The 258,555-nt window shown below is 43.2% G+C and overlaps 2 protein-coding genes, 1 non-coding gene and 1 pseudogene across 3 annotated transcripts; all 4 read left to right on the top strand.

Moving 5' to 3' along the window:
- Positions 1-34,312: 34,312 nt before the first annotated feature.
- Positions 34,313-149,603, top strand: MYZAP (myocardial zonula adherens protein). The gene is made up of 13 exons (XM_069596394.1): positions 34,313-34,495; positions 47,865-47,951; positions 63,354-63,509; positions 67,097-67,189; positions 71,044-71,157; positions 75,042-75,194; positions 80,481-80,606; positions 81,564-81,692; positions 85,723-85,802; positions 87,241-87,346; positions 108,120-108,203; positions 129,502-129,602; positions 148,663-149,603. Exons 1-13 carry the CDS (start codon positions 34,430-34,432, stop codon positions 148,757-148,759), a joined length of 1,392 nt encoding a protein of 463 aa, XP_069452495.1. The 5' UTR covers positions 34,313-34,429; the 3' UTR covers positions 148,760-149,603.
- Positions 49,432-49,503, top strand: TRNAW-CCA (transfer RNA tryptophan (anticodon CCA)). Its single transcript has one exon. It is a non-coding gene; the product is annotated as a tRNA-Trp (tRNA).
- Positions 149,604-150,328: 725 nt separating the features above from the next.
- Positions 150,329-150,395, top strand: LOC138444454 (U6 spliceosomal RNA; annotated as a pseudogene).
- Positions 150,396-167,927: 17,532 nt separating this feature from the next.
- On the top strand, positions 167,928-176,385 carry POLR2M (RNA polymerase II subunit M). The gene is made up of 4 exons (XM_069596396.1): positions 167,928-168,199; positions 169,885-170,532; positions 173,499-173,703; positions 174,730-176,385. The coding sequence occupies exons 1-4, from the start codon at positions 168,087-168,089 to the stop codon at positions 174,874-174,876; spliced, it is 1,113 nt and encodes a 370-aa protein (XP_069452497.1). The 5' UTR covers positions 167,928-168,086; the 3' UTR covers positions 174,877-176,385.
- The last annotated feature ends 82,170 nt before the right edge of the window (positions 176,386-258,555 follow it).

Raw genomic sequence — 258,555 nt, 5'->3', positions numbered from 1 at the left:
TTTGAAATAGCTCCACTGGAATTCCATTACCTGCACTAGCTTTGTTCATAGTGATGCTTCTTAAGGTCCACTTGACTTTGCATTCTAGGATGTCTGGCTCTAGGTGAGTGATCACACAATTGTGATTATCTGGGTCGTGAAGATCTTTTTTGTATAGTTCTTCTGTGTAGTCTCGCCACCTCTTCTTAATATCTTATGCTTCTGTTAGGTCCATACCATTTCTGTCCTTTATTGTGCCCATCTTTGCATGAAATGTTCCCTTGGTATCTCTAATTTTCTTGAAGAGATGTCTAGTCTTTCCCATTCTATTGTTTTCCTCTTTCTTTGCATTGATCACTGAGGAAGGCTTTCCTATCTCTCCTTGCTTTTCTTTAGAACTCTGCATTCAACTGGGTATATCTTTCCTTTTCTCCTTTGTCTTTCACTTCTCTTTTTTTCTCAGCTATTTGTAAGGCCTCCTCAGACAGCCATTTTGCCTTTTTGCATTTTTTTGAGCGGGGAATGGTCTTGATCCCTGCATCCTGTACAATGTCATGAACCTCCATCCATAGTTCTTCAGGCACTCTGTCCGTCAGATCTAAACCCTTGAACCTATTTGTCACTTCCACTGTCTAATAGTAAGGGATTTGATTTAGGTCATACCTGAATGGTCTAGTGGTTTCCCCTACTTTCATCAGTTTAAGCCTGAACTTGGCAATAATATCTGTCAATCTTAGTCTCCCAGTCCACCCCACCTCCCTTCCCTCCTTGGTGTCCATACGTTCGTTCTGTACATCTTGAGTCTCTATTTCTGCTTTGCAAGTAAGTTCACCTGTACCATTTTCCTAGATTCGACGTATATGCGTTAATACAGTGGTCCCCAACCAGTTTGGCGCCAGGGACTGGTTTGGCAGAAGGCTGTTTCCCCGGGGATGGGGAGGATGCTGTTCAGGGATGATTCTCACAAGGAAGGTGCTTCCTAGATCCCTCGGATGTACAGTTCACTGTAGGGTTCCCGCTCCTGTGAGAATCTAATGCTGCCGCTGATCTGATAGGAGGCGGAGCTCAGGTGATAATGCAAGCAATGGGGAGTGGCTGTAAATACAGATGAAGCTTCACTTGCTCGCCCACCACCACCTCCTGCTGAGTGGCCCAGTTCCTAACAGGCCACAGACCAACCTATGGCCTGGGGTTGGGGACCTCTGTGTTAATACACGATATTTGTTCTTCCCTTTCTGACTTACTTCAGTCTTAGGACAGTCTCTAGGTCCTTCCACATCTCTGCAAATGGCAGTTTTATGTCTTTTTGTGGCTGAATAATATTCCATTGTACATCATAAGCATTTTCCCATACTTCTGACCAATCTTTTTTTCCCATGTGTTTTTAAAATTTTATTTATTTTTAATTGAAGGAGAATTTCTTTACTGAATTTTTTTTTCCTGTTAAACTGCAACATGAATCAGCCATAGGTATACAGATGTCCTATGCAGCTTTTAAAGCATAGCTATACCCACAGTGTTGATGTGTATTTATATCCGCTTTGCTATCACTTAACATTAGAATAAGCATATTTTCTGATAGTAGATAATGTTTATCACTTTGGAAGATGCTGAACAGCAGGCATTGCATGAATCCCATCACTTACTTACCGTCCCTATATTATCAGATGTCTAAGATTCTAAATTTTGCCTTCCTACAGTGAGTATTTTATATGTTTTTTTTTCCATACTAAAATTATTTGCTTTGGTTCAGTTCAGTTCAATCTCTCAGTCATGTTTGACTTTTTGTGATCCCATGAACCGCAGCACACCAGGCCTCCCTGTCCATCACCAATTCCTGGAGTCCACCCAAACCCATGTCCATTGAGTTGGTGATGCCATCCAACCATCTTATCCTTTGTCGTCCCTTTCTCCTCCTGCCCTCAATCTTTCCCAGCGTCAGGGTCTTTTCAAATGAGTCAGCTCTTCACATCAGGTGGCCAAATATTGGAGTTTCAGCTTCAACATCAGTCCTTCCAATGAACACCCAGGACTGATCTTTAGGATGGACTGGTTGGATCTCCTTGCATTCCAAGGGACTCTCAAGAGTCTTCTCCAACACCACAGTTCAAAAGCATCAATTCTTTGGCACTCAGCCTCCTTTATAGTCCAACTCACATCCATACATGACCACTGGAAAAACCATAGCCTTGACTAGACGGACCTTTGTTGACAAAGTAATGTCTCAGCTTTTTAATTTGCTTTGGTTAGATAACCAGAAATGGAATTACTGAGATAGCAAGTGAAAAAGAGATCTTAATGTCAGGCTCCTCTGTCTATGGAATTTTCCAGGGAAGCATACTGGAGTGGGTTGCCATTTCCTACTCCAGGAGATCTTCCCTACCCAGGGTTTGAACACATGTTTCCTGCATTGGCAGGGAGATTCTTTACCACTCTGCCACCTGGGTAGCCCATTATGTCTCTATGAAAGTGCTGGTCACTCAGTCATGTCCGACTCTTTGTGACCCCACAGACTGTAGCCCGCTGGGCTCCTCTGTCCATGGAATTCTCTGTGCAAGAATACCTTAGTGGGTTGCCATTCCCTTCTCCCTAACTCAGGGATAGAACTCAGGTCTCCTGCATTACAGGCAGATTCTTTGCATCTGAGCTACCAGGGAATCCTTGTGTCTCTATAAATGTTGCCAAATTGCTCTTCAGAAGGGTTTACTAATTTGTATAGATACCAACAATATACAGATGTGACCATTCCCCTTTGTCCCCCACCCCTTGGCTAATTAATCTCTCTTCCTAAGTAGTAGAATAATCTCTTTCATCAGGTTAATCTCATTCTGTATTTTTAAAATAAGTTTATCTTATAAGATATGCTTCTGTCACTTGTCTATTCTTATCCTTTTAATTGTTACCTCTTAAGGCTAGTGTGGGCTTTCCAGGTGGTGCTAGTGATAAAGAACCCACCTGCCAATGCAGGAGGCATGAGATATGAGTTCAGTCCCTGGATCAGAAAGATCCCCTAGAGGAGGGCAGGGCAGCCCACTCTAGCATACTTGCCTGGAGAATCCCCATGGGCAGGGGAGCCTGGCGGACTACAGTCCATGGGATTGCAAAGAGTCGGACACGACTGAAGTGACTGAGCTTGCACCCCAGGCTAGTGAATTTTTTAAGTGGCAGAGGATAAAAATGAAATTGGTATAATAGATTGAAACAGTGAAAATTAAGTCCTCCATCCTTAACACCAATCTCTCTTCTCTCTCCCCAGAGACAACCACTCTTCCTAATTTATTTCTTCCAAGCCACCTTCTCAGTGTTTAATCCAGGCCCCAGAATTTATGTGTGTCCCACTGGACACATTCACAGAAAAGGAGAGCACCTCGAAAGGATTTATGAAGAGAGTGGAGGCCCTGGGAACACCCCTCCCCCAGGCTGACTCCTCCCCCACCTTCCCTATGTGAAAGAGACTTTCCTCTGGACTGCTCCCCGAAAGGGTTACATTCGGGATGTGGGACTCATGGGTCAGTGAAGTGATCCTGAAGGAAGGTTGTCCACAAGGTTGGGGCTTTTTTTCAGTGTCTATAGCATCAAATATGTGAGGGAGCTTCAACATAAGAGGCTGGGTCTGTCTGAAAAGGTCCAGGCCTTCCTAAGGGAGCCAGCACCTGAATTCCTGTGCCTGGATGCAACCAGCTCTTTATACACTCAAGCCCCAGGCAGCGACTGTGTCAGTCCCAGACTGCTGCACGGACCATCCTTTCCCATTTGTCCACCCTGGCCTCACTGTCTCTTGTTCTCTATTCTGCGGATCATTTTCTGCTTCTCACCCACTGTCCCCTGAGGATCCTTGATTCCTTATTCTCTGACCACCTTGTGTCTCTCAGGGCCTCTTTCAAGGGCACTTTTCCCTAGCTCCAGTGTCAGGCCTGATGGTATCTCACATGGTCAAAACTATAAGTGTAGGGACATTTACTGGGGGAGGGCAGAGAGGATAGGGGCCACTGGGGCAAGTTGCCTGAGAGGAGAGAGATTACAGGATCGACCCCGTCTTCCTGAGACGGCAACAAGAGATTTGGGTGAAAGGCCCAGGGTCTGCTGGAGGCAGCATTCCCAGCCAGGTGTCAGCGGTGGCTGCAGCGGCAGAGTTCTCCCACGGCTCCGGGATTCTCAGCTGGGCTCCTTAAGGGGCTGAGGCTGATGGGATGGAAGGCTTTACGGGGCTACCTGCAGTAAGCCCCAGCGTGACCACTGTGGTGGCCAGCAGGGGGCATTGGTGGCTACTTCTGGCTCTGAGGTGGTAGATTAGTGGGTGCTGGGTGTCTAGGGCCCCACCTACCAGTGGCAGAGTCCCAAAGAGGACTTTGGACAACAAGGTTTATCTTCCCAGCTTGGCCCAGGCCATCTGGGGCTCCTCAGTTACCTTTATGTTGCACTGTTGCATCATACTGATTTTAATTCCAACATTTGTTGTGAGCTGCTTTTTTGTGAGAGACCAAAGTTATTTAGTTGCACCTTTCAAAGAGTATTTACTGTACACCTACTGTGCATTGGCCAATGCTGAGATAAGTAGGGCTCAGTCCCTGGACTTGAATAATGCCTACTAAGAACTAAACAGCAGGGGGAGGGTCTAAAGCACTGAAAAAGACGTACAGATGAAGTGTGATAGAGTTTCATGATGGGAAAGATCCTTATTGACCGGGGCAATTAGGAAAAGCTTCATGGAGGAAATGGCAAATGAGAGAGCCTTAAAATGGGTGCAGATTTTGGGAGTTTTTATTATAAAATTTTAATCTTACAGATGGATGTGTCTTTGACTGGAGGAAAGAACAGAGTGAACTCATGGATGCAGGAGAGATTCTTAGAATCATCCGGTTCATTAGAGTCTAGGATAAATGAAGCGGAGGAGTGATTGGAGGTGAGGCTGGAAAAGAAATTTGGGACCATATTTTTGGAAAACTCTGAGAGGCACTCCCAGAAATAGGAAAGCAGTGGATGTTTTTAAGGAGGAGATTCTGGATATAATGCAGAGGAGTTGGGTTTTATGCCTCATTATTCTTTCTGAGAAGGAGATGAATAACTTATTTTAAAGTGGCTAGTGAGCTTCAGTTCTTATAAAAGGTATGATGCTTGATCATAAAAATGGAGAATTAGCTACTCTCAACTAGAAAATCTCTGATTATCCGTTTCATGCATCTCAGAATGCAAATCACTTAGTCTAAATCAGTGCTTCTCAAACCTGAGTGTGCATCAGAATCAGCTAGGGGGGCTTGTTAAAATAGAGACTGCGCCCTTTATTCCGAGAATTTCTGGGACCGCCAAGAATTTGCGGCTGCCGCTGCTGGTCCAGGTACCACACTGAGAACCTCTGGATAAACTTCTTACCCGACCTTTCTCAGTAGATCCACTGGGTGGCAGCAGAGAGCGCCACAGCACACTGGCCCAAGCTGGAGTCCTCAGGCAGGGGCTGCGTGGGACTGCTTCTGTGAGAGGTGAATGCAAGGCTTAGCTACTGAACAGCCACACAAAACAGCCGTGACATGCAGCTCTCCAACATGAAGGACACCTTAGAGAAGGGAATGCTTGGTGACTTGGATCTCGCTCCTTCTCCAGGGTTTCCCTACCCTAAACACTCCGCCGATCCTCAGAACTCTTCTCAAGTAGTCCCTCCCTGAGCAGAATATATGTGATGATGTTCAAGGTCACTTCCATAAAGTTTCTGTCTGAGGATAAGGTGAACTGGAGCTTGGAAAGGGAACTGTGGGGTCCAGAATGGATAGATTAGACTGTGGCCACAGGCTCCCCGATGTCCTCAAATCAGGGGGCTCGCTGCCCACTGTGTCAGCAGAGAGCGCTCCACCCAAGGAGTGCTGGAGGTAGCCAGGTGCCATCCTACCACGCCCTCCAGATGTCTAATGAACCTAGAACCTTGCTAGGTTACTCTGTGAATCACTGAGAAAGAATCCACCCTGTTCTGGTCAAAGGTGGCAAGTGGAGTGAACTGTAATCAACAAAGGACAGGAAGTCAGACGCGCCTTCTGTAATGGCTATTTTCTCTGTTAATATTTTTCTCTAGTTCTTTGTAGTCTAGTTTGCTTACAGCATTTATTTTCTTCTGTTATATGTTTGAGATCACATACCAGCTATTTTTATCCTAGTCAATTTACTTAGTATCAATAACATTCTATAATATCTTAAAGCATTATTCTAGTATTTTTAAACATTTTTGAACATCTAATGTTTTGAAGATCATAAATTTTTAAAATCACTATTTTTCTATCATGTATAGAAAATATACTTAATTCTTATAGACATTATTTTCTTTGGTATTTAGCATCATTTTCTTGAAGTAATATCCCAAAATAGGAGTTATTGTGTGTGAAAAATGCCATTTTTCTATTCAAGTGGAATTTTAATTAACTTTTTAATTTATGCAAATAATTTATGCTATTTATTTACAAATACAGATAGGTAAATGATAATATAAATATGAAGGAGCAGGAGGAAGAGGAGACGGGAAGTCACCCTTGGTTTCATTGTCTACAAATAGTTTTTTTTGTATATTTGTCTAGGCTTTTTCTCTATGCATGTTTGTTTTATAAGGTTTGGAATCATACTTCTTATATTGTCATGTAACCTGCTTTTCCAATTATCACAAAATTTTCCCTGTATAGAAATGTCTTTCCTGAATACAGTTTTAATGGCTACATAGTATTCCATGGAGTCATAATAGCAGTTACCATTTATTTTGTACTCACCGTATGCCAGGAAGTTACATACCTAAGCTTGTTTGAATTCTCACACTATGAGACAGGTGTAATGACGCACTCCATTTTAGCAAAAAGAAAGATTCAGGCACAGTGAGGTCAGATATCTTGTCTAATTATAGAGATCTCACATGTGTGTACAAATCAGTAGTCTGCTGTAGGACAGTTAAGTCACGTCATTCTGGTTGCTGTCATAGGTGATGTTGCTATTAATTCATTAAACAAACAGTCACTGAGTTCCCATCTGTGCTGGGTGTTTTGCTAGAAGCTGTGTCCACAGGGGTAAAATGTCAGCAGAAGGTAGGATTGGAGGGGAAGAGCTGAATGGCTCTTGTCATCGGGCTGGGTTTTCTCCCTCCTGTTTGTTCACGAGCTGAGGGGAGCTCAGCTCTGTGACAGCAGCCTCTGGCTGGGTATAGTTCTGTCTCTTCCATCAGTGCCAGCGTTTCCTGGTTTCTCTTCCTGCTCGCCTGCCGGGGTGGGGCCTCATGGAGTTGGCCGCCTTCCTTCCTGAACAGCCAACCAAAGCCAAGGTGGGTAGCCCGGGGGCTGGTCCCATGCCTCTGATTCTGTTGTTCCTTCTATGCAGTACGTTCAGTGATCAGGAAAATGCCTAGACGTATTCCTTGTCAGCTACTAAAGAGGAATGGCCTGTCTGCTTCAGTTTGGAAAAGCCTCCCATGGAGGCTGCAACACCCTCCTAGATCCCCACCATTTCTTGCACACTGTTTGCTGATACACATATGGTGTCTTGGGAGGGAGGCTAAGACCTTTCTAATTTTATACTTTCTTTACCCCTAAAAGAAACCCTATATCTTGTAGTTACTCCTCATATCTCCCTCCTTCCTGGCCATGACAATCACTAATGAGCTTTCTGTCTCTATGGATTTGCCATTTTGGGACATTTTATATAATTAAAAGCATAGAGTACGTAGTCTTTTGTGTCTGACTTCAGTTTAACAGGATGTAGTCAAGGTTTGTCCATGTTGTAGCATGTATCAGTACTTCATTTTTTTCCTTATGGATGATACTCTTCCATTGTGTGAATACACCACATTTCGTTTGTATACTCATCAGTTCATGGGGCATTTGAGCGGTCTCTGTTTGGCTATGATGAATAATGCTGCTATGGCCATTGTGTTTGAACATATGTTTTCAATTCTCTTGGGTGGAATTCTCTCTAGGAGTGGAATTCCTGGGTCATAAGTTATCTCTGTGTTTACCTTTTTGAGGAACTGCCCAGCTTTTGGCCCAAGTGGCTACATCATCTACAATCACACCAGGCTTGGTCCTCCAAGCATCATGCAAGTATCATGCATTTTTCATTGCAGTTACCATGACAATCTCTAAAATCCAGGCAAGTCACAAGGCAACTGGCCCCGTGGCTCCCCAGCTCACAATTCCACATGCAGAAAACGCTCAGCTCGACTGTGACCCTCTTATCTTTCTGCAGGACAGATTGACAGGTGTACCAGGTCCGAGTCTCATGGTTGCGTATGTTCTTTAGACAATTGTCCCTGGTGACTGATAGTTTCCCTCTCAGTACCTGACTTTGATTGGCATTGGTGACCTTTGAGGCCAGTGACTTCAGCGCAGAGGCTCTGTCACACTTTAACCTAGAATTCCTTTGCTTTGGACCAATAATAACACTTTCGTCATACAGTTCTTTGTAGTTGACAAAGTACTGGCTACTTTCCCTTGTTTTAGGGCCTTGTGCTCTGCTTTCAAAGGTGTTGGCCTTATTTAAAGCACAGAAGTCCATCTGGGGTGTGTTAATGGCCAGTAAGATGTTGACCTTTCATCAGGACTCACCAACTCCTCCTAATTTTCTAGTATGAAAGAGTCTCCAATGGTGAGTATGGAGTAGCTTTGGAGGCCCCTTAAGGCCTGGCCCTGGAAGACTCCCCTTCTAAGTGAGGGTCATAAGCTTGGCATTGCTCTAGGAAGGCAGTGCCGTGTTCAGTCTAATTTTTCTAGGTTTTTCCTCTTACACAAAGATCGTTGATGAGAAAGCTAAGATGGGTGGCAGGATTTCAAGGAAGTTTTCTTTTTTGTTTATGTCATTTTAATTTTCTGAAACATTGCGTATGTAATAACTGAAAAATTTTAAAGGAAGCTGAAGAGTAATGTGAGGCCCAGGATCTGAGGTTGGCAGTTCTTCCACAAGGACAATTCCTATTTATGCACAGTCCTTCCTTCTTGTCCATAAGCCAGCTCTCCATGCCTGAGAGAACATTCCTCACAACCATGGTTTCTTTAAAAGGAGAGCTTTTGCAAAAGACTCTTGTCAAATGTTTTTTTTTTATTAACTACAAATTACATACAGGATGGACTTAGGGACTATTGTACAGAGTGAAGTTAGAAAGAAAAAAGCAAATATTGCATATGAACACATCTATGTGGAATCTAGAAAAATGGTATATAGAGGATCTTATCTGCAAGGCAGAAATAGAGACTCAGACATAGAGAACAAATGTATGGACACCAGCGAGGGGGAAAGGGGAGTGGGTATGATGAGCTGGGAGGTTGAGATTGACATATATACACTATTGGTACTATGCATAAAATAGATAACTAATGAGAACCTACTGTATAACTCAGGGAGCTCTACTACTCACTGCTCTGTGGTGACCTACATGGGAAGGAAATCCAGAAAAGAGGAGATATGTGTATACATATAGCTTTGTTGTGTGGTGGAAGCTAGCACAACATTGTAAAGCAACTCTATTCTAATAAAAACTAATTAAAGAATAAATTACATACAACTCTTTTCTCCTAACATCAGCATCAATGTGCACATTAATCCCCTCTGAAAATGGTCAGTCACGATTATCCTCAGAAAGGCCATTTTCCTGTCTGTCTCTCTCACTCCTCAAAATATGTATATTCCTACGTATTCTCTGTGTGAACTGTTTATTTTGCCAACTCAGCCTGGATGAACAAGATACCAGATTCTGTGGATGAAACCCCCTTCAAACCCAACTCCTAGGACAGTTTTGTGTTTCCAAAGGCAGAGTTGTCCATCATCCTAGTTTGTGAAGGTTCTGAGGTCAGTCTAAAGGCTGCATGCTTCTTATTTAAATTCAAATTTATTTTCTAGCTTGAATGCAAATACAATGCAGTAACCCACTGCACCAATTATCGTGCAGTCCATCTGTATTTTCCTGTCCTAGCATTATCACTCAGAGTCCTAATATTCCAACAGACTGCCAGCCTGGAAATAAAGCAGTGTGAATTCCCAGAAACAGTGGACTGCCATATTACCATTGCCCTATTTCCCTATGAATAATCATCAGAGATGAATTAATGTCTTATAATATCTGAGGTCATCTCATTTAGTTCTCTGCTTTAAAAAAAAGATTATGTCTAAAATAACCCAGGATTTGACTGTCTACCATATTCTCATAATATCATGGATGTGAAAAGATGACTGTTTGATAAATAATTACTTCAATGATCTCATTTTTATGAATTTAGGAAGTTCTACTTGATCTACTTGATCATGATTTTATATATATATATATATATATATATATATATATATATATATATTTTTTTTTTTTTTTTTTCTGTGTAGCAAGCCATTTTCTCACCAGGGGCTTCCCTGGTGGTTCAGATGGTAAGGAGTCTGTCTGCAATGGAGGAGACTCGGGTTCAGTCCCTGGGTTGGGAAGATCCTTGGAAAAGGGAATGTCTACCCACTCCAGTATTCTTGCCTGGAGAATCCCATGGCCAGAGGAACCTGGCAGGCTACAGTCCATGAGGTCTCAAAGAGTCATATACGACTGAGTGACTAACTTTCACTACTTTCAGGCCATTTTCTCAGGGTGGACCTGGTAACCCAAAGCAGTAAGCTCTATGCATCAAGTACATATTATACATCAGAAACTGTACGTTGTGCTTTATAAACATCACCTTATTTTATTTTTAAAACAGCTCCATGACGTATGTATTACTGGCAGCCTTTTCCAGATGAGGAGGAAGAGGCCTATAAGACATGAAGTATCTCACCCAGATGACACCATGAGGCTTCCAGTTAAATGTGGCAGGTTGAACACAGTGAACCACTCCTCCTTCCTGAAATTCGCTAAAATATCACATTTAAGTGATACTTTTTTTATGACTTGAAAGCAGCAATAATAAAGGACAGTAAATAATAAAATCTAGAAAGTTGGAAAGAGATGGATGCGTGTCAATTTAACAGACCAGAGAATGGTATATTGTGGCAGACAGTGAAGGAAGCTTGAAGCATGAAGGATCCTCTGAAAATGTTACAAATGGGGCTAGATATAGGATTTGCTGAAAACTTACATAGATCCTCTTTCATCCTAGCAGAAGACTATAGACTAGGTCCCTGGAGCTGTTGGCTTTGGGCAGCGTATAGCTGAGGACAGGGCACTACGGCACACTGGGGATTGAGCCACAGTCTGCACTGAATGGTGAGACCTCGGTCCCTCCACTACCCTGCAGCCAGACTGATACCTTCCAGACAGCATCCTGGAGGCTTCCTTTCTGGGGAAGATGACTGGCTCGGGGCATGGCACTTAAAGATGCTGAGGGTCAGGAGCGGCAGTGAGAATGGCAGTGAACTTCTGAAGAAAAGCAAAATAAACTAGAAACTTATAGTCATGCCTTCAAAATTCTGAGAGAGAATCACTTCTCCATACCTGGGATTCTGTATATATCCAAAACACCAAGACAGTTTTAGAAATCCAAAGTCTTGAAAGCATTTTAATTCCTGTTTATCCTTGAGTGTGCTTCCAAAATTAGAAGATTATCTAAGAAAGGGGACAACATAAGATAAAGGAAGTTGGTGACCCATCCCTGGAAACGCACCAGGAGAATCCTCAGGATGAAAGGAAGAGAAGCCGCAGGGTAGCACTGTAGGGCTGGCGTGGAGAAAGAACCACCAGTCCAGGCAGGTGCAGGAGTGTGGAAAGCTCTACCAGGAAGTGGGGGTGGGGGACATCTCCAGAAAACGCCACCGTTGATACCAGACCACATGAATTGTATCGTATTGAGAGACTGCTGCTACTTTTGAAGGAAAGCTATTGAAGAGTTATAATAAGTACATAGAAAGTTAAATAGGAAAAAATGACAGTTGTTAACTCCAGGAAAAGCAAAGTTATGTAAGAAAGAAGATATTACTATATACAGTGTACTTCGTGGCCAAGAGTTGGACCCAACTGAGTCACTTTTGCTCTCACTTTGCACTTTCACTTTTTGTGGCCTAATAATCACATGATCATAGGGTGTAAGCACTGAATATTAATTTAACCAAACATGGCTCTATGCAGAGAATGGAGGAGGGGAAGTGGGCAGGGAGATTTAAGAGACCAAAATCTCAGCTTCCATTTGAAAGTTGAAAAATAAGATCTAAAATCTAAATAAAATCTAGGTATAGCTGCATAAGTATATTGTTTGAACATATAGATATAAATATCAGAATAAGTAGCTAAAAGTGATTGTGTCTAGATGGTGGGAACCACGGTGTAGGAGATGGAGCAGGAGAATGCCCATTTTCACTGTAAAGCCTATAGAACCATTGGACTTCCAAAATCATGAATATGTATAACTTTGGTTTCTTTTTAAACAAAATTAGCAGTAGGTAGTTGCAGAATCACTATTTGAACCGATTCAGTCTGAAGCCAGTCCCACTTTTCCCTCTCAAGATAAATTCTTCGTATTTATTTGCCTCTAGACTTTGATGTTCTTTAGTTTGTTTGTACAATTGATGCAATAATCTGCAAGCTCCAGGAGCGTATGGTGATAATCCTGTGGGGATTACCGTGAGTGATAAAGAGAACTTGTTCTGGGGTTGGAGGGATGTCTCACAGAGCCTGAGGCAGGGAACTTGAACAAGGGACTGGGGCACTATGGGGAACCCCCAGAGTTCTTTCTCTCTGTTGTTTCTATATGTTTCCCCATGCCTGTGTCTGCTTTATTTGATTCCTGGCTCACAAGGTAGGAAATAGCCATGAGTTTGCACCTGAGTGGAGTCCTTGGGAGGGGATGTGTGTCTCTATGCGTGCTTAGTTGCTCAGTCCTGTCCGACTCTGTGTGACCCCATAGACTGTAGCCTGCTAGGCTCTTCTGTCCATGGGATTTTCCAGGCAAGAATACCAGAGTGGGTAGCCATACCTTCCTCCAGGGAATCTTCCCAACTCAGGGATCAAACCTGGGTCTACTGCACTACAGGCAGATTCTTTACCAGTGAGCCACCTGGGGAGCTCTGGGAGGGGATGATGTAAACCCAGTTTGAGTGCCAAGTCCAGGAAAGTCAGAAGGGACCTCCCAGTGGGAAACGTGTACTTTTTGGAATTTGAAAGAAGGTCATCTAATGAATGGGCTTTAGGACACCGGACCCTGTCTTCTCCAAGCAGCCTGCTGGTGCTGGGGTGTCCCTGGGGACCCCTGGCTGCATTAGCAGTCATTCCCCACATGAATGGCTGGACTAGGGGAGCTGTAGGGGCATCTGCAGAGAAGCCATTTACTTGTGTTGGAACAAACACAGCTTAAGTAGCAGGAACGGCACTGACCTGGGGTCTGAGGATGGCTCCCCAAGTCATGCTGCTCTTCCTATTAGCTGTGTAGCCACTAGCCCTGTGGGGCTGTTGAGAGTTTGAAGTGTAGCTAGTCTGAGAACTTGAAATGTGCTCTGAGTGTAAAATACACACTGTATGTTGAAGTGTGTATTAATATCCTCAAATACAAAATATCTCAGTGCTATTATTAATGGTGACACTAATATGAATGCCAAAATGGTAATATTTTGGATATACTGGCTTCAATAAAATATATTATTAAAATGAATTTCACCTGCATCCTTTTACTTTTTGAAAATGCGACTCAGAAAAATTAAAAATACGTTTCTATTGGACATCACCAGTCTAGACCCTAGACCTAAGGCATTGCTTTTATTGAAAAGAACAAAGTCACTCAGGCTTGGCATCACTCTAGAAAGTTGGGGAGATGTGTTTATACAATCCCAATGCCTTAGCTTTCATTTAGTGTTAAACAGCACCTTGTCTTTCAGGGACCCAAGCCCCCATAAAATCCACAGCTGCTCCTCTTCTGCTCTGCCTGTAACAAGCCAGCCCTCTGATGGAGGACCCATGTACACTTAGGGGCTCGGAGAAGATGTCAGGGGACCTGCAGGTCGTTTCACTCCTCTGGAAAGCTTGGCAGAAAGAAATTCTATAGCTTCCCAGGTACTGCTGCCCTGCCTAGTGAGATCAGTGCTTTTTGGCTTGAGGTTTCTAGCAACCCAGTGAGACAAGGTTGGCGGTCTCAACTACCAGAAGCTCTAACTGGTGGTTGTAAATCTCTCTTACTAATGAAAATGTTGAAAAGTTAATTATTTGTTAAGATATAGCTGGATAGACAAAATCTTTCCAAATGTGCATTCTTAGAGAACATTATTGAAAGATGCTTCTGGTGATGGAAAGTTTGGGAAGCACCAACAGAAGTCATTGTCTCCTCCAGGGTCCTGGTCCTTGCATGTTTTGTTTCCACATTTGATCGGGAAGTGATGGAGTTTCCCTTAACTTTCCCCCAGGGATATGTTGTTGACACGTACATCCCTTGGAAGTTAATAGAATTTTGAGGTTTGGAAGACTTCAGTCATTTCTCCGTCTGGGATGATGAGCAACCTGTCATCACTGTCAGAGCCCCACGACCAACCCCCATGATCAGTCCTGCTCACACTGCACCGTGGAATGTGCCAAGCTTTAAATTATCTTGTCACTAAGAACTGAGAGTTGCAACTACAAATTCCTTAGTTTGTGCTGCAGCTCTGCATGTCACTGTCATACTCAGAGAACCAGTTCTTCATGCTCCTTAAGACAGCAGGCACCTGGACCCTCCCAGCGCAGTAACATCCCACTCTCCACGATCTTCACCCTTGGGGACGGCGGCATTGATCGGGAATTAAGTGCCCATGCTCAGGGGCAGCCTGCCTGGGCTGTGTCCACATACCTTTCTTACAGCCTGTGAGACAGTGGGTAAGTGATTTCATCTTTCTGGAACACATTTCCTTATCTGTAAGCTGGGGTTTCTGAGAGTACCTACCATTGGGAAAGATGTGATATATAATTATGTATGGGCATATATATGCATATACATGTGATGAGATGATGTGGATCAAGCTTTCTATAGTGCTTGGTTTATGGATGCTCTCAGCAACTATTAACCGACCTTAGCTTTTTTTTAAAGCAAGATCTCTGTTTATTTCACATGATCTTTCAATAATTGACAGAACTTTTAAACTGACAGAAATACAAAAGTATAGCTTGAATTTATATAACCTCAAATGTATAAAGCAAAACTTGCAATTTACCAGAGAAAGAAAACAAGTTCCCAGCCATGAGCTTGTGGTGAAGTGTTTTTTTTTTTTAAACTTTTTTTTAATATTGGGGTATAGCCAATTAGCGATATTATGATAGTTTCGGGTGGACAGCAAAGAGACTCAGCCACATATATACATGTATCCATTCTCCCCCAAACTCCTTTTCCATCTAGGCTGCCACGTTAGCTCTCCTTAGTTTTTTCCCTTTTGTTTTCTTTTTAGCTCTCTTTAGTTTTATTGGTCCTGTCTTTTCACCTGCTTTCTCCAGTGGCCACTGGGGCTGCTCAGAGAAAGCTTGAGAATCAGACTGCTCGTCTCTGCTACAGAATTACAATACCCCCTTACCCCCGCAGCTGTCCCTCCCCACAGCTTGGCCATCAGTAAGTGTGTGTGTGTATAAAAGTTTTATCCATAAATATGTGTGTCAGTGTGTATTTTTTGGTAACAGCTTTTTAAAGACATAATTCACATACCATACAATTTACTGCCTTTAAAATGTACAATTCAGTGGTATATTCAGAGTGGTACAGCCAATTTAGAACAGTTTCATGACTTCCTCAAGAAATGCCCATATCCTTTGTAGTCAATCTCCATTTTCTTCCAAGCCCCTCCAGCCCCAGGCAACCACCAAGCCTACTTTTCTCCTTCTCTCTATCTTGCCTTCTTTTAAAAAACAAGTATAATTGACACAGCATTATATCAGTTTCAGGTGTACATGATCTGCTGTTCAATATGTTACAAAATGATTACTACGGTAAGTCAAGTTAACTTCTGTAACCATATATAGTTATAGAATTTTTTTCTTGTGATGATTTATTTTCTTAGCAACTCTCAAACAAGCAATACAGTATTTATTGCCTATAGTCGCCATGCTATACATTACATCCCCATGACTTTTATAACTGGAAGTGCGTACTTTCTGACCCCCTTTCACCCATTTTGCCCATCCCCCAACCTCTTCCTCTGCCAACCATCCATCTGTTCTCTGTGTCTGTGAGCTTGGTTTTGTTCTGTTTTTTGGATTTTTCATGTGAGTAAGATAATTTGTCTTTCTGTGTCTGACTTATATCACCTAAGCTAACGCCCTCAAGGTCCGCGCACATTTTGCAAATGGCAAGGTTTTGTTCTTGTGGCCGACTCCTGTCCCACTGTGTGTCTGCGTGTTGTATGCCGTGTCTCCTTCATTCAGCTGATGCCAGGCCCTCGGGTTGTTTCTGTTCTGGCTATTGTAGATTACATCGCTATGAGCACAGTGGTGCATTTCTCTCTTCATGTCAGTGTTTTCACTTTTTTGGATGAACACCCAGAAGTGGTATTGCTGCGTCACATGGTAGTTCTCTCTTTAATTTCTTGAGGAAACCTCCATACTGTTTTCCATAGCGGATGCACCCTTTTTTCTCTTCAGATCTGCCTAGTCTAGATATTTCCCATAAACAGAACGATATAATATGTGGTCTTTTGAGAGGAGGATTTAAATCAGCATATTTTCAAAAGTCATCCATGTTTTTAGCATCTATTAGCACATTGTTTCTTTCTGTGGCCAAACAGTATTCCATTGTATGAATGTATTACATTTTGTTTATTGATTTATCAGTTGGTAGACATTTGAGTTGTTCTACTTTTTGGCTACTGTGAATAATGCTGCTGTGAATATTTGTGAACCCATCTGTGAATGGCCACAGTTTTCATTTCCCTCGCCTGCCTAGGAGTGGAACGGCTTGGTCTTACGTTAGGTCTGTGTTTAACCTACTGAGGAACTGCAACATTGTTTTCCGAAGTGGTTGCACCATTTTACATTCCCACCAACAATGGAGGAGTGTTTCGGTTTCTTCATATCCCACCAACACTTGTTATTATCTGTTTGATTATAGCCATTCTAGTGTATGTGAAGTGGTATCTTATTATGGTTTTTATTTGCATTTTCCTGATGGCTAATGATGTTGAGTAGCCAGGTAATCATTTTATCTAATATTTGCTCATTATCTCTTAGATTCTCATTGTGGTTCCAACCATTTCCCAAACTTCGCAATGTCCTAATTCCTTTATTTCCAGAGATCGCATCGCTTTTGCGATTCTTAACCATCTCCATGTGCCGATGCATTCTTCAACAAAATAGTTATTTAGCTTCTTTTACATGGCACATGCTAATGGGGGGGGGGATATACAACTGAGGGGCCACTTATAGTCTGATGGCAACATGTCACCGTGGGACTCCTCTGCTTAAAATGCTTCAGTGACATTTTAAAATTTAGGATAAAATTTATTAGCAAAAACCATGGCAACTGGGGTTCAGTGTATATATAAGTGTTAGGCCAGCCCAGTCACCTTCCTTGCTATTCTCCCTGCCTCATACCTTCTGCTCACATCTTAGGCTCCAAATGAGTAACCCTTTCGTGAAGCCTGGCCCTGTCCTCCACTGCCCCTTCTAGACGGTAAACTTCTCCAAGGCAGACGAGGACTCTAATTCATCCTTGCATTCCCCACAACACTAGGAGAGCACTTGGCAACGTGAAAGTACTGAATACAATACCATATGCTGTACTTGATGCATTTACCACTTTAATTAGTAAGTGAATAGATGGCTAAATAAGAGAATGAATGAAAATATCTGGTTCTGCTGGGTGGTGCAAGATAGTTTCGTTTTTAGTTGGCTGAAGTTGGGCTCTATTCATTCATTTTAAACTAGCCTGAATGATATCCAGGCCTGCTGAACTGAGGGTGGCTTTATTTTAGTTGAGTATTTATAACTGTTACTGATGGTCTAAGAAGTTTAAAGTCATGGCATGTTCAGATTTGCTTGTGCCCTCTAGGGTTTTAAGAAAAATGAAATACAATGGCCTAACATAACATAAAATACCCACAGTGTGAATGTCTACATGCTGAACAGAGTCATGTTTGGGGGCCTGTGTTGAAATTTCCATGGACGTCTGGAGAGTAAAAAGTGTCCATTCCTGGTGCCCCTCCCCTTTCACTCTCACCCAGGCAGGACAAATGTCTCTCTCCACCCAGGGCAGGAACAGGTTTCTTTCCGGAAAGCTTTGTTGAGGAAGGGATGGAGGGGGCGGAAGTGGGCTTCTCCTGGGGGTATCCAGCCAGGCCTGGCCCCATGGGAGACAGGATGTGGGCCAGTCAGGCCCTCCAGCACCCCCCAGCCAGGCTGTTTCCTATTTTCAGAGGTCTGTAGGTTGGCTCACATGAGGCAACAGTGATAAGCACATTGTCCTGAAATGTAAACTGAGGAGGGAGGAAGCGCCTGGCATGGGTGATACATCCATCTGCTTATTCACTGAGCATGTTGTTTGGGGGACATAACGTACACTGTGGAGATGGTGTTTTCTGAGATGTTTGGAAAGATGATGTCCAGACGAAGGGCTAAGACATTGATGACATCTGAAGCAGGATGCAGGTCTCATAGCCAGTCTGAGCTTGCCCTGGGTCTTCCCTCAATTCCTTCCTCTATGTCAGGGTCCCCAGTGGTCCACGCTCTGACCACCACATCCCCAGCCTCTGGTGTCATTTTCCACCCCCATGCCTTCTCCAGGATCCCTTCTCATGCTCACAGCTGCCCACAGCTCCTCCTCCTCTGAGCCCTTTTCTCCACTTCCCTCCTAAAACTAAATAATTAGATGTTTGCTAATAGGGCAGGCTACAGCTCATGGGGTCGCAAAGAGTCAGATATGACTGAGCGACTAACAGACAGAATAGGGCAGTGGAAAAGGCTGTGGCACGCAGCCATCTCTGCTCCTCGCCTGTATTAAGCACTTTCCATGCGCCAGGTGTTTGACTTATATTATTCACTTAATCCTTACAACTTAAAAGACAATGATAATTACTGTTTTCTCCAGTTTACAGTTGAGAAACTGAGGCTCAGGGAAGAAAACTGATAGCCCTAGTATCTGAATAATGGAGAGCTCTGTAATTTGCACTTACAGTCTGATGCAGAGACCTCACTCTTATCCAATATATTATATTTCCTTTCTGCTGCCTGCCAGGCACGCCGTGACCGGGTACGCTGTGACTATCTGGCGCAACAGAGATGCATAAGGCAGCCTTACCCTTGAGCAATAAGGTTGCAAAGAATGATGAATGGAGAAGCACTGCAAAGGCAATGATGAAGAAGAGAAGCTGGGGAGATTGGGAAAGGGGGGAAGCATGAGCAAAGGCACTGTGCGGGAGGGTGCAGGCTGCTGACCCCTGCCCCCTCACTCCCCCGGCTGCAGGGAGCAGTGGATGCTGATGGCTGAACGGAACTGCCCTTGGCTAGAAGGAGCTGCTTTGCCCAAGGTGAGGCCCCCTCCTCAGGGGAAGCCTGAATCCAGGGATTGGTCAATAGGTGAGTACAAAGATTCGGTCCCCTTGCCTCAGTTGAGCGCAACTCTGAAAGGCCATCCCAGCTGCAGAGGATCCAGCCCCAGGGCTCAGCCAAGGCCCCTCAGATCAGACCCTTACCAGTCCTGCTCCCCTCACCCCAGGACATGTGTGTGTCGACTAAAAAGATGCACAATGTGCAAGTTAACTTCTATTTGGGAAAAGTGAGGACTTCAGCCCAGGAGATAGCACATCAGATAGCTCTGAGAGACTGCTCCAAAGAGGCAGTGGGGGAAGATCAACATATGAGATTTTGGTGAAGACGGAGTTCAATGCAGTCAAGTGCTTACTTTACAAGAGGTTTTCTGCTAGTCATGTGGAGCTGATGTCACCGTGAAGGAATTGGGTGCTTTTCTAGATATGAAGAGATGCAAGGACTGGGATCATGAAATCAGTTCCTGAGGATATCTGTCTAAAGGCCTGTTCCTCCAATTTCCCTGGAGCACAGAGTGCCTCAGTCTCCACTCTGCACCTCCCTCAGGCTGTTGAGGGTTGGTAGCTGCAGCAGTGCAGGGTTCAGTCTCCGCAGAGGCGGGTGGCAGATACCCCTGTTGCTGTTGTTCAGTCTCTGGCAAGTGCTCTGGGAAAGTGCCAATTTGTAGTTGACACATGTACCCCTAAAGACCTTCTGCACACAAGCCTACCTCAGAGTGTGTATCCCAGGGAACCAGGACATGCAGAGGCACAGAGATATAAAATTACCTAGCATGTTCCAGAAAGGAAAAATAGCCCAAGGCAGCTGCAGTAGAGAATGTGGAGGATTGCCATGCAGATGGTTCCTCCTGCACTGTTTTAATATTATTTATTTGTTTGCTTGGCTGCATCGGGTCTTAGTTGTGATACTTGGACTCTGTTGCGTCATCCGGATCTTCTGTTGTGGTGAATGGGCTCTCTAGATGTGGTGTGTGGGCTCAGTAGTTGTGGTGCGTGGGCTCAGTTGCCCCACTGAATGTAGGATCTTAGCTCCCCGACCAGGGATCAAACTCACATCCCCTGCATTGCAAGGTGAACTCTTAACCACTGGACCAACAGGGAAGCCCCTCCTCCTGCACTGTGCTCTGAACATTCAGAGATGGACATGTAGCTCCCTTTCTCAGGAATCTAGCCTGCAACTCTGCCCCACAGAGGCCTGACCTATTATAAGGTTAACTGCTTACAACTAGGGAGAAATGGCAGTTTCTAAGCCAAAGGAATAACAACAAAGAAATGTTTGGCAATCATTTTATTGATGCTTTTGAAATGTCGAAGATTACAAGCGACCTTAGAACACATCCAGTCCAGAAACCCTCAGTTACCGTATAGACGTGAAGCCCCAGGGAGGTGCCATGACCGCAGGTGAATGCAGATTGAGTCAGGGCCAACCGGAACCCAGGTCTTCTGGCCTCCTGTTCAGTGGCCTCTCTACCTCTCCTCGCAGATCAAACCAGTCAATCCTAAAGGAAATCAGTCCTGAATATTCATCGGAAGGACTGATGCTGAAGCTGAAACTCCAATACTTTGGCCACCTGATGCAAAGAACTGACTCATTTGAAAAGACCTTGATGCTGGAAAAGATTGAAGGCAGGAGGAGAAGGGGACAACAGAGGATGACAAGGTTGGATGGCGTCACCGACTCAATGGACATGAGTTTGAGCAAGCTCTGGGAGTTGGTGATGTACAGGGAAGCCTGGCATGCTGCAGTCCATGGGGTCGCAAAGAGTAGGACACGACTGAGCCACTGAACTGGCTGACCTCTACTCAGGTGGGCTTATACCTAAAAACAAATAAGAACTTAAACACTAGCCCATGAGGTTTGCACTGACAGTGACTTGTCCATGCGAGGGCAAATTGCCCTTGAAGAAGATGGTCACCCAGCTTCCCCCAGGGGCTCCCCACAGTGAGCCTGCCCCTGGTGCCAGGCACATCAAGGCTCAGTGTTGTTCCAGAACCTGCTGTGCTTCCTTACTCCCTATCAGATCACATCCAGCCGCTTTTCTCCAGCCGTGGTCAAGGTGAATGTGGAAGACATAGAGCACCATCAGGGGGCACTCGCCTGTCAGGCACCTGCTCAGGATTTAGTCCTGGCTTCTCTTCACCTCACTCCCCGGCTTAGATGGGCCCCTCCCTTCTCTGGGGAAAGGGTTACTGGATGAGCTGACTTCCAGCTAGGGCACTGGTTAGGACCATTAACCTCAGCACATTAGCCTCTGATAAATGGGTGATTCCAACCCAGCACCATATAGGATAGCACAGTGCTGCTGTCCTGTCCTTTCCCGGTGACTTTGTCCTTTGACCTGCCTCTCAGAGCCTGGCAATTATTAACCTGCACAATCAGGCTCTGTGTGAATTTCTTTTTCCAGATAAGGCACCTTTCTTAAAAAGTTGCCTCTGAGCAGGGTCTCCCCAGCTAGGGGTTGTGGTTTGCTGGCTTCCTATGAGCTCCTTGTATTAGTGATTCCAGTGCGCAGGGAGGGTCCTATGGTCAGGTAAGCTGGAGAAGCGCTGCACAGTTTATTATTTTTGGAAGATGTTCCGTTTACTTGAGGACAAGAAGTCCTGCCTTCAATCTGCCTACTTTCGTTGAACCTAGATCTTCCCAATTTCACTGAACTGCAGAAACTTTTTTTAAAAACAGAATACAACTTAAACTACTTGAGGGAACTTACCCTCACCTCTTTCTGAGCTCAGTTTCCCTCATCCATCCTGCGTTTTACAACTGGGCTTTCCCGTCTGGTTCACTCTCCTGGTGTCGCTGTTCTGCGTCTCCGCGTGTCCCTTCTGCACACTGGGGTGTGGCCTTGCTCCCTGCTTCTTGTTCTGGTGTGCCTGGAAATAAGGGGGTTTCCTGAGACACGGAACTTACAGTACTAAAGCCAAAGAAAATCCCAGGCGCCCTGGGACTTGTTGGTCTTCTGTACTGAGCCCTCTTTCTTGCCTGCAGCCTTGGGCCTCTCCTGGGATTCCCTGTCCCTGGCCTCAGCCTACCCAGGGCTGGGACCACAAGACGCTTACGTGCCCAGCCTCTCCCTCTCTCTCAGCTAAACCCCATCTCCTCATCATTACCCACAGGGAGAGTAAATTCCCCTCTTAGCAGATCCTTAGTGATGCCCCTCTGAGCAGACCCTGTCTGACCCCATCTTATCCACCCTGGAGAGACTTGGAAAACCGTAGCACCCCACCTGTTCCTCCCCAGGCAGCTCTGACAGGTACAAGGTAGCTGAGTGGCTCTCAGGAGGGGTAATGGTGATTTTGCCGCAGCTGAGAGAGCGGACGGGGCAGGGGCCACCCTGACATTGTGTGCGGAAGGTCAAGAGCCAGCCTGTTCAGGAAAGAAGCTGCAGCCTCCCAGGCCCCCTCTGTTCCTCTCTGTTCTGCTGCCAGTTGCAAGGTTGAGGGGATTGCTACTGTGTTCATCTCCGGACCACAGATGCCCACTCTGATGAGTTGAGTAGTCTCTGCCATCAGGGTTTACTCATAGAGGAGGAAGGTGATGAAGACACAGGGCTGAGTGAATGCAAGCAATTGTTAAGTTGTGTTGCATTATAACCAACGGAATGATTAATTTGTCCCTTGTTTTCACTGCTGCAAATATTTTTCCATTTCTACCAGCCTTTCCCCAAGCCTTTCTATTTCCTTGCTCCAGGGCCTTTTGTGTAGGTCCAGATCAGGAGTTCTTTTGTTCATTAAAGCCCTGACTTATTGGGAGACTTGTGATGTTTGCTTTTGAAGGGGAGGGGAGGAGGTGACCTGCAGAGGGCAGGCAGAAATAGCCATATCACATGGAGGTTTGGACCAGAAATAGATGTTTTCCCAGGTCTGGTGAGCAATGGATCTCAACAGTATCCCTGTTCGAGGTGCTGGGATGTGGGATGGACTGATCTGGACATGCTGCATCCCTGGGGACCACGGCAAAAACCACTCGACCTGTAGAATAATCCTACTTTGTGTCTATTCTGTGCCAGGCACTGTTGTAGATGCTGGGATTAGAGGAGTGAACAAAGCGGATGGAAACCCTTGCCCTTGTAGACCCTGAATCTTAGGGGAGCTAGACAAAAACCAAATGCTCAAGACTTGGGCTTTTATCGTGAAGAGCCATGAAGCCATTGGAAGGGTCTGTACAGAGAGGAGTGTAGATTTAAAAGGATCACGGTAGCCTCTGTGTTATGGATGGAATGACTGTAGGGCGACAGAGGTAGAAAGACCAGTTCGGAGGCTATTTCAAGGATCCAGGGTAGAGGTAATGGTGGCTTAAATGTCGCCGATGAAAAGGCTTTAGGTTTTGGAGATGCTTTGGAGGTAAAGCCAGATAGATAAAATGTGAGCTATGAGATTAAAAGGAGAAATCATGGATGACTCCAGGGATTTTGGCCTGAGTAGCTAGAAATATAGTCTTCATTAACTGAACTGGGAAAGGCTGTGGCAGGAATAATGTTTTTTGCAGGAGGGAGGGATCTCACACACAGAGAGCAGAGCCCCCATGTCTGTAACCCCGCCCCCTCCCCCACCCCACCCAGATTTTCAGGCAAGAAGACACACACTGCCATGTTTAAAATGGATAACCAACAGGGCTCTACTGTATGGCACATGGAACTCTCAATGTTATGTGGAAGCCTTGGATGGGACGGGAGTTTGGGGGAGAATGAATACATGTATATGAATGGCTGAGTCCCTTCGCTGTTCATCTGAAACTGTCACAACATTGTTAATCAGTTATTCCCCAAGACTAAATAAAGAAAAGTTTAAAACCTTAAAAAGTTTTATTGGAGATTAAAAAAAGAGAAAGACGTGGCAACTCTTCTGCTATCGGACAGCCCTATGTTGAGGACACTGCTTGTCAAGGGGAACAGCTCCTCTTGCAGCCTGAGCCCCTGTTGCTGTAAACAGCCTTCACAGTCACGCCCAGAAGCCCCGCCTGGAGTGACTAGCAGTGTGTCAGAAAGACCATCACAGCAGGATGGGGCCAGATGGGTACCTGGAGCAGCGTCAACTGAGCTTAAAGAAATGACTGTTCATGTCCCTATGTCATGTTTTAAAGTAAACTGCGAACTTGCCTCAGCAGCTGCAGTGAGTGGAGGCCTCCTTGCATGGGTTCATCAGAGATATAAAGGCAGAAAACAAAATTGAGGAGTAGTGCTGGTCTTCTTAGGATTAAAAATAATGAATGCTGTTCTGTTTTGAAGCTGTTTTACATGATCCTCTTTTATTACACGCTAAGATAGATAAGTTCTCTATATTAATCTCTCTGGTTCTTTTTTCAGAGAAGGGTGTTCCCGGCAATCTTGAAGGAAGCATTAGCCCTGACTGTTCATTTTAAATATTTATTTTATGTGCTTATTTGGGCTGTGCCAAGTCTTAGTTGGGGCATTCAGACTCTTAGCTGCAGTGTGTGGGATCTAGGTCCTTGACCAGGGATTGGACCTGGGCCCCCTGCGTTAGGAGTGGGGAGTCCTAGCCACTGGACCTCCAGGGATTTCCCTATATTAATCTCTAATAATATAGCAAATCAAATATAGGGCAGGAATGGCTTTTCCAAAGGTCTTGTATTAGCACCGGTATGGAACACTCAACATACTAGCTTTGAAGAAGTTGTTCCAAGTCTAAAGGAGTGTTTCATCTTTTACACTCGGCATTGCCCTCAAAATGACCAGGCGATTTGTGGTTTTCTTTAGTTTAAGGGACTTCATGATACACTATAGTCCTGTATTTATATTTTACACTCTCATTCAAGCCTCCTAATGACTCTAAGAGGTGGTACTGTTACCTCCCATTTTACAGGAGAGAAGATTAAGACTTGGAGAGTGGAGATGACACTCGTCATCTAATGTGTGGCAGAGCCTTAACAGACACTCAGGTTAGTTTGGCTCCAGAGTTCTGTCTATTAAACAATGTTCCCCTGACCCCCCTGATGTGAAGTTCAGAATTCCACAACCCCAGGGTCACAGATTTCTGGAATTTGAAGGGAATTAATGCATCTACTCTATGCCCCTTCCCCACCTGCTGCCTGAATTCTCTCTAGTCATCCTTGATGAGATGTCTTCCTCCTGGTCCTTGTAGAAATGCTGGGTGATGGCATAAGAAAAAGTTTGAGAAGCTTATTAGGAGGTGAATTTCTGGGTGTCATCTCAGATCCATGAAATCAAGAGTGTCTTGGGTTAGGACCCAGAAATATATTGTTATCAAGACCCCAGGTGGCTCTAGTCGGCAGCCAGGTTTGGAGATCACACTGTAGTGATGGGGAATGGCCTGCGTGCCTCACAAATTGGTCCTGCCTGTCATTTCCACCCTGAGCCATTTCTTTCCTTTATCCCCTCTCCTTGGGTAGCTCTGCTTATTCCTTAGATTGCACTGACCTACATCTCCTTGTAGCTTTTACCTGCTGGGCCCCATTCTACATTTTGGGTTACACAGAAAAAGTTTAACCACTCTGCCACTTGACAGTGTTTCAAGAATTTAAGTCATCTACTCCTCTCCTAGAGGGTCGATTTTCCCAAGTCTGCCACCTACATCTCTCATTATATAGTGTCAAGTTCTTACATCCTCTGTGTCATGTTCTTCTGAAACCATTTGGGTACTCCTTGTTCCTTTAAACGGAGGCACCAGAACCAAAGCCCACTTCCCAGGAGCAAGCATAGTAAGAACTTTTGCTTTTCTGCTTCCAGACCCTGCCTTCCTCTAAAGGGATCTTGAAATTAGATGACATGTACTGGGTCTCCAAGGGGTGGGCCTCTGTGGAGCTGCTGAGTTCTGCAGATGGCCTTAGTACATGCTGCTGCTGAGCCTGGTCTCCTGTGCCCTGGGTTGGTGCAGCTGTTGATTTTGGACACAAGGTGAGGACCGTAGACGTATTCTTGCTGCATTTTGTCAGATTCTGCCCCTTGTTCCAGCCTCTTGAATTTTGAGATCTTGCCTCTTTCATCAGTAGATTGAATGTTTCTTCACCTGATTCTTTCAGACTGTCTGTATTATTCACCCTGCTTTCTACCAGACTCTGGTTTAAGATTATTGTTGTTCCAGGGATCTTTACTCTGAGTAGTGACATATTCGGTATCTGTGTGTATGTGTGTGTATATATATATATCCATATTTTCTATAGCTAGAGTGGACACAGCTGCTGCCCACCCGATCGTCTCAGTCATCCTTTACCAGTTCCGTGTGTCAGTTTCGCAGCTTGTGTAGCTTTGGGGCCAATATTCTGTGTCTATTAGGGACACAGACATTTCTTGCCCCTATGGAGTGCCACAAGTGTCTGTGAGTTATATTCTCCCTCTGTCCTCCACCCCATGTACCAGAAAATTACTGGCTACCATAGGAGTAAGGAAGTCCAGCTCTTTGGTCTGGCAGCAGGACTAACTGAGGTTCAGTTTACATTCCAGAGCTGTCCATGGGATCAAGATCTGGACTTGACCTAAGACGGTGCCCTTGCTGACTCCTTCCCCTTTCTGAGACCCTACTCCCTCCTGGTTGCTCCTGAAGGCACCTCCTCAATAATCCCCTCCACAGTGACCCTTGGTTCAGAGTCTGCTTCTGGGGGAAGCTGACCTAGATGGTGGTCATAGTGTAAACAGATGTATCAGCTGTTCCACGTGAGTATACATATAAACATTTCAAGACTTTTAAATTTTGTTTATTTTTTTTAAAACATTTATTTATTTGGCTGTGAAAGTGAAGTTGCTCAGTCATGTCCGACTCTTTGCGACCCCATGGGCTGTAGGCTACCAGGTTCCTCTGTCCATGGGATTTTCCAGGCAATAGTCCTGGAGTGGATTGCCATTTCCTTCTCCAGGGGATCTTCCCAACCCAGGGATCGAACCCGGGTCTCCCGCATTGTGGACAGACGCTTTGCCGTCTGAGCCACCGTTGCGTCATTCAGGATCTGTCATTGCAGCATGAGGACTCTCGTTTTGGCGCTTGGGCTCAGTAGTTGCTCCACGGCATGCGGGATCTTAGTTCCTCGGCCAGGGATTGAACCTGTGTCCCCTGCACTGCAAGGTGGCCACCAGGGAAGTTCCAGGGCTTTTTCCATTTTTTAAGAAAATCCTTTTTGTAGATTAGCTATTTTAATTTTAGTATAGAGTCAAATACAGGTATAACTCATATATTAACTGGTCCCAATAGGATCTACTGACCAGTCACCACCAAGTCAGTGTCTTTTGCAGCAAAAGTCCTGAATTGCTCAGGGAAGCATGAGAGTGGCAGAAGGAGACATTCTTTGTACCACATGCTGGGAAAGGCCCCTAATTCCTTTAACATCTCTCACTGCACGTACTCCTTCCCTTCTGTGGGTTTTTTTTTTTTTTTTTTTTGACATTGGGTGGAGCTTACTTCCTCTTAAAGACAGTCACCAGGCTGTCTTCCTGAAAAAATAAATACATGAGATTTCCGCCTCTGCACCTGCGAGTTTCCTACTACAAGCCCATGGGGCTACTTGGACAAGCCAGGAGGGTGTCTTCCTCTAGGTGTCCAGGTGTGTCCCTTGGAGTTTAGCACTTGGCAAAGTCCCAGGGCTAAGAAAGGAATCACTTATCCTTTACACATCCATTTTATTTACTGATTCCCCTCCCCTAGGTATCTACGGCACTATTGATTGACTACGCACTAGGATAATGTAGGATTCACATAAGTCTTCCAACTTTTGATTGGTCAGTAAGTTTTGTTTGATTTTCTGCTTTTTGAATCCATCCTTTCCTTTCTTTTCCATCACCTCTGGGTCTTCCATTTCAGAATCCCTTTTTCTTTTATCAATACTATTTCCTATCACTTGTTGGCCTTTTGGCTAAGATCAGGTATAATACTTACTATTCCCAGGGAGTTCCCTGGCGGTCCGGTGGTAGGAATTGGGGTTTCACTGCCAAGGACTTGGGTTTGATTCCTGATCAAGGAACTAAGATCCCAAAAGCCATGTGGTGCAGGCAAAAATTTACAAAAAGAAAATTGAAAAATAATATTATTCCGATAGACCCAAAAGCACTTGTCCTGTGATCTCTGCCTTCCAGGCATAATATTCTCTCTGCTGCCCCTTGGGTCACTGCTCTGCTTGTACACCTTCACTTGCCCCCTCATCACCTGCAGATTGAGTCTCAATTTTATTCAAGGTTTTTACAGTCTAATCCCAATCTACTTTGTCTTGGGCCATTCCTTCCTGTTCTGAGGGTCAAGCTAGACAGGCAAGCACACATTTCCCAGACCCTCTGATCTCACTGTGTCCTCTGGTCCTCAGTCCAGAATGTCCTAACATTTTCTTCCTCATTCTGTGGGGCCAACTCCCATGCTGCCTTCTCAGAGGAGCCTTCCTGCTCTCTCCAGCTCAGCGCCTTGAATTCCTTTGTCCTCTGCCCACTACAGTGCTTTGGACATGCCTCAAGTCTGGCTCCTCCCCCAATTTAAGAGGTGAGCGGTCAAGAACATGGGCTTCCCTGGTAGCTTAGTGGTAAAGAATCCGATACCAATGCAAGAGATGCAGGAGATGTGGGTTTGGTCCCTGGGTCGGGAAGATCCCCTGGAGGAGGAAATGGCAACCCACTCCAGTATTCTTGCCTGGGAAATTTCATGGATGGGGGAGCCTGGTGGGCTACAGTCCATGGGTCTCATACGGTCAGACATGGCTTAATGACTGAGCAGGATCACACCTCAAGGACATAGAGTCTGAAGCTGTCTTGCCTGGGACTGAAGCTCAGCTCCACCACTTACTAGCGTTGTTAGCAGTGCTAGTCACTTCCCCTGCCTGTGATACGATATCCTCATCTGCAAATTAGGGGACATAATAACACCTTCCTCACTGAGGTGCTGGGAAGATTCAGTGAGACAATGCATTTTAAGCTTCTGAACAGAGTCAGTGCTGCATAAGTGTTGGCTAAATTCACATCTCTCTTCACAGATTGATTGTGAGTTCCCAGAAAGCAGTGGCTGTCTTACTTCTCTCTCTGTCCCCTGCGCCTGGTACTTAGTAGGTGCTTGGTAGGTACATATTTGTTCAGTGGATTTGCTTCTTACTAGCCAATGAATTGGGCATTTGTCCATGAATTAACTGGTAAGCGCAGGATTGTTTTCTATGAGTTTTATTCCCCAGAGTGGGTGTGCAGCAGGTTCCATCCCCCGTGTCTAGACAGGTTTATAAATTCTGTGTATCTGGGCGACGTGGCTGAGGTATTGGTTTCCTCTCAGTCGGCTTTCCTTATCTCTAGACCCTGTTCTCTGCTTCTCAGACATTCAGTGAATGTGGGGTATTTCTTGGTCTACTTTATCCAAAGGAGCTTTGTAATTCAATACCCTTATCCTTGGGTTGGAAATGCATCCTTTTTGTGTTGTGAAAAGTTGGTCTCTGTTTGGCATTCAGAATAAGAATATGCCAGGACTTTGAGGTGTTGTGATACCTGAATAGAAGAGGGTAAAAAAAGGGAACCCTCAAAGACAGAAGAGTGAAGAGAGCAAAAATACCAGGAAGCCAGGCATCACCTGGGCTCACCTCCTGTGTGTTCTGTTGAGTGATGCCGTTCCTGATGGGTTCTACCAAGAAATATAGGTTGTCTTTGCCACTCAGGACTTTGCTGGATAAGTATGTCCCATCAGAGCTCCTCAGCTAAAGATGCCGACAGAGAGTGGAGAGAGCTCAGAAGAGAGCATCGCAGATAATTCAGAAAGCAGTTGTTCAGTCGCTAAGTCATGTCCGACTCTTTGTGACCCCATGGACACACCAGGCTTCCCTGTCCATCACTATCTCCCAGAGCTTGCTCAAATTGATGTCCACTGAGTCAGTGATGCCATCCAACCATCTCATTCTCTGTCACCTCCTTCTCTTCCTGCTATCAATCCTTCCCAGCATCAGGGCCTTTTTTCAATGTGTCAGCTCTTTGCATCAGGTGGCCAAAGTATTGGAGCTTCAGCCCTTCCAATGAATATTCATTCATTGAAATCAAATCTAGTGCTGATTTACTTTAGGATTGACTGGTTTGACCTCCTTGCAGTCCAAGGAACTGTCAATAGTCTTATCCAGCATCACAATTCAAAAACATCAATTTTTGGGCACTCAGCCTTCTTTATGGTTCAACTCTCACATCCATACACGACTACTGGAAAAACTATGTGCTTAATCACTCAGTCGTGTCTGACTCTTTGTGACCCCGTGAACAGTAGCCCTCCAGGCTCCTCTGTCCATGGGGATTTTCCAGGCAAGACTACTGGAGTGGTTTGCCACTACTGGAGTGGTTTGCCTGCTTTCTCCAGGGAATCTTTCCAACCCAGGGATCGAACCCAGGTCTCCCACATTGCAGGCGGATTCTTTACTGTCTGAGCCACCAGGGAAGCCCTGGAAAAACCATAGCTTTGACTATACGGACCTTTGTTGACAAAGTGACGTCTCCGCCTTTTACTACTTTGTCTAGGTCTGTCATCACTTTTCTCCCTTTAATTTCATGGCTGCAGTCACCGTCCACAGTGATTTTGGAGCCCAAGAAAAGAAAATCTGCCACTCTTTCCATTTTTCCCCCATCTATTTGCCATGAAGTGATGGGACCAGATGCCATGATCTTAGTTTTTTGAACTCTTTCACTCTCATCAAGAGACTCTTTAGTTCCTCTTCACTTTCTGCCATTAGGTTGGTACCATCTGCATTTCTGAGGTTGTTGATATTTCTCCTGGCAATCTTGATTCCAGTTTGTGATTCATCCAGCCTGGTATTTCTCATGATGTACTCTGCATATAAGTTAAATAAGCAGGGTGACAATATGCAGCCTTGACATACTCAGAAAGCAGAGGCTGAAGGAAATGAGAGAGTGACTGATTTCGAGAGTGACTGATCCAGTGACTGATTTCAAGAAAATGAAAGGTGTGTTTATGCAGACATCTGAAATTTTCTACAGACCTGTGCGTCAGCAGAGAAATTTGGGACAGGTTTTAGTCATGTGGCTCTTACTGCAGATGGGAAGGTGTGGCAGCTAGGAGCTGTGTTATAGTGTCTGTGGCTTGCAGTCCAGTGGCACTCCTCCGTCACCAGCGCTCAGGGAGGGCCCGGAGGAGGCGGGACCGGTGCTGAAAGGGAGCAGGGTGACCGTCTGCACCAGAGCCTCGTCCCGTCCTCACCCCTCACTCCCAACGCCTTCTGGCTGGGCAGAAGTCCTAGTTCCTGGACTGTGATTTCATTTTGGACTTTTCCCTTCTCTGCCATCTCCACCTTTTCATTCGTTGCTCAGTCCCTACCTGTCTTCCTATTGATATTTCCCTCCTCCTCCTGCTTTCCCACTTTGGGCTTTCCATTCCCCTCTCTTGCAGTCCCTTAGGTGTTGGCCTGGCATGGAGTGGCCGTAGCATAAGCCAGAGCCTGGCATCTGCCCACCCACAGCCCCTGCAGCCCTTAGTGACAGCCGGTGGGGAAATGTTCCTGGCTGGGACAGTCCTGGGGACAATCCTGGGGCTCTGGCTGCTTCAGCTGACAAACTGCTTGGAGACGCTCACCTCCATTAGAAGCTGGATTAGAAAGGAGCTTAGTCTTACTTTTGCTTGACTATGAGTGAGCTGAAGGATTGCTCTGTAATATTCTTTTTTTTTCTATTTCTTTATGTGGCTGCACTGCGTGACTTGTGAGATGTTATTTCCCAGGTCAGGGGTTGAACCCAGATCTCAGCTATGAAAATACCAAGCCCTAACCACCAGACCACCAGGGAACCCCCTGTAATACCATTTCTTCATTCATCCGACATTTGTTGTGCACTTGCAACCTACCAATTACTCTGTAATATCTCTTCACTCACTCAGTGTTTATTGCACACTTACTACATGCCAGTTACTCTGTAATATCATTGCTTCACCCATTCATTATTTATTGCGTATTTACTACGTGCCAATTACTGTTCTAGGCACCAGACAGGCTTGGATGTAAGCAAGATCAAGTTTCCACCAAGAGGTTACGAGTGAATCCGAAGTCTGCTGCTTTTGTAATGAACTATAAGGCAGTACAAAAAGTATTAACAATATGAAAAAGACTTGGATAGATGGAGGACATATGAATCCATAGCCCACCCTTTGTCTCAAATGTTGACTCCATCTTGAGCGATCACTTGAGTGGTTGCCATAATATAAATAAACACTGATGCCAGGTTATCTTGGGTCCATTTGAACAGCAGCCCATTTCCTTTCTCCTCAAGGCAACATAACAACAACATTCACTAGTCTCTTTCTCCTGAGGTAATCATGCAGCTACCTCTAACCCATATTGACTTTCAACAGCCATATTCTGACCACTTCTTTTGGTTTATTTTTTATTTTTTATCAAAGTGCTATACCTCTGAAGCTAACACAACGTTGACCACTTTTTATTGGAAGGCAGACCCATCTTTTAGACTCTTTTTTAGAAGGGTGGGTGGATAGAAGGGTGCAGGAAGGGTGTAGTAAAAAAAAAAGGGGGGGGCGGGCTGGCGTTAGAAGACTACAGGTCTAATCCCAGCTATTCAGCATTTAACCTAATACCCCTAGGTCTCAGTTCCCTCATTAGTAAAATGGAGCTGATAATAGTATCCATGCTTTTGGTTATGGTGAGATTTTGATGAGAAAAGGCATATGCAGCAGGGAGAATGCAGACAGAGCTGGGGTGATGATGATGATAGAGATGGTAAAGCACAGGCTGTGTGACATTGGGAAAGCCTGTATAACATCAGTTAGATTCTCTGGTCTCAGTTTCCTCATCTGCAGAAGAAGCAAATCTTACAGGAGCATTGGGAATTTTGTTCAGCAACATTTCTTATATTCCTTGAGTGTCTTCTGTGTTGGTGCCACACTGGGAATTCAGACTAGGGTGAGTCTTGACCCTCACCCTCTGGAAGCTCACCACTGGGAAGGAGACAGACACACATATTGATGACTCTAAAGAAGACATGGTCTCAAAAAGCATTGAGATTCACGAGTGTAAGTGTTCAGGGCAGGAGGGTCCTGGAGAGCTTGGTAGGAAGGGAGGGTTTGGGCTTTAAAGCAGCAGCAGCAGAGACGGAAAGTCTTCCCCTATTGAGATACATTTGTCCTCAGGATAAATGCCAAACTCTTCAACTAAGCACACCAGGTTCTTCATGATTTGGCCCAGTGCCCTTCTGCGCTTTTCTACCATTTGCCCCTTGCACTGTGGTATTTTCAGTTTCTAAAAATTCTACCAAACCTTCTCTTGCCTTTTGCCATCTTTCCACGCAGTTTGTTTTGGCCTGTAATTCCCTCCTCTCTTTGCTAGGGGGCAGCAGAGAGCACAAGCAAGGCACTAGGCTTAGACTGTGGAGTCCATCACAGCTTTGCCACTTTCCAGGCAGTGGGACATCTGCTCTGTTACTTAATCTCTCGGTGAGTCAGTGTCTTCATCTGCAAAATGGGAATAGTGCCTATTCAAAGGGTAGTTGTGAGGATTAAATGAGTTAATAGTACATGCAAAGTACTTCCCAGTCAGGGTCGCAGTAACTGTTAAACAAACATGAGCAGGTGTAATGAACACTCTATGCCTGGCTTGCTTCTGCGTGTATTTCAGGTCTTAGGTTAGTCATCACATCCTCTGGGAAGACTTTTCCTCCACAGGCTAATTCCTAAGGCCACATTGCGAGCTCCTGTGTGTATCATCTTTTCTACCAAAGCACCGACACCTGTCATTTCTCAGTATCCCCACCAGATTGCAAACTCCACAGGATAGGGGATTAGGGGATTGGTGGATTGGTAGATTGTGTTGAGCGCTGGGAGGCCCTCATGGTAGGCACTCAGTCCTGTCCTAGGACTGACCCTGGGAGGACGCAGAACCGTGGTGGAAGGTTGGTGACCAACTTCTGCTGGGTCTGCGCTCTCCGGAGAAAATGCAGCCTGACGGGTCGGGCGAGTGCGCGGGCCCCGCCCTGGCCCCGCCCCTTGGCCCGGCCTCTGCCCCGCCCCCGCCCTGCCCCGCCGGCGCTTGTGGCCTGCGCGGTTCCCGCCCTCCCCGCCTCCCGCCGGCTTATTACACCCGGGAGCAGCGTCGCGCCGAACCCGCCACCAACGCCGCTGCTGCGGGATGCTGCGCTCCACGTCCACGGTCACCCTGCTCTCGGGCAGCAGCTCCGGGGCGCCCAGCAGGAGGGTGAGTAGCTAAGATTGGGAGCTGCTGCTGTCCCACTTCCCCGTCCAGCCAGCCCCACTTGGGGTTCTGGGGATGGAGACGCGCGAAACCGGTCCCTCGGCCCCGACACTCCACCTGGACTCAGTTTTAGGTTCTGTCCCAGTTCCGTGAGCAAGCCCCTTCTTTTCTATGCCCCAGAGGCACCCCATGGGCTCGAAAGGGGACTTGGGGGACTTTCTGGAATTCCCAGAGATTTCCTCTCCCTTCCTGCCTCCTCTAGCAAGCCAAGTGTATTGATGGCACCGTTTTAAAAAAAGCACGGGGAACTTTCTGCATTATCCCTATCTGGAGACTCAAAGGTGATGAATGTCTTTAAACAAACTTTCCACCTTCCAAAGATGAAAAGAAAGGGCCACTTGTCACCATTTGTGATAGAATAACACTGATTTGGAGTGGTCTTAACTAAGGTAGGCTTCATTTTACAAAGTAGGGATTAGTAGTTGGCCACCTAGTAGGCGGGTTGTGGGACCTGGGTTTATACAAGGTGCTTTCTTCTTTCTGATTTAAATGTTAGCACAGTGGGCACCATTTCCACCTAGGTTGCCCTTTGGAAGTGCTATTTCTTTGCCATCTTTGTTGGATCTTTTCTCATCGCTCCAGGTGCTCCGTGAAAGAATCGCTAGCCACATCTTTCCCGTTTTGTATCTTTGCCAAGACTGGTACCCCAGGCCACTGCCAGGGCCTTGGTTTGTGCCTCTTTTGTTGTTGTTGTTCAGTCGCTCAGTCATATCCGACTCTTTTCGACCCTATGGACTGCAACACACCAGGCTTCCCTGTCCTTCATTATCTCCCAGAGCTTGCCCTAACTCAGGTCCATTGAGTCGGTGATGCCATCCAACCATCTCATCCTCTTTTGTTCCCTTCTCCTGCTTCCTATCTTTCCCAGCATCAAGGACTTTTCCAGTGAGTCAGTTCTTTGCATCAGGTGGCCAAAGCATTGGAGCTTCAGCTTCAGCATCAGTCCTTCCAGTGAATGTTCAGGGCTGATTTCCTTTAGGATGGACGGGTTGGCTCTCCTTGTGCCTTGTAGTTTCATCTGTTCACTATGATATTCAGTACTCATCATCTCAGTGTGTCTTTTCTGTGCTTGAAACTTCTCTAATCTATTTCCCTGTGTCTGTCTGCCTGCTTCGTTGTGTCTGACTCTTTGCAGCTCCATGGACTATAGCCCATCAGGTTCCTTTGCTCATGGAATTTTCCAGGCAAGAATACTGGAATCGGTTGCCATTTCCTACTCCAGGGGATCTTCCTGACCCAGGGATTGAACTCACATGTCTTGTGTCTCCTGCACTGGCTGGCAGATTCTTTACCATAAGCGCCACCTAGCTCAAACAGTAAAGAATCCACCCTGCAATGCAGGAGACTGCTTGCATGCCGGAGATATGGGTTCGATTCTTGGGTTGGGAAGATCCCCTGGAAAAGGAAATGACTCCTCACTCCAGTATTCTTGCCCGGGAAATCCCCTGGCCAGAGGAGCCTGGCTGGTTACAGTCTGTGGTGTTGGACACGACTAAGCAACTGAACCACACCAACTTATTTCCCCTGTGTTTGGCTAAACAGGTGGCTAAGTCCAAGCCAGGGCCCCTTTGATACTCCTGTCTGTTTTTAAGTCTTATAGATGCGCTCGTTTCATTTTACATACCTCACCCGAATGACTAGCAGTCGTCTTCAGTGCTGTTTTTCTTTGTCTCCAGAAGGACTCTGTGTTACTCCTGGGTCTGGGCCAAGTGATAGGTTTAGATGTGTGTGAACACCAGACATTTAGGGTTGATGGAAGCCAATCGTCGGCTTTATAAAGCAAGATTCCCGTTAGGTCCAAGTGGGTTTCCAACCACAGTCCTAGCCTTACACCAGGATGGGTATTTGTCTTTTTTTCTGTGGAAATCCTTCTCAGTTGGCACATAATTATGATTGAGAAAGATTGAAGTCACTGCAAAGCCAGCCCTGAGCTTGGACAGGATCCTGTGTGGGACCAGATTGTGTGAAATTCTCTAGGTCCCCTTCCAGAGTGGATACTCGTTGAGTGGCTAGAGCGATATGGGTGGATGCAAATGTGATTTGTATAGTAGATAACCTTTCTGAAGATTTTTTTCTCAAATATTTACTTTCAAGTATTTCTTTAGCTATACGTACTGTGGTGTCTGATGGAATGAACACACTCTTGAGAAGGCTATGCCCTTTGAGTAAGACATCTGAAATATTTTGGTCTGAAGTGGTCAGTGCCCTGAGTCAGACCGTGTAAGGCTACTACTTTGAGCACATGGGTACTTGCTTTGCAAAGAAGATAACTAAAGATTTCCTTGTAATTTCCAACTCTGTTCAGAATTTGCAAATGGCACTGGTACTGTGTGTGTTTGTGGAAACTGTGATCTCTGATTGATTAATTGATTTTTAAACAATGTTTATAGACCTTCTGTGTGATGAAGGGTTAGATATTGGGGTCCACTCTACCTGTGGGTATTGACATTTGTCCCAGACTACCATCATACAGAGTGATGGTTGTAACAGTAGGGTAGAGTGTTGACAGGTTGCATGGAAGCTAAAAGGAAAGGTTCTTCTTGAGGCTTCTGAGGAAGGCCTCCCTCTGCAGCAGACATTTGTGTTTAGTCTTGCAGGATGGAGCGAGACTTTGTAAGGTGAGTGACATCATTGAGATACTGAAAAAAAGGAAGTATCATTTTTTCTAAATGGAACTCTTGGCATATACTGTTTAACAGTGATGTATTGGACCTGCTTTAGGGCATAACACTTATTTTTTTTTTTTTGATAAACAAGGATAGGATGTCTTAAAAATAAAGTTGTAGACCAAACAAGTGAAAAGTGTACCCTAAATTGAAAGTTTTGCAGTGAACGCTATATTGTTTTGTCTTTCCTCTGATATGCCACAAGCGATGGCCTTGTGCAGTAAAACGTTAGCCATTAAAATAACGTTTCTGTTTCATCCCAAGAGCTTACCAAATTAGGGACTGCTGGGGAACCGGGATGTGTCCGGCCAGGCCTTCGGGCCAACCAGAAATGGTGGTGACAGCTGACACTGAGCAGGGAGCTCTCGGAGTCAGCTGCCCAGGGCGGCGCAGCCAGACCAGACTGTCACTCGCTATCCTTTGTTTAATAGCTGCCACCTACAATTTGTACCTCCTCCTTATCTGAAATCTCTCAAGGGAAAAAAAAAAAAAACAAACACCAAACAGATGGGAGAGTAATGTCTGTCAGCTGATAAACCTCTGAGAGGCATTTATGGATGCCAACCAACAGGGGTTGTAAAGTTAAAAAAAAATCTGCCTTCATACCTGTTGTGCACTAAAAATAGCTTTATCTATGGCAACAGCAGGAAGATAAATTGGCTGGAGAATAACCATAGATAGATTGATGACCTTGGAGAATGGGATAAAATGTTTTAAAAAATATTGACATTGCTTTGTGATTTTGAAAGGAATTTTGTAAATGCAGTTAATCATGCTGAGTGAAGCTTTGCAGTGGAAGGGCAGTTGTGTGGCCAGAGTGTGTGCTTTGAGGGGAAGGCATTTTTGCTTGGTGCAGCCAAATGTTACTGGTTTAGCTGTTTGGTGAGGGTGGTGTGAGATGATAGACTTGTCAAGGGTTCCCCCAGCATCACACAGTGTTGATAATAGGAGACTGTTGACTGGTGTTATTGGTGTCATGGCCCCTCCATGGCACATTAAAAAATGAAACCAAATCCAGGAAGGCCAGAGGGCAAGGACTGTCTCCTGGCCTGCTTTTGCCAGTAATTTTTGTATTTGGCAGAGTCTTCCTCTGTTAAAAACTGGAATGGGCTGGCCAGTCATCACTTCCTCACTCAGGCAGTACTCTCCTGGGTCCCATTTCGGTCTGATTGACTCAAAGAATTCTCCTTAGCTGGCCAGTGAATGGATCAGACAGGTGTTTACCTCACTTCCTTTTCCTTTCACAGAAACATCTGTGAGCATAACTTCCATATTGTCCTACTGGGCTCTGAGGAAGGGCCGCAGAGCATTGTGGGAACTCAGCGTCTGGTGGAAGGAAGCTGGCTGCAGCCTTCCCCAGGGAGGGGGTTGGCAGGGGGCCTGCAGTACCCAGAAGACTGGCTGGCTGCTCCCCTGGGCCCTCCTGAGCCCAGTTGAGGAGTTTTAGAACCTGGTGTCCCCAGGATTCAGCCAAAGGCCCTCTGCCACTCAGAACTAATAGTTATATGTTCAGAAAAAAAAAAAGTGTCGTGACTTCTCTGCTTTGGTTCACCCATCTCGCTGTGTCAGATGTAGGATGAAGGGACCTGAGTTCTGAGGAGTCTTAAGGAAATCTGAGATCCGGAGGCTGGTGTTACCACTGAGCTTCTGGTCACTTATGAAACCTTTTCATATCAGCCTCAAAAATTGTAGAGCTGAACACAGGGAGTTGTGGGTCCTGGGCCAACTGACTAGAGACTATGTTGAAATGTTTTGATTTAAAGTACTTTCAGCAATTATGTGCCTTACTCCTTGTTTCTGCAGTCGTGTCTCTCAGCCAAAAACGGTCCCATCTCACCCGGCACATAGGATAGTAACACAGAGGTGTTTGCCTCTTTTCCCTCCTTAGATAAGTGATATTTCCTGAATATCAGTCACACTGTTGACTGTTCTTTGTCTTTTAAGGCCAGTGTGTCTCTCTAAAATGCAGAATCCAGCTACCTAACTCTTCTGCTTTAAGAGCCCCTTTGGTATTGCCAGGAACAAGTACAACCCCCTAATTTAGCACCCAGGGCCTTCTGATCGGGCCTTTGCCCTCCCCGCCCCCTCCTCACGAATACTCTTTGCAGATGTACCAAATTACTTGCTGTTCCCCAAGATTTTGATGCTGTTCCTCACCTCTACCATTTTTCATGCCTCTTTTCTGATGAAGGGTCAACTCCTCTGGGAAGCCTGCCTGAACCTCCTCTTCTGTATTCCCCTAGAGGCTTGTGACCCTCATCATTGCTCCTACCTATGATTAACTACTAGAGGAGAAGGTTTAAGGACCCTCCCTTCCCAGGCCTGGTGTAATAGGTGCTTAGAAAGAAGAGTGTCCCCAGGGTCCTCAAACAGCCATACTTGACGCTGAGTTGGCAAATGGGAAAACAGGAAGAGAAGCTTGGGATGAAGCCAGCCCATGACCTCTGGCCCACCTGGGCAGGAAGCAGGTGCCCTGTGGATGGGAGTGTCAGCCTGGGTGAGTATCTTGACAGCTCTGGGAAGGCCTCCAAATAGTCCAGGTGCTATTGTACTGTCGAAGTTTCATTCCTTTGGTTAGGTCAGTGGTTCAACTCTGGTTATGCATGGAATACCGAGAAGCTTAAAATCCTCCACCTAGGCCCCACCCCAGGCCGTCTAGATGAGAACCTTGGAAAGGAGAGAACAGCATCAGCATTGTTTAGGAAGCTTCCTTGAGTGATTCTATGTGGCCAAGGATCAGAACTCCTTCTGGGGTTGCTCTCTCAGATAGCTTTCTTGGACATGCAGGCAATCCTGGGTCCATGTTCTGGAAGGTCCCTTTGGCTTTTTCGAAAGGCACGGTGGAGGTGGGGGCAGGACGGGAGAGTCCTAACATGCCAGGACTCTGGTGTCTTTGTGTGCATTCATTGACCTGCGATTTCTGTCTGGGTCTTGGCATTTGGGGCACATGGTGAGCCTGGTACAGAAGAGCCAGCTAGAACAAGAGGGAAAAGTCACTGTCCTCCTACTTAGGAATTTTGTCCAGAATCAGCTGTGGCAGGAAAGTGGGCGCCAGGACACTTTACACCACCTGTAAGAAGTATCTAAGTATGGAGATCAGGGTGGGCAAGTGATGACCCCATAGTCAGACCCAGCCCTTGGCCTGTTTTGTATACTCTGAGCCAAGAATGGTTTTACAGGGCCTGCATACCCTCAATATTTGCTATCTGGCCCTTTACAGAAAAAGTGTACCTCACCCTGATGTAGATGGTCAGGCCTGCAAGCTCAGGGTCAAAGCAATGCTTAAGAGTCCCCCTCCAGACGGGGCGGGCCCTGTTCCACCTGCCTGTCCCAGAGACTTTAATGCTTGTGCTGAGCAGAGACTGACCTCCCAGCTGCAGCCATAGCGGCCACACCATCTGCTGTTAGGTGGAGCTGAGCAGGGACCCACGGTCGCAGAGTGGACCGCGCCCGAGGGAAATGTACATGCACTTGGCTCATTTCCGTAGGAAAGTCCATGTTTGTAAACTGATGAGCAAACCCAGCACCTCCCTGGGTCATCTTCTCCACCCCTTTTTATTTGAGATGGGCAGCCTGGATACTGAAGCTGAGAGCATGAGGGTACGTGGATGGCAGAGTCCCCACTAGACAGGGACCAGCCCTCTGCCTCCACAGAGTGGGTCAGAAACAAGTCCCCAGAGGCCTGCTTAGCTCCCAGGCGCCCTGATTGCAGACAAGGGCTCCGTTGTGGATCTTCTTGTGGAGGAGGCTTGAATGCTCGCTGCCCTTCCGCTGCTGTCCTCCTGCGGGGATTGGCTTGAAGAAAGTGGAAGGCTCTCTGGGGAGTGTCAAGCGCATTCTCCTTACTGTGTTTTAGTTCAACCTAGAAAGAAGCCCATACTGACATTTACTGAGCAAGGGCCTATTACATGTTGATCCTAGGCTGAGTGCTGTAAGGGCTACACGAGCAGTTAGGTACAAAGCCTGCTTGGGAACCCTATTTTTCCCCTTCCAGTCCATGCTGTAGGGTGTGGAACATAATAGGAGGGACTCAATAATTGCTGTTGAATCACTGAACTCAGATTTGAGCAATAGTCCTTTCCTCTAGAAATATAAATGGCTCCCCAACGTCTTCCATTAGAGGCCTTGCTTCGCTATCAGGCATTTGTAGGATGTTAAGAGTTTGGCCCCTACTTGTGTGGCCATTTTCTTCTCCCAATATTGCTCAGGCTGCGGGCCCATTTACCATTCTCAGAATATGCCCTGTTTGTGTCTTTGGCCCGTCTGGAATGAATGCCCCGTGGCTCAGAGGGTAAAGCGTCTGCCTGCAATGCAGGAGACCTGGGTTCGATCCCTGGGTCGGGAAGATTCCCTGGAGAAGGAAATGGCAACCCACTCCAGTATTGTTGCCTGGAGAATCCCTTGGACAGAGGAGCCTGATGGGCTACAGTCCATGGGATCGCAAATAGTCAGACATGATTCAGCGACTTCACTTCTTCGCTTCATTTTGACGATGGATTCTCCCAACATCATTGACCTGGGAAGTCCTTTCTGTCCTTCCATACGTGGTTCACGTGTCATCTCTAGAACCCTTCTGATATACTCCACCTCCATTAGATGACTGTTTTCCTCCTTAAATTCCCAGGGTAAAAAAGATGATTTACTGAATGCTTCTTATGTGCCAGAAACTATTCTAATCCCTTTTCGTGTAGTAGTTTATTAAAGCCTAGCCACAGGGACTGGTCCAGTGGTTAAGACTCCATGTTTCTACTGCAGAGGGCATGAGTTAGATCTTTGGTTGGGGAACTAAGATCCTTCATGCTACTCAGTGTGGCCAAAAAAAAAAAAAAGAGTTCTTGCAAAAATCCCAAGAGAGTCGTTTTTGCTCTATTGTTAACTGAGTTTTACAACTGAAGTAACTGAAACAATAAAGATGGAGTAGCTTTCCAAAGGTTTCACAGGTAGTAGGTGTCAGAATCAGAATTGGAACCCAGACGTGCAGTTCCACATGCCTTAACCACACTTCCCTGTCTGCCTGGTATTGTATTGGTTGTGATGTTGCCTTGAGTGGATATGTTTCTGGATTATGAGCCTTTTGGGGCAGGGCTCTTTTTTTTTCCATATGGGTACCCTCATAGCCCTTAAGTGTTTTACAAGTAGTGCGTGCTCAGTACTTGAAGTACACTGAGTCCATCTTCTTGCTTTTGATCCACTGGAAGGGACTTTTGATTTTAAGGATGGCAGGTCCAGGACTAGTGTTCAGGGTAGATAAGATTCAGCTCCCCATGATGTTCAGAACACAAGGTGGAGCCAGCTGCTATGGGAACCCCTGGGACCAACTACCTTACCTGCCTCTCAGATACTGTCCAACCTGGGCTACTCAGGGTATTATGTACCTGAGTGTCAGGAAACCATGACAGTGAGCATCATCAAATGCTCAGAGAGATAAGCCTTGATCTGCCTTGATCTAACCCAGTGGGAGATTTTCCCACGGGGAGATTCCTGAAAGTGAGTGACTAATGGAGGTAAACTCTGCAGGGTCATCCTGTCAGGTACATTCAGGGGTTACTTAGTACTTCTGTTAAGAAATTCAGAGCACCTTTTAGACCTGTGGGCTGTTCTCTTTGCTGCTCCTGAAACAGTCCTGTGGTCTAGGAAGGACTGAGGACCTCCCCCTCCTCCGCCCCATCTGATATGTGCTGTGCTGTGCAAAGTTGCTTCAGTCATGTCCAATACTTTGCAACACTATGGACTATAGCCCGACAGGCTACTCTGTCCATGGGATTTTCCACACGAGTACTGGAGTGGGTTGCCATTTCCTCCTCCAGGGGATCTTCCCGACTCAGGGATGGAACCCATGTCTCCTGTGTTGGCAGAACTTTCTCTGTCTCTGATATAGTCCCTCTCAATCTTTATCATTACTGTAACTGACTGTTAGTTGCTCCTGTCTGACTCTTTGTGACCCCATGAGATGTAGCCTGCCACGCTCCTCTGTCCATGGGCTATCCCAGGAAAGAATACTGGAGTGGGCTGCCCTCTCTGACTGCTAAGATATTTTAAAAATATTTATCTGTATTTATTTATTTGACTGCACTCATTAGGTCTTTGTTGCAGCATGTGGGATCTTAGATCCTGTAAGCCTGTGGGACCTAGTTCTGTGACCGGGGATTGAACCTGGGCCCCTTGCATTGGGAGCGTGGGGTCTTAGCTACTGGACCACCAGGGAAGTCCGTACTATGTTTTTTATTTTAAAAACGTACGCATACTTGGAACAGGTGCAGACATTGCAGAAATCCCACTTTGCAAAAGACCACCACCACCACCACCAGCAGGTAGTCATGTTTCCTTAAAGACATTTTTTCCCCCACAAATAAATACAAATTATCAGAGTGTATTTTAAAAACAGAACAGGTTACTTTTTCCAAGCACTTGTCTTTTTTCACATGACAGTACATTTGAGCATCTTACTAAGAAGGGTCTGATCCTGTTTCAAGCTGGATTTAAATTGCATCTGTGCCGTCAGTCCATTGTGGATCAGCGCTGATTCCAGAATGTAAGCACCACGTGTAGTCCATGCCCTCAGGTTTCCACAAAGGCCCTCCTAATGACAAGAGTAAACACGCTGCACAGGGGTAGATGGAGCCGCAAGCGCCTGGCGCACCTGCCAGTAGCTTTGAAGTCAGATGTTTATTTTACATTCTTGTTTTATTTGAATTTATTATCTATCAGCAGGTAAAACTGATAGTTTAGAGAAATGCATTTCTTTAGCCTGTGAATTTGTGTTCCATAGTGTAAATATGGCCTGAGGAGAGATGCAGAAAGTGTGTTGAGGAAAATCAGCATTTTGGGTGGACAGATAAAGAACTGTCTCCATCAGGGGGAGGGGGCTTCTCAGTTTTGAGTGATTGGAGTCGTGGGGTCTGTTCTGGACCTTGTCTTTTCTTCCAGTTTTCAGTTTATTCAAAAAATGATTGCCATTAGGGATTACTCCTCTAGGGCAATCAGCCTATAAAGCTATCAGTTGCTATACTAATTCCCTCTAGATCGATTGGCCAAATTATTTTTTTCATGGAAAGCAGAGCCAGAAAGCCAAGTCAGCCTATATCATTTTGGAGCTTGTAGGCTGATGACATTGTTTAGATAAAAATATCTAACAGTGATAGAAGCTTACTATGTGCCAGAATCTTCCTTTACCTGTATTTTACCCTTGAGATTCAGAGAGATCAAGTAGCTTGCTCATAGTCAGCACAGCCTAGTAGGTGTTGGAAACTGTGAATATGTGTGTACACCTGTGCGGGTGTGTGTCTCTGTGTGGACGTGTGTGTGTGGTACAGGGTATGGTACAAGAGGAAAGTACTTCCTTTTCTCTGCAAAACTCTGCTGTGGATCGGATCTAGCCTACCAGAGATGATTATTGAGCATCACAGACTTGGATTACTTGCCTGGTGTGAGTTACATTTTGATGTTCATGCAAATGCCCGCGGGTTTCAACCAGCCCATGTGGCCTGAAGTCAAAAGGTTACCTCTTTCTGGAGACCCTCGGATTCCGTCAGTGCTATTTGTCAGCTGAGAGAGCTGTGTGCTGGAATGGCTTGGTTTCTCTATGACCAGCATGACTGGCAATGAGCTTTGAAGGTTTCGTGCAAAGTTGGCCATGTAAGAGGGAGTGATATTGCTGCGGGTCAGGTCATGTCTCTCCCTGGGGTCACTGGAGCCGGAGCTTGCCCAGAGAAGAGTGAGATGGAGAAGCATCTCGAAACCAAATCTTGTGGCTGAAAGGGCTGGATTGTTTAGTGCAGAAGAAAGGACATTCAGGGTGATGAAGAGCAAAGGGAATTCTGCTACAGTTCCTGAGGGTACCCTGGGTCTGTTAGGTAGGAGGTCTGAGGAAGCACTGTTTAAGTCCGTTATCAGGAAGTTAGAGTTGTCAGGTAGCAAAATGGGGTACCTCAGGCAGTGGTGAGAGTGGAGGTTCTAATGTGTGTTCCAAATGGGCTCTCACCTTTATGGGGGAAATGTTACCCTCAGGCTGGGTGTCCACCTGCCAGGTATATTGTTGGATGAGGAGGTCCCTTCATAGGCTGGCAGATTGGATGTCAAAGGTCTTTTACAATCGTATCCAACTGTGGGCTTCTTGGATCCAGGGTGCTTTTCTCAGAGGCTGCCCTGTGGACCAGTGCATAACTGTGACTGGAGAACAGGTTGGGGGGTATGTATTAGTTTACTGGAGTTGCTGTTAAAAAAAAAAGTACCACGAGTCAGGTGACTTAAACAACAGCAATATATTGTCTCCTGATTCTGGAGATTGGAAGTCCAAAGTCAAGGTGTCGACAGGATTGGTTCCTTCTGAGAGCAGTGAGGGCAGAATCTGTTTCAGGCCCATCTCCTTTGTTTGCTTGCATGGTGCACTCCCTGTATGCATGTGCGTCTTCCAATTTTCCCTTTATATAAGGACACCAGTCATTTGGGATTAGGACCTACCCTAATGACTTCATTTTACAAACTGGAAAATTCTTAGAGATGAGAGTACCCACCACCATACCTTTCTCCTGAGAAACTTGTATGCAGATCAAGAAGCAACACTTAGAACTGTACATGGTTTCAAATTGGGAAGGGAGTAAGTCAAGGCTGTATATTGTCACTGTGCTTATTTGACTTACATCATGTGAAAGTACATGTATCAAAGTACATCATGTAAAAAGCCGGGCGGCATAAATCACAAGCTGGAATCAAGATTGCAGGGTGAAATATCAACAACCTTAGTTAGATACACAGATGATACCACCCTAGTGGCAAAAAGTGAAGAGGAACTAGAGAGTCTTTTGATGAATGTGAAAGAGGAGAGTGAAAGAGCTGGCTTAAAACTCAGCATTCAAAATACTAAAATCATGGCATCTGGTCCCATCACTTTACAGCAATTAGAAGGGGGAAAAGTGGAAACGGTGACAGGTTTTCTTTTCTTGGGCTTCAAAATCACTGTAGACGGTGACTGCAGCCAGAAAATTAAGATGATTGCTTCTGGGAAGACAAGCTATGAAAAACCTAGACGGCGTATTAAAAAGTAGAGACATTATTTTGCCAACAAAGGTCCAAAGGTCCATATAGTCAAAGCTCCATTTTTTCATTACTGTGTACAGATGTGAGAGTTGGGTCATAAAGAAGGCTAAGCACTGAAGAATTGATGCTTTTAAACTGTGGTGTTGGAGAAGACTCTTGAGAGTCCCTTGGACTGCAAGGAGATCCGACCAGTCCATTCTAAAGGAAATCAATCCTGAGTATTCATTGGAAGGACTGATGCTGAAGCTGAAGCTCCAATACTTTGGCCACCTGATGCAAAGAGCTAACTTACTGGAAAAGACCCTGTTGCTGGGAAAGATTCAAGGCAAAAGGAGAAGAAGGTGGCAGAGGATGAGATAGTTTGATGGTATCACCGACTCAATGGACATGAATTAGAGCAAATTCCAAGAGATGATGGAGGATAGTGGGGCTTGGTATGCTGTAGTCCGTGGGGTTGCAAAGAGTCAGACATGACTTAGTGGCTGAACGACAAGCACCACTATAAAGACCCTATTTTCAAATAAAGTCACATTCTGAGGTACTAGGAGTTAGGATTCCTATGTATACATTGTAGGGGGACAGAATTCCACCCATAACAGGGACAGGCTGTGCTCTCATGAGTGTGTCGGGCTGTGGGCTGGGTGCTCTGGGTGCTGCTTTGACTCTGTTTTTTCCCTTTGGTGTTGTTTTTTAATGGCAGGGTAAAAAGCAACACACTTTCCACTTCTCTCCAGAATATATCACAGTAGGATCAGGCTGCGATAATAGGGTGGAATAAGCATCATGTGGCATTAAGTACATTGTCACTATTGTGAGACCATCACCACCATCCGTCTTTCATCTTTTCAAACTGAAGCTCCATATTATTAAAGAATAACTGGTCCTTGGCGACCAGCATTCTTCTCTGTCTCTGAATTTGACCACCCTGGGGACCCTGTGTAAGTGGAACCATACAGGTTTGTCTTTTCATGACTGCCTTATTTCACTTAGCATCATGTCCTCAAGGTTGCTCCATGTCATAGCATGTGTCAGAAGTTTTGTTCCTTTATACAGCCATGTAAATATTCTGTTCTATGTATATACACATTTTATTTACCTACTCATCCATTGATGGACATTTGGGATGTTTCCACCTTTCACCTATTGTGAATAATGCTGCTGTGGACAGGGATATATAGACTTAAAAATTTTTTTGTGTGATTAAACATGTACATGTCTGTTATAGGAAAATTCAACATAGAGTCAAGTAGAAAGCACCTTCCCACCCCTCCACCACTGTGTATAGCTTGGTCTCTACCCTTCTAGCTGTACTTTGAAATCAAATCATCCTGTACTGTAATGGAACATGAGCCATTTAAAAGAATGTTTGAATTCTATGAAGCTATTCAGTAGTTTGCTAAAGAAGGAAAGCATAAAACATAAACAGGGAGGTGGTGAGTGCCTGTGATGGGCCCGGCGGAAGCTGGTCTTTCCCCAGCATCCCCTGTGTGATTTGTGCCATCATTCCCATTGCTAAGGAGGCGACAGAGGCTCCGAGAAACCCCAGGTGATCTGGCTCTTTCTGCCCCAAATGCAGGTTTATAACTGGTCTCTCCTCTTTTCTCTCCCAGGCAAATGTCTGCAGACTACGGCTGACTGTGCCTCCCGAGAACCCAGTGCCTGAGCCGAGTGAAAAGAAGGTTGAAAGAAGAGAGCAGGTAAGCCATCTCTGAGGCGAAGTCTTGACCGGTTTGTTGCTGTTTTATGCTGTGCGGCATGTGGGATCTCAGTTGCTTGACCAGAGTTTGAACCCTTGCCCCCTGCAGTGAAGCACAGAGTCTTACCCACTGGACTGCCAGGGAAGTCCCTCCCCTCTTTGTACCCTTTTATTTGAACCCCTTCCCCTGCTGTCCTCCATCCAGGCTGTTCACAGAGTCTGCGTGTCAGCAGCTGTGTGATGAAAGGCCCCCCACCCACCATCTTCCCAGAAGCCAGGCTGCTCGGCCTGGCCGGCTGGGTGGCCTTGGGACCCTGCTGTTGCTTCTAGGTGAATGCCGACTGTGTGTTGCCTTGCAACTCTAGGGGCGCTGGCTTTGGTGACAGGTGTGGTGGCAGGGGACGGGTTTTTCCTGAAAGAGCCCGACCAGTTGAGTCAAAGGGCCCATTGTGAGCTGCGATGGGGCCTGAGCCTTTCTCTGTGGCCGGAGCCAGAGGCCCAGCTCTTGGGATGGGGCTGCTGCCTGGAGAGGAGTGGCCCCAAAGCAGCTCTGGCAAGGGCACCCGGCTGCAGGGAGGAGGAGCCGAGCAGGCCTTTTTGTGCCAGCTGCTGAGCTAAGTGCTGGGCTGCAGAGATAAGTCTGACCTTGGCCTTGCCTTGAGGAGCTGACAGATTTTCAGGTGAGACAGACATATAAATAAACCAAGCTGCCGTGATAGTTCGAGTGTTAGGATCCTGAAGTGTAAGCAGGGCTCTGGGAACATGGAAAATTGGGCTGTATCAAAGGACCCAAAAGCCTGTTTGAAAGGGCTCTCATTGCTGAAAATGGAAACATTTCAAAATCAAAAGAATTAATGACAATGATGAATTATGACACATTAAATAATTTAAAAAACCCCTCATGGGTTTATAGTAATAGATTATAAAAGGGAAAGCTCTTTTTTTAAAAAAAAAATATAACATCAGCTGATAAATTTAGATAATTTCTTGTTTTGTAACCCCCATGCCAGGTCATCAATGAATGTAAAAACTAGTTGGTGAAAGATTACCTGGAGCAGTATATTGATGTGGGCTTAGAGTATGACCTCACTGATGACTTACAGGCTCTAGAGGCACAGTGCCACAGTATGGCAGCCAGTGGTTCTCCCAGGAGATCCAATTCGGCTTTGCCAGGACTGGGCAGCCTGGTATTCTGTGACTTCTGGTATGATGCAGTTAAGAAATAAATAATGTTACCTATAATATTCATGCCAAACTTGTGTAACTGAATCTAGTAATAAAGAGACAGAAAAATCCAAAATGTGAGATTGTCTATAAAAAAATTAACCAGACTCCCTTAATAGATTTAATGTTATTTAAAAAAAAAGAATCTATTGGAGATAAAAGAGATGAGAGAGACTTAACATTATTATAATAAATTAAGTGTTGATTAAATCCTGGGTCCAGTATATATATACATATATGTATCTTTTGATACATCTTCCCTGGTGGCTCAGAGGTTAAAGCGTCTGCTTCCAATGCGGGAGACCCAGGTTCGATCCCTGGGTTGGGAAGATTCCCTGGAGAAGGAAATGGTAACCCACTCCATTATTCTTGCCTGGAGAATCGTTTGATACAATATCAAGTTGTACAGTTTTGAACATAAACCCATATATTACATATTATTAAAAAATGGTACTTTTCTTATTCATGATAATGGTACATTGGTAATATATCTTAACTGTTCTTTTGGCTTCTCTATATAGTTGAACATTTTCCAAAGAAAAAGTTTAGAGGTAAAAGCTCATAGGCAGAGAGAGTGGAAGTGGTCAGGCTTTGGCTGGTGAACCCTGGCTGATGACCAGGGGCCTGTGTTGCTGGAGATGTGGGTCCCCTCTGCCCTCATTGATCCCCTCTCTGTCCATCCTTTCAGAGCTGATAGATTGGTCAGAGGAGTGGCCCTAGGCTGTGTCCAGAGGCTCATGGGCAGCTTAGCACATGGGGAGTCAGAATGACCACTTGCTGGAGAAGGGGCTGGGGCAAGTGACAGGACAAGGGCCCTGAATGCATGGTAGAGGCAGTGGGGAATTGGGTCTGTTGGTGTTAGCTCTGAGCTGCACGCCTGGGAAGATGTTTGTGAGGGGATTCTGCGTGCTAACACTGGGGTGGTAGGTGCTGTGAGGCACCGGAGGGCATGCCACTGCTCAAGAAGACTCAAGTATTACCTAAGAAAGTGCAATCTGTTCTGTGTCACAGGCGTGTTGGTCTTCACATTGTGTCCCGATTTGTCTGTTGACCTTGAACAGTGCTTTTCAAACTTTTAAAAACAGTTAGACCCTCTTTATAACAAAAAAAATCACAATGTCATCCTGAAGCCTCACGTAATCCAGATGAAAGTGGTGCTGATGGGGGCCAGAGTCCTCCCAATTTCCCTGCACCCCAGGACCCTCCTGCCCAAGAACTCCTGGAGCACAGGGCAGAAACTCCAGAGAGAGACTGTGCCCAGATGCTAGACTCGGCAGACGAGGTGTGCAGCCTGCGTGCCAATCTCTGATGCATTGGTGACTCACTGCAGAAAAACGGGTAGAGAGGAGGAGGGTGGGGCTGGCTCTTACCCCAGAACCAAAGTCCTTGGGTGGCGGCAGCACTTGAAGGTCCTGGTGGTAACTGTGAGGCTGTTCTGGGTGATTCTGTCAACACATCCTGGCCAGGTGCCTGGTCTTGAGTCACTGGGAGCCAGAGGTGAGCACCAGTGAGGAGGCCCTGGGGCTGCTAGCCCCCCTGATGTCCTTCGGTGTGGCTGCCCCTCTCTGTGACATCGTACATAGTCCACAAAACTGCAGGATACCAAGAACACTGGCGAGGTGACTTCTTCCTTTGGTTCTTTTGTCTGTGGTGTGACAGCTGGGGGACTGAAGCTCACTCAGATAAAGAGGCTGTAAATGGCCTGATGGGATGCTGATGAAGCGAAACTTCTCAGAGGGTTTCCGGGGCCCTGTTAGAGCTGCAGCCCACTGAAGGCAGAGCTGGATCCTGTTCTTTTTCACAGTCAGGGGAGATGCACAGCGTGGTTTTTTTTTTTTTTTTTTTTTGACTATGCTGGGTCGTCACTGTGTGGGCTTTTCTCTGTTTGTGGCAAGCAGGGGCTACTCTCCAGTTGCAGTGTGCAGGCTCCTCAGCACAGTGCTTCTCTTGTTGAGGGGCATGGGTTCCAGAGCCTTTGGGCTTCAGTAGTTGCAGCACGTGGGCTCTAGAGCACAGGCTCAGTAGTTGTGGCCCATGGGCTTAGCTGTCTTGCGGCATGTGGAATCTTCCCGGATCAGGTATCGAATCCGCATCTCCTGCATTGACAGGTGGATTCTTTACTGCTGAACCACCAGGTAAGCCCTGCATAATGTCTTTTGAGGACCTGAGGAAGCTATGGGGCAGCTGGCTGCACATAAGCACCACTGCTAGGTGGGCCATTCTGTCTACTGGCCCCACATCATTAGGGAGAGGAATTACTCACAGGGCAGTGGTGGAAGGGTGCGGCAGGTGGTTCAGGTTGCCCAGCCTCATGATGGTGTGTTTAGAGGCTTCTGGAGGCAATGACAACAGAGGTGGTGTCTTTCTCTGGAGTCATGGGTTCCTCAGGAGGGTGTGGAGGGCTTCCTGCTCCCAAGGCAGATGCTGGGGTGCCTGTTCCTCTTAGTCTTTCTCGAATGGAACATCCCATCTGCCCCAAACCTGCTTTCCCCAGTCCACCAGATGACTCCCAGACACTTTGTTCCTCTGCTACTAGTTTCCTCATCTTTCAAGTAGGCACATGAAAACCTGGTTGCAAAGAGTAACTGAGTTGGAGTATGCAAAGGTTCCCCAACCACGTCTGGCCTGTAATACTGATTAGAGAAAAGTGAAAAGTGAAAGTCGCTCAGTCATGTCCAACTCTTTGTGACCCCATGGATTGTAGCCCACCAGGCACCTCTGTCCATGGGATTCTCCAGGCAGGAGTACTGGAGTGGGGTGCAATTCCTTTCTCCAGGGAATCTTCCCGACCCAGGGATCAAACCCATGTCTCCCTCATAGCAGGTGGATTCTTTACTGTCTGAGCCACAAGGGAAGCCCACTGACTAGAGAGGCGAGGATTAAATGTCAAATGCTTCCCCTTGACTGTCAAACCCAGTGGCCCTGGTTCTTCACCTTTCTCCCCGGGCACTGGGAGAAGTCATTCTCCCTTCTGAAATTGCCCATCCTGCGTCTCCTCCCTCTTGGGCTGTGCCTGCTGCATGTTTTCGGATAGTATGTCCTCCTCTGAGCATCCCTCTGCCTGTACACCTGGGCCTGGCTTCCTCTCTGCATAGACCTTGCCTCAGAGAACTCCTCTTGGGTGATGATACCACCTCATATGCCAACCTTGCTCTCCCCCGCCCTGTCCTACCGTGGGCATGCTGGTGTTCAGTGTTCTTTACATGGGGTTCCTTTTATGTACAGACATTTTATTGCTGTTTTCCCATTATTTTTGTATTTAAAAATATGAAATCCAGTCTATGGCCATACCACCCGAATGTGCCCGTTCTTGTCTAAAAGTGTGAAATCTGAATCACTGGTGTGCACAGATATGGGTGGCTCAGTGGTAAAGAATCTGCCCGAGTGTAGGGGACATGGATTCGATCCCTGAGTCAGGAAGATCCCCGGTAGTAGGAAATGGCAACTCCAGTATTCTTGCCTGGGAAATCCCACGGACAGAAGAGCCTGGTGGGCTACAGTCTATAGGGTCCAAAGAATCGGATGTGATTGAGCACCCATATACATCCCATTTTATAGTTGAGGAAACTGAAGCACAAAGAGATTAAGTAACTTGCCTGAAGTGATACAGCCCTAATCTGTGGGGTCTCAAGGAGTCAGGCACAACTAAACATGCACACAGATAACCAGGAAGTGCTCGGCTTGATTGGAACATAGGTAACGCACTTAGACAATGTTCTGACCCTGTGAGAACAAAGCGCCCCATGCATCTCAATGCCCATTTCCTGATGTCCAGTGAGAACGAGTGTCTTCTCTATTATTTGTTCCTCATATGTGTCCCCTCCAGAGCCATGTACTTCGAGGGGACTGATGGCGTCATCTTGGAAATGAGGCAGAGATGTTAAGGGTGCCACGAGGAGAGTGTGTCGGTTCGAGGGGAGGGAATCGAGAGGCAGTTCTCTGCACCCAACTCCCTATACCTCTGGGAGTCTGACACTCCCTTCCCTTCTCTCCGCCTTCTCTTTCGAGTCCAACCTTCCCTTTTCCAGAATAATTCATTTTCACTAGAACCTTCTTCCTCAAATAACCTACCTGATTAAGTCCTGGTTTTGGCCCTCTGACATAAAATGGCAAATGATGACAAAGGGTAGAAGATGATGAGTTGATGCCTCTCCTCTTATTTCAATATTTATGTGTTTACCTGGCTGCACCAGGTAAATAGTTGCAGGATCCTCGGTCTTCACTCTTTGTTTGCAACATGTGGGCTCTTAGTTACAGCATGTGGGATCAAACCCAGGCCCCCTGCATTGGGAGCGCAGAGTCTTAGCCACTGGACCACCAGGGAAGTCCTTTCTTCTTTGAAATAAGATAGCTATATTTGATTATTGTAAGGAAATAAATGTCGAAATGTCAGCAGTGTGCATTGGTTCGCTTGTTGGTTCCACTGTGGCACTGCTGGTTGGACTGCAGGACTCAGACCCTGTAGCCACTTCCTCTTGCATGACCACTTGGCCCATCTAAAATCCACTTAGTACTAACTCTTCCTTTTTTCCTGGTTGCTCTGCCCTCACCAGACAGGTTTACTTATCATCTCGCAACCCCATGACGTCTGCTTCCTCTAGAATCCTTGCTAAGTCTATAGCCTGTGCCTGGAGCCTCTCCCCAGCCGTCTCTCAGTTTATCCAAGTCTTCTCATCCTCAAAGGCCCCACCGAAGGCCTGCTTCCCTGAGACCCTCCTGCCTGCCTGTGCTTGGGTGATTATTCCCTCTCTTGAGCATCAGGACACCCAGGCAGCCCTCTCCCTTAGCACCTAGCCATCTGCTGCTAAGTACTTCACATATGTACACATACATATTCTTGCCAAGTCTGATACAACATGTACGTGTGTGTGTGTGTGTGTGTGTGTGTGTGTGTGTGTTAGTTGCTCAGTCGTGTCCAACTCTTTGTGATTCCCATGGACTATAGCCCTCCAGGCTCCTCTATACATGGGATTTCCCAGGCGAGAATACTGGAGTGGGTAGCCATTCCTTTCTCCAGGGGATCTTCCCAACCCAGGAGCGAACCCAGGTCTCCTGCATTGCAGGCAGATCCTTTCCCATCTGAGCCACCAGAGAAGCCCTGTGTACATATATACACACACATAAAACGTGCAGTCTTTTAATTTTGTCTCCCAGACCCTAGATCTCTGCCTTGCATGTAGTTGGTGCTTAGTGAGTGACTGGATTGTGGTGATTCAGTTTTATATTAGTTTCCTTGGCCTGCCATAAAATGTACCGCAAACCAAGGGGGCTTAACCAACGGAAACTAGTGTCACAGTTTTGGAGACCAGAAGTCCAGGATCAAGGTGTCAGCAGGGCCCTGCTGTCTCTGAGAGCTCCAGGGAGGCAGCCATCCTTGGCTTTTTCAGCTTCCGGAGGCTCTTGGCAATCCTTGGCTCTGGCAGCATCACTCCAGCTTTACCTGGTGTTCTCCTGTGTGTATATGTCTCTGGATCCAAACTGTCCTCTTTTTACAAGGACACTAGTCATATTGGATTAGCTATTACTCTAATGACCTCTTATTAACTTGTCCCTGTCCCCAAATAGGGTCCAGTTCTGAGGTTCTGGGGAGAAAGACTCCAGCATGCTCTCAATTTGCAGAACACAGTTCAACCCCTGATAAGTTTCTTTGTGAACTAGTATCACCTTAAATTATATTAACAACTCCAGTGAATGAGCGATGAACTTTTAGTTACATATTAAAAGTCATTAATTATAGGGAAGAGGAAATGCTGATTGGGTTGTAGATACACATTTCATGTTGAGGAATTGACATGTTTATTAAATTGTTGAACATTAAAGTTGGTAGTAAATAATTTTGAAATTAAACCCCTGTCATTTTCAAAGAACTTTGTGAATGTGTATACATTTATATTCCTATCCAAATCTGTATGGATTATACTTTTATAGAGACATAGACATACACACACACAAATAAGAAACCAAATCAACACCCCCTTTATCACGTTGTATCAGGGTCTCACTATATAGTTGAATTTTAGAGAATACTGTCTGAGCTCTGCCGATTCTGAGTCTGTGCAGTGGTGAAGTTTTTCCCAATTGACTAAGTAGCTTGAAGTAGATAATATTTTGAACAGCTAACATCCCACTGTCATAGATATCCTTGGAGTGACGTATGTTTCTAAAGAAGCAGTTTTTATGTAAACCTTGGAGAACCCTGACTGAGAGAGAGTAGATATACGTGTATGTAGGAAAAGTCGGGGGGCTTTCATAGTCCAGTAAAATGGTTAAAAGGAAACCTTCGCCGTTTGGTTTTATAGTCTTCTAAGTCTTTAAAGCCTTAAAAGCCCCAGATGAATAGGCCTGCTGAGTTCTTGTCCTTGGTGTGACTGTTTACACAATATCCGGGGCTGTTGCCAGGTGAGGGAGTGCACTGCCGTGATTCAGATGCGGCTGGGGCCTCCCTGGTGATACTGTGTAGGACTCTCTGTGCCTCTCAGAGATAGCAGCCCCTGGAAGGGCAGAGAGTCCTGGGTTCTGGTCCTGGCTGCCTGACCACTCAAGGTCATGGGCGGGCCACTCAAGTCATCTCCAGGGGCCTCAATTTCCTCTTCTGGCAAGTGGAAATGTTAGCCTGGAGCAGCATTTTTCTAAATTTCTTTAGTTCTGGGACTCTCTATTCAAATAAATATGAATGACAGTGCCATCTGTAGACAGTGAGGTGCAGTGACTGGTTTGATAGAAGGTCGGGGCTCAATGGCTGCCCCAGCAGTGTGCCCGCCCCCACCTCATCAGACACTGAGGAGAGACGGGAGACCGTGTACAAAACTGCTGCCACACTTCTTCCATTTTCCTAACTTCCCCAGACTTTGTGTTTCTTTCCTCATGCGGAGAAACCAAGGCCAGTTCAAGCGTGAGCATGTCACTGTCAGAGTGAATCTGATGACTGAGATGGAACAGCAAAAAGACGCCAGAGGAGAGAGGTGGACAGACAGGCAGAAGCATCCAGACAGACATGGAGAATCTAGTAGGAAATCAGATACTCAGAAATCTAAAGCCACCGCCACAAACTATAGAATCTGTCAGTATCTGTTAGCATGCCCGGCAGTGCACCAGATGACTCATTATGTTGTTCCGTGTCTTCCTTGAAACAAGCTTCTGAAATCGATGGTATTATCCCCATTTTACATTCAGGACCTTGAAGTAAGTCCTGTGCACAGGGCCACACAGCTAGTAACGCTTTGCAGTTCTTACTCAGGTCTGTGCCCTGGCAAGTCGTCATGGTGACGTCAGCTTGCATGCTTCCTCCTATCAGGAAGGTCTGGTATCAGTCAAGGTAACTTACCTAAGGTGTGTACTGTACCACTGGGTTCCAGAAGAGAACTGACCCCCCACCTCCCCTCAGATACTCTTCTCTTTTTCCTGGAGTTTTTAGGCCTAAGCAGCTATTGTCTGTGTAGAATGGAGTATTATCTTTAAGAAGTTACTCTTATAAGGATACTATAGGACTACATTTTCTTGTGAGATTTTTTTTTTGGCTGCGCCAGGTCTTAGTTGCGGCACGTGAACCCTTCCTTGTGGCATGAGGGCTCTAGTTCTCCGTGTGCATGCGTGCTAAGTTGCTTCAGTTGTGTCCGACTCTGTGCGACCCTGTGGACTGTAGCACACCAAGGTCCTCTGTCTATGGGATTCTCCAGGCAAGAATACTGGAGTGGGTTGCCATGCACTTCTCCAGGGGATCTTCCTAACCCAGGAATCAAACCTGGCCCCTGCATTGGAAACCTTAGCCACTTGGACCCCCGGGAAAGTTCCTCTTGTGTGATTTCTGCTTGACTAGAAATTTTCTTTTCCTTCTCATCTTTAAGCATTCAAAGTGATCTGTCTTTTTCCAACCATAAGTTTACGTAGGAAGTGGTCTCTATTCATTCTTGTGAGACAGTTAAAAACAACAAATATCTTAGTTACTCAAAGGTCTCCATTTATCTGAGGGGACAAGCCTGCCCATCCCCTCTGTATTCCAGAGGGAATAGTCCTAGTGCTCTCTCAGACTGTGGAAGAGCCCCAGAGGCTCAGTTATAGTGTCCATTTTTGTCATAATTGGACAAAACAATGTCAAGCATGAATAATGACCAGGAACCATAATTTGCTATGATGGACACACAGGTCAGACCACATTCCTGAAAGTGATCGCTTCTGCCTGCAGGATGGATCCAGCGCCCAGACACTCAGCATTGAAAGAGTCCCCAGGTCACCTCCTGCCTTCTGGCTGGGAAAAGTGTTAGTGGCGCAGTTGTGTCTAACTCTGCAACCCCATGGACTATAGCTCGCCAGGCTCCTCTGTCCCTGGGATTCTCCAGGCAAGAATATTGGAGTGGGTTACCATTCCCTTCTCCAAGGGGTTTCCCCAAACTCAGGGAGTAAAGCCAGGTCTCCTGCATTGCAGGCAGATTCTTGACCGTTTGAGCCACCAGGGAAGCCCCCTGGCTGGGAGAAGTCCAAAACCAAAAGTTTTGAAAAGGACTTCCCTGGTGGCTCAGACGGTAAAGCATCTGTCTACAATGCGGGAGACCCGGGTTCAGTCCCTGGGTTGGGAAGATCCCCTGGAGAAGGAAATGGCAATCCACTCCAGTTCTATTGCCTGGAAAATCCCATGGACAGAGGAGCTTGGTAGGTTACAGTTCATGGGGTCGCAAAGAGTCAGACACGACTGAGCGACTTCACTTTCACTTTCTAGTTTTCAAGTCACTCAATTCATGTTTCAGGCCTTTGAAGCCATACTGGTAGCCAGACGTGTGACCAGCTGCCTATCCTGGCCTCTGGGGCCAGGGGCTGGTGTGGCAGTCTACCAGCATTAGTTTGGATTTGTGGTAGGCTGTGTTTCTGATATTATTTATTCTCTGAGACCCCTTCTATTTTTTAATTAATTAATTTTAATTGAAGGATAATTGCTTTACAGAATTTTGTTGTTTTCTGTCGAACCTCAACATGAATCAGCCATAGGTATACATATATCCCCTCCCTTTTGAATTTCCCTGCCATCTCCCTCCCCATCCCACTCCTCTAGGTTGATAACAGAGCCCGTTTGAATTTCCTTAGCCATATAGCAAATTCCCGTTGGCTGTCTATTTTACATATGATCATGTAATTTTCTACGTTACTCTTTCCATACATTTCACTCTCCTCCCCTCTCCCCAAGTCCGCAAGTCCGTTCTTTATGTCTGAGACCCCTTCTTGACCATGGGATGCTTTTCTTTTGTAGAATCAGTGTCTTGGATGGCCACATACTCCAAATATTCTGACACAGGCACAATTCCAACTATTTTCTCTTTCTTTTTGCCTTCAAACTGTACTTATTGAGCATCTATTTATGGTGAGCACTGAGGATCTAGCAGTGACTACAACAGATAGAGCCACTGTCCCTGTAGATAACCTCTGTAGAGGTGATCTCATTGCAAGATCTTATATTCTGAGTTAAGGTTTAGAAAATATGGTCATCTATCACTGAATTTATACCCCTGCTTTCCAATAGCAATAAAACCTCTATAGCAGGAGTTTAGGCTGAGTTACTTTTCTATCGTTTTTCTTTTCTAAGGCGCTTGCTGCCAAGTGTCTTTAGGGAAAACAGCCATAGCATAAGCCTGTAAGTTGTAAGTCACGCAAACATTCCAGGGAATAGTTTCATTGAGAGAGTCTCTGTTAGTTTACTGATAATGCCTGTCATGAATTCTGCTCCTTTGCACAGAGGGACTTGGGATGCTCTTTCAGCTGATTATGTCCTTTTCCCTTCTTTGGCAAAAACTTTTTTTGTTCTGTGCCTTTATTAGGGCTTTTGTTTTCAAGGCAATTTCATCTGCTGTTGTTTTATGTCTAGGAAGCTTTTAGTAGGCCCAGTGTACATTTTTTTTTAAATTTGACTTTTTTAATACTGAGCAGCATTATAAAGAAGTTGAAAAAGCTTTTAATTATGGAGACTGAATTGTGTACTGAATATTGGAACCTTCACCCAGCTGACAACCCTCAAACCATGGTCTGTCTCGCCCTATCTCCACCCCCATCCACTTCCTCCACTCTGTGTCCCAGATGTCGTAAATAGTTTTAGTATATTTCTCTAAAAGATAATCTCTTAATATAATCACAATGCTGTTATCATGCCTAAAAATTAATATTTATCTTATGGGGAGATTATTTTAAAGGACACGGGAGTAGAAAAATTTAGCTGCAAACACAGTGCCAAACATGTCAACTCTTTTTTTTATCTGGGTTTTCCAGTTTTTGACCAAAAGCATGCTCACGTTTTGTCAAAGTAATGGAAGTCTCAGCTACTATGCAACTTTTTCTGGATATAGATGTTATGCTTGGGGCAAATATCACCCCCTACCCCCACCCTGTGGCTTCATCTTAGAGGACAAAGGGTGTTCTCTTCAGGGGACCAACTTTACATATTCTGAGTAATTCCCCAGAACCTCTTCCAACTTTTAAAGCTTCTTATTCATTCAGCAAGTATTTATTGAGAACTCATTAAGTGTCCGTCACTGTTAGTTGCTGGGGATTATGGTGAAAAAGAAGACAGATAAGACCCTAGACTTCTTAGAACTTTGATTTGGTAGGGAAACAGGCCTTACATATATCGTGATGCTAACAGTCACTCCATCATGGTTGTGGTAAGTGTTGTAGAGACCTGACTGTCTGAAGAGTTGGTGAAGATGACCTTGAGAGAAGAACATTTCAGCCCAGCAGTGGCTCTGCAGTGAGAGGGAATAGCCTGTGTAAATGCCTGAGGCACAAAGGAGGTTGGCTGATAAAGGAAGAGAAAAGAGGCCCGGAGGCTGGAATGAAGTGGGGGACTGGAGGGACATGGATCCTGGGAGGCTGGAGAAGAGTCTCCTATCCTGGGCTCACCTCCTCCCAGAGGCCCTGAATCTGAGAGCCTCCCTCTTGGCTATCATAACCCTGAGGTCTGGGGCCACACAAAGCTATGAGCTCCGCTTCCTCTCCTCTAAGCTATCCTGAGGGTTTTGGTGGCTCAGATGGTAGGAATCTGCCTGCAATGCAGGAGAGCCAGCTTTGATCCCTGGATCGGGAAGATCCCTGGAGGAGGAAATGGCTACCCAATCCAGTATTCTTGTCTGGAGAATCCCATTGGCAGAGGAGCCCAATGGGCTACAGACCATGACGTCACAAAGAGTCGGACATGACTGAGTGATTAACACGCAAGCTATCCTGAAGGTTGTGGTTAAAGAAAGAGCCTAGATTTGGAAACACAAACAGGCACTTGAATACTCCCACCTTGGAAGAAATAGTAATATATACACAGTAGGGTTAATATGGGGATTAAAGAAAAGGTTGTATAGTAAAATGGCTAGCCAAAAAATATTTTCTTTCTTTGTAAACACCCCTTCCCCCTCCCCATCACAGCCCAGCAGCTCCTCAGGAGTCCTCTCCTTGTGGGGTGGCCCATGCATATGGGTCTGCTCCTGTGTTGGGCCCTTCCCTGTGGGTCTCTCATTTAGATCCTGACTTTGTAATAATTTTTTAGTTGTCATTTTTTGAAAAAGTATTATTGAAGATGTGGAGTCCAACTTTCTAGATGTTTTACTTACTCAAACACTCACTTGCAAAGCAAAAAATAGAAATAATATGAAATGTACTATTTTTTACTTAACAGATCTTTGATATCTTTCCACGTGTGTAACTTTCAGATCCATGACCTCTTGGGATGTGTTCCACAGACCATGTTGTCCCTGGCTTGTCTGCATATACCTCCATCTGTGGTGGTCCCCATCTCCTCTCATGGGCAGGGAGACAAGTCCTCTTGATCTGGTCACCTGAGCGTTTTCCTGTAGGACAGTCCACCTGTGAAAACCTTTGCTTTTCAGAAACAAGTTTTCCCAAAGCCTGAGGCCAGCATCAGCTTGTTTTTCAGGAACTGGGTGGAGCTGGTGACTGAAAGAGCTTGCTTTTGTTTCCTGGTATGTGGGAGTTTCATTAGAGCTTTTCCTCTTCCTGATTATGTGTGTAGTAAAGCTGGGATATCTAATCCGAGCTTCTCACTCCACTGAGTGCCATTTAACCCCCCACTCACCTAAACTTAGGTATCAACATTAAGAGTTGCCTCAGTGCCTGTGGGGCCCAGGTATGAGGAGTTCTAGTGAAAGCATTTTCCATAAGCAATGCAAGTGTCCCACCCCTCATATTTTATCTCTTAACAAGTTTGTACAGAAGAGTGGGAAGCAATGGATGTTTTGTTATTTTTTAAGATTTATGTAAAATTTTTTGGCTGTGCTGAGTCTTCATTGTTGCATGTGGGCTTTTTCTAGTTGCAGCGAGCGGGGGCTCCTCTTCATTGCGATGTGTGGGCTTCTCACTGAGATGGCTTCTCTTGTTGTGGAACACAGGTTCTAGCCGTGCGGGCTTCGGGAGTTGCAGCACACGGGCTCGGCAGTTGTGAGGCTTAGTTACTCCATGGCCTTTAGGATCTTCTGGGACCAGGGATCAAACCTGTGTCGCTTGCATTGGCAGACGGATTCTTAATCACTGAACCACCAGGAAAGCCCTTCTTATTAATTATTTTTCAAAAGGTCACATTGTAAGCAAATGATACATTAAGTTATAAAGAAAAAAAATCAAATTTCATTCTGACCTTCAGTATCCCTGCTCCTCCCTACCATCCCCTCCTTAGAGGTCATTACCAGTACCAGTGAAGTTGCTCAATCGTGTCCAACTCTTTGCGACCCCATGGATTGTAGCCTACCAGGCTCCTCCATCCATGGAGTTTTCCAGGCAAGAGTACTGGAGTGGGTTGCCATTTCCTTCTCCAGGGAATCTTCCTGACCCAGGGATCGAACCCATGTCTCCCACATTGCAGGCAGACGCTTTAATGTCTGAACCACCAGGGAAGCCCCAGCTTAGAGGTCATTAATGATTAATAATTTGGTAACTTTTACAAGCTTTGATTGAATGGGCCATAAAGGACTTACTATTCTGCCACAAATGAATGATTTTAACATGCACATTATAATTTTATATGTCAGTGATGTTTTGCAAGTACATAGAAAGCATTTATGCACAGGTGGTTTAAAAATTAGTTCAAGAGCAAAGTTACCATTATGAAACTCAGCCTTCTGTCCTGTGTCATTGTCAGCCCCAAGGAAGATTAGACATAGGCTGGTTTTTCTGTCATCTCAGTCCCTCGTCTTAGGTTGTTCCTGTCCCCTCTCTCCTATGTTGTGATGGCCTGCTCTGTCCCTCTACATCCAACAAAGCCTATGGGGAGGTGTCCTTAGTATCAGACAGAACTGGGCTTGAACCTAGGTATGTGGCCATGAACAAGAGACGAGACTTGACCTCTCTGAACTTAAGCTCTCTCGCTATTAAGTGGAAAGGACAGTCATTGTGTTGTGGCGTGGCTGTGAAGATTAAATGTGTGAGGGACATGTCTAGCTTATAGAAGGTGCTCAATAAATCTTAGTTTCTCTTGGCCACGTCTCCCCGCTTCCCAAGTGTATTTGCACTTCAGCAATGATGGGAGTTTTAACTGAGAGAGCCAAGGAGCAGAGGATTCTTTTGGAGTGATGTCATGCTGCCTCTGCCTGACTTTTCAGAAGTATTTCATGAATAGTCACAACAGGGGACCCCACCTTCCTTCCTCAGAACTGGCTCCAGGGTCAGCTGTAACGTCAGGGGACAATCTGGCTGCCAGATGGCTGTCGGCGTTCTTCCCCCCACATATCTCAGCCTCCTGCATTTCAGGCCACACAGTTAGTGATGACGATGAAGTCATACAGAGGAACCAGCATAAAAACAGCTTTACCAAGAATGTGAGATTTCAGACACTCACTCTTGCTATCAGGGATGGCACAAGTCCATTAGGCACCTTTGTCAGAAGGCGCCTGTGTCAAAAAGGCACCTTCTCTGGGAAGATGGGTTCCTGCAGAGACGCTGCTTGATAAAGGGACAGAGCTTTGGTGGAAATTAGGGCAAGGTGCTGGTCTTCCAGGGGAAAGATAGGCACAGGCCAACTATGACTTGGTGAGTAGAGACCAGGTTGGATTTCTACTGGCAGTGCCACCCCTCCCCCATTGCCAGGCATCTCAGTGCTGGGCACAACCTGCATAACCATGTTCAGTGGGCCCGTGATGACAGCTGCCTCTACAAAGCCTAAAGAGTCACCATTCTCTTCTCTTTTCCTCCCCTCTTTCAGCATCGTGACCTGAGCAATGGAGAATCGACCAGGAAACTCCCCCAGGGTGTTGTCTATGGTGTGGTGCGAAGATCAGATCAAAACCAGCAGAAAGAAATGGTGGTGTATGGGTGGACCACCAATCAGCTGAAAGAAGAGATGAACTACATCAAAGACGTGAGTAGTTTAAGGATTTTTTTTTTTTTTCTGTTTTACAGTCTTCTTGTAGCATGTAAGAGGGTGGAGCTGGAAGCTCTGATATGAACGTAATAAGTCATTTTGAAATAATTCTAAATGTCATTTTGGATGGAAAAACCGCTACAGATCTTCATGGTGATGTGAAAAGTGTTATCGCTCAGTTGTGTCCGACTCTTTGCAACCCCATGGATTGTAGCCTTCCAGTCTCTTCTGTTCATGAGATTTCCCAGGCAAGAATACTAGAGTGGGTTGCCATTTCCTTCCCCAGGGGAACTTCCCGACCAGGGATCGGACCCAGGTCTCCCACACTGCAGAGAGATTCTTTACCGTCTGAGCCACCAGGGGAGCACACATGTAATTTTGCAGTGAGGTATAGGATGAAGTTCTATATGTTATTAAGTAAGGATACTCAGTAGACCAAATAGCTTTTTTCTTCCATGTATGATAAGGAGGCTCTTAGGTAGTTTTGCGTATTTTATTGGACACTCCTAATATAAGAGTTTGGACAGCTGTATGAATTTGGATACTTTTGGCTACAGGTGGCAGAAAAGCCAACTCTAAAAGGAAATTTTTCTCATGTGGGGATAAGTCTAGGGATAGGTGCACTCCAGGCAGGGCTCTCCAAGCACCAGTTCTACTTCTGAGATTCCCTTGGTTCTTTCCTCCTTCAGCCTTAGGCTCACAGCATCTGAAAATATGATGGTGTCCAGAGAAGGAAAAGGAGACAATCATCTTTGGTTCCCCTTTAGAGACCCGTCATCAGACTTGCCCTGGTGTCTCATTGGCAAGGACCCAGGTCACATGCCCATTCCCAAATCCATCACTGGCAAGGGGAATGGGCCTTGGGAATTGGTTTGATGGTTCAGGCCGATCAGTTGGGTTGAAACAGATGCTGAGAAGTCAACCACAATAGACATTGTCTAACCCAGGCCAATTAATACCATTTCTTTGTAATTAATATTACATTTCTTTTAAAGTGTACGTTCTTTGGAGAACTTTTGAAAAATATAAAGATGTATGAAGAAGAAAACAAAATCACCCACAATTCTACGATTCAACCAGAACAGTTGTTAACATTTTGGAGTATTTCCTTGTAACCTTTTCTTTTTATCTATCATCTATCTATCTTTCCTTCCTTCCCACCCTCCTTCCCTCCTTCCTTCCTTCTGTCCATCCATCATCTCCATTCTTTCTTGGTCTACTCAGTGTCTCCCTAGATTGAACAGTGCCTTTGTTGTCAAACCAGAGTGATTAGGTAGAGAGGATATGAGCTGTTCCAGACACTGGCCTGTGGACTAAAGAGTGCTCGTGAGAAGCAGGGGCAGCATGGGCAATGGAGTCCCCATGGGTCTTGGTTCAAGGTCCAGCTGTTTGACCCAGCCAAACTTCTGCCCTATCTGAGCTTCAGTTTTCTCATTTATAGATCATGAGGGCTGAGGAGGGATCGTTAAGGTCAAAACTAGCTCTGTTTTATTTGGCTGTGTTTGCCAGTAGGACACAAACACGTGAGGTCAGCTTTTGTTTTGAGTTTTTGAGAAGAGCATCTCTTATCAAATATCAAAAAATAATAAATGTACCTTTCTTAATTGTCTTGAAAGATTTGGATAGTTGTACAATTTTAAGGAATAAAAAAGATAATAAATTCTTAACAGAGGAAATGAAGAAGAGCCAGATGAGCCATACTCATACGCAAGCGGGTAGAGCCTGTCGGACAACTGTCAGCCTCAGAGCCCCAGTCATCCAAACCCTGAAGATCATTTTTAACCGTTCAGAGTAGCCCGTTCCTATGTTTCTGTGTAGGGACAGCTCGTACCTTTTTGGTTGCCCCTATTTTTCTCATGCAAATGCTTATGCCTTTCTCACTGAGATGCCCCAAATAACATGGCACCACTTCAGAGGTAAACCTGCTAAGCAGATTGGTGAGTTGCAGATTGTCCAAGACAAAATCGTAGGTTCAGGCTGTCAGATGTCCAAATCACATGAGAATTTCTGACCTGAATTGCCAACCTCCACTGTGATCTACAATTTAAAATTAATTTTTTGGTCCCACTTTCTGTGGCTGGCTTCAGATCCATCCCGGACTACTCATTCCTGAATGTGTTTATGGGTTTGTGCGCCTTCCCTCACTTGTGGGTGGACTCTGGCAGTATTTGCCAATGGGAGTCACATCCAACTCCACCCGCTCCCCAACAGTGAGTAGGCTGAGAACCAACTCAGGGTCACAGATGAAAGCCGTTCTGTCTGCCCAGAATGAAAAGGTTGTTGCTTTTGGCCTCATTTCCCCCAAAATGTTTGTATTCAGTGGTGAGAAAGTAGACTCTATCATTACAGTTCATTTGGGAAGGGCAAGGTGTTGTGACTTGCCTTCTCCTGCCCTGAAATCTCCACCAGTATCCAGTCATTCCTAATAAACGTACAGTTTAAAGCAATGTGCTAGTTGTATAAATACAGTTTCAAAATTAAGTCCCCACATGCTGTGGCCTACTTAACCCCTCATTCTAACCAAACTGCTGCTTTTGAGCCTTTCCTGTGATAGAAGTTCCAGAGCCTTCTGGAGAGGGCTCCTTTGAGGCTGCTTTTTTGTAGGAGAATCCCTGAGTTCTTCATTCAACCAAAGGAGCACCAGAAGAAGAGTGAAGATAGAGACTATTTGTTAGGTTTTTTCGTTTTTATTGAGAATGTATTTAAGGCCCCATTACTTCTCTGGAAGTGGTATTATAGAGAAATTTAAACAGAGTTTGTATAAACAGGCATTTGGGGGAATCACCATGACTTTCCTTATATTTACTGCCTTCTGTAGTGTTGGTGATTATTGAGGAACTGACTTTCACATTTATGGGCTCTCTAAGCTCATACTTTCCTTCCTTACCTTCCAAACATTTATTTGCTCTCTGGCAGTCAGGACAGCGATAGGGAAAATTAGAGGTGCCCTTTTTCTGTTTTTCGTTTTGGTCTGCCTAGTCATGTGTTCTGGCTTTCCTGGTGGCTCAGTAGTAAAGAATCCACCTGCTGATGCAGGAGACATGGATTTGATGCCTGGGTTGGGAAGATTCTCTGGAGAAGGGAATGGCCACCCACTCTAGTATTCTTACATGGCGAATCCCATGGACAGAGGAGCCTGGCAGGCTACAGTCTATGGGGTTGCAAAAGGGTTGGACATGACATAGCAACAGAACAACAACAACAATAGTCATGTATTTACAAAGCTTACCAGTTAAACAGTTCCTACTTATAAAAATATGTGATAGGAAAAGGGGAAAAATCCTGCCTGAATATGATTTTTAGGGTGGTAGGTAAATTTCAATAAACCACTTTTTCTTCAGAGCATGTTATTTGATAATTAATATTTATTAATAATTATATATAATCCACAATGTGTATTTATTATTATCACTATTATTTGGATAATTCCCTTGTGATACTCTTTCTTAATATCCCAAATTGTCCTGTTCCTAAGATTATTTTTTTGTGAGGCCCTTCTCTTAGTAGGGTTTCTTAAATGTTTTGGAAATCTCACATGAAAATATTGTAGCTTGATCTCTAACCAGTATTTTTGTGGGCTGCAGGTGAGAGCCACTTTGGAAAAAGTAAGAAAGAGAATGTACGGAGACTATGATGAAATGAGACAGAAGATTCGACAGCTCACCCAGGAACTGTCAGTAAGTAGCATCATGTGAAGGGATGCTAGGGCTTAGAACTCCCTCCCAGTTGCTAGTGCCTGAAGATACTTGAGTTTATCATGTTCCTTGTGAGTGGAATCACAGGAACATGATTGCACTGGGTCTTTGGTGCAGATCGTGGGCTCTCCGGTTGTGGCGTATGCTTAGTTGCTCCATGGCACATGGAATCTTAGTTTCCTGACCAGGGATTGAACCCACCTCCCCTGCACTGGAAGGCAGATTCCTACTCCCTGGGCCACCAGGGAAGTCCCTGGAATCATAAACTGAGGGAATATTATCACAGAATGAAGTTTATTATTTGAAGGAAAATTTTTGTGGCAAGAATAATTTTCACTTTCAAAGCATTCCCTCCAAAGTCAAGAACAAGATGAGGAAGCCAGCTCTATTATTATTGAATGACATTGTACTGGAGAGACTAGCCATGGAATTTAGCAAGAGAAATAGATTTAGTGGTATAAAAACTGGACGGGTAGATGAAAAACTACCACAGTTTACAAACTGTATGACTACATACCCAGAAAACTCCAGCGAACCAATGAAAAAACTGCTGTAAACAGAAGAATTCTATAAAGTAGCAAGGTAAAATATTAATGGACATAGACAAATAGATTGCAATATGCAAAAAACCAGTTAGAGAAAATAAAAGCAACAAAAAACTACCAGATATCTGAAAATAAATTTTAATGAGTAGAAAGACATATACATCATATACTTGGAAAGGAAGATTCAACATCATAAGACATTAATACCATTCGTGTTGATAAATAAATTTAATGTTACCCAGTAAAAGTATTAAAGGATTTTTATTTTATGTTGTTCTTTTACAACTGAACTAGGTGGTTCCATGGTGTACAGAAAATAAATATGAAGAGTTAAAATTCTGGGGGGATAAAAAGGCAATGAAGGAGACTAGGCCTCTTAATATTGAGAAATACTGAGAAAGAAATTGAGAAAGCCTCAGAGATGAAAACAGAATAGTATTGGCACATAAATAAATAGACATTAATGAAAAAGAGCCCAGAAATGTAACCCAATCTATGATAAATGTGGCACGTTAAATGAAGGGAGGAAAATAGAGCAGTCAGTATATGCTATTGGGACAGACTTATATCTGGACAAATTCTGGGTAGATTTTGTTAAACTTAGTGCCAGAAGGAAATATATGTGAATTGTTTTACACTCTTGGACAGGGGAAGGTATTATCTTATGAGGAGATGCAATTCCAAATTCACTAAAGGAAGAGTTAATGACACTGATAATTTTGACTACATTAAAATGAAGACTAGTGCTGGCAAAAATACCAAAGTCAAATGACAACCTGGGAAAAATTATTTGCCTTCGTACTATAGGTAGTAGGCTTGGAGAATGAAATGGCAGCCCACTCCAGTGTTCTTGCCTAAGGAATCTCATGGACTGAGGAGCCTTGCGAGCTGCAGTCCATGGGGTCACAAGAAGTCAGACATGACTGAGCGACTAGTAAGCTAATATTCTGGATACTTAAAAAAGTGCCCATGAATCAAAAAGAAAAAGGCCACACCTCATAAAAATAGGCAAAATATTTGTGACAGATAATTTATAGTAAGGGACAGATAAAGAGATCTTAAATTCCTCATTCTCAATAAGAGAAACTCAGATTAAAACGGTCTGTGATATAATTTTTATCTAGCAGACTGGCAAAACTGCAAAAGTGGAACAAGATGCTGTATTAGCTGTGCTATAGAGGATCAGGCAGATTGCTGCTTGGAATGTAGTTTGTATTACTTTTAGGGAAAGCAATTTGGAATATCTACCCAAATTACAAATGCCTACATCCTTTGACTCAGCAATTCTTTTCCTAAGAATTTATTCTATAGAAAAACTCTCACATATGTGAAATGATGTATGCATAAACTTAGTTGTTAAACATTGTTTATAATAGTAAAAAGATTGGAAACCTTACAAGTCCATTAAGAAAGAGAAAATTTAAAAAATATATATTACATCTCTACAATCACAGAGTTGTTAAAAAATAAAAATGAATAAGTTCTTCAAAAAGATACAGAAAAATTTCAAAGGTACAGAGTAAGTGGTGAAAAAGCAAGACACAGGAAAATGTCATGTGTAGTATACTACCATTTATGTAAACTAAGGAGAAAATAAATATATCTAGATTGTTTTGTGTGTGTACAAAAAATTACTGGGAGGATCATCAAGAAAGTAATTAACAGTGGTTCCTACTTGAGGTGCAGAGTGGACATGGTGGTAACTGAGCAGATGGGACAGGCGTGAAAAAATATTTTGTTTAGTGTCTAATATTTAGAAATATTTAGTGCCTTTTCTACTTTTAAAATGTTTGAACTCTAGGAATATATTGCCTACTCAAAATTAAAGAAAAAATAAGCTTCCTCTGGTTTAACCGAGCTAATGCTTTATGGGAAAAACATTTAAAAGAATATTTGTGGTTAATAACCTTGAAGGAAAAGTCTATTCTGTATGACATACTTCCCATAAAAGTTAACATCTGCAGTAAAGGAGCACAGTTGCAGCAGTCATGTATTAGAGTCTCGTTTATGTCTGGGCTGTGAAATTATCTGCTTAAGTAAGACCTACTGCCTTGATTATATGGGGTGGGAGCATACAGGCATATCCAGCTTGTCATTCTCATTGACGTGTAGGAAGAGATTTGTGAAACTGTCACCTGCCAATGGAAATTCCCTCTGCCATCCGCTGACACTGACTGTGATTAAAGCCAGAGGACTGGACTTGCATGCATAAGCAGGTCTCTGCCCCTCGCTTTCCATGGCCACCTCCTGCACACCCTCATTTTCTCATCTAGACTGTCACAGGAGCTCCATCTCTACCTGCAGTCTCCTCCTTCTCTGGGTCGCACCACAGACTGTAGCCAGGTTAAGATGCTAACGTGGAACTTTACTGGTGGTCCAGTAGTTAACGCTTCACCTTCCAATGCAGGTGATGGGGGTTCGATCCCTGGTTGGGGAGCTAAGATCCCACATGCCTCATAGGCCAAAGGTCAAAACATAAAACAAAGCAATATTGTAACAAATTCAATAAAGACTTGAAAATGATCCACATCAAAAATAATCTTAAAAAAAAAAAAAAAAGATGCTAACTTATTGGCTGTATGAATGTGCCCTGAGCTGGAACACACCTCCTGCCCCTGGCCTGCTATTTCTTTCCTCTCCCAAGGGTACACCTCTCCCTGTCTCATGCCTGACTGCTTCCTGCGGCTCCCACAGGCCTCACAGGATCAACCCTTGAGCCTCCCAGAACCTTACCTCTGGTTCTATTGCCTCCTGGCCTTTCTATATACCCAGCCCTTCTTTAAAGTCTAGCTTAAGACTGGGCTCTGATGAAACTCTCTGAAACACGTTAAATATACATCCAACAAAGACAACACGACAACAGCAGCCACAAAACGACTCCTGGGAACTGGGTGAGTCCAAAGCATATTCCTTCTATGGTGAGTAGGCCAAAGCAAGACTGTACAAAGTCGTATCCAGCTAGATTCTAGTCGTAAAGGTAGCTGTATATTTGCATTCAAATTCCTCTCCTTCCCTTTCCTCCCTATAAAAAGGCATGTTCTGGGGGCTGCATAGCGTTGTGAGAAGTAAGTGAGGCCCTGTTGGGGAAGAAGTGAATATCATCCAGAGGCAAAGTTGTCTTGCCTTTCTGCTCTCTGGGTCATGCAGATGTTGACTTTTTAATGTAAAGCTGTACTTGAAGTATCATTGACCCTGATGTGTCTGCCCTCAGGAGAAAGTTGTGACCTAGCTGAAGATTTTTGTGAGCATGTATGGTTTGGTTGTGTGTAACTGTCTCTTCAATCTGTCCAGGTTTCACAGGCAAAGCAGGACTACCTGGAGAATCACATCCAAACCCAGTCGTCAGCCCTGGACAGTTTTAATGCCATGAACGCAGCATTGGCGTCAGACTCCATCAGCTTGCAGGTACTCATCTGCTCCCCATTGGCTGGGTTGTCCTCTGTTCCAGTGCATATGAGCTTAGCCAAGGGTGGGCCCTGTGTCTTTGTATTAGAGTAAGTCACAGAATGTTCTCGGCTCATTATTCAGAATACACTCGGTCACAGTAAAGGCTGAGCCAGGGAGACGGTTAAGGAAGGAAGCTGATGGAAATGCTTCCAAGCCGAGACTCCCAACCTTGCAGTTGCATTTGTTTTAGCCCTTATTAAAATGGGGGTTTAGATCCTGAGTTCAGCGCTAGTGATGTCACTTGTCCCACTAGACACCTGAGTGGTCCTAAGCATCAGTGCCTGAAACAACATATCACCTGCTCCCTCATGCCACAGTGTTAGGAGAAGTCTCACCAGTCACAGGAAAGATGGCCTTAACCCAAGGCAATCCTCATTTATTCATGATGAGTAACTCCCAAAGGCTATTAGGCATGTTTTCCTAATGTGGAAATTATTTTGCATTAAAAGAAAAAGTCATGTGCCTTCCAGAGAACACCTGGTAGTGCCAGACAGGGATGCCAAAAACAACCAGGATCCTACACGTGTGCAGATGTGTGGTCAACCCACACCAAGGGGATTCTTCTCGTTATTACTTTGATTTGTTGGGAGTTAATCCCTCACATGCTGCCTATTGTTACTCTTTCAACTGAGCCCCCCATGTAGTATGCAAATAAATTTGAAAATGTTTAGAGCCAAGCATTAGATTCAACATTATATTCAACAGACTCCTCGGGCTTTAATTTCCAAACATGCAAATAATAGATTCTGTCCCCTTCCAACTTTATTTGGCTCTTATCTCTTTACCTTCCTCTTCAAAGTTCACACAAGCTATTTCATATCCTTTCTGGTTCTCTATAAATAATTTGCTAGATAAGCAAACAAATTTTATGTTGGGATGATCCACTTCCCCTAGGATCCAGTACTTTTTGCTGACAGCTGATTGGGCGGTAGTGCCAGCATCGAAGCTCGGATATAGTCCCACAGTGGGGGCAGGCCTTGTGTTTGGGTTTGTCTGGAAGCCCATTTCTGGTGGGGCTCTGAGTCCCACCCTTTTCCTGGCTCTCCTTAGAGCATGCCAGCTTTCCCCTGGCCTCAGGCCAGGCCCTGCTTTGGGTCTGGTTTATTCAGTAGCCTTTGTTTTCCCTTCCTCCTGCCATCAAGGGGGCTTGTCCAGGCTCACTTTCCTTCCCTCTTGGACATATTCTCACCCTGGCCAACCAGGAAAGGCTGTATATTACCTGACTTCACATCTGGTTGGTATCTGTGTTTTTTTCTTCCCCATCATACTTCTGATTTGCCTGGAAAACAACAACAACAACAACAACAACATACAACCTAAAAGTTGACAGTTCTGTTTTATTTGGGGACCTCCCTGAGGACTATAGCCCAGGATTCAGTCTCTCAGAGAGTTCTGAGGAACTGTTCCAAAGAAGTTAGGGAGGACCAGGATATACAGGAGTTTTGGCTGAAAAAAAAAATGTAGTCAAACATCAGAAGGTTGCTGTTAATCACAAAAGAGAGACATCTTAAGTAAACGTTTTTAATGCTTTTCTATGTATGATAAGATGTAAGAGTCTGGGCTCATGGACATTATTTCTTTGGTATGCATCTTAACTCTCTAGGCCTGGTATCCTGCTTTTTTCCCATCCTGCATTCCCCTCAGGGCACACTGTCAGGTGGGCTGCCCTGGCTGATGGCTTGATGGCCAGCAGCATTCATTGTTTACTGGAATGGCAGGCAGGCAGGCAACATTTTTGTCCCCATCACTGACACTCCAGGCATTCACTTCAAAGGTCAGCTGTTTGTTAGAACAGGGTCCACCCTAACCCAGGGACCCTGACTGATTCCTCATCACAGTCTAGTCTCTTATTCCAGGGCAGTCAGAGGAGCCTTATAATGAAAAGGTTAAAAATTGTTTGAGAAAAATAAAAAGAAGTGGGTGGAGGCAGGGGAAGGGGAGGAGTGGAGGAAAGAAAGATAACTGTCTCATGGCCAGGAAACTCACATGAGTCTGAAGATATTAACTTCTTATTTCTTCCATTGTCGGCTGCTGCTGCTGCTAAGTCGCTTCGGTCATGTCCGACCCTGTGCGACCCCAGAGACGGCAGCCCACCAGGCTCCCCCGACCCTGGGATTCTCCAGGCAAAAACACTGGAGTGGGGTGCCATTGCCTTCTCCACTGTCTAGTCTACCCCGTTTTCATTATTAATGACAATAAGACCAGGTCTTCAGTTCGACTTTACAGAATGTCAAAGCTGGAAAGAACAATTGAGATGATCTCCACCCCCCTTGTTTGATGGATAAACAAACTGAGACCAACAGAAATGGCTTGAACAAAGTGTAGCTCCAGTCCTGGTCTCTTGGCATCTGATACAGGTTCTGAGCACAGGACTGGTCTCTGTAAATCCAGTGGGACTTGGAGAGAGGATGCTTGGCCAGGTGGTTTTTCAAGCTCCTTGCATCTCCAATGTTCTGTGATTCCAGCCTCCAAATGGCTTCTGTATTTTCTTTCATACCTATATACCACCATTAAAAATCCTGTTTTACTGACTTAAATAGGTTTAGGAATGAGGCTTATTATCCAAGGTGGAGGCTCAGGAGTGGAGAAGCTTCAGAGACTGGCCAGCTACAAAGAGGACACAGGTGTTAGGAAGTGAGTCCAACAGCAACATCTTATATTAGAAGAATTTCCAGCCCTTCTATATGAGTTGTAGGTAACTTCAGGAGGCGGTAGGAGGTGGTAGAAATTGCCTTGTGTCTAGTGCGGGGAATTCTGGGGTTGTGGAAGACATTCCTCTGTAATGAGAGTTAAGCATGAAATAGCAACAGTGTTAATTTAAGCATTCCTGCTTCAATGGGCGGTCTGGATTAATGAGCATCAGGCATCTGACACTTGTCAGGCAATTGTTGTAGACTCTGTTGCCTGTCCTCCCTTCATCACCACCCTTCTCTGCCTGAGGGAGGAATGTGAAGCGCATGCAGCCTCATAGTAGCCTCAGCCATGTTGTTGCTATTCTGGCAGCTCGTCTAAAGGTACTGAAGTAAACAGCCTGTTTTTAAAAAAAGGGGGAATACCTCCTTTTTATAAAATACCTATTTTGTTTTCTGACTTAGGAATTTGGAAAATGTAGAAGATTTTAACAGAGAAGAAAGTTAATACTATCCATACTCCTGTCCCTAGTGAAAGCAGTTATTTGAATTTGGGTAACTCTCCTAGTCTTCCCCTCTCTCCCCAGTGGCTCAGCAGTAGAGAATCTGCCTGCCAATGCAGGAGACATGGGTTCAGTCCCTGGACTGAGAAGATCCCCTGGAGAAGGAAATGGCCCCCCACTCCAGTATTCTTGCCTGAAGAATCCCATGGACAGAGGAGCCTGGTGGGCTACAGTCCATGGGGTTCCAAGAGTTGGACACAACTTAGTGACGAAACAATAGCAAGAACTACAACCTCCTAGTCTTTTTTTTTTTCCCCCGGGCATTTGAACAGATGCTTATGAATTTTTTTTTCAAAGTGGGGTTCTTCTGTACTTACTGTTTTCAAACCCAATTTCTTTACATGTGAAATTATGTATCATTAGCATTTTTCCTTGGAAAAGGGTTTGATCCATTTCCATCCATCCTAGGCAGTGGCACGTGGTGTTGGCAGCAGTGATGGGGAATTATGGGGAAGCTGGCTGGCTTCAGTACAGGGCAGCAGACCTCCTGGCCACCAGGGGGCCCTCAGGTGCTCTAATACCAGGGGCCCGGGCTTGTAGCTCCTGTGGCTGATGTCTCCCTCAATGGTTAATGACAAAGGGATGTCCCGGTGTGGTCTGGCCAGTTTTCTCACACCGCTAGATCTGGTTTTTATTTTCATCCTATCAGAAAACCCTCGTGGATGTTACTTTGGAGAACAGCAACATCAAGGATCAGATCAGAAATCTGCAGCAGACGTACACAGCCTCCATGGACAAGCTGCGGGAGAAGGAGAGGCAGTTAGATGCAGCGCAGGTTGAAAACAAGCTGCTGAAAATGAAGGTAGATACAGGAGCATGGATCTCCTGCTCACCGTTCCCTCCACCTCTTTCCTCCTCCTCCTCTCTCTCCTTCCATCATCAGCTCTCCCATTCTGATTTCTCCATTCTCTTCTCTGTTGGGTTTTGGCGCCCTTCTGTGGCCAACCCCGCAGGATCTGACCTGACGGCACTGAGAGGGTTTCTGTGTTCAGAGCTGTCAGTGCAGATTGGGGGCACCCCATACACACCCCGCTGGGCTCTCCTGCCTCGATCTCAGTGGCCTCAGCTGCTGAGACCTCATCATGGCACTGCCCTTATGTACTGAGAGGGCCCTTGAGATGCCTGCAAGTTTGGGGCTTGAGAAGCTTCAGTGTTTGGACTTTCCCAGTGGTCCAGTGGTTAAAAATCTGCCTGCCAAATGCATGGGACATGGGTTTGATCCCTGGTCTGGCAAGATCCCACATGCCACGTGGCAACTACGCCTGTGCACCGCAACTACTGAGTCCTCGCTCTAGAGCTCGTGCTCCATGACAAGAGAATCCACTGCAGCGAGAAGCCTGAGCACCAAAACAAAGAGTAGCTCCCGTTCACTGTAATTAGAGAAAACCCGCATGCAGCCACGAAGACCTAGGACAATCCCAAAATTAATTATTTAAAAAAGAAGCTTGGCTGTTTAGCTTCCTTTTTAGATCCCAAGACCTTTTTGTCTGGTTTGAAAATGAAGAGCTGAGGGCCCCCCTGGAAGAAAGTGAATGGGTGATCAAGGACTCTGGGCAGTATCCCTCCTGCCCTCAGGTCTGGCTTATTCTGCAGCTCAGCCTCTAAGGCCCTGGAGGTCTCAGTGCTCCTTCCGTATGTGAAGCATGGAGCCCTCACTCATCCGTGGGTCTGCTCCTGGCTCTGGTGAGTGTTCCTACCCAGTGCCAGGAGCAGAGCCACAAACGGCTCCCAGAAGTCATTCAACAAATTATTTCCTGAATGAATTTGTGTTTTCACTTGAACCTGGGCTTCTCAGATTGTGTTCAGCACAGCCTAGACTGTTCTAGAAGAGAGTGTCTTGTGGGTTGTGTTTAGTTCACTTCAGTTGCTCAATCATGTCTGACTCTTTGAGACCCCATGAACTGCAGCACGCCAGACCTCCCTGTCCATCACCAACTCCTGGAGTTTACCCAAACTCATGTCCATTGAGTCAGTGATGCCATCTAATCATCTCATCCTCTGTCGTCCCCTTCTCCTCCTGCCCTCAATCTTTCCCAACATCAGGGTCTTTTCAAATGAGTCAGCTCTTTGCATCAGGTGGCCAAAGTATTGGAGTTTCAGCTTCAACATCAGTCCTTCCAATGAACACCCAGGACTGATTTCCTTTAGGATGGACTGGTTGGATCTCCTTGCAGTTCAAGGGACTCTCAAGAGTCTTCTCCAACACCACAGTTCAAAAGCATCAATTCTTTGGTGCTCAGCTTTCTTTATGGTCCAACTCTCACATCTATACATGACTATTGGAAAAACCATGGCCTTGATTAGACGGACCTTTGTTGACAAAGTAATGTCTCTGCTTTTTAATAGGCTGTCTAGGTTGGTCATAACTTTCCTTCCAAGGAGTAAGCATCTTTTAATTTCATGGCTGCAATCACCATCTGCAGTGATTTTGGAGCCCCGTAAAATAAAATCAGCCACTGTTTCCCCATCTATTTGACACGAAGTGATGGGACCAGATGCCATGATCTTAGATTTCTGAATGTTTGAGCTTTAAGCCAACCTTTTCACTCTCCTCTTTCACTTTCATCAAGAGGCTCTTTAGTTCTTCACTTTCTGCATAAGGGTGGTGTCATCTGCATATCTGAGGTTATTGTTATTTCTCCTGGCAATCTTGATTCCAGCTTGTGCTTCATCCAGCCCAGCGTTTCTCATGATGTACTCTGCATAGAAGTTAAATAAGCAGGGTGACAATATACAGCCTTGATATACAGTATGTATACAGTATACAGTATATACAGACAATATACAGTACACAACAATATACAGGTTGTGTACTCACATGATTTATTGCACGACCGAGTATGTTTGGGAGTGAAAGGAAGTGCTGTTAATAATTAGGGGAATAGCCTGGGCTACATGGTCATCTCTGTAAGGTCTACCCACGGGGCAACTGATGGGGAGGACAGGCTGCTGTCCCACACTGCGTGGTCTCCATGATGGCTGCCCATGGGCCCTGCCATCACCACCCACTTGGCCAAACACAACCACCTGGGGGAGGGGAAGGAGCCACGGAGCTACATAGTCATTTCCTCCCTGCTTTCACTTCAAACAGGGCTGTTCTTCTATTTATGCTTTCATGTATTGTATTTCCGCACAAGAGTTACTTCAAAAAAAAGGGGTTTGTTGCTGAAACATTCTGAAGTGACTGTTAGGAGTTTCTGCCCCAGGGCAGGATCTTTATGTGGTCATTCATCTCACAAATACGTATTCAGTGTCTGCTCTCTCCATCCATGCTCCACACCCGTCTGTTCCAGTGCTGTGCCATCAGGGAGACCAAGCCTCTAACCCAGCCTTACAATTGTGTTTTGGAAGCTAATGCTTTACCTCAAAATAGCAATTTAAGAAGTGACAGTATTTCACGTAACCTGGATGCAATGTCAGCAGGCCATGAGGGACAGAGCTTGTTCTCAAAGTGGAGATGAAGCACAGCACACACTGGGTCTCTCTCAGTTCGTGATAATCTCTGTTCGGGATTTCCCATGTTGTGGCTTCTTGGCAGCAAAACTTGCCTAGTGATGAGAAAGGAGATGTAGAGGACATCGGGAGAGACTTTGGTCCAGTCCTTGGAATAAACATCATGTCACCTCTTAAGGTTGTAGTATACCTTGCTTATATAGAGATTATCTACCCAGCTAACTCAGCTCTCTTGAATTAGCAATCAGCTGGAGGGAAGAGACACAAACACACTTTCAGAGGCATAAAATTAATGGCCTGAGCTTTACAGGCGAGGGCAGGGCCTAGGCAGAAAGGAAGCAGCAGCCACCCCAAACATATGCCTGTCTGCCCACTTTACTTTTTCTCATCTCCTAAGCTGGGTCTGTGCAAGCCCCCAGGAGCCCCCAGATTAGGTTCAGCAAACAACATGGGAACATTTCCAACTGCAACAGTAGGGAAAGCACAAACGTATGGAAAGGATGAGTCCAGATTTCTTACATGAGCTGAAGTCTTCTCTAGGGACTGATTGGTGAGTGCAGCTAATAAGATGGTTTCAATTCCATGTGGCACCTTCTCTTCCAAGGCTTTCCTGCTCTTCTGACTTAACTTTTTTTTTTGGTGTATGCACGTGGGGGGAAAATGTCAAACAAATATGAAAGGTAATGTAGAGGTAGGCATACACCATTTTACATTCCTACCACCATACCATGTAGGAGCATTCTAGTTTCTCCCCATTCTTGCCAACACTGGTTACTCTCTTACTGATTATGGCCATCCTCGTGTGTGTGAAGTGGTAGTTAATTGTAGTTCTGCATCCTTGATAACCAGTGATGTTGAGCATTGTTTCATGCATTTGTTGGTCATTTGTATATTTTTTCTGGAGTGTCTGTCAGATCCCTTGCACATTTTAAAATTGGGTTATTTATATTTTATTGTTGAGTTGTAAAAATTCTTTATATATTCCGGATACAAATTATTAGATGTATAATTGGAAAGAATTTCCCCCCACTCTCTGTGTTGTCTTTTCAATTTCTCGATGCTATCCTTTGAAGCACAGCAGTTTTTAATATTGAAGATCGATGAAGTCAAATTTATGTATCTTTTTTTGGTCAATTGTGCTTTTGGAGTCATATCTGAGAAGCCATTGCTTAATCAAAGGTCACAAATTTTCTTTCTAAGAGTTTCGTAGTTTTGGCTTTAACATTTTAAGTTTTTCATCCATTTTGAGTTCATTTTTATATATGGTGTTTTAGGGACCCAACTTCATTCTTTTGTATGTGACAAATCCAATTGTCCCAGCACTATTTGTTGAAAAGACTCTACTTTTCACAGTGAATGATCTTGGTAATTGTTTAAAATTGTTAATTGTTTAACAATTTAATTGTTTAAATGATTAAACAAGATAATTATTTAAAATTTAATTTTTATATCAGGTAAATTATTTGTTTCAAAGTCAGCTCTATGAAACAAGTGTAAGAAATAGAACCTCTGTATCTGCCCTTTCCTCTCTTATTCCCTCTTTCTTCATATAGCAAACCTTTTCATTTTTTAATTTTATAGTTTATCCTGCTCTGACCCAATTCTGATAATGTAGTGGTCTTATTTTCATCCCACAACAGAGTGAATTTGTTTTCATTTGAATCTGTGCTTTTCAGATTGTGTTCAGCACAGCCTTAGGCTGTTCTAGAGGAGAAGGCCTTGTGGGAGAATACCCTCATGATTTATAACTCAAATTGCTTAGATTCTTGAGTACTCAAGACTTTCAAGAAGCATGTCTTTCTGAGGCCAGTTAGAATGAGGATATATTATCTAGCAGAGTGAAGGGACAGGGAAGCCTGGCATGCTGCAGTCCATGGAGTTGCAAGAGTCAGACACAACTTAGCGACTGAACAGCAACAATATTACCTAGAGAAAAAGGGTTGTTAAAACTGATAGAATAAAGTATGATAAAATTTCAGGAGCAAAATAACATTACACAGGAAAAGACACTGAAGAAAGGTGTTAATAAGACAGTGCAGGGTCTTCCCTGGTGGTTAAGAATCCACCTTGCAATGTAGGGAACATGGGTTTGATCCCTGGTCGGGGAACTAAGATCTCACATGCTGTGTGGCAACTAAGCCTGCCCGCTGCAATTACTGAGTCTGTGTGCCACAACTGGAGTCCGTGTCCCACAGTAAAAGATCCCGCATGAAGCCACAAAGATCCTGTGTGCCCTAAGACCCAACGCAGCCAAATACAAATAGAGAAAAAATAAGACAGTGGAGCACGTTTTAGAGAGAATTCAGTTTTAAAACAGTTAGATTTGAGGTGCAGTGTTGATAGAGAAGTATGTTTCTACCTTGTGAAAAGTCACTCATGGAACACCTTTTCCTGATAATATTAGTATCATGTAAATAAATTTACAGGGCTACTTATAACGTTCCATGCACCTGCTCGTCCCTTTTCCTTCTTCCTTCTATCTCTTTCCCCATCAGTTCCTGCTGCCTCTGTCCCCTGCAGAGCCCTGGCCCCTGGGCCCACTCCTCTGTGAGTTCATGCTCGACACATACAGAGTGTAAGGTGCGATTCGCCAGAACCTGCTGAAGCTGTAGCTCTGAAGTAAGTCTCTTTGCAGGTGGAATCCTCCCAACAAGCCAACGCAGAGGTGATGAGAGAGATGACCCGGAAGCTGTACAGCCAGTACGAAGAGAAGCTGCAGGAGGAGCAGCAGCGGCACAATGCGGAGAAGGAGGCTCTCCTGGTGTGTATGTCCCACCTGCTGATGGAACAACCGGGGAGTGTTGGGTGCATTATTGTTGGTGAGCTTTAAATGGGAAGGTGTGTGCTCGGAGGTGAGTTAGTGGACTCTAAGATGGGTTTAGTATGTGCCTCTCACTCCTCTCCCTTCTCCTTCCCTTTACTCACCTTCCTCCCTGCTTAAAGGAGCCCTCAACCTCTGGCTCTCAGTACACCCCTTTCTCCAGCCAGTCTGACCATTTGCCACATCCAGGCTGATCCTGGCTTACCTGCAGCTGTGCATTTCCTTACCGCATCTTCTCCTCCTTCCCTGTCCCCATCCTGCTTATGGTCCCTGAGAGTCTTGAAGATGCCAGCATCTCCACGAATGAAGTCTTTCCTCCTCACACAGCCGCAAGTGTCCCCTGTCCTGGCGAAGCCCATTCTCTCTGTTCTCTGCTGTGGAATTCTCTTGTCCCTGTTATTAGAGCTGGGCTGTGCATCTCCGATCTTGGGTTCTCTAGCAGAGCATCGATTCCTTGAGGACAGGGACTCGATCTGCCTTATCTTGTGTCCCCACAGGCTTAGTACATGTGCTGAATAATTGACTGAGTTGGTGTTTGGGAGAAAGATCTGGGCACTCTGCATTCAATTCCACTTCCAGCCCTAATTCCCTTTATGTTGTTGGCAAATACAGTGATACTTTGAGCATCTTGTCAGGAGATAAGTAACATTTGTAGGTTCTTTTTTCCTTTAAGGGTGGTGGAAAAAGGCAGAAAGATAACTAGGCCCTTGCAATGTGTCTTTTATTCATTGGTTAGAACCGGAATCATGGAATTTGAGTTCATGATTCTCTGAGACTCTTCTAGGCTCCCGGGTCATGCTTCTAAAGAGACAAGATGATTTAGCAAGGCCTGAGCTGTTTGAACCCTGATTGGTAGTGACTGCGTGCTCTTCTGAGAAGAGTGTGTTTCTTTTGCAGGAAGAAACCAATAGTTTTCTGAAAGCCATTGAAGAAGCCAATAAAAAGATGCAGGCGGCAGAGATCAGCCTCGAGGAGAAGGACCAGAGGATCGGGGAGCTGGACAGGCTGATTGAGCGCATGGAGAAGGTAACACAGCTTGGAGCCCGCAGGGCCCTTGCCCAGCCTCCCTGCAGGGTAACAGCTCCCCTCAGGCCTGCCCAAAGGTGTGAGAAGCCCTCACCGCAGATCCCTCTCATTCCTACAACTTGTGACTTGAAATAACAAAGACAGAACTGTAAAATAAAGTATATGGATGTAAAGCCATTATCCTCCAATTAAAAATCTAGAAAAAAAAAAGAGATAGCAAAAAGTAAAGTATATGGAAGTTTCAGCAAGTCCTGAGTGTTCCTATGTTGAAAATTCTGATGCTTCTAACATCATTACATACCAAATTATTTACAGAAATTAATCTTTTAGCAGCCCTGCTTTTCTGGGGCCCTCAGCATGAACTTGGTTTCCCTGGCAGGCAGTCAAGCCCTATTTCCATGTTACATCGACACCCCAAGCCAGTTGTTTCTGGGACCAGGGTCTGAAGGGTTGGTTATGCGTCAGAGTAGGGGACTTTGCTCTCCGTGGGTGGGGGTGGAGCAGGGAGAGGCCTGTAGGAGACAGGAGCTCAGCTGGGATAATGAGCCTGTCTAGAGAGAGAGAAGAAATGAGGTGAGAAGTGGAGAAAAGAGGAGAGGTGGGAGAGCGGAAAGAGAAAAAGCAAGAAAGATGAAGGGAGGATGACCTTTACCAAGTGACAGCTGACTTCCAAGGGAGAGTGGTGGTTGAGTACCAGAGCTGTGGGTTCTAGGAAGTGGCTCTCTAGCTGTGTGAGTTTACAAAAGAGGGGGGACCAGCTGAGACCACCCCTTGGCATCCTGTGGCCCACACTGGACTCTGGGAATCCCCAGGCCAATGATGGAGGGAGGGGAAATGACAGGGGAAGCAGGACCAACAGCTGGGCTTCCGGCTGGTTCTGAGAAGAGGGCTGACCTATGGTGTCTGTGGCCTGGTCCCCTCTGCACTCCTCTGACCAGGAAGGTGGGAATAGCCTTAAACAGAGCTTCTCAGCTGGCCAGGGGGCTCTTCTTTTACGTAATATCTTTTGAGGGGAGGGACTTGAACAAATAGAGAGTCAGATACAATTTCACCTTTGCCCTCTGGGAAAGCAGGATCCTACCTTGTCTTGAAGAGAAGATCAGTGGCATGGTTAGGTCTGACATCAGTACTGGTTGTAGATGGTGGTTGTAATGATTGGGCAGTGAAGGCATTTTCTGGAATGCAGGCAAGCTTTCCCCTACATCGCCTCGCTCCTGCAACAGCAGAAGGTGCTGGTTAAAGCACACTCCCCCCGAGTGACAGGCTATCCTGCGGCAAACAGGAGCCAGGTGAGCGGGTGGTTCTCACTCACAGACAGAGAGACTGTCCATGTTTTAGAATCACACGAACCTAGGGTTTGAGTCTTGCCTCTTTTTCTAGTTGCAAGAAGTTACTTGACTCTTCCAAATTCAGGTTCCTCTTCTGTAAAATGTTGATAATAGTAATTCTTATTCTTAGGCCTTTTGTGAGGAGTCAACAAGAAAAATCCAGGCCACATGTTTAGGGCAGTGCCTGGCATATATAGAGTAGGGGCTCAAAAAATGTGTGGCTCTGATTTTTAGGTTGTGACTTGCATAAATGTCTGCCCCTGGTGTCAACATTTTTTTTTTTTTTCAGCTGGACCTGTTCTATAGCTTAGTTTCTTTGTCTCCTTAGGCTTCTGGAAAGTTCCCAACATTTTCCCACTGATGTCCATGTGGAGCCTGCATGGGGGTTTGTGGCTGGGGGGCTAGGGTGCTAGTAAGGCTGGCCCTCCCTCCCCACGGTTGTGTGGCATAAGATGTTCCCCACGTCCTCCTGGCTTTTTCTCTAGTGATTGAGAATCTGTTGTCCTTTCTCGTAACTTTTCTCATTTAGGCTTGCTCATAAAATGCTTGCTTTAGGTAGCTAAGATTAGATGTGGCCATTTACTGTTTTTTGCCCTTCACGGCTAAAACTGTGAGAGCAGGAACCATGGCAAACCTCTGTCACACGTTGTGAACAACATACCTACAGACTTTGTATCCTGTTCTCACATATTTTTAGATTTTTCTCGAGGACAAACCATGTGCTTTTGAATGACTTCTCTGCTGTACCCCTTAATTTACTGTTTCTCAACATTGTGTCCAAAACAGCTTTCTTTTTTTCTTCATCAGTTAAAGTCTTTTAAGGAGTGTGTCCTATCAGAGCCTCTTCTGCAGAATAGATAGTACTCTATGCCTTGATCTTGGTGGTGGTTCCACCCGGTAACGTGAATACAGATATGTCAAGGGATTGTGCAGTGTCCACTTAAGATTTGTTGTACCTCAACTTAGGAAAATATCAAAATTTAAAGTATACTGTAAGCCAGGCCTTGTCCTACTTTATGACAGCTTTTTGGGGAGTTGGAGGGAAGGCTCACTTGTTAAGAATTCACCACTGTTATTTCAGGGCTCATGTAAATTTCCAGCCAGTGGCAGAAACCATGGGGACAGTTAGTCTGTGCATTCACTGTAGAGATTTGAAAGAAGTAACAAAACCCCACGAAAAAGTTGGTCTCCCTTTATTCTGAATATGTCAGTGATAACATACCCTCCCTTCCAGAGTGTTATACTGCTTCCCTCTCTGACTATCCCTTGTCTGCTACTGTTGACAGCTTCAGAAGTTGTGGGAGTTCAAGTTTCAAGGATTTGCTTTTCATATTTGGTGGGAGAGAAGTTTGGGATCTGTATAACTAGTCAGAGCTTATTGGGCAGAATTTCTGAGGGTAAAGATGAGACACAGCCATACTTAAAGAAAGCCCTCAAGCAGAAGAGTCTCCTCTCAGTTAGTGAGCAGGATTTGATAAATTTCATTTTAAGGAAATTTGTCATACTAACAGTTGTAATGTATTTCTGGTGCAATTTTGGTGGTACTCGACACTATACCTTTATTAATATTTTTCACTGTGTTCAAAGAAATGTCCATATTCTTTTTACTTTTTTAAGGTAAACTAAATTTATACAGAAATTTGTGCAAATCTTCTTAATAAATATTTATTTATTTGACTGCATTGTGCCTTAGTTGTGGCATGTGGGATATAGTCCCCTGACCAGGAATCAAACCCAGGACCTCTGGATTGGGAATGTAGAGTGTTAGCCACACTGGACCACCAGGGAAATCCCTGTACAAATCTTACATGCACAACTTATTGGTTTCCTATTGATACTGCAATCATTTACTACAGTTAGTGGCTTTAAAACATCATAGAGTTACCATCTTTAGGCGGTCAGAAGTCCTAAAATCAAGGTGTGGGCAGGCTGTTGGGAGCTCCAGAGGAGAATCCATTTCCTCGCCTTTGCTCCCTTTGAGAGACTAATTATATTCCTTGGCGCATGGCCCCATCCTCCAGCTGCTAAATTAGCATTATAGCACCTCCCAGCCTGTGTCCATCTCTTGACTCTAACCCTTCTTCCTATAAGGGCCCAACCAGATAATTCAGGATAATCTCCCCATTTCATCCCCATTTCAAGATTATTAACTTAATCATGTCTGCTAAGTTCCTTTTTCCATGTAAGGCAACATGTTCACAAGTTTCAGGGATTAGAATGTGGAGGTCATTGCAGCACATTTATTCTGATTTTTACAGTATGTTTTTACAAGTAAACACAGCTGTGTAAACACTACCCCCAGTTAATTTATAGAATATTACAGAATTCCAGACCCTCCTGAGGATTCAGAAAATAATCAAAAAATTCGTAGTATCACAGGTTGTTCATTTAGAGTATTGATTATCATTATTTAGAACTGTAAATTTTCATAAGACATCTGAGCCTTGGCTGATGAAATACTTTTTAAAAGATAAATCTTGAATGGCTTACCCATGTTATTTGTCTCTAACACATAAATACGTCTATAAATACACACTAGCAAATTTGAAATTTTGAGATTTGTTCGGACTCCAGTGAGTGTGTGTGTGAAAGCCCATAGGTGTCACATAGATTTGAACTGACTAGTATTGGAGTTGCTTGCTGTACATTCTTTAGCCAACTTGGGGATCCATCGGTTAAATATTAATGTCTGTCTGTTTTAGGAACGCCATCAACTTCAACTTCAACTCCTGGAGCATGAAACAGAAATGTCAGCGGAAATAACTGATTCTAACAAAGAAAGGTAAGATATACCGTCCTTTGTTTTATAATGGATTAATGGTGGACACACTGTGTTTGTGTGGGCTCACTTGGTCCTTGCATTTTCATTCGTTTGGTTATCACTCATTGCAGACTGATAACATGTAAAACGCTGGACTGGGAGCTTCCAGCCACATCTTGCAGCCCAGGGGTGGTTGTTAGAACAGTGGAACACGTCAATGCCTGTCACTAGTGCCCAAGTTCTGTCTGTAAATGTTCCTAATAATCTTGAGTTCCACAGGATGCACCTTGTTGATGAGAAAACTCAACAGTGACTAATACCATTGCCGTGGAAACGAATTTTACAATGTCTTTGTTTCCAAACATTCTTCAGTGAAACCTTGCCTTGTCCCTTGTCTATGAGTGTATAAAGCCCTGCATGGGAAATGCAGGAGCAATGAACTGCCTATTCTGGAAACCAGAAGGCAGAGAGTCCACACGTGGCCCTTTAGTGAAGGGAAACGAGGTTGGCATGTGCTGAGCATTTGAGCAAGTTACTTAATCTGCCTGAGATCCTTTGCTTCTCTGTAAAATAAGAATTCTTTTTTAAAGTGGGATGAATTAAAGTGATACTAATAGTGTCTATCTCATTGGGTTATTATTGTGAGAGAACTGTTGGCTGTACTGCCTGCCACAATGTATGCTGAAAAATACCTGTTCTCCTTCCTCTTACGTGACATCAGAGTTTGCAGAGTTCTAGGAATCCTCCCTAGTCTTTAAGGTTGTGCTAAGGAGGGACCCAGCAGAGATGGGAAGTGGTAAGCAGACCACCAGACCCTTTGTCCGAGTTCTAGTTTAGTGGCCCCAAAGAAAGGGTCCATTTGCTGGGTTCCTTGGGTTTATTTGAACCAAGTAGTCTGAGGATAATCTGTGCTGGGTTTTTTTTTTTTTAAACATGAAATATTTTCTGAGGTGGTCTATTCTGTCTTGATGGAGGAAGGGTGTTTCAGCATATTTCCCATTTTCTCAAAATAAATGGTGTGGAACAACTGTAATTCCTGCTTTCCCAGTACTCTGCCACTTGATTTCAGATATGTTGTTGTGTTGCTAGACTCTTCTCTGTTTTCCTAATTGTAGCAATTACTGGATGTTCCAATGTTGTTTTAACCCCCAAAGAAACAGTCTCTCATATCTGTCTGTAAGTGGTGCAAAAAAAAAAATTCTCTCTCAGCTCTTGGGAGGTAAAGTAACTGTCTTTACACAGGGTGAAAGTTGCAAGTGGGAATTTGAAAAAGGGTCCTGTGTTCCTTCTTCAGCGGGGGTGGTTGGTCAGTGGTTAATAAACTAGGATACATACAAAGTAGGAAGAGTGCATCTTGTTCTGGGCAGTGTTTCTTTTGAGCGGTGACTTCGGTAACTTCGTGTGCTGGTGTTGCTGCGTTGGTCAAGGGCTCACTGGCTCTGTCTTCTATCTGTGTTAGGTATCAGCAGCTGGAGGAGGCGTCAGCCAGCCTCCGGGAGCGGATCCGACACCTAGATGACATGGTGCATTGCCAGCAGAAGAAAGTCAAGCAGATGGTTGAGGAGGTAAGTCCTTGTGAAGGGTCATGGGCGTGAGATTGCTTCCTGTGGTGGGGACTCTTCAGCCCCAGAGACAGATATGACTCTCAGCTCTGTCTTCTGTAGTTCACAGTGAACTAGCTCAGGCCACTGCTGTCTTGGCCCAAAGGAGAAGCGCCTCATATGTCCCCTTTGAACTAGTGATGATCCCTCTAAAAGAGGGCTCTCTCCAGATCAAAAGGTTACAGTTAAGAAAGCTGGGAGGCACATTTCATTAATTCACCCCCCTATGCAGGTGGGTGCCTTCAGCTCAGGGACCAAAGGGTCCTTTTTCTCTTAAACTGTATAGTATGAAACCAAGGTACATGCTTACTAATTGTTGGACATAGTTTACTATCCTGTTTTTCTAAATGAAAAAACAGGTAAGTTGAACATTTATATTTCTCTAGGAGGAAAAAAAATTTTCTTTTAAGTTGTGTTATAGTAACCTGTCTCTCTCTTGTTGTATGCTCCATAGGAGAAAATCCATGCTGTGTACAACATATTATCTTTCTCTTATTCAATTAAAAAAATCAGAAACAAGAGCAGTTAGTACTAACAAGGTTATAAGGATTCCCTAGGGACTCATTCTCTAACTTGCAAAGAAAAGGTTTCGTTTTAATTAAACATTTGGTCGGCAGCAGAAAAACTGAAAAAAGCATTATGTGTGCTTATATTAAGCACAACTCTGAAAAGTTACTTGTTAATACATTATTAAAATGAAAAGTATCTATTTCTAATAATTTACACATATGATAGATTAAACATATATCTTTTTTTAAATTAATCTCTAAAATGTTGACGCTATGAGTGGGGCTAAAGTCAGGGAATTGTGAGGATGGGGAGGGACACCTTTTTCAATTGTGTGTAGGATAAACACACATTAGATAAAATCTTCACCCAAATGAGAAACCCACTAACACAGTGTGATTGGCCTGAGTGGAGCAGAATAGAAGGGGGAGCAGGCACTCAAATGAGGAAATCCTGATGCAGTTTTGCGGTCCCTTGGCCCCGCTGGGCAGGAGCACTGCCAGCAGAAGTGATGGGCAGGCCTTGCCCTGGATTAGCACTGGGTAGATGTCAGGGGTGTTTCCGAAGGAAAAGCATCACTTTGTCACAGTTAGCATCTCAGGAACCGTGGCAGTCTGCTTCTGACTCCACACTCATAGTGTCTGCGGCCGGCTGCCCCTCATTTCCCCAAGGGGCTCCTTGGCTGTGGCATACTGCATTTCTCCCGCCTCACCACAGGGTACTGTCTGTATTGTTTCCCTGTCTAATATTAGAGAATGGTGAACAAAACCTCATGTGCATTGGCTTCTGATTCAGTTTTCTTCTGTAAGGGTTTAATGATTGGTCTTTTTTAAAAAAATAATCTACTTAATTTTTGGCTGCACTGGGTCTGCATTGCTCGGGGCTTCTGTGGGGCTTCTCTAGTTACGGCGGGCAGGGGCTACACTCTGGTTGCAACGTGAGGGCTTCTCATTGTGGTGGCTTCTCTTGTGGAGCTTGGGCTCTGGGGTGCGTGGGCTTCAGTAATTGTGGCATGAGGGCTTAGTAGTGCGATTCCTGGGCTGTAGAGCACAGGCTCAGTAGTTGTGGCACACAGGCTTAGTTGCCCTGAGATCTTCCCCAGCCAGGGGTTGAACCTGTGTCTTCTGCGTTGGCAGGTGTATTCTTCACCGCTGAACACTGGAAGCCCTGATTGGTCTTTTTAAAAATACATTTTCAAGTTTAGAATTCTAAGTTACTTCTGGAATCTAATAAACATACCGATTTGAAAGCAGTAGGGGAATAATTAGGACTTCCCAGGTGGTGCTAGTGGTGAAGGACCTACCTGCCAATGCAGGGAGATGTAAGAGATGGGGGTTCGGTCCCTGGGTCTGGAAGATCTCCTGGAGGAGGGCATGGCAACCCACTCCAGTATTCTCACCTGGAAAATCCCATGGACAGAGGAGCCTAGCAGGCTGCAGTTCATAGGGTTGCAAAGAGACACAACTGAAATGACTTAGCAGAGCACAGGGGAGTATTTATATATGCAAGTAAGGAAGCATCTAAAGATCACTGTCCATATCTTGCTTTAGTGTCTCTGATGTAATATCTCCCAAATATAGCTATTCTAAGTGCCAATGATGTCTGAAAGACCAACCATTGAAGTGAAATCGCAGGCTGAAATTTCAGAGGCCAGCTGGGGCCAGCTGGGTTTCAACAGTTAGGTGGAGACAGAGAAGGAGAGCTTTAATTCTAAATTTAAACTAAAAATTACTTCTATCAGGTAATAAGAATTAAGGTATTTGTCCTGTACGCCATGTTAACTCATACAACAGGAGGATGATTTAAACTCTCAATCACTGTAGCCAATTCTAACTTTTTTTTAGAAGTTAGAAACATGGAAAAGGGATGAATGAGCACACTAAGAAGTCCAGGATGAGGCTGGGAAGTATTAGAACCCTAGAACTCTAGTAATCCGGGGAATGGCTGAAGGACTTGGACAGGAGATGGCCACGGAGAGACGTGAGAAGGGAGTTCACATCTTAGGAAAACTGTCATGGAGAAGAGGTAATATGTTTTCGTTTGTATTGCAATGCAAAGGCAGATTGGAGCCACTGGGTGGCACTTGCAAAGAGGCACATTTCAGCTTTCTGTTCAACATAAAGGAAACATTTGTAGTACTGGCTGCCCTGAAAGGCATTTAGCCCTTAATCAGGTATGCATTTATGAGGAGAGAAGAAGACAAGATAGAAACTATATAAAGGATTCTCTATTGTTTACTAGGCGGTGCTGTTGGTAGGATCTCAGCCTTTTCACTGCTTTGCATAATGAATGAAATCAGCAAAGATATTCTAAATTTGGACCAAAGTTTGAAAAATCTAGGTGGCTGAATTAGTCATGTGGACTCCTCAACTCTGGCTTGAGAAGAGAAGTGCTTTCTGTGAACTCCAGCCACCCAGACACGGAGGCAAATTTGACTGGAAGATAGAGGCAACCTTTACATGTCACCAGTGTTAGGGACAGGTTTCCCTCTCTTCCATGAAGTCTGGAAGCCTGTCCCTGTGACGGCTTCATACTCAACAGGGGCAGGATTCCAGTCCCCATCCATCGTTGCTGTCATCTGAGTCATGATGTCTGTGAAGAAATTTGGTTTATTAAAATGATACGCTCCTTCTTCTCAAAACATCTAGGTGTTATTACTGAGGTTCTTTGAATCCTGACATGTTAAGCAGTATATTCACTTCCACTCCAGTGGAGTGTAATTTCTTAAAAATATACTAAGTAAAAACTAACCAATCTTGGTATTGCCATCCTTAGCTCAATAATGATTTTTCATTGTATGGGACAGTACACTTCCACAGGGATTTGTGCGTGTAAAAGGGGGCCCTTTTGAAATGAAGGATTAATATATATCTTATCGGGTCAAGTTCACTGAGAAAAGATATAGAGTATCTTGTGTGAAGTGTGAGAGCAGATACCCCCACTTAGCTAGATCTTTGTACTCAATTAAGTCTCCTTTTGTGCTGTTTATCAGGGATTGGTCATCTCCCTCCCACCACTGGTTCTTTTGACTAGTTCTGGATCTGACAAATAGACATGCACACACGCCCCAAAATGCCCCTTTTAGACTTTCAAGAGTTTTCCAGAAAATACAGAGGCACTGAAAAAAATAACAGTCATGAAGAAACTCACTCATCCATCCATTTACCAGATCCCTGCCTGCACTCTCTCTTTGCTGGGGCTGGGCACCAGTTGGGGGCGGGGCAGATAGTGGCTCTGCCCTCCTGGATCTTACTATCTGGTGTTAGCTGAGTTCCAGTTATCCTTGCTTCTTGGGCTTCAGTCTTCTGTTGCCAAGCTGTCTTGGGTCTGGGTCTTTTGTCTCAAATCAGGTAGAGTTCTTTAGCTTGCTGCTAAAGGACACAGGAGATCAGGGATGAGCACACGGCTGCAAGAAACCTACAGCCCAAGCAGTGAACACCTGACGTACCTTTAAATATCTTCAGTCAACAGGGGGTTGACGCCTCCTTCCCTGCTCTCATCAAGGCCCAGTCCCCTGCCAATCAAAGCAGCTTTCTGCCCAGGGGAAAATTATCTGGAGGAAAGCAATTAAAAATTAAATTCTCTCGGTTCCAAGAATCTTCCCGTTTAAATGGATCCATCATTTGTTAGCACACAATTTATTTTAAAATTCTTGTGTGGTGTGGCGTGCTGAAATGTACAGTGCAAAACACGTTTTCACCAAGTACCCTGTGTTTAGAAGATTCAGATAATTAGCCACCTGGGGGAAGGGGAAAGGAGCCGTGGCCATGAGCCCACAACCCTAACCCGCTCAATTGCCCTGTTTCCAGATCATGTCCCACGAGCTCTTCTCCAGATTTAGTCTCCGGCTGTTTGGAAGATAACAAAATGGTAGCCTGCTCCGGGTTGGAAGCAGTTGCTTTCACTGTTCGTGGTTAGAAGAACACTTGTACTCTCTCTGCTGGGAAGAGGTGGTGTGTATGTGTGATGAGCGGATGAACAAAACACGAAGGACATGGTATTGAAAGGAAAATGTGATGACGTAGGGCTCTTATTGGTGGAAACACCCGCATTCTGTAACCTCAGCTTCTATGGCCTGACACTACAGTCAAGAGAACTCCAAGACCCACAGAGTATTTCTAGCAACATGGGTTCCTAGACATCAAAGAAGGAACTGTGGTGAAAGATAGTACTAAAATATAATTTAAAAGTGCCAGGTGGAGGCTGGTCCTAAGATCTTGGAGATTGAAGCTTTATTTATGGAAAAGCTATCAAGGACATCTGCCAAGGAGATGGGAAGCAGCCTCGAAGAACTCCAGTGCTCCAGGAGGAAGTGCTCCCCACCTGATCACACCCCAGGAAATACAGAAGCAGCCAAGTGTCTCTGTCGCTTGATTATATTTGTATGTGGGAAGTGGCCCTGAGCATGTCTTGCTGAATCAAGATACAACACTAGTCAACTTAGCACTCTCCTTGTTTAAGTACATTTGGTTTGCTTCCATCACCATGAATACACAGCTCAACTCACTTCATGAAAAGAAGTACATCTGATGAAAAGAGAAATGTATTTGGCTGAAATGTCCATAACGTCTTACGGGAAAACCTGAACAAACTTTTTGACTCACCCAATATATTGATGTGAAATATCCTTCATGCATGCTATATTTTTATAGAGGCCTTGAGACAGCCACAGGCCCTGGTATCTCAACTAAACAGTGTTGCTGAGAATTGTAGTAGCAGCAGCAGTAATAATAGTCAGTGGGTGGTATTAGCCTAGTATTGGAGTGGGTTCATCAAGGGGGTGGGTTTCATTTAGACGTTGGGTAGTTTTTTCCACTCCATCCACTTCTCTGTGGCCAAGTGGGCAGGTAGTTGGCTTTGGTCCTCCGTTTAGATGTTTCTGTGCAGCAGAAAGGGAGCACATGGATAACTTTGCACTTGAGTAGTGAACTGGTAATGTAGTTTTACTCTCCACCAGTGTTGTGTTTGAATGCAGATCCCCAGATACTCTGCTGGGTTTCCCAACGTCCACCAGGGAGCTTGGAGTCGGATCTGAGAATTGCTCATCCAGATCACTCTACCATAGGGACCTACATTGTTTCTAGAGATTCCATTACTGCCCTCGTGTTTTTCAAAGTCTGTGGTGGAAATGTTATTTGCATTTGTTCTAGTGGAGTAGACTCGCTACTCAGCTTCAAAAAGTGAAATAATATCAAACCAGGGAATGTAATGACTTCTGGAGAAAGTGGGGCACCCATGTGGGCCTCCGTCCTAGGACTGTGTGCTCTTGCCCTGCCCTGGGAGTTCCTTCTCTCTTTTGGGCACTGGGTAGTGTCCTGGGGCCAGATGAGCCTTCTGTTGTGGGGCAGAGAGTGAGTGAGGGGCTGAGACTGTCTGTGAGACCCTGAGATTGCCTCCGAAATTTTGCCTTAACTAGATGACCCACGCACCTCCGCCTTGGCCTGATGCTGGCTCCTGGGCTGGTTGGGGACCTCCTTAGATCTGGGTCCCCTGCCTTTCAGGACCTCCCCCCATCTGCTCCTCCTTGCCTTTGCCCATGTGCCTCAGTTTACCGCTCCTGCCAGGACAGCGATATGGTGTGAACTTGACTTACTACATCAAACATGAGTTAGGTGCTCAAACCGTGCCCCCCCGCCCTCACTCACACTACCACCCCATTCCCAACCCTTAATTGGATCCTAAGCCTTGAACTCTTTTTTAAGGCTATGCTTTCCTAGGGCTGCTCACACTCCTACCCCAAGGAGATACTACTCATAAGCTGAGGCCGAATTTACAGTAATTGAAAATGTTAGTTTTCAATTCTGGTGTTTAACACTGTATTAGCCACTTCTTGATTTAAAAATCTTAGATGCTTGATGTAAAATGTGAAGGTTTTAGAAGGTGTCAGAAAGCTCACACAGATGTAAGCCTTTTTTCTATGCATTATTGAAATATTGCAGGTTCATGGTACTGCTGGTACTGGTTAATGTATTCATGATTTGAACTGTCCTTTCAAGGGAGAAGGTCTTTTCTTTGTAAATGTCATTGAACCCACTTTCTGTTTGTTGAAATCATTTCTGATTGGCTCGGATATAATTCTCAGAGACTTGGAAGCTCACACTCTGTCCGTGGCAGTCTCTGTGACTGTGCTTCTCATCTGAGAAACTCTCAGAGAGTGGGTGTTCGTCGTGTTGCATGGCTGTGCATCTAGACCTCCCTTGCCACGTTAATTCTCTCTGGGCGGTATTATTAGCACCATTTTTTAGTACAGGAACTGAAGCTTAGTCTTAAAAAAATAAGTTGCCAGCAGCCTCTCCATAGGTGACGATGGTGCTAGGCCCACACCCAGATTTTTGACTCCAAAGCTAGCCTCGTTCTTTGCTTATTTTTTTTAGCAGTTGGAAAAAATTATAATTTTTGTTTTGTTTGGCCTCACTGCACAGCATGTGGGGTCTTAAGCTCCCTAACCAGGGATTGAACCTGTGCCACCTGCATTGGAAACGCGGAGCCCTAACCGCTGCCCCACCAGGGAAGGCACTGGAAAAAAATTAAATATGGAGAATAATAAAAATAAAACCCATGTACTCTCTTCTGGAATTGAAAGATATTAACATTTTGGCATATTTTGTATTTTTTTTCCTAAATAAAGAACTTTAAAGAAGTTCTCATTTTACTCCTCCCATTTCAAATCTTTGTCCTTCTTACCCTCCACCCCATCCTGCCCCAGCGCTTCCTTCAGAGGCAACTGGCCTCTATCCAGACCATGTTTCTCTGCTTTTACTACACACACATATGTTTATTGTCAATATATAGCTTAGTTTCTGGGTTTAAAAAGGTATGCAGGGAGTTTCCTGGTGCCTTAGTGGTTAGGATTTGGTGCTTTCATCACAGGGGCCTGGGTCTAAGCCCTGGTCGGGGAACCATCCCACATGCTGTGTTGTGTGGACAAAATACAAATAAATAGTAAAACAGTGTGTAAAATTTTATATATAATGTATAAATAAATTTTATTGTATTTATTTTGAAACTTATTCTTTTCCCCAAATTTGTTTTTGGTGTTGTTCCATATACTAGATCTTAATTATTCATTTTGATGGCTCTCTAATATTCCACTATCTGAATATATTATAATGTATCCTCTTGATAGACATTTAGCTTGTTTCCAATTTTTTATTCTTTTACAAACAATACTGTACATGTGTCTATGCTTATCGAGGGAATAAACTTAGAGGAGGAATTGCCAGGGACTGGGGTTGGCACAGTCTCACCTGTGTCCCTCTCCAAAGTGTGCATAGACGTCTACCTGTCATGTATAAGGGCAGATTTCCCCACATCCTCACCACCTCTTAGACTATAATTTTAGCCAGTTGTGAAATAATATTTCTTTGGCTTAATTTTAATTTGCATCAGCCTGGTAACTGCTCATTACAACTAGAGAAATTGACCCTAAACTTCTCAGCAGTCAAGCTCCCATTCTTATAAATTGGTTGTTCACATCTTTTGTTCATTTTCCTGTTTGGTGGTTTTTCTTTTTTTCCTGCTGATTTGTAGGAATTATGTATGCTGCCAATATTAGTTGTTTATCAAACTAATTGCATGCTATTATCTTTTCCCAGTTCATGGTTTTTGGTTGTTTATGGGGTTTCGTATAATGTACACATTTAAAAAATTTTGTTATAAAATTATCAGTCTTTTTGTGCTGTGTTGTGTGTCTCATTTGTCATAAGTTTTAGAGTTGTGTTTTTCATTTTTAGGTCTGTAATCACCACCCGCCTCCCCCTCCCCGCCCCACGTTCTTGCCCATCATTCTTCCTTACTCTGTTTTTCTCCATAACACTTTATCATCTTGTGCTATATCCTACACGTACCTGTTTTGCTTGTTTATGTATTGTCTCTTTCTCTCCACTGGAATGTAAGCTCTCTGAGGGCAGTGGGTTTTGTCTGTTTCATTCATGTCTGTATCCCCAACACTTGGAATAGTCACTGGCATAAAACAAGTGCTCAATAAATTTTATTGAACAAATAAAGAGTAATCTGTATGGAATTTATTTTTTGTGTATATAGTATGAATAGAAATTTCACCTTTTATTCCCTCATGGAAGGCTTGTTTCTCTAACACCATTCATTGAATAGTCCATCCTTCCACCACTGACTTTTTTCATTCAGCCTTTATCAAGCTGAAGTAATTTGCTTTGCGCCACTGTCTTTATATATTCCCATTCCCCTGCCTCTGTGCTGAAGTTTGCAGGAAAGTCAGCCCTCTACATACACCAGTGGGAGTGAGGGTGACAAAGAGCTAGGCCCTGTTTATGGAGCGCGCTTTTCTGATGGGTCAGCCAGTAAACATTTTTTTTTTTTTTTAGTTTTTTATTTTTTAAATTTTAAAATCTTTAATTCTTACATGCATTCCCAAACATGAACCCCCCTCCCACCTCCCTCCCCATAACATCTTTCTGGGTCATCCCCATGCACCAGCCCCAAGCATGCTGCATCCTGGGTCAGACATAGACTGGCGATTCAATTCACATGATAGTATACATGTTAGAATGTCATAGCCAGTAAACATTTAAGAAGCATCTTTTATGAGCCAAATGCAAAGACAGACCTGAGTCCTCAAAGCCCTCAAAGGATTTTCTGGTTGACATTAAAGCTGTTATAACTCAAGGCAGAATATAAGGGTTGAGCAGGCAATGAGCTGTGTGCTGAGGACATAGAAACTGGAGAACACTGGTTAAGTTTGTAGGCGTCAACTAAATTAAATCTGTCTTTGCGTCCTGCCTCTGCTTCTCACTGGGCTTTATATCTTGAGCAATTTACTTATCTTCTCCCACATTTCATTTCCTTATCAAAAAATGTGACTGATGATAATAATACCTGCTTCAGAGGTTGTTGATGGAAAGAATGTACACTAAGGGCGTAGGTCAGTGCCTGCAAATACTCACTAATTCTAGTGTGCATGGAGAAACTTTAGGGAGGAGGTGATATTTGACTGTGTCTTGCAGCATGGGTTAGATTTTTCTAGGCAGGGATTGAGTAGGTGGAAAAGGACGTGCCAGACTAGACATAGAATCAATTAAAAGCACAAACATGAAGGCCAGAAAGTACAGGGTGAGTTCAGTGAGCAATATCCAAGTTTGAGATGACAACTGTAATGATGGCCGGGAGTAATGATGAAGAGACTGGAAATGTAGGTTGAGCCTAACTGTGGTGGATTAGGAGCAACAACCCAAGGAAACATCCTTTATTTCTCAGCTCCTGATTCCTCGATGGCTCCCCATTGCCAATGCCTCTAGCAGGGGTTTCTTGAAGAGTCAGAGAGGAGAGGGGCAAGAAGGGCAGCTCAGAGGCTTCCTGGAGAGTCCTGGTTAGTGCAGGTGAAGGTCCATGTTCCAGGGCATCTGAACATTAGAAACATGTGTTTCTGTGATGTGCACTTGCGTGTGTATGTGTGTGTGTTTAATTGAAGCCTCCTTTATTTTTTGTTTTGTTTGGTCTTAGAATTGACACAATTAATAAACAAATCTTTTTTAAAAAAGATTTTATTGGAATATAGTTGATTGACAATGATGTGTTAGTTTCAGGTGTACAGCAAAGTGAATCAGTTATACATATATCCCCTCTTTTTAAGATTCTTCTCCCATGTAGGTCATTACAGAGTATTGAGTAGAGTGTGCTATACATTACGTCCTTATTAATTATCTATATTGTATATAGTAGTGCACGTCTATCAATAGGAACCTTTTTTTAAACTACTTTTTTTTTTTAGCATCAGCTTCGTGTCAGGTGTGGAGCTGGGTGCTTCTGTATACAGGCCTACCTCAGAGATACTGAAGGTTGGGCTCCAGACCACTGTAATAAAGCAACTATTATAGTAAAGTGAACCACATGAACTTTTTGGTTTCCCAGTGCATATAAAAGTTATGTTTATACTGTAGTGTATTAAGTGTACAATAGCATTATGTATAAGAAAATGTACAGACCTTAATTAAAAATACTTTATTGCTAAAAACTGGTCACTAACCGTCATCTGGGGCTTTCCTGGTGGCTCAATGGTAAAGAACCTGTCTGCCAGTGCAGAAGATGTGGGTTCCATCCCTGAGTTGGGAAGATCCCCTGGAGAAGGAAATAGCAACCACTCCAGTATTCTTGCTGGAGAATCCCCATGGACAGAGGAGCCTGGCGGGCAACAGTCCATGGGGTCTCAAAGAGCCAGGCATGACTAAGCGGCTGAACAACAACAGAAGCATCGTGTGAACCTTCAGTGAGTCGTAATCTTTTTGCTGCCATGGAGGATTAAAAATATGAGAATCATCAGAATGTGACACAGAGATACAGGGTGAGCAAATGCTGTTGGAAAAATGGTGCCGACAGACTTGCTCAATGCAGGGTTTCCACAAACCTTCAATTTGTGAGCAATGCGGTATGCGTAAAGCACCATAAAGCAAAGTGCAGTAAAACGGGTTATGCCTGTACACCCGCTGATTGTTTAGCCTGAAACATTTCTCTCCCTGGATATTCCTGTTCGGTGTGTGGTCTTTTGTCCCTGATGCTGTGTCCATCCAGGGAAGCTTAGAGGACCCTCCTTCCTGCTTTCCCACCTCACCTTCCTCTAAAGTCACAGAGGAGAAAAGAGCAGCCTTAAGACATAGGGCCCCAGCAATCCATTGGTAAAAGAAGGTCTTGCCTGCCTGTGTTCTTCCCTGCCTGGCCTAATTTGCAGGCAGCACTGCCGAGATAGGCTGTCATCACAGGGAGGACAGAGGCCATCCTCTGGACCTCAGGCTGGTGTGAACAGAAGAGCCCAGGCCTTGTCATCAGAGAGACATGGGTTTAGGTCTCAGCCCTGCCAGCATAAAGCTCTTGGGTGACCAACTGTCCTGGTTTGCCTGCAAATGAGAAGGTTCCTGACACATGAGACTAAAACCTAGGAAGTTCCAGGCCAGCTGGGACAGGCTGGTCCCCTCTTAGTCCTGTGGTCTGAACCTTTCCCTCATCCCATCGGCAGATGGCTGGTGCATTCTGTCTCTGGGTAGGAGGGGAACCAAACATCACTTGCCTGCTCCCCTGTTATGCGAACTCATGCACTTCTTTCTCCACGTGCTGGTTCCCTGCAAGTGGAGACCACATCTCCCTGGCTCAAGGCTGTGCTCCTGGAACCTAGCACTGGGCCACGGCTGATGTTGAGGAGTGAGTGAACAGTGAAACTTTAGGAACCCCAGTTCCTTCGTCTATGGGGATAATGACTCTGAGGGTTGTTTCTGAGAATAATGAGCTAAGCCATCAAAAGCCCTGATGCCCAGTATGCTCTTTTCTTTCTTGCCAGTGAATGCCCACAGATTGGGATGCCAGTTTATCCGTCCTTCACTGATGTTTGTATAGTCCAGTTATGAGTGGGTACCCAGGAGATTCAGGGGGCTGGTTCTTCTTCAGTAGAAGTGGGGTGATCTGTAATATAAGATAGAAATCAAACCAAATTAGATTACTTTACCACAGAAGCCAGTTTCAACTGATCCTTTAGAATAGTATAGTTCTATGATTATATATTACTTCAAACTTAATAGAAAAAAATTGATTAAAATCTGTGCCCTGTTCATATCTGGCCTGGCTGAATGCCACAAGACACATTAATTGAAAATGAATTTCTCCAAACCCAATCAAACATCATGAAGATGAAAAATGTACCTTTTTCCCTCCATTCCTTCATTGATTTTTCATTTTCCCCACTCAGAGCTTCATTTAGCAATTTTTCAGTTTCCTTTTGTTGTGGCCTTAACTCATCCCTCCACTCCCCCCAAAATGAGATAATGTACCATTTTCCTTGTCCTTTTTAAACTGTCCTTTCATGCTGCATTAGTGCAGGGCAGAGCCTCATCTTGTCATAGGCCCCTGTGTTGTATCATTTTTTAAGAAAAGAAGGTAATCTTACTTTTAAATTCTTTCTGTGGTGGTTTTTACCAAAGGGAATGCCCTTTAAAAAATATATAACTATGAAATTACACTGTTACAGCACTTATAAAATAGAAAAAGAGAAACTATAACAACAACAAAAATAAACCTTTTCAGAGGAAGAGTATTAGATATCAATTGTTCTCAGTTTTCATGGTGAGGTGTTTGGGCATCAGGCATGATTCCTATTTTGTTGAGAGAAAAGGAGAAAACTGTTTGCCAGATCACAGCATGTTGAGCTGAAAACTAGGCTGGGTTAGGACAAGAGGGAGCAAGGGGAGGTGATAAAAACCCCAGGTGAGTTCTAGAAAATTCTTGCCTGTCCTGTGCCAGCTGTAACCCAGTCAGTCCACTGGGTCTCTGGGTAACTGGGGGTTCAATGTGGGTAACAATAATAGGGATCATTAGTCTATTTTTCTGTCAAATTTTCAAATAATTGAGCAGCATGCATTTCCCATGAAAAGTCGAGAAAGACTCATATTCAAGTATCCTATTGCTTCTCTTTGACCTAGAATTCAGAACTCCGATTCTCTCATTTTGATTAGAGGCTTTGATTGGCAGGTATCCATTTTTGGTATATTTTCAATGGGAAAATGACTTCTTTCTTTACCAAGGTGGTTTAAAGTAGAAAGTCTTTTTATTTATTTGTTTTATAACTTGCTTTATTTTTAGCATCTTTCATGTCAAAGTAGGGTTCTATACCATTCATCTTAATGGCTTTATGAGTCCATTAGAAAGAGTAACAGAAAGAGGTACTGGTAATAGAGGTTTGGAAACTTTTTATTAATGTGTTGAGTTTCATGATAAGCACACACACAAATACCAACCATCACACTGATTTTGAGTAAAAGTGCTTGGTTTACTTTCCTTGGCTAGTCTTAAAATTAGAATGAAAACAAAACAAATTTCAGAGAAAATAAACAATAATATCATAAACTTAGTTTGGATTTAAAAAATCTAATTTCCTTACTCTTACAAGATTTTAAACAGTTTAATTCACTGTGACAGTCAGTTTTAATGTACCTTCTATATCATGCCCCGTTTCAGTGTATCTTCTGTTTTATTAAAGGCATTTGCAGATACATGTATATTATCATTTTCCAGCTGGTAAGAGAAAACGCCCTAAAGCATAATCTCTTAAAGAAAAAGTATCAAGTGCTATCTAGTATTTGGTACTTACTTGCTGCTCTATTTCTTATATTCATTCATTTCTCTCCACATCACCAACCTCCGTACTGAGTTATATTTCATGAGTCTTGCACAGTCGGGTACTATTCACATCCTTTTAATTATAGGCTATATCACATTCTGACATCTAACACGAAATGACCCGTGTCTTTCGTGTCTGTCACCAATGTGAAAAAATTCCAGGAAGCCGACAAGCCTTGCAACCTCCGGGGGTTGTTGTGAATCCATAAGAAGACCTTACTGAGTTTTTGTATAATTTCATTTTAGTATGGTTGACATACAAGGTCCTTTTTGAAAGAAATTGGGAGGGATCCTTTCACTATAGGAATCTGTTTCCAAAGCAGTTTATAAAAATGTGTGGATGGATAGCAGTGATTTCACCTCCTAAGAGGACTGCTCTTTCATATAAGATAATCGATACACTAAACATCTGTTCTGCGTGGGCTTGCTGTCTGGTGCAAGGGGAAGATCTAAACAGACTGTGGTAGTGGCAGTGATGGTTCCTGCGAGGGGTTTCCTCAAAGGGCTGAAATGAGCAGAGACAGATGTGAAGGCAGCCTGGAGGACTTGGCAAGAGCTAGCCCGGGAAGTGAATGTGGAGTACCCCTGCCAGCAGATATCCTGGTGGAGAAGGGCATGGAGGGTGGGAGGCCATGCCTGGTGAAGGCGCCAGCTGGGGCAGAGGTCCCACTGTGTTCACAGCACACTCAGAGGATGGAGTGGCTTCTTCGTAGGGTTCGCTGTGGGCCAAAGATGGCATGAAAGGAAACTGGGGCGATAAAGTGGGACCACAGCAGAAGCATCTCTTGTCCACACTAGGGAACTGGAACATTAGACCACTTGGGAGGGTTGTTCTGTTTTGTTACTGTTTTCTTTTATTGAAGTGTAGTTTATTTACAATGTTGTGTTAGAGTCAGGTGTACGGCAAAGTGATTTGGTTATACATAACCAATTCTTTTCTATTATAGGTTATTACAAGATGTTGAGGATAGTTCCCTGTGCTATACAGTAGGTCCTTGTTGGTTATCTGTTTTATATACAGTAGTGTGTGTGTGTGTGAATCCCAAGCTCCTAATTTGTCCCACCCCCTTAGAAGCTTGGGAGGGTTTTTGAGTAAGAGACCGTCTCTGAAGTAGAGCCTAGAAGTGGACTTGGTCCAGGTGACTCCGGTGTATGGCTATAGTTGAAAGGGATTGCTTGGCTCCAGCCATCTATCCAGGTAACTCAATTGTGGCTAAAGAAGAAAAGCTGTTACCATTTTAGAAACTAGATGACTCCCTAAACCCGCCTTAAATATCAAACTGGCCTGTTCCTGCATGATCAGTTAGGCTACAAGACATATATTCAGTTTGAATTACAAAAATTAAAAAAAAAAACTTGCTAATGAAGACAAAATTAGACGTCAGTTCAGTGAGTTAGCATCAAGTAAAAGGTTCTAGATTTTACCAAGATGGGTTTTGGTTCTAGATTTTACCAAGATGGGTTTCTCCCCTTTGTTCTATAAGAGGGTTTACTGTTTGATTTTTTAGATTAATTAATTGATTTCTGGCTGTGTCAGGTCTTAGTCGAGGTACTCAGGATCTTCACTGTGGTATGGGAGCTTCTCTCTAGTTGTGGCTTGTGGGATCTCTAGTTGAGGCACCTGGGCTGAGTAGCTGTGACCCATGGGCTTAGTTGCTTTGTGGCATGTGGGATCTTAGTTCCCCAACCAGGGATTGAACCCATCTTCCTTGTATTGGAAGGTGGATTCTTCACCTGGATCATCAGGGAAGTCCCTCTGCTGTTTGATATTTAAATGTAACTACAAGATGGCATTCTTGGGTAAGTAAGATAGAAGCACTTATTTTCCAGACTTCATCTAATTTCTTGTTTCTTAATAGTTTGACTCGAGCCTGGTAACTTGGGTCATTTACCACCACCTGGTGACAGCTAGATTTAAATGCAGCTTTGTGAAGTACAGAAACCTCTTAATGGTCAAATTTACAAACTGATACGAGTCAAGAAGTGAGAGCAAATGTGCCAAATGGATTTCACTTGCATACTGCCTGCATGGTTCCCTGGATTTGGGGATGCCCCCAATTCTGGGGGGTGCTTTGGAGGTTATGTATTTAGCACGTCTGTCTTGGTTCCTCTGGTCCTCCCAGAGTCTGTTCCAAACAATTTTGTTTCTGAAGTCTACAGGGTGGATAATGGATGGACAGATTCTTTGATTCATTCATTCAGTGTCTGAGAATATGAAGCTGATCAAGGCCTTTACTCTCAAGAAGCTGACAGTCTAGGGAGGAAGAAATACCAGTAAAAACATAGTAGTAGCTGATTTTTGAGAGTTTATGTTATTATAGGAGTAAGATATAGGAGACAATATGTCAAGACTCTTTGAAGTTGGCAGTCAGAAATAACAGCATTTTTCACAAAAAAGTGTGATTTAGATGATGGAAAAGAACCAAAGGCTTGGGAGTCATATGTTAGCTACAATAATAGCAAACCCAGATACATGTGGGCATGCGTGCTTAGTTGCTCAGTCATGTCCAACTCTTTGCAACCCACTGGACTATAGCCCGGCAGGCTCCTCTATCCATGGGATTTTCCAGGCAAGAATACTGGAGTGGGTTGCCATTTCCTTCTCTGGGGGATCTTCCTGACCCAGGGAGGGAACCTGTGTCTCCTGTGTCTCTTGCATTGTGGGCAGATTCTTTACCTACTGAGCCATCGGGGAAGTCCCATCCAGACACATGAGAGTCTGCTTATTTTAGAAACTGGATGACTTACTTGGGAGAAGGCATGGGGTGTGCTTCAGGAGCAGACATCTGTAGGGGAATAACTTGAAATTAGAAGTTGGCACACCTTGTAGGGCATGAGGGCCTGCCATGCACTCCCTGCCAGCCTAAGCATCCTTTGTCCCTAGTTTGAACACGTCAACTCTGACCACAGAATACACTGTACAGGATGCTTCGATGAGAAATGCTCAAGGATGAAAACAAATGAGTGTGCACGGCTTTCATTTTTAGTGCAAGAGCACAATTGCCTCTTGAAGCATCAGTTGCTGAAAACCTTGAGCCTCGTCATCAGAAGCTTCAGATCTCTGACATTCTTCCCACACCCATTTTTTCCTCCAGAGCAAGGTACCTCCTCACACTAACATTAGCCCAGAAATCTCCCCTGAGCTCTCTTTCCCTAGATGATATCTCTGCTTTGCATTGATTTCTTTTAAAAACTAAAATCTCAGGAAAAGGTGAGCAGAAAATCTTGGTCTCTTCCTATGAGCTGCTCATGAGGGTATCCTTAACCCTCTCACTTCTCTTGATTCACTGATTACTTCAGAGATGGTGCAACTAGTGCGTGTGTGAAGTCATTTGTGCTATTTGATGAAATATTACTCCTGACTTTGGAATATTTTAGTTCACTTCAGTACACATTTTGCCTATCGTTTAAAGACTTTAAAAGTCAGCTTTTAAGAATTTTAACAATATAAGAAGGAATGAAAAAGGGACACAATAAGGATAATTTCTGCAAATTTTCCTATAAAAAGTGAAGGAAATGTAAATAAAACAAACTTTTGTTTTGCCCATAATCCTACCCTAACTGCAGAATGATTTCATTTATCTAACTTCTCTTCCAGCTTCTACTTTCATCGTTGTAAACTCTTGTTTTTCTATCCCTTGAGGCTTTTTGTAAACACTTTTCCATTTTGTAATAGATTTGTTTTTAGTGTTTGTGTAATATATTCCATCAAATTGATATTCCATAATTTATTACCACTTCCTTCAGTGCTGGACATTAAGGTTATTTCCATTTTCTCTCTATTATAAATAATAGGAGTAAGAACATCTTTGTATATATAGCTCTGTTCCTACAGCTGAATTATATCCTTAGGATAAATTCCCAGGAGTGGGATTAGTAGGTCAAAGGGTATGAACAGCTTTATGGCTCTTAATATTTATTGCTAAATTGCCCAAAGGGTCATTCTAATTTACAGCACCACCTGCAGCACATGAGAATGGCCGTCTCTCCCAGCCCTTCCAGCACCAATGTTTTCAGTCCGTAGTTTCAGGCAAATTTAATAGATATGAAAGGATAACTAGTGACTGTTTTGAATTGTTAATCAAAATTTTTTTTTATCAACATTGAACATTTTTCCTTAAGTATATTTCTTGTGTTCTATTTTGTATAAATGGTTTGCTTTTCATGATGGAGTATTATATTTTTTGATACCAGGTAGAACTTAAAATATTTAATCACAAAAAATGTCTAATTCACTCAGGACAAAGAGGGTAATAATGAGTCACTGCCTAGATTCAACAGCCAGCAAGATTTGGCCACATTTGCCTCATCTCCACCTTCTTTTCCTTTTATTTTTTCCTTTGTGCAATTATTTTAAAAGGCAAATCCCAGACATTCTGCGTGTTTCACTAGCATCTCTAAAACGTGCACTTTTTCCTTCTGTAATCATAATTAGTTATTATTGCATGTTAGATTTCACAGCTAACAAAATCAGTGATAATTCTTGGTCCCATTTGATATCGGTCTGTAATAACCTTTTCCAAAATGTCTTTAAAAAGTCTTTTAATAGTACTTTGCCCCAATCAGCATACAGAGAAGTCCACTATACTTGGTTGCTAGGTTTCTAAAGTCCTTTTGATCTAGAGCATGCTCCGTTTACTCCCCTCACCCCCAAATCAAGTTTACCCCGACCCAGTGACTTACTGCAGGAACTAAGTCAGCTGTCCTATAAATGTTCCCACATTCTGAATTTGACTTTTTGTCTCCTTATTAGCTTGATTAGATTCTGTTTCAACTTTTTTTAGTCGGGGGAGGCAAGACTACTTCCTGGGTGATTCATTTTGTACTGCTCTGGGGGCACATATTGTCTGGTGATCCCACTTTGAGTGATGGTGAGGCTGGCTGTGGATTCAGGTGGTGACAGCCCTCAACACAGTTATCAGGTTCCTCATCAGCTTTGCCCCTCAGTATTTTATCTGTCCATGAAAGTTGCTTGAGTCTGTTAGTAATATTTCCTAGGTATCACACAATGGTGATTTCCAAATTTTCTCTTTCCTTCTCCATTTATTACCTGGAATTCTTCTGTAAAGTAAAACTTCTTTCCTCATAAACTGGGACTTTTTAAAGTAATCTCAACATGCAGTTTGTGCAAGTAAGGCCGGATAAATGCTTTATCCTTTTCTCTACATCTTCAAGTTTCTAAGTAAGGAGTTGGTTCCACTGTCATTTCCAATTGTTGCTGCTTTGTTTTTTCTTTTTTAAGAATCATAAAATGCTCAGGGTTTTAACAAAATGTATATATTCCATGTGTTTTACTTAATTACATTCTTTTTGATGTACAGATTGTCTTGTCTTTGACCCAAGGGAGACCCTTCATGTATTTGTTTTCAGGTAGAATAAGGTGTCTCAGGCTTATCTAGTATATATTTTAAAAAGCAAACAAAAATTATGAATTCATGCTGATACTTTCATTTCAAATCTAACAAAACTTTTTTTTTACCTCTTTGATTTCATACTCATATTTCTTACTCTTACACTAAAGACCTTGGTTCCAAATGTTATTATACAATCTATCAAATAATTTCAAAATATAATACTAACATTACTATCCAAATTTTCCCAGGGTGTGAGAGGCTTTTTGCAATTCTTTTTATCTTTAGAATATATCCACTAAAACTATCCAGTCAAATTACCTTGTTTTAACAGTGCCTGAATTACTTCTTTTAACAATTTGATATACAGTTAAGTTCCTTTATTTCAGCTTGTTTTCAAATTTTAGGATTCACTTTCCCCCTGCCTTTTTGGTTTTTATTTTTTAAATCTATAAAATGTGCTTCCAAGATTGAACCTGTATAACAATGTTATTATCAGAAAAGTCTTTCTTCTGTCTCTTCCTTCTAATTTCCTTCCTCCCTTTCCCTCTTGGTAAATATTAAGACTTGTTTGATCTTTGTAGTGTTTCTTTTTGCAAGTATTCATTCATATGTCTTCAGCAGTTTTACACCAAAGCCAGCACACTATACATTCCTTACAATATACTGGATCAGGGTTTTAGAGATCTTCACTTTTTCTCGAAGGTTACAAGGAAATCCATTGTTAAGATGTACCATAGTTTATCAGCCACTTATTGATGGAGTTCTGTCTTTGTGTGTGTGTGTTTTCTAAAATCCTATGTCCAAGTCATTTCATATTTTGGCTAATGTATCTATAGGATCTATTCCTCGAAATAGAATTGCTGGGTCAAAGGTTAAGTGTAATTGTACACTTGTACTTCTTTTAGTTATTACTAGAGTCCCTTCCATAGGAATTGTGTCATTTTGAACAGAGAGGGATTTTTAAAAAGAGGTTTTGCAGATGCTCAAATTTCATATAAAAATTGTTGGAAAATTAGTGCATTCTTCCAAATCACGTTATTTATTGAACCCCCACACTGTTCCCACTATTGTCCAAGACATGGCCTGGTACAGAGCACTCTGGTTCCTGCTTTTAGGAAACCTGCGATTTGTCCATGGAGACATGATTCGTGAGTGAAAAACAAATGGTACTCCAAGATAGATATAGTATAAAAACAAAGGGCAAAAACCCAGCTCAAGCCCCTGTCTTTCAGAGCACTTCCCTGCTTGCCCCAGGCCTCAGGAGTCCTCAATCCTCCGAATTTCATTATTACTTTCAGTGGCGGTGGCCTTTTCCCCAGAGCAAAACTTTTGACACTTAGTTGAACGAATATGAATATACAAACAGGACCACCAGAGCTGAATGTTGGAAATACAGGCTGTGGCATAAATTCAAGCTGAATAAATTTTTTATGTAGAGTTACGTCCACACTTCTCATCAGTGAAGTTTTGCTAAGGGTTCCACGGTAAAATCAGTGCAGAAATGTTAGGCTAAATAAACCTAATGAAACAACTCCACAACCATGTTTGATGTCCCAAGCTTACCTGGGCACAGAACCCCCCTCTCCATGGAGCACCTCATGTTAATACTGTTGTACAGAACACAGAAGAACCAATATGTAGTTTCTGTTTGAATGAAAGCCAAATGAAAGCTTCTCTTCTAGTTGATTAAGTTGTACCGTTCTGCATTTTTGATTAACAATGTCCAATTTGTTTCTTTCTAGATTGAATCACTAAAGAAGAAGGTGCAGCAGAAACAACTCTTAATATTGCAGCTTTTAGAAAAGATATCTTTCTTAGAAGGAGAGGTAAGAAGCTATGTTTCTTCATGCTGGTGTCTTCCCTACCATTAAATTTTATGTTGCTGAGCCTACCACCGACACTTAATTAAAAATATGGCTATTTCCTGGCCTTATAAAATTGATTGAAGGTTAACTGCCAACATTGAAAATGAGGTTCTGACAGCTAGTTTTTCTTTACCATCTGAGTCTCCTTATCCTCCCTTGTTACTCACCTCTGCTTTTTGGCTCCCATTTTTCTTATTCAGGAATTTTCTTAGCAAGTTGGATAGGCTGCTGATGAATGCTGATAACTCCCCACATCTGTGTTGTGCTTTATAATTTGCCAAGTATTTTCACATACATCTCTCACACGATTTTCTCAGCAACTTTAAGAAAGGCAAGATGAGGTTTATTCTCTCAATAATAACAACAAAAAGGCACAGGGAAGGCAAGTAGCTTTTCTCAAGGTTACACAGTTCAGTGCCAGAGCCAGGCTGAGAGACAGACTCCTCACCCAGTGCTCTTCTGTGACATCGAGTCAACACGCTTTAGAGGTGACTTGTTGTTTAATCACTAAGTCGTGTGCTACTCTTTGTGACCCCATGGACTGTAGCTCCTCTGTCCATGGGATTGCCTAGACAAGGATTTTGGAGTGGGTCGCCATTTCCTTCTCCAGGGGATCTTCTTGACCCAGGGATTGAACCCACATCTTCTGCTTGGCAGCTAGGTTCTTTACCACTGAGCCGCCAGGGAAGCCCCAGAGGTGACTTAATTTCACTGAAAACGTCTATGATATTTAGTATTCATGACTTTATGGCCTTTTGAATGGCATTTTGGGAATTTTGTGGAGGTTCCAGGGAAGGAAATTACGGAGTTGAAAGAACTTTAAGAGCTTAGGTGTTAATAGAAGTGGAAGCCTTCTGTTTTCTCTGAAGGCTTTTTATTAAGAACTTGGCATTGAGCCTCTTCATTTAAGGCTCTGTGAATCTCTCCTTGTCTGTGTCCCTGTTATAGTCCTTCCCCAGCCCAGGAGAGAATGGCGAAGTATGGACACAGGAAAGTAACGACAGTAATTAAGCTCCTAGTGTGTGCTGGGCGCTTTTACTTTCTGTATCTTTTGTATACCACAGAGTCATGAGTGGAATCAAGCTTGCCTAGGATTAAACCCTACATTCTTATTAGCTCGGTGACCCTGGAAAGGTCTCTTCGAATTAGAACCTGAGGATGATAACTATACCTACGTGTGTGTCCATGTGATGGGAGTGCATAGAAAGTGGCTGGCATGCCTAAGCAATCAATCATTTTTTCTTTAGTAAGAGGGGTGAGTTAGATTATATTTCCTCCATTTTATAGCTAAAGAAACTGAGGTTCAGGGATTTAAGGAACCCGCCCAAAGTGACAGTTATAAGTGAGTAAGCCTGAGCACTTAACCACCATGTTTGTAGGGGTGCGAGCAGGGTCTTTGTTTCCTCTGTTTCAGGGGGGCTGCCTATAAAAGTCGTAAGCAGAAGCCCCTCATAACGGGCTCATTGTCCTGACAGCTGAGTAAGTGGACATTTGTCCTGTCCCCTGAGTCCAACTCTAGCTTTATGAATGGAGACTTCTGTATCGAAGACTGTCCTCTGAGATCACAGCTCCCTGTGGAGGAATCACAGCTCCACAGTGAGAGTCAGAGAGCGTGTGACCTGGTGAAAGTCACGGGTCCCGAGAGAGGCTGGTTCCAGGAAGGAGATGCTGACAGGAGAGGCAGAGGGTTACCCAAGACCGTGTTCACCCCCTTCCGTCTCCCCCGGCTGGCTGTGCTCCAAGCCGGCTCCCCTGCTGGGAAATTAGAAAATGCCCAAGGGGGGACTGTGCTTTGAGAAGAGCCTTACACATCTGTGTGCTTTTGATTTGGTGAACTCCTCTCTTCTCTTCATCTGGGTTGCCCAGACTCTGAGATGTGGATGTGAGTCTGATAGTTTAGTTAGGAGGTGATCCCTGAAAGCCCCAGTGGGGAGAGGAGAAATGAGTCAGGGAAAGCGTGAAGGCCTCTACTGACGACCTTACTGAGACTGCCACTGGGGATGGCTGCTGCTCACTTGCCCTGGGTGTCCAGGGGAGATGGCGCGCACTAGCCTCTGAGATATCCTTACCAGAAGGTCTGAAAGCTGGGGTATTTGTCCACTAACTCCCATCAGTAGTTGGTTGAGGCCTGCTTCAGGAGGTTGTGGCAATTCTGGCCTGTCCTGGGCAAAGCCAACTGGCTCCGGTGGGCAGAGGAAGCCCCCCAGGTGAAAAGTCATAAAGGCATGTCAGGAATTGGTGAGTATCCAGAGCATGGGAGTGGGGCGGCTGTGTCTGCTGTGTGTATCCAAAAAGTCATTCAGAATGGTTTGAAAACCATTTCTCCTTGAGCATTTAAACACTGACTCTAGATTTGGTTGATAAAATTTCCCTAAACTATTTAAATTCTACTACAAATTTAGAATGGCTAATTCCTTTTGATCATCCATCTTAAACAACAGATAAAACATATACAGCATGTCAAGATTTAATAATACATTTACACTTTAACTTATTCTAAAATATTAAGTATCTTGGGTTTAGTTTATATCTTCATTGTGTTCTTGGTTTTTAAGATCTTTGAAAGGCCATTGTTTCATTGATTTCAGTGTTTTCTTAGAGTTAACCTAAATGTCATTGTGACATTTTCCAGACAGTTGCACTGATCTTTCATATCCAGAGGATAAGGAATACCTTTTCTGAGCAGCAAAGCCTACAGGATGCTGACTCTTGGAGGGACACATTCTTGCTTTATGGTATAGGACTAGGTGGCTTCAAGGTGATTCAAACTCAGGACCCCTTATCATTGGGGTGTGTTGACCTATCTTTAGTACTGTTAAAAATGTGCATATCCCTTATTGACACTTTATCATTCTTTGTCGGACCAGGTAGAGACTTCACATCTTAGGAGATGAGTTTGAGCTCTTGGTTTTCCTCTTCGGGTTGTGTGAGCAGTTGATGATGTTACAAACACACTGCTGTCATCTCCTTGTTAGTTGTGTGTGATCACGATGCCAGTGCATCTCTGCCTCTCTTTTCACCTGCTTGTTGTATGACCACCAGTGCCAAGCAGTCCTTCCAAGGGCCCGCAAGTCCTGCCTGACTTGACTTATAGTTCCTTTTGTTATTTTTTCCTACTCACCACAGAAATCACAGAAAACAGACATGTAATTAACACTCTGTAAAAGAAACTACATGGCCTTATATAGGAATGCTTTTCAGTTTTAAAGGTCAATAACAAATTATAACATATCTTATTATTCTCATCTTTCTTTGCTATGAAAAGTTCCTTTCTCTACACTTTATATTAATTTTCCTTTTGTAGAACATCATGAACAAAAGGGATTTCACAGACTCATGTTGCTTCCACGGTGATTTTCCCTTCTCTTAAGTTTCGAAGCACAGAGTATCACAGCTCATCTGGGGAGAGAGTTCTGCAGTCCCTTCCTCTCCCATGTAGCAGAGTTCCTGATACCTGTAGAGTCATTCTTGCTGTTTGGCAACAGGCATTTCAGATCTGTTCCCGTTGTTCCCAATCCCAAGATATGATATGATACTGGCCTGTTTCCAAGGAGCCCTGGTTTTAGTGGAGAAGAGTGCTGCTGATTACCTGGGCATGAGCATTGGTAGTGGGCTAAACTGCTGAGCTTATGTTAGGCCCATTTTATTTGTTTTGTTTTGTTTATTTATTTTTTATTGAAGTACAGTTGAATTACAGTGTTGTATTCCTGCTGTATAGCAAAGTTGTTGTTATTGTTGTTGTTGTTCAGACCCTCAGTCATATCTGACTCTTTGCAACACCATGGACTGAAGCACGCCAGGCTTCCCTGTCCTTCACTCTCTCTTGGGGTTTGCTCAAACTCATGTCCATTGAGTCATTGATGCTATCCAACCATCTCATCCTCTGTCACCCCCTTCTTCTGCCCTCAATCTTTCCCAGCATCAGGGTTTTTTCCAGTGAGTCGGCTCTTTGCATCATGTGGCTAAATTATTGGAGCTTCAGCTTCAGCGTCAGTCCTTCCAATGAATATTCAGGACTGATTTCCTTAGGATTGACTATTTTGATCTCCTTGCTGTCCAAGGGACTCTCAAGAGTCTTCTCCACCACAATTCGAAAGCATCAATTCATCGGCGCTCAGCCTTCTTTATGGTCCAACTCTCACATCTGTACATGACTACTGGAAAAAACCATTGCTTTAGCTAGTGGCTCAGACAGTAAAGCATCTGCCTGCAATGTGGGATACCCGGCTTCGATCCCTGGGTCAGGAAGATCCCCTGGAGAAGGAAATGGCAACCCACTCCAGTACTCTTGCCTAGAAAATTCCATGGATGGAGGAGCCTGGTGGGCTACAGTCCATGGGGTCACAAAGAGTTGGATACAACTGAGCGACTTCACTTCACTTGGCTAGACAGACCTTTGTCAGCAAAGTGATGTCTCTTGCTTTTTAATACACTGTCTAGGTTTATGATAGCTTTTCTTGCAAGGAGCAAGTGTATTTTAATTTCATGGCTGTAGTCACCATCCGCCATGATTTTGGAGCCCAAGAAAATAAAGTCTCTCACTGTTTCTGTTGTTTACCCGTCTATTTGCCAAAAAGTGATGGGACCAGATTCCATGATCTTAGTTTTTTGAATGTTAAGTTTTAAGCCAGCTTTTCCACTCTTCCTATTTCACCTTCATCAAAAGGCTCTTTAGTTCTTCTTCACTTTCTGCCATTAGGGTGGTGTCATCTGTATATCTGAGGTTATTGATATTTCTCCCTGAAATCTTGATCCCAGCTTGTGATTTCATCAAGCCTGGTATTTTACATGCTGTACTCTGCATATAAGTTAAATAAGCAAGGTGACAATATACAGCCTTTCCAATTTCGAACCAGTCCACTGTTCTATGTCCAGTTCTAACTGTTGCTTCTTGATCTGCATACAGGTTTCTCAAGAGGCAGGTCAGATGGTCTGGTATTCCCATCTCTTTCAGAATTTTCTACAGTTTGTTGTGATCCACACAGTCAAAGGCTTTAGCATAGTCAATGAAGCAGATGTTTTTCTGGAATTTCCTTGCTTTTTCTATGATCCAGTGGATGTTGGCAATTTGATCTCTGGTTCCTCTGCCTTTTCTAAATCCAGCTTGTACATCTGGAAGTTCTCGGTTCACATACTATTGAAGTCTAGCTTAAAGGATTTTGAGCATTACCTTGCTAGCATGTGAAATGAGCACAATTGTACAGTAGTTTAAACATTCTTTGGCATTGCCCTTCTTTGGGATTGGAATGAAAACTGACCTTTTCCAGTCCTGTGGCCACTGCTGAGTTTTCCAAATTTACTGGCATATTGAGTGCAGCACTTTAATAGCCTCATCTTTTAGGATTTGAAATAGCTCAGGTGGAATTTCATCACTTCCACTAGCTTTGTTCATAGTAATGCTTCCTAAGGCCCACTTGACTTTGGACTCCAGAATTTCTGACTCTAGGTGAGTGATCATACCATCGTGGTTATCTTGAGTCATTAAGACCTTTTTCGTATAGTTCTTTTGTGTATTCTTGCCACATCTTCTTGATATCTTCTGCTTCTGTTAAGTCCATACTGTTTCTGTCCTTTATTGTGCCCATCTTTGCATGAAATGTTCCCTTGGTACCTCTAATTTTCTTGAAGAGATCTCTAGTCTTTTCCATTCTGTTGTTTTCCCCTATTTCTTTGCATTGATCACTTAAGGCTTTCTCATCTCTCCTTATTATTCTTTGGAACTCTGCATTCAAATGGGTTTATCTTTCCTCTTCTCCTTTGCCTTTCATTTCTCTTCTTTTCTCAGCTGTTTGTAAAGCCTCCTCAGGCAACCATTTTGCCCTGTTGCATTTATTTCTCTTGGGGATGGTTTTGGCCAACACCTCCTGTACAGTGTTACAAACCTCTGTCCATAGTTCTTCAGGCATTCTATCAGATCTAATCCCTTGAATCTATTTGTCACTTCTAATATATAATCATAAGGGATTTGATTTTGGGTCATACCTGGATGGTTTTCCCTACCTTCTTCAATTTAAATCTGAGTTTTGCAATAAGGAGGTCATGATCTCAGCCACAGTCAGCTCCTGGTCTTGTTTTTGTTGACTGTATAGAGCTTCTCCATCTTTGGCTGCAAAGAATATGACCAGTCTGATTTCGGTACTGACCATCTGGTGATGTCCATGTGTAGAGTCTTCTCTTGTGTTGTTGGAAGAGGGTGTTTGCTATGACCAGTGTGTTCTCTTGGCAAAATTCTGTTAGTCTTTGCCCTGCTTCATTTTGTACTCTAAGGCCAAACTTGCCTGTCACTCCAGGTATCTCTTGACTTCCTGCTTTTGCATTCCAGTCTCCTATGATGAAAAGGAAATCTTCTCTTTGGTGTTAGTTCTAGAAGGTCTTGTAGGTCTTCACAGAACCATTCTTCTTCCTCTTCTTCTGTGGGGCATAGACTTGGATTACTGTGATGTTGAATGGTTTGCCTTGGAAACAAACCGAAATCATTCTATCATTTTTGAGACTGCACCCAAGTACTGAATTTTGGACTCTTTTGTTGGCTACTCCATATCTTCTAAGAGATTCTTGACCACAGTAGTAGTAGTAGATAATAGTAGATACTAATAGATAAAATGGTCATCTGAATTAAATTCACCCATTCCTGTCCATTTTATTTCACTGATTACTAAAATGTTGATGTTCACTCTTGCCATCTCCTGTTTGACCACTTCCAATTTACCTTGATTCATGGACCTAACATTCCAGATTCCTTTGCAACATCGTTCTTTACAGCATCGGACTTTACTTCGACCACCAGGCACATCCACAACTGAGCATCATTTCCGCTTTGGCTCAGCCTCTTTATTCCTTTTGTGGCTCTTTCTCTGCTCTTCTCGAGTAGCATACTGATCTGGGGGCGGGGGTGGGGTTCATCTTTCAGTTTCATGTCTTTTTTCCTTTTTATGCTCTTCACAGGGTTCTCAAGGCAAGAATGCTGGAGTGATTTGCTATTCCCTTCTCCAGTGTACCAGTATAGCAAAGTGACTCAGTTATATTCTTTTTCATTATGGTTTATCACAGGATATTAAATATAATTTCTTATGCTGTACAGTAGAACCCTGTTGTTTAAAGACCATTTTAGTAGTGACAAAATTGGGGAAAATATGTGTTTTTTTAAGATTCTGAGGTTGCACTGACATTTTCCAAATTTATCTAGTTGTTTTGCTTTATAACACAGGGTCCTGTTGGCCACTAAGAATTTCTCTTATGTTGACCTATTCTAACACCAGGAATTTTTATTCCTTGACTTTCCATTCTCTGCTTTACTGTAATGATGCCAATGATGGTGTTTTAGTTATCTTCAAAAAGTTTTGGTGGACAGAGCAAGTATGCTAGTCCTGTCTGATTAATAAACTAGCTGCTGCTGCTGCTAAGTCACTTCAGTCACTTCCCACTGTGTGCAAGCCTGTAGACGTCATCCCACCAGGCTTCCCCGCCCCTGGGATTCTCCAGGCAAGAACACTGGAGTGGGTTGCCATTTCCTTCTCCAATGCAGAAAAGTGAAAAGTGAAAGTGATGTCCCTCAGTCGTGTCCGACTCTTAGCGACCCCATGGACCGCAGCCTACAGGCTCCTCCATCCATGGGATTTTCCAGGCAAGAGTACTGGAGTGGGGTGCCATTGCCTTCTCCGAATAAACTAGCTACCCTTTGTTAAGGGCCTGACTTCAGACTCTGGAGCTAGACTGCCTGAGTTCCAGTGTCAGCTCTGTCACTTACTGGTTATGTAAGTTACTTGAGCAAGTTACTTAACTGCTCTGTGCCTTAGGTTGCTCATTTGTAAATAGGAGTCCTCTGCACAGAGCTGTTAGGAAGACTAAATTAGTTAATACTAAGTGATTAGAAAAGTACATAGCTCCCGGTAAATGCCGTGTGTTTACTGTTTCTTCACTAGCTAGTTCCCAGGGACTCCTTCTATTGTCAACTGATTTACATTTCCTTTTTGTCCTTCTCTTCCTCCTTCTTTTAAATAGAGAATGTAGATTATTTTGGTCCCTGAATCCATCATATGTACTTACTGGTGCAGAAACTCATTAGATTTTGCAACCCCTTCCTCCACCAGATCCCTAGAAGTTTGTGCTAGCCTGGCCCCATCAGACTAGGTTTTCATCAGCTGATTCAAAAATCTCCTTGATGCAAAAATATGCCCATTCTATTTTATTTTTTTTTCCAAATATATTTTTATTCAGTCATCTTTTGAAGAAGAAATACCCCATCCCTTATTTCTAATATGTTTTACTTTATGTGCTTAGTTGCTCAGTTGTGTCTGACTCTTTGTAACCCATTGACTGTAGCCTGCCAGGCTCCTCTGTCCATGGGATTTTTCAGGCAAGAATACTGGAGTGGGTTGCCATTTGCTTCTCCAGGGGATCTTCCAGACTCAGGGGTTGAACTTGTGTCTTCTGCATTGCAGGCGGTTCTTTACCTGCTGAGAAACTTTTATTAAAATAAAGTTATAAGCATCTGGCTTCATAAGGTTCATCAGCTTTCTGAAACTGAACAGATCCCATTTCATTTTTCTCTGCTGAAAATCCTAAACTTACATTCCAACTCCAAAGTCAGAGGAAAGGAGTCAGATGTCTCGGTTTTGTCCATCCTGCATTTAACGTGTGTTGTGTGGTACATAAACCTCTCAACGTGTCTGCTGTGCATTCCTGGGTCAATTATGAATTTTCCTGTGTGACACTGGGGCAGCAGCACCAGGCACCACGTGCAGGTTTTATTGGACGTGCATTCTTGTTTAGAGCTCGGGCTGCAGCTCCGGCTGCTCCCTCCCTGGGGCCTCGGGAGCCGGGGAAGGAGGTGGCTGCCATTCATTTGTGACGTAATTTCCCCAAAATGCCAAGAGGTGCCACACCAGGTCCTTCCTTTCTGGGAGGCGCACAGCCTCCCAAGTTCCTGGGTGGTCTGCATTTCACAGCTCAACACAAGGTGGTGGTGTTTGAGAGTAGGAAAACCCTGGAACCTGATTCTCAGTCCTGGAGCGATCTGTTCTGCAGCACAGGCCAGGCAGTCAGCCGGGGCTGCTCTTTAGTCATAGCCTGTGAGGCTCAGAGCAGAGTGTGTTTGCTTTCCTGCATCAAGACCTACCTTTTAAAATTATTGTTTTTTAATTATTATTTCTGTCATCCTGCTCTAATTGTCCTCCTGTTGCCCATATTCAGGCTCTCATCATCCTTTTTTAGGTCCTGTCAACCTTGTATTAATTCATACAAATAAAGCTGCAGCTTTCTAAAGAGTATGGTGACAGATGTTAACTAGACATCCTGCCGTGATCATTTTATAGGGTGTGCAAACACCAAATCATATGTTGGATACCTGAAACCAATAGAATATTATATGGCAATTAAGCCTCCATTTTTAAGAAAGTGTGTAATTTAATGAGTGTTGATGGTTGTATATACCTGTGAAACCACCACTGCAGACAAGTTGCAGAACGTTTCCATCGCTCTCAAGATCTATTTCCCTTTGCAGTCCATCTCCCTCCCTATTCACCACCAGGCAACCAGGGAGCTTTTTTGGGACTTGTTTGCATTTTATATAAATAGAATTGTATAGTTATGTGCTCTTTCATGTCTAGTTAGCTTCTTTCACTCAGTGTAATGATTTGAGATATATTCATCTTATATGCATTCTTTTTTTGTGGCAGGATATCTTTTATTAAGATACCACAGTTTATTTCTCCATTCCTTATTGATACACATTTGGGTTGTTTCCAGTTTGGGGCTATTGTGAATAAAGCTGCTGGGAACATTACTGTACAAATCAATATGTGAACTTAGGGTTTATTCTTTTTTTAAAGTAATTAATTTATTTTAAATGAAGCAAAGATGAATATTTTTAATGATAAAAGGTACAATTCACAAAAAAGATAGACATCATAAACTATTAGACACCTTAACAACAAAGAAACAGACACATAAAGCAAAAATCAGAAGAAATATACAGGAAAAGAAAAAATATCTAATCATAGACATACTAACATTTTCCCGAGAATATTTTATCAAGTACAGAAAAAATAAGAACGGGGCATCTTGAATGATGTCATTAATGATTTAAATATAACAGATTTCTATTTAATTTATATTAATCATATCCTACATAAACATATTTAAAAATTTATATCTCATATGTTATTAGATATCCATAGGACATTTAGAAAAACTGGCAAAAGGATAAACATTACTAAATTTCAAAAAGTTTACAAAATTTCTTTTTTGTGTGTGTGATTCAGTTATACATATACACATATGTTATTTTTGAAATTATTTTCCACTATAGGTTATTATAAGATATCAATTATAGTTCCCTGTGCTATACAGTAAGCCTTTGTTGCTTGTTGCATATCTATTTTTTAGCAATTAGAAATTTAGCATTCTATTCACACTAAGTCAAATAAGTGGAATCTAAATGTCATAAATTTTTTAGTTAGGAAAAATTTCATAAGTTTTCTAAAATATAGATTATATGTATGTATACAAAAGCTTTTCTACTACACTTGATAAAGGCTTGAGAAAGAACATAAAAAAAAAAGATGGAGAAATTGGGAATCATAAACTAAATGAAATGGGAGCACTGAATATGAAATAGAAAAAGTGAAACAAACTAGATAAAAGTAAAAGATCCTCATATACTCCAGTTATTTTTAAACATGGCTACTCATTAGAAACATATCTGGAGAGCTGGCAAAAACAGCAATACCTGGGCATTGGTATTTTTCAGAAAATTCCAAAATAATTCTCATATGCATATGGATTTTTTAAGTGATTACAGGTTTTTCTATTAGATGGTAGTTTTGGTGATACAGAATTCTATAATTTTTCTGCTGACCAATCATAATACAATGGTATTGAGTAATAGTTACATAACCTGGTGGCTCAGAGGTTAAAGCGTCTGCCTCCAATGCGGGAGACCCGGGTTTGATCCCTAGGTCGGGAAGATCCCCTGGAGAAGGAAATGGCAACCCACTCCAGTATTCTTGTCTGGAGAATCCCATGGACGGAGGAGCCTGGTAGGCTACAGTCCACAGGGTCGCAAAGAGTCGGACATGACTGAGCGACTTCGCTTTCTTTCACAATAGTGAAAGATGTTTATCAGTTTTCACAATCAATAACAAGACAAAAAATAAAAGATAATTACAATTGCAAGCCATAATGGGAACATGATTAACCTAACAATATAAAATAATTACATACAGTTTGGGGGGGTCAAGCAGAGTGATGTGGTAAGTGAAAGTGCATCCATGCACACGTTTTCGTCCGCTCAGCCAGTCTATGTCTTTTGGTTGTTGTATTTAAATGTAAATGGTTACATTTATGGTAATTATCCATATGTATAACCCTATTGCCATTTTCTTAATTGCTTTGGGTTTATTTTCTGTAGGTAGGGCTTTTCTGTTCTCTTGTTTTAGGCCTAGAGAAGTTCCTTTAGCTTATGTTGTAAAGCTGGTTTGGTGGTGCTGAATTCTCTTTAATTTTCTCTTATCTGGAAAGCTTTTGATTTCTCCATCAAATCTGAAGGACAGTCTTGTTGGGTGGGATATTCTTGGTTGTAGCTTCTTCCCTTTCATCACTTTAAATATGTCATGCCATTCCCTTCTGGCTTGTAGAGTTTCTGTTGAGAAATCAGCTGATAGCCTGATGGGAGCTCCTTTCCATGTTATTTGTCATTTTTGCCTTGTTGCTTTTAATATTGTATCTCTGTCTTGAATTTTGTCAGTTTGATTACTGTGTGTCTCAGTGTGTTCCTCTTTGCGTTTATCCTGCCTGGGACTCTGTGCTTCCTGGACTTGGTTGATTATTTCCTTTCCCATGTTTGGGAAGTTTTCAGATATTATCTCTTCAAATATTTTCTCAGGTCCTTTTTCTCTCTCTTTTCCTTCTGGGTCCCCTGTAATGCTAATGTTCATGTCCCAGAGGTCTCTTAGGCTGTTTTCATTTCTTTTCCTTCTTTTTTCTATATCCTGTTCTGTGGCAGTGATTTCCACCATTCTGTCCTCTATCATTTATCCTCTGTCATTTATCCATGCTTCTGCCTCAGTCATCCTGCTGTGGATTCCTTCTAGTATATTAGTGATCTCTGTTTGTTTGTTCTTTAATTCTTCTAGGTCTTTGGTAAGCATTTCTTGCATTACCTCAATTTTTGCCTCCATTCTTTTTCTGAGATCCTGAATCAACTTCACTCATCATTATTCTGAATTCTTTTTCTGAAAGGTTGCCTATCTCTGCTTCATTTAGTTGCTTTTCTGGAGTTTTATCTTGTCCCTTCATCTGGGATATAACTTTCTGCTTTTTCATGCTGATTAACTTTCTGTAATGTGGTTTTATTTTAGTTGCTGTGGGATTATGGTTCTTTTTGCTTCTTCTGTCTACCCTCTCTGATGGAGGAGGCTAAGAGGCTTTTGTAAGCTTCCTGAAGGGAAGGACTGGTGGTGGGAAAAACTAGGTCTTTCTCAGTAAAGCTTTAATCCAATTATCTGCTGAAGGATGGGGTTGTGCTCCCTTGCTGGTAATTTTTTGGCCTAAGGAAACCCAGCCCTCGGGTCTATGGGCAATATGGTCAGGTTGGTGGTGGCCTCCAAGAAGGTTTACCCCAAAGGTGACCTCCCCAGACAGCTGCTGCCAGTCCCATGCACCTCCCCCCGCCCCTGTCCCTCTGGGGAGCCCCTGCTGACCTACACCTCCACAGGAGACCCTCCAACACTACCAGGTGGTTTTGGTTCAGTTTCCTGTCGAGTCACTTCTCCTTTCCTCTGAGTCTTGGTGCACACAAGGTTTTATTTCATCAGAGACCCTGGAGTCTCTGGTCCCCCAGTCCTGTGGGAATTTTGTAATCAAATCCTGCTGGCCTTCAAAGTCAGATTCCCTGGGGATTCCCAGTCCCTTTGCTGGGTCCCCAGGCTGGGAAGCCTGACATGGGGTTCCAAACCTTCACAACAGTGGGAGAACTTCTTTGGTGTTCTTGTTCTCCAGTTTGTGGGTCACCCACCCAGAGGGTATGGGATTTGATTTTATCATAATTGTGCCCCTCCTACCATCTAGTTGTGGCTTCTTCTTTGTCTTTGGATGTGGGGTATCTTTTTTTGGTAGGTTTCAAGCATCTTTCTGTTGATGATTGTTCAACAGCTAGTTGTGATTCTGGTGCTCTTGCAGGAGATGGGCACAAATTCTTTTACTCTGCCATCTTGAACCTGAAGCCCGGGTTTATTCTTGTTGAATAAATTCCTAGTAATGGGGTGGCTGGGATGTATGGTAGATAAAGGTCTAACTTTTAAAGAAACTATCTGTTTATCAAAGGAGTTTACTTTCCCACCAGAAGGTGGAATGTTCCAGTTTCTCTGCATCCTCACCCTTAATACTGTCAGTCTTTTTAATGTAGCCATTCTGGAAGGTATGTGGTGGTATCTCATTATGGTGGTGTTTCCATGGTCACCAGTGATGCTGAGCATGTTTTAAGTGCTTATTAGCCATTTGTATATATTATTTTTTGAAGTGCTTTCTTTGGCCTATTATTTTATTGAGTTTTACTTTTCTTTTTTATTGTGTTAAGGGTCCTTTATGCATTCTGGATACCAGTTCTTTGTCAGATATATGTATTGTGAACATTTTCTCCCATTTCATGACCTGCTTTTTCATTTTCTTAATGATACCTTTTGGTATCCATTTTTATTTTTGGTAAAGTTCAATTTATCAATTTGTTATGGTTTCTGCTTTTTTAGTTCCTAAGAAATCTTTGCCTATTACAAGGTCACAGAGATTTTCTCCAATGATTTCCTCTAAAAATGATAGGTGTTTTGCTTTTAGTTTTAAGATCCATTTGGACTTAATTTTTGTATTTTATGTGAAGTAAGGATTGATAGTTTTTTTCACCATAGATATCCTATTATTTCTTATTAATGCCTCTTTATTCTGATATTGATCATTTGTCCCCTTCCACCCTTCTTTGATCAATCTAGGTAGAGTGTTATTAATTTTGCTGTTTTCTTTTTAAATTAAAATAGCTTTTGGCTTTGTGGATAGAGAATATTATGTTTTCTGTTTTACTGAGGCCTTTTGCTCTGATATTCATTATTCTCTTCCTTCTAATTATTTTGGTGTTACTTTGCTCTTCTTTTTCTAGCTTCTTGAGGTAGACCTTAGGCCAGTGATTTTAGACCTTTCTTCTTTTCTAATATATGTTTTTAAATCTATGAATGTCCCTTCCCAGCCCTGCTTAACTTGCAACCTACAAGCTTTAATAAGATGTATTTTCATTATCATCCGGTTCAAAATATTTTCTAATTTCCTTTGAGATTCTTCTTTGACTTATCAGTTATTTAGAAGTGTGTTGTTCAGCTTCCAAATATTTGTGGTGTTCTTAGATATCTTATCGTTTTGTATTTCTAATTTAATTGTTATGGTCCTAGATCACGCTTTGTATGGTTTTCATTCTTTTAAATTTAGTTTGACTTGTTTTATGGCTCAGCATATGGTTTCTCTTGGTTGACTATTATAAAAAAATTCATATTCTTCTGTTTTTGTGTGTGTTCTATAAATATCAATTAGATTTAGGTTGTTGATAATATTGTCTGGATTATTTATGATTTTCCTGGTTTTTGTGTAACTGTTCTCTTAGTTGCTCAGAGGGGGTTTAAAGTCCCTTGCTATGATTTCAGACTGTCTATTTAATTTTGTTTTTTACTTCATATATTTTAAAGCTCTCTTATTAGGTACATACACAATTTTGACTATTGTGTTTTGGCATGAATTGATCTCTTTATTATGAAATACCTTTGTTCATACTTTTTGTCTTAAAGTCTCTTTTATCTGGTATTATAATTTCTGCACTCTTAAGTTTATGGTTTGCATGGTATATTTTTTCCCATCCACTTATTTTTAACTGATCTGTGTTATTTAAAGTACATCTCCTGTAGACAATATATAGTTAGGTTTTGTTTCTTTATACATTCTGATGTTCTTATACTGAAGTGTACAGTCCATCAACATTTAATTTTTATTGATATGGTTGGATTTAGTTCTGCCATTGCTTGTTTTCTGTTTAGTCCCTCTGGCTTATTTGCTGGTTTCGTTCCCTTCTCTTGCCTTTTTTTGGACTATTCCAAAGTTTTTTAGAATTCCATTTTAATTCATCCATTCATCAATCGGCATTGTGTCTTTAATATTTGAGTGGTTCCTCTAGGTACTATAATATACATCATTAAGTGTTCACAGTCTACTTAGAGGTAATATTGTACCACTTAATATAAAATATAGAAATCTTGCAGGGTCCATTAACCCTTCCCTCTGCTGCCTGAGTTACCTGAGTTATCTATATATAACTATAAACCCACAGTATATTGCTAGAAGTTTTAAGTTGTATGTATTTTGGAGAAATTAAGAGAAAATAATTGTCTTTTATATTTACTCATATAGTATTTATTTCTGATATTCTTCACTCATTCCTGAAAAATCTGAGTTTCTGATACCTCTCTTCAGGGTGAAGAATTTTTATTTAGCATTTTGTATAGTACAGACCAGATGGGGACACATTCACTTAGTTTTTCTAAAATATTTTCAAAAATAAGGCCTGTAGTTCACCTTCATTATGGAAATATATAGAGAGCTCTAGGTTGACAGTTTCCTTCGTTAGTATTCAGTCTCACCTGGCTTTCATGTTTTTGATGAGCAACCTTTGGTAATTCAGATTACTGTTTCCCTATATGTAACAGGATGACTTTCAAGATTTTTCTTTGTGTTTTTCACTAGTTTGACTGTAATATGCCAAGGTAGGTTTCTCTTTGAATTGGTTGTCTGAGTTTGATGAGATTCTTGAATTGGTTATATTCAAGAATATATAGTGAATCAATATATAATCAATATATTGGTTATATATATAATCAATATATATCAATATATATTGATTATATATTCAATAATATATAATCAATTTATTGGTTATATTCAATTCTTGAATTTATATAAATTTATGTCTCTTGCCAAATATGGGAAAATTTCAGCCATTCTTTGTTTTCCCCAAGAACCTGGAGATGTACTACCACCCACCCCACTGCCCCAACATTAGTTCTTTGAATATTTTTTCTGCTCCAGTTTCTTCTTTACTTCTGTGATTCAAGTGTCCCTATGTTAGGCTTTTAAAAATTGTCTCACATTCCATGAAGTTTCATTTATTATTTTCAACACTATCTTATCTTGATTGAATGACTTCTATTAATGTCTGACTCCTTCCTTTGGCATATCCGTTTTTTTCTTAGGGCAATCTAGTGATTGATCTAATTTCAGGCATTGTATTTTTCTGTTCAAAAGTTACCATTTGTTTTCTATTTATATTTTCTATTTTTTTCCCCCCTCCTTCATCAGTGATGTGCAGGAAAATAGACTTGTAATTGCTTTAGAAGGTAAAGAATCTGGTTAGACCCAACTGCATCCTGCCTTGCTATGGTGTGTGATGGGTTAGATCTCAGTTCAGTTCTTTAAGCCTTGGCTTCATACTGCTTTCACTTTGCTCCACATGTACATGGTTCAGGGGTCTGCTGAAGACTGGAACTGAGTTTATACACAAAATATAGAATTTCAGTCTTTTCTGACCCTTCCATTTTGGCTTCCCTCTCACTCTTGGTAACGCTTCTATCCCGTAGACTCCTAGTTTGTTTTTTATTTTCCTACCAGACAGATGATCTTTCTACCGAATTTTTACTGTGTTTGTGCTGCCTCCACTATGACTATTCTGCTCTTGGGCAAAGCTGCAAACAGAAACAAAAGAATCACAGAGAACCCAGCCAATGCTTGTCATCTGCTTCCAGTTTTACCTCCTGTCTAAAACTTACGTGTCCTTCAGTCTCTGCAGACCTCAGTTGTTGTTTGTCTTCTGTCCAAGGTTGATAGCTATTCTTTGCACGAGTCTCTATTTTTTAAATTAAATTATTTATTTAAATTGTATGATAATTTCTTTACAATATTGAGATGGTTTTTGTCATACATCAACATGAATCGGCCAGAGGTATACATGTGTCCCCCCATCCTGAACCCTCTCCCTCCCCACCCCATCCCTCTGGGTTGTCCCAGAGCACTGGCTTTGGGTGCTCTGCTTCATGCATCAAACTTGGACTGGTCATCTATTTTACACGTGGTAATATATATGTTTCAATGCTATTCTCTCAAATCATCTCACCCTCGTCTTCTCCCACAGAGTCCAAAAGTCTGTTCTTTACGTCTGTGTCTCTTCTGCTGCCCTGCATGTAGGATAGTCATTACCGTCTTTCTAAAGTCCATGCTGCTAAATCACTCCAGTCGTGTCCGACTCTGTGCGACCCCATAGACGGCAGCCTGCCAGGCTCCCCTGTCCCTGGGATTCTCCAGGCAAAAACACTGGGGTGGGTTGCCATTTCCTTCTCCAGTGCATAAAGTGAAAAGTGAAGGTGAAGTCGCTCAGTCATATCCGACTCTTAGCGACCCCATGGACTGCAGCCTACCAGGCTCCTCCATCCATGGGATTTTCCAGGCAAGAGTACTGGAGTGGGGTGCCATTGCCTTCTCCATTCTAAAGTCCATATCTATGTGTTAATATACAGTATTTGTGTTTCTCTTTCTGACTTACTTCACTCTGTATAATAGGCTCCAGGTTCATCCACCTCATTAGAACTGACTCAAATGCATTCCTTTCTATAGCTTAGTAATATTCCATTATGTATATGTACTACAACTTCCTTATCCATTCAACTGCTGATGGACATCTAGGTTGCTTCCGTGTCCTGGCTATTGTAAATAGTGCTGCAGTGAGCACTGGGGTATACCAGTGCTCTTTCAATTCTGGTTTCCTTGGGGTATATGCACAGCAGTGGGATTGCTGGGTCATATGGCAGTTCTATTCCATTTTTTAAAAGAATCTCTACACTGTTCTCCATAGTGGCTGTACCAGTTTGCACTCCCACCAACAGTGTAAGAGGGTTCCCTTTTCTCCACACCTTCTCCAGCATTTATTGTTTGTACACTTTTTGATGACGGCCATTCTGACCAGTGTGAGATGATTCCTCATTGTGGTTTTGACTTGCATTTCTCTAATAATGAGTAATGATGAGCTTCTTTTCATGTGTTTATTAGCCATCTATTTGTCTTCTTTGGAGAAAGGTCTGTTTAGTTCTTTTGCCCACTTTTTGATTGGGTTATTTTCCTGGTATTGAGCTGTATGAGCTGCTTGTATATTTTGGAGATTAATTCTTTGTCAGTTGTTTTATTTGCTATTATTTTCTCCCATTCTGAAGGCTATCTTTTCACCTTACTTGTAGATTCTTTCGTGGTGCAAAAGCATTTAATTAGGTCCCATTTGTTTATTTTCATTTTTATTTCCATTACTCTGGGAAGTGGGTCATAGAGGATCTTGCTGTAATTTATGTCAGAGAGTGTTCTGCCTATGTTTTCTTCTAAGGGTTTTATAGTTTCTGGTTTTACATTTAGATCTTTAATTCATTTTGAGTTTATTTTTGTGTATGGTGTTAGAGAGTGTTCTAGTTTCATTCTTTTACACGTGGTTGACCAGTTTTCCCAGCACCACTTGTTGAAGAGACTGTCTTTTTCTCCATTGTATATTTTTGAGGAGGCTCTATTTAACTGCTTACTTCTATATACTAGAAGTGTGGCTCTCACTCTACCTAGAAAATTGCAGTGACCTCCTTGACTGATCTTCCTTCCTTATAGTTTTATTTCCTCCCAATACAGTTTTCACTTGGAGCCCAAGTGTTTGAAGTAAAATTTGAGTTTGGTCTCATGGGCCTGGGTGTAGAGGCTTGGTAGTGGCATACACAGCCCTTCATAACCAACTCCTGCATACCTGTATACTACAGTCAGGGGCCTGTTCTCAACCTAGTATTCTTCCATAATTCTGGATTACTCATTCCTTTTATTTCCCTTACTCTCTGTCCCTTGCATAACTCCAGAAAATCTTCACAGACAATCCAGTCCTCCATTTTGAGTTAGACATCCCCTCTGAAGTGCCCCCATGATATTTTCTGGGTCCCCCTGGCATGAGACTTAGGAGTTTGTTCTGTTATTTTCTGCTTAGATGTCTGTACCCCCAAAAGACTGAACTCCTCAAAGGTTACAAATTATGCCCTATTTCTTTAGCTGCCAACTTCCTCCCCTCACTTGATTTTATATACTACCTGATTCCCAGCAGATACTCAGGTTGTTGTTGTTTTTTTAACTAATAGTATTACATTTTTAAAAGTTAAAGATTTTCATATCCGTGCTTCAGTGAATAGCTGATTCAGGGTTTGAACCCAGGTCTCCTGCACTGCAGGCAGATTCTTTACCATCTGAGCCACCAGGGAAGCTTGATTTGTACAAGAGTTCCTTTGAAATAGAACAAAAGACTTAGGACTGTAAGTCCACTACTCACTGTATACCAATTGGGGTACATTTGCTAACCTTGCCTTTTTGCCCCTAACTATAGGTACTCAGCTCAGCATTTTACAGAATCCTCATGATTACAGTCTACACTGAGAAAGAATGAAACGGTGGGACTGTTGATTGTTAATGGGCAGGCCTCTCTTTCTGTATGAGTGGGAGAGTTCAGATATTGTTGGTGAAGCAGAGTGTGTGTGTGTGTGTGTGTGTGTGTGTGTGTGTGTGTGTGTGTAAATGGTGCTAACCCCTGGCAGTTAGCCAACACCATTCTCCCAGAGCACCAGGTGACAGATGCCGAGCTCACAGATCAGTCATGGCTTGTCAGCAGCTAGGGAACCTGGAGTGCCTTCTCTTCCTTTACACCGTTTCCCATTATCAGAAGGGATTCCTAGACCTTTACATCCTGCAGAACCGGAGTCTGCACCAGAGCTGCTGCTTTGCACCTTGTTATCACCCATCCAGAGCAAGAGCTCTTTCAGAACAAATGAGCTTCTGTTTCCAAATAACTTTTCAACTTTCATGTGTTGTTGAGGGTCTTAGAATACAGTGCCTTAGCTTCAGCATCAGCTTAGAAAAGACAAATGCTTATTTTTTTCTGATTATGCAAATAAAACACTCATTCCTTGGTGACTCAGTTGGTAAAGAATCTGCCTGCAATGCAGGAGATCTGGGTTTGATCCCTGGGTCAGGAAGATCCCCTGGAGAAAGGCATGGTAACCCACTCCAGTATTCTTGCCTGGAGAAGAATCCCATGGACAGAGGAACCGCAAGTTACAGTCCATAGCGTCACAAAAAGTTGGACATGACTGAGCGACTAACACACTTTCAAAGGCATTTATACATTTATTCAATACATATTTATCTTACATATACTACATACTGTGTTTTGAGGAATACAGTCAGGAGCATAGTTATGGTTATTGCCTCATGAAAATTTAGTCTAGCATTACAGAAAATACATAGAACTTTAAAAGAGAAATAAAAAAATCTTTATACACAGAGATAACCGCTGTCTGAATTTTTTAAAAGGTGTATCTTCCTGTCCTTTGGGTTTTAGGCAGCAGCACTTCATCTGTTTTCATTTCAATATCCTCAACTCTTTTGCTCCTTTGTCCTTCATTTCCCCCACGGGGCAAATTTCCAATTCCTGAGCATCTAATCATCAACCTATGTAATGTTTGGCTCTGGCCTGGAAAAAAAACACTATTTCAGAATGCTAATTTTAATCCCAAGGAGCTTGTTCTACTTTATATGTTTGAGATTCTGAATTTTCCACACCTACAAAATACTAATTATTAAGTTACAGAGGTATTTCCCTCTAAATTAAGTTAATAGACTTAAACTCATTTTATAGTTTAATGAGGGAGTTTTAAAACATGAGCTGTACCTTATTTATAATTACAAAAAATGTGATAAATATCTAAAGGTCATCAGTAAGAGACTAGTTAAATAATGTAGATCCATACAATGGAATGCTATGAACCCATTAAAATAGTTTGTTGACATAAAAAGAAAACTAATACACATGGAAAGAGTCACAACACATTGTTGAGTGGGCGAAAAGCAGCAAATAATGGTACAGAGTAGGATATTCTGTTTTGTTTCCATTCAGGTAAAATTGGATACATACGTATGTCCATGCACATAAAGCTATTTATAAGAATTCAGTCAATGTATTCCTTCAATTCCTACTGTAGAAGAGGCACTTAAAAATACTCTGTGATAGATGTCTGTGTCTAGGGGAAAATCCAGAAAATACATACAGATTGTATCATATGTATTTGTGGGGGAACGCATTTGCTTTACTAACAGCCCTTTCCCCCCTCATCTCTAGAATAATGAACTACAGAGCAGGTTGGACTATTTAATAGAAACCCAGTCCAAGACTGGAGTGGAAACCAGAGAGGCTGGAGTGGGCTGTGATCTTCTACCCAGGTATTTAAGAATTTCCTATTGTTCCAACTCAAATTCCCCTTTGACCCAAGAAAATACTTTCAGTGTGCTGTTATTCCCAGAATTGCATTCTTTCTATCAAAAGTATTTCTGCAAAGAGAAGTGGTGGCTGCTGAGGGGTCTGGCTGGACTCTGTGGAGTGGGGAGGCTGTGCGGAGGCCTGGGGCATGCATGGCCCAGGGGAGACCTGGGGAGGCCACTGCAGAGAGAAGATGAGCCCCATAGCAAGTGTGTGCATTTGGTCCTTTGTCTATTCGTTTATCTGTCCATTCGGCACACATCTGTTGAGCACCTCTCCTGTGCCAGACAGTGAAGATAAGGAGAGGAATTAGACTGGGTTCCTGCCGCAGAGTGCAGGCTGCAAGGGAAATCAGATGTACAGGCAGACATTCTCAGCAGTGTGAGAGGGCCCTGTGAGGTGCTTTAGTAAGAGTAGGGAGACTCTAAGCCCTGCTGCTCCCTAGTACTGTAACAGTGTTGTCATGCACTAGACCAGATTCACAAATACATCAACAGGAACTATAACCTGGTTTGTTCAGCTGCATTTCTGAGCTAGAGGACAGAGCCATGTGTTGTTAAGCTGCTCACAAGCCCAGTACCTGGGTCTCTCCCTAGTCAGGTTAGCACCTGTGACCCAGCAACCCACCCCGTGTCTCTAGGTGCTCAAAACTGTGCTTGGCTCCAAGAGGACAGAAAACAAGTGCATACCAAGGGCACTGATGGTACATGGCTTGTGACTTGGGTAACCAGAGTCACAAAGTGCCGTACCCTTGTGCAGGAAGGTGTATTCTTGTATGGTTAGGGGCATGTGTGTGTGTGTGGTGGTAGACATGAGTAGGTCAGGAAAATGGAGACTCCTGGCTTAAATGGTTACATCCATGGGAAACAGGAATGAGCTGATCGCCAAGCTGGGCTGTAGAACACCCAGCTCTCGTCCTCGGGGTTAGGAGCTGCGGGACATGTTTAGGCTAGACTCTGTTAGCTGGGGCCTCCGTTTCCTGACCTGGTAAGTCAGCGAGTTGGCCAGGTGACTTCTCAGCTCTAACCAGTTCTCACACTGTAGAACAATGTCTCGTATCCCTGTTTATTCATTACTGATGTTGTCTTTTTTGTTCATTAAAATGAGATACTTGCCATTCTCAAAATACTTACCAAAAGCAGGATTAAGCTCTTTTATTTTTTTGAGATGTCTCATTTACGTTGCTTGCTTTTTGGTTAAAAACAAGGCAATATTTTTCATTCTGATACCATTAACATAAAATGTTTAAAAAAGAAGGAAAAAGAATGTATAAATAGACTCCAGGTCTCATCAATGCAGGGGATAAAGTGCTTGATAAAAATAGGACCCAAAAGAATGATTGATCATACCCAGGGACAACTGTTAAAATATAAATAGGTTGGCTATTTTCCTTTTTTTTTTAAAATTTTTCAAGAACCAAGTGGCTTAGTCCCCTCTAATTGCCCACATAATAAATCTTATTTGGTTGAGACGGGTACAAAACTATGTCTGAAACCAATAAATTGTTTGTTTTCTAATTCCCACATTTTGGCCTAAAACAGGGTTTTCAATTTGTATGCTGAGGGATAGCCTGAAGCAAACTTTTATGGCTAAGTTATGAAACCACAAAGCGGTGTTCATAATGGAAGTGCTGACAGACCCTTAACTTATGGCTGCGCTGAACTTGGAAGCCACTTCAGTATCTAAAAGCAGCTTTTCCATAAATGTAACATTTGGTTTCCCCCAGGATCCATCTTAGCACTTTAACTACCTGGGGCAATCAGCAGAGGAAATGAAAACTACGTATCCCCATTTCCGAAAAGGCAGGGTAATCTTTCATTCTTTCTCTCACAAGTATTTATGAAGTGCCTACTATGTGACAGGCGCCGTGAACGTCTGGGGGGCGAGGAGCATGGCCTCTTGAGGGGTGAGGTGGGGCCGTGGTTTCCCACCTGTGCTTTTTGGAACTGTGCACTCTGTGCTCAGGCTCCAGGAGGGGGTTCGGGGTGGGGGCAACGAGGTAAGCAAGGAGCTGGCCTGTGGGGACCGTCCCCCTTCACAGAAAAAACACCCAACCTGAGAAACTCAGTTTTTAGTGTGTTTTATATGTTAGATTCCAAGTAAGATTTTGCTTGAATAAAGAGCTCTGTGGTCATAATCAAATGGGAACCCCCGCCCCAGATCTAATCTCCCTGTTTTATAGACACCAAAACTGAGGCCCAGAGAGATACAGGGATTTCCTAGAAGCCACAGAGCCAGGATTTGAGCCATACTTCTGGAGTCCTGGTGTGGTACATCTATAGTTTTAAAATGCTCAGTAGAGATTGCTAAATTGTGTTACATATGTTCTAAAAGAATCCCTGGTTCTCACTTAAGACTTCAAACTGGCATCTAACTAATAAAAGATTCCATGGTGTTTTCAAGAATATTTTAAAAAACAGGCTCCCCAAATCTCTTAGATCCATAAAAAGTAATGAATTAAGCCTGTTACGCAGGTGAGTTTTGTTCTTCCTTCTGGGTCTTCTGCCGTACCCTCCAGCTGGGAAGGTTTAGGCTGTGGGGGTGCCTGCCCAGCCAGCTGAGCACAGCCCTGTGCCAGTCACTCAGTCTCCTTTAATCCTCTGTGATTTCCTCCTTACAATGGAAATGATGATGACAATATCAAATCATATTGGACTGTTATGAGAATTAAATGAAAACATGTATGTAAAGAATTCAGCATGGTAACTGAAGAACTTAATACATAGCTAGTATTCCTATTATCTAAATCAAACCTTGATTTTACATATAAGACATGGTATCAAGTATTTTTTTAACATTTTATTGGAGTATAGTTGATTTACAATGTTGTGTAAGTTTCCAGTGTACAGCAAAGTGATTCAGTTATACATGTATTCATTCTTTGCTCATATAGGTTATCATAGGATATTGAATGGAGTTCCCTGTGCTATAGTAGGTTTGTGTTGGTTATCTGCTTTATACATAGTAATGTACACGTGTTCATCCCAAGCTCCTGGTTTATCCTTCTCCCCAGTGTTTCCCCTCTGGTAACTGTGAGTTGTTTTTGATATAAGTCTGCTGCTGTTCTGTAAATAAGTTTGCGTCTTAGTTGCTCAGTTGTGTTTGACTCTTTGTAACCTCACAGACTGTAGCCTGCTAGGATCCCCTGTCCATAGAATTCTCCAGGCAAGAATACTGGATTGGATTGCCATTCTCTTCTCTAAAATAAGTTTGTATCATCTTTTAAAACTGAGATTCCACATATGAGTGATATTTGTTTTTCTCTTACGTCACGTACTATGATAATTTCTAGGTCCATCCATGTTGTTGCAAATGGCATTATTTTTTTCTTTTTTATGGCTGAGTAAATATTCTGTTGTAAATATGGACCACATCTTTAGCTATTCATCTGTCAATAGACATGTAGGTTGTTTCCATGTTTTGGCTATTGTGAATAGTGCTGCTGTGAACATCGGGGTGCATGTCTTTTTGGATTAGAGTTTTGTCTAGATATATGCCCAGGAGCAGAGAAGGCACTGGCACCCCACTCCAGTACTCTTGCCTGGAAAATCCCATGGATGGAGGAGCCTGGTGGGCTGCAGTCCATGGGGTCGCTAAGAGTCGGACACAACTGAGCGACTTCACTTTTACTTTTCACTTTCATGCATTGGAGAAGGAAATGGCAACTCACTCCAGTATTCTTGCCTGGAGAATCCCAGGGACCGGGGAGCCTGGCGGGCTGCCGTCTATGGGGTCGCACAGAGTCGGACACGACTGAAGCGACTTAGCAGCAGCATGCCCAGGAGTGGCACTGCTAGATCATATGGTAATTCTACTCTTAGTTTTCTGAGGAATCCCTGCTTTCCATCATGGATGCACTAAATTATATTTGCACTGACAGGGTAGGAGGGTTCCCTTTCTCAGCATCCTCTCCAGCATTTGTTGTTTGTTGACTTTTTAATGATGGCTATTCTAACTGGTGAGTTGGTACCTCATGGTAGTTTTTGTTTGCATTTTTCTAATAATGAGTGATGTTGAACATCTTTTCATATGCCTCCTGGCCATCTGTATTTCTTCTTCTTTGGAGAAACATCTATTACGGTTTTCTGCCAATTTTTTATTGGGTTGGTTGGTTGACAGCTTAATTTAGGGGCTAGCGCTTCCGTATGTGTTGAATTTTTCAGTTGTCAGCGGTTTGGTATCAGTGGTTTACACTGGACACTGTGTAGAACTCTGGAAGCCCCAGTGATCGACGAGGTCTTTGGTCAGCTGTGTTATCAGGTATTGCAGTGTGTCCCAGGCGCTGGGCACAAAGCCCGTGCTGTTGTAAAGCTGTATGGCACCCACGACCCATTTCTCCCTATACCTGCAGGTGTTACATGCTGTGCTACTGCTAACAGCATTTGGTGGCTAACAATCTGCCTGCCACGCAGGAAACCAGCTTTGATCCCCAGGTAGGGAAGATCTTCTGCCGTAGGAAATTGCAACCAGCTCCAATATTCTTGCCTGGGAAATTCCATGGACAGAGGAACCTGGCAGGCTACAGCCCCATGGAGTTGCAATGAGTAAAACATGACTGACTTAACAATTAGAGCTGCTCAAGGAGCACAGAAAAAATAGAGCAGCTCTAATTGGAAATCAGTTGACTATCAAAATCTTCCCCTAGGTAAGGAAACTGAGATTTGAAGAGGTTAGGAAGCTCACACCTCTCTTGCGTACAAGTCCTCACTCCTGGCTGCCTGCTAGGCACTGCTTCATCTTCATACCCACCCTATCCATAGCTGAGCACATTTTTTTCCATCAAAGTCAGATCCTCTAGTTGTGGTTAAGAGCGATGGCTTGGAAATCACCGCTGGGTTTGGGTCCTGGATGTGCCTCTGGGTATATCTGTAACTTTGAACTAATGCCTAACCTCTTTGAATCTCAGTTTCCTTACCTAGGGGAAGATTCTGATCGTCATTCCTACTGAAAGTTGCTAAGATGATTTAGATATAAAGTGTCCATTGTATATGGCCATGTTTGCCTATTTCTGTCATCACCACAGTCCCAGTTACCGTAAGTTCAGGGTTCTGCGCTCACCTTTGAGCTTTGCACCTGGACTCACTCACTGGTGCGGGGCTGGCGTTTTCCTTCGTGACATGCTCCATGCGCTCCACTCCCGCTTCCCCAGCCTCTGGAGACCAGTGTTCCATCTCATCTTCTCAGTCCCGTCCCTGGCTCCAGGTTCGCCTTCTCAAATTCTTCTCCTTCATCTCGTCTTTGTGTGGCATAGATTTCTGGAAAGCAAGGAGAGAGGGAAGGGGTCAAAGGCGTTCACCCTGATGCCAGGGGCTTCTAAACACCTCATTAAAGGCAAAACTCACGAGTCACATTTGAGAAGTTCGATATATATTAATTAAGGCCATTGAGAGCAATTTTAGGTCAGCTAGCCTTCAAAGAGAAAAGTGGAAAACAAAATACCAAAAGAAAAAAGACTTCTCTCCTTTGTCCCTTAGTGAAACTCAGTTTCCAGTAAACTCATAAATTATGTCTTAATAGGTACATTTTAATGAAAAATACTCCTTGCAGTCATAAGTTCCCGGCGCATAGTAAGTACTTTAAAATGCCTACATTTTCATATTTCTATTGTAGAAACCAGAACACAAAGTAGCTTTTTGTCAACGCATTATTTGCTGACTCTGCTTTTGTTTGCCCCAGGGAACTGCCCCTTTATGGATTAATAAAAGGTTAACAATAGCCTTAATATGTTAAAGAAAATGGCTGAATTTTCATTCTGTGGTTGAAATTATTTGTGTTCTTGAAATCCTGTTGTTTCTTAGTGATCAAGTAAAAAAACTAACCTCAATTCTTTCTGAAAGGTTGAGATATGAGAGCCTGTTTCTGAAACCCAGAGGGTTCACCTTTATAAATATTTCTGAACTTTATGGGCTTTTAGGATAGTGTCACCAGAGACTATTTCTGTTCTGTGGAATTTTCACAGGAGTTGGCACAAATTGCCATCTGGCTCATGCCCCTGGCACTCCACTAAATTGCCTGGTCAGGTCCCTGGGGACTCCTGACCTGTGCTATCCTGTGGATCCCTCTCTGTAGCACGTGGTGGTGAAATTGATACCACTCGTTCCTCAAAATCCGTCGTCCTCTGGTTCCCTTGGTCATTCATCTGTGTACTGACAGTTCTGTGTTTGGCCTGAGTGAGCTGCTGAGGTCACGAATATAAGCAAGCTGTGGTTTTCACACTTCACGAAATTATAGCTAGCAGCGGATGTGCAGACCAGCAGGTGCAGTGAGATGCTTCCAGGGGTGTCACAAGCCTCTGTGACAGTCATTTTCAAGGGGAGGAGAGTGTGGAAAAGACATTGAATCTCTTGGGAGAGTTAAGATTAACATCCCCCACACCCAGGCTTCTAATACACCTTATTAAGAATTTGTCTCCCAACCGTAGTTGAAAATCACCGCACGGCAATAGGTGTTTGTTGTCGTTGTTGTTTAGTCACTCAGTTGTATCTGACTCTTTGCAACCCCATGGACTGTAGCCCGCCAGGTTCCTCTCTGCATGGGATTTCCCAGCAAGGATATTGGAGTGGGTCGCCATTTCCTTCTCCAGGGGATCTTCCCAACGCAGGGATCGAACCTGCGTCTCCTGCATTGCAGGCAGATTCTTTACTGCTGAGCCACCTGGGTAGCTTTATCTAGTTATAAAACTTTTCTTGTGATGATTTATTAGCAACTCTCAAACAAGCAATACAGTATTATTACCTATAGTTGCTATGCCGTACATTACATCCTCATGACTTTTATAACTGGAAGTCTGTACCTTTTGACCCCCTTCACCCATTTTGCCCATCCCCCAAACCCTTCCTCTGGCAATCATCCATCTTTCCTTGGTATCTTCGAACTTGGTTTTTGTTCTGTGTTTTTTTTTTTTAAACATATGAATAAGATACGTTGTCTGACTTATTTCACTTACCCTAATGTCCTCAAGGTCCATCCATGTCTTGCAAATGGCAAGATATTATTCTCCTGCGTTGGCAGGTGCATTCTCCACCACTGAACCACCACGGAAGCCCGATGGGAGGTGTTACTGATGGGGGCAACTTTAGCAAAAGGGAGCCTTGTGGAAGGAGAAAACTGAGCAGCACTGCTCGAGAAAACCGAGGGCACACAGAGACGGGGATGATGGTTTCTATCACTGCTGTGCAGAATCGGGGGACAAGGTTTGATTCTTGAAATACAGGTAGGAATTCATCAGATTGATTTGATGAGGGGAAGCTGAGGATGGCAGACTGTGAAGCAGTGTGTAAATGAGGAGGGGCCAGGCGGGAGACAGAACAGTAGACGGTAGAGGCCTTTATACCCTGCACGGGAGATGAAAGTCCATCCAGGAAGCAAGGGGGAGAATGAAGAGTTGGAAGAATAGTAGTGTGCTCCAGTTGTTCTTTTAGGAAAATATCTTTGGCAGCAAAATGGACATGGGCTAAACCTGCAAGTAATAGAAATCATTTCTGCCTGTAGAGTCATGTGGTCTACCAAAGTTCAAGGGAAGCTGGGAAAAGTAGTTATATGTCTATAAGGAAAAAGAAATGGGACATTTTTCTCCATTATCATCACAAAATTGTTACTTCTGCCTCCTAAATATCATCTTAACATTTCCTTGCATTACCTCCAGTGTGATTTTCACAGTTTGAGTTCTTATGGTCTCTCTCACTTTCTAAATAGCAAAACTCTCCTAAATAACCTCTGGCCTCCAGACTAAGGCCTTTATAGGCAACCCTCAGAGGTGCCAAGGAATCTTGCTAGAATAAAAATGGGGCATATCCTGCCCTCCTTAAAAACGGCTGTCTCATTCTGAACCCCTCAGCAGGGCACAGAGGGCCCTTCTTCCCCCTTCCACCCCAACCTCATCTTCTGCCACTTTCACACTAAACTCTTTGCTCCAGTCCTGGCTAAGTATGTCTCCTTTTCACACTGTGGGCTCTGTGTTCACCCTTCTTTGCCTGTACTGCCCACCTCTTCCTCACTCACCTGAGGAATGCCTAGGCATCCATCCTTCAGGAGTCACCTTCCCGGGGCTGACTTCCTCCCAGTGAAGCTAACTTGTTCTGCCCTCAGTTTGCCCATCATGTGTTTGTTCTTGTGCTGCTCAGGGTCTTAGCAGGAAGGGAAAATGGAAGACACTTAAATGAAATGACTGTGTACAAATTTGCGGGCAGCTGTTTCCAGGCTGGGCCTGAAGAGATGGGGAGAGAAAGCTGGTAGAGGAGATGAAGGGGTGAGCTGTAGCGCAGCCTTTGCTAGAGGAATGTAGCCAACTACCAAGCTGCAGCCTGAGCAGAGGGAGCAGATGACTCAGTCTGCCTGTGCTCCATTCTCTGCCTCCACCTCCTAACAGGTCCAAACCAGCTGGAAGGTAACGGGTGAGGGGGTCCGCTGATGTCTACCTTCTGGACAGCTTCCCAGGGTATAGGGGAGAGAAGGGGGGCAGGGATGGATCTGAACAGGCAAATACAGAGCATCCAGTATAGCTCCTTATGTCTTTATACAGTACCTAAGACAGTACAACAATCTAAGTATGTATTTTTCCCATCTAACTGTGAGCTCCTGAATGCATGGGGGTTTGTGTGTGTGTGTGTTTTTAATTTTTCTGAATCATGGATACCTAGCAACTGTAAGTTGCTAAAACTACTGTCTGGCTCCAGGGAGAAGGGGGTTCAAGATGGTGGAGGAGCAGGATGTAGAGCTCACCTTCTCCCACAAAAACATTAACCATACATCTACAAGTGGACCAGTTCACACCGAACATCTACTGAATGCTGAAAGAAGACCTCAGACTTTGGGAAGGGCAAGAAAATCGCCACATAACTGCGTAGGATAAAAGGGAAAAGAAAGAATTGGGATGGGGCCTGCACCCAGGGAGGGAGCTTTTAAGAAGGAAAGATACGCCATATCCTTGGATTGGAAAAAGTAGTATCCAAATGACTGTACAATGGAAAAAAGACGGCCTCTTCAATAAGTGGTGCTGGGAAAATTGGATAGCTACATGTAAAAGAATGAAATTAGAACACTCCCTAACATCATACACAAAAAGAAAACTCAAACTGAAGACCTAAATGTAAGGCCAGGCACTATGAAACTCCTAGAGGAAAACAGAACACACTCTGATCTAAATAGCAGCAATATCTTTTTGGATCCATTTCCTAGGGAACATATCTCAACATAATAAAAGTCATTTATGACAAATCCACAGCCAACAAAATACTCAGTGGTGAAAAGGTAATAGCTTTCCTGCTAAAATGTGAAATAGGGATGCTCACTGTCACCACTTCTATTCAGCATACTCCTGGAAGTCTAGGACACAGCAGACAAGAAATAAAAGGTATCCAAACTGGAAGGGAAGAGGTAAAATTTTCACTGTGTGCAGACAACATGGTTATATATATATATATATATAAATATATAAAATCCTAAGAACTCCACACAAAACTATTCGAGCTAATAAATGAATTCAGCAAAGTAGCAGGATTTAAGCCTAACGTTCAGAAATTGGTTGCATTTCTTTACATTAACAATGAAATATCAAAAAGAAATGTAAAAACAAAAAAAACTTTTAAAAATAGCACCAAAAAAAATAAAAGGAATAAACCTGACCACGTAGGTGAAAGACTTACGCTGCGAGTTATAAAACAATAATAAAGGAAAGTAAAGAGCATTCAGAGAAAGGGAAGATATCCCATGCTCTTGGATTGGAAGAATTAATACTGTTAACACATTACTGACCAGGGGGTTTTTGCAGAAACTAACACTTGTGGCCAGCGATTTGTTATGTAAATGAATACGGAAACATCTCTAGTCAATAATGTTCAGGTAACAAAACACATATTAATACATCTCTGATCAGTAACGTGTTAAAATGGCCATGCGACACAAAAAGGTCTACAGATTTAATGCAAACCCTATCAAAATACCCATGACATTTTTCATAGAACTAGAAAAATAATCCAAAAACGTATATGGAATTATAAAAGACACAGAATTGCCAGTCCTAAGAGAAAAAAGCAGGAGGCATAACTCCCAGACTTCAGACAATATTACAAAGTTACAGCATTCAAAACAGTGTATTATTGGTACCAAACCAGATATATGGATCAACAGGACAGAACAGAGAGGCCAAAAACAAACCCACACATCCAAGGTCAATTAATCTCCAACAAAGGAGAAGAGAATATAAAATGGGGGGAAAGTCTCTTGAGCAAGTGGTGCTGGGAAAGCTGGACAGCAGCATATAAATGAGTGAAATTAGAACACACTCTCACATCATGCACAAAAATAAACTCAAAACGGCTTAACGCCTTAAGCACAAGACATGACACCACAAAACACCCAGAAGACAGCACAGGCAAAACATTTTCTGACATAAATTGCACCAATGTTTTCTTAGATCAGTCTCCCAAGGCAAGAGAAATAAAAACAAAAACAAACAAATGGGACTTAAGTAAACTTACAAACTTTTGCACAGCAAAGCAAACCATAAAAAAAAAGACAAGACAATCCACGGAATGGGAGAAAATACTGGCAAATGATGGGGCAGACAAGGGCTTAACCTCCAAAATACACAAACAGCTTATATAAGTAGACAAGAACAACAACAAAAGCCCAATGGAAAAATGGGCAGAAGACCTAAATACACATTTCTCCAAGGAAGAAATATAGATGACCAGTAGGCACATGAAAAGATGCTCGGCATCACTAATTAGTAGAGAAATGCAAATTACAATGAAGTACCAACATATATCAGTCAGAAGAGCCATCATTAAAACGTCAGCAAACAATGAAAAAGAACTTACAACAGACAATGCAGAAATACAGAGATTACTCTGAGCAACTATATGCCAAGAAAATAGACAACCTGGAAAAAATGGGCAAATTCTTAGAGAAGTACAACAACCATCCAAGACCGACTCAGGAAGAAATAGAAATTATGAACAGACCAATCACAAGCACTGAAATGGAAACTGTGATCAAAAACCTTCCAACAAACAAAAGCCCAGGGCCAGATGGCTTCACAGTGAATTCTATCAAACATTGAGAGAAGAACTAACACCTATCCTGCTCAAACACTTCCAAAAAACTGCAGAGGGAGGAATACTCCCAAACTCATTCTATGAGGCCACCATCACTGTGATACCAAAACCAGATAAAGTTATCACACAAAAAAGAAAACTACATCCAATATCATTGATGAACACAGATGTAAACATCCTCAACAAAATACATGCAAACAGAATCCAACAACACATTAAAAGGATCATACATCGTGATCTAGTGGGGTTTATCCCAGGGATGCAAGGATTCTTTGATATATGCAAGTCAATCAATGTGATACACCATGTTAACAAATTGAAAGACAAAAAACCATATGATAATCTCAATAGATGCAGAAAAAGCTTTCACCAAAATTCAGCTCACATTTGATAAAATCTCTGCAGAAAAATGGGCACAGCAGGAATCTACCTCAACATAATAAAAGCCGTATAGGACAAGACCACAGAAAACAGTATTCTCAGCGGTGAAAAACTGAAAGTATTTCCTCCAAGATCAGGAACAAGGCAAGGGTGCCCACTCTCCTCATCATTAATCAACATAATTTTGGAAGTTGTAGCCATGGCAATCAGAGAAGAAATAAAAGGAATCCAGACTGAAAAGAAGTTAAACTCTGTTTGCAGATGACATTGATAAACATACCACCAGAAAATTATAAGAGCTAATCAATGAATTTAGTAAAGTCACAGGATGTAAAATTAATACACAGAACTCCCTTGCATTCCTATACATTAACAATGAAAAATCAGAGAAATTAAGGAAACAATCCCATTCACCACTTCAACAAAAAGAATAAAATACCTAGAAATAAACCTACCTAAGGAGACAAACGATCTCTATGCAGATAGACTGATGAAAGAGCTGAAAGATGATACAAACAGATGGAGAGCTATATCATGTTCTTGGATTGGAAGAATCTATAGTATGAAAACATAGATTGCTTTGGGTAGTAAAGTCAGATTTCATGCAATCTCTATCAAATTACCAATGGCATTTTTCACAGAACTAGAAGGAAAAATTTTATAATTTGTAGGGAAACACAGAAGACCTTGAATAGCCAAAGCAATCTTGAGAAAGAAAAATGGAATTGGAGGAATCAACCTTCCAACTTCACTCTACTACAAAGCTACAGTAATCAAGACAATATGATACTGGCACAAAAACAGAAATACAGATCAATGGAACTGGCTAGAAAGCCCAAAGATAAACCTCTGCACCTACGGGCACTTTATCTTTGACAAATGAGGCAAAAGTAGACAGTGGAGAAAAGATAGTCTCTTCAGTAAGTGGTGCTGGGAAAACTGGACAGCTGCATGTAAAAGAATGAAATTAGAACACTTTCTAACACCATACACAAAAACAGATTCCAAATAGATTAAAGACCTAAACATAAGATCAGAAACTATAAAACTCTTAGAGGAAAACATAGGCAGAACAGATATAAGGTGCAGCCAACATCCTCTTTGACTCACCTCCTAGAGTAATGAAAATAAAATAAAAAAAATAAACAAATGGGACTTAACTAAACTTAAAAGCTTTTGCACAGCAAAAGAAACTATAAACTAGATGAAAAGACAACCCTCAGAATGGGAGAAAATAATTGCAAATGAAACAACTGACAAAGGATTAATCTCCAAAATATACCAGCAGCTCAATATCAGAAAAGCAACCCCATCAAAAAAATGGGCAGAAGATCTAAACAGACATTTCTCCAAAGAAGATATATAGATAACCAACAAACACATGAAAAGATGCTCAACATCGCTTATTATTAGAGATATGCAATTCAAAACTACAATGAGATATCATCTCACACTGGTCAGAATGGTCATCATCAAAAAAATCTACAAATAGCAAATGCTGGGGAGGGTGTGGAGAAAAGGAAGCCCTTGTGCACTGTTGGTGGGAATGTAAACTGATACAGCCACTATGAAAGACAGTATGGAGATTCCTTAAAACACTAGGAATAAAATTACCACGTGACCCAGCAATCCCACTACTGGGCATATATGAAGAGAAAACCGTAACTGAAAAAGACACATGTACCCCAATGTTCATTGCAGCACTATTTACAACCGTCAGGACATGGAAGCAACCTAGACGGCCATCTGCAGATGAATGGATAAGAAAGTTGTGGTACATATCCACAGTGGTATATTACTCAGCTATAAACAGGAATGAATATGAGTCAGTTCTAATGAGGTGGATGAACCTAGAGCCTATTATACAGAGGGAAGTTAAGTCAGAAGGAGAAAAACAAGTATCGAACATTAGTGCATATATATGGAATTTAGAAAAATAGTGCTGATGAACCTGTTTGCAGGGAAGGGACATGTAGACGCAGGGAACAGACTTGTGGACACAGCGGGGGAAGGAGAGGGAAGGATGAACTGAGAAAGCAGCACCGACATATGTGCACGACCATGTGTAAAGTAGCTAAGCTAGTGGGAAGCTGCTGCGTAACACAGGGAGCCCAGCTTGGTGCTCTGTGATGGCCTAGAGGGGTGAGACGGCAGCCGGGAGGGAGGGTCACAAGCAAGGGGACATATATATAATTACGGCTGATTCATGTTGCTGCATGGCATAAACCAACACAACATTATAAAGCAATTATCCTCCAATTAAATAAAATGAAATAGAAATATTGTATATTAAAGCATTCATATGGAATCTAGAAAAATGGTACTGATGAACCTATTTTCAGGGCAGGAATAGAGACACAGGTGTGGATACAAGCAGAAGCAGGAGAAGGAGAGGGTGGAGTGAACTGACAGTAGCAATGAAATATATATGTTATTATCATGTGTAAGACAGCTAGTGGGAAGTTGCTGTACGAAACAGGGACCTCATCTACAAACAATAAATACTGGAGAGGATGTGGAGAAAAAGGAACCCTCATGCACTGTTGGTGGGAACGTAAATTGATAACAGGCACTATGGAGAACAATATGGAGAGTCCTTAAAAAAAAAAAAACACACACACACACAACAGGAATAAAACTACCATATGACCCAGCAATCCCACTACTGGGCATATACCCTGAGAAAACCATAATTCAAAAAGATGCATGTACCCTAATGTTCACAGTAGCACTATTTACAATAGCTAAGACATGGAAGCAACCTAGATGTCCACTGATAGATAAATGGGTAAAGATGTGGTACATATATACAACAGAATATTACTCAGCTGTAAAAAGAATGAATCAAAAAATGGGCCAAAGAACTAAAGACATTTCTCCAAAGAAGACATACGGATGGCTAACAAACACATGAAAAGATGCTCAACATCACTCATTATCAGAGAAATGCAAATCAAGACCACAATGAGGTACCATTTCACGCCAGTCAGAATGGCTGGGATCCAAAAGTCTACAAGCAATAAATGCTGGAGAGGGTGTGGAGAAAAGGGAACCCTCTAACACTGTTGGTGGGAATGCAAACTAGTACAGCCACTATGGAGAACAGTGTGGAGACTCCTTAAAAAATTGCAAATAGAACTGCCTTATGACCCGGCAATCCCACTGCTGGGCATACACACCAAGGAAACCAGAATTGAAAGAGACACGTGTACCCCAATGTTCATCGCAGCACTGTTTATAATAGCCAGAACATGGAAACAACCTAGATGCCCATCAGCAGATGAATGGATAAGAAAGCTGTGGTACGTATACACAATGGAGTATTACTCAGCCGTTAAAAAGAATACATTTGAATCAGTTCTAATAAGGTGGATGAAACTGGAGCCTATTATACAGAGTGAATTAAGCCAGAAAGAAAAACACCAAATACAGTATACTAACACATATATATGGAATTTAGAAAGATGGTAATGATAACCCTGTATGCAAGACAGCAAAAGAGACACAGATGTATAGAACGGACTTTTGGACTCTGTGGGAGAGGGCAAGGGTGGGATGATGTGGGAGAATGGCATTGAAACATGTATACTATCATGTAAGAAATGAATCACCTGTCTATGTTCGATACAGGATACAGGATGCTTGGGGCTGGTGCACGGGGATGATCCAGAGAGATGATATGGGGTGGGAGGTGGGAGGGGGGTTCAGAATTGGGAACTCATGTACACCCGTGGCGGATTTATGTCAATGTATGGCAAAACCAATACAGTATTTTAAAGCAAAATAAAGTAAAAATAAAAATTTAAAAAAAAAAGCTAAAAAAAATAAATAAAAAGAATGAATTTGAGTCTGTTCTAGGGAGACAGATGAACCTAGAACCTGTTATGCAGAGTGAATTAAATCAGAAAGAGAAAAATATCATATATTAACACACATATATGGAATCTAAAAAAATGGTATTAATGAACCGATTTGCAGGGCAGGAATGCAGACCCAGACACAGAGAACAGAGCTGTGGACACAGTGGCATAAGCAAAGAGTGGGATGAATGGAGAAAGTAGCACTAACACATATACACTAACGTGTAAAACAGACAGCTGGTGAGAAGGTGCCATGTAACACAGGGAGCCCAGCGTGGTGCTCTGTGATGACTAGAGGGGAGGGAGGCTCAAGGAGGAGGTGATATATATGTATAATTATGGCTGACTCTGCTGTTGTACAGCAGAAACCAACACAACATTGTAAAGCAATTTTCCTCCAATTAAAAAAAAAAGAGGAAGCTCAGCTTGGTGTTCTGTGATGACCTAGAGGGGTGGGATGGTGGGAGATTGGAGGGAGGCTCAACAGGGAGGGGATATAAGTATACTTATGGCTGACTCATGTTGTACTGCAGAAATTAGTGCAACATTGTAAAGCTGAGCCGCTTGGGAAGCACTTAAAGCAATTACCCCCCAATTAAAACTTGTTTAAAGATACACTTGAATAATGGGGAAAAAGTCAACAAACAACAAATTCTGGAAAGAATGTGGGGAAAGAGAGGCCTGCTATATTGCTGGTGGGAATGTTTGTCAGTGTAGCCGCTGTGGCAAACTGTGGAAGTCCCTCAGAAAACTAAAAACAGAATTACCATATGATTCAGCAGCCCCACCCCCGGGCACATAGCTAGACAAAACTCTAATCCCCAAAGATACATACCCCTCTATGTTCACAGCAGCACTATGCACAATAGCCAAAACACGGAAACAACCTAAACGTCCAGCAACAGATGAGTGGATAGAGACGACAGTACGTGTGTACATGCGATGAATAGTGCTCAGCCATGAACGGGGTGAAGCAATGTGGATGCAACTGGAGATTAGCATACTAACTAAAGGCAGTCAGAAAGAGAAGGACAAACACCACATGATGTCACATGTAGGACCCAAAATATGACACATACAAACTTATTTAAGAAACAGAAACAGACTCACAGACCATAGCGAACAGATTTGTGGTTGCCAAGGGGAAGGGAAGGACTGGGAATTTGGGATTAGCAGATATAAACTATTACATATAGGATGGATAAACAACAGGGTCCTACTGTATAACACAGGAAACTATATTCAATATCCTATAATAAACCATAATGGAAAAGAATATGAAAAAGAATGTCTATATATAACCGAGTCCACTTTGCTGTACAGCAGAGATTGGCACACGTTGGAAATCAACTATGCTTCAATAAAAATAAAATTAAATAAAAATACAAACAAATACCTTCTGCACAGCAAAGGAAATCATAAACAACAAAAAGATAATCCACAGAATGGGAGAAAATATTTTCAAAGGAAGCAACAGACAAGGGATTAATCTATAAAATATACAAACAGCTCACGCAGCTCTATGTCAGATAAAAAAAGAAAAGACAACCAAAAAGTATGCAGAGGCTTTAAATAGCCATTTCTTCAAAGAAGACATACTGATGGCCAAAGCACGCATGAAGAGATGCTCAACATCACTAATTATCAGAGAAGCAGAAAATTACAGTGAGGGATCACCTCACCTAAGTCAGAATGGCCTCATCAAAAAGTCTATAGACAGTAAATGCTGGAGAGAGTGTGGAGAAAAGGAATCTTCCTACACTGGTAGGAAGGAAACCTGTGGAGAAAAGGAACCTTCCCAGCCTTCCTGGTGGTGGTAAGGTAAATTGGTACAACCACTATGGAAAATGGTATGGAGGTTCCTCAAAAATCTAAAACTAGAACTACTATATGATTTAGCAATTGTACTCTTGGGCATATAGCCAAGGAAAATCGTAATTCCAAAAAAACACATGCACCCCAATGTTCATTACAGCACTATATGCAACGACCAAGACATAAAAGCAACCTAAATGTCCATCGACAGAGGAATCGATAACAATGTGGTACATTTATACAATGAAATATTACTCAGCCATAACAATGAAATGTCATTTGCAGCAACGTGGATGAACTTAGAAATTATTACACTGAGTGAAGTAAGTCATACAAAGACAAATATCATATGATACCACTCATATGTGAACCTAGTATTTACAGAACAGAAACAGACTTGGAGATAAAAAAACAAACTTATGGTTACCAAAGGGGAAATGTGGAAGGCAGTTAAATCAGGAGCTTGGGATTAACATATACACACTATTATACATAACAAAGATAACCAACAACGACCTACTATATAGCACAGGGAACTCTACTAATATTCTGTGATAACCTATATGAGAAAAGAATCAATAAGTGAATATACATGCACGCGTAACAATAAAAAAGGCTGACACCGAAGAATTGATTCTTTTGAACTGAGAAGACTCTTGAGAGTTCTCTGGACAGCAAGGAGATCAAACCAGTCAATCCTAAAGGAATTCAGCCCTGACTATTCATTGGAAGGACTGATGCTGAAGCTGAAGTTCCAGTGCTTGAGAGTAGCATGGAAATATATGCATGCTGCTGCTGCTGCTAAGTTGCTTCAGTCGTGTCTGACTCTGTGCAACCCCATAGATGGCAGCCCACCAGGCTCCTCTGTCCCAGGGATTCTCCAGGCAAGAACACTGGAGTGGGTTGCCATTTCCTTCTCCAATGCATGAAAGTGAAAAGTGTAAGTGAAGTCGCTCTGTTGTGCCCGACTCTTAGCGACCCCATGGACTGCAGCCTACCAGGCTCCTCCGTCCATGGGATTTTCTGGGCAAGAGTACTGGAGTGGGTTGTCATTGCCTTCTCCATTATATACACTACCATATGTAAAATAGCTAATGGAAAGTTGAGGGCTTTCTTAATGGCTCAGATGGTAAAGAATCTGCCTGCAATGCAGGAAACCCGGTTTGATCCCTGGGACAGGAAAATCCCCTAGAGAAGGGAATGGCTACCCGCTCTACTATTCTTGCCTGGAGAATCCCATGGGCAGAGGACTTTTGAAAGTTCCTTGGACAGCAAAGAGATCAAGCCAGTCAGTCCTAAAGGTAATCAACCCTGAATATTCATTGGAAGGACTGATGCTGAAGCTCCAATACTTCAGCCACCTGATGCGAAGCACTAACTTACTGGAAAAGATCTGGATACTGGGAAAGATTGAAGGCAGGAGGAGAAGCAGGTGACAGCGGACAAGATGGTTGGATAGCATCACTGACTCAATGGACATGATTCCATTGAGCAGACTCCAGGAGAGAGTGAAGGACAGGGAAGTCTGGCGTGCAGTCCATATGGGGTCACAAAGAGTCGGACACGACTTAGTGACTGAACAACAGTGAGAACTTACTATATGACACAGGGAGCTAAACCTGGTGCTCTGTGACAGCCTAAAGGAGTGGGAGTTTCACGAGGGAGGGGATATTCCTGAATTCTGATTCATGTTGATGTATGGCAGAAACCAGACAATATTGTAAAGCAATTATCCTCCAAATAAATAACTTTTTAAAGTTACTAAAAATAATGGTCCCTCTAAATACTCAACTGTATTACTGCAGTCTATTTTTAAGTGTTGAAAATGGATTTCCTAGAGTTATCTTATCACGTGAAGCATATGGCGAGTTTTGTCTCTTATTCCTGATTTGTCTTTTTTCATTTCTCAGCCAAACAGGTAGGACTCGTGAGATCGCAATGCCTTCCAGGAACTATACCCCATACACACGAGTCCTAGAGTTGACCACGAAGAAAACTCTGACCTAAGCACTTGGAGACGTGTACTTTTCACTGATGGACAAAGGCCCTGGAACCCCGCAGCCTGAAGTCTGGAAAGGGTGACTGTTGCTTCCTCCTGTATACTGTTTTAAGTCCCAGTGGAAATTGCTGAGGTTTTGCTCCACTTCTAAAACATGAGGCAAAGTGGAGGTGGAGGGGGGAGGGCAGGAGAGAGAGGTTTCAAGGTTGTTTTTCAAACCCCCAACCGGTGTATGTATGTACCCTGCTGTACTGGGCTGTCGTCAGCTTTCCATATAGACACTGAGTCCTGGCAGGAGAATTCTCTATTTTCTGTTTTACTAGACTTCGGTTGGGAGGAAAAAGGGTATTAACTTGAAATCTCATGCTACTCATGCCAGGATCATTTGTTACAGCATGAAGGTTTTATTTACCCGTAAAAGTATTAGAGGCCGTGTTTCTCTGCTACAGGAAAGCCTGTCCGTAGGAGCATGGGCACCTGGGGAAATGTGACCCCAGGAAGGAAGGAGCAGGTGCGGAGGACCCATACAGGGGCTTGGGAGCCTCGGCTGGAGCCAGTCTTTGTGAGGGCAGACACGTTTCATTCTGATGTGCTAATCCCTCGGTTTAATTTGTGCCTTATGCCTTTATGGGGCCAGCTGAAATCACTGTATTTCTTCAACCTGTGATTTACTTTTTCTTTCTCACTTTAAATGAAAGAGAATTTTGTATGTTGTGGAAATTCAATCACTTAATGTTTTCAGTATCAATTATTGTTTTCATTAAAAGAATGAATAATTTGTTCATGCATGCTCTATTTTGATATTATAACCTATGTCACATACGTTTAATAAATGCCATATATTTTGTTCTACTGATGCTGTCATTGTGTGTCATTCACGACTGTGTAGAGGGGTAAAGAACAGAACCAGGTTCTGGACTGTTCAAGTTAGGGCACCATAATCTTTCAATCATTACAGTCCCTGAAATCATTTATAAACTGTACGAGAGGGTGTGTGCATTTGTGTGTATATATTTAAACCCTGAAATTCATCTAGTTAACTTATCTTCAAGAAAGATTAAGATGCATTCATGTTTATAAAACATTAAAATCATTTTTACTAAAAAAAAAAAAAAAATCCTCCTGTGTGCCCAAACTCCCTGTGCTGTGGTTAGTCGTTCAGTTGTGTCTGACTCTTTGTGACCCCATGTATTGTCACCTTCCAGGCTCCTCTGTCCATGGGGATTCTCCAGACAAGAATACTGGAGTGAGTATCACTCCAGGGGATCTTTCCTTCTCTAGGGGATCTTTCCAACCCAGAGATCGAACCCAGGTCTCCCTCATTGCAGGTGGATTCTTTACCAGCTGAGCTACCAAGGAAGTCCACCCAAACTCCCTACCTCTTACCTTTAAAAAAAAAAAAAAAGAGTCAAAGAAAGAAAGCAAAGCAACTCAGCCAGCATAGTGTCAAGAGGAAATGGCATATTTTAAACTCAAATTTGCATTTAAATTGGCGTTGTGGGAACCTGGACGTGTCATCAAAGCTCTCTGAATATCAACTTCATATTCTACTAACTGGGATAATCATGCCTACCTGATTGCTTCAGCAGCACATATACTAAAATTGGAATGATATACAGAAGATTAGCATGGCCCCTCAGCAAGCAAATCATATCCCTTATGATTATACAGTGAAAGTGACAAATAGATTCAAGGGATTAGATCTGATAGGGTGCCAGAAGAACTATGGATAGAGGTTCATAACACTGTAAAGAAGGTGGTAATCAAAACCATCCCCCAGAAAAATACAAGAAGTCAAAAAGGTTGTCTGAGGAGGCCTTACAAATAGCTGAGAAAAGAAGAGAAGCAAAAAGCAAAGGAGAAAGGGAAAGATATACCCAACTGAATGTAGAGTTCTAAAGAATAGCAAGGAGAGATATGAAAGCCTTCTTCAGTGAACAATGCAAAACAAAGAAATAGAGGAAAACAATAGAATAGGAAAGACTAGAGATCACTTCAAGAATATTAGAGATACCAAGGGAATATTTCATGCAAAGATGGGCACAATAAAGGACAGAAATACTATGGACCTAACAGAAAAAAGCAAAGACATCACTTTACCAACAAAGATCCATAAGCTATGGTTTGTGAGAGCTGGACCATAAAGAAAGCTGAGTGCTGAAGAATTGATCTTTTGAACTGTGGTGTTGGAGAAGACTCTTGAGAGTCCCTTGGACAGCAAGGAGATCAAACAAGTCAATCCTAAAAGAAATCTGTCCTGAATATTCACTGGAAGGACTGATGTTGAAGCTCCAATATTTTGGCCAACTGATGGGAAGAACTGTCTTAGAAAAGACCCTGATTCTGGGAAAGATTGAAGGTAGGAGAAGAAGGGTACAACAGAGAATGAGATGGTTGGATGGCATCACTGACTCAATGGACATGAGTTTGAGCAAGCTTTGGGAGTTGGTAATGGACAAGGAAGCCTGGCGTGCTGTAGTCCATGGGGTCGCAAAGAGTTGGACATGACTGAGCAACTGAACTGAACTGAAAAGAAGCAGAAGAGATTAAGAAGAGGTGGTAAGAATACAGGAAAGAACTGTACAAGAAAGGTCTTAATGACCCAGATAACTATGATACTGTGATCACTCACCTAGAGCCAGACATTCTAGAGTCCAAAGTCAAGTGGGCCTTAGGAAGCATTACTATGAACAAAGCTAGAGGTGATGGAATTCCAGCTGATCTATTTCAAATCCTAAAAGATGAGGCTGTTAAAGTGTTGTACTCAATATGCCAGCAAATTTGGAAAACTCAGCAGTGGCCACAGGACTGGAAAAGGTCAGTTTTCATTCTAGTCCCAAAGAAGGGCAATGCCAAAGAATGTTCAAATTACCACACAACTGTGCTCATTTCACGTGCTAACAAGGTAATGCTCAAAATCCTTCAAGCTAGGCTTCAACAATATGTGAATTGAGAACTTCCAGATGTACAAGCTGGATTTAGAAGAGGCAGACGAACCAGAGATCAACTTGCCAATATCTGTTGGATCACAGAAAAAGCAAGGGAATTCCAGAAAAACATCTGCTTCATTAACTATGCGAAAGCCTTTGGTGTGTGTATCACAACAAACTATGGGAAATTCTTCAAGAGGTGGGAATACCAGAACATCTTACCTGCCTCTTGAGAAACTTGTATGCAGATCAAGAAGCAATAGTTAGAACGATGGACTGGTTCCAAATTGGGAAAGGAATATGTCAAGGCTGTATATTGTCACCCTGCTTATTTAACTTCTATTCAGAGTACATCATATGAAATGCCAGACTAGATGAAGCACAAGCTGGAATCAAGATTGCTGGGAGAAATATCAGTAACCTCAGATATGCAGATACCACCACCCTAATTGCAGAAAGCTAATGGGAACCTAAAGAGCCTCTTGGTGAAGGTAAAAGAGGAGAGTGAAAAAGTTGGCTTAAAACTCAGCTTCAGAAAACTAAGATCATGGCATCCGGTCCCATCACTTCATGGCAAATAGATGGGGAAACAGTGGCTGACTTTATTTTTGGGGGCTCCAAAGCTACTGCAGATGGTGTCTGCAGCCATGAAATTAAAAGATGCTTGCTTCTTGGAAGAAAAACTATAACAAACTTAGGGTAATAAAAAGCAGAGACATCACTTTGCCGACAAAGGTCTATACAGTCAAAGCTATGGTTTTTCCAGTAGTCATGTACGGATGTGAGATTTGGAGCATAACGATGGCTGAGTGCTGAGGAATTGATGCTTTTGAACTGTGGTGCTGGAGAAGACTCTTGAGAGTCCCTTGGACAGCAAGGAGATCAAACCAGTCCATCCTAAAGGAAATCAGTCCTGAATATTCATTGGAAGGACTGACGCTGAAGCTGAAGCTCCAACACTTCAGCCACCTGATGCAAAGAGCCGACTCTTTGGAAAAGGCCCTGATGCTGGGAAAGATTGAAGGCAGAGGATGAGCTGGTGGGATGGCAGCACCGAATCAGTGGACATGAGTTTAAGCAAACCCCAGGAGACAGTGAAAGACAGGGAAGCCTGGCGTGCTGCTATCCCTCGGGTCACAAAGATTCAGACATGACTGAGTGACTGAACAAGAAGAAGCATGACACACAAGTTCATGAAGTGTTCCATATTTTTACACAAAAATAAACTCAAAATGGCTTATAGACTTAAACATAAGACGTAACGCTATAAAACTCCTAGAAGAGATCACAGGAAAAACATTTTCTGACATAAACTGTTCCAGAGTTTTCTTAGATCAGTCTCCCAAGGCAACAGAAACAAAAACAAATAGGACTTAATCAAACTCACAAGCTTTTGCATAGCAAAGGAAACCGTAAGGAAAACAAAACCAAAATAACCTATGGGATGGGAGGAACTATTTGCAAACAATGTGACCAAGAAGGGCTCGATTTCCAAAATACCCAAACAGCTCACACAATAACAAAAAAAGCAAACAACCCAACTGGAAAATGGGAAGGAGGAGACTTCCCTGGTGGCCCAGTTGCAGGCTGTGCTCCCAATTCAGGGGCCCTGGGTTTGATCCTTAGTCAGGGAACTAGATCCCGCATGCTGCAATCAAGAGTTCATGCCAGGTGCACGGTGATGACCCAGAGAGATGTTATGGGGAGGGAGGTGGGAGGGGGGTTCATGTTTGGGAACGCATGTACACCCGTGGTGGATTCATGTCAATGTATGGCAAAACCAATACAGTATTGTAAAGTAAAATAAAGTAAAAAAAAAAAAAAGAGTTCATGCCACAACTAAAAGATCCCTCATGCCACAGCGAAGATGGAAGGTCCTGTCCCAGCACAGCCAGATAAATAAGTAAGTATAAAGGAGGAAAAAGGAAAAATGGGCAGAAGACCTAAACAGACATTTCTCCAAAGAAGAAATACAGATGACCAGTAGGTTCATGAAAAGATGATCAACATCACTAATTATTAGAGAAATGCAAATCAAAACTACAATGAGGTACCAGCACCCACTAGTCAGAATGGTCATCATCAAAGAGTCAACAAATAAAAAATGTTGGGCAGGGTGTGGAGAAAGGGAACTCTCCCATGGCTGCTGGTGAGGATGTAAGTTGGGGTAGCCACTGTGGAAAACAGTATGGAAAATTCTCTGAAAACTAAAAATAGAATGACCATATATCCAGCAATTCCACTTCTGGGCATCAGTTCAGTTCAGTTCAGTCGCTCAGTTGTGTCCGACTCTTTGCGACCCCATGAATCACAGCACACCAGGCCTCCCTGTCCATCCCCAACTCCTGGAGTTCACTCAGATTTACGCCCATCGAGTCAGTGATGCCATCCAGCCACCTCATCCTCTGTTGTCCCCTTCTCCTCCTGCCCCCAATCCCTCCCAGCATCAGGGTCTTTTCCAATGAGTCAACTCTTCGCATGAGGTATAGATCTGGGCGAAACCATAATTCAACAAGAGACATGCAGCCCTGTGTTCACAGCAGCACTGTGCACAATAACCAAGACGGGGGGACAACCCAGATGTCTATTACAGGTGAGTGGATACGGAAGATGCAGCACATATATGCAGCGGAACATCACCAGACATGAAAGAGAACAAAATCATGCCATGTGCAGCAACATGGATGCAACGAGAGATGATCATACTAAGTCAGTCAGAAAGAGACAAATACCCTATGATATCACTTATCTGCAGAATCTAAGATATGACACAGATGAACCTGTCCATGAAACAGAAACAGTATCACGGACACAGAGAAAAGACTGGTGGTTGTCAAGGGGCAGGGCGTTGGGGGGAGGGATGGAGTAGGAGTTTGGGACTAGCAGATGCCAACTGGTATATATATATATAATGGATAAATAACAAGGTCCTACTGTGTAGTATGGAGAACTATTTCAATATCCTATGATAAAGTACAATGGAAAAGAATATATAAAAAAGAATATATCTATAACTGAATCACTTTGCTGTACAGCAGTAATTAATACAACACTGTAAATCAACTGCACTTTAGTTAAAAAAAAAATCACACCTACCTGATAGGCTAATGTGAGTGCCAATTGAGGTAGGTCCTGGGGCTTGGTGCACAGGAGGGTCTTGTCATCCGGAGGTGTGTCTTAAAGCACTGCTGTTGAGTCCTGGCTACCTTCCCTCTCCAAGGTGCTTTAGCGTGAGAAGCCTTTTCCTAGCGTAGTGTCAAGGAAGAGGATTTCAGGAAAAGGCAGATCCTGGGAACAGGAGGTAATGAAGCAGGACTTAGAGTGGCAGAGGGTTCTGGGAACCCCTGGGCCCCTGGAGAAGCCCATTTCTAAATGAAATGTGGTGGCATAAAAAATGTCAGTTTTGGTGATAACAAGAAAGAAATAGAGACTGTTCAGCAAACACTCTACACCCTCCTTCTTAAAACAACCAAAAAAGGGAAAAAAAAATCAGTAATTTTAAATTCAAAGAATGCTAGGAATCATTCTATAACATTAAAGGGGGTCTGTCCCTGGGCCTTTGTATTCATAAATTTTTAAATATACCTGCAACATGTGGAGAATTCTAAACATTATTTGAAAGAACACTATTCAGAAAGACCACTGAAGGTACTTCCTCAGTGATACAGACTTGAAACTGAAAAAAAAAAAAACCCAGAGCTGATCATTCTCACCCTTTTGTCAAAATTAGTGACACTCAATCTACCATCTGAAATAGAGTGGTGTTTGTTCTTCAACCTCCTCCTAAGCACAGGTTTCATGTAGAACTGGAGAGAAAACCTAATATCACATAGCAAATTTACTCTGAATTTATTCCAAAAATGTATTCCTATAATAATGCCTCAATTAATATTCTCATTCCAATCCTTCCAGACTTTCTTGAACCCCCACACACATAAACCATTTATTGTTTTAGAATACACAGGACTCTAAACAGAAGTAGAATCATGGCACTCAGGAACATAGGCTCTTGAGACTATCTCAGCTTAGTCACAAGTGTGTGCCTTAAGCAAGTCACAGAACCTCTTTGAGCCCCTGTAAAATGGGATCAGTGGCAGTGCTTTCTCAACTGTCACTGTGTGCAGATGAAATGAGTTAATATCTGCGGGGCTCCTAGAATAGTGCAGGGTGCATAGTGAGTACTTGGGAAGTGTTACCTATGGTTGATAATCACATTTCACTTACACACTACAGCATTCTATACAGGTACAGGTGTATAGAGCTACACTGATGTTTCTGAGAGCTAGTTGGATTCTACTTTATTCGTGTACTATGGTTTACTTGCCCTATCCCCAGCTGTTGGCTTTTTGGAATTGCCTTTACTCTTTTTAAAGCAATCCTCTGATAAGTTCCTAGAAGAGGGATCACTGGGTCACGAGTTAGGTACATTTCAGTATTTCAGTCCATGTGGTCCAATGTGGCCTCTGGAGATTTGAGTCCACTGAAACTCTCACCAACAGAACGAGAATATTCTTTCCCTACCTCTTTGCCAACACTGGGAATGAGAAATGAAGGCATGTGTAAAGTTGGTAGCTTTAGGCAGGCCCACGTCCCTCCCCAAAAAACAGACAGTGCAGAAAGTACCTTCAGGATATGGCCTGTGGATACCTGAGCTCTGGACTGTGCAGGTGTGAGCTGCAGGCGTGCAGGCGTCCCCATGGTCCAGAGAGTGCAGGGCAGCTGACAGGAAACAGGACTGGGCTTACTTAGGAGCTGGTGTCCTCCAGGATCCTGCAATCAGAGAAGGCCTGCCGCTTAGTGAGTCAGAAGCTAGTGCTGGCCATCGTGACAAAAGATTCACCATATGTCTGATGGGAGGTTTGAGTCTGGGTGGCATGTGCCCCAGGAAGTTCTTTTTAGGGTTAGCTGGGGAGAGAATGTTTGGGAAGTGTCTGGGGCTTGGTGATGTGACATGGTCTTCCCAATAGAGGGCGCACCAACCAAGACTGATCCCCAGCTGGCCCAAGTAGATCTGTCTACTCCGGGCACCCTCTTCTCCCCAGTAAATGCCATTGGCCTGCTCCAGGATTCCTTTCTGTCCTGCTTCAGGCCACATCAGACCATAGTGCTCTCCTGGACATCCAGACTCAGAGGCCCAGTTCAGCTCCACCAGCACATGCCAGGTGCTGGGGAGACACAGATGTGTACCCTCAAGACCTTCATCCTTTCCAAAATTGTTCCCAGTGAGTCTGTCTCCTCCCGATCTTTGCTTTCTCTGAATCCCAGGGGTATTTGTTTCCATCCTATCTTTTCTACTCTCACATCTGATGACAGACCATCACGTCCAGGACAGATGGGCCTGGCGTGCTCCTGTCCATGGGGTCACAAAGGGTTGGACACAACTCAACAACAACCATACAGGTAAGCTCCTTGGGGGCAGTTTTCTATAAAGGAGGGGACAACATTCTACACCTCAACAAGCATGGAGAAATCTATAAACGAAAGTATCCAGAAAGAGCCCTGGCTAAAGTAAAGGAGACTAAGAGTTACCGACCTAGGCGTAGCATGCAACCACTCCAATCCTCATAGCAATTCTGGGTAGAAAATGTCACTACCACTGTTTTGTAGGTAAAGAAATGGAAAGTCAAAGAGAGATACAAATTGTCTGAAACCACCAGACCTGTCTGACTTCAGAACAGGGGTGGGAAGGCTGGAGTTGGTATTGTCACTAAACTGCAACAGTCCCATGGGTGCCTCTTGGGTGCAGTGCTCCCATGAGCAGCTCTGCCCAGGAAGGAAATGGAATTGCACCCCAAAGAGGCTGGCTGGACTCATCATGTGAAACAGCACAGGAGAAGTTTCCAGAGACATGCCTACAATCGACACTAACATTGACCCCTGCTATTAGTACTAGTCATTATTGTGAAGGAGGTGTTGTACCATGAATATCTGCAGACCCAATGATTTCCTTTTATTGGACACATATTACAGACTTAATGAATAAGGCTTACTTGTGAGTAGGACTGTGTAGAAGGAAAGCAGGGCAAAAAAAGAAGTATGTCGGGATAAACAGGATTAAATAAACCATAGACTTCTTTCTCTTATATGCAAATTTGAGAATAACTCACTGGACTTTGTCAGAGGAGGACAAGCCCCAAAGTAAGACGGGAGATGAGTTTCTGGAAAGAGACCAGTGGGAGACTGCTGCTAAATCTGGATGTAATTTGTTAGGCAGGATTAGATTGCTAATACATGGTGTGAAGTATAAATCAAAGAAGTTTTTGCATATGGATGTCCAATGAATTGTTTTAGCACCATCTGTTGAAAAGACTATGCATTTTCCACTGAATTGCCTTTATACCATTGTGGAAAATCAACTGGTCATACTGGTGCACAGGTCTATTTCTGTACAGTCCGTTATAATGATCTAGTTGCCTGTCTTACACTAGTCCCACACTGACTTGATTACTGTAGCTTTATCTGAAGCCTTGAAGTCAGGTAGTATGGGCTTTTCGACTGTTCTTTTTCGAAGTTGTTTTGGCTAGTCTAGGTCCTTTGCGTTTCCGTAAGAGTTTTACTCTCTCTCAGTTTCTACCTATGGGCTGTTGGGATTCTGATTGACACTGCACTGAAAAGACGGGGCTTCCCCAGTAGCTCAGTGGTAAAGAATCTGCCTGCAGTGCAGAAGCCACAGGAACCATGGGTTTGATCCCTGGGTCAGGAAGAAGCCCTGGAGTTTGGCAGAGTATGGCAACCCACTCCAGTATTCTTGCCTGGAGAATCCTATGGACAGAGGAGCCTGGTGGGCTACAGTCGACAAGGTCGCAAAGAGTCAGACACAACTGAAGTGTCTTAGCATGCACGCACACACTGAATGGACAGATCGTCAAGGAGAAAACCAAGACCCACTGTTGATTATCAGGCCAGCTTGGAGCTGGTAAGACTAGGTGAGTTCCATGCTGGTGCTGCTTCTGTCTTCTTCAGTTGGGAAGGTAATAGGTAAAAACTTTCATGGAATTCTGAACAAAATATTATAAGAAACATTAATTTGTGCCCAAGGGCCATAAAACTGATGTAATTTGAATGCAATAAAATATAAATAAATGGCAAACAGTTCTTGCGGGTTTTCTCTTAATTTTTCAACACATACTTTCGAGTTTTAACATACAGCATTTACAGCATTCACCTTCCTGAATTGGGTTGGGAGGGGGTTGAGAAATAATTAGTAGGCAATTTTTTGGCCCTGGGACTTTTCTTGTAAATGTTTTCTTTGGCAGCCATACTCTTGAGAACAGGAAGTTACTCTCTTGTTACAGATTTAAGACTTTTCTGAGCCAAATAACAGAAAGCTGGGTTAGTTCTAAAATGAAGGGGGAAAAAAAACAACTCTTGGCTCTTGCTGGAGATTAATGACATCTTGCAAATATTTTAATTCTCCCCTTTCCTCTTAACTTGCTACCTCCTAAACAAAGCACATTCAGCCTGAAAAATCTTAACTGGTCATTTTGTGGTCCAACCCTAAAATAAAATATCTTTATGGTACCCACAAATTTATTTAAACAAAATTTTTGATGGGCTGGGGGAAGGAAATAAATGCTGTCTCAAGTTGACCTTTTCTGTCACAAAATCCCAAAATAGAATTTAAAATAGAAAATGTAGTTGTAAAGATGCTACAGTATCATAAAGATTTATCATTTTCTTTGACCCTTTAAAATCCATTTTGCTATAGATAAAAATGATAAGTCAAGCTTTGTAAACAAAGCCTATATATTGTTAGAGATGCTTGCAAACAACTTCTTAGCAACTGTTCAAAATAACAGAATTATATCCTTTGACTACAGCATTTATTAGTCTGACTACAAAATAAACAAACTGGTTTCCCCTAGAAAAGACTTAGGTTCTTTTGAATTAATATCCACTTTTTACATTTGATTCTAGGGGAAAAAAAAAACAAATACCCAACAGCTTGCAATGTCAGTGAAGTTTACAACCTGTAGGGACACTAACTACAAAATCAGCGATCTTAATTCCCTGACCAGGGACGTTCCCTCTGTGCCCTGCAGGGGATGCGCAGAGTCCTATCCACTGAACTGCCAAGGAATTTCCTTTAGGAATTCTTAAAACACAGACAATCTTTAGGAAAACAGATTTAGAAGTGAAGAACACCTTCCTATAACAAGTGATCCCTAGGAAGTGATCTACTAGTGATCTAGGGAGTTTCCATGGCATTACACTCATCCCTCAGTATCAAAAGTGGGGGAATTGGTTCCAGGCTCTCCATTCCCACAGATATCAAAATCCACACATGCTCAAGCCCTTATATAAAATGGTACAGTATTTGCATAAACTTGTCCTCTCATATAATTTAAATCATCAAGATTATTTATAATACCTAACATAATATAAATGCTTTTTAAATAGTTGCCAGTACACAGGCAAATTCAAGGTTTGCTTTTTTGGAATTTTCCAGGATTTTTTTTCCTTTTCTTTTTTCTTTTTCTGAGTATTTTGGGTCCATGGTGGTGGTGGTTTAGTTGCTTAGTTGTGTCTGACCTTTTGTGACCCCATGAACTGTAGTCTGCCAGGCTCCTCTGTCCATGAGATTGTCCAGGCAAGAATGCTGGAGTGGGTTGCCATTTCCTTCTCCAGGGGATCTTTCCAATCCAGGGATTGAACCCATGACTCTTGCATCTCCTGTACTGCAGGCAGATTCTTTACCACTGAGCCACCAGAGAAGTCCCATTTTGGCTCTGAGGTTTGCTGAATCTGTGGATGTGGAACCTACATATATGGAGGACTGACTGTAATTGCAGCCTCTCAAAAAAGAAAAGGCCTAAAATTTCATTTATACTTATATTTTCACACACCAAACTCAAATGTCCTGGTGCCCAGGAAGTTTGCATCAAGGTGGCAAGGGTCTGTGGTAGGATATTGGGGGTGAGTGGCTGGTGGTGGGGAGGAGCAGGAAGGATGCTCATCAGGATCACTAGTACATGTCCATCTTAAAGTCATTCAAATTTGTAATTTTGAAAAACTGTGCTGCCAAACAAACTCATCTGTAGACTGCATGTATGCTAAGTTGCTTCAGTTATGTCTGACTCTGGGACCCTATGGCTCCTCTGACCATGGGATTCTCCAGGCAAGACTACTGGAGTGAACTGCCATGCCCTCCTCTAGGGGATCTTCCCGAACTAGGGATCAAACTCACATCTCTTATGTCTCCTACACTGGCAGGCAGGCAGGCAGGTTCTTTACCACTAGCGCTACCAGGGAAGCTCCATCTGTAGATGCGATGTGGCCAAAACCCCACAATTTGCAACCTTTTATTTACATTTTCTAATGTTTTTCTTTCTGTGCATTATAAAGAAAAAACTTATTCCTTTAAACCACTTTTTTTCTCTAGTCAGCATGAAGTGATGTTCCTCCCACATCATTCATTATAAGTTTGTCTGTCTTCTGCTATTTTGACAACTTCAGGTTTTTTTTTTTAACCTTATAAACAATCTTAAATTACTCAGAGCTGTCATCCATTAGATATAAAAATTAAATTAAGCCCAAGAATTCTAGGTGATGGAAAACATGATCCAGTCCCATAAGATATGGGCAACCACGGGAGTCCAGCAAAGGCTGATAAAACCCTAAATTTCATCAATGTTGGATGACTATTTATTTAAAGGGAGCTACCTGCTTCCTGGTTTCCTGCATACCAAATATTTCTTTTCAACATTTATGAGCTTAAATAGATGCAGATGTTGCCAAAGAATGTATTATAACATCCATCATCCTAGAAACCTATAATTTAAGCACTGAAAGGCACCTTGGAGTTCATCTGGTTCAATACCCTCATTTTAAATGGGAGAAAACTGAGGCCTAGGAAAATTAACTGGATACAAAGTTGGTGGTACACAGACCCTCTCTTCCCAAAATCATCGTTGTGGATCAACAGGTTTCACCACTATCCCTTTACTTCACTTCTCTGATCTGGATCACCTTCACCGTCCATATACTATGCTTGACTATTCTCTCCTCCAAATTTTGGAGAAAATCAAGGAGGACTTTTTCCTCTCGGTCATTCTCCCGATTCTATGCTATGTGGGCCTCCCTTCTTCCTTTTCTCCTATTCCCCCTTGCTGAAACTTTTCAGAGCGGTATTCTTCTTTATGCAAAACAGAAAATTAAAGGTGACCAGACACTTGACTCTGGCCAGGGTCTCACCAGAGGAGAGGGGTGGGTAGTTTTCTCTAAATCCATTTTGCTGCTGAGCATTGGTTTCTTTGTTTCATGGCCTCCAATGCACATTGGATTCCAAAGAGTGAGACATAAACGGTGTCCTGGCACTGCAGTAGAGACCTGGCTCTTCTTTCCCTCCACTAAAGGCACAACTCTCAGGTCCCTCTCCTATCACACTTGGAAGAAAATTATTAAATCTCACCCTTTAGTGACTTTGCAAATTACCTTCCTTAAACAACGCACTGGATGTTTTACCAAGAATCTTGGGTGACAAGACCCACGTAAGTATAGAAGGATCTGCCCTTCAGCACAGAATCTGAATCGATTCTAACCAAACTTTGGTTTTAATATGGTCCCGTTTTGCCTACCCTACATATTCGCCCAATTGTGAAAAGGTGGTCTTCTGCAGTCTTTCTGCCACCTCAGCTCTCTCTGTTGTAAAACTCTCTCTGGCCTACTCTTCCGCTCCAATGCCTCAAAATTCTATTTTCTCCCTTTCTCTTCTAACAAAGCCCACTTTTTAGTGCAGATCATCACCTCAGCTAGCCTTTTGTGAGACAGCCATTTGGAACAAACTCACACTCAAGTGTAAATGACTGATAGGCCACAACCCTTCTAGAAATATCTACTGTCTCAAAGAAAGATCCTTGTTAACCTAGTGATTCTCTTATTGGTGGAATTTTAGCCAGTCCATCAAAGGGAAGTGAAGTAAGTCAACAGAGGGGAAGTGAAGTAAGACTTGAACAAAGAGAACAGACTTCTGGTTGCCAGAGGTGGGGTGGGGTGGGAGGGAGTGGGTAGATGGAGTGGGATTAGCAGATGCAAACTAGTAGGATGCATAAACAATAAGGTTCTACAGTACAGCACCGGGAACTATATTAAAGATCCTGTGATAAATCATAATGAAAAAGAATATAGAAAAGTATATATATGCATAACTGAATCACTTTGCTGTACAGCAGAAATTAACACAACACTGTAGGTCAACTATCCTTCAATAAAATGTAAGTAAAAAAAAAAGTCTTTCTTCTAATGGGAGAGGAGGGGCCTCAGCTACAATGTCTGTATATTCTATAACACACAGTGGCACATGCTTGCTTTTTTTTTTCCAGATGAACTCAAGGGTGGTTTAATATTTAAAAATTAATAAAAACTTACCATATTGAAAGAATATAGGAGTAAAATCATATGATTATCTCAACATAATTTTTTTGCAGGTTTAAGCCTTTTATTTTGTATTGGGGGTATAGCTAATAAACAAATGTTGTGACAGTTTCAGGTGGAGAGCAAAAGGACTCGGCCATACATACACATGTATCCATTCTTCCCCAAACTCCCCTTCTATCCAGCCTGTCACATACATTGAGCAGAGTTCTATGTGCTTCAGTAAATGGAACTGTGTGTTCCAGTAGGTCCTTGTTGGTTATCTGTTTTAAATATAGCAGTGAGTACATGCTTTCTTTCAAGAAGTTGTTTTTTTTTTTTCTGGTTTATGAGTTTATTCAAATGAAAAATCATAGAAGGACTTCCCTGGTCCTACCTGGTGGTCTAGTGCTTAAGAATCCACCTACCAATGCAGAGACACTGGTTCAATCCCTGGTCTGGGAAGATTCCACATGCCACGGGGTAGCTAAGCCCATGTACCACAACTATGGAAGCCTGAGTGCCTAGAGCCTGTGCTGGGCAACAAGAGAAGTCACCAATGAGACTAGAAGTCAGTACCCACGCAATGCAACTAGAGAAAACCTGCTTGCAGCAATGAAGACCCAGTGCAGCCAAAAAGACAAATAAATAAACAAACAAGCATTTTTTAAAAGTGGGCAAAGGATCTAAATAGACATAAAAATAAAATTCACAGAGAGGTGTTAATCACCATCAGTCACATATCTAACCAATAATCTTCATTAATGTTGCTAATTACAAAGTAAAATCACCTGGAACTTTAGTGCACCAATAACTTTTTTTTTCCTGAATTATCTCTTTCCATGCTAACAGAAATATCATAAAACACTGTGGTGGCCCGAAATGAGAAATTTGTCACCAAACAACACTCAACTGTGTGAAAGTCTGAAGAGAAAAGTGTTCTTTTCCTTTGACTTGAACCTTATTTGACTGGGATTTCTCACCAGAGTCTTCCTATTTTTTTTCCATGGGCAACTGCCCCCTTGATTAATCCCATTTCCCTCTGTCTTAGTTTTTCCAAGCAGCTGAGCAAACAAAGATGGAGGCAGCCATTTTAACATGCTTCCTCCCTCAAGCCCTCTGGGATGGGCCGTCTGTTCATCCTGTTCATAAACCAACGGCCTGAATGTGCTTAGAGAAAGCAGCAAGGATCTTCTGTCAGGATTAATTTTAATAGTTCCACAGTCTGTCACTGGGGAACCACAGTCCTGGAAAATGGCTTTAAATTACTATTTGCTGATAAAGAGAGAGATATGAGCTGAAAACGTGGTTCCTTGTTTCAAACAGTTTGGATAACTCATGTAAGACTTTACCTGTAGTGTGGAGTGCATGTACTTTACAGCCTAAACTCTTGGGTAGCTGAGGAAAACCTTTTGTTGCAGTGGGATCACAGTGAAATGCAAAGGGGGGAAACGTGACATTCTGTAGAAGTATAAAAATTTTAGAGCTGGAAGAGCGACGAATTTGTGGGTGAATTCCTCAGCATAAAGCTTCCTATGACACCTTCTATTTCTGATATCTGTGGAGAGAAACTGATTCTCCTTGTTACCCCTTCCAGTTTTTTGTCTCCCTCTCTACTAGTTTCTTCCTCTTTCCTTTGCTCACTCTTTTTCTCATACCCAATTCCAATTGCCTGTTCCTTCCCTTGCTTTCTCTTCCCTAACTGGCAAGGCTGCTGTCAGTTGTTTGTTAAGTTCTGTGCTGAGGCACAGATGAGGCAGCTAGCAAGACTGACCCATCAAGGGACTTCCCTGGTGGTTCAGTGGCTAAGACTCTGTTCTCCTAATGCAGAGGCCCTGAGTTTGATCCCTGGTCAGGTTACTGGATTTTCCTAACAGATTGATGCCACTAGGCTTTGTATTAGTCAGGCGTCAAGACTGAAGGCAAAAGAAGAGGGTGGCAGAGGATGAAATAGATAGCATTACCAACTCAATGGAGACGAATCTGAGCAAACTTTGGGAGATAGTGAAAGACAGGGAAGCCTGGCGTGCTGCAGTCCACGGGGTCGCAATGAGTCAGACACAATTTAGCAACTGAACATTAGTTAGGGGTCATCAGAGAAAAAGATCCAGTAGGGTGTGTGATCTGTGTATCAGCCATTATCAGAGAGAGATTCACTTTAAGGAACTGGCTCAGGTAATTATCACTGCAGGGGAGACCTTGGAACTTACAGTTCAAGTCTGGAGGCTTTCTGCTGGCAAATTTCCTGTGTGGTGGGTGGGTGAGAAGGGCGGTCAGTCTTTGCTCTCTAAAGGGCTTCAGCTGACTGATGAGGTCTATGCACATTTTAGGGGGTGACTGGATTTACTCAAAGTCCAATGATTTGAATGTTAATCTCAACCAAAAAATAACTTCACTGAAACATGTAGAATAATGTTAGACGAATTTATTCACTTGTGGGGCTTCTCTGATGACTCATGGTGAAGAATCTACCTGCCCATGCAGGAAACACGGGTTTGATTCCTGATCTGGGAAGACCCCATATGCTGTGGAGCAACTAAGCCCATGCACCACAACTTTTGAGCCTGGTCTCTAGAACCACAGCTACTGAGCCCACGTGTCACAACTACTGAACGCTGTGAGCCCTAGAGTCCATGTTTGGCAACAAGAGAAGCCACTGCAATGAGAGGCCCGCACACTGCAACTAGAGAGCAGCCCCTGCTAACAGCAACTACAGAAAAGCTTGGGCAGCAAAGACCCAGTACAGCCCCCCCCCCAAAAAAAAAAAAAAAATCTCTTCACTTGCTAAGCCTCTTGGTTACTGATTAAAGCACTAGATAGTTGGTGCACCCGTTGTGAGGAATTCAGATTTGTATTATAGTAACTTGAAATCCTAAACTATGTTGTGTAAAAGATTCTATCCCATACCACTGAAAATTATGGTCAACGTTTATATTAAAAGCTTAAGATCTGCAATATATAGAAGGGTATTTCATGAAGAAGGTGAATATAAGGGAAAGACAGGGAAAAAATTATGAGAGAGGGAGATTTTATCAATTAGTATCTGCTACCTGCCTTAGGGGAGACAGAAAAGCAAAAATACAGCTCCTTGAGAGAATTCCTTGACTTCACAGCTTGTTAGAAAGCACCACGCACAACACACCTGGAGAAGCACAGTACGTTCTAAGCACTATAGTTATGCTCAGAGTGCAATTTGGGTTGGAATACTCTAGGAAGGCTCCGGAAGGAGGTGAGACTTAAACTAAGATTTAAAATGGGCTAGGGGAAAAGGGACAGCCTTCCACAAAAGGAAAACAGCTGGGGGCAAAATTCTGAGGCTTGAGAGAAAGCATCCTTGCTTGGAGGGTGCCTGTGGCCCAGGTCGGAAGAAAGGGCTTACTATCACCGGGGTGGGGGATGGGGGTGAGAAGGTGGGGAGGGAATAAAGGCCTTCAGGTCCCCTCCAGGAACAGAGGGAGAAGGCTAGAGTGAGGAAGGCCTTGTGGGAGCTTGCCACAGGACAAATACCTGACAAGGGCCTTTCTTGAGTATTTCTCACTTAGAAAGATATGGAGCAGGTTACTGAAATCCTTGTTTCAAAGCAGAGTTTATGTTGAGACTTTTGATATGTTAAACTGATCAGAATGGACTAGATTGTAAGGATACAGACACAGTTTCAGCTGTACTTCCTGAAATAGCCTCATATTTTATCTAGAGCTTCCCTCTGATTGGGAGGGAATTGTTACAGCACCTTACAAAGGACTAGCAAATGTAAATTTTCCGTATCAAAGAAGGGAGAGACTGGGGTTGGAGGTTATAGGGTCTTTCAAACCTCACAACTGATGTCTGTTAAGACTATAGCATGCTTCCTACTTTTTTCTTTGGGATCCAGCTTTCTTACCTGAACTATAGAGAAGAGTTAGGTGTTACACTGAAGAGTTAGCAGTTACACTGCTTTCCTCAACAGCCTAAAAAACTTTCTTGCTCTTTGCAAGATTTTTTAATTGGGGTGGCAGAAAGACCACCTGGGCATTTGTGTCTACAGCAATGATGTTCTCACTTACTAGTTTTGTGCCCTGGGAAAACTTCAGTTTTTGTGCCTTTGTTTTTCCAAGGGCAAAACGGGTAATTGTGAAAAAGAGGTTCTCCGTTTGTTGTGCAGCACCTCCTACTATCATCACCTCTTGTGGGCCTTTGAAATCGTGTGTGTGTGTGTGTGTGTGTGTGTGTGTGTGTGTGTGTGTGTGTGTGTGTTGGGGAGATGCATTTTGTACTGTTACAAGGACTCAGGAGTGTGTGTGTTGGGGCGGCGGGGGGCGGGGGTGCGTTTTGTATTTTTAGGAGGATTCAGGAATGCCAAACCAACTAGAGAGCAGAAACGCAGACATCAAATAGACACCAAATATCTTGCAATACCTGAGGCAGTCCTGAAAACGAGGAAAAGTCTTGCTTCAAATGCCACAAAGCCGCCTTAAGAAACGCTGATGGTTCTGAATGATCCTCCAACATTAATGTTTGAGGTCTTCACTAAACCCAGAACTAGTAAGGCCACGCCATAGGCCAGGGCTTCACGTGCCCGGTACATACTCCAGCTTCACTAATGGTTAACCAATTCATCACTCCTGTTTCCACGTGTCTTTCACTTCTTCGTTATTCCTTCCTTGGTGCCCATAGCCGTCTTACAATTCTTCCATTTGTTAATTGATTAATGTCTGCTCTCCTCCCGCACTCAGCAGACTCCTTCAGGACAGGGCCCCAGGAACTCACTTTTTCTGAATACTCAAGACGAGACCCAAGGCACAGGTGAAGAATAAGCAACTAGAAAGCGCGCCCCGCCGGCGCGTGACGTCACCCCGCGATTCCCGCCCCGGCCGCCACTCCCTCAACTCTGTCCGTGTTTGTTTCCGGCGTTTCAATAAAGCTCGATTCGGCTAGAAGAAGACTTGTTCTTCCGGGAAAATGGCGACTCCCGCTCGTTCGCCGGAGTCCCCGCCGGCCGCGGATCTGGCGCCAGCCACGGGGGCTGCCGAGGACGCCGAGTGCCCACCGCCTCGCCAGCCTCAGCCCCCGCAGAATGTCCTCGCTTCCCCGCGGCTTCGAGCCCCAAACTCCCGAGGACTTGGGGCAGCGGAGTTTGGCGGAGCTACGGGAAATGTTGAAGCGCCAGGAGAGACTTTTGCGCAACGTGTAAGCTTGGGTCCCGCGAAGTCACCGCAGGGTTCCTCGCGTTCGGCACCCTGGGACGCGCCCCTCCCCGCCCCCATCCCGATCTCTTTCCTGGAAGGTCACCTTGTCTTAGGTCCGTTCCAGGCCCACGGGCTAGTGGCCGGCCTACAGTCACAGAGCTACGGCGTACAGCCCGGGCGCCGGGCGCCCGTGTTTCTGGCTCTCCAGCGTTTCAGCTCCTCGTTGATTTTATTTACTCAGTGCCTGTGTCGGCCCTCCAAGGGGAGGGTCTGTATCCCCAATCCTTTCGCTCCCTTTCCCCCAAATAGTGCCCCAAACACCTAGTAAGTTTCATCTCTAGATCCCATTTTTTTACAGGAACTGTAGGAAGTGGGAAGAGTAGGGTAAAAGAGTGGCTTCTTAGGCAAAGTAAGTTTGGTTCACACTTAGCTGTTAGACTTAATGGATTTTAGCAGAGAATAGTTTAAAAATAATTATTTTTTTAGGAAGCTTATTTTAGCAGTTTGGTGCAGGAAAATTTGAAGGAATAAGAGGCAGAAGAGACTAGGAGGTATTTTCAGAGAAGTTCTCCAATAAGGGGATTCTAAAAAAGTGAACTAGAAGGGTAGCTGTGGGATTGGGGAGACTAGATCAGGCTTAGGATCATTTGAGTATATGGTTGACAGAGATGGCTGAAGTTTCCAACCTGTATGGAGCACCATTAATAAAAGTAGGAAAACTGGAGGAGGGTAATAGTCTGACACTGATTTTACTTACTGGAGCTTAGTTAATGGAAAAGTTAATTACATTTGATTGAAAGCTGGAGAAGTGGTCATGAGGCTGGAGAGAGAAGAGAACGTTGGGAAAATACAGACCTCTCAACTGGGAGGAATGTTAATAGAATTAGGAGAATGAATGTAGTGTCATAAAGAATAGAGGGTGTGAGCTGTAACCTTCCCTCCACATTTATTGTATGGCTAAAGAAAAGGAAATCAGAAAAAGAACTTTTGCCACTTAGCCAAAGTGGCAAATGATCACTTGGGGATTTCCTGGTAGAGACAACTATTTTGACTGTGAGAATGAGTGAGTTAACTTTTTAGCCTCAGGACCGCTTTAACTCTGAAGACTTACTGAACATTTTGAAGAGCTCTGGCTGTATGTGTGTTATATCGACTGATAGTTATCATTGTCTTAGGAGTTACAAGTGAGAATCTTTAAAACACAAGAATACAAAAACGCATTCTATTAGCCATCAGAACAATGCTATCATCCATATCATGTGGCCTCTGGAAAACTCCCCTGTACTCATGGTAAGAAAAGAGAGTGAAAATGACAAATAGTACCTTAGTTATTATAAATAGTTCTGACCTTGCAGATCCATCCACCTCCCCTCACCAGGAAGGTCTTGGAAATCACACTTTTAAAAACTGATTTGGGGCATGTCTTATATTAATATCATGCTTAAAATACTTCTGCAGAAATTCTAATTGTTAATAGATGAGACAAACAAGACATAGTCCCTAATCATCCTGTAGTCCCTTGTTTTGAGGGGTATTTGGGTAATGATTCTCTTATTTCTGGGGCAGCTGGAAATCAGTTTTTTGACTTAACGGTCGATTTTTCTCCCTTTGAGAATACTACTTTGTATATCTCAAGTTTAAAAACATGGCTCTATGTAACGTATACCTATTCTTTTCCTTTTGTAGAAAATTCATTTGCAAATTGCCCGACAAAGGTAAAAAGATCTCAGACGCTGTCACCAAACTGAAAGCTGCCATTGCAGAACGTGAAGAAGTTAGAGGAAGAAGTGAACTCTTTTATCCTGTTAGCTTAGACTGTAAGGAGAGGCAAAAAGCGATTGCAGTTGTTGATGGGGGCAGAGATAAGGCCCAGAATTCTGACCAGATACTTGATACTTCATCACCTGTTCCTGGCTGTTCCTCTGTAGCTAACATCACATCATCTCAGACAACCTCACGACAACAGGGACTGGCACATCCGACTCGCGGAGGTGATGCTGAGGCAACTGAGGCTGAACACACAGTGAGCAAGCACCCACCTTCTAGCAGCAGAGCCCCAGCGCCTTCCTTATCTGAAGCTAGTGAGGGTCTCCGTCAGCATTGTGCCTTAGGTCAAGTGGAGGATCATCCTGGCAGCTCAGACAACCTGTTCATTGATAGATTGCAAAGGATCACAATTGCGGATCCCACTGAACACCACTCAGAAGGAAACCAGAGTCCTGAGAACTTGGCCGGCCTCTGGAGTAGGCCCCAGAAGAAGCCTCATTACATGGAAGTGCTGGAAACGCGAGCCAAAAATCCCATGCCCCTGCCACATAAATTTAAAACCAATGTGTAAGTACCATCAGAAACAGGCTTGTTACAGGAGCATGATATTTGTTAAACTCCCAAAACTGGGAGACTGCATTAAGTTCAGTGGACTTGGTATGAGAACTGCTTGTACTTGGGAATGAGCGTATTGTAGAAGCAGTAAAACGAACATGGCTGGAGTGGAGGATTCTGGCTGGAAAATGCTTTCTTTTTTTAGCCAGGTAATTGAAAAGGTTTTCAGTAGCAGATGGGACATTAAACTTCAGGATACTTAGGCAAAATTTTATATAAAACATAGAATTAGAGAATTTATTATAATTGTTTCCAGAACCATATTCTTGTACATAGCTCCTCCTCTAACTAGACTATAAGCTAAGAGGAAAACAATTGTAGGAACCAACGGCCTTTCTCAGTAAAAAATATTTGTGTGCTCACTGTATGTAAGCAGTAGGTGCTGTGACAACACACGAGTAAAGATTCTGTTCCTCATAGAGTTTAGGGTCTAGATAAGGACTCGAGGCTTACACACTTGGAAGAACATTAAAGTATATAATCATTTCAGGAGGAAGGGAGCTGAGAAAGGGTTAAAAAAGCAAAACAAGTTTGGGCAGGAGGGGCAAGTGAACTGTACTTCTAAGTTCCTTGTCATAGTTTTATTTCTGAGATCTTCAGAAAAAAATCTCTTCAAAAAGAGTATTATTTATTTATGTGCAGTTATAACACTCTTATCAGGGAGTAGTTTTATAAGACATTAATATCAGATACAGGAAGCTTCCTTGGTGACTTAGTGGTAAAGAATCCACCTGCCAATGCAGGAGACGCAGGTTCGGTCCCTGGGTCAGGAAGATCCCCTAAGAAGGAAATGGCAACCCATTCCAGTATTCTTGCCTGGGAAATCTCATGAACAGAGGAGCCCGGCAGGCTGCGGTCCATGTGGTGCAAAGCATCTGACACAACCTAGCAGCTAAACAACGACAGATACAAAGTTTAACCGCTACTGCTTTTCTTTGAAAAACTGAAAGCTTGTAGTTGCAAGTACCTAAACCAATTTTTTTATTATTATAGAAACTTTAAAGTTCAATTGTATCTTACTATTCATTTTTTTAAACCTCAAAACTATTTGTTCTGCATAGAAAACCAGAACAAATAGTTTTGAGTAGAAAACCAGTGGAGAAGGCAATGGCACCCCACTCCAGTACTCTTGCCTGGAAAATCCCATGGATGGAGGAGCCTGGAAGGCTGCAGTTAATGGGGTCGCTGAGGGTCGGAAACAACTGAGCTACTTTCACTTTCATGCATTGGAGAAGGAAATGGCAACCCACTCCAGTGTTCTTGCCTGGAGAATCCCAGGGACAGGGGAGCCTGGTGGGCTGCCGTCTATGGGGTCGCACAGAGTTGGACACGACTGAAGTGACTTAGCAGCAGAAAACCAGAATTAATTTTTAGTTGGGAATAAAAAGTAATCTTTGATTAAGTAATTACTCATCTTGTGTGTGGTGAGGTATCTTTCCTCACTTTGAAGGAGGCAGAAAACCAGAAGCATCATCTAGTCAATACATACAACAGAGAGTACACTGACCCTGATTCTGTATTGTGGTCCTTTAGCTGGAAGTGGGAGGAGAGGAAGGGAGTATCCGTGAAGGTTCCCAGGGGAAGTTTGTGAGCCATAGAGACAGGTGCACTCATCAGAAGAGGATGGGCTTTGGGGAGCCAGGTGGTAGACAGTTGGAAGTAGCGGGGGACGCAGGTGTCCCTTGGCTGCCTCTTGCATGCTCTTCCGGCTCTTCTGATGCGGGGGGCTGCCTCGTCTCTTCTAGCCCTAGTCTACCCAGAACTTCAGATTTGCAGAGTCAGTTACCTATGAAACCTGGCCACATGGGGGTGATCTGTGCACCTAAGATTTGTCCTGTACAAAGTAGAACTCACTTCTTCCCAGACTACTTTGTCCCATATTCCCTAAGCCAGTAGTGCCAGCACCTTCTTTCTTCCCCTCCTTTCCATCTCTGCCAGCCATGGGGCCTCACAGTGTATTTCCTGGACCTTCGTCTAATCATCCTTATGTTCATCGTTTCTCCTGTCAAAGTGAAGATGCTCATCACTGTCCTGGCCCATAGTTGTTTTCCGTCCTGGCCTAGTCTTAATTCTACCAGTCCCTCCTGTCCACTGCTGCCAGAGTGCAATTTGTAGAGTACAAACCTGAACCTGTTGTGCAGACTAGAAGTCTTCCATGTGCCCTGCACCCAGCCTGCTGCCCCAGCCTTTTCTGTACTCTCCAGCTCCCATGCTTCCTGTGAGCTGCAGCCCTATCAGTCCTTACTCTGGTGAAATGCCATCAGAGATCCTATCATTTACATGTTGAATCCTTATTATTCCAAGACTCCTCAGATTGCACTCTTTTTGAAGTGTTTCTGCCAGCCATCCTGTCTCCCATTACAACAGGCCATTCCCTTGTCTGTGTTCCAGTGGGCCTGTGCCATAGTACCCGTGATACTACATTACACTGAAACTGTTCACAAATTTAATTCCCTCTGCTAGATAGTAAGCCCCTTTGCAGGCGTTTTTGAATGAGAATAGGCTTCAGCTCGAGTATAAGCTTTTGGGGGGGCTTCCCAGGTGGCTCAGTAGTAAAGAATCTGTCTGCCAATGCGGGAGACGTGGGAGATGAGGGTTCGATCCCTGGGTGGGGAAGAGCCCCCTGGGAGGAAATGACAACCCACTCTACTATTTGGAGAGAGGGGAGAGGCAATGAGTGTAGCTATCTGTTAGAGGAATGCATTGTCAAATTACCAAAAAAGGTGCCAATTTAAATATTTGTTTTTGAGGTAAATATATTTAAAAGGAACGTTTTATCTATGCATGTAAATAGTGGTAAAGGCCTTACTATTACCTTTATAGAACAGTTAGCTGCCAAGGTTGAAGACCACTTTCGTTGAATGCTACAAATGTGTGTCTGTGAAAAGGTGGTGTAACATAAGGGTTGCTTCCTGCAGATTACCTTCACAGCCGCGTGATTCTTCGAGTGCTTGTCAGAGGAGAGGGTCTCCCGTCTCCTCAGAGGAGAGGCGGCGCAGGGACAGGAAGCATCTTGATGACATCACAGCGGCCCGGCTTCTGCCGCTGCACCACCTGCCGACACAGCTGCTCTCCATAGAGGAGTCGCTGGCACTTCAGAGACAGCAGAAGCAGAGTTACGAGGTATTTAGAGCATGGCTTGTTCCTGTCTGCATGTTGGACGCTGCTTACATGAGTCAGAATTTACTCTAGGCCTTTGGTTTTCACAAAAGCTAGGTTCGCATGGATTTTCAAGACACTCGTTTTTAAAAGCTAGTTTTCATCCTCTCAGTTCATTCAAGTTATTGCCTAGTTGTAACGAAGGGTTGAGGAATTGCTTCTTACCTTGTTTGACCCTAAATGCCTGTGTGAAGTTATTTTTAGGTTGAGTTAAACCGTTCAGTTTGGAGTTGGTTTCCTTGGCAGAGCAGTAATAATTCCACTTCAGTCCCACCTACCTGTACTACCCGTGGCCTGAAGGAGGGACATAGATGAGTTCGAGTAGGTTGGGGGCAGCCTGAGAAAAGTGAGCCAGATGAGGAATGAGCATGCGGTGCCAGTCAGTCAGTGACACCGTCACTGGGCGTCTGCAAGCACATTGCTGCTGTTTAAGATTTACTTAGGCTTTTTATTGCATAGTAATTTTCATGGGAGTTAATTTGGTGAGGGATAATCAGTTTTTAGTATTCTTTGATTTTTCACTGTGGCACTGAAATGTCACTCTCGAGCCTAGAAGCCATAATCTAATCCAGGAAAGAAGACTCTTCCAGTTGGAGGGTCAGTACAGCACTGGTGGTTTTTGACGTTGATGGCTCAGATTGCTCTTCAGGGTTGTCTATGCACGTGCGCCTGCCCACATGCTAGAAAGTAGGTTCCTGTGTATAACTGTCGCAGTGCCAAACTGATTGCTCAGTTTCTCGCATAGAAGTCGGATATCTCAGTGCACACTGTTTATCAGTGGAAGTCTGTCATCACCGCTGTAGCAGGCTGGTAGCTCTCTCCAGCCCTGCCCTGTGATGACTGTGTCTCATTCCCTCAGAGGGCGGTAGAGAGCCCAGAAATAAAGGGGCATGCCCTTCCAGTGAAACTGGTTCTATTCCAGTGACTTCCCCTTGAAAAATTGTAGGGAAAAGGTATGAGTATCTAACTTTTTGCTTTTTTGTCTTAAAGGAGATACAAGCCAAGCTCGCAGCACAGAAGCTAGCTGAAAGACTAAATATTAAAATGCAGAGCTATAATCCAGAAGGGGAGTCTTCAAGGAAATACCGAGAAGTAAGGGACGAAGATGATGATCAGTCCTCCGAGGATGAACTCTGAAGATGGACGTTCAGATCATCTCCCAAATCTCTGCCTGTTGAGATCTCATTATCTTACATCAGACTGCCTAACAAGTATCAAGATCAGTGTCAGACATTGTTGAGAGAAAGAATTTTGTAAAGTTATGCTAAGGAAACTATAAAACGAGCCCACTTTCAGATGATAATTTTCATGTCCTTGAAAAGTTGAATATTTGAATATTGTGTTTAATGACACTATATTAAATTTTGGCAGTATGTCCTGTGTTGGTCTGATATTTTAGTATATAGTAAGCACATTTTTTTCTCTAAGCCAAATGAAAGCAGGTGATTAAACTGCTTTTTTCTTTATACTTACCTCTACCAAATAATGTTTATTACATGTCTTAGTGAATTATTTAGTTGTCCCAGGCATCACCTAAAATGAATTATGAAGATATAATTCCCTCTTTTTTTGAATAATGAAGAAGCCTAGATAATTTTGTGCATGTTTTCATGGGGGCTATTACAGTACTGGACATTAAATACCAAGGAAGACACTCAAAGAAAATGCTTAAATATTTGTTTCTTTCTGTCTTCCCTTAGGAAATATGTTTTCTTTCTTCTGATAAGGAATATGCGGTACTTTTAGTTAATTCTAGAGGGTGGGTGGTCTCTCTAGATGACCAGATTTGCCTGGTCATGGAGTAACATGAGGAACAGGAAAAGCCTTAAGGTGACTGATGTTTGTGAAGGGAATAGCTGTTGGTGGTTTAGTCGCTCAGTTGTGTCCAGCTTTTTGCGACCCCATGGACTGTAGCCTGCCAGGGTCTTCTGCCTATGGGATTTTCCAGGCAAGATTACTGGTGTGGGTTGCCATTTCCTTCTCTAGGGGATCCTTTTGACCCAGGGACTGAACCTGTGGCTCCTACATCTCCTCCATTGCAAGCAGATTCTTGACTGCTGAGCTACTGGAGAAGCCCTATCTGTTGTTAGGCTTGACCTGACTTGACTTCATTGTTCTAGCAGATGATAGGTTCAATTTGATAAGACAACCAAAAAAATTTCCAAAGCCACAATTGGTTTGTTATCAAAATATATTGCTTCCCCGCCCCCACCCCAAAAGAGACTTATGTAGGCTGCAGAAATCTCAATTTCATGTATAATTTCAAAGGATTATATGGTTGTCTCCAGAGAAATTAACAAATATGTTGTCAGAGTTTTGTCTAACATGTTGGTGCCTTTAAGCAGTGTTGAAAGAATAAAATATTAATTAGAGCAACCTGAAAATGCTAATGGTGATGTTTTACTGCTGCTTAATTCAATGTAACTTAGCTTTGAAGGAGGCTTTTCATATATGAAATTTGAATTAGAGTGCATTTAGGGAGATGTAGGTGTCGTAGGGAACGCTCAGTTCTGTGTCCTGTACTTTTGGGAGTAACTTTATCGCCCTTTTGCTTTCCTTCCCTCAAAAAGCAAATGTAGGACTATCCTGCACAGTTTCGTTATTTTTAGTTTTTAAAACTAATTATAAATGATTTCACATCCTAAAGTTATCTGATGCTCCTTCTTTATTAAAATAGTCATTCAGTTATGTCCGACTCTTTGTGACCTCGAGGACTGTAGCCCACCAGACTCCTCTGACCATGAAATTCTCCAGGCAAGAATACTGGCAAGGGTTGCCATTTCCTTCTCCAGGGGATATTTCCAACCCAGGGATCGAACCTGGGTCTCCTGCATTGCAGGCAGATTCTTTACCGTCTGAGTCACCAAAATAAATAAACGTTATTCCTGGAAAACTGATCATGTGAGGGCTCCCATGCACATACATGTAGTCCCCTGTAATCCTACCACCCAGAGAAGGCCTCTGTTAATATTTGGGTACAAGGACATATGCATACTTTTCTATGCATAGCTATACATTTATATTTTCAATAATGTAGTCATACACTGGTTAATATTCTGCTCTATATACCATAAACATTTCCACATGCTAAATATTTCACATTTTAGATAGCTGCAGAATATTCCATTTTATGGGTGTGCCGTAACTTAACATCAATTTGTTTCACGATGTGTTCATTATAATGCAAACTGGAATGATAAAATCAACATGTCACATCTGTAAAAAAAGTGACTTATTTCCAAATGGTACCTTTCTAGAAGGAATTGCTAGGTGAAAGTAAATTTTTGAGACTTGATACTCATCACTCCCCACAAAGGCTGTCTTCCTTAACGTTCCCACTAGCAATATAAAACTATCAGAATTGCAAGTTGCTATTCAAAATATTTGCCAATAATTCCAGAAAAGGGCTTCCTTTAAAATGTGTTTATTTGATTATAAGTGAAGATTTGAGAGTCTTGTCATGTTTATTGACCATTTTCATTCATTGTTTTGAGCATTGCTTCTTCATATCTTTCCTATATTCCCTTGGCGAGTTTGCCAATTTTACTGTTTTATAAGTTACTTTATGAATTAAGATGTCCATTTTGCCATGTGTTATTACTGTTTTCAACACGTGACTTGCCTTCTAATATAGTTGGTGGTGTTTCTGTGTAGAAGTTCTTTTCTTAGGGTCTGCCTTTGCAGGTGTGTTGTGTGTATGTGTGTGTGCTCAGCTGTGTCCAGCTCTTTGTGACTCCATGAACGGCAGCCCGCCAGGCTGCTCCACCCCTGGATTTCCCAGGCAGGAATACTGGGGTGGGTTGCCATTTCCTACTCCAGGGGATTTTCCTGACCCAGGGACTGGACCTGAGTCTCATGTCTCTTGTGTTGGTGGGTGGATTCTTTACCGCTAGTGCCACCTGGGAAGCCTGTGCAGGTGTGCTAGGGCCTGCTTTCCCTACCCCAAGGATGGGTACAGATTGATCCTTATTTTCTTTTAGTACCTTAAAAATTTTCCCTTTTATACTTACCTTTAATTCAGAAGGAAATTTTTAATCCATCTCAAACTTGGGAATATTATATGAGATGAGATTTAGTTTTTAAAAAAATCTGCATTGTACTGGTATAGAATATTAAATTCCTGTGTGTGTCTTGGACCTAGGCCTTCTAGTTTTTCCACACTATTTAAATAAGTATGATTCTAGTCAGTGGTATGTTTGGTAGTATGAGTTCTTCCTCATTCTTTTAAATCTTGTGAAATGTATAAGAAGTATATAAAACAGGTGTGCAGTTTAATAGATGAAGCAAACAGCTATGTAATCACAAACCAGAGGCTCAAAAGCCACTGCCAGCACTCCAAAATCTCCCTGTGTGTTCCTTCCAGCCTCCCCTTTGTCCCCCAGAGGAAACTACTAGCCTCACTTTATGGCAATACTTCTTCTCTTTTAAAAAATGGTTTTACTTGTTATGTGTACAACAATATTGTTTGTTTTTCCTACTTTCGACTTAAAACCCTGGAATCACACTGTATGTTGTTTCTAGTGCCTTTCACTAAACACTTACACAATGCACGCTGTGTGTCAGTGTGATTTACTCATTTTCATTACTGCGTGATACGCCATTTCATTAGTACCACTTTATTTTACTGAGATGGGCACCTCTATGATGTTTTCCATTCAGGGCTATTACAAGCAATGCTGCAATGAACATGTTTTGCACATAAACATTTCTGTAGGGTATTTACCTAGGAGTTGAACTGCTGGATTATGAGACAGGTATATCTTTAACATTTATTATCCTTCCCCTCATCCCTCACTGTGTATGAGAGTTCCAGTTCAACACTTGATGTTGCCAGACTTTAATTTTAGTGTGTGATGTTTTTATAGAGACATTCACTGTGCTTTTATTTTGCATTTCTCTAATTAGAAACAGCCTTTGAGCATCTTCCACACGTTTACTGGTCACTGGGCTTCTTCTTTTGAAAAGTGCCCATTCAAAACCTGTCTCTGTTGTGTGTGTGTCGGCCATCTTACTCATTGATTTGTATACATTCTTCGTACTAATGGTTATTGAGTTTGTTGTAAATATCCTCTCCTCTGGTTACTTTCCATTGTCTTCATGGTTTTTTGATGAATAAAAATTCATTTTAATGACAAATATATTCATCTTTTATGTCTAGTGTCCTTTGTAGCTTTTCTTAAGGAATGTTTTCCTACCCTGAATTCATGAAAATACTGTCTTTAAAAATCTTTTCATTTAAATAATGCTTTTTAATTTTGCCTTTCTTACTGTGTTATGCTTGACTTCCTGTGGGAGGTACCTGTGACTGTGTGAGGAAGGGTCCTTCTGTGTAGCCACTGATCTGGCACTGTGCAGTGCCCTCCTGCCATGCGGTAAGCACCAGTCTGTGCCATGCACAGAGTATATTTCTGTGATCCTCTCTGGGTCCTCTCCATTTCTCCAGCCCATTAATGTGTTTGTGCTAATATTATGCCACTTCATCTGTGATAGCTTTATGATAAGTCTGGTGTAGAGCCTATCATCAGGTTCGGGAGAGGCTTGGCTGTTTTTGGGCCTTTGCATTTTAAATTTTATTTATTTGGAAAGAGAAACAAAGCAACTTATTTCCTTGTTTCTTTTTGCTTTTTGTAATTATTACCAAAAGATAATTTACAATTAGATCATTTTTATATTTAAATTTTAGAATCAGCTTGCCATGTTACATAAAAGGAAGCAACATAGTGCAAATCTCGCTGGTAGTGCAAATCTCCATTCGTTTTTGAAAAATGCTTGATATTCTGATATTTTTATTTCTGTATTTTGAGACTCAGGAGATCTGAACCTTTGCCATTCATAAACTAAATCACTCTTTCAACTAGGTCATTACTTTTAGTCTATACAAGTTAAATAGAAAATTCACAAGATTTTTTTATAGTGTGAATACCTAAAGTATTGTGTAGTTTTGCAAGAAAGAATTTTTTAAAAAGATATCAAAGTTTGGTTTAAACCAGGAAAAATTAAGTGAGTCTGTTGTCATGAACTCTTACCTTCGATTTTCAAGGGATTATGTTAAGAGAAGAAAGTTAAGTGCTAAAGTTTGGGGCTTTACTTACTCTGGGGAAGAGGTTAGGAGGATTAATCACATTATATAATAGTCATCTATAGGGTAATTTTCATTTTCATAGGACCTGGCTCTGATCCATATCACATTCTCTGGGGAGCCAGGAGCTGTTGAGTCAAGGGGGGAGGTAGATAGCTTGTGGGATTATCTCTGTTTCCTGTAACAGGGATGTTGAAGTCATTTTCTCAAGGGCACTCAGAGGCAGCCAAGAAAAGAACCCGGTGCTCAAAATTTCTGGGCGCTGGAGCACATGGCCTTGCACATGAATACCACAAATCAAGGTTATGTATGGGCTTTAAAAAGTGCTAATGCTAAGCAAGAGCTTAGGTTACTCTAGGGGTATTTGTCCTGTCTCTATAACTTAAACTACAAAAGAGATTTTTTCCTTCTGATAATTTTTGCATTTGGAATGTGTTATGTTTAAGCATCTTATCACTGTGTGACCATTTTGGCCACTGATGGTATCTTGATCCTTTCCTCCTCATTGGTAGTTGGTTCATAAACCTTTATCAAAGAAAAGATGTAAGAGAAAATGACATCAGATATCATGGGCTTTATTTAGAGGACCAGGTAAACCTGGCAGGTGACCCTTTGCAGGCTTCGTGACAATTTATAACACTAAAAGGAAGTAAAGTTGTTTAAAAAGAAAAGATTATGTCTTTGTGTAGGAGAAGTTGAGCGTGCCTATGCTAAATAAATGAGAGTTCCATATCCCGCTTTTATGAGGAGCCTATAGAGTCATCTACAAAATACGGCAAATAGCATTATTGACTAGCTGTATGACAGGGAGGGGAAACTCACAGCTATTATTTTAATTTCTGGCTAAAGTGAGGAAGCTTTGATACAGGGCTGATGAAATCAACCTCATGTTGGATAATACTGAACTAGAGCCAGACCACAAATCAGAAGCGATTCTGAAAGCACAGCATAAAAGCCTGAACAATTAAATATGATCTATTACTTCCCAGATGATTTTAGAAAACTTGGAATTAAAAAAAGGCCAGAAAGAGGCTAAGCCACTGGAATAGCATTAGATTATTAGATTTAGGATTTAAATGCCACTATTTCCTTTGAATCCAGTGGGAAGTTCTGTCCTCTTCTGACTATTTAGTCTGTAAGATGAGGTCAGTGACCCCTTATCTAATGTATGGGGTATGTTTTGAGAGAACAAAATTTCAAAGTGTGGTCTTTATAGAACACTTTGAGGTCTAAAAGGGAGTCTATATGAAAACCTTATTGTAACGATGGTAACAATTATGACTGAAGTAGTTTAGGAGGTTCCTTTTGGCATCTGAAACAAAATGTTTTAAAATCACCACCATATGAAGCTTTTAATTTAGTGTTAAAATTAACTGAAAACAATAGAGACTCCCTAAAAAGCTATTTTGACAAGGGGAAATTAGGACATTGAGCTAAGGAGAGACCCAGTTTCGTATGGAAAAACTTCACATTATTAAAGCAAAAGAATGAGAGTTGTAAATCAGGTCCTTGGAGTATACAAAAAAGCTCTTTGAAAGATGGAGACTCAGCTTGGTGCTTATAAACTCTGTCTGAAAATATTGCTAGTAAATACAGCAATTCTCTCAATCAGTACCACATATATTTGTATGGAGTTAAATAGCCCTTCCAGTGCTTGTGTTGTAAAAATGAAAGTATATCTTCTATTGATTACTTAGATTTTTAAATAAAGATTTCTCCCCTTCAATGTGTGTGCTTAGTCACTCAGTCATGTCTACTTCTTTGTGATACAATGGGCTGTAACCCCCCAGGCTACTTTGTCCTTGGGGACGGACTCTCTAGGCAAGAACACTGCAGTGGGATGCCATGCCCTCCTCCAGGGGATCTTCCGGACCCACGGATCTAACCCAGGTCTCCTGCATTGCAGGCGGATTCTTTAACATCTGAACCATCTCAGCTATACTTAGCAGGGTTAAAATGAAGCACATTAGCAAACTGTGACTGGCAATAGAAGGCAAATCTTATCACAAATTAACATCTTTAGTTTCTTAAGGAAGGAAGGAACAAAAATTAGGCATTATTTTTCCACATCTCATAACTGGGGAAATCGAGGCACAGAGAAGCGTGGAGAGTTGCCTATGGTTGTGCAGGTGCTTTTGACAGAACTAATCCTTTCTGCACTACCCATGCTGTCTGCTTAATGTGGAGTCCGTGCCTTGCATGCTAAGTTGCTTCAATCGTGTCCGACTCTTTGCAAGCCTATAGACTGTAGCCCACCGGACTCCTCTGTCCATGGGATTTTCCAGGTAAGAATACTGGAGTTGGTTACCATTTCTTACTATAGGGGATCTTCCTGACCCAGGGATTGAACCCATGTCTCTTGTGTCTCCTGCATTGGCAGGCAGGTTCTTTTCCACCAGTACCACCTGGGAAACCCAGTGTGGAGTCTGCTTATAGTTAATTTCTTAGCACATTTGTGTAAAATTATAGAAAAAGCACAATGCCAGAAATGTATTTTCTAAAATTGTAGGCATCTTTAATTTCTTTACTGTAGTCTTAACTATGGCAACTATTCTCAATGACAATAATTTTCTTGAAATAAAATGGATAATATATAAAAATAAACTAAAAATAGATAATTTACTTAACATTATTTATAAGGGTTATCCTATTTTCCCTTTTCCCTGTGTAATTTGGTCTGTTCTGAATGTCTCCACTCTCACACTCTTCTTCTTTTAGTCATCAGAAGGTTGACTTCCACTGGCTCATCAAACCTCTCACTAGTCCCTCTGTGAAATCTCAGCTTGGGGTTTGACTGTCATTGCCGGTTAATCAACAACATTAATAAAAATGCTAGGAAGTCAAATGGCTTCTATGAAGCAGATGAACCTTCTTTGAGAATTCTTCTTTTTTAAAAATTGAGGTATAATTAACATAACATGAAATTAGTTTCAGGCATATAACAATGTCCAAAGTCCCTTGGACAGCAAGAAGATCAAACCAGTCAATCCTAAAGGAAATCAACCCTGAATATTCACTAGGACTGATGCTGAAACTCTAATACTTTGGTCACCTGATGTGAAGAGCCAACTCATTGGAAAAGACCCTGATGCTGGGAAGGATTGAGAGCAGAAGGAGAAGGGAGAAACAGAGGATGAGATGGTTGGATATCATTGACTCAATGCTCATGATGAGCAGACTCCGGGAGATAGTGAAGGACGGGGAAACCTGGAATGCTGCAGTCCATGGGGTTGCAAAGAGTTGGACATGACTTAACAAATGAACAATGACTCAATATTTGTATACATGGTCAAAGGATTACCACATTAAGTCTAATTAACATCCATCTCAGGCTTCCCCAGTGGCTCAGCTGATTAAGAATCCACCTGCCAATGCAGGAGATGCAGGTTTGATCCCTGTGTAAGGAAGATCCCCCAGAGAAGGAAATGGCAACCCCTTCAGTATTCTTGCCTGGAAAATTCCATGGACAGAGGAGCCTGGTGGGCTATAGTCCATGGGGTCGCAAAGAGTTAGACATGACAGCACACACGTGCACACACATACAACACTGATTTCTGTAAACGACTGCAAAAAGTTTTTTGTGTACAATGAGAATTTTGAGGATTAACTTTTTAAGGACCTTTCAAATATGCAATACAGTATTATTAACTATAGTCACCATGCTGTGTATTACATTCCTATGATTTATTTATAAGTTTAAGTTTGTAACTTTGATTCCATTAACCCATTTAATCTCCTTCTCCCTTAAATTCTATTTGAATTAAGATATTAATAAAGTGTGACTACAGCAAGGAGTCAGCTAAATTTTGCACTTCTTGATTCTCTCTGACTCTCTGGGGACAAGGAGGAATTCTCAGAGCTTCCTAAATCGTCGGGCCCTTCAGTCCTTTGGTAGGCAGGCTGTCTGTACTTCCCTTATGTGCTGCCGAGCCATCTCTGTGACCAATACCTTCAACGAAGTGGTCAGATATGGAATAGAGGAGAGAGTCCTCCTTGCCTGATTGGTAAAATCTCTGGTTTTGTTAGTCTTGTTGCTAATCATCATTTCTCAGATGGCCTCTTGCACCTGGCTTTTTAATCATACAAAATAATGGTTTAGTTTGCTGTCCAGGGGTGTGGTTGGCCTTGCTCTTCATAGTACCCACTGCTTGGTCTTATCCAGAGAGGAAGTCTAGATGGCTGTGGGTTATGTGCCGGTCTCAGTGTTCAAGAAGTAACTCCACTTGGTCTTTATCCTCTCTGAAGACAACACACTGAGATCCTCATTAGTACGGGGGTTCCTCAGATAATTTATGAACTAAAGGAAACCATTTTGACTTTGGAACTTTGTTACAGTAACATAGTACCTAGCATACTTCACAACTGGTGGAGACTCATGGTAGGTCTTGATATGTCTCTGGACTAGCAATGCTCTCGACAATGACCTTAATGTTCTGTGCCATTTTCTCAATATGAAAGTTTATTTCAAAATGGAAAATTTCAGATCCGCAAATTGTGCAGGTCAAACGTAGCTATTGGATAATGATGGTTGGGGTTCATGCTTCCGTGTCTTTTCCCTCCTCCAATCTAGCTGCCATGGTTTCCTCTGGTGCAAAAATCTGTCTATCTGTCAGAGTTCTATGTTAGAATATACATCATCTTGAAGATAGCAAAATGTCAATAAACTGACTAATTGATCTCTCAGTGGATGTCCATTTATTAGATGGCTTTTTCTTGGAGGAAAGTAGAACCTCAGGGAATGGGAGATGAAACAGGCACGTTTTGAGGAAGGGAAGAGAGGAAAAGGAAAATGGAGGACAGGATGGAAGGGAGGCCAGAAGAGTTAAGGGGCAGCAGGAAGTGTAAATTGGAAGAGTGGGGTCTTTCACTGTCTTCACCTCCTCTCCTTCCTTTCTCGTGAACCCACTCCAATCAAGGGTCTACTCACAAAGTTCTCCCCAAAAAACTTGTTGAAGCTACCAGGGGCCTTCATGTTGCTAATTTAGCATGAGTCAAGAAACACTGAAATGCTCAAGGTTCTCTTCTTGAATCTCTTTCCTGCCTATGCTCACTCTTTTGGTGGTCTCATCCTGCCTTGTTGTTTTACAGCCTGTTGATACATCATGACCCCCAAGCTCTTTTCTGCAGCTCTGAATTGCACACTCATATTCTGCTGCAACAAGAGTGCTCTGGGTGAGTCCTGGACTCTCAGGTGAGGAATCAGAATACATTGGTGGTGGTGGTAGTTTTGTTCTTAACACAATGAATATTTTTGGCCAAGTTGCTTAACTTTTTGGGTCTTTTTGAGTGTTCCAGTTTCTAAAATGAGGGTTGTTGCTGTTGAGTCACTAAATTTTGTCTGACTCTTTAATACCCCATGGACTGAAACATGCCAGGCTTCCCTGACTTTCACTATTTCCTGGAGTTTGCTCAAGTTCATGTCCATTGAGTTGGTGATGGTAACTAACCTCATTTGCAGGTCAGGAAGCAACAGTTAGAACTGGACATGGAACAACAGACTGGTTCCAAATAGGAAAAGGAGTACGTCAAGGCTTTGTATTGTCACCCTGCTTATTTAACTTATATGCAGAGTACATCATGAGAAACACTGGACTGGAAGACACACAAGCTGGAATCAAGATTGCTGGGAGAAATATCAATAACCTCAGATATGCAGATGACACCACCCTTATGGCAGAAAGTGAAGAGGAACTAAAAAGCCTCTTGATCAAAGTGAAAGAGGAAAGTGAAAAAGTTGGCTTAAAGCTCAACATTCAGAAAACGAAGATCATGGCATCCGGTCCTATCACTTCATGTGAAATAGATGGGGAAACAGTGGAAACAGTGCCAGACTTTATTTTTGGGGGCTCCAAAATCACTGCAGATGGTGACTGCAGCCATGAAATTAAAAGACGCTTACTCCTTGGAAGAAAAGTTATGACCAACCTAGATAGCATATTCAGAAGCAGAGACATTACTTTCCCTACTAAGGTCTGTCTAGTCAAGGCTATGGTTTTTCCAGTGGTCATGTATGGATGTGAGTTGGACCATAAAAAAAGCTGAGCACCGAAGAATTGATGCTTTTGAACTGTGGTGTTGGAGAAGACTCTTGAGAATCCCTTGGACTGCAAGGAGATCCAACCAGTCCATTCTGAAGGAGATCAGCCTTGGGATTTCTTTGGAAGGAATGATGCTAAAGCTGAAACTCCAGTACTTTGGCTACCTCATGTGAAGAGTTGACTCACTGGAAAAGACTCTGATGCTGGGAGGGATTGGGGGCAGGAGGAGAAGGGGATGACCGAGGATGAGATGGCTGGATGGCATCACTGACTCGATGGACATGAGTCTGAGTGAATTCTGGGAGTTGGTGATGGACAGGGAGACCTGGCGTGCTGCAATTCATGGGGTAGCAAAGAGTCGGACATGACTGAGCGACTGAGCTGAATTGAAAGGCAAAAATGAAGGAGTTGGCAACAAACAAAAGTCCAGGATCCAAAAGCTTCACAGGTGAATTCTATCAAACATTTAGAGAAGAGTTAACACCTATCATTCTGAAACTGTTCCAAAAAACTGCAGAGGAAGAAAAACTTCCAAACTCATTCTACGAGGCCACCATCACCCTGATCAAAATCAGACAAAGATACCACAAAAAAGGAAAACTACAGACCAATATCACTGATGAACATAGATACAAAAATCCTCAACAAAATACTAGAAATCCGAATCCAACACACATGAAAAAGATCATACACCATGGTCAAATGGGATTCAAACCAGGAATGCAAGGATTTTTCAATATCTGCAAACCAAACACTCTGATACACCACATCAACAAACTGAAGAACAAAACGAGGGAGGTGGAATGGGTCAGCATCTCCCCAGATGCATGTCTTATAACAGAAATCTTGAGGAAACTAGGAGTTGGCAGTCCAGGGAGGTAGCGTGCTCCTTTGCCTGATAGTTGTGGGGTCTCCTACCTTTTGTCCCTGCTTCTACCTTTGTCCATGTCACAGAGGTGTTGCAATACAGCAGCAAGAATGAGTTTTTAAAGTCATCATCAGATCAAGTCATTTTTCTGCCCCATGCCTTCTCCAGTGGCTCCCAACTCAGAAAAGAAGCAAAATTCCTTTTGGTAACCTACACAGCTGCAAATGACCCCACCCTCAGTAACTGACAGGGGCACTCAGGCCTCCTTGCTGGTGCCCTAAAGTGTGCACAGCACTTCCACCTAAGGGCCTTCACACAGCTCTTCTCTGCCTTGACACTAATGGGCCTGGCTCCTCATTTTCTATGTGTATCTCCCCAAATGTCTCCTGATCAGGGAAGCCAATGAGTATGAATTGACCCCCCTTAGCTGCTTTTTCTTTCCTCCATAGAATTGTATGTGTTCCCGTGTGCTAATGGCCTGATTCATCCCACTGGAGTATGAGGGTAGGGATTTTTATTTGTTTGGTTTATTGCTATCTCCCCAGGGACCCAGAACCATACCAGACACAGTGGGCACTCAGTAATGTCTTGTAACCAAATGAGAGAGCAAATGAACGAAGTGAGAGGAGAAAATGAGCAGATGGAGGTGGAAGCAGGGGGCTTGGAAGCCACCCTCTGCACAAGCCTGAGGGCCCCCTCGCTCCTGCGTGTGATCCTGATGCCAACACCCGGGGTCACGTGTTGTTTAGGTCTGGGCTTCACATCTGTGGTCTCACTTGCTTCTCATCCATGTCCTGGGAGGGAAGTATGATCATTCCAGCGTTTTCCAGAGAAGGAAACGGAGGGTCAACGAGGGAGAGACTTTCTCAAGGTCACACACTGTAAAGGCCTGTTTCTATTTTTCTCTAAGTGCCCTTTTCGGTTTCCCATGCTGCCCCGCCCGTGTGCTCTGTTTGCTGGGATTCCAGACACCCAGTGCCCTGCATTCCTGGGGGACTGTTGAGGATGGGGGGAGAAGTGAGATCCTGACACCAAGCCTTACACCGCCGGGGTGGACCCTTCCCTAGGTCTTGACATCAGAGCTGCAACAGGCTGTGCCTTTCACAGACATTTTCCTTAATAAGAGGAGATGACAATGGCAGTGGGGAACGGGGGCAAAGAACATAAGCACAGACCAGGCAACAGTCCTTCATGGTTCGTTCCTGTCCAGGTCTTGAATCCTAACTTTTAAAGCCACGACCTCCCCGGACGGCTATGTGGCACTTCAACACCAGCCTGAGCCAGCAGCTCAGACTCGCCACTTATAACGCTGCTTAACAGCTGTAAGCCTCTTTATCTGAAAAGGGAGATTAATAGGAATATTGTCATAGTCAGAGGCTTATGGTGAGGATGAGATAGTCCTAAGTTTACAACAACTGTTAGCTCTTCTTCCTGCATCCAGCCTGCCTCTCTGAGGAGAGATCTGTTCCACACAAATACCTGTCCTCCACCCTCTGAGTCACTGCCTTGCAGAAGAGAACAGAAGAGCCAGGCTGCCAAGCTGAGCCCTCCAGGGGGCATGGCTTTGCCCTCTGTCCTCAGAAGTGATCCTAACTTCGCACATTAAGAGGCAGCACCATTCAAAAAGAACTAGACTTTCCTTCAGTGATTGGGGTTGTTCTGTTGCATTATGGTTCTTAAGGTTGGGAGCCGGTGAAACTGGTCCAGGAAGAGACCAGAATTGAAGGGATTATAAGATAAACACTCGGCTTTGGAGTTGTCCCTGTGGGGGTCCTTGCAGACATGTCCAGTGGGTCGCTGGAAAGCAAGCTTAATCCTTGGGAAGTTGGTTGTCCTGGAGGCCAAGGATGAGGTCCTTCCATATAGACAGGGTTGTTAGAACCCACAGAATCTATGCCTAGAGAGAGTGCAGAGCAGGAAGAGAAAGGACCAGTGACAGAAATGTGGGAAGCACCGAAGAGCAGGGCAGGGCCAGGCCTGACTGCTTAGAGGCAGCAGCCTCTAAGTGGACTCAAATTCTGCCCTCAGATCTTGTAGAACTGACACGTGTAAGAATAATTCTCATCCAGAGTATACAGGGCTGGGACTTCCTTGATGGTCCAGTGGCTAAGACTCTGCACTCCCCTTGTAGGGGGCCTGGGTTCAATCCCTGACTGGGGAACTATTATAGATTACATATGCTGCAAATAAGGGTTTGCATGCTGCAACTATAAGATCCCGTGTGCCACAGCTGAGACCCCAGCGCAGCCAAATAAATAAATGTTTTTAAAAAGACAATGTTCATCGCAGCACTGTTTATAATAGCCAGGACATGGAAACAACCTAGATGTCCATCAGCAGATGAATGGATAAGAAAGCTGTGGTACATATACACAATGGAGTATTACTCAGCCGTTAAAAAGAATTCATTTGAATCAGTTCTGATGAGATGGATGAAACTGGAGCCGATTATACAGAGTGAAGTAAGCCAGAAAGAAAAACACCAATACAGTATACTAACACATATATATGGAATTTAGGAAGATGGCAATGACGACCCTATATGCAAGACAGGAAAAAAGACACAGATGTGTATAACGGACTTTTGGACTCAGAGGGAGAGGGAGAGGGTGGGATGATTTGGGAGAATGGCATTCTAACATGCATACTATCATGTAAGAATTGAATTGCCAGTCTATGTCTGATGCAGGATACAGCATGCTTGGGGCTGGTGCATGGGGATGACCCAGAGAGATGTTATGGGGAGGGAGGTGGGAGGGGGGTTCATGTTTGGGAACGCAAGTAAGAATTAAAGATTTTAAAATTTAAAAAATAAAAAACTAAAAATAAAAAATAAAAAATAAAAAGACACAACAAAGTATACAGGGCTAAGTGACTAAGAGAGACCAAGGACCTTTCAGACAGGAGAGCCAGGAAGACTCTGTGAAGGAGGCAGTTTGAACTAGGCTTTGACCCTTGGGTGGGGTGGGGACTAGCGGGATGGGGAGATGGTTAGATGTAGCATTAGAAAAGTCCAGGAGGCAGGAGAATTCAGAACGTCAGAGAAACTGTGAGAAGGTGGTTAATATCCAGCCAGAAGAACTCATGAGAGTTGGACCATAAAGAAGGCTGAGTGCCAAAGAATCAATGCTTTCAAACTGTGGTGCTGGAGAAGACTCTTGAGAGTCCCTAGGACAGCAGGGAGATCATACCAGTCAGTCCTAGAGGAAACCAACCATGAATATTCATTGGAAGGACTGATGCTGAAGCTGAAGCTCCAATACTTTGGCCACCTGATGAGCCAACATGTTGGAAAAGACTGATGTTGGGAAAGATTTAAGGTAGGAGGAAAAGGGGGTGACAGAGGATAAGATGGTTGGATAGCATTATTGACTCAATGGACATGAGTCTGAGCAAACTCTGGGGAGACAGTAGAGGACCGGGAAGCCTGGTGTGCGGCATCTCTATGGGCTGCAGAGAGCTGGACACGACTTAGCAACTAAACAACAACAGAGGAACTCATGGAACAATGCAGTTGGAGTCACATTTAAAGGAATTAAAAATACGAGTCACAGATAGAAGTTTGGGGAGAGTTTGAAATGAACACTATCGTTGCTGACACTGAGGTGATTAGTGGGCAGGACATCGATTAGGCAGCTTCCTGAAAGAAGCACCTGTGGAAGGGACGAGAAGGACACAGGGTGAGTTGTGGGGAGAAGCTGGGAGGTGCTGAAGTCTCACCAAAGGCTCAGGTGACCTTGCTGAGTGCTTGGGTGACCCTGAAGAGCAGTTTCCCTATGCAGGGTCTAGAGGACTAAATGAAAAGTGGCTGCAAAAAGATATATCCATGTTCTGTCCCTCAGAACCTGTGATCTGATTTGCAAATGCAATTAAGGCTCTTGGGATGAAGTCATCCTGCATTTGGGGCCCTAAATCCAATGACCAGCATCCTCATAAGGGAAAAGAGGGGGAGATTCAGCACTCAGACACACAGGGGAGAAGGCCAGGTGAAAACAGAGACCGAGATTGGAGAGAAAGGCACCTACAAGCCGAGGCAAACAGGCATTGCCAGCAGGAGCTAGGAGAGAGGCTGGAACAGACGCCCTCAGAGCATGCCGCACGAACCAGCCTGCTAACACCTTGATTCCCGCCTCCGGAACTGTGAGAGAATGAACTCCCATTGTTTTAAGCCACTGAGTTTGTAGTAATTTGTTATGGCAGCCCTAAGAAATGAATACTGGAGGCCAGACCTCATTGCCATGCATGGTTAGCCACCAGATGTGGGCTGCCACTAGAAAGGAGCCTGGCCTTGAGTGAGCCCCTTTTCTGCAGCAGGCATAGTCCTCTTAGAGGCCCTAGTCTGAAAGCACTCCCAGCAGCCTGAGGAATGCACTGCTCATTCCTGAAAATGATTTGGACAAGGCATTATAGCAGTTGCTCTTCTATCCCTCAGTTTTCCCATCTCCATAATGGGACTAACCATAAGACCTATCCCATAAGGTTGCTGGGATACAAAATTAGATGCTAGTACTAGTTGCTCTTGTTGTTTAATTGCTAAGTTGTGTCTGACTCTTTGTGATCCCCATGGACTCTAACCCATCAGGCTCCTCTGTCCATGGAATTTTCCAGGTCAGAATACTGGAATGGGTTGTCATTTCCTTTCCCGGGGAGATCTTCCCAACTCAGGGATCAAACCTGCATCTACTGTGTCTCCTGCATTGGCAGGCGGACTCTTTACCACTGAGCCACTTGGGAAGTCCCATTAGTACCAGTAGCTAACAACATTTATTGAGCACGTACTCTATATATGCCCAAAATGCTTATACATGAGTTTATACTTGTATGCTTCCCAGCATATTGTAAGCACCCAGGAAACAGTAACTCTTATTATAGGGGGTGCGTCCAAGGTCACAGCTGCTAGATCAAAACCTAGAACACCCCTCTTTCTGGAATAGGTCCCTTCCCTGCATGTGCCTAATCAGGTCTTCTTTTCATGACAGGAATATTATTTTTATACAGTGAAACCAGATCCGTGCTTCACAAATGAAATGTTATTTTACCTTGTCATCTGAAAGGAAGAGCTCTGAGTGGTCTGAAATTCATTCACACTCTCAAAGGCAGACTCTGTGTGACCAAAGACATTAATTTGTGAGACAGGCAGAGGCAGGAGGGGCCGCCGGGGCTGGGCACAGGGCCCCGCTGCCTACAGCTAATTGGCTCCACAGGCTCCACTCCCAGCATCTGCTGACAAGGCATTCCTGAGATGTGGGGAGAGGCCAGACACTATCATTTTAAAGAGGACAAAGTGAAGGACAGAGAGATTACCGATTTGCCCTCTTAATTATGTGGTGAGCTAGAGACGGAGCCAAGAATTGAATCCAGATTTCCCAGCTCCCAGATGGGCTTTTTCATCAGGGGGTCCTGCCACATTCCTTCCCATGGAACTGCTCCCTCTCTGCGTCCCAGAAACACGCATACCTGGGTTGAGTTCAGGGGTGTGTGTCTCTCTGTGTTACTGCTCCCTTTGTGTGAAACTGATTTTTAAGAAGAAAGATTAAGTTTTTACCCTTAATATTGACCCCTTAAATGAGAACAGCATAGATGATATACAGATTGTTTAAATGCTCTTAACCACATCTATTTTTCAAGAATTTTGGCTTGGCATGTCCAGCACCCAAATGGAAGAGCTCTGGAGATTGGACTCATGCCTTTCTTTCCAGAAGAATTTACATACAGAAGCAGCATTGTGCAAATTATTCATGTTAAAACGTGCTTTTTTCTTCATTCAAATATCTGAGGGAAAATTCACATTGACACAGTCTGGGACTAGGAAGGGACAGTGGCCATCCAGAAATTTCCAGAAGCAATCCTTCCCAGCTAGGAGGCCCTTTAAGAACCATGCTGTGGACTTCCACCACTAGAGGGCTTGACCTAAATGATACACGGAGGAATGGTCTAAGTACAGTCCTTGCCCATTTCCAGATTTTCAGGCAAAGTCAGCTTCCCACCAAGGTGACTTGCCACAGATTACTCTTACTGTTCACTTTTGGGGCATCAGATGTACATCCCTGTTATGTAGCCCCCTCCCCAAACTAAATTCTATACTTTAAAAGTATGGACAACATAAGACACAAAGCTAGTTTGCTAACTTTGATCAAAGGGTCAGCAGTTACTGGCTGTACTGCTTTGGTAACTCATCTTGTGAAACCCTCGAGGTGAACTGCATCCCGAGAGGCTCCCTGGGGACCGTTCTGCCTGGCCTCCTCTGGCAGCCTCTTGGTTCCTGTCTGGATCTCCTTTGGACATCCTTTTCTCTTGGTGTCTTCTAGTGTTGGTGGGTAGAGGGATGTTAAGTCATTCTTTCCAAGAGTGAGAAGTTCTCCAAGACAGAGCCAGTTGGTTTGTCCCTTTCGTCATTCTTTCCTTCCTTCATTCTTTGCTGCAGTGAGTGGCATGTGGGAACTTAGTTCCCTGACCAGGGATCGAACCTGCACCCCCTGTATTGGAAGAGTAGAATCTTAACCACTGGATCACCAGCGAAGTCCCTCTCCCATCCTTCATTTATTCAGCTCATGTTCACAAACACCTAGAAGCTCCCTAGGCACTGGCAGACTGTAGCACTAATTTCTTGACCTCTTGCAATTAACAGTCTAGTGGGGAATGCTAACAATTACCTATGTGAGAAGTGTGATGGAAGCATAAATTCTACTTCTTCTCCCCTCCAAAAAAAGTGATAACTGCTCCCTTTATGTTCATCTCTCAAAAGAGACCACATCTTGCTAAAGTTATTGTGGCACATCACCAGGTAATGCTGCATTATCTCAACTTTCGGGTTTATAAGGGTGTCCTCTGGGGGGTCCAATAAAAGCAAAAATAAATGTCTTAGCAGGAAAGCAGTGAAAGAGCTCAGAGGAAGTGTTCTAGGCTCTTAAATCAAGATACATTGGGTGGCAGGGAGAGGGAGAGGTGGAGATGAGAATGGGGCGGGGGGGAGAAAGTTCCTGCTTTGCTGTTAATGACTTGAGCACTTGGCCCAGTCACTTAACTGCTGGAGATGTGAATTGTCCAGTTTCTAAAATGAAGTCAAAGGATTGCGGTTGTCTTTTAAAAATGTGTCTCTTAAAACAGAACTTCTGAGAAAAAGGCAATTTGGTGGTAAGATGAGTTTGGGAGGTACAGCATCATGCCCCCCTTCCTCATTCACTCTCCCCTAGGAATTCAAAATCACCTTAGCCTGTTAAAGGCTTTGATGGATCCAAGAGTGCAAAGCCTGTTTAGCTTTATCTAACTCAGCATTTCCCAAATGTGTTTGCCTGGAGATCCAATTTTATGTTAATACCTATTAATATAGAAATTTTAGACTAGATGTTCATTGAAAAGCCAATAAACATTTATTGAGCGCCTACTTTGTGCTAGGAAGTTACCTCTTGGGTTGCATTTCATGAGTTTATGAATCTTGTGATTACAATGTAGATGGAGATTTTTCCCACAGATAAGACCTTCTAATTAATCTGTCCACAGTTCCCAGGAGTGATTTCCAGAGGGCACTGTCTAGCATCATTAGTGGTTTTTTCACACCAGGGCCAATTTTTTTTCTTTACATTGTATTGGAGTTCAAATCAGATTTAATTCTTTAAATTGATACAGTGAACAGCCGTGGGTAAGTAGTGTTAACTTCATGCTGCTTTTAATCTGCCCAGCAGCTTCCACCATAAGCTTGAACAGGCTTCAGATGCAAAGATTTTTTTTTTTGAATATTCAAACAAACCTCATTTACTCATGTCTCCTTTCTTTGAGTTCTAGGTACTTTAACAATTTGAGGAAAATTCAGTTAGTTTTGGGAAGGAGGTACTTCTAAAACTTGTTTCTTTTGTACAGCTGATTAAAAATAGAATCCCAATCTGATCAGCTCAAGAACAGACTCATTTTGTCTTTTGCCACTTTCTCATGAAGAGGAAGGTTGTCATCTGTCTTTAAAATGTTCTCCCAGGTGTCTTTTTCTGCAGAAACTATAGGAAGTGAGTTTTGACAGAGGGTCTGTTTTCCTTTATTTTAGAGTCATCTCACTTTAGTTTTTCAAAAGAAGACAGGGTAAGAGAGGCTGAAGGAGAGAAATGGAATGAATGAACATGGATTCGTGGTGAGAAATCCCATTGCTTGTTCTAATTTTGCCTTATCTAACATTAGGGAAAAAAGAAGAGGCAGGAAGTTGGAATCTGCAAGTTAGGCATTCTAAAATCTGGATTCTGTATTCCTTTTTTATTCTCTGAAATTGACTCTACGCTGCTGATTGTAATGCCAAAATGATAACTGCTGATAAATATTATCTTTGTGGAGACTAGGACATCATCATATGTCAAGTCTGCAGACTAATTTTTAATGCAAGCCCAGCAGATTTTTGTGGACGTGGGCCAGGAATCTTAATGAAAGAAAACATCAAAGATGCAGAAGAAATGAGAATATTAGTCAAGGAAGATACACAGCGATGCTCTCTGATAACCCCTGTTATTGACATTAGAACTCTGTGGGAGCAACTTAAATAAACATCTGGACACTGAGTTTAGACATTTTCAGTGACAAACCCCAGACAGATCTTTTCGACTTGCAATAATAAATATTTCAGAGGCTATATGAATCAACTGAAAATCCTGTTTTCAATTATTCTAGTTTTATAAATAGAGCATAGTTAATTATTCAAGTATAGAATTTCTTTTGAAGATTAGGTGAATTTTATAGTTCCTTTGTCCATGTTATACTTCAGTTTTATTATTCATCTCAAATTTATGTCTGTGTGTTCAAAAATAATATAGTTAGCTTGCCAGATACTATTAAATCAGAATCCAGCTGAGCTTGATTTTTTTTTATTATTTTATTTTCAGGAAAGACTCTTTTACAGCCCTCAGCACTGCTGTTCTGTGAACTTGTGCAGCATGACCAGCTCCAGAGAAGACACCAGTGGTCGTGAAGGAGGGACTCCCTAGGCTTTATGACCAAAGTTCTTCAATTCTTATTTGTCCGTGAATTAGGAAGGGACCAGAAGCTTGTTGATAATGCTTCAACAGAGCAGAACTCAAAGAATAAATCGACTGATGTAAAAAAATAGCTAGAATCCATGACCTAAGCTACTCAAATAGTCCTACTGACTGCTGCAGTACATTTTATAACATGACCACAGGCTTTCCTCTAAAAGTTGAAAATTAAAAAGAAAAATGTGATGAAGTACATATATTACCTCCAGAGCCTAAAACTCTCATGTATTAAAATTTAGCATCCATGGCGGATAGCCCTCAAAATTTATGACCCAATCTGGCAGAGTACATCAGGTGAAATGCTGGGCTGGATAAATCACAAGCTGGAATCAAGATGGCAGGGAGAAATATCAACAACCTCAGATATGCAGATGATACCACTCTAGTGGCAGAAAGTGAAGAGGAACTAAAGAGCCTCCTGATGAGGGTGAAATAGAGTGAAAAAGCTGGCTTAAAACTCAACATTCAAAAAACGAAGATCATGGTATCCGGTCCCATCACTTCATGGCAAGAAGAAAGGGAAAAATTAGAAGCAGTGACAGGTTTTATTTTCTTGGGCTCCAAAATTATTGCAGACAGTGACTGCAGCCATGAAATTAGAAGATGTTTGCTCCTCGAAAGAAAAACTATGACAAAGCTAGACAGTATTAAAAAGCAAAGGCATCAAATTGCAGACAAAGATCCATATAGTCAAAGCTATGGTTTTTCCGGTAGTCATGTAAAGCTGTGAGAACTGAGCCATAAAGAAGGCTAAGTGCCAAAGAATGGATGCTTTCGAATTGTGGTGCTGGCGAAGAATCTTGAGATTCCCTTGGACTTCAAGGAGATCAAACCAGTCAATGCTAAAGGAAATCAACCCTGAATATTCACTGGAAGGACTAATGCTGAAGCTGAAACTCCAATACTTAGGCCACCTGAGGTGAAGAGGTGACTCGGAAAAGACTGATACTGGGAAAGACTGAAGGCAAAAAGAGAAGAGGACGGCAGAGAATGAGATGGTTATATAGCATCACTGACTCAATGGCCATGAATTTAAGCAAACTCTGGGAGACACTGAAGGACAGGGAAGCCTGGTATACTGCAGTCCACGGGGTCGAAAATAGTCAGACATGACTTTGTGACCCAAAAACAATAACTGGCATGAAGATTGCAACATGCAGAGGGTCGTCTTGCGTAGAGGCTGGTTTCGTCGCTATTGGAAGCTTGTAATGTGGCACTTACCAAGATGTATTTGTGGAACTGTTGTGCACACACTTGCTCCTTCCCAACCTGACCAGACTACAAACTCATGGACTTGGAGTAGCTCATCCCTGAGTCTGGCACAGAGGATGCCCTTCAAAAATGGTTTAAATAAAGAGGTTCTAGTTTTGCTTCTCGGAGAAGGCAATGGCACCCCACTCCAGTACTCTTGCCTGGAAAATCCCATGGATGGAGGAGCCTGGTAGGCTATAGTCCATGGGGTCGCTAAGAGTCGGACACGACTGAGCAACTTCACTTTCACTTTTCACTTTCATGCATTGGAGAAGGAAATGGCAACACACTCCAGTGTTCTTGCCTGAAGAATCCCAGGGACGGTGGAGCCTGATGGACTGCCGTCTGTGGGGTCGCACAGAGTCAGACACGACTGAAGCGACTTAGCAGCAGCAGCAGCAGTTTTGCTTCTGGTTATTTGGGGAAGAGGAAGTTTTAGGCAAGCCACAACATCTCTATTGTCCAGTTTTCAATCTAGGATGTGATAATAGCAGCCAACATTCACTGAGCTATTATTCAACACAAAGCACTGTGTGAGGAGCTACATTAAAGAAATACATGTATATAATATAAAAAGTAAAATACAACTAGAGGGTTTGTAATGAAAAACAGCAATCCCCTTCCCAATCCTATCTCATTCCTGAAGCCACTACTTTAGCTGCTTCTCACTTGTTTCTCTCCAGATTTCTAAATCAGAAGCTTATGATATTATTATTTAATTTTTAAAATACACACTATCTATGGATTAAAGGGTGTGGTTCAGCTCCTTTACCCATCCACCCTGTCACATTTCTGCTCCTCTGATCCTCCCCATTTTTAGCTAAATATTCAATGTTTACGTTGTAATGAATGTAGACAGTATTTTATATCAACAATGCTTCCAAAGTATTCTAAGATTCCATGTCATTTGCTATATGCCATGAATTTGCTTTGAAATTCATGCCACTTTATTTGATTGCTTGATTTTCTATCTGCCTAGAAAAAGGAGTCTCAGATTTCCCAACAGAAGCATTAAGCTCTTCTCCATATTGTCACACAAATTAAGTAAACTTCAGTTCGCCTTCATTTGGAATGTTCCCTGCTAGAGTGCCCTGTGCTGCTCCACTCTGGGCTGACTGGTATTTTGGTCTGCCGCATGCTGTCATCCTTAGCCTTACCTTCTCTCTTATCCTGGAATTCTTTTTACCTCACTCTTGTATGTGATCTGTTTTCTGGATCCCATGTCTTTGTCTTCTCTATTTTTTTTCTCAAGTTTTGATAAAACACATATTCCATCCAACAAGGAAGCGGCAAAAGAGCAGAATTTGATACCTTGCAAGTTTGATGATTTTATGCAAACCTCACTCTTGATTCATAGTTTGGTAAGGTATAGAATTCTAAGCAGAAGAACATTTTCCTTAGGATTTGAAGATATTAATGACTTTACTGCTTTTTAGTTTCACTCGGATCTCAAATCCTTTGTATATGACTTCTCTTTCTTGCTCTTGTGTGTGCTCTCTCTCTCCCCTTCTCTCAACATTAGGCTTTTTAAAGTCCCTAGGATATTGAAATTCCATGATGAATTTGGAATTCATTTGAATTCATGATTTCTCCCCTTTGATTGTATGTGTGTGTGTGTGTGTGTTTGTGTGTGTGTGTGTAGGTGTGGCAAGTGTTGCTATACTGATTGGATTTGTTCAATACAGAAAAGTATGTCTTGATTTCTGGGAAATCTTCATTATAGAACTATTAGATATTGGATCTTTTGGGATATTGTTGTGTTCTTATTCATATTCAATATAGGTTTCTCTTCTGTTTTATTCTGCTCCTTGAATTATCTGTTTCTTTCAACTGCTCATTTCCCCCCTTATTCGCTTTTGATCTCTCTAGCATGTTAGAGGCTCTCTTCTGATCTCTTCTATCTTGGATCTCTAGTGAGTTAACAAAAAGTAAGGGGAGGACCTGCATGTGGGCCTTGAGTGATGGGGGCACCCAGCCTTTCTTTGGGAGGTCCCCTAATGTCAGTACCTATCCTTTTCTTGTGCTGGTCAAGTTCTTTAGAAAGTCTCCTGTCTTTTGGGTGAACCCCTAGCTGCCAGTATGCAGGGGACAGAATGGGGCTCTCACTGTTCAGCCTGCCATTTTCACTCCATCCCCCTATTTTAATTAAATGCTACCTCCCACTTTCACTATGTATCCACGAGTGTCCTTCAGTGTCCATCGAGTGTCCTTGAAACTATCCCTCTCTGATTTCTCTCTCTAGAGGGGTGACCACCACATGCAAGTGTTGGGGGAAGGGGTTTGGGGGTCTGTCTACCTCCTATGCACATGATTAATGAGTCCTCGGGCTGTTAGCCTAGCTCTTAGATCGACTTGCAGAGCACCCTGTCTGAAACTTTTTGGGGTTCTGTGGTGTAACTTGGCTTGCTTTTTATTAGTTTCTCGCCATCTGCAGACACTTACAAACCAGCTTTCCCTACTCTAGTAGGTGGGTGGATATGTGGGTTGGTATAAAACTTTTATTCTTCTACTATCATTTCAGTAGGGCTTCAGAATAGAATAGATTTAAATGCATGCACGCAATCTACATGTTTAACTGGAAGTCTGCAACAATCTATACAATAACCTTACAATGTACAAACAGTTATTCTCCCTGCCTTAGGGGGAAACAGGCATAGTTTAGATCACAGCCAGGAAGTGATAAAGTTGAATCTTAAACCCAGCTCTGTCTGACCCTCTGCCTCAGAGGACAGGACTTAGTGGTCTCCAAAGCAGTGGTTCTCAACCCTGTTTGACATTAGAACCACCCAGGGAGCTTTAAAAAATGTTAATACCTAGGCCACACTGAAACCAATTAAATCAGAGTCTCTGAGGATGGACTCAGGCAGTGATGGTTTTTAAGAGCTCTCTTGGGACATTCTAATGTGTGTCCTGGATTGAGAACCACTGTTCTGAACTCTCCTCCAGTTCTAGGATTCTTTCTACCACTTTCCTTTTAGAGCAGAGGATTTCCCTGCAGTGGGATAGCCTGGACCTCCCGGTAAAGCCCCTCAGGCCCCTTCCTTAATCACCCTCCATTCCTTCCACTCTATTCACTTTGTCGTCAGCTCTATTCAGATACGGTAGCCAGATTTAGCAAATAATATACATATATATATATATATATATATGAAAATGGGAAACCTAATTAAATTTGAATTCCAGGCAAGCAAGTTTTTTTAGTCCTAATGTTCCCTATTTGTGACATACTTATATTAATAAATTATTTGTTGATTCTTTGATATTCAAATTTACTGGAGGGTCTTGCATTTCATATGGGAACCCTATATTCAGAGCTCCACTTTGCAGCACATTCAAGGTTGGTAGAACCTTCTGTTTGGAAGCAGCTTAGGCTTCACGCCTTCTGCATTCCCCAGGCTCCCTTGGCATTGCCAGCCCACCTCTCCCCTGCCATAATAGAACCCAGTGGCTGGGCAGAATCTGATACTCCCATCTCTCCTTCTCCTTTTATAAATAGCAAACTCATGTTTCACAATGACTTTTTCCAGTTCATCTTCCTCACTTTTTCTTCAGTGTCCCCACAGCATTTTAGTTGAGACTAACGAATAGAGTGAAATCCACTCTGTGCTGTGAGACACTGCATGTCTGCTTCCTTGATTTGTCTGAAAGCATCTCTAGGACTAAGCCCTTGTCGTATTCACCTTTGAGTCTCCTCAGCACTGTGTCTCCTGGGTGTGGGTTGGAAAGGGGGGAACATGGAGGCACTTAGGAAGCTGGGCGGTCTTGTCCTCCTTGCCCTCTCCCCTTTTAGGCTTCCAACTGTCCTTTGCTTTAGCAAATCTCCTCTTCCTGGTGAGCCAGGCTCTAGGACATATGATTTAAGAAGGCGCTCACTATTCAGGGGCCTATAAGGACTGCCCCTGAACCTGCATGACTCTGAGAGTGAGTGCCTCCTTAAGTTGCACACCCAGGGCCTCACTTGCCTCCCTCTAGTATGACCCGCGTCTTGAGAAGGAAGGAGCCCTTCCTGCCTGGCCCAAAGGAAACAGGCCTCAGATCACCCAAGTAACAGAGTGCGTTTCCCATCCCCAGTTGCTAGATAAATGTCCCCCTTACCTCATCCACAGCATGTGGAGGCTGGGACCAGGCCTATGGTTGGGCCTGTGGGACCGCCAGCACACAGTGAGAGTGAAACACAGTTTCGGTATGAAGAGTCTTCCAGACTTTGAAGTCTACAGGCAAATATTGAGGAAATGTGTAGTTAAAAAAAAAAAAAGAATCTTTTCCTGTCCTCAAGAAGTTCATGGTAAATATCTTAAATTTATGTACTCTCTGTTACTAAATTAGATTCTTCCAAAAAGGAAGACCAATCACAAAACTTTCTGCGTTATCTTTAGCAGAAATAAGGTCTTTAATGCTACAAACTGGCTGTGCTATTGCAGATGTCCCTTAACCTCGTGGATCTTCATTTCTTTGTTTGTAAAGTGATAGGTATCAGATGAGACAATCTCTAGACCCCCCTGTATTTTAAAACTTCCATGATTTCTCTTATCTTAATATTTCATTCCCTACTAAGCTGGCACTTACGTCCTAGCAAGTGACAGAAATATTTCTATTTTGGAGATCTTTCTTGATTTATCACTTATTTTAATCTAGTTCCATATCCTGGCACTGCTTTGTCTAAAACCTGTATTATAATTTTTTTAAATGCAATTTGTCCTTTATAACTCTTTTTCATGTCCCATAAAAATGATGGATAGGGGAAGGTAGATAAAGCTACAGATCAATCTTAGATTCTGATAATCTAATAAATGCTTTGAGCACCAATCTTGCAGTTTATGACCTCTTGCCAATTGATTTATGGCCTTGTAGTAAATTTTCTCTCCCACTTATCCAATATTTATTGGAACATCTTGTTCTTAACAGACAAAGTACTGTATAAAACATCTGTCAAAACAAAAGGCAATTCAATTAAATATATTTTACTTCCAAATCTACGTCTTTGGTTCTTTCTAGCAGCTAGATTGCAAAACAAGGGATTCTATGCACAACTTTTGAGCAAGGTTCCAGGGATATAGAATATACTTGGAAAATCATTAAAATAAAAGTTGATCTGAAAAGAGTGAAAAATCCTTATTTACTCCATATTAAAGGCTGGAGCCTGGCCAGACTGATACTGGTTCACCTAGTGGTTCCCAGTCTCTTGGTCAGCCATGGCTCTGTTACTCATTTCCCCCTCAGAGACCTCACAATTTCAAAAATTTTCTTCAGAAGCAAACTCTATCTCCTTGGTGGGGACTGGCTTAGTTATCAACCTAGAGATATTAACCACCAACTTCCCCAGTTAGTCTGTGATAATCTGTGTTCACCCAAAGAGTTGATATTAATTCTAGTTAGAAACAAAGGGAGAAAAAAGTACGTACAATTTCTTTAGCAGTTTGAAAAACTGAAATAGCCCCAGGGTCTCTCCCTTCTTCTGTCTTTGAAGGAACCACTAAGTAAAATACAAACTTACAAGTTTTTCACTCAGATGTTCTTCTGTCAAGTCTAATACAAAAAAAAAAAAAAAACCAGAGAGAGAGAGAGAGCGAGCCTAATTCTCTAAGAATTGCAGCAGTGAGAAGGAACTTTCTATTCTTTGCCGTAGAGATGCACACGCCTGTACTTCTTGCAGTCTTTCCTTCTTGTCTGGGTGAGAAGTGCTCTGATCAGTGTGCTCAGCCCCTCATTTTGACCTGCAGACGTCTGAGCTCTACTCTGAAGGTCAATTTATGGATGGTTTGTGTATGTGACTTAGCGAGCCCCGACTTGCTATGTTTCCAACAGTTCAAATTTCTCCAGAATTCAAGGTTCCAATTTTGTTGTTCTTCCTGCTAAATGCTCCCCAAATGTAACACGGATAGATGACATATTGAAAGCATATGTATATTACCTCCATATTGATGTCATTTCCTATAACACCAGGAATTATATGTGAAGTGCAGGGAGGTGGGGAATGAAGGGGGGTCCGACAGGCAGAAGCAAAGCCCAAATGTAGTCCAGGAGAGGACTCTAGTATTTTTGATGTTAAAGTTGAAACCTGAAATATATTATCTTTTAATTTTATATTGGAGAATAGCTGATTAACAATATTGTGATAGTTTCAGGTAAACAGCAAAGGGACTCAGCCATACAAATACATGTATCCATTCTCCCCAAACTCCACTCCTATTCAGGCTGCCCCATAAAACTGAGCAGAGTTCCATGGGCTATTCAGTAGGACCTTGTTGGTTGTCCATTTTAAATACAGCAGTGTGTACATGTCCATCCCAAACTCCCTAACTATTCCTTTCCTCCATTCTTCCCCCTTGGCAATCATTAATTCATTTTCTCAGTCTGTGAGTCTGTTTCTGTTTTGTAAATAAGTTCATTTGTATCATTTTAGATTCCTCCTATAAAGAGTGCCATACAATATCTCCCCTTCTCTGTCTGACTTACTTCACTCAGTGTGACTATCATTAGGTGCATCCATGTTGCTGCAAATGGCATTATTTCATTCGTTTTAATGGCTGAGTGATATTCCATTGTATATATGCACCACATCTTGTCTCATCTTTACAGGAAAAAAAAAGCATTCTGTAGATGGACATCAAACATACTTGAACCATTTTCTTTCCCATCCTGAATCACAGGAAGTTTAGGAAATGACCTTAACTGTAGATTTTCATATTGTCACCAGGATGGCTATTTTTCCTCTGGGATTAATCAATCCTTCAGGTTTTCAAACCTTGAAAATTGCCCTTGGGCATTTAATATTTAAATGTCAGCCCTGAGTTTTCCTAATACTGAGAAAAATCCCAGTGAAAGCAGGTGGACCTGCAAGAACCTTCATTTAACCTTCACAGCCCCCAAAGCTCTCTGAGAGGTGCCAACTTCTAGAACAAAACTGGGGCAAAACTGTGAGGGAGTAGTGTGTGCAGGGAGGCTCTGGGGTTACTACTCACTGGGTCCCCATGTCCCCTGCTTTTTCGACACAGACACTGCAAAGGTCACACCCCCTAGGACCTGCCTATCTGTCCCAGCAGTGCCTGTCACTGACCCACTTCCCAGGGCCCAGGGTCCTGCCGCTAGAGGGCATAGGTTCCTGGATCAGAAGTCCCCACTGGGTTTTGGCTGACTGGAGGACCTGGGGCAAGTTACTCAGTCTTCTGTATTTTGTAACATGGATTTTGCAAAGATGAAATAATATGACCCATACAAAGCATTTAGGGCAGTGATCAGTACTATTAGGAGCACAGGAAATATTGGTTCTTCTTATTAGTGTGATTAACAACATTTAGATGAAAGTGATCAGGTGTGACAGTACCGCAACCCTTTCTCCTGCAGAGAACAGTTTCTTCTGCCTCCAAATGTCTTAGGCCAGAGTATGGAGACCCTGGATCTTGACTTCATGCCACTATGTAAGGCTGCCTGAGGCCAGAGTGTGTGACCATGGAGGAGGTGTGAGCCATCCTTGGCAGCCAGAGCTAGAAAGCCTGGGAGATGGTGGTGAAATTCAACAAAGCCCTCTGCTGAAGGATCCTGGAACTCTGGCTGGGTGCCTCGCCTGAGGATGCTGCAGTGAGTGAGGAGGGTGGGTTCCTGTCCTCAAGGAGCTTCCAGTCAGGCAGGATAGAAAGTAGCTACCAAACCATTTCCCTGCAGATGTACAGAAATTTCCCTTCTGTTCTACTGGCTATATGCACTGTGCTTCCTATGATATCTACTCCCTGTCAAGGTCCACTCTGCCCCCACCTGCCAGAAGTTTGGACCATTTCTCCTTGTTCTTATGTGATACCTCTCTGCTGTGGGTCCCAGTTACACTCAGGCTATGCTCCTGGAATGTACAGACCCATTTACCTAAGCGGACCAGCCCAGTTGCAGGGCACAAAGGGCAAAGTGAGCGTTGGCTTTGTCTGGCAGATTTTTGATATGGTTTATCAGTCTGTAACCTTCAGGTCAAGCCCAATGGGCTCAGTTCCTAAGGAAGCTCCCTCTCCCTAATATTCCTACTAATAAACAGTAGTTTCAAAATTCAGATAACTTTGATTGAACTTTCAGTATGTGAGAAGCCCTGTGCTAAGTACTTGATATATATTATCTCACTCATTTTTCTTCTTACCAACTTGAAATTGGTACTATAATTATCCTGATTTTAAAAGTGAGGAAACTGAGGAGGCTAAGGAGCAGGTCCAGATCCCAGAGTCTGCCAGCTGCAGAGCTGGGGCTGAATACTGCTTCATATTCTCTTTTCTGTTTCATGCGCCTTCTGCTGGGGGCCCAAGTACTTCTCTCTGGGGCTCAAGTTCTATTCCATCCAAAGCCTTATCTTTCTGTCTGACGCTCAAGGCCTTCCACAGCCTGGGACCAGCCAGGGCCCTGCAGTCAACTGTCCTCTCTCCCTCAGTACCCCCAGACTGCTCTCTACCTCTGCACCACCACCTGGAGGCCCGTCTCCCTCTCCCAGAGACCCTGCAGCCTCCAGGATCTGACTTGAAATGTGTTGCCTCTACCACATTGTCCGGGACCCCACTTCCTTGATTCTCCGGCAACACTTCAGAGATGTCACCTCTCCAACTGAAGGCTCAGCTCTGCAAGCCCTTGACCAGCAGTTCATCCTCCTATGACTCCTAGCACTGAGCTGTGCACCCTGAGAGTATTGGGGGGTATTTGCAAGCTTGCCTCCAGCCAAGGCTGCATTCCCTATGACACAGATGAGGTGAAAAGGCTTAACCAAATGTAGACTGTGGATCTGGCATTTTGAATTACACTGCTGGGGCTTCCCAGGTGGCTCTAATGGTAAAGAGCCTGCCTGCCAATGCAGGAGACACGATCAAATGTGGGTTTGATCCTAGGGTTGGAAGATCCCCTGGAGGAGGAAATGACAACCCACTCCAGCATTCTTGCCTGGAGAATCCCATGGACAGAGGAGCCTGATGGGCTACGGTCCATAGGGTTGCAAAGAGTTGGACACGACTGAAGTGATTTAGCATGCATGCATGGCCTGATTGCGTTTATTGTTGCTATATTGCCCGGTCAATCAATAAATAAACAATAAGAAAAATGTGAAAAATAGTGGCATGATGGTGCTTTGGGAAAATGATGAGATGTGTGACATTCATCTGCTCATATGGGCTACGGCCTATAGGGTTGCAAAGAGTTGGACACGACTGAAGTGATTTAGCATGCATGCATGCATGGCCTGATTGAGTTTATTGTTGCTATGTTGCCCAGTCAATCAACAAATAAACAATAAGAAAAATGTGGAAAATAGTGGCATGATGGTGCTTTGGGAAAATGATGAGATGTGTGACATTCATCTGCTCGTTTGCTTGTCCTATCTCTTTGAGTTGTGCCTTTGTGACCTGTCACTTTGCCTTTGAACATGGTACCAAAACCTATCTGAAGAGCCTTTGTAAATCCCCAGATATGGCCAATTGAAAGTGTTCTTCTTAGGAGGGGCCACTTGTTTGAACCGGAACCTGAGTCTTAAGGTAAGGGTTCAATGGAGGGGCTACAGGTCTCTTCAGGCAAGAAGTAGACTTGCTGAGCCCTCTGAAATTGTGCTGACTACTTGACCTCATCTTTGTGTGGACATTTTTATTATCACCTAAAGGATAATTTTTTTGCAGGAAGATCTCAGGGTGGGAAGCCTGGGGCCTGCTGGCTGAAGTAATTCCTGCACCAGCTGATAAGGGTGTCTGTCAGCTCCTGAAGAAAGGGGCGCCCCTCAACCTGACCTCACTCTTCTCCTCTTACCTCTGGGGCTGCTCCTCCACGGGCACCTCTCCTTACCTTGCCCGCCAACAATGGCCGCTTTCAGCCTAGCCCTTCTCTTCACCCTGCCCCTCTCTGCCGGCTCGTCTGCTCTCATGCTTTCATTAGCACCTCTCTGCAGATGACATACAAGTCAACTCTTGCAGACACGGCCCTGGCCTGTGCCCCAGACTGCATTTCCACCCGCTGACAGGACATCTCCGCTCACGCCCTGCAGCCCCCAGCCTCTGTGTACCCAGAGTGCCCCTCTCCACCTGCTCACTCCCTTCAAGATGTGCAGGTGCCTCACAGTGAGTTCATTTCAATCAGGGCTCCTGCCAGGCTTTTAAGAGTGCTTGGCTAGGAGCTTTGGAGTCAGTTATTAAAAGTCTGCTGCTGCTGCTAAGTTGCTTCAGTCGTGTCCAACTCTGTGTGACCCCATAGATGGCAGCTCACCAGGCTCCACCGTCCCTGGGATTCTCCAGGCAAGAGTACTGGAGTGGGTTGCCATTTTCTTCTCCAATGCATGAAAGTAAAAAGCGAAAGTCAAGGTGCTCAGTCATGTCCGACTCTTAGCGGCCCCATGGACCACAGCCCACCAGGCTCCTCCGTCCATGGGATTTTCCAGGCAAGAGTACTGGAGTGGGGTGCCAGGCCTATTGTGCATCCGGCAGCATGCTCAGGCTTGGGGCAGAAAATCTCCGAGGGTGGCGGTGGGATTAACTGGGAGACTGAGACTGACATATACACACTACTATGTTTGAGCAGGCTCTGGGAGTTGGTGATGGACAGGGAAGCCTGGCGTGTTGCAGTCCATGGGGTCGTCAAGAGTCGGACACGACTGAGTGACTGAACTGAACTGACAGATAAAATAGACAACTAATGAGAACCTACTGGGCAGCACAGGGAACTCGACTCAGTGCTCTGTGGTGACCTAAATGCAAAGGAAATCCAAAAAAGAGGGGATATATGTGTAGGTGTAGCTGATTCACTTTACTGTACAGCAGAAACACAACACTGTAAAGCAACTATACTCCAATAAAAAATGTAAGATATTAAAAAAAGAAAGAAAATCACCAGTAGAATTAAGGCACTGGGTCTCAGTGAGGAAGAAATGCATCAACAATTCAGGGAATGCCTAGTAGAGACGAGATCCTTATTGGAGAGGGGATCCCTAATACAGAGGGGATCCCTAGTAGGGACAGGATCTGTAGTAGAGAGGGGATCCCTAGTAGAGACAGGTGTGCAGGGTGCTCTGCATGGCCACTATCACCTGATGTTGCCTGATGACGAGGACCTCAGTCTCAGCAGCTGGTGACTCTTCTCCCCATCCCTACCGTCATCCTCTTGCTTCAATCCCACATCATTCACACCTAGATCACTGTAACTATCTTCTCTCTGTCTCCTGGATTGTTAATTTCTCTCCATCACCAGCTAGCCAATTTCCCCAGACTACAACTGTTACCAGTTTATTCCAATTCTCGAAAGAAAAAACATGTATATATATATTTTTTCACTCAGATGCCCCATCCTTTCTCTATAGCCTCATTTCTGCACAGTGGTTAGTGCATGGGCTCTGGGATTGGGCTCACCGGGCTGGAATTTCAGCTCTGTTTTTTTTTTTTTTTAAGGTGACTTTGTGGTTGAAATCAATGCCAGAGAGGAGCAAGTCCAGTACATCACATGATGACATCATTATAGAATCTCAGAAGGAAGCAGAGATTTAGGGCATGGTGGTAACAGCAATAGTGTTGAGAGCTAACTTTTTTTTTTTTTTTTGATTGCACCATACAGCATCTCAGTTCCTGGACCAGGGATTGAATCCATAACCCCTGTGTTGGGAGTACAGAGTCTTTACCACTTAGCCACCAGGGAAGTCTCTCAGCTCTGCTACTTAATTGCTGTAGACCTCTGGAAAACTGCTTAATCTTCCCAGGTCTTAGTTTCCTCATCTGTAAAATAGGGAGAATAATAATACCTACCTTATAGAGTTATAAGGAGAGAATGAGATAATGTAGGCAAAATGACAATAAGCACTGAGTAGTAGCTGCTGTTGTTATTCCTTTTTACTGCTTCCAAGTCATAAAGGCCCTTTGCTCTGCAGAGGCCTCCCCCCTTGGCCTTGAGGATTTGGTCTCTGTTTCCCATGATGACAGCCCTACCTGAGATACCAGGCTTCTCTGGCTATGCTGCTCTTGCCCATCTAGCAGACCCAGTTCAGTTCCCTGAACCTGCAAGTAATGTCCCCAGCTCCCTTAGCTCCCAGTGACCTCTCTGTCACCTGTGCTTGGATCACAGACTTAAGAAGCCCTAAAATGTAGTTCCTGATAGACTCCCCCTAAATATACTACCCTTCTTTCAAGCAAGCAGGCAGCATTTAACATGAAAACATGTCATCTCCTATGCGGATTACAGGAATAACTTCTTAGCTGTCATTTGTACCCTCTCTGATCAGCGGCTGGCAACTCTTTCTTGCACGAGGTCAAATACTAGCTATTTTAGGTGGGCCATGTACCTACAGCTCAGCTCTCAAATCCTCAGCTCTGCTATTGTCTTAAGAAAGCAGCCAGAGCTAATAGGTGGTTGTGTTCAGATAAAAAAGGTCCATCTAGTCAAACCTATGGTTTTTCCAGTAGTCATGTATGGGTGTGACAGTTGGACCATACAGGAGGCTGGGTGCCAAAAATTGATGCTCTTGAACTGTGGTGTTGGGAAAGACTCTTGAGAGTCCCTTGGACTGCAAGGAAATCAGTCCTAAATATTCATTGGAAGGACTGATGCTGAAGATGAAGCTTCAATACTTTGGCCACCTGATGCAAAGAACTGACACATTGGAAAAGACCCTGATGCTGGGAAAGATTGAAGGCAGGAGGAGAAGGGCGCGACAGAGGATGAGATGTTGACTGGCATCATCGACTCAATGGATATGAGTTTGAGTAAACTCAGGGAAATAGTGAGGGAAAGGGAAGCCTGGCGTGCTGCAGTCCATTAGATCGCAAAGAGTCGGACACAACTGAGCGACTGAACAACAACAAATAAGAGCAGGAGGTGGGCCTGATTTGGCCCTGGGCTGTGGTCTGCTGACCGAGCTCCAGCTGAGAGCCAGTCTTGCCGGACAAACCCCACTGCTTAGCAGCACACCCCCTGCCCCTCCAGATTTTCCTTCCAGGAACAGGTTATTTCCTTCTTGTCTGGTCTTTAGTCAGTCTCAGTGAGTGTTGAGGTGGCCTGGAGTGCTGAGGCATTGCTCCTCCTCCGACAGCTCTGTTCCTGAGACCAGCCAGAGCGAGGAAGCTCGAGGCCCCGGAGGAAGAAATCTCTGCAAAAGGAACCCAGAGGCTCTTCCCACCCCCTTCTTCCTCCCTAACCTGCACTCCATTCACACTGCCCTCAGCCCTAGCTAGTCCCAGAGGTTGATAAGTACACAATTTATAACCACCTCAGACAGACTTTTATTATTAAGAAAGGAAATTAAAAGTCTCTTAAGTGTAGATAATATGGAGTCTACTATACAAATTGACAATAGCCAGGAAATTGGAAACCTGGGGCTCCAAGCTCCACTCCAAGATGAAGTGCCTTTTTGGCTGGTCATCTCTCCCTGGGCTGGGCTGGGTTCAGGGCATGGTAGTGTCAGTGGTCCCAGAGTTTCTCTGGGGCTGAGCCACTTTGCCCAGTATTACTTTGGCATTTGTAAACATCCCTCTGCCCAGATCCCTTCTCCCCTTTGCCCTTCTAGAGGGCTAATGGGGAAGTCAGTCAACTCCCCAAAGAAAATCCCAGCCGCCAAGCCCTGGTTATATGTGTGCGTGCTTGTGTGCATGCTAGCCTCTCTTAATGGAATCTTTCTTTAAGGGAGACAGGAACACCTCTCCAGGGACTGACGTGCTTACATTCCCCACCATCCCTTAGGTTGTCACCAGGGGATTAATTATAATTTAAATCGATGGGCACTTGAGAGAAGGTGAACTGTTTGCCCTCCTCTAGCACTTGACATTTCAAACATGGGACAAGAAAAGGTGACTTTGTTTATTTATTGAGCTATTATGGCTTAATGCTAAAAGAGCTTCCTGACAAGAACTGGAAAAAACCCCCAAAAACCTCCTTTTGGGGATTAAATTTTTAAGCACAAATTGCTTTGTTACTGGTCACTATTTGAGAAAAACACCCAGTGAAAGCTATATTCACTCAATAGTGAATATGTTTTTCTATATCTCACTGGGTATGCTGTAAGTAAATGCTTTCTCCACTATTTCCGACATCTGGTCTTAATATCTGCAAGTCTTTGTTTCATGTACTTTTGATAGACAACATTTTTTTTGTGTGTGCGTAGAGCATTTTGTTATTAGACTCTATGAAATGTTAATGTTAATCTGAGCTGACCTGATCTTTATGGAACACAGGCCAGTCTGAAACTTTCCTTGGGTGCATCTTTGGAGGAGTATTTTGGGGATTATGCAATATATTTTGACATCCTTTCAAGGGCATCTGAATTGGTTTGGTAGAAACATTGTGTGTGCTTTTAACCCAGAGACCCCCTAAGCAGGGTTGCTGCTCACTTCCAATCTCCATGACCAGCATATTGGGTGCTGTTATATAGGAACACTGGCTGGTTAAGTTCAGAGGTCAGGATTTGTCTCTTCCACTTGGTATTCCTGGAACAAAAGCACCTGAAAGACTTTGCGAATAGAGCATTGAATTATATTTTGAAGGGATCTTCAACACTTTCTGGATCTTAATGAACTTAAAAGTTGAGGTCTATCTCCTGAGAGTCCATTTTCCAGTAGGCCGGCTCATGTTGAAGTGGGGAGAGAAGTTGCTCCCCAGACTTGCAAATGGTTAAAAATAACCTGGCCATATGCAGAGTGATGCCTTTCCTTAGCAGCTCTAAGGGAAAAAATGTGCTCATGACAATAAAATTTAGGCTGATGAAAATGTAGGGTGTCGGTGCCGTTTTCTTGGAAGAATTTGGGCTGTGGAGATGTGGTGGAGTTGAGGCAAGGTGACCTGGAAGCCGTCAGCATACCAGACCTGGACTTTCTGGGACCTGGCTAAGGCCACAGAGACTCGGCAGCAAGAGTAGGGCTAGATCGTGGGTACAGGGCTGAGTGTACTGCTTGTGATTCCCTGGAGGATGCAATAGAGACACAGCTTCTCTGAATGGAAATGTTGATTTCTGTGTACATGTATTTCATATATTTTTCTTTTAAATTTATAAAGTGTCAGTAATTTTCTCACATGGACTCCATAGGCTAGTAGAGAGGAACTAAAGCCTGGATATTCAAAACCTTAGGAATATAGTGATGTGTGAATGTCTGCAGAATGCCCCCCGGCCCTGCCTGCCAAGTGCCCATTCTCAATCCTCTTTCCATAGCACCTGCTTCACTCCAAGAGAATGTCACAGGCCTTTAGAACATTAAAAAATCTCTTACAATTCTATTTTGAACTAAATTTCATTACCGAGTGGTTGATTCACAGGTGTTCTCAAGTTCACTGAAGAAGAAAATTAAATGGAAATGTACACTGTACAACAGAAATGTATTGTCCAGTCTAATAAATTAAGATAGAATTAGAAACCTTGGATGGGAAAAATTCCAGAGGATTCCAGCCAAAGCTTAGTGGTGCCTCAAAAGAGGAAAAGATCTTTTAATCCCCAGGATGAACAGTCACTTTGGCAACCAAGTTATAAAGACTTAAAAAAGAGTTGACTTGGATTTCCCTGGTCATCTGGTGGTTAAGAATCTGCCTGCCAGTTCAGGGGACATGGGTTCAGTCCCTGGTCTGGAAAGGTTCCACATGGCCACAGGGCAACTAAACCCATGAGCTGCAACTACTAAAGCCCACACACCCTAGCTCTGCAACAAGAGAAGCCACCGCAGTGAGAAGTCTAGGCACACCACACCTAGAGAGTACCCACCTCTCAACGCAACTAGAGAAAGCCCACACAGCAACAAAGACTCACTGCTACAAAGAAAAAAAAAAAAGTTACTGGGTCCCCTCCGAATCACGGTGGGCTGTCCAATTTGTTTAAACTCTGCTTACTGATGGAAGGATCTCTAAGATATATTGTTTAGAGAAAAGAGCGAGGTGGAAAAGAGTGTGCCAAGCATGTTCTATACGGTTTAAATATTAAGAACACCTGTATCTGTGTAAGCATAGACTGTATCTGGAGGGATATACAAACGCTTGGCAAGACTGCATTCAGGAAGGTAAGCTGGATGGTTAGGCCCAGAGCAGGACTTGTTTTCACTGTAGAGCCTTATATATCTTTTGAAATATAGACAATGTACATGCATTACCTGTTACCCAAAATAGTTAATGCCAATAAACGAAAAAATAATTCCTTACTGAGCCTTCTATCTACTCTCTATAGTCTTTTGAAACCCAACTTTCCAAAAGAAAACTTACCAACCTAATTTGTAGAAATAGTATTTTTACCCCAGCCACTCTCTATCCCACTGGCAACTAATCAACAAAAATTCTCAATATCATGATTTTTAATAAACAAGTAAAACCTTTCATCCTTTGACACCTGCCTCCTCTTATTTAAGCTATCATGCTGCAGAAAACTGAACAGGATGTGAGATATCAAAAATAGCTTTGCATTTAGACTGATGGCTTCTAATGTTGCCAAACAGATGCTGCTAAGTGTGGAAAGATGTGCTTGATTGTTTGGGATCCACCTGCAGAGACATAAGCTTATTTCCAAAGCGTATACTCAGAGGTGGGGAAAGAGATATGGTTAATGAATAAAAGCAACTTTCTAATAATGTCACATGGGAGAAGGAAATAAGAGTAAAGGGGAAAAAGACCCCCACAGTCTCTTAATATTCCAAATATAATTGCCATCTGACTCAGATCTTCTCAAAGGTTATTGTTTATAGGTCATTTTTTAGTTGCATATCTTTGTCATTAACAAAATAATAATTTGGAGGGACAGCCTAAAATGATTTTACTACAGAGTTTAAGTTGCTTAGTTATTGTCTTATTTTCTTTCATAGATACATAGGCATCTCCTGGGAATGAAGTGGAACAAACCTATTTCCTAGGGTTGGGAGTTCAAGGGTCTGGTTTGGATCTACAGTGTCATTCTCTTAAGGCAGGGTTCTCAACCTTTTTGGCACCAAGGACTGTTTCCTGGAAGGTAATTTTTCTATAGATGGGAGTGCAGTAGTGGTTACGGGATGATTCAAGCACATTACATTTATTGTGTACTTTATTTCTCTTATTACATCAGCTTCACCTCAGATCATCAGGCATTAGATCCTGGAGGTTGGGGACCCCTGTCTAAAGGGACAGGAAATATGGACGGACAAGGGCACAGGGATGGAGCCAGGGTCCATTTCTGTTTTGCTGCTTGTTAGCTGTGTAGTTTTAGGCAAGCCATACACTGTTTTTGAATTTTAGTTTTCACATCTGAAACAATGTGGTCAAGAATACTAACCTGGAAGGGCTGTTGTGAGGAATAACTGTGAGAATTGGTATCAGCACCTGTGTGCGTGTGTGTGTTTCAGCTGGTTCCTTTTCTTCTGCAGAGACCTCTGAGACGGGAACCATGATCCTCACAAAGGCTATGGCTCTGTTCTCTTTTTACAAGCTGCCTGGGTAAGTGTTCCAGGATTCTGACCTTCCATGGAAATCGATGAGTGCTTGCTCGAAGGCCCCTGATGTGCTGCAGATGGCATTACCTGTTAGAGACAGAGCTTTCTCAAGAGGAGCTTGAATTTCCTTCATTTGGAGAAATGCTATTTCACAGTCCCTCAGTAGATGTCAGCAGTACAGCAAACATCCCTATGCCACAGCGGAAGCAGGTTAGTTTTCAAAACAACTTTCCTGATTAAAAAAATAAAACCAATGCCCCCTTTTGCAATGCCTTTCAGAAGCCCCAGACACAGAGAGGTGAGATCTTTTGGCCTCAAAGTAGGTCCTTGAAAGATTTACCAAGGGTACATTTGCATTTTAAAGACAACTTTTCATTCTTGTTAAAGAAAACATCATCCCAGAGATGGATAGGGATTATAGCAACCTTTTTAGAATTTTCTGCAAGTTTATCCAGCATTTACCCTCCAGGCAAGAGTGAAATAATAGAAGATGTCCAATATTTTGCTTCTTCCTGTGAAGTAAATCAAAACCGTGGGAATGTTTTCCCCTAATTTAATTTACTGCTGTCTCCTCGAATTTATCTTTCATTGTATTCAATTAACCCTCTGATTGCGACCACAGACAACGACAATGAGGTCAAAGAATAAGAGTTTTCAGGAAAAAAGGGATGATTGGAGTTTGTGGCCAAGTACTATTTGGATGTGGATATCAACCCAGGGTTTTGCTTATGACATTTAGTCTATAAACTGACTTGCCCTCCCTCTCCCTCCTGCATGCCTGCCTACCCCACCCCCAGGTGTGACTTGAGCTGTGTCAGTCCTGTGAAGAGGTGGGAATGTCTCTGTTACCTACATGCATGTCCCCTTTTCCTTCACAGGACATAATTCTGCTGCCAAACTTGACTCCACACTAGGCTGGTTCTTGGAATATATGCTTCCCTTGTTTCTGTCCTCACAGCTGTCTCCTGAGACTTCAATCTGCAGTGGTTTCCTGCCAATCCCATCAGAGTCTCTGTTTTTGTTGGTGGGACTAGATCATGCCCAAGGTTTGAGAACTCAGCTACTGTCTTTAGACGGTGAGCTCCTTGTCATTAGGAGTATTTGTTCAGTGGTTTTCAATCATCTGGCACATTGGGATCATCCGAGAAGGAAATAATGACGTTGACCAGTTGTCCCAGTTTTCCAGGGACTATTCCAGGTCTAACACTGTCCCCAGTCTCAGGCCCCAGGGAACGCTTTTGTTCTGGGCAAACTGAGATGCTTAGTCATCTGGCTGATGCTAGGTTCCATTCCCAGAGATTCTGATTTAATGAGCATTGTGTGTGTGTTCATTTGCTCAGTCGTGTCTGACTCATTGTAACTCCATGGACTGTAGCCCACCAGGCTCCTCTGTTCATGGGATTTTCCAGGCAAGAATACTGGAGTGGATTGCCATTTTCTTCTCCAGGGGATCTTCCTGACCCAGCTATCGAACCTGAATCTCTAGTGTCTCCTGCATTGGCAGGCAGATTCTTTATCACTAGTATCACCTGGGAAGCCCCTGTTAGCATTAAAAACACACACAGACACACACATACCTTCCCAAGTGATTCTAACATGCAGTCAATATTTAGAACCATTGACCTTGAGACCAAATGACCATGGTCAGAAATGCTATAGAAATGGCTCTTGGGTAAGCTGTAGGAAGAGGTGGCTTTGCAGGTTTTCTGTAATGGTCAGAGCCTTGACCTTCTAACACAAGTCACTTGACTCTTGTACAGGAAGGCCTTGGGCTGGGATCAGGGTGAGGCAAGTGGGGCACTTGCCTTGTGCACAAGATTTAGGGGGGTACCCAAACCCACAGTATTCAACATATGATTTTGAAAGAAAGTGAAAGTGTTAGTTGCTCAGTTGTGTCTGACTCTTTGCGACCTCTGTCCAAGGAATTCTCCAGGCAAGAATATTGGAGTAGGTCACCATTCCCTTCTCCAGGGGCTCTTCCTGACCCAGGGATTGAACCTTAGTCTCCTGCACTGCAGGCAGATTCTTTACCGTCTGAGATTTTAATACAATACTAAAAAATAAAAGTTAATGCAAATGATTCACACGGCACAAAATATTAAACCTTTTAATAAAGTCAAGACCAGTACTGGAACTTTCTGATTCTGGTGGTCGAGGGGCTAAGACTTTGCATTTCCAGTGCTGAGACCTGGGTTTGATCCCTAGTCAGGGAACTAGGGAGAAGGCAATGGCACCCACTGCAGTACTCTAGCCTGGAAAATCCCATGGACAGAGGAGCCTGGTGGGCTGCAGTACATGGGGTTGTGAAGAGTTGGACACGACTGAGCGACTTCCCTTTCACTTTTCACTTTCATGCATTGGAGAAGGAAATGGCAACCCACTCCAGTGTTCTTGCCTGGAGAATCCCAGGGACGGGGGAGCCTGGTGGGCTACCGTCTATGGGGTCGCACAGAGTCGGACAGGACTGAAGTGACTTAGTAGCAGTAGCAGCAGCAGGGAACTAGATCCCACATGCCACAACTAAAGATCCTACGAACTGCAAGTAAGACCCAGTGCAGCCAAGTAAATAAATACATATATTTTTAAAAAAGATAAGATCGGTATTAGTGCCTAGTGAAATCATACTGAAGCCTGAGGCAAAAGGAAAATTACGAATCCTCTTCCTGTTTTTATTTTAAAATTTGATATTTTATTCCTCATGGATTTTTTCCCTTAATTTTGATTTTTTGATATTGCATTTAAGTATTATATGTCTTGCTGACTGACTTTGTCTTGGTGCTTCCATTAACTTTTGCATGAGGAGTATATCTCACTTGCCTTCCCCTAACTGTGGGTGGTCCTGGGAGGACAACTTTGGTGCTCATTTGCAGTACAGAAGGCCCTTGGGGCTGCTCAGAGGCCCAGTGGGTCCCCAGATGGGCAATGTTGCCTCACTCCGTTGTCTTCAGAAGGAAGTAGGCTTCCTAGAAGAAGGAGAGTGGTGATGGGAGGGTCTGAATAAGTTCAGCAGAGCCTTGGAAGGTGAGCTGGATCTGGAGCCTCAGCATGCAAGCCAGGGAGAGCAGACTCGGGCTGTTTGGATTACTGATGGAAGGAAATGCTAATTTCTAGTAGGTTTCAGTTGATTTAAACTCCTACAGCCTTTTTGATTAGAAACCAAAAACAGTCTGTATTTCTTCATTTCCAGGATTAAAATTAAGCAAAATCTGGACTTTTTTTTTTTTTTTTTGGTAAGTGGAGTAGAAAACAGACAGTGCAAAAAAACAAAAAAAACCAAAAAACCCCTGTCTTACGCAGGCTCTGGGGGAAGTGTGAGACAGAGGGCTAATCCTGTCCAGAGTGGGACAACTACCCAGCTGGCATGCTTCCCAGCCCAGAGCCAGGACTGGCAGTGCCAGTGGCAGAAAAGAAAGGCTTAGTCAGACCAAGATGCTGGGGCCAAGAGACCCCACAGTGAGGGCCACCTTCTGCCCTTGAGCCCTCCTGCTAGCTTAAATTGGAAATTGTGAAAAGTATACTTATAGTTTTTCTTTTTCACTAAAAAGGTAAGTGTGGACCCAAATGTCATTATTTATGCAACATGGTTTAATGAAACAGGGTGAGATTTTAATTTAGAAGACCTGATTGCAATCCCAGTCCTATCCTGTCCAGTTGTGGGACGTTGGGCAAATCACTGAGCCCCCTAGAGAACTGTCCCCAGCCTGTAAATTAGGGAGAATAGAATTTACCCTGTTGGCCCTAAAGATGTCTATGAGAACCGCCTGACCTAAACTTGGTCAAAGTGCTGTGTAAGGTGTGAAGTCTCCACAAATAGAAGGCATGATGGTAGCTGTGATTGTTATGTTATATACTCCCTTCTCACAGTCTATATACTCCTACTATTTAGCTTGCTCACCTAGTTAATGAGTTAATTCAATATACATATCTTAGAGCCTGCCATGTGCAAGGCTCCATCCTGTGAAGCAGCTAAAGCATTTCCCCACCCAGGGTCTAGTAGGAGACAGGAAAGATATATAGAGAAGTATAAGTCAGATAGAAATGAACACTAATGTGAGAGAGGCAAGTAGGGAGGAGCTGGTGTTCCTGGCCTGGAGAATCCCAGAGGATCGCATGAGGAGGTAACACAGGGATGAGGAATAAGAAAGGTTGGACTTCTGCAGAGTGAGCTGGGGCAATGGGAAGGCACTGCACTGGAAGGCTGGGCAGCTAGGAAGCTGCTGGACTGTTTATAGGCAAAATGGACTGTGGGGGATAGGAAAGGAATAGTGGGCAAAGTCTGCAGAAATGTGTAGGGGACAAGTTGGTGGGGATGGGGACCTGATCTAGGGGACGAAGGATGGCGTTTATTGTTTGAGGAGCTTTGTTCCTGATGTGTTTGAGCAGGGGAGTGACTCAGGTATAGGCAAAAATGTCTATGGGTAGAATAGAGGCCCTCTGCTGCTTGTCCAAGCCCCAGAGACCAAAGTTTCCCTTCTTTTTCCTTATGGGATTCACTGATGGAGGCTGGGGGACAGGGTTAGGGCAGCCAACCAACCTCAGGTAAGATCCGTTATCATGCCTCCTCAGGACCTTGGAAGCTCAGAATTTGAACAATTTAGTGAACTTATGTTGAGTACCCTGTCCGTTTCAGGCACTAGGTCAGGGCCCGAGGTTCAGTTGGGAATGAAAGTCAGTTCCTGGCCCCAAAGAAAGAGTTGATGTTGGTGGCTGCAGTTCAGCGTGCTACCTGCCACCATAGTGTGGGGGCATGGCTGGTCCCTAACTAGAGCTCAGGGAAGCAGATAGAGGGGGAAGGCCAGGAAGGACTTGAATGAAAGAGATGTCGAAGCTGAGACCTAGAGGCTGAATAATCATCGTTATTTTCAATTTCCACAACTTTTTCATCATCCTGAGCAGAAATTCTGTACCCATTAAACAACATGAGTGACTTCCTTGGTGGTATAGGAGATAGGAATCTTCCTGCTGATGCAGGGACACAGGTTTGATCCCTGGTCTGGGAAGATCCCACGTGCCTTGGAGCAACTAAGCCCGTGTGCCACAACTACTGAAGCACGTGCACCCTGGAGTCTGCACACTGCAACTATTGAGCCTGCATGCTGAAGCCCATATGCCCAGAGCCTGTGCCCCACAACAAGAGAAGCCACCACAATGAGGAGCCCACACAATGCAACTAGAGTAGCCCCCACTCACGGCAACTAGAGAAAGCCCATGCACAGCCACCACGACCCAGCACAACCAAAAATAGAGAAATAGTTAAAAAACAACATCTGCAGTGGAACTCTAAAAGCTGACCAGCTTATTCTAAATGCAGTCAAGTTTGAGAGAGAACTGCTTGTCTAGACAACTTACTTGCTATGTTTGGAATGTTCCACCAAAGGCTTGGAGCACTTCTAGGGGGAAGCCTGGCTTTGGACCCTGACAGACCCTTGTTCACATGTAGATGCTGGACCTTGGCAAGTCAACTTCTCTCAGGCAGGAGGTCTGTTCCCTATATGTAAACAGGCAATAATGTGTGCCTCCTACCACTGTGGTAACAATCGTTTGAGAGCCGGAGGAAAGCATCTAGCCTAGAGCCTGGCCTGTACATGTCAATGAAGAGTCATGATTATTTATGCTCTCATCTGGGGAGGCACTTCAGTGCCATGTGAGGAGCACAGATTTTGGAGCCAGAGAAACTGGAAAAATTATGGTTTCACTACTTATTAAGTCCCATGGACATAATTATTTTACTACTCTAAACCTGTTTTCTTACTTCTAAAATGAAGATAGTATTTACCTCATAGTATTGTGAGAATTAAATAAGACAACGTGTATACAGTGATAGGCACATAGGAGCCACTCAATAGATGAGGATAATTATTTACATATGTGAGATGTATGAGAGTTATGTCTGTATCATCTGTCATCCAAGCAAGAAGGAAGCAGAGACTTCTAGCACTGAAATAGGTTTGAAGATATGAGAAAAAATTAGTAAAACATTGAAGTTTTGAAATGTCATCTTTTACTGTAGGGCAAAAGAGGAAGCAATTGTGGGTTAGTTATCAGAGCCCTTGGAGTTCAGATATAAGAGTTATCAGCTGTTGGTTTTCAGGCAAGTCACACTCTCAGGGACTCAGTTTCCACATCCAAATAAAAGAACTTAAAAATAATATATGTCCATCAATACATACATACTTTGAATAAAGCTTCCACAGATCTCATCATCCTCTGTCATTTTGCTAAGCTAACAAGCTGCCAAGGTCTAGATGAAAAACCCCTCCTTTGGCCTTCCCCTCCCTGATTCGGGGGCCTCTTCCATTGCCTGAAGGGCCTGACATGTGGATAACAGCATTAGTAATCATCCTCTTGTTCCCACAGATATCATTATGTAAAAAATTCTTTTCAGCACTCTCTCCACTTATTCTGAGCTCTCCACCAAGCAAAGATCTTTCCTAAACCAGGATCAATTTTGTTTGCGTTAAGATGATTCTGGTAATATATACACAGTCTGATCCTCCAGGAGGAAATGTCAGCATGTTACTGATACTATTCAAAATATATACTTCCACATATATTTTTCAATTCATAATAGTCTATGTCAGTTGATTAAATTGCTGTGTGGCACATGGGATTGTATTTGCACTCCTTATGCATGTTTTTATTATATTGTAGTCAGGATGAATTATGCTTGAAGATTTGTAGGTACTTTTTGTTCTTGATGATCTAGCTTTGATTTATCATCAAGATGGCTTTGGTTATGTGATTAAACCAAATGTTGTCTCTTTTTTTTATGGATATTTTGGGCTGAGTAATACTGATTAATACCAGTGATTTAAGGTCTAGTACCAGACTAAAAATTTCTATTTTGTAGCTAGATGTTCCTTTTGTAACACATCAATGGAAAATAAAAGACATGGAGTCACATTACCAAAAAGTTCAAAATTGCTGAATATAGGGTATTGTGTGCATTGGGAGGTGAACTTGAAGGGAGTCACAGGGATGAAGTCGTGAAAGGCCTGAAATACTATGCCAGATATTGGGGATATATTCTACGAATCAGGGGTCACCAATTTGAATACCTGCTCTGACCAGGCAACAATGAACGAAGCAAGAGAGTGAAGCAGTCCAGTGTAAGAAATGGCATCTTTGGTTATGCTCTGTTGACTCTGACACAGTTTGCTTATAAAATGTGTAAGAAAAACGGTCTTACTGAAAAGAACTATATATTCTCATGTTTTTCTTTGTGTGTGGCCCTTTTAAACTCTTTGCTCTACTCTTTATAGAGGTAAAAAGATCTATTTCTTCACTCTGTGAAAAACAGTTGTGTACATGCGATCATATTTGGCAAGTCACTGTCACTTCAGCATCAGGGAGACTTTAGGGAGTGGTGGGGACTGTGGCTGACTGTACCTTCCAGCCCCTCCCTAAAGGGATCTGCCTCTTGAGCTCCACTTGCGGTTGCTTATCTGGGGCAACAGAACTTCCATTTGGGTAAGAATGAACTTTTGAGAAACATCAGAAATTCACTTTCTGTGAAATCTCTCGTTTTAAATGTTGACCTCAAAACAAATGAAAAAAATGTGTGTGCAGAACACACGTACACATAACACACATCTGTACACTGGACGCCATCTGGGAACTGCCAGTTTAGACCACTACCAACAACCACAGAGCCTAAATGAGGCAAGTGATATGATCCATTTACATTTCAGGATGATTTATTTAGTAGTATGTTAATACAAAGGGTGCTAATTTGTTAAAGTAGTCTCATTGGCCTCTTTTTTGAAAAATGTGTTTAACAAGTACCCATGTAGTGCTAATATATCCCAGAAACTGTTCTAAATGCTTTGCAAACATGCATTCCTTCTAATTGACTATATATCTACACTATTATTATCCCTGCTTGATGAGAACTGAGGTTGCAGAGCTAGTAAGGGACAGAGCTGGGTTTTCAACTCAGACTGTCTGGTTCCAGAATGTGCCATTGAACTACTCTGTCATGTTGCCTTTTAATGATAACCGAAACAGTAATATGCATTCAGGGACTTCCCTGGTGGTCCGTGACTAAGACTCTGCGCTCCCAGTGCAGGGAGCCCAGATCTGATCCCTGGTCAGGGAACTAGATCCCATATGCCCCAACTATGAGTTCATATGCTGCAACTAAAGACCCTGCACGCTACAAAGAAGATTAACAATCCTGTGTACCACAGCTGAGATCTGGCGCAGCCAGATACAGAAATAAATACGAAAAATAATAAAAGATGCATTCAGAAGACTGTATGCATGTATGTGTGTGTATATAAGTGTGAAGGGAGAATATAAATTTTTGGCACAATTATATTCTGATTATGATTGAGGAAATATTGGAGAAAAGCAATCTTCATTCTTTAAACAGCTTTGCTAAAGGGTGAGTAATTTCTCTGTGGTAAATCCAACTTATTTGACCAAAAAAAGAAAAAGTAGTTATATATTCTGTAAGAATTGTGAAAGCCAGGAGAATGAAAATCCTAACGATTTCCCCCAGATTTACCACACTCCACAGGGTCCACTGATGGAATTTTACTGCCACACGGTATAGCGATAGGAGTGTTTAGTGGAAATCAATCTTCTCCTTTGATGTCCGTTGGCAAGGATATCCTAACCACCCACTGGACACGGGGACTCTCTCCCTTCAGCACTTGCCCTGCCAGGCTCTGAGACAGACCTTTTGCTGTTGATGCCCTGTGCAGGGAGAATGTTCACTTGCCTTGAGGCCACAGAGCAAGAAAGTGAGGAGACAATCACAGGGTCCACCAGACAGGAAGCATGACAGCTGATTGTGATGCGTGACCCAGGATTAGATCTTGGACCTATGATGAAATTGTCATCTTCGGGATAACTGATGAAATTTGAACGAGGTCAGTAGTGTACATAAGTCTTGCAGCAGCGTTAGTTTTCTTATTTGATCATTTTCCTACGGTTAGGTAAGATATTAACATTTGGGGAATCTGGATGAAGAGTATACGGGAACTCTTTGTACTATTTTTGTTTTGGGAGGTCAAATTATTTTAAGCAGAGGAGCTTTTAAAGAAGTGAAATGACAGACTCCTACGAGGGGTGGGTGGGCTCTTGCATCCCTCCCCAGTACATGGTAGACACCAGCTGCGCATAGGAAGCAGGTCTGCTGCAGCCGGGCCATGAACCCCACTTGCAGAAACCAATGTGCTGTTGCCCTGGTTTTCCCAAAGGGCTTTGATGCACACCCACGCTATCCATGGAACTGGCTTTGCTCTTATTTGATCTACATGTTGACGAAGTCTGTTAGGAGGACCCACCCTTGAATCGCGTGACTGGGCCTCGGGAATTCAGGAACAGGGAGGACTTTGCAGCTGGACATGAAAGCTCAGGTGGTCTGGGTCAAAATCAAAGTTTATCTGGCTTGGTTGGCTTAATGTGAAGATTCCATCCTTGAATAACCCAGTTACCACAGACAGATTACAAATTCACAAAGAATTCAAATACAAGGAAATACACTTAACACTAAACAAATAAACTAGACATGTCCCAAGCTTTCTTTAATGATTCAGAAAGCCTTCATGATTTTGTGGGGTCAACATAATAGGCGTCAGTGGGTATCAATGATACACGGACGTTTTGGCTGTTACCCTTCTCTAGGATGAACAGAGTGTCTGAATTCCTTCTGACCACCTTGCTTTTCTCTTTCATCTGGAAGCATCTCATGAAGCAAACATTCAATTTGGGGACTTTCAGTTTATGTCTGTTAAGGGCCATAATGATAATCACAAAGAGGATATTAATGCCCCCAAACAGTAGTGGCCTCAAAACTTATCTTGATTTATTGCTTTTAATAATTACTTGCATTCATTAATTTTCTGTACATTATTAGGAGACCAAAAGAATAGTAATGCCCCAAGCAAAAGAGGAAAAGTTTAAACATAAGACTTCTTCTCATGCTGGGAAAAGCCCCTGTTTAACTTTTCACAAAGAGTCAGATCCGGCTGAGTGACTTTCATTTTAACTTCTCCTGGGAGCAAGTCAGGAAGGGCTGAGTCAGGTGCAATGCCCTCCTGACACACAGGAATGAGGTCTCTAGCAAACACGATCCAGTCAGTGTCCCAAAGTCTGGTTCAAGCTGTATCTCCTCCTGTGCAAGAGTGAGGAGAATATGGGGAGAGGAATAGAGGGAGTTCCTTTTGTTCTATTATCGTGTAACTCCAAGCATGTACTTTTGCTTCCAGTCCTCCACTAAGTGCTTGTTCTGTATTTGCATTATTTGCAATACAGTTGTTCCTGATAATGTTTCAAGTTGGGCCAGAGCTCATGGGTTTGGTGGGGTCAGCTGCTCTAGTGCTAGACGAAGCGGGTGTCTTCGGTTCTACTGTCCGTGGTCCGTGCAGGGCACCTGTGGTCTAACTACTTTAGAAAATGTTCAAGTCCACCTTCATCTCTTCCTGGGAAAAGTACTCACAGTTTCTCGCTTTGGAGCCTTTTCTCAGGAGAATCCCCTCTGGATAGTGGATTTCTTCCTTGTTATTCATTATAGTCTTTCAAACTGAATTAAATCATTCTGCCTTTGGATTTTTGTTTGTTCAGGGAACTTTATTTTACCAAGCTATTCTCTGTACCTTTGTGGGGGTATTTTTCCCTCAAGAGTGAATTTGGGGCACCCTTGTAGCTCACATGTAATATAACCTCTCTCCCAGGCCTCACCAGTCTGGGTAAAAATTTAGTCACATTCATGTAAATAACTCCTGAGTTCCTGTTCCTGCTCCCCTACATGCTCATAGGAGGGCTTCAGCCTCCCACAAAGCCTCTCCAGATATCTCTGTGACTTACAGAGAAACCCCCCACGGGCCGCAAACCAACGGTCTGTGTTTAGTCACCATGTGGCTCTTGCCCTGGTCCTCCCTCTACTGCCTGCTAGTCGCTGCTGCTGGTGGCAATGCCGGCTTCTGTGCCAAGGAGGCTCTGCTCCCCAGCTGCCTTCACCAGCGTTTGTCTGTGTGCCCAAGGCTACGGAGAAGACACCTCTCCCCTCCTCCATGCTCCATTTTCACCCGGGCCTCAGAGTGACCCTGCTTTTGCTAAATGTCACACAGTTGCTCTTGACAACAGCTTCTTCCTTCTAGAAGCCCCAACTCCTTTCCCTGTCCGGAGTTCCGAGAGCCCTGTAGGGAATGTGTCCCACAGGACAGCCTTCCCGCTTCTCGCCTCTTTCTCTTACTACCCCTCGCAGCTGGCAGCAGAGCACCCCTCCCCCAACCTCAGATGGGGATCGCCACTCATTCAGTCACATCCAGGTTCCCCTGCCTCACCGATGCCTCCAGGGGCAGACCAAACCTTGGGATTCCTGCCTGGACCATGGAGAACACCCTGCTTCATATCAGTGAGAGACTCCCTTAAATGTAGAAAGATTCTTGAGCTGAAGTCTAAGAAACAGTGAAATAACATTTTAATTGACTTGAAAACTAAAGATTTAATTTACTGAAGATTTCCTTTATTCTTAGAACTTGCTAAAAGTCCTTTCAGTTTACTGTATTCTTTATATTTTCCTTTTCCTGTTTTGCCTTGTAGCGACCCACTCCAGTATTCTTGCCTGGGAAATCCCATGGACAGAGGAGCCTGGTGGGCTATAGCCCATGGGGTCGCAAAGAGTCAGATGTGACTCAGTGACACCAACAAACAACAGCAGCAAGTTATACACTACATAAAACTCGCCATTTTAACCATATTGAAGTGTACAACCATCACCACTACCATCCATTTCCAGAACTTTATCTTTCCAAACTGAAACAAGCCCATTACACAATAACTCCCCCTGCCCTCTCCCTCAGCACATGGCAGCCACTGTTGTGCTGTCCCTGGGAATTTGACCACTCTGAGTGCTTTGTGTAAGTGGAATCACATGGTATTTATCCTTTTCCTATTTCACTACGGCAAGGTGCCTCCATGCGGCAGTGTGTCAGTATTTCCTTCTTTGAAAAGGCTGTATGACATTCCATTGTACATACACACCACTTTGTATAATGTTTTCCTATTGTGGTAAAAGTCATATAATAGAAAGTACTATTTTAACCATCCTTACCTGTCTAGTTCAGCGGTACTAACTACATTCTCGTTGCTGTGCGACTCTCACCATCATTCATCTGAATTTTTCACCTTCTTAAACTGAAACTTTGTCCCTATTAAACACTACTTTTCCCTTCCCCCCTCCTCAACCCTGGCATCTACCAATGTGCTTTCTGATTCCATGAATTTGGCTATTCTACAAACCTCATGTAAGTGGAATCAAACAGTATTGATCTGCACCTAATGTATATTGGAATGTATTTTTACAGTTAATATATGTCCTACAAACAAGATTGTACCCCCCCCCCCAAGCTATACAATATGGTCTCATTAGTTATCTATTTTATACACAGCAGCATCACAGTTTACTTATCCACTCATCTATCCATGGACATTTGGGTTGTTTCCATCTTTTGACTGTCATAGATCATACTTATAATGTTAAATTTTCTAGTAACCACATTTTTAATAAGTACTCCAAAAAAGACTAGGTGAAATAAAACATTTTTATTATCCTAATATATTCAAAACTATCATTTTAACATATAATCAATATAAAACATTTGCTAATAAGATACGCTAAGTTCTTTGTTTAATATGACGTCTTGGACCTGTGGGCTGTTCCTGAGCACTGATTTCTCAATACCCTTTTTGACTGAAGTCGTGGGATAATATCCCACTTTTCCTTAGAGAAAATGCCCTAAAATTGATGAATTCTTACTTGATACCTCCCCTATAATAGAAATGCTCCCATTGACTGGTTTTCAGAATTGTAGGTGAGAACCAAATGGGTTTTGAAGAAGACTCCTGTCCTCCTCAGAGCACAGATCTGGGGATTTCAGGTCAGAATCTCGCAGGGGCTCCAGCTTCTCTGTCAATCCCTGTTCTCTCTGGGAGGATGGTTCAGAGCACAAGTGCTGGAAAGCCCCTGAAGAAAGTCAAGTTCTTCTCTGTACAGATCTCTGCCCACCACTATCAGCCAACTCAAGACTTGCCCCTCTTTTATCTGCCCAACTAGGCAGCACCCCCAGAGTTTGCTACCTCCAGGCTTTTCCTCTGCTATTTCCCTCGTCAAGCGTGTTTTCCTGTCTTTCCAAAGTCAGCCTGAGCCTCACAACCTTCTTAAAGCCTCTGGCCACCTTCCTTCCTCCACCCCATCACCACTTCATCCCTCAGATGCACTTGTGGAATTTGGCTTGTCAAACTTGTTCTTTCGCCTCAGTCCTTTGGATACAGCCCTAAAAAATTAAGGCGGAAAGATGAGGAGAAGAGATTCTGTTTGATTCTGTGTTGAAAAATGTAACTTTTATATCCTGTAGCAAATCATGTTCTTCTGACTGCTCTCCCCTCCCAGGTCGGCTCTCTTTTAGCCGTGGATCTAGGGCATTTCTAACATGCAGTTCTGAATCTCTTCCTGATAGTACATAAACAGAACACAGCCCTTGGGCATTGAGGCCCTTTTAAAGTATCTTCACAAGCTAATAAAAATAATAATGTCTGCTCTGAAAGCATGCATCTGTTAACTCATTCAGTTCTCTGAAGGCGTTATTCGCAACCACATTTTGAAGGGAAGGAGGGAGAGTTTGAGGTAAAGTTGTGAAATCGTGGTTATGCAGTACACAAGTGCCAGAACCAGGGCTGCTGAGAGTCCGTGTGGATGCAGTTCTGCAGTCCAGCCAAGTCTCGGTGAGTGGAGCACAGGACCCCACTTGCTCTTCCTCCTGACACAGCCTATATGACCCTCTGCTCTCCTGGCCTTCTGTCTAGATCCTGTACTTATTCTCATTATAGCAGTGTCTTTCCACTACATGGGTAAATTATAAGGGGAGAAGACGTCATTTTCTGTTTAAGGTCAGCCTTCTATGTAGGCAATAGAGGCTGTTGGTTCTCTTGTGTGATCTGAAGGACATAGGAAACCTTCCAGTGTGTGTGTGTGTGTGTGTGTGTGTGTGTGCACTAGGTCGTGTCTGACTCTTTGCAACCCCATGGACCTCTGGTAGCCTACCAGGATCCCCATGTCCGTGGGATTCTCCAGGCAAGGATACTGGAGTCGGTTACCATTTCCTGCTCCAGTACCTTCTCAACCAGGGACTGAATCTGTGTCTCTTGTATCTCCGGCACTGGCACGTGAATTCTTTACCACTAGCGCCACCTGCTTGCAACTCTACCATGAAGTCAGGTTTGATTAACGGTCCACTTTTGTTGGGACGATCCCTTGGAGAAGGACATGGCAATCCACTCCAGCACTCTTGCCTGGAGAATCCCATGGATGGAGGAGCCTGGCGGGCTACAGTCCATGGGGTTACAAATAGTCGGACATGACTGAGCTACTTCACTTTCACTTTCACTTTCGACTTGGCTGTGCTCCTTTCTGGCGTACAGGTGTTAAGTAGGTCTCTTCATCCTTGCAACCACTGATTTACCTTTTGTGTCTATTAATTTGCCTATTCTACCTCTTTCAGATGAATGGAAATATAGGATACATGGGCCATTGTGTCCGGCTTCTCTCACTTAGCATGATGTTCTCAGTGTTCACACATGTTGTAGCATTGCTCACTGGTTTTCAGACTTTCTTTTGAAAAGCAAAATGCTCTAAACAGAAATTGTGAGTGGTCTTCAAAATGGGAAACAATACTAGCAAATGAAACAACTGACAAAGAATTAATCTCCAAAATATACAGGTAACACATGCAGCTCAATACCAGAAAAATGAACAACCCAGAAGGGCAGAAGACCTAAACAGACATTTCTCAAAAGAAGACATACAGATGGCTGATAAACTCATGAAAAGATATGCAACATCACTCATTTTTAGAGAAATGCAAATCAAAGGCATGATGAGGTATCATCTCACACTGGTCAGAATGGCCATCATCAAAAAGTCTACAAACAATAAATGCTGGAAAAGATGTGGACAAAAGGGAACCCTCTTACTGTCGGTGGGAGTGCAAACTGATACAACCACTATGGAGAACAGTATGGAGATTCTTTAAAAAAAAAACTAGGACTAAAACTACCATCAATTCAATTCAGTTCAGTCACTCAGTCATGTCCAACGCTTTGGGACCCCATGAATTGCAGCACGCCAGGGCTCCCTGTCCATCACCAACTCCTGGAGTTCACTCAAATTCACATCCATCGAGTCGGTGATGCCATCCAGCCATCTCATCCTCTGTCGGCCCCTTCTCCTCTCGCCCCCAATCCCTCCTGGCATCAGAGTCTTTTCCAATGAGTCAACTCTTTGCATGAGGTAGCCAAAGTATTGGAGTTTCAACTTTAGCATCAGTTGTTCCAAAGAACACCCAGGACTGATCTCTTTTAGGATGGACTGATTGGATCTCCTGGCAGTCCAAGGGACTCTCAAGAGTCTTCTCCAACACCACAGTTCAAAAGTATTAATTCTTTGGCACTCAGCTTTCTTCACAGTCCAACTCTCACATCCATACATGACCACTGGAAAAACCATGGCCTTAACTAGATGGACCTTTGTTGGCAAAGTAATGTCTCTGCTTTTTAATATGCTATCTAGGTTGGTCATAACTTTCCTTCCAAGGAGTAAGTGTCTTTTAATTTCATGGCTGCAATTACCATCTGCAGTGATTTTGGAACTCCCCAAAATAAAGTCTGACACTGTTTCCACTGTTTCCTCATCTATTTGCCATGAAGTGACGGGACCAGATGCCATGATCTTCGTTTTCTGAATGTTGAGCTTTAAGCCAACTTTTTCACTCTCCTCTTTCACTTTCATCAAGAGGCTCTTTAGTTCCTCTTCACTTTCTGCCATAAGGGTGGTATCTGCATATCTGAGGTTATTGATATTTCTCCCGGCAATCTTGATTCCAGCTGTGTTTCCTCCAGCACAGCATTTCTCACGATGTACTCTGCATATAAGTTAAATAAGCCATACCAACCTGTAATCCCTCTATTGGGCATATATCCTGGGAGGAAACCAGAACTGAAAAAGACATGTACCTGAATTTCATTGCAACACTATTTACAATAGCTAGGACATGGAAGCAACCTAGATGCCCATTGGCAGATGAATGGATAAGGAAGTTGTGGTACATACACACAATGGAATATTGCTCAGCCATAAAAAGGAACACATTTGAGTCAGTTCTAATGAGGTGGATGGACCTAGACCTTCACTCTATTATACAGAGTGAAGTAAGTCAGAAAGAAAAAGACAAATACCATATATAAACGCAGGTATATGGAATCTAGAAAGATGGTGCCTATGATCCTATGTGCAGGGCAGCAAGGGAGACGCAGATGTAAAGAACAGATTTTAGGACTCAGTGGGAGAAGGGGAGGGTGGGATGATTTGAGAGAATAGCTTGAAACATGTACATTACCATATGTAAAATAGATAGCCAGCGCAAGTTTGATGTTTGATGCAGGGCACCCAGCTGATGCTCTATGACAACCTAAAGGGATAGGTCAGGGAAGGAGGTGGGAGGGGAGTTCAGGATGGAGTGGACACAAGTATACCTATGGCTGATTCATACCGATGTGCGGCAAAAACCATCTCAATATTATAAAGTAATCATCCTCCAATTAAAATAAATATTTTGTTTAAAAAAAAGGGAAAAAAAAAGAAAAAAAGAAACTGTGGGTGGAAACTCAGTATTGACATAGATAGAAGCAGAAGTGCTCTGGTGGAAGTGAGGCGAATTTCCTGCCTTTCCACTCAGCCTGCTGGCAGCCCTGAGCAACTCTGCATCACATCTGTGGAGCATCACAGAACACAGTCTCAAAGGCTCAGCACCAGATCCTCTCTCGAGTGTTTTTAGCTGCAAAGACTTTTCTCTAAGGGTTTACTTTCAAGAATGTAAATAACCCTACCGATCATTTTCACCTGAATTAGTTCACAACACCACTCCCTGAAACAGTGGAGAGAGCAGAAAACTGAGCAAATGGGTGTTTGCTGGGAGAATGGCACACATGGTTTCATAGCACTGAGGCTGCCTTGCAAAAGCAGTGGGAAGAACAGGGGCTCTGAATATCCTGGAAAGGAATGGGGGGGTGGGCAACTGGGAATTAAAGCCCACATAGGCAGGAAGGGACAAGAGACAGCATAGGAGGCTGCTTTGTAATATTGCTACGACTCCCCCGCCCCACCCTGGTGATGGCCTTTTCTGAGAAATGTACTTTTCTGTGGGGCCAAAATAGGATTGTTGTATGGTCTGCAGCTGATTGGAGCTCTTCTTTCCCTGGGACATGATTGCTTTCTTGGGCAGTGAAAAAAAGTCCTTGTAAATCTCTGTCCAAAGGCAATTATTTGAGATGTGAACTAGTGAAGTCTGCCAATGGAAACTGCAGGTCATTTGAATGTGGCCTGGAATGTGGGATGCCTCAGACAGCTTTCCTGTCTCTTCCCTTGGTCCTTGTGGGAAACTTCAGGCAGTTGCAGCAGCCTCTTTGGCTGCTATGCACCCCAGTATTCTCCTTGGAGTGAGGGAGCTTCTTCCTAGTCAGTGTCAGTCATCTTGACCAAGCAGTGAAGTCAGCTAGGGCCTTCATTCCCAACCAGGTGCCTCAATCCAACATAGGTGCTACACAGTGAGAGGAGCCCTGACCATCGAGAAACCCAAGGCCAACCAGGGATACCTAGATTTTAATCTAGGCTTTGTCATCTTTTATTAAAGCAAGTTATAATATGCAAATCATATTGTCATCACAAGCCTTAGTTTTTCTATGTGTAAATGGTTGGTAGGTTTCCATCTTGCTTTAAGAAAAGTACTTAAAGTAGTTAAGTACTAAAAAAAAAGTACTTAAGTACATTAAAAAGTACTTAAGGCAACACTTTTGTAAAACTAACAAACTTAGACTAGGTAATTTCTAAGTTCCTTCTTTGTTCTATAGGTTCTAAAGACTCTTCTGCAAGGTGACTGCTGAGTTACAATTTAGGAGCCTAAATATCTCAATAGTTTTCTCAGGTTATCTGAATAGCTATATTGTCAGTGGTCATCCTTTCACCTTATTTGTTCAACAGGTCGAGCTTCCTGCTGATGAATTTAAATTCTCTTTAAAAAGCTTGCCAAATGGAGAGAGTGTTCTACATGAAATCATTAAGGGATGTGAGAACCAAATACAATGTGAGCGCCTTAATGGGATCTTGGATCAAGAAAAAAACAAAGCCAACAAGCTGCAATTGACATTTTGGGGAACAACTGAGGTCTGGGATCCAGAGCGTCTCCAGCCTTCTCCAGGGTGCTTTCTTTGCTCTCCTCCCTCCCTTTCAGCCTTCAGTCATCCTCCACAGACAGTCCTTCCCCAGATACTCTGGCCCACTCAGCTTTACCCCCGCCTTAGCTGCTGCACCTCACTTCCACTGAACTCTTCCTTCACACTTTCCCTCAGCTACAAGCATGCCTGGGAGCGGATGGGTATTGCTTGGTCTGAACACGTGGATGCCAGTGGAAGCTATTTAGAGGCCAGGGGTCCTGGCTTCTGTGCTGTCCCCAGCCAATGCATTCAAGAAATAATTGTGCTTGGAAAAGGGATTCAAATTCAGATATATTGTGATCGTGATGATGGTGATGATGATTGTTAAAGGCAAAGCTACGTAATTCTGGGCCTCATGCTCATTACTCAGAGGTGAGGGCAACATGGGCAAGGTCAGCCTGGATCCTGATGAAACCCAGCCTCCCCCAAGCTCAGAGTCCCATGTTTATTTTACAACAATTAGAGGCATACGGGCTCCTTCGGAGACAGGTTAATCTATCAGGCTGACTTGTGCAGAGCCTCTGCTTAGATGTGCCTGGTGCGAGGTCCTTGAACGCAGCTTAAAAAATTACCTTGGTAACAGGATGGGGGAAGCACTTTCTCTAGAAACAGTTACCAGGCCCCCAAACTGGGGGGAAGAGACGTGATCACCTCCCATTTGGAAGAAATCCTCAAGAACTGGTTTCAAGGTGCCCTTGAGGGCCAGCCTATCACCATAAACTAGCCCCTCTTCTCCCCACCCCTCTTCTCCCCACTACCCTTTTTCTCCCCACCCCCAAGCAGAGCTGCCAGGAGAAGGCAGAGGGCTCTTTGGAGCCCAAACCTTGCTTACCCACTTAGTGGGATACTGTGTTTGCATCCCCTTCCCCTGCTCTCCTGGGCCCTAAAACAAAATGTGAGGGGCTGCAAAAACAAAAAACAAATCCCATCGAAAGATGAGCTCTACCTGCAAGAGGAGATAGGCATCCTGCTGCCTGGTGGATGGGTGCTTGGGCAACAGGTTTGTCCATTAGGGATCATTTGTCAGTGTCTGGAGACGTTTGTTTGTCAGAAGTGGGAAGATGCTATAATTATCCAGTGGGTAGAAGCCAGGGATGCAGCTAAACATCCTACTATCACACAGAACAGTATCCACAACCAAGAATTATGTGGTCAAGGAAAACAGCAGTGCCACTGTTGAGGAATCCTGCTGTTAAAATAGCTACTGATCAAAAGAGAAGAGATGTCATTATTCCTGGGGACACCCTAACTATTGCATCATATCCTCATGTCCCAGCATACCTACTGTCATTCTATACTACATATATATGCACCTTTATGCAAAACATTCAGGTTGCGGTCCACATCCCTAGGGACCCTCATGCTCTTGTGTTTGCCCCAGGTGTTATAGCCTATTAGCTGTGGGATCCCACACAGGCATCTTTGAAAAGGAAGCTGCACTATTATAAATTTTTTTCCAATTGTTACACATTAGAATCATCTGGGGAGCTTTCAGATTTCCCAATATAACAGCTGCATCCCAGGTCAATTAAGTCAGAGTCTCTGGGGGTGGAACCCTGGCAGCTGCATTTAAAAAAAACTCCCTGAGTGATTCCAGCGTACAGCCAAGCTTGAGAACTGCTGCTCTCGATAAGGCTTAACCTTCCAGTGTGTGTCATCAGGCAAGCCCTTCATCCTGTTACCACTGGAGAGCAGGGTCTGGTGGGTCAGCTCTGGGGCCCTGCCAGGTGCCAGCGTGCCGACATTTGGGGGGTTGCCTCCGATTGCCTGTTTCAGGTATTAGCTGTTCAACAATGCCTGGATTTATTACTTAACCCCAGTAAACATGTATGTATTATGAATTACTTATATGTTTCTATATAAAGCAGATACATTTTACATTTCCCTGTTTAACCACCACTCCTTAACTAAGGACTGGGAAGTTGTCTCTTATCTTCAGAGGCTATAGGTTAGCCTTTGGAAATTGACTTCTAAGTCATCTGATAAATCCCATGGAACGTCAGGATTTTTAGCTTGTGCTATATCCGCCAACCTCTTTCCTGGGCCTCGTGGGGGTTCCCTGTCCTCCCAGGCCTGTGATGTCACTGCGTTAACTGCTTGATTCTTTCTTGATCTGCTACTTGATTCTTTCTTTTATCTGCATCTTCCTCTTTGCGTTGTCCCTTTACAATGGACTTAGACTCTTTAACACCCAAATCAATAATGACTTCTGTGCATTCTGGGGCATTGAGAGGTTTTTTTTAAAAGATTGGGTTTCAAATTGTGTAAATAATATGTGTGTTAAAAAGCATAACAAAAGGAACATTTATAATTTTGCTACCTCCAACCCATGAACTAGATTATCGACCACACCTGGTACACAGCACTCCTGTTCATCCCTATGCTTTACCAGAGTCAACAGTAACCTGAATTTGTTTATAACTGCCTTTCCTTTTTGGAAAAATTGATTTTTCTTGAGGATGTATAAATTTCTGAACAGTATATTATTTGGTTTTGCTTATGTTAGATCTATTTTAAAATGGTACCATACTGGATATAGTCTTTTAGGACTTGAGTTTTATTCCCCTTAATGTGTGTGTGTGTGTGTGTGTGTAGTTTTTTTTTTTTTTTTTTGCTAAGATTCATCCTTATGACACCTAAGAGGAATTCACTCATTTTCAGTGCTGGATAATATTCCATTGTGTAACTGTATACAATTTGATTATCCACTTTACTGTTGATGAATACTTGTGTTGTTTGACTTTGTTACTGTCAACAGTGCTCCAAACATTTTCTTACACATCAGCTGTGTACATGAGCAAGAGGTTCTCTAGACCTGGGCTTCTCAAACTTTAATAATCATATGGCTCACCTGGGGATCTTGTTAAAATGCAGATTCTGGCTTAGTCTGAGAGGCCTCAGAGCGACACCAGTGCTGTGAGTCCATGGACTACACTTCTAGGGGCGGCTGCTGCTGCTGCCAAGTCACTTCAGTCGTGTCCGACCCTGTGCGACCCCAGAGATGGCAGCCCACCAGGCTCCCCAGTCCCTGGGATTCTCCAGGCAAGAACACTGGAGTGGGTTGCCATTTCCTTCTCCAAGGCGTAAAAGTGAAAAGTGAAAGAAGTCACTCAGTCGTGTCCGACTCTTTGCAACCCCATGGACTGCAGCCTACCAGGCTCCTCTGTCCATGGATTTTCCAGGCAAGAGTACTGGAGTGGGGTGCCATTGTCTTCTCCGACACTTTTAGGGGCAAGACCCCTTAATTTGTAGGAGTTCTTCCAACCCTTCTTATGTTCTTACTCAAATCCTTCATTGGCTTTATGTGCTACAAATATTGACCCTCAATTTGTTTCTTCTTTTATCTTCCTTTATGGTGTTCTTTGATGAATAGAAATCCTTAATTTTAATATTGTTGAATTTATCTTTTATATGTAGTTTGTGTCTTTAAAAAAAAAGTCTTTAATTCAAAGAGTTTAGTTAATAGAATTATACCAGTGTTAGTTTTGGTAATGTATTATGGTTATGTAAGATGATAATTTTGAAGGGTGTTAGGTGAAGAATATAAAGGGACTCTTTGTAACATTTTTGAAACTCTTCTGTAAGTGTAAAATTATTTTAAAATGATTTTTTCAAGTCCATTACTGTTGGAAGGTTATAAAGATATTCTCCCACTTTGATTCTGCAAGTTTTGCCTTTCATACTTAGGTCCTTAGTTCTTCTGGAATTGATTTTGTGTTTGGCATGAGTATGGATTTAATTCCATGTTGTTTCACAAGGTTTGTCAATTGTCCCACAATCATTTTTGAATACCATCTTTGTTTTCTAGCGCTCTGCAATTCCATCTTGGTCATATACCAAATACACAGAAGGGAGCGGGTCTTACAGACCTCCAAGCTATATAGCAAGCAGAGAATGGCTTCTGTGAAGCACGCTCCTAGGAAGGCTGTACCACTCTCTCCCCAAACCCACATGCCCTTTTCTCCAGGATAGTTCCTCTCTGTGCAGCAGAATCAGGGCAATGGGAACATTCCCTTCTCAGTTTGTTCAGGGTTCTCAGTTATGCCCTGATTAACTTCATGTTTTTGACCTTTAGGCTTTGTCAGACCCATCTTATTCATATTATTTGAATTACACACTACTCAAGGTAGGAAAGAGCCTACTGTGAAGTTTTCCAGCCTTTTCAGGTTATGGTTGAAAAAACTGAAGTGTGTTAGTGTATCCAAGCTGATGAAAGAGCTGAGATTAAACCCAATTTCTCAACTCACACTCTCCTGCCCTATGTTTCTCATTCCAGTTGACGGTACCACTGTCCACCCAGCCATTCAAGCTAGAAATTTGAGGTGCTCCTGCTTGTCCCTTCTTGTCTGTCATGACATTCTCGTAACTGTGCCTCTGAAGTCTTTTTAAATTTTGTTTTCTCAAATAAAATTTCTCTCATTGTCACACCCACATCCTGTTTCATACCCTTGTCAGTGCTCCACTGGATTTCAAGAGCCTCATTATTTGTCATTTTCCTCTATAATCAATCCATTCACTAGCTAGATCGCTCCTAAACTTCTAAATTTGAAAACACCTAGTTTACCAGGTTGTTTAACTGCCTTTGTTGCTTTGGCTAAAGACCTATGTCTCCCTGCCAACAGATGAAATTATGACTTTTATCATTTGCTCCCAATTTACCTTCTCAGGTTCATTTCTTATCACCTTCCTCCTCCCCTCCAGGGGCCAGGGCTGTATCCACACTGAACTACTGGATGCTTCTGAGAAGTGCCATACATGTCTGGGCTTCTGATACTTGGCACACGCTCCCTCTGCCTGCGGCACCTTTACACCTTGCTCTACATCTTGTAATTGTACTCACCCTTCAAGATTTGGAAAAGCGCTTTCTCCACCATGAAGCCCTCCTGCATGCCTCAGTTGCAGCTAATCTCTCATAGCATTTTATATGATCCTATGAACCTCTGTTACAACCACAGGCTTGTTCATGTTCCGTGTTATTCCCAGCACATGAGGCCCCTGAGGTCTGTAACCATATATGGAACTGGTACATGGTAGAGACACAATATATTATTATTGATCCAATCAAGAACTATTTAAGGACAATGCTTAGAAAATGTTTACATCATTACATTCTTACTCTACCAATACATCTTTATATTGGTATTAATATCACTTATGTGTTAATTAGGACTCTTGTGGTAGCAAGTACAGAAATTCTATTTGCACAAAGTTAAGTAAAATAATAACCAAGTATGGCTCACATAATCTGCTGTGGACAATGAAAGGCAAGAGATGCTTTTCTGGACAGCTGGAATCAGGTACTCAAGTGTGTTCAGGGTTATACTCCAGACTCTGGCCTTTGGGTTTCTCTGCATAAGGGCTTTATTCTTGCCCATGTGCTTTCTGTCAGGGAAGCTCTGCTGCTGCTGCTAAATCACTTCAGTCGTGTCCGACTCTGTGCGACCCCATAGACGGCAGCCCACCAGACTCCACTGTCCCTGGGATTCTCCAGGCAAGAACACTGGAGTGGGTTGCCATTTCCTTCTCCAATGTATGAAAGTGAAAAGTGTAAGTGAAGTCGCTCAGTCTTGTCCGACTCTTCACGACCCCATGGACTGCAGCCCACCAGGCTCCTCCATCCATGGGATTTTCCAGGCAAGAGTACTGGAGTGGAGTGCCATTGCCTTCTCCTAGGGAAGCTCTAGACCAGTATTAACAGAAATTTGATAGAGTTGCTTCTCTCCTAAGTCCAGTATAAATCATTTTGAATTCTAATTGGCCAAGCTTGGGTCAAATAGCTGTCCTGAACCTTCTGGTGGAAGTTGAGTCAGTTAAGGAAATGAACAAACACAGCTAAAATGGGAGAGAGCAGCAGATCTCAAAAATGGAAGGAAAATAACACTGACGGGTTATGGCTGGACAATCCCTCCCCTTAGATTTGTGTCCATGTAGAGGAGAAGAGACAGAACATCACTTTGTGTTGTTCAGTTGTAGTGTTTGGACAAGAAAAGAGCCTAGTATTTGCACACTCAGCTGAATACTTGACAAATGAGTGTGTCTCCTAATGAAGTTATTCCATCTTTGGAGCAATGTCTTCATGTTTGACAAGTACCAGGGACTTTAATTGAAAATTACTTTGGGAATCTTGCCAGACATTGCAAATTGAAAATATGAAAACCCTTCTCCTGGGTCAGGAGTGTAACAAGCCCCATGTCAAATGTCATTACCCCACGTGCATTCTAGGACTGTGCAGGTGGGAAGCTAAGTGTTGATTGCATATTTTAGCCCAAGAATAATTTCCTGCATGGCAATTTGTTCCTTTATTTGATGAAACTGAGGTTTTCAACAGCAGTAAAATGCAATCTTTCCAGAATGTATTTCCGTGGGTTATGAAGATTGATTATGCTGCTTAGTGAGAGATTCATTATTTGGTTATTTAGACCATGATTTATTAAAAAAAAAGAAAAGTAAAAAGGTAATGATTTCCAGTTAGGAAGGTTTGCCCTGTGAGCAGTGGTATTTAGCTCAGCATTGCTTCTAATTGATAGCACTGGGAGAGAAGGGCGGGGGCAGGAGACAGGCCTGTTTTAAGCCAAGCCATTGGCACTTTCTTGGACCTCAAAGGTCCCCCCTAATTTCTCTGGATCTCAAGACTGCACAACCCCCACTGCCTCAAGCCTGAGGGGATTGGAATTTTGATTGTGTCCTAGAATAAGGGGGTGTGGGGGCAGGGCAAAGGCATGGCAAGAGGCAGAACGGAGGCTCTAGACTACACGGAGCCTAGGAAATACCAGGCAAAGTCAAAAAGGGAAAAAGAGCAACAAGGAAGAAAAGTGGACAAAGAATTAAGCCAATAAAGTGTGGAAGTGGGAAGAGGGGTGTGTGTGTGTGAGAGAGAGAGGATGCAGAAGCACATAAAAGAGTTCAGACCCAGGTAGAAACCAAAGAGAAGTGGGGAGGAAGCAGATCAAAGGGAGAATGGAGCCCTCTCACAGCTTGTAGGGGTGCTCAACCCCAAAACCCCAGGGCTACCCAGGCAGACCTGCCCAGCTCTGTCCAGACTCCTTCACAGAACTTTCCAACTGCTGCGACCGTAAAGTCTCCTTTCCGGAAAATAAACCAACGAACCTGTTTCCAGTCATGATGATCAATCAATCAAAAAAAAAAAAAAAAGTGGGGAGAGGGAGGAATACTGCTCAGATCTAGGATGAAACTTGGAGAAAGGACAAGAATGTCTACTTGAACTTCCCTTGGTGATCCAGTGGTTAAGAATCTGCCTGCCAATGCAGGGGACATAGGTTCGATCCCTGGTCAGGGAACCAGATCCACATTCTACAGAGCAACTAAGCCCAACCACCACATCTCCTTAGCCTCTGCTCTACAGCCCATGTTCTGCATGTAGCAACGAAGACCTAGCACAGCCAAAAATTAAAAAAACAAAACAAAACACAACCCTGTTCTCCTGTACTTGGAATCGTGCCCCTGCCCACGGCTGTCATATCTCAGACTCTTGCCTTCCAGACAACTTCTGTTAAGAAGCAGCCCACAGTGGTGAGAATGAAATGGTAGATAGGAAGCCCTTTGTTTCTGAAGGGGAACCAGCTCTAGATCCTAGAAAAAACTGTCCCCAAAATCTTGAAGCTAAGAGCCAAGACAGTGACAACCCTAAATACTCATTGTTGAGCCTTAAGTGGCGGGGACAGGCTAGTCAACGTCTCCATCAAAGCTTGTGAGAGCCCCTAAGGGGAGGTTTTGTTGCTACTTACTCTTTTTGTTTTAAAGGCAGGTGCTATCTCTCTTCTGCAGAGGGGAACTGAGGCTCTAGAGAACTGGATGTCTTGTCTAAGGCCTCTGCTCTGGGAGGGGATGAACCAGCTTGACTCTAAAGCTCCAAGTCTTTTATTTACACCTGGCCATCTTCTATTTAGTCCATGAGCCAACCACAGCCAGTGATCAACCAATCAGTGCACTTGTGAACACAGCCCCAAGGTTTGTGTCAGATTTGATAAACACTTACACCAAGGTCATTCATGCCATCACTTCAGTGTGCTTTTATGGCCACACGAGAGACAGACCAGGCATCTCAGAGCAGTTGGGGAGGAGGTGTGTAGGGAGAAGGAGCCTGGGAAAACCTTCTAATTGGGGTTTCTTGGATTTGGTAACCCAGTATCACTGTCTACACTATCTCATGAAAGTTAACCTTACATTTTGAACTCAAGTCTTGACCCCCTGACCCTGTCCCAGGTCATAGAACCAGGGTGCCATCTGAGGACGCTTTCCAGGCTGCAGGGAAGCGAATCACACCATCACTGGGATCAAGGAGGGGTGAGAAATGGCACATTCAGTGGAGCCCTGCCAAGGACAACTCTTCCTTTGAACCTCAAAGGAATCCACTGGGAGAACCACAGTCACTAGGGGAATGGAGCCTCCTTTGTTGTTCCTTTGAGATGGTCCCAGCCCAGTTTCCACAAAGTCATGCTTTGAATTCCTTCGGCATTCTTACATTTCCTTATAATTGTGTTTCCAGGAAAAACCCTAAGCTCTCGACACCCAGGGATCTCATTTACAAAAGATGCAACTGCAAAGTCCATTCAAGTGGCTCTTTAAAAAAAAGGATTCATTTTTTAAAAGTATTGCACTGTATTGACGGATTTCACAATTAGCTGTTTTTGCCACATGTTTCTCTTAACAATTGCACTAACAAATTTCTTTTCAAGTCCATATGGGATGGCCAGAGTATTTTTTGCTGTTTTCCACACAACATCATTTAAAAGAAAATTTGAAGAGGCTTCCTTTGGATCCAAGAAAAGTGCAGTGGGTTTTTATACTACATTTCCAACTGGCAGTGGCAACACTTGGCACTGAATACCAAGAGAAGGCTGGTAGTAAGGAGACTTTGCTGTGCATTCATAGTCCAGTTGGGTCTCATTGAGCAGTAAATGAGAGACTCATATTTCAAAACAGAAAGAAGGCCCAGAGTGACAGGGAATGCACGATATCCAGAGATGTGAGGTTCCTTTTTCTTTTAAAATGACTCTTGTTAGCTGAGTGAGTATGAATTTCTGTGGGTCAAGACTATGCCCTTTTCGGTCCATTTTGTCCCCAAGACCTAGGACCAGGGTCTTCTCAGGTGGCTGTACAATCTACGCTCTACACAAAGCTTCTTGGTAGATGGATGAGAGTGCTACAGTGTACCTGTTCTTGGCTCCCTGGACCAAGAGTCCCAAGCTTCCCTTCTCCATCCTAATTCATCCAATCCAGGTTGGGGAAGTTCTGCCTAGCATCGTAAAGTGTCTGGTACTTCAACTATAAAACAAGCCAACTGGCTGATCTCCTGTAAGCCATAAAAACTCTCAGTCTCTTCATCAATGAAGTGCTATAAATGCTTAGTTTGAAACACAATTGTGAGGCTGAGATAAAAACACAAAGCACTCTCTGAAGTCTTACCGACTATACTGTTCTTGTGGTGGCACAGAGCTTGCCAGGTTTCCATCATATCAGTACCCACCCCCAACTCCAAGCACTCATCCATACCTTCTCAGAATTTACAGCTCCACATTTGCACAGCAAAATTTTTGATTCTCAGTGAAGAAAAAAATAATCATTCCCAATGCACCTTTCAGTCGCATTAACCAAACCCATAGAACATTGGTTATTATTTTCTCTCCTAAGTGGAAATCTGAAGAGTAGTCTCTCTGAAATAATTGCCCTTTTGCAATATTAGAAATATTTCAATAGTGACAGCTTGGAAATGCTTTAACTTTTAAATACTTAAACCAAATAATAAATAAACCCTTGTGATGAATGTTTCCAGAAGGGACGATTAACATTATCCTTACAGCTGTTCATGATATAATATCAAAATGAAAAACATACATGAGAAAAACAGCAAGCCCATGCTGACTTCACGTCGCTTTTTTTTGCAAATAGCTCTAATGTGAAGACATCCTCTGTAAGACTTAACCAACAATATTTCATCTGATCATCATTTAGCCAAACCACAACGATACTCCCGAGGCCTCTTCAATTTCACTGACAGCATCTGTCATTTCAGTTACTGCAAATGTGAGATCTTACAATGATGCTAGTGGGGTGCTCTGTGGCCTAAAAGGAAAATAAACCTCTCTCTTTCCAATTTTTAACATTTGATTTTTGAGGCAGAACTCAATAGTAGCACAGAATAGTAGAGAGATTTGTTGTCATTGGTGGTGGTGTTCTGTTTGTTTGGGGCAGGGGGCTTTAAGTAAAATAAAACCATGGGTCTGGGCAAATGCATATGTTCCCAATTTAATTGTGTACCTGAGCTTCTAAATGGCAAGAATTTCTGTTTACATCAAAGGTAGCTTTAGAGAACAGAAAGTTGAACCGTAACTTAGAAAATATGTAATCTTACTAGTCAATAATTTATTGGCAGAATTCCACAGTAACTTATAATTTTATGAGAGTAATAATAATTGCCATATGTGCCAGAAGCTGTGCCAGGTGGCCTTATATACCTTATCTGACTTAGTCTTTGTGACAACCTCCACGACCAAAATGGCACTGGCATCTTTCATTTTGGAATGGAGGAAACTGAAGGTCAGTTTCGTTGCTAGAATGCCAGCCTCCAGCCCCATGCATTATTGTTGACCTCTCTGGAAATTCATTTACCACCTCTGAGCTGTTGAAGTGATTGGTGAAGAGGCAGTCGCCCAGAGCTGCCAAGAGCATCTTGGGTTGTGAAGAAGAATTGCACTTCTTGGCTGCCTTCGTCCTTTTGATTTCTTCTGAAATGGGTCCTTGTGTAGTGGGAGAGGAAGGAGGGAGGGAGGGAGGGAGAGGGGAGCACTCTCCTGAAGACCTGGCAATTGGGTCTCATCTTCCTAGGTTCATCAGAATGGCATCTGAGCTAGACTGACACGCCCTCCCCCAGGAGTCTGCCCTGACTGGCTAATAATCCCTGATAATCTCGGAATATCCTGAGTAGTGTCAATGAAGAGCAATGGGGCTTTGATTTTGGACAAATGCTCTATGATGGATGGGCTCTCGCTGACACACTTTCCCCACTGGGGCTCAGAAGTGACATGGGAGGGCAGGTTGGAGGTGCCAGCTCCAGGCAGGTGGGGAGACCAGATGGTTAGCTTCTGCCCAGCACTTTCTCGTGGCAAGGGAGGCTGCCTCTGTCGCATCCCCTGACATAACCATTCATCAAGGGGCATGTGGAGCACCCCTGGGGTCCTTTCTTCATATCCAGGCAAGAGAGCTCATTCTTGGGGGTGTGACAGGAACTGAGTTTGGGTACCACCACCTGAGCTGCAAATTTTCTTGTTTATATAAGAGAAAATGTTCCCACGTTATTCTAGTCCACACTGATCTCAAAGGTGAGGCTGGTCTTAAGTCAATAGGGATCTGAAATGAAAGCTGATGTGGTGAAAAGCCCGTGAAATATAGCACTAAAGGGCAGCTGGGCTCTGCAGGCTATAATTTATGCTGTTTTCTACTTTAGAATTTATCCCAAACTTTCAGCTTTTAGGAAGCTTCCTTTTGACTGCTGAACTGTCTGAATTCTGGAAACTAAATTCTCTGTTTTGTGGTGCTCATTCTAACTTGTATTTAGAACTCCGCTGAGATATCACTGTCTCCATGAAGCCTTCTTGGATTCCCAGTTCTGGTTTAGTTCCCAACTGTAAGCTTCCACAGCAACCTGTCTTTCCCCTTAGACGTCTGTATCATGATTGTCCTTTTCACTTCTGCTTCCTCACTTAACGGGGTAGGCATTGGGCCTTGTGTATATTTTTGCACTATATCACTACAAACCTAGACAGCATATTAAAAAGCAGAGAAATCACTTTGCCAACAAAGGTCCACATAGTCAAAGCCATGGTTTTTCCAGTAGTCATATACGGTTGTTATAGTTGGATCATAAAGAAAGCTGAGTGCCAAAAAATTGATGCTTTTGAACTGTGGTGCTGGTGAAGAATCTTGAGAGTCCCTCAGATAGCAAGGAGATCAAACCAGTCAATCCTAAAGGAAATCAGTCCTGAATATTCATTGGAAGGACTGATGCTGAAGCTGAAGCTCCAATACTCTGGCCACATGATACAAAAAACCGACTCATTGGTAAAGACCCTGATGCTTGGGAAGGATTGAGAGCAGGAGGAGAAGGGGGTGACAGAGGATGAGATGGTTGGATGGCATCATTGATTCAATGGACATAAGTTTGAACAAACTCTGGGTGATAGTGAAGGACAGGGAAGCCTGGTGTACTGCAGTCCATGGGGTCACTAAGAGTCAGACACCACTCAGTGACTGGAAAACAAAATATCACCACAACACACAGAATGATGAGGGTCAGAATACAGACCCAGAAAGCCACTCACATTGCTCTGAGCAGAGCAGTTCATGGGAAAAAATTCATACAGCCTTCACCAAGGGACAGATTGCCCCTAGGATGTTTATAGATTTCACAATACCGTGATCATTGTATTGATGAGTGCTTTTCTTTCCTTAACTAATATTTCTACATGGAAAGCTCATTAATTTCTACTTTCATGTATTCGTCTTCAGCATCTGGCTTGCTTTAGGTGAAAGTCTGTATACTGGGTCTTTCTGAGTAGGTGTGCTGTGCTGTGTTTAGTCGCTCAGTCATGTCCAGCTTTTTGCGACCCCATGGAGTATAGCCCGCCAGGCTCCTCTGTCCATGGGGATTTTCCAGGCAAGAATACTGGAATGGGTTGCCATGCCCTCCTCCAGGGGGTCTTTCCGACTGAGGGATCGAACGCAGGTCTTGTCACGGAGGAGTTGATGGTGAGAAAGGGATGGCCAAAGTCAGAGTCCTCCAAAGGCAAAGGTTGGAGAATCAGGACAGGAGACCGAGCAGAGTGTGAGAAGGTCCCAGGCTGGTGGGAGAACTCAGCACACCGCTCTAGTCCTCAAAACCCAAGTGTTGTAAGGTCTCTGCAGGGCCTTTTAGCTCATGTAAAAGGCTATAAACTCAGTCTTTGAACACAGTGAAAAGAGTGAGCCAAGATTTGGATTTCCTTGGCTGTCCAGTGGTTAGGAATCTGCCTACCAATGCAGGGGTCATGGGTTAGATCCTGCTCTGGGAAGATTCTACATGCTACAGGGCAGCTAAGCCCATGCTGCCACAATTACTGAGCCTGTGCTCCAGAACCTGTGCTCGGCAACAGGAAAAGCCACCACACCTCAACAAAGAGTAGCTCCCACTACCTGCAACTAGGAAAAGCCTGCATGTAGCAACAAAAACCCAGTACAGCCAAAACTCATAAATAAATTAGTTTAAAAAAACACACAATGAACCAAGATTTGGAGTTTGTCATCCAGCTCTCTTGTTGTCACCCTGCTAGTGTGACAAATAAGGTAGATCCCTGGAGAACAGGGTCTGTCTATCCTTCTGTATTTAAGTGTCCATGTTGCAGAAGGGGACTTTCCAGTCTTTTATTTTTAAAACTTCTTATAAAGCATTTTTACTTCATATATAGAATTATTTGATTTTTCCTATTATAAAGATTTTGAAATATGAATATATACTTAAACTAACAAATATATAAAACAGTAAAATACATCTATATTACATCTAGAGGAAACTACTATTATACACTTTTATACTTTTCCTGTGCAAATACACGTATACGAATAAATGTTTAACTGAATAAATTCCCTTGTTTTGTTCATATGATTTTGAAATGTTCTGTTTCACTTAAATATTGTGCAAGTATCTTTTCAGTGAATGCCTATCTATTGCACATTTTAATGGCTGCATAGTGGCATAATTGCTTTACCTTATCCCCCTATGTCTAAATATCCAACAACACTTTGCTGTAACAGACAACATGGAAATAAACATTCTCATGAACTCATCTAGAGGCCTCAGAGCTTGGGCTTCTAGCGATGGCTGTGACCGATGAAGGCAGCAGGAAGCAGAAGCTGCGGTCTGCAGTGTCCCTGTGATCTCAGACCCCATTGTGGGTCTAGAGGAAACAGTTCTGAGACCAAACTATGAGTTTGAGTTAGCTTTGGAGAGGCCCTACTTGGTGTTTGAACTGCTCTTATCTCCAGCGATTCTGAGGAGTGGGATGGCCTAAAACTAGGGCATAGTTCCTGGACTGCGTCTCTTCATTAGGCTAAATCCACAGACATTTCTAAAGAAAGGATGTTTCACCCAAAAGCAAAATGACTGTAGTTATATCTTGAGAATCTGTTGCATTGTAGCACAATCGTTTATTCATGGGTGGAGCCTGTTAGAGGCTTTTGCTCATCCTGGAGCAGCCCATAGAGAATGACGGGTGTGGGGGGAGGAGACCCCCAGAGACCTGAGAGGCTTGGCCTCTAGAGGAGAAGCTGCTGTTGGTGCGGTGGTGGTTTAGTTGCTAAGTCGTGTCTGACTCTTGCGACCCTATGGACTGTAGCTCACCAGGCTGCTGCGTTCATGGGATTTCCTAGGCCAGAATACTGGAGTGGGTTGCCATTTCCTTTTCCAGGGGATCTTTTCAACCCCAGGATTGAACCTGGGTCTCTTACATTGCAAGAAATCTCCTGCCATGCAGGTGGGTTCTTTACTGTCTGAGTCACCAGGGTCATGGTGCCAAATGGGCTAAGGAAAGGAAACTGGCAATTGTGAAATGTTCTGACAGTTTCATGCCCATTCTGCTACTGAATTCTCGTATCAACTCTAGTTTATCCTGTTTATGTTAGTCTTTCAGTTGTGTCCGACTCTTTGTCATCCCATGGACTGCAGCCTGCCAGGCTCCTCTGTCTATGGAATTTTCCAGGCAAGAATCTTGGAGTAGGTAGCCATTCCTTTCTACGGGGGATCTTCCCAACCCAGGTATGGAACCCAGGTCTTCCACATTGCAGGCAGATTCTTTACTGTCTGAGCCACCAGGGAAATCCCATTCTGTTTATGGATGAGGAAATAAAGGATTGGCAAAAACTTCATTCAGATTTTTCTGTAAGATGTTATGGAAAAATCTGAATGAATCTTTTGACCAACCCCATAGAGAAGTGAGAGAGAAATCGAGTCACTTTTCCAAGTATGGCTCGTGGTATCAGAGCTGAGATTTTATTTCAACTCTTGTCTTTCTGGCACTTTCTATCTGCCAAGCCAAGAAGTTTGAGAATTGCCCACATCCTTACTGAAGTCTAAACTAATTAATGTCCATTTTGTGGGTGATGAGTTATTAATAGCATGTGTAAGAAAACTGAACATATTGATAACAGTGTGAGAACCATGTCATGCTCTATCCCCTGTGATTGGACTTTTACTTCCAAGCTGCCTTTAGACCAGAAACTTTCATGGGTATCTCAAGAGTACGGCCAGTGAGTATAGCAGGGCTGGGACCTGGATCTGGAGGGGCTCTTACTCTTTTCGTGCTCAGAGACCTCCCAACCACAAGATCCCCTCTGGTCTGGATGTGGGGAAACACTATGAGAGAATAGAACATCTAGAACATTCCTCAAGCTGCCACAAGTCCCTCTCCTGATGCGGCTGACGGTCCTACTCCATCCAGCCACAGATGTTGCTTGAATGTGGTTCAGCCATGAGGGCCACAGAGTGGGAATGCCCCGTGGGTAAGGGTATTCTGCTGCTCTGCCCATTCAAATTTCCCTTGTTTCCCTAGTCCAGGGGTCAGCAACCTTTTAAAAAATTTTGGCAGAGGGCCATATAGTAAATAATTTAGTTTCTGTCTCTGTCGTGATTACCTAATTGATGGAGTGTGAAAACAGCTAGGCAACACAGCAACAGATGAGCACGGCTAAGTTTCAACAACACTTAGCCTGTGGGATTGGTCTGCCAACCCTTGCCTTAGCCCAGCACGTTCACCAAAGCCCCCATCATCTTCCTTTCTTTCTTCAAGATAATGCTTCAAAACACAAAATTTCTCCTGTTTTTTGGCCACGAGGTACAAAGGGTATGTACATGGAAGGCCGCTAGCATATTTTTCCTCTCATACCAGTGGCTAAAAGTTATATTCCACCAAATCACCATATGACCAAACATTGAGCCTGTTTTTCTGTGATACCTTTTCTTTAGCTACTGTTTACCACTGATGATCAAATGTATCCTGAAGAATGACCCTCTTATAAAGAGCACGCCCATCACATGCTCTTGACAAAGTGGTCTGGACTCAGGGGTAATTAAATCCATCTAAGAAAATCCACCAACTTCAATAACCCATTTTTCCCCCAGTTTTTTTCTAGTTAGACAACAGTAAAGCCCACGGTTGCTTACTCCCAGAGTGCCTATTTCCTGGAAGAGTAGAGAGGACTTTGGACTAAGACCCAGGAGCCTTGGATTTTAGCCTCAGCTCTGTCTCTATCTAGCTACCTTCCCTCAGGCAGGCTTCTTCCCATCCTGGGCTCAGCTTTCTGTTCTGACAAATCATCTTCACTACATACAAAAGAATGAAGGTGGACCTGGTACCTTATATCACATACAAAAATTAGCTTGGAATGGAACAAAAAATATAAAAGATAAAACCATAACTCCTATGGAAAAAAAGCTTAATGAAATTGGATTTGGCAATGATTCCTTCTATATGACATGACACCAAAACCATAGGTAATCAAAGGAAAAAAATAGATAAATTGAACTTGATCAAAAAGTTCTGTGCATCGAAAGAAAACTAACAGTGAAAAGGCAACCTAAGGAATAGGAAAAATATTGCAAACCGTGTATCTGATGAAGAGTTAAGATCCAGAATATATAAAGAACTACAACTCAACAACCACCCCCACCCCAAATTTAATGTAAAAAATGGGCAAAGGATTTCAATAGATGTTTCTTCAAAGAAGGTATGCAAATAAGCACATAAGCACAAGCAAAGATCCTCAACATCACTAATCATTCAGTTTAGTTCAGTTCAGTCGCTCAGTCGTGTCTGACTCTTTGCGACCCCATGAATCGCAGCATGCCAGGCCTCCCTGTCCATCACCATCTCCCGGAGTTCACTCAGACTCACGTCCATCAAGTCGGTGATGCCATCCAGCCATCTCATCCTGGGTCGTCCCGTTCTCCTCCTGCCCCCAATCTCTCCCGGCATCAGAGTCTTTTCCAATGAGTCAACTCTTTGCATGAGGTGTCCAAAGTACTGGAGCTTCAGCTTTAGCATCATTCCTTCCAAAGAAATTCCAGGGTTGATCTCCTTCAGAATGGACTGGTTGGATCTCCTTGCAGTCCAAGGGACCCTCAAGAGTCTTCTCCAACACCACAGCTCAAACGCATCAATTCTTCCGGCGCTCAGCCTTCTTCACAGTCCAACTCTCACATCCATACATGACCACAGGAAAAACCATAGCCTTGACTAGATGGACATTTGCTGGCAGAGTAATGTCTCTGCTTTTGAATATGCTCTCGAGGGTGGTCAGAACTTTTCTTCCAAGGAGTAAGTGTCTTTCAATTTCACTAATCATTAGAGAAACGTAAATCAAGACCACAATAAGAAACCTATAACCTCACACCGGTTAGAATGGCTATTATCAAAAAACACAAACAGCCATGCAAAGTAACAAGTGTTGGTGAAGATGTGGAGCAATGGGCTTGCTTATACACTGCTGATGGGAATGTAAAATGTGGCAGCTACTTTTGAAAACAGGATGGTGATTCCTCAAAATAAATAAATAAACTTAGAATAACCATATGACCCAGCCAATCCACTTGTAGGTATATACCCCAAAGAACTGGAAGCAGTTTCTTGAAGGGATATCTGTATAGCCATGTTCATAGCAGCATTATTCGTGATAGCCCAAAGGTAGAAGCAACTCAAGTATCCATTGATGGATAAATGGAGAAACAACATGTGGTATATACATGTAAGAAATATTATTCAGCCTTAAAGGGAACTCAGATACATGCTACATCATGGACGAACCTGAGGACATTGTGCTAAGTAAAATAAGGCAGTCGCACACACAAAAATACTATATGATTCCACTTCTATGAAGTATAAAGAACAGTCTAATTTAGAGAGACAGAAAGTAGAATGGTGGTTTCCAGGCCTGGGTGGGTGGGGAGGGAATGGGGAGTTATTCTTTAATGGATATTGAGCTTCAGTTTTGCAGGTTAGAGTTTGGAGATGTAGAGTGGGGATGGTTGCACAACACCTTAATACCACTGAACTGACACTTAAAGATGGTCATGATAGTAAACTTTATGTTATATACATTTTCCACAATTAAAATTTTTAAAAAGCTTTAAAAAAGGCATGAGATGACTGCCTGTCCCTTCTGCTCCAAATTCTGTATTTCACTGCACACAAGGGAAGAAATCTTAAAGACACAGCCACTGACGTAAAGCAGGAGGTTGGTCTCTCCACTTTGAATCAGAGTCCCTGCCATCCCACAGCTCTTCACAAATACAACTTCTTCTCAAAGCCTTGGTCTCAGTCAAGCCTTACAACAGTGCTGCAGAATCGGCTGAGTGGTATTACTGCCCGTGTTACAGAGGAAAAAAGTGGGTCTCAGAGGCCCAGGGCACTGAGTTAACACATGGACACTCAGGGCTGAGTCATGCTCTCCCCATGACCTCCCTTGCAAACCTTATGGGAGAGCTCTCAAAGTTCTTGTCGACACTACACTCGGCAGCTTGCCTGGGAGGCGAGCCCTGTTGACAGCTTCAGATTTCTCCCCTAACACCTTGACTCTTACCTAGTAGTTCCTTCTTGGTTAAAGAACTTAAAGTCTTAAGTCCTTTAAGACTTCAAGAACGTAGTTTCAAGACTCTTGCAAAGTATTTTCAGGAAAAGGAAGGAGATGAAAATTTATTGAGTACCCACCAAAACTACTTTTCCTGCACACCAACTCACAGAGATGCAAAATTTGAGAGATGAGGAAGATGTGGTCCTGGGGTACCAGGATCCCTTGGCCAGAGAGTGAGGTCAGCTGCAGTGGGGGACGGCGAGTCAGTCACCCTCTGTCACTTTCCCCAGAAACTGAGGGCCCAGTGTCAAAATGCTCTGTGCACTGATGCTAAAAAGTTGAGCAGAAGAGCCAAACAAGCATGGCTTCTCTCCAGACAGACAAGACCCATCTGCTCACCTCAGTGAGCTCTCCCGGTTGGAAACATCCCCTGAGCTGCTGGTAAGTGCCAGGCACTGTACACAGCATTGAGATGCAGTGCGAAGCGGGCAGGGCAGGCGGCTGGTAGTGATGCTCCCCGGTCCACCACCCACCCAGTAGGCAGGAAATAAACATGAAAACAAATGCACAGATGTGGTGGAGCATGTTGTGTGACGTCCAGTGAGGGAAACAGACAGGGCGATACTTGACAGAGCAGGCAGGGGAACTGAGTGGGTCTCTGAGGAGGTGATGTTTCAGTTGTGACCTAAAGAGAGAGATGACAGGAAGAGAGCAAAGGGGAGAAGTCACCAGGCAGGGGACAGACGGCAACCGCAGGTGGCCTCGTGTCACACAGAGCTTGGCAAGGGAAAGAGGTACATGAGAGAAGGGCAGGCAGAGAGGGGAGCAGTGACCAGCTCAAGGGGAACCTTGATGGCCATTTTATATTGGATTGGATTTTATTCTGGAAGCAGTGGGAATTTGTGAAGAGTTTTTGGACCATGTCGGGGAAGGTGGCACTGCCACAGAGGCCCCCAGCACCCCAAACTGCAGAGGAAGCTGGGGACAGCTCCTCCTTCACTGCTTCACATATTGACACAGCATGGCCTATCACCTCCACAAAAATTCCTACCACCTATATGGAAAAAACCTAGCCAGCAATGTTTTAGGAGTTATAGGATACATACATTTTTCAATGTTTCTTGTAGGGATTACAAACCTTTGGTTTTATGGTGACTTAACTAAGATCATGGCACCTGGTCCCATCACTTCATGGGAAATAGATGGGGAAACAGTGGAAACAGTGTCAGACTTTATTTTTTGGGGCTCCAAAATCACTGCAGATGGTGACTGCAGCCATGAAATTAAAAGACACTTACTCCTTGGAAGGAAAGTTATGACCAACCTAGATAGCATATTAAAAAACAGAGACATTACTTTGCCAACAAAGGTCCGTCTAGTCAAGGCTATGGTTTTTCCTGTGGTCATGTATGGATGTGAGAGTTGGACTGTGAAGAAAGCTGAGCGCCGAAGAATGGATGCTTTTGAACTGTGGTGCTGGAGAAGACTCTTAAGGGTCCCTTGGACTGCAAGGAGATCCAACCAGTCCATCCTAAAGGAGACCTGGGTGTTCATTGGAAGGACTGATGCTGAGGCTGAAACTCTAGTACTTTGGCCACCTCATGCAAAGAGTTGACTCATTGGAAAAGACCTTGATGCCGGAAGGGATTGGGGGCAAGAGGAGAAGGGGATGACAGAGGATGAGATGGCTGGATGGCATCACCGACTTGATGCACATGAATCTGGGTGAACTCCGGGAGTTGGTGTTGGACAGGGAGGCCTGGCATGCTGCGATTCATGGGGTCGCAAAGAGTCGGACACGACTGAGCGATTGAACTGAACTCAACTTAATATTGATGTTGAGCCATAAACAGAGTTGTGGCAGTTTGATTAAAAAAGAAGCAACTTCATGCCAAACAGGCAGTATTTTCTTCCCCTCTCCTCTCTTCCCCCCCTTCTTTGACTTCTGTTTCTCTTCTTTTTCTCCCCTTCCCTCCCCTCTCTCCCTCCTTCCCTTCTGTCCCCTTCTTTTTATTTTGCAAGTATGCTTCGATCTAATATCTGGCTCTCCCTTGAATATAGCAGTTTCCCTAAGTCCTTTAGAATCAAATCCTGCAGTTAGGGACCAACCCCAATTTAATAGTGGCCCTGGTCTCTAGAAGGCATCTCAAGTTAGAGGGAACATAGCCACTGTAGATGCCTTGCAAAGTGCCCTGGATGGGAAAAATAATTACAAAAAAGCATCCAACAAGTAATCCTCACCCCCTTTCCCAGCCTCCCCAGAAACTATCCAGAAACTTAATTTTTATAGGGCCAACCACAGAACAGCAGGGAGGCCCATAGTGCAATAACGTGGGGAAAGAAAAGATGATGAAAAAAAGACTTCCAGAAGAAAGGAACTCACATTTTGAATAGGAATGGTATTTAAAAGAAAAACAAAGCCCAAATCCCAAACATCCTATCCAACAGGAAATTATCATCAGTGTTCAGAAATTCCAGGGAGTACACCCTGGGACACCTGAAAAACTGGCGCAGGGACTTCAGTTTTGTTGAGGAGGAGCAATGGGTGGGCTAGCCAGTTCCCCAAAGACCTGGGGGTGCATGTGCTCAGTGTCCTGACACTCCCCTGACACCCTGGGAGGGCAAAGAAGTCAGTGGTGGGCAGGAGGAGCCCAGTAAGGTGGTGCGGACCTCTGTTACTTTTGCTACATGCCTTCTACAGTTAGCAGATATTAATCATATACATGCTAGTGTGCTAGGCACCCTGGTAGGCACTGGGGACCCAGTGAGAAAGACAGCTTGAGTTCCTGCAGTCAGGTAGAGCCCCCCACTGCTTTGGGAACAGTGTTTCCTGACTGGGAAGTTTCCTTAGACTGTTGATCAGAGGGACCTACCCTACCTTAGCAGAGTGGCAGGAGAGTGACCTGAATGTGCTCTCCCTGAAATTTCCTTTTTTTTTTTTAAATTTCCATCATGAGAAGAGTGACAATAAAATTGGGGGAAACATAGTTGAAGTAGATTTGTCCATGTTCTGCAGAGAAACCCCTACAGGTGTTTCCATCTGGAGCCTCAGAGCTGCCCTGGCACGGAGATAGACGACTGCCTTTGTAATGTAGATCAAAACTGAGAACTGTTAAGTCTAAATCTTTATTACCAGCAATACCTTTACTACTTTAGGTCTTTTAGCCTAAATGATTGAAATAGGCTTCTTCTGGTCTCCTTGCTTCCTCTTTAGAATGATTATCCCAACAAGTTTCCCTACTTCTCCAGAACCATCAGTCTCCTTGGCCTGCCAAAATCTGGTCCCAACCTGCCTTTGGAGCCTGCTGCCATCATTTAACACATTCAATGTGCAGGATAACAAATGCTTCATGCAATTGGCAGGCTCAGGATTCTTGCTCAAGGTCTTCCTTCAACCAAGAATGTCTTTCCATGTTTCTGGGCTCTTTGTAAATTATGCTTCATCCTAAAAATCTCACTTGAGGGGCTTCCCTGGTGGCTCAGTGGTAAAGAATCCACCTGCCCACCTGTCAATGCAGGAGACGTGGGTTCGACCCCTGGTCCAGGAAGATCCCACATAGCTTGGAGCAACTAAGCCCGTGTGCCACAACTATTGAGTCTGTGCTCTGGAGTCCAGGTGCCACAACTACTGAAGTCCGAGCCCTAGAGTCCGTGTTCCTTAACAAGAGAAACGACTGCAATAAACCCGCACACGATAGCTAAGAGTAGTCCCTGCTCTCAGCGACTAGAGAAAAACCTGCAGCAATAAAGACCCAGCACAGCCAAAAATAAGTTTTAAAAATTATATTTTAAAAAACTCTCACTTGAAATGTTATTTCTGATATAAAGCCATTACAGAATGCCTAGAAGAAATCAATCACGTCTCCCTCTGTGTTTTCACAACCTTACTTTGTACTGCTACTATTTCCCTCTGTCTTGACCCTGAGTTAGTTGTATGCATATCTGTATGTCTCTCTGGACTTGACTTCATTGAAGAGGGCCTCTGTCTCTGGCCTCCCAAAGCTTAGCCTCCCTGAAGCCAGGATAAACAGACCAGTTGGTAGAATTAACTTAATTTATATATTAGTCATAGGCCTCTAAGAGTTATTGGGCTTCCCTGGTGGCTCAGACAGTAAAGAATCTGCCTGCAAAGCAGGAGACCTGGATCTGATCCCTGGGTTGGGAAGACCCCCTGGGGAGGGGCATGGCAACCCACTTCAGTATTCAGTTTATCTGAGCAAAACCATAATTAGAAAAGATACATGTACTGCAATGTTCACTGAAGCACTATAACAGCCAGGACATGGAAGCAATCTAAATGTCCATCAATGGAGGAATGGACAAAGAAGATGTATATATATATATATATATATATATATATATAGTATACACACACACACACACACACAAAATGGAATATTACTCGGCCATAAAAAGGGTAATTGGTAGCAACATGGATAGACCTAGAAATTGTCACACTGAGAGAAGTCAGACAGAGAAAGACAAATATCATATGATATCACTTGTATGTAGAATCTAAAAAAATTGGTACAAATGAACCTACTTACAAAACAGAAATAGTCACAGATGTAGAAAACAAACATGGTTGCCAAGGGGCAAGTGAGGGGAAGGGATAAATTGGGAAATTTGGACTGATACATACACACTACTATTAGAGAACTGTCAAACGGGCCTTAGGAAGCATCACTACAAACAAAACTAGTGGAGGTGATGGAATTCCAGTTGAGCTATTTCATATTCTGAAAGATGATGCTGTGAAAGCGGTGCACTCAATATGTCAGCAAATTTGGAAAACTCAGTAGTGGCCACAGGACTGGAAGAGGTCAGTTTTCATTCCAATTCCAAAGAAGGGCAATGCAAAGAATGCTCAAACTACTGCACAATTGCACTCTCTAGCAAAGTAATGCTCAAAATCCTCCAAGCCAGGCTTCAACAGTACGTGAACTGTGAACTTCCAGATGCTCAAATTAGATTTAGAAAAGGCAGAGGAACCAGAGATCAAATTGCCAACATCCGCTGGATCATAGGAAAAGCAAGAGAGTTCCAGAAAAGCATCTATTTCTGCTTTATTGACTATGCCAAAGCCTTTGACTGTGTGGATCACAACAAACTAGAAAATTCTGAAAGAGATGGGAATACCAGACCACCTGACCTGCCTCTTGAGAAATCTGTATGCAGGTCAGGAAGCAGCAGTTAGAACTGGACATAGAACAACAGACTGGTTCCGAATAGGAAAAGGATTACATCAAGGCTGTATATTGTCACCCTGCTTATTTAACTTCTATGCAGAGTACATCATGAGAAACACTGGGCTGGAGGAAGCACAGCTGGAATCAAGATTGCTGGGAGAAATGTCAATAACCTTAGATATGCAGAGGACACCACCCTTATGGCAGAAAGTGAAGAAGAACTAAAGAGCCTCTTGAGGAAAGTGACAGAGGAAAGTGAAAAAGTTGGCTTAAAGCTCAACATTCAGACAACGAAGATCATGGCATCTGGTCCCATCACATCATGGCAGATGGGGAAACAGTGGAAACAGTGGCTGACTTTATTTTGGGGGGCTCCAAAATCACTGCAGATAGTGATTGCAGCCATGAAATTAAAAGACACGTACTCCTTGGAAGGAAAGTTATGACCAACCTAGATAGCATATTAAAAAGCAGAGACATTACTTTGCTGACTAAGGTCCATATAGTCAAGGCTATGGTTTTTCCAGTGGTTATGTATGGATATGACAGTTGGACTATAAAGAAAGCTGAGAGCCGAAGAATTGATGCTTTTGAACTGTGGTGTTGGAGAAGACTCTTGAGAGTCCCTTGGACTGCAGGGAGATCCAAGCAGTCCATCTTAAAGGAGATTAGTTCTGGGTGTTCATTGGAAGGACTGATGTTTAAGCTGAAGCTCCAGTACTTTGGCCACCTGATGCGAAGAGCTGACTCATTGGAAAAGACCTTGATGCTGGGAAAGATTGAGGGCAGGAGGAGAAGGGGACAACAGAGGATGAGATGGTTGGATGGCATCACCAACTCAATGGACATGGGTTTGGGTGGACTCTGGGAGTTGGTGTTGGACAGGGAGGCCTGGCGTGCTGTGGTTCATGGAGTCGCAAACTGGACATGACTGAGCGACTGAACGGAACTGAAGTGAAGAACCTACTATATAGCACAGGAAACTCTACTTACATGGGACTTGATGACTTACATGGGAAGAGAATCTAAAGAAGAGTGGGTATATGTACAATTGATTCAATTTGCTGTACAGCAAAAAGCAACACAACAATGTAAATTAACTATATTCCAATACAAATTAATTTTTAAAGTTAACCTTACTGGAAGAAGGGCAATCCAAAGCAAGTAAGAATGTTTTGCACTAAAAAATGGTGATCTGAACATCAAGAGTCAGGTTCTGACCATGCACAAAGAAACCAATGCTCCCTACTGTCTCCTTCCTAACTCTGCCTCTGGGCTCTCATTTCATCACTCTGTGGCTTTCTTCATTTGATAATTGCTCTCTGTCCTTCCAGCCACACTGTAACCATCCAGTTCACCATAGCATACCCAGTCCTCAGCAAAGATGCTTAGCACAAGCCAGGAGTTGAGAAAGTTATAGCTGAATGAACACAGAAGTGAATGCACTTAATCCTTATTTACTCTGAAATGAGTTCTAACTCAGACCCACCCACAACATTTGCAATTCTGGGTGCAAGAGTAGAAAGAAATCTCAGAAATCAAATGTCTGAATATTTGAAAGTTACCAAGTATGCTAAAAAGTTATTTTTATGAAATGCTATCCCTCTCCCTTAACAAATATGCCTCTGTGACTTCTTCACATTCTGCTCTGAGACGAGGCGGCATAGGACAGGCTGTTCTCAGTCTCGTTTCCCTCCCCAGCCTGGCTCTGCTTTGCACGTTAGGACCCACACAGCCCAGGGGTGTCCACACTGTCCCTCAACTGCTGCCCTTGGCTAGCCCTTGTATCTCAGATACACATTACAGGGATGGCCTGGCTTCAGAGGACAGACTCAGGGATGGGACCCTCAAAGGCCCGGAAACAGGATCAAGGACTTTTACAGTCTTATACCAGGGCATAGTCTAGAAAGCGAGGTATGGATTCTAGTTGGATAAGTCCCTGTAGTTTGCACTCTCCTCACTTTATGGGGAGGAGAATGGCCAGACAAGGGCCAGGGGGAACCAGGGGGGAGTCCCCTCAAGCCTAGGTCTGAACCTATTCATAAAGTCCCTACTCTGTACTGGTTTTTCTTTGGAGTTTGAAAACTCATCAGTGCGGAAAGAGCCAGAGCAGTGGGTCACCTGGACATGTGGGTGAGAGT

The sequence above is a fragment of the Ovis canadensis genome, chromosome 7 (genome assembly GCF_042477335.2).
Source record: "Ovis canadensis isolate MfBH-ARS-UI-01 breed Bighorn chromosome 7, ARS-UI_OviCan_v2, whole genome shotgun sequence".
Lineage (NCBI taxonomy): Eukaryota > Metazoa > Chordata > Mammalia > Artiodactyla > Bovidae > Ovis > Ovis canadensis.
The sequence above is the reverse complement of the archived record's forward strand: the minus strand, read 5'-3'. Positions and strand labels throughout refer to the sequence as shown.

Excerpts from the sequence above, each read along its gene's own strand:
- POLR2M (XM_069596396.1), top strand. The coding sequence starts at position 168,087 with ATGTCCTCGCTTCCCCGCGGCTTCGAGCCCCAAACTCCCGAGGACTTG. Across the intron at positions 168,200-169,884 it reads GAGAGACTTTTGCGCAACGT|AAAATTCATTTGCAAATTGC; the intron begins GTAAGCTTGGGT and ends TTCCTTTTGTAG. Across the intron at positions 170,533-173,498 it reads CATAAATTTAAAACCAATGT|ATTACCTTCACAGCCGCGTG; the intron begins GTAAGTACCATC and ends TGCTTCCTGCAG.
- MYZAP (XM_069596394.1), top strand. The coding sequence starts at position 34,430 with ATGCTGCGCTCCACGTCCACGGTCACCCTGCTCTCGGGCAGCAGCTCC. Across the intron at positions 108,204-129,501 it reads TATCTTTCTTAGAAGGAGAG|AATAATGAACTACAGAGCAG; the intron begins GTAAGAAGCTAT and ends CCTCATCTCTAG. Across the intron at positions 129,603-148,662 it reads GGCTGTGATCTTCTACCCAG|CCAAACAGGTAGGACTCGTG; the intron begins GTATTTAAGAAT and ends TTCATTTCTCAG.